The sequence below is a fragment of the Syngnathus acus genome, chromosome 13 (genome assembly GCF_901709675.1).
Source record: "Syngnathus acus chromosome 13, fSynAcu1.2, whole genome shotgun sequence".
NCBI lineage: Eukaryota > Metazoa > Chordata > Actinopteri > Syngnathiformes > Syngnathidae > Syngnathus > Syngnathus acus.
The window spans coordinates 79,500-367,857 of record NC_051098.1 but is presented as its reverse complement, the minus strand read 5'-3'; the positions used below and the strand labels follow the sequence as shown (position 1 = coordinate 367,857).

The following is a 288,358-nucleotide window of genomic DNA, read 5'->3' as shown; positions in this document are numbered from 1 at the left end:
CCACCTGGAGAGTAGGGACTCGTATGTGAGACTGCTGTTTGTGGACTTCAGTTTTGCCTTCAACACCATTGTGCCACAACGACTCATCTGCAAACTCGCCAAGCTGGGCCTCAGTACCTACCTCTGCAACTGGCTACTAGACTTCCTCAGTCAGAGACCTCAGGTGGTACGTGTTGGCGACAAGATCTCCGCCAGCATCACGCTGAGCACGGGGGCCCCCTAAGGCTGCGTGCTCAGTCCGCTGCTCTTCACCCTGCTGACGCATGACTGCGCTGCGACCTACAGCGCCAACCGCATGGTGAAATTTGCTGACGACACGACTCTGGCGGGTCTCATCACCAAGGGCGACGAGACTCAATACAGGTTGGAGGTTGACCTTCTGACCATGTGGTGCAAGGACAACAACCTCCTGCTGAACGTCAACAAGACCAAGGAGATTGTTGTTGACTTCCGGAAGGGTCACACCTGACACCTGCCGCTGACCATCGACGGTGCTGTGGTGGAGAGAGTGAGCAGCACCAGGTTCCTGGGGGTGCACATCAGTGAGGATCTCTCCTGGTCCACCAACACCGCATCACTGGCGAAGAAGGCCCAGCGCCGCCTGTACCTCCTGCGGAAACTCAGGCGAGCGTGTGCTCCTCCGGCCGTCATGACTACATTTTACCGTGGCACCATTGAGAGCGTCCTCTCCAGTTGTATTGCTGTTTGGGGTGGTAGCTGCAGTGACTACAACATGAAGGCCCTCCAGCGCATAGTGAACACGGCTGGTAAGATTATTGGTGCTTCACTCCCCTCCTTGAAGGACATTTACACCTCCCATCTCACCCGCAAGGCGACCACGATTGTGAGTGATGTGAGTCACCCCGCTCACTCTTTGTTTGATCTTCTGCCCTCTGGGAAGAGGTACAGGAGCCTGCGCTCCCGCACCACCAGACTCACCAACAGCTTCGTACTCCAGGCTGTTAGGATCCTGAACTCTCTCCCCCCTTCTGCGTAGCGTCCTGTACTTTTGCGCTATATTCTGACTGTCTGCCGTATGCACACTTGCCCCGTTTTGCTCCTCTTATTTATTTATTTATTGCGTTATTTGTTTATTTGTTTATTTATTATTTATTCGTCACTCTTATTATTCATTGTTTGTGCCTTCTTGTTTTTATTTTGTGTTTGCTTGTATGTATGTCGTGTACTATGTCTTGTCACCGTGGGATAGTGGAAACGTACTTTCGATTTCTTTGTGTGTCTTGGCATGTGAAGAGGTTGACCATAAAGCAGACTGTGACTTTGACTTTTTGAAATTACTTTTCTTACATGGTATACCAATATTAACCCCCCTGAGGCCTCTTTTTCCACGTTTTCCCTTTTCTACCGGCTGCGCACTTCTCCTATCTGCCAATTGCGGTCTGCTGCAAGCCGTCAATTTCATCAGATTTTGACAGGCGTGTATGCTATCACAGTGAGTCTCGACAATCGGGATCGAACCGTGTCGACTTGGGTACGACCGCAACGCACCAGTTCACCCCGGTAATTTAGCCTAAAGAGTATCTCTAAGAGGCTAACGCGGCAGCTGTTCGCCGAGGAAACTCCGCAACCCACACACACTCCTAATCTGATCAATGCCCAAACAACATGGTCTGCGCGCTTCATTCTCTTCTGCACTCCTGGTCCCAGACCTGGCCGGTATTTCTTCCACATCCATTCACACAGCTACGGATGCCAAGGCTGCGCACTTCTCCCATCTGCCAAACACGGTCTGCAGCAAGCCTCCCTTTTTTGTGCGACCTTGACAGAGACAAATGCTGCCATAGAACATCTCAAAAATCGCACTCGGACCGTACGGCCATTGGGTGAGATCTCAACATCCCAGCACGTCCCGGGAAGTTTCCCTCCGGGGGCTAGGTGGCGCACGTCTCTTGTCGCAATCAGTGTTCAATCATAGCGTGCTTCCGCCGCATTCACACAGCTAAAATGTACAGCCTCATCCGGATCTGTCGCCAAAATAAAGTCCACGTTTTATGGGACTTTTCTATTATTTTTCTCTCGTAACAGCCGATCAGCGATGTCCCAGACATCCTATCCTGTTTCACGTGTCCTCACTCTCGGGACATTTCTTCTTCCTAAATTTCTCATTCACACCAGACATGTCACTCACTCACGGTGCACATTTCCCCCTTAAGTTTCATGTTATTTTCCCATTTTTATTTGCCTTTTTCTTTATTCTATTTTTGTGGAACTTTTCCATTTTTATATTGGGGCCACTCCCCCCTTTCAAAATTCACATTTTGATGACTTTTGACTAGGGGAGACAAATCCCCCCCCGGAGCCAGCCACAGCCACATCAGATTCATTTATCTAACCTCCCTGGGAGAACCCCCCCCCCCTCCCACACCAGGAACGAGCACGCCGCGAAAACTGTGAACAAAAGCTTCTCTAACCTGGAGGCTGTGTCAGAGTGTGGGTCTGTCCCAGAGCATTCACCAGGTGCTGCTGAGGTGAGCTGGGTAGCCGGCCGTGGCTGGAGGTGGCAGCGGTTCCGCCTCAGCTCCGCTCCCTGCGGTGTCCTGATGACGAAGGACCTCGGGGTAGTGCTCTCGCTGGTGACCACGGCGGGAGAAGTCCAGGTCTTTTCGTGGTCTAACTTTGAGAGAACGGCATCCCCTGGTCGCAGGGCTGGTAGAATTCTAGCCCCATGACGGCGGTTGAAATAGAAAGCCTGTTTTCCTTTCTCCTCTTTGTCCTTTTGTTGAACAGCTGCTTTGCTGGCCCACCTTGGGTTGAGGTTCTTCTCGAGAGTGGGAAGGGTGGTTCGAAGTCTCCTTCCCATTATAAGCTCAGCTGGACTGTAGCCGATAGACGAGCACGGAGTAGACCTGTAGCTCATTAGAGCCAGCCAAGGCTCGTCCTGTTTAAGGATTTTCTTTGCCATCTGTATGGCTCTCTCTGCGTGTCCATTACCTTGTGGGTGATGCGGGCTGGATGTGGAATGTTTTATGTCCAGACGCCTCGCCCACTCCTTGAACTCTGCGCTCGAGAATTGCGGTCCGTTCTCAGTTACGGCCTCGTCGGGGACCCCTAATCTCGCCAGGATGGGCTGCAGCTTTTGGATAACTTGTGCTGTGGTAGTTGCGGTAAGATGGAGAATCTCAATGAACCTAGAATAGTAGTCTGATACTACCAGGTAGTTGTGCTGCTGGTACTCACAGAGGTCCATTGCGATCTTCATCCAGGGTCGGTCTGGTAGCGGTGTGGACAGGAGAGGTTCTTTTTGCTGGGTTCTTCTATGCTCACAGCACCCCTCGCACGACGCCACCAGCTCTTTTAGCTCAGTAGTGAGACCAGGCCACCACACTGATGACTTCGCTCTCTCCCTACACTTTATTATACCCTGGTGTCCTTGATGTATTTTGCCAAGGGTCTCCTTCCTCAGCTGTTTTGGCATGACGATCCTGCTCCCTCTGAGGACGAGTCCATTTTGCTCTGACAGTTCTCCTTTCAGGGGAGCGTACTCCCTCACCTCAATCGGCACGGCAGCCCGGTGTTCAGGCCAACCGTTCTTGATGAGTCTGATGACTGTCAGCAGCTCAGTGTTGGCTGCTGTCGCTGCTCTGATCTCGTCCATATTGCTGGGGGATGCTGGGATTCCCCCCACTACGCTAGCCACATAGCAAGCCACCTCACCTTGTTTCTCAATGTCTCTTTGTGAGCTCGGCAGTGGGCTGCGTGAAAGGGTGTCTGCTACAAACATTGTCTTACCCGGGGCATATTCCCCAACTGCGTTAAATGGCATGAGCCTCATGAGGAGACGTTGGCACCGGAGGGGAACATTGTCGAGGCTGCGAGTGTTTATAAGGGGCACGAGGGGATTGTGGTCAGTTATTAGCTTTAACTGACCCAGTCCGCTGAGGTACCGGTCAAACCTCTCGCATGCCCACACGCCAGCCAGTCCCTCTTTTTCTATCTGGGCGTAGCGCGTTTCTGCTTCGGTGAGGCGCCTTGAACAGTACGCCACAGGTTTCCACTGCTCGCCATGAAGTTGAAGTAGCACGCCTCTTAATCCGTAACTGCTTGCGTCAGCAGACACGGCTGTGGGCTTGCTCACATCGTAGAAAGCGAGTACCGGTGCTGTTTTCAAAAGCTGTTTGATCCGTTCAAAAGCCGTTTGTTGAGCGTGTCCCCAAGTCCATGCATTCTTATGTTCTAGGAGATCATACAGGGGCGCTCCTACTGTTGAGAGGTCTGGGACATACCTACCGAGGTAATTTACCATTCCCAGCACTCTTCTCAACTCTTGCACATCTGTGGGCGGGGTGAGCTGCCGGATAGCCTCCACTTTCTCTGGATCAGGGCGGATCCCGGATCGGTCGATAATGTGTCCAAGAAACCGCAGCTGACTCTGTCTAATGGAGCACTTCTCCCAATTCAGCTTCAGGCCCGCTGTCTCTATGCACCGCATCACCTTCTCCAGGCGACTGTCATCCTCCTTTTCTGTGGCCCCATAGACTAAAATGTCGTCCATGAAAATCTCGACGCCTTCTATTCCATCCAAAGTCTCCATCATCTTCCTCTGGAAGATTTCTGGTGCGCTTGTAATACCAAATGGCAGTCGCTTAAAATTAAACCTGCCAAAGGGCGTGATGAAGGTGGTGAGCTTACAACTATCTGGGTGCAAAGGAATTTGGAAAAATCTGCTCCCAGCGTCCAGGGAAGAGAACACTGTCGCCCCGCTTAGCTTTGCTGTGATCTCGTCGGTGGTGGGCAGGATGTACTGTTCTCTTTTAACAGCCTTGTTGAGCCTCTTGAGATCCACACAGATGCGGGCTTTGCCTGAGCTTTTCAGGACCGGCACCATGGGCGCACACCAGTCGGTCAGCTGTGTCACCCTCTCTATGATGCCGTTTTCTTCTATCCGCCGAAGCTCCTCTTTGACCTTTGGTAGCATAGGGAGGGGTACACGTCACGCTGTGTAAACAGCATATGGCTGAGCATCCTCTCTCAGTGTTATTTTCACTGGTTCAGTCTTTAATGTCCCATGCTCCCCGTATGCTCCCACATGTCCACTGTGGCCCTTGTTGCCCACAGTTGCCTCCACTCTTCTCACTAGATTCATAGTCACTGACATTGGCCTACTGAGTAGGTTGTTTACAGTAAGGCCGCGGACAACGTACGCCGTGAGTGGGTGTGTCTTACCCTTGTAGGTTACAGTGCTCTGGATTTTGCCTAGGCACTGTAGCTCGGCATATCCGCAGGCTCCAGTGGTCGTAAAGGGATGAGTGAGTAGGTCTCCTCGCAAATGACATTCACATCCGCGCCAGTGTCAATTTTGAAGTTGACTGGTGTGGAACCCATCATTACCTTAACGGCCCACTGGTCTGGTGACCCACCCGACTTACTCACAGCCCCCATGAAATACGGATCCGACCCCGGCTTCCGCTGTGGCTCCTCCATTTGTTCTCTGACCTCACTCACTGTTTTTTTGTACCTACAAACCTTGGCCCAGTGTCCAACCTTGCTGCAGGAGTTACATGTCGAATTTTTACCTGGGCAGTTCTCTTCTTTGCTATGCCACGCTTTCCCGCACTGTCCACATTGTCCTCTATTTCCTCCCTTTTTCCTAAAATGGCAGCCTTTTCCTCTCTCTCTCTCTCATCTCCCTCATCTCTCTCTCCTCTCTCTCTCATCTCTCCTCTCTCTCTCCTCTCTCTCTCTCTCTCGTGTAACGTTAGTTAAAGTTAAAGTTAAAGTCCAATGATCGTCACACACACATCTGGTGTGGTGAAATGTGTCCTCTGTGTGATTTTAATCCATCCCCTGGGGGAGAGGGGAGCAGTGAGCAGCAGCGGTGCCGCGCTCGGGAATCATTTGGTGATCTAACCCCCCAATTCCAACACTTAATGCTGAGTGCCAAGCAGGGAGGCAATGGGTCCCATTTTTATAGTCTTTGGTATGACCCGGCCGGGGTTTGAACCCACACCCTTCCAGTCTCAGGGCGGACACTCTACCACTAGGCCACTGAGCTGGTAAGAGTTGGTTAGAGCACCAACTTGGTGTCGTGGAGCCACGCCAGCATCTCTGGTCCCAGGTCGAAGAGGCCGGCCTCTGAGGGTGGTCTATATAGGGGGTTGATGATGTGGTCGGCTGTCTGCTCGGGGGCTCCACACTCGCATGCCGCACTGTCCGCCAGTCCCCACTGCCGCATAGACGTGTTGAAGCGCCCAACACCAGTTCCTTTTTGCGCTTGTGGGTGACCTCGCGTATTGTCCCCGCTGCCTTTCCCTGCATTCTGACATGTGAAGCAACTTCTTCCACCTGCCTGACTGTCTCTATGGTCAGCGCTAGTGTCAAGTCCTTGGTCAACTGCAATTTACGGGAGACTTCCTTATCGAGGATTCCTACTACGATCCGGTCACGGATATTCTCATCCTTTGTTATGCCGAAATCACAATGCACAGCAAGGTCGTATAAAGCCCGAATAAAAGTCTCAGCTTTCTCACCCACTCTTTGTACATGCTGATGTGAATAAAAGTGCAGATAAATTCGGGGATAAAAGTTACGGGAGTTTAAAGGTAATGTTTTTTCACAGAAAAAGCCATATTTGAGCAAAACTTATGTCGTTAAAATTTCATGCCCGTTCATGTATTACATTCCGCCGCGGGACAAAGTAGTCGTCGAACTTTGCTAGAACAATTGAAAAATCCTCATCTTCATCTTCTGCAAACACAAACGAACGGTAGATATTCTCCGCTTCGCTTCCCATTGCATAGATCAGGCTGTCCTGTTTGGTCGCAGTTCTGAATCTCACCAAACGCTGCTTCCAATCCGGCCATTCTACCGGTTTGTCAAAGGAAAAGCTGCTCGGCGGGTGGAACTTTGCCATGGTCCACTTTTACTTCTGACACTATGTAAATAAAACGTTTATAGAGGCAAACTATCTTTGAGCAACACGCTCGCTTTTATTGGCATCAAACGTTTACTTCCCGACTGTCTTTCCACAGGCCGTGCCGCCAACATGCACCTCCTCCAGGCTCCCGTAATAACCCTGCTATGCGCGCAGGCGCAACCCACATTCTATATACTACCGTATATGACAAGTAAGCAATCAAAACTGAACCACGTCCTTCCCTCCTGTGTTCTGACCGACACCCGGGGGCGAAAAGAGCATAACCATCCGAGCCAACCCCCTATACTGTCCTCAGGCTCCCCAACAATAGCGGTAGCAGTGTGCATTATTTTATTGCAATGTTTTTCCTTAATCAGATTTGTTTCAAGATTACAGTTAGACTTCACTTTGATGCAGTTATTGCAATTTTGTTGTTTTATCACAGTAGATTGGTTTATTTACATTTCAGAAAACCAGAAGCCATTCATTTACAAATGTGATTGCACTTTAGTTTACATATTTAAATGTTCAGATATTAAGATGTGATAGACAGTTTTTGCATGATTTGAATGAGGCAAAATAACATGCTTTTTCTCTCGAATATATTGTTATAATAATTTGTTTCAGATGTAATTATTTTGTGTATAAAAATTAAATTTGGTGTTCAAAAAGTCTTTTTTCAAACTTGAGTCTTGAAAAAGAGGGGGTTGTCTTATAATCGGGGTCGTCGTATATTCGGGCTAATACGGTATTTTTCCCAAAATAAATTAGTTTTGTTTTCTTCAAATTTAAAGATAATTTATCAAGATCAAATATTTTTTTAAATTTAAATAGCTCATTATTGACCTCATCTACTAACTGTTTCATATTGTCCCCAGTGCCTAGAATGTTTGGGTCATCTGCAAATACATTGTAGTACATTGTCTATATCATTAATGTACAACAGAAATAATTTTGGCCCCAATACTAACCCCTGGGGGACCCCACAGGTGATGTTCAAACGTGATGAGGAAGTATCCCCCAACTTTAGAAATTGCTTTCAATTGCTTAAGAAGCTTTTCACCCAGTTTACAACTATCCCCCTAATTCCATATGTTTCCAGTTTATTGACCTAAATATTGTGATCTATTGTATCAAAAGCTTCTTTTAAATCTATAAATATTCCAAGTGCATATTCTCTCTGGTCTACACAATGAGTGATTACTTCAGTCAATTCCATTAAGGCATGTGATGTTGATCTTTGTGCCCTAAACCCATATTGACTTTCTGCAAGTTACTTGTGCTTATCAATGAATCTGTCCAATCGTTTATTGAAAGGTTTCTCTAAGATCATAGGAAATTGTGAAAGTAATGAGACAGGTCTGTAATTTATGAATTGGCGTTTGTTCCCGGCTTTGTACAGTGGTATGACTTTAGCTGTTTTCATTCTGGTGGGAAATATACTAGTTTGAAATGATAAATTACATATTAAAAGTAAGTGCCTATGATATATATATATATATATACAGTGCCTTGCGAAAGTATTCGGCCCCCTTGAATCTTTCAACATTTCGCCACATTTCAGGCTTCAAACATAAAGATATAAAATTTTAATTTTTTGTCCAGAATCAACAAGTGGGACACAATCGTGAAGTGGAACGAAATTTATTGGATAATTTTAACTTTTTTAACAAATAAAAAACTGAAAAGTGGGGCGTGCAATATTATTCGGCCCCTTTATTTTCAGTGCAGCAAACTCACTCCAGAAGTTCAGTGAGGATCTTTGAATGATCCAATGTTGTCCTAAATGACTGATGATGATAAATAGAATGCACCTGTGTGTAATCAAGTCTCCGTATAAATGCACCTGCTCTTTGATAGTCTCAGGGTTCTGTTTAAAGCGCAGAGAGAACCATGAAAACAAAGGAACACACCAGGCAGGTCCGAGATACTGTGGTGGAGAAGTTTAAAGCCGGATTTGGATACAAAAAGATTTCCCAAGCTTTGAACAGCTCAAGGAGCACTGTGCGAGCAATTATATTGAAATGGAAGGAGTATCAGACCACTGCAAATCTACCAAGACCCGGCCGTCCCTCCAAACTTTCATCTCAAACAAGGAGAAGACTGATCAGAGATGCAGCCAAGAGGCCCATGATCACTCTGGATGAACTGCAGATAACTACAGCTGAGGTGGGAGAGTCTGTCCATAGGACAACAATCAGTCGTGCACTGCACAAATCTGGCCTTTATGGAAGAGTGGCAAGAAGAAAGCCATTTCTCAAAGATATCCATAAAAGGTTTCGTTTAAAGTTTGCCACAAGCCACCTGGGAGACACACCAAACATGTGGAAGAAGGTGCTCTGGTCAGATGAAACCAAAATCGAACTTTTTGGCCACAATGCAAAACGATATGTTTGGCGTAAAAGCAACACAGCTCATCACCCTGAACAAACCATCCCCACTGTCAAACATGGTGGTGGCAGCATCATGGTTTGGGCCTGCTTTTCTTCAGCAGGGACAGGGAAGATAAGATAAGATAAGATAAGATAATCCTTTATTATTCCCTCAATGGGGAAACTCCTATGTTAGCAGCAGTACACTTAACATATACACACACACACGCATGCGGGGAAGGGGGTAAAAGATTTTAAAGAAGTAGAAGGTATATATAATTAAAAAATATGGACAGTGTATACAAAATACACAATACACAATATGCAGTGGAGATAAAAAAAATATTAGATAAAAAAAATAGTGCAAGTGAAGAAAAAGAAAAAATAAAAATAAAATAAAAATATAAAAAATAAATAAAAAACAGTGCAAAGAAAGCAGGTAAAAGAGTGTGAGGGTAGACAGATATTGCACATAGTGTGATTGCACATATGGTTATTGCACGTTATTGCATGTTATTTTGTCCGTTAGCTACGGTGATCGGCCTGGTTGTACAGTCTGATGGCAGCAGGGAGGAAGGACCTGCGATGCCTCTCGGTGGTGCATCGTGGGTGACGAAGCCGGTCACTGATGGAGCTCTCCAGGGCTCTGACAGTCTCATGAAGGGGGTGGAAGACATTGTCCATGATGGAGGACAGCTTAGCCACCATCCTCCTCTCCCCCACCACCTCCACCCGGTCCAGACTGCAGCCCAGGACAGTGCCGGCTTTCTTCACCACCTTGTCCAGCCTCTTCCTCTCCGCTGCAGTGATGCCGCTGCTCCAGCAGACCACCCCATAAAAAATGGCGGACGCCACCACAGAAGATGGCTAAAATTGATGGGAAGATGGATGGAGCCAAATACAGGACCATTCTGGAAGAAAACCTGTTGGAGTCTGCAAAAGACCTGAGTCTGGGACGGAGATTTATCTTCACAAAGAGATGAGAACAAATTCAAGAGACAAAACATAGAAAGATGAAAACTGATAAGGTCACAAGTGTTTGTCAGACCAGAACACAATAAGGCCCCAGTGCGCTGGTGTAAGGCCGCAGCTCAAGCAAAGGGGCAAGAGGCGCTTCCGCTCCTATGCAAATCATGTATCCAAATTTAAAGGACCTGAAGCCTCCCCCATATGACAGCAAAACATGTCATTGTCAGATCATGAGAATTTTTTTATTATTAGAGCTCCTGTCCATACAAGAAGTATGACAATGCTGTTTGTATGCCCAATGACAAATGACCAGAGATCAAATTGTGTGTGTACACTAAAGTTAAAATTTGCAAATCAAGTGGTAAATAAAATAAATAAAAGCCCCTTATGATGAAAAAGATATATGGACACAGATTTCCCTCGCCCGGACGCGGGTCACCGGGGCCCCCCTCTGGAGCCAGGCCTGGAGGCGGGGCTCGAAGGCGAGCGTCTGGTGGCCGGGCCTTCGCCCATGGGGCCCGGCCGGGCACAGCCTGAAAAGGAAATGCCCTTCCCATGGGCTCACCACCTGTGGGAGGGGCCAAAGGGGTCGGGTGCAGTGCAAGCTGGGCGGCGGCCAAAGGCAGGGACCTTGGCGGTCTGATCCCCGGCTGCAGAAGCTGGCTCTTGGGACATGGAATGTCACCTCTTTGGCTGGAAAGGAGCCCGAGCTGGTGTGCGAGGCAGAAAAGTTCCGACTAGATATAGTCGGACTTGCCTCCACGCACAGTTTGGGTTCCGGTTCAAGCCCTCTCGAGAGGGGCTGGACTCTCTTCCACTCTGGAGTTGCCCACGGTGAGAGGCGTCGAGCAGGTGTGGGTATACTTATTGCCCCCCGGCTGGGCGCCTGCACATTGGGGTTCACCCTGGTGAACGAGAGGGTAGCCTCCCTCCGCCTTCGGGTGGGGGGACGGGTCCTGACTGTTGTTTGTGTCTATGCACCAAACGGCAGCTCAGAGTACCCACCCTTCTTGGAGTCCCTGGAGGAAGTGCTGGAGAGCGCTCCTTCTGGGGACTCCATCGTTCTACTGGGTGACTTCAATGCTCACGTGGGCAATGACAGTGAGACCTGGAAGGGCGTGATTGGGAGGAACGGCCCCCCCGATCTGAACCCGAGTGGTGTTCTATTGTTGGACTTCTGTGCTCGACACGGATTTTCTATAATGAACACCATGTTCAAACATAAGGGTGTCCATGTGTGCACTTGGCACCAGGACACCCTAGGCCGCAGTTCGATGATCGACTTTGTAGTCGTGTCATCAGATCTGCGGCCGCATGTTTTGGACACTCGGGCGAAGAGAGGGGCGGAGCTGTCAACTGATCACCACCTGGTGGTGGGTTGGCTCCGATGGTGGGGGAAGATGCCAGTCCGACCTGGCAGACCCAAACGCTCTGTGAGGGTCTGCTGGGAACGTCTGGCGGAATCCCCTGTCAGGAAGAGCTTCAACTCCCACCTCCGGCAGAGCTTTTCCCACGTCCCGGGGGAGGCGGGGGACATTGAGTCCGAGTGGTGGACACCGGCGGTAAGGGATGCCGTCAAGCTGAAGAAGGAGTCCTATCGGGCCGTTTTGGCCTGCAGGACTCCGGAGGCAGCTGACAGGTACCGGATGGCCAAGCGGAACGTGGCTTCGGCGGTTGCTGACGCAAAAACCCGGACGTGGGAGGAGTTTGGCGAGGCCATGGAGAATGACTTCCGGACGGCTTCGAGGAAATTCTGGTCCACCATCCGGCGTCTCAGGAGGGGGAAGCAGTGCAACGTCAACACTGTTTACAGTGGAGATGGCGTGCTGCTGACCTCGACTCGGGACGTCGTGTGTCGGTGGGGAGAATACTTCGAAGACCTCCTCAATTCCACCGACACGCCTTCCATTGTGGAAGCAGGGCCTGGGGACTCTGAGGCGAACTCTCCAATCTCTGGGGTCGAAGTCACTGAGGTAGTTAAAAAACTCCTCGGTGGCAAGGCCCCGGGGGTGGATGAGATCCGCCCGGATTTCTTAAGGGCTCTGGATGTTGTGGGGCTGTCATGGCTGACACGTCTCTACAACATCGCGTGGACATCGGGGACAGTGCCTCTGGATTGGCAGACTTGGGTGGTGGTTCCCCTCTTTAAGAAGGGGGACCGGAGGGTGTGTTCCAATTACAGGGGAATTACACTCCTCAGCCTCCCTGGTAAGGTCTATTCAGGGGTGCTGGAGAGGAGGGTCCGTCGGGAGGTCGAACCTCGGATTCAGGAGGAACAGTGTGGCTTTCGTCCTGGCCGTGGAACAGTGGACCAGCTCTTCACCCTCAGCAGGATCCTCGAGGGTGCATGGGAGTTCGCCCAACCAGTCCACATGTGTTTTGTGGACTTGGAGAAGGCGTTCGACCGTGTCCCTCGGGAGGTTCTGTGGGGGGTGCTTCGGGAGTACGGGGTACCGAGCCAACTGATAAGGGCGGTTTGGTCCCTGTATCACCGATGCCAGAGTTTGGTCCGCATTTCCGGCAGTAAGTCGGATTCGTTCTCAGTGAGGGTTGGACTCCGCCAAGGCTGCCCTTTGTCACCGATTCTGTTCATAATTTTTATGGACAGAATTTCTAGGCGCAGCCGAGGCGTTGAGGGTGTCCGGTTTGGGGACCTCAGCATCGCGTCTCTGCTTTTTGCAGACGACGTGGTGCTTTTGGCTTCTTCAGGCCGTGATCTCCAGCTCTCACTGGAGCGGTTCGCAGCCGAGTGTGAAGCGGTCGGGATGAGGGTCAGCACCTCCAAATCCGAGTCCATGGTCCTCGATCAGAAAAGGGTGGAATGCCCTCTCCGGATCGGGGATGAGATCCTGCCCCAAGTGGAGGAGTTTAAGTATCTTGGGGTCTTGTTCACGAGTGAGGGGAGGATGGAGCGCGAGATCGACAGGCGGACCGGTGCAGCGTCGGCAGTAATCCGGACTCTGTAGCGGTCCGTCGTGGTGAAGAGAGAGCTGAGCCAAAAGGCAAAGCTCTCAATTTACCGGTCGATTTACGCTCCTACCCTCACCTATGGTCACGAGCTATGGGTCGTGACCGAAAGAACGAGATCCCGGATACAAGCGGCCGAAATGAGTTTTCTCCGCAGGATGTCCGGGCTCTCCCTTAGAGATAGGGTGAGAAGTTCGGTCATCCGGGAGAGACTCGGAGTAGAGTCGCTGCTCCTCCACGTTGAGAGGAGCCAGATGAGGTGGCTCGGGCATCTCATCAGGATGCCTCCTGGACGCCTCCCTGGGGAGGTGTTCCGGGCATGTCCCACCGGTAGGAGACCCCGGGGACGACCCAGGACGCGCTGGAGAGACTATGTCTCTCAGCTGGCCTGGGAACGCCTTGGGATCTCCCGGGATGAGCTAGATGAAGTGGCTGGGGAGAGGGCAGTCTGGGAGTCCCTCCTGAAGCTGCTGCCCCCGCGACCCGACCCCGGATAAGCGGAAGAAGATGGATGGATGAAGTGGTAAATAAATGCAATTTGCTTCTAGAAGATAAATGAAAGATTAGAATGTGCTGTCCTCGTGTGCGTGGGAGGGACCAGCTCATGATCGACCGCAGGAAATGGCCAGCCTGTGACGAATCATTGGTGCTGGGACCTACCTTACGCGCGCGAGAGCTGTGCATGTGTGTTAAAATGATGAAAATTGGCTAAACGTTTAGTGTAAAGAAATTTGCTAGACTGTGGTCTATCCAATTTGCACCGCAGAACAGAAACGATTTTGAAAGATAAAAATGAGAGGAAAAGAGAGAAATCTGTTTGCGAGCAGAAACTGATCCACACTCGTGCAGGTTAAGTGTCGAGGCCTCATGAGAAATTCGAAGAAAAAAAAAAAAAAAAAAAAAAAGACAGAACATGCTTTCAGGAATTGGAAGAAGCAAAATTGTGAATTTAAGACATTGCAATGCTACATTTAATATAAATAATAGATTGGTTGTGTTATAAGATTATACAAACTTCTATATGCGAGCTGAATCTGAGAGATTGAGTTCTTCAAATTTAAAAACAAAGAAAAAATTCTGATTAATTTGCCAGCAGTTTTTTTGTGTTGAATTTTTTTGGATTGGTGGATTGTTCTATCAGGAACCTTGAGTTGAAAATGGTATATGAATGTTGTGTGGAGAGCTTAGATGAATTGGGACCAATGTGATAGAAAGACTCCTTTTTGGAGACTGTGTGTGAGATGCAAATGAGCATTGATGACTGAATGCCTGAATGAAAGGAAAATACAGGTTGAATGGTTGAAGTTGATGGGGACTACTATGGAAAATTAGTAGAGCGACTTTGAAGAAAGAGTGATTTTGAGTAAGTTAAATGCTAAGAAAAGAAAAAAAAAAAAAAGGTTGCTTTTGGATTGATAATTAACTAGAGGAAAAAAAAAAAAAAAACTGGAGAACCAGTAACACATGCAGAAGATGTGTAAACTGGGAAATTGAGAAGCGTTTTGGAAAGAAAGTCAAATTGAATGATGATAGAATCACATGTAGTAAAGAACACATCTTCCAAAAACGTTTGTCAAGGTGTGAGGCATGGGCATTGCCAAGCCTCAGAAGCCTCACATTTGGCGTCATCCCATTAAGTTAAAATGTTCTCAAGCTTTTCAAACTTTTGCTGTAAACAATTGGAAGATTATTGAAAAATGACTAAAGAAGCTATGAGGAAGTGGTGTATGTGTTTGGAAGGGCACGTGCTTATGCGCTTCCCTGGCTAATCAACATTTGTTTGACTGATCAAAGGAACCATTTGCTACAGGACTTAACATCCATTCCCCCAGCCCAGATCCGACCAAGACCAGAGAATCTCCTTTAAAACAGGAGGCAATAAATGGGCAGCAATATTGAGCCGTGGTGTGTGTCACATGGTTCAAGAGGAGGCAGGTCAGTCAGCTTTATACAACATATGGATTTGATTCATATTCAAAACATTTATAAAAAAAAACGTTTGTAGAGCTTGTTTAACATGTGCTAAACACAATCCACAGGGTTATAATGCCTGGTTCATAATAGATGCATTCTCAAAATGGATTGAATTGGCTTCAAAATAAACACTGAATGCCTTATCTCTAAAATGAATGTGGATAGTTTGTTTCAGGCTATAAGACTATAAGAGTAACTGGTAAAAGAAACAATTGATTGCTTGAGTGTTCTATATAATATCCGTTGAAAAAAAGAAAAAAAAGAAAAAAGAAAAGAAACCATTGCTTTTAGAGAATGTAGTCAACCAAAATTGTATATATATCGACATGCCAAGATCTGGGAAAAAGCTGGAAAAAACCAAAATGTCTTTAAATTTGAGAGGCGATGATGATCAGACTGAAATTGATGCAATTAGAGTCCCCAGAGGAGTTCCTGGTTAATAAGAATTAATTGACCAAATTGCAGCGGGATGGGAGTCCTCCATTTGCTGCTGGTGTACGATGAACAAGAACATTGACAGGATAAATTACATCCATTGCAACATGGAGAAATTGGGCAAACGGACACAAGCGGGACTTGAGGCAGTGCACGAACAGCTAGCCACGCCTTCCCTAATGTCAATCCAGAACCGCAATGCTCTTGTTATGTTGTTGTCTGAGAAAGGAAGGGTCTGCGCAATGTTCAGAGAACAATGCTGCACCTTCATCCAGAACGACACCGCCCCTGATGGGAGCCTGACGAAGGCGATTGCAAGCCGGCAATCCCTCAACACGAGGATGAAAGAGCACTACAAGTGGATGACTGCTTTTGGGAAGTATAAAGCCCTTGTGTCCTCAATTCCTGCTATCCTCACCTTGTGTGGATGTTGTTGTATTCCATGTCTGCGTGCTCTGTTTAATCGTCTCATCACTACAGCAATATCGCCCATGGAAGACAAGATAACCCCGGGTATGCCTAATGTCTGAACGCCAGCATGTTGATGATAACGATGATGATGATGCAATTTTTGCACTTGAGTTTCCAGACTTTTTCCCAGATCTGTGTGTTTCCGAATGATAATGTCGCAACATTTATCCTTTTTGGTGTAAACTTATTTGTGCTCATACTTGTGATCCGACAACTGAAAATCGAGATAAGTGGTTGTTTTTGGTAATGTAAAAATTGAGCAAATATGAGATAAACAGGAGGGGAATGTTGGAATAATTTAAGTGAAGCCTTGGCCTGCCAGACCTGGAGGCCTTGTCTTTATGAGTTTATGACTTTCCTTTTATCTAGGTTCTTCCTCTTTAGTGACAGGGATGTCTTTTGATCCCTGTCAGCCATATGTATCCTTCCTGTCCTTATGTTGTCTGTTTTTGTTCCTGTAAGAGGCCTTCACTAACAATGAGCAGAGCTTATTTGCATAGGCGAAATATTCTTATTTGGTTCAAAGAAACTTCATTCCTTTTAGTTAACTGTAGGTTTGGTTCATAGATTGTTGTTGGTCAGAACTGTTTTTCTTTGTTAAGTGTTATATACAGTTTGAAGTAGTTGCATACAAGTTATCCCATATTTACTCAATGTTTGTTTAAGTGTTTAGGACAAGTTACTCATTATTATTGTGTGTTAATTTACCAAGTAGATAAAGTTAGCAAAGGTTTAGTTGTATTGTTCCACAGGAAAGCGGCAATTCAAGTTATCTGATCACACTCGAGGACGAGTCAGCCAACCATGGGAGAAGAACAGCTGGTTGAGGGAAGAGGACAAATTCTGCGGGGGTCACGGGCCGACAATGAAGTGCTAATTCACACCACACTACATTCCTTAGCTAATCAGCGTTGCTACAGACACAATCTCCCCTCCCTTTAGTGTAGCAACGCCTCTGTAACCAGGGCAACCAAAACATTAAAAAAAGGAGATACGTGGTATCATCTGTCCCAGTGCGCCCCAGTGAAGGGTTCCTGCAAGGAACCAGAGCCGCCATCGACAGTGTCCCCGCCCCCAGTTCAAACAGAGGCAGAATAATCCTCTTCCCCCTTGGTGGCCAGGTAGTCCACCCTGAGCCACTGAAGACAACGACCACGCGGCAGATATTTCCAAGTTCTCCCCAGACGGAGCAGAGCTGTGAAGGGGGTGAGAATTGTGCTTACCCTCCACCAGTGGGCGTGCCAAGCCCCTAACGGCTGAAAAATCACGAGCAATTTTTATCTTGAACTGTTGTTATTGATAACATTCTGGTCACCTAAGGCAGAGGGACCGTGTGAGACTTTTCCTGCAAAATAATATCTAGCCGCAGGTTTTTCAATCACACACTAAATTTGGACTGGAGTATTGAGGGAAAACCTCATCTTCACTGGAAATTATTGCTGTCATTGTATTTTCTTACTTATGTTTGATTGATCGGGGTTGGCACAATCATATGATAAAACAGGAGGGATATGTTAGGGTTTACAGATTATCTTCAAAGTCAAAAAGTCAAAGTCAAAGTCAGCTTTATTTTCAATCTCTTCACATGCCAAGACACACAAAGAAACCGAAATTACGTTTCCACTATCCCACGGTGACGAGACATAGTACACGACAGACATACAAGCAAATGACAAAATAAAAACAAGAAGGCACAAACAATAAATAAAAAGAGTGATGAATAAATAATAAACAAATAACACAATAAATAAGAGGAGCAAAACGGAGCAAGTGTGCATATTGTAAGCATAGCGCAAAAGTACAGGACGCTACGCAGAAAGGGGGAGAGAGTTCAGGATCCTAACAGCCTGGAGTATGAAGCTGTTGGTGAGTCTGGTGGTGCGGGAGCGCAGGCTCCTGTACCTCTTCCCAGAGGGCAGAGAATCGAACAAAGAGTGAGCGGGGTGACTCACATCACTCACAATCGCGGTCGCCTTGCGGGTGAGATGGGAGGTGTAAATGTCCTTCAAGGAGGGGAGTGAAGCACCAATAATCTTACCAGCCGTGTTCACTATGTGCTGGAGGGCCTTCATGTTGTAGTCAGTGCAGCTACCACCCCAAACAGCAATACAACTGGAGAGGACGCTCTCAATGGTGCCACGGTAAAATGTAGTCATGACGGCCGGAGGAGCACACGCTCGCCTGAGTTTCCGCAGGAAGTACAGGCGGCGCTGGGCCTTCTTCGCCAGTGATGCGGTGTTGGTGGACCAGGAGAGATCCTCACTGATGTGCACCCCCAGGAACCTGGTGCTGCTCACTCTCTCCACCACAGCACCGTCGATCGTCAGCGGCAGGTGTCGGGTGTGACCCTTTCGGAAGTCAACAACAATCTCCTTGGTCTTGTTGATGTTCAGCAGGAGGTTGTTGTCCTTGCACCACGTGGTCAGAAGGTCAACCTTCTTGATTCTAACACGTTCTTGTAATGTTCCCTCTTACTTGCTCTTATGATGCTAATTACCGTAATTTTCGGACTATAAGCCGGACCGGACTATAGGCCGCACAAGCTAAAATTTGTATTTAAATATATGTAAATATTTTAGTTTTTTTCTTATATAAGCCGCACCGGACTATAAGCCGCACGTGCGCACGAGTTATTTACAAAGAAAGACAGTACACAGAAACCCTTTTTAAAGTTTAAAAAACATATTTTAATATGTCTTTCTAAACGCAGCCTGTGACGCACGCAGAAGTAGTACCGCAGCAACACGGAAGTGTGCACACGAGTTATTGACAAAGAACGACGGTACACAGAAAGCCTTTTTAAAGTTTTAATAACATACCTTAACATTTCTTTCCAAACACTGCCTGTGACGCGGCAGTAATACCGCAGCAACACGGAAGTAACACAGCACTAATAGGGCTGGATTAAAAAAAACATACCGGTCAGTAAAAGTCACTGAGACGTGGCGGTAACAGCAGCAACACGGTAGCACAGCACTAACAGGGCTGGTTAAAAAAAACATACAAGTAAAAGTAAACAAAGCAGCAACACGATAGCACAGCTCTAACAGGGCTAGTTAAAAAAACGTACCGGTAAAAGTCACTGAGAGCCGTCGTCTTCATCTTCCTCCTGTGCACTGAAACCATCGAAGTTTTCCTCCTCAGTGTCCGATTGGAATAGCATTAGATATCCCTCGCCACACACTTTCTCAGTCTCTCTTTCGTCGTTGCTTTTATGCATTTCTTCTAACATTTCTCATGATGAGGGTCTGTTCATGCTAATTTTATTCATGCACGAAGCGCTAAGTTACATTAAACTAGTGAGCTACACGGATAGCTCCAGAGTAGACGTGACTGGGAAATAAAGAAAGAAAAGGGTGACGCAACACGATGTCATCAACAATGGGTCAAATCGACTGCCTTTAACTTAAAAGCGGTATAACATGCATTTCTTTTGTCCCCAATAATGACGGTTTGTGTATAAAAGCTTCCTTTCAGTAATGTCCATCTTTATCTCGTTCTGTCTCTTCTTTGAGTGAATTATACGACACTATTTGCCTGGCGGATGGACATGCGATCAACACACCACTTTTCTCGCCAGTGACCGTGTCACATATCCCTCCGGCCAGCAAAGTGGTGCCGCACAATGAGCGGTCCACAGCCTTTTTACGAGTGTATAAAAGTGATCAAGTCATCACAAAAATAACAGAAAAAAATCCTATATAAGCCGCATCGGACTATAAACCGCAGGGTTCAAAATTTGAGAAAAAAGTCGCGGCTTATAGCCCGAAATTTACGGTAACTTATTTTTAAACTTTCTGTACCTAGCCTCAGCTTCTTTTGTTTTTTCTTTGATAAATTCTTTATACAATGCATTTTTATTTTTGCAAGCATTCTATAAACCCCTAGAAATCCATGGGCACTCTGCATACTTAACTTTCCTACTATGCTGAACAGGTGGACAATTTTTATTAAACAGTGTTGAGAAAATGCTCAAGAATTTCTCATAAGCAATATTCATGTCACCTAGTGAGAATACTTCATCCCAGTTACTATACGCTAGTAAATGTGAATAGACGAAGCCTACTATATTTTCTAATTTATTTTTCCCATAATTATAATAATAAACAGCAAAGACTGGGAAATGGTCGCTGATATCATTTACCGTAATTTTCGGACTATAAGTCACGTTTTTTTCATAGTTTGGGTGGGGGGGCGACTTATAATGAGGAGCGACTTATATGTGAATTTTTTCAAAAAAAAAAAGTGAAACCGCGATAAACGAACCGCGATGTAGCAAGGGATTACTGTAATTTGAATTTTAAGTGACGTCAGCAGCGCGGCGCGGCGTGGCGCGGCGGTTGTTTACAAAAAGGACAAAGATTGATCACGGGATGACGAAGATGACGAAGGGCCCCATGTACTACCGGCATCATTAGCGGCTTTGTTTCTAAGTGACACGGAGGACGAAGAGTTTGAAGGATTTAAGGATTTGGAGTGACACAGAAGGTTTGAAAAACTATTATGGCTTTTACGCATGCCTGGTCCTACTCTACGGAGCTCTCTTTCACCTCCGTGGATAGAAGTCGGGGGCCGGCGCTCGGCCGGGTGGCTGTCCGGGGACGGTGAATGGGGCTCGGTCATGGCTTTTACGCACGCCCGGTCCTATTCTATGGATCTCTCTTCCACCTCCGTGGCTGGAAGTCCACGCTGCCACACGCCTGGAAGTTTGTTTTGTTAAATAAAGAGCCGTTTACTAAACCCATGTCTTTCCTTGTACTTTGTTAACGCTACAATATAGTTATGTACTAGATCTGTGGAATAACGACGAGGCTGACGTCAGGGCGCATGCGCGGCGTTGTTGACAAAGGACGAGGAATTTGATCGATGGATTTAATGATTTAGAGTGCACAGATGGTTTGAAAATATTCTTGCTTATATAATAGTTATTTGATATCCAATTTATATATCGTTATATGGGCCTGTGGAATATTTTGAAGTGCAAGCGCCGTCAGCGACGCGCACCCATTGTTGACAAAGGACGATCGATGGATTTAATGAATTGGAGTGACACAGATGGTTTTATAAACGTGTTATTTATGTAATAGTTTTTTTTAATAACTCGGAATGTTACGTCAGGCCCGTTCTCAGCTCTTCGTTTGTGTTTATGTCACGTTAGCATACCTATCGTTTAGCCCGTTGTTGATCGTTCATGTCTGTTCTTGGTGTTGGATTTTGTCGAATAAATTTCCCCCCAAAATGCGACTTATACTCCGGAGCGTTTTTCACGTTATTGTGCATTTTATGGCTAATGCGATCTATATTCCGGAGCGACTTTTAGTCCGAAAATTACGGTATTAATAGACCACTCACAACCTTAGTATCAATATCATTAGTAAATACACGTATTATCAATAAGGTTGGCACTGTGTGAGGTATAATTCTATTGGGTCTTGTAATTTTCGGGAATAAAGTCATACTGTACATAGTATTGATGAATTTATCTGTTGCTTTATGATTATCTGGGTTCATTAAGTCAATGTTAAAGTCCACGCAAATAAAGATTGTTTTGTTACTCATTTCAGAAAACTTTTCCTCCTCACAAAAACCTTTGAAGTTATATTCTGGAGCTCTGTAGCTGACCATTATATGTTTATGCTTTTCACTCCAAATATCAACTGTGATGCCTTCCAGAAAGTTGTCAACAACTTTTGTAACTTTTTCTAGAATATTAAAATTCAGAGACTTATCCATATAATAATAATAATATAAAATAAATAAATAAATAAATAAATAAATAAATAAATAAAGGATTGTCAAAATGTAAATAATCCTTTATAAGGCTGAAGTTGGCAACATACTTCTACAGTTAAAGTGTATAATTGAGAGCTTGGCATCTGCCTTAACATCACGATCACATTGATCTTCAGTGTAATAATGACAGTCATTAATGATGGAAGAGAAAAAGTTATTGTCCAGGTCTATATGATCCAAATCCTGCAATTTGTAGTCAGTGTACTCAAACGTCTTAAGCTCCTGGGGGGTATGGACTTACTCTGAGATGGGAGACTCTGAGCATTCGGTTCCAGAAAAGTTGATCTGAGTTAGTTCAATCAACTCTGAGTATGTTAACCTGGAGTTACACGTGTGCACAACCACTATAAAAAGACATCATCAATGGAGCCCCGATACCACGAGTCACCATGACAACTGAGGAAAAACAGATCGCCTTATTTTACCAAAATTGAGTTGTCCTTATGCAAGCCTATGGCGAGTATGAACGTATTTTCCGCCGCAAATCTAATACGGCTGCAGCAGCAAAGGAGAGAGAGACGTCATGGGAGGAAATTGCTGCCTGATGTGCAAGTCTGAATGTACTATTTCATTGATGTAACACAGGGGTGTCAAACTCATTTCACATTGTGGGCCATTAGATGTCAAGTGGGCCGGACCATTAAAATTATACCATACTCTGCTATAAATAACCAAAATATAATGTCTTTCCTTTTTTTGGTGTAAAGAAGCACAAGAACATTAGGAAAATGTTGAAATTCAATGAACATTCCTTTTACAAAACATTAATAGCATTACATTAACATTAACATAACTTAAAACATCAACAGTAATGCACTTTAAGATTGAACGAGATTTATAAAGAAAATAATTTTTAAACCATTTACACATGTCCATATAAAATCTCAATTTAATCCCTGCCTACACCTTACAAACTAAGAAGAGTGCTATTAAATGTGCAAAGAAGAAAGTATTCACATGTCCTGTAAATGTGGAAACTTCATACATGAAACACACATACACATACAATACATATTGAACATTCATGGAGTTGCATGAACAGTAGAAATCCACCATACTTTTTTGTAGTGAAGTTGCTGACTAACATTAAACTGCACACTTTTTCTAATCACCACAGTAAGGATTCATCTTCACAGAGCTGTATTTTTTCAATGCAAACAGTATCTAAGGCAGCATTTTAAAGGCATAAGACTAGTCTGGACTAGTTTTTGTTCCTGATACTTCATATCTTTTGGCCTGTACAAGTGCATCAATACCATGTCCTGACTAACTGTCACTTTATGAATGACATTTAAGTGCTTGTTTGTGAGCCTTGAACGCGTTTTTGTTTTATTGATATTCATTACTGAGAAAATTTGTTCACAAAGGTAGGTTGTCCCAAACATGCACAAACCTTTCGCAGCCCGGGCTGTTAATTTGGAGTACCCTGTTAGTAGATACTGATAAATATTGTCCAGACCTACGGAGGCAAATTTGCCCTTCAAATCTGCATGTTTTCGGCTGTTGTGGTGTCCATCATTGGCACCAACTCAAGAAACTCTTCAGTAACAGTCAATGTCTCATCAACCCCAAGAATAAATAAGGCCAGTTGTTCCACGTCTGTGATGTCGGTGCTCTCGTCAATTGCAACGGAAAATGGAATAAATGACTTGACTCTCTGTTTCAATTGGCTGTCTAAATCTGCTGATAGGTCCGAAATTCACTCTAATATAGTATTCCTCGTCAGGCTAATATTAGCAAAAGCTTGTCGCTTCTCGGGACGTACAAGTTCAGCCGCCTTCATCATGCATCGTTTAACAAAGTCACCATCAGAATATAGAATAGAATAGATCTTTATTGTCATTGTCACACATGTACAATGAAATTTAAAAAGTGCCAACCGATCAGTGCATGAAATAAAAAAATAAATTGAATAAAAAGATAAAAAAATACAAGCTAAAAACCCACAGAAGAACATACACAGACATAATCATTTTCTTTTAGCGGCATTCATTGTGACTACCGCTGTAGGGTAAAAACTGTTGGCGAATCTGCTAGTCCTTGACCTAATTGATCTGTAGCGTCTGCCTGATGGCAACAGTTCGAAAAGGAAGTGGCCAGGGTGGGAAGTGTCCTTCAGAATGTTCTGTGTTTTTTTGAGACAGCGGGTTCTGTGTAGGTCTTCCAGTGTGGGGAGAGGGCAGCCAATGATCTTCTGTGCTGTGTTGATGACCCCTTGGAGCTTTTTCCTCTGAGCAGCAGTGCAGCTGGAGTACCAAACACATATACAGTACGTTAAAGTGCTTTCTATGGAGCAGCGATAGAAGGACACCAGCAGTCTTTGTGTAATGCTGTGCCTCCTCAGCACCCTTAGGAAGTAGAGTCTCTGCTGGGCCTTTTTAAGCATCTCGGAGGTGTTCACGCCCCAGGTGAAGTCCTCCTCGATGTGGACTCCCAGGTCGCGGAAGGAGGACACCCTCTCCACACAGACCCCGTTGATGATAACTGGTGGAATGTCCGTTTTATTTTTCCTCCTAAAATCAATGACCAGTTCTTGGGTTTTAGCCGTGTTTAGGAGCAGATTGTTCTCTCCGCACCACTCCGATAGCTGCACCACTTCGTCCCTGTAGGCAGACTCATCCCCCTTTGAGATGAGCCCCACCACGGTTGTGTCATCCGCAAATTTCACGATGGTGTTGCTGCGGTGGGCCGGGGTGCATGTATGTGTGTAGAGCGTGTAAAGCAGTGGGCTCAGTACGCAGCCCTGTGGGGAGCCGGTACCAAGACTGAGAGGTGTGGATGTATGACGGCCCACTCTCACCCTCTGGCTGCGACCCGTCAGGAAGCTCTTAATCCACCTGCAAGTATTATGTGGAAGTCCCAGGCCCCCCAGTATGTCCACCAGTCTGTGGGGGAGGATGGTGTTAAAAGCAGAGCTAAAATCCACGAAGAGCATCCGCACATAGCTCCCCGGCTGCTCCAGGTGGGACAGTGCAGCGTGGAGGGCTGTAGCTACTGCGTCCTCTGTGGATCTATTCGCCCTGTAGGCAAACTGGTGGGGGTCAAAACCTCTGAACAGGAGTGCTGTGATGTGACCCCGTACCAGCTTTTCAAAGCACTTCATCACCACCGGGGTGAGTGCAACTGGCCGGTAGTCATTAAGGCTGGTAATGTGGCGTTTCTTGGGCAGGGGGACTATAGTGGAGGATTTTAAACAGGATGGGACGGTGGACTCGGTAAGGGACTGGTTGAAAATCTTTGTGAAGACTCCAGCCAGCTGATCTGCGCAGTCCTTCAGGACACGCCCAGTGACGCCGTCAGGACCCGCAGCCTTCCTCGAGTTGATGGTCCGCAGCGTGCGCCTCACCTCGTGCTCCTTCACTGTGAGGGTGAAGCTGCTGCGGACTGTGGGATGTGATGTGGCCGCTTCAGGCGGCTCAGACTCGAACCGGGCAAAGAAGGTATTGAGGACCTCTGCCAGTGAGGCGTCCCCTTCAGCAGCTCTGATGGTGGTTCTGTAGTTGGTGAGATGCTGGACTCCCTGCCACACCTGCTTGCTGTTGTTGCTGTCCAGGTGATCCTCAATCCTCTTCTTGTAGGCAAGCTGGGCCTCTCTGATGCCTCTCCTCAAGTTGGCTCTGGCTGTGCTGTAGAGAGCCCCGTCCTCAGACCTGAGGGACAGGGCGGTGTCCCTCTCCTCCAGCAGCCGAAGGACCTCCCGGGTCATCCAGGGCTTCTGGTTGGGGTATATCCGTATAGGTTTGTCCACTGTGACAGTGTCTGTGCAGTGCTTGATATAACACAGAACACTGTCTGTGAACACGTTCAAGTCCCGGTGTTCGAAGATGTCCCAGTTAGTCTTGTCGAAGCAGTCCTGCAACTGCTGAGAGGCGTCATCAGGCCAGGTTTTAACAGTTTTAGTGATGACAGGAGCTGATTTCCTGATGGTGGTATATGCCGGGATTAATAGCAGTGACATGTGGTCAGACTAGCCCAGGTGAGGTAGCTGTTTTGCCCTGTAGCCTAGCTTGATGTTGGAGTAGACCTTGTCCAGAGTGTTAACTCATCTAGTGGCACATTTAACATGCTGGTGGAAACTAGGGAGTGCTGCTTTCAAATCTACATGATTAAAGTCCCCTGCCATGATGTGGACTGCGTCAGGATATCTGCTCAGCTGGCTGCTAATACTGTCCAATAGCTAGCTTAGCATTAGCCTCCGGAGGTATGTACACAACAGTCGTCATGACTACGGTAAATTCACGAGGAAGGTAAAAGGGCCTGCATTTAATAGTCACATACTCCAGGTCCGGGCAGCAGTGACTGTCTACAGTCACCATATTAGTACACCAGTTGTTATTGACGTACATACAAAGCCCCCCCCCCCCCCTTGCTCTTGCCGGAGTTCTCAGTCCTGTCATGACGCTGTGTGGTGTAGCCTGCTAGCTCGATAGCAGAGTCCGGTATGAGTGGATGAAGCCAGGGTTCGGTGATCAGCACCATGCAGCAGTCCTTCGCGGTCTGGTTCGCAGACATCTGTAGCCTTAGTTCATCCATCTTGTTAGCAAGAGACCTGGCGTTGGTAAGAAACAGGCTAGGGAGCGGTGGTTTGAACGGCCGCTTCCGTAGCCTGGTTAGCGCGCCGGCCCTGCAGCCTCGTTTTTGCCTCCTCTCTCTGCGCTGCCTTCGCTTCCTCCCAGCGGGGATGGTGATCCAAGGGGAGCCGGGGCGCCTGATTATATCCTATGGCTTTGATGCTAATGCTATTTCGCTGGCATTCAGGTAGCTGGATTTCACAGCTGCTTCACTGACTTATTGGCTCTGGATGAAAGTTGACTGCTGTTTCCTCAGACCCGCCTGCAATTCGTTGATCTTATCTCTTCTCAGTTGTCCTTGCAAGCCGTCATATTTTTTGCTGTGAAGAGTCTCGTAGTGGCGTTGAATATTATATTCCTTCAATACCGAAACTTGTTGCAAACACACCAAGCACATTGGTTTTACATGCTGAAGGAATAGGGTCAAAAGACACAAAACCCGCCTAGCCACAATAACAGATACGCTGATATAAGATAATAACAGAGGTTGCTACAACTTCACGATTCAATATGTATTTCTGTGCACTGCAAAATAAATGTCTTTTGATATGTTGCCTAAATAGCTTAATGACCCTTAAGGAACTGTGTAATGCATGCCTGATGTTTGTTCTCTAAATCATGGACACGGCCAGAGTCGTCTTGACCGTTCAGTACTTGATTATATCTTGTGTTTTGACTAAACGTCATATGTCGCCTAAATGTGAGACGCCAGCTTTTCGATTACTACTGAACGCTCTGCACAGAGGGAAATATTTTGCTTAACAAAGAAGAGATACGTGCGGAAGCATGATTAAACTAAGAATGTAATGATGTAAGCAAAGACATGGAGTATCAAAAGAACAAACTTTGCATCGTCAGGGAACATTAATAAATTGATGATGTCACAGCCAAAAGCTCACATAATTTCGTACAAAATGACAAAATTGAAAGAATGACGAATGGATGAGGTGCGACAGTGTAGTAATGGAGCAGAATGTTTACAGGAAGGTCACTTGGAGATAAAACCAGCTGGTGCCAGAAGGAGACAGCCAAGGACTCGGCCAAAGATGATCCCCAAGGCCGAAAGACAGGATGGAAGACGGCAGCCCCCACACACACACCGAATCGTCCATACCAGCACCCACTCCCATGGAATCAAACTCTACTGCGAACTCGCCCCACCCCAACGACTCATCACCCATCAAACTCGCCCCACACCGGCATGAGCAACTGAATATAAGCAGACCAAAGAACCTTGAACGTTGCCTTTCCTGAATGGAGACTTTCTGCTCTTGAAGGGCCCAGCGCTGTATTGTACTTTCCTGAAAACAGAGCTTTCTTAACAAGAATTATGATTGAACTCAACCAACCTGTGTAAGTCTAATTTCTGCTTCAGTGTCTTTGCATTTTCCTAAATCTGAAGAAATTAAACGAGCACGCAGTGAGTGAATTGGATAACAGGTGATTGGCAATGGCTTTTGCCGTGAGGCGCAGATAGCGCTCCCTAAATTGTGGACAAAATCCAACAAATGGTGACCATCCGACGTGATTTCTTCAGAAGGGAAAGTGCATGCTCCAGGAAGGATTCTTCCATCTCCGCTCTTGCTCAACAATATTGCAGTCCGATCAACACAAAAGGTAAGGGGGAACTTTTTTTTTATAAAAATCTCCCAGTTCAGCAATGTTGTGGAAGTGAAAGCGGAGTAAAATTAAAATTAAAAATTAATAATTTTAGCTCTGTGTTCAGGAATTGTGGTTGTATGTATATACTACATTTATGCTTGTATGGGAACTGGTGAAAAAGTGACATTTTGTGGAAAAGAAAAGGAGAAAGGTGGTGAGGACTTCGTCTGATCAGCGAAGGAAACTCACACCGTGGAACTTGTGGGATGCCAATGGCTAGCATATGGGCACCGGAGTGGCCTCAATAGTAGACGCTTAGGGACTTTGTACTGTTGCCTAAGGTCAGGGTCGATTGGATCGGCCAGGCCACCAATACGAGTCGGGACTCGTGAAAAAAAAAAAAAAAAAAAAAAGGAGAAGGCATCGCTGATATAGCAGGACGGATGCCTGGCGACCTCAATAGTGCGACCTTAGAGACTTATATTGTTGTCTAGGGCGAAGGGTAACTGGGTTAACCAGGTCGCTACATAATTGTTGAAGTGTGTCTATGATGATATTGTGTGGAAAGCAGGCTTGGCTGTCAGATGGGACAGCGACGCAGCTAGAGAAGTGAGTGATTAGTTGTGGTGCTGCTGTTCATGGGGTGGAAGTGATGATTTGTGGTTCATGAAGAACAATAAGTTGATTTGTATAAAATTGTTGATTTATATTTGGCATGTGAGTGGGAGTCAGAAAGATGGCTTAAAAAGAATTTGATAAAGAATGTATATATAATTAGCATGAAGGTTATATCCCATTGTGTGGTGGGGTTAAACTGTAACCATTTTTGTTTTCAAAAGGGTGCGGCTCTAAAGTTTGGGCCAAACGGTCAGGTGGGCACAAATGCATATTTTGGACAGAGGTGGGGGGTTGCATTGTGCGACGTGGTGGTGGCGAGGCTCTCCACACTTCGGTTGCCCCCCCCCCCCTTGTCATCAACTGGGAAGATTGTCATGTCTATGTTGTGGGCCCGTGTGTTATCTATGTTTGTCTTTGTGTATCAGTTTGTTATAAATGATGGAATTGGGCTAAAATGTTGCACGAAGATGGTGTGCTAGACAATGGTTTATCAGATTTGCATTGTTAAATGTAAAAATTAGAAATTATAGAATAATCTGAGGGTTGTGGGCAGAAACTGGTCCAAAAAGGAGAGTGCCCAACCCTCATAAAAAATGTGAGAGTAAGAGAGAACAGGCATTATTGAATTGGATCAAATTACATAAATTGTGATTGCAGATGTTAAATTTAGGAGGAATTATTGATCGATTAGGACATTAGACTATGCAAGGTGGTTACATGTAAGAATAAATCAAAGATTTGAATCACTTAGAGTTAAAAACAACAAATAAAAACGACATTGCAAGGGGGCACTTTTTATTAAAAGAACACCAAGTAAAGTATTAAGCAGGGGGCATTCGTGATTGGGATTAAATTAAGGATAAAATTAGGTCAATGATGAGAAATCAATGGTGCTCTGCACAAAAAGGCAAAAATTTTAATGAGGAAACATTTGGAGCACTTGGGTTTATTTTGTTTATTGTTATGTTTTCTTTGTGTTCATGGGTTAGGGTTCAGGTGTTCCTTGTTATTCTCTTATCGCCTGCATTGTAAATGTTTTCTTTATGCAGATAGGTTAACAGGCTAGGAATTTAGTGAGGAGATAATTGATCAATTGATGGGGGTTAATAATTGTCCAAATTCTAGTCACATGTTTTGAGGGACCATTATTTAGTACGTGATGACAGTGTCTAGATAAGTAGACTGTTTTATCAAAAATGTGAGAGTGAAGGAGGAGGTTTGAGTTGTAAGCTGGCATTTGGGTGCCACTTTTAAGAGTCTGTGCAGGAGCAGAGATTGTTTTTGTTTGTTTTTAAAGATATATTTAACAGTTTATCTTGGTGCAGTAAGGATATAGCAATTTTGAAAGACTTAAAATTAAAAGCAAAATTACATTTTAATTCTGACACATGCCAGCTAACATGAGGATGGCAAATAAATAAATGAATAAATATTAGCTCAAATGTGGCATGTGTTTTAAATTGGGCGATAAGACATTCACTTTCAAGCACTATCATTTAGCGCTGCTGACAACAATAATGTCATATTTGGAACACAGGCGCTGTATGACCTATAGATTGAACAATAACATTCACTGCATATACAACCATGTTGGTAGATTGTTAAATTACATTACAGTTTAATACAAAGGATTTCGGAACTTTATTTGATGATAAACACTGGAACGAGGATTTTAGCTGTGTTAATGGGTCGCGTGGATGGATTACTCAGGAAAAAAAAAAAAAAAAAAGCATTTGATAAGGGCGGCTTGATAGTAAGATGATGAGTGTGCGCAACTGATAGGAGACAAAATGTTAATAGGAAGATTTGGGGTGTAAGGAACAAATACTACACAGGAAGACTGATAACACGAAGATAGTTTTGTGAAATTTGTGTCCCAGTGTGTTCTGCCCTAGCGTGTGGCACAAGTCCTGAACTGAGTCCTCGTGCTCCACTGGCTGTCTCAAAATCAACAGAGGACTGTCCCTGGTCATGAGACACCTTTGACCTTTGGGAGAACAACGGGAACTATTATCATGCTTGAAGGGGGCAAGCACAGCTCTTCACAGGACGAGAACCATACAGTTGGTGGAATACACACAGTTGCAGACCAAAAAGAAAATGGACTGAAAGAACAAAGACAAGATGGACGCATTTGAGAATGGCGGACAATCCAGCCCTGAGTCATCATCATGAGAATCTAAGAGGAGAGGCTGCTAAAGACTTGCACGAGGCACATGAAGTCAAACTGGACACATTGCTAAAGACTGCTGAACCATTACAAAGTTGGTGGAGTAAGGGACAAAAGGGATGGAAGTGTGTTTGGGTGCTGGGGCGGACATAACTGAGGAGTTTTGATAAAAGAGGGAATAATAAGGCTGCTTATTGACATTGAAACGGGGATAAAAAACAAAATACATCGATATGGACAGTGAAGATGCACTAATAATAACAAATCATACGACAGCGTGATCAGAAACTTTGCAAAGTGTACATTGATCGATAAAAATTAAATCATTTGAATCATAAATTTCTATATGTAACATAGCATTTCGAAGACATGATGAATCTAATTGAAATAATGACATTTTATAATTGGACCGGTGAAAATTTGAATTCGGGCAACAGAAGGCTGAATTGCTAAACTTAATTGACCTTTATCAAAACGACAGAATTTAATTACACATCAACTGTGACGGATTTATAGGATGCATATTTGAGTTTGAAGGGGTGAGGGGCCATAAGAAAGTTGGAATTCTGGATAGTCAGCAAAATAGTAATACAGGGCACTACTTAATTAAAAAAGAATACAGTAGGGTTTTTAAATAACAATTACAGTGACATGACCCTTGCGACAATTGATTTAAATGGCAATTTATGATAGGTACTTGGGGTTAGGATTAACAATCCATCCATCCATCCATTACTGGTGCGCTCGTCCTTACGAGGGTCACGGAGGATTAACAATAATAATTAGAATTTGTCATTTCTGAAGAAATTGCGTGTGAAGGCGTAGAGGCTGAATAAAAATTCGGGGAATGCTACAAGATTGTGTTTAAATTTGGAACGTGTTGAAGTGGTCAGAAAATGGATGAAAATATAGAAAGAATTCTGTAAAATTGGGCGTGAATTTTAAAGTTGAAAATTTGAAATTTTTCAAAAGTGGGAAGTTTTGGAATCGGTAGGCATAAGATGAACAGTTCAAAAATGGAAATGGGTTGAGTCAGTGAAAAAAAAAAAAAAAAAAAACATAAAAAAATAAATAAATAAATAATAATAATTGAATTAGAAATTATAAGGGAAAAAGGAAATTTTGCAAAATTTTACCGCAATGTTGAAAGTGAAAATGTGAAATTTTAATCTAGAAAGTGGAAGAAGGTGAATTGGAAAGTGAAAGAAGGTGAATTGGAGGAATTATGTGGAAGAAAATGAGAAATGTTGGATGTGCCATGAAGACTGAATGGTGAAATATTGGCTTAAAATTTGTAAATTTCTCGAAAACCGTAAATATTTAGAATATTTGGCATGAATATTTGGAATGTGTTAAAAGTGGAATGGAGTGAATCAGATGAATTTGTAGAAGTAGTTAAGCTAAAAAAATAAATAATAATAAAATAAAAATAAAAAATAAAAATACATAAAAAGAGGTAGAAGAATGCAGAAGAAGTTGAATAATAATAAAGTCAAGGCAAGTCAAGTTTATTTACGTATATAGCCCACAAGCAAGTCTCAAAGGGCTTCAAATGTACAAAAATTGACAATTTAAAGTACAGGAACAATAAGTGTGAAGGCCACAATGATGATCATGACAGTAAAAATATTTCAAATTGGTTTTGATAGGTACAAAGGGGGAACATGGAAGAAGGTTTCAAAATTTGTGATTTAGCGTGACTCCATTATCAAGAGTAAGCATTTCTTTTTATTCTAAGAATTGGCATCAACAAAAATGAGAACGATAATCTTCAAGGTGATAGTGTAAGTGGCAGGAAGAAGCTGTGTATATTGTTTTTTAAACATTATTTTTAGTATCATTATTTTTTAGGAGGGTCAGTAATGCTTGTGAGGAGATGAATGAAGGAACTAGGTAACAGTAAAAGGGAGTGCTCTATAATTTTTTGGTTCTTTGCCAGAGGTAGTTATTTGGAGGGATGAATTTAAACTGAAAGCAAAATGGAACTGTTTAGTGGAAGAAATATGGGAAGGTGGAAATATTGAAGTTACAGCTCAACACAAAGTGTCAAATAGTCTAAGTGTGAGATGTGAGCAAACTAAATGGGGAGTTAAATCATGTTCCAGCATTCTGCATATTGGCAAACGATGAGAGGACAGGAGACCAGACAATTAGATATTAATTTTGGATTTAAAATAAAAAAGGGAAATTTTAATTGAGGAGAAAATTTTGCGTAGGGATGGTTCCTTTTACAATTTAATATTGTATGTTTTTATGTGTGTGTTGTGGGAGGACAGTTTGTCTGTAATGGTGTATGAATGTCAAGTCTGTGCTTGTGGTGTTGGTGTATTGTGAATGATTAACATGATTCAAGGTTGGGGTGATGTGATCACAGCAGAGGATAACATTCCTCTCACCTGAAAAATATAATAATACTACAGATTTGAAAAAGCAAGATTGATCGGGGTTAATTTTGAACTGAATATGGGTTTAGGATTACTCTGGGGCACCATTGACAACAAAATACTTCAATGGAGAAGGCCCAATTCAAGATTATGACCAGACGTGACAATACCAGCATTGACAATCAAGACTCTGAGTCAAGACAGTGTATGACAACAACTCTGGACTTACCTGACAGTGTGACGAAATGTACGTGACGGAATTTGTGATGACTTGCTTTGTTTTGATGTTTTACCTAATTGTATTGCAGCCTCTAACAGCAACCCAGGGAGCAGATTGTGCTTTATTTGTTAAACTCGTGTTTACTTTGCAGGTTGTCAACTGCAGTCTTGGAGAATTTTGTGTCATGTCTGTGAACATGCATTAACAACTAACCCCTTACTTTTCATGAGTTTGTAAATGTGATCGTTTTCAGGACAGGCTCGGCAGGCTCCAGTTTTCAATTTCATACGTTTGACATGCGCCCGTGTGTGGATTATTTTTTGTTTAGCATTATGAATTTTATTTTTTGGTATTATGGATGTTTTTTGTCCGGAGAGCTACATGCACAGCTACAGGAGGGTGATGGCTTTTGTTCATACAGCCATGTGAGATGCTGCCAGTCGAGTTTCAGGGACTGAGAATTGGTGATTCCAGGCCAGGATGGCATCTGGAGGTACACCGAAGTCCAGCTGGCGATGGGTATGTTACCATGGACATTGTTATTTTTACTTTTAACCATAATGCCACATTTTTAGAATGTGTCGAAAGGGGGAGGGAAAAACTAAACTAAAAAAAAAAAAAAAAACAAAGGGGGGAATTGTGAGATTTTAAGTGTTTTCAGAATTGATGGTTTTTAAGTCTTCAACATGCGAGACGGAGGAGAAGAAGCAGCTTGGCAGAAATGAAGTGAATGGGAGACAACATCGTGAAATGGAGCCAAAGCCTGGTAACAAGTGTGGAGAGTTTTAAAATAGCTTATAATAAATTGTGGACCTTTACAAGATAGGATCAAATAGGTGGGAGAGTATTAAATGTAAAAAATTGGAACAATAACATACAGACTCCAAACGGATTTGGAACAGGGGGATAACTTATGAACGTTAAAGTTTGAATAACACATTATTCACGTGATTCATTTGCAGGATAAACAATGGAAGGGATTGATAAATTGAACAAATTTAAGATGACTGCAGGAGTATTATGGCGAAAACAAATAGATTCAACAAAAGTTTTTCCCTATAAAATGGTGGCGTTTGGGTTTGAAGTACATAGTCGCTTCAAAGGAGGAAAAGCATGAATTAAGATACGTGATTAATCAATGATTAAATGTTAGTCAAACAACAGATTGAATAAATTACGATGACTATGCTTGGAAAAGGCTATCCCTTATACCAGGGGTGTCAAATTTTTTCCTTGGCCGCATAGCTTCTTTTGGAGGGCTGTTATGACTGTCACCCCAAATAAATGTATGAGCACCTCATATTATATACAATAAAAGCTACAAAATAAACTGACAAGTAACTCATTTTCAAATCAGACAAGTAAGAACTGGTCTAATATTTAAAAGTAAAATATTAAAAGTGAAGACAAATTGGAATTCGAGTAATGACACATGAATATGAGGCACAATTTGTCTTCGCGGGCCACATAAAATGATGTGCCTGGCTGCATCTGGCCCCCGGGCCTTGAGTTTGACACCTGTGCCTTATACAAAGGTAAAGAAGGATTAGAATTTGATAGAACAGATATGGACATTCACATATTCCCATAGAGTTTAAGCTGCTTGCAATACTATTACAAATTAATTAACACTTGTGAGTGAGTGCGGGATTGATTGATTGATTGATTGATTGATTGATTGATTGATTGATTGATTGATTGATTGACTGATTGACTGATTGACTGATTGACTGAATGACCGAGTGACAGAATGACCGAGACCAAATGACTGAGTGACCGAATGGGCGATCGTTCGATGTCTGTCTGTCTATATGCATGTATAGATGTATGTATGTATTTCGTTATTTGTTTATGTATTTTTCTCTCACATTTTCTTTCTCATCTTCCACTTCTTTCGGGAATCTTCTCGCTTTTTAAGAATCTCCCCTGCCATCTCTCCTTGATAGTTCCATGCTGTCACTGGAATGTCGTCTAGGCCAATTGCCTTTCCCCTCTCCATCTTTTACAAATGTCTGGGTATGAATTTTATCTATATTTATTTTTCTCACTCATTGGCGGCCCCACAGAGGGACTTGAAGCGGCTCCACAGAAGGACGTGGTGGGCCGGCAGAGGGAGTACGAACACATATGGGTTTTTGGTGACCTCAGTTAAACTGAGGTCAACAGAGGGTGTGAAGGAATAGGGTCAAAAGACACAAAACCCGCCTAGCCACAATAACATATACGCTGATATAAGATAATAACAGAGGTTGCTACAACTTCACGATTCAATATGTATTTCTGTGCACTGCAAAATAAATGTCTTTTGATATGTTGCCTAAATAGCTTAATGACCCTTAAGGAACTGTGTAATGCATGCCTGATGTTTGTTCTCTAAATCATGGACACGGCCAGAGTCGTCTTGACCGTTCAGTACTTGATTATATCTTGTGTTTTGACTAAACGTCATATGTCGCCTAAATGTGAGACGCCAGCTTTTCGATTACTACTGAACGCTCTGCACAGAGGGAAATATTTTGCTTAACAAAGAAGAGATACGTGCGGAAGCATGATTAAACTAAGAATGTAATGATGTAAGCAAAGACATGGAGTATCAAAAGAACAAACTTTGCATCGTCAGGGAACATTAATAAATTGATGATGTCACAGCCAAAAGCTCACATAATTTCGTACAAAATGACAAAATTGAAAGAATGACGAATGGATGAGGTGCGACAGTGTAGGAATGGAGCAGAATGTTTACAGGAAGGTCACTTGGAGATAAAACCAGCTGGTGCCAGAAGGAGACAGCCAAGGACTCGGCCAAAGATGATCCCCAAGGCCGAAAGACAGGATGGAAGACGGCAGCCCCCACACACACACCGAATCGTCCATACCAGCACCCACTCCCATGGAAGCAAACTCTACTGCGAACTCGCCCCACCCCAACGACTCATCACCCATCAAACTCGCCCCACACCGGCATGAGCAACTGAATATAAGCAGACCAAAGAACCTTGAACGTTGCCTTTCCTGAATGGAGACTTTCTGCTCTTGAAGGGCCCAGCGCTGTATTGTACTTTCCTGAAAACAGAGCTTTCTTAACAAGAATTATGATTGAACTCAACCAACCTGTGTAAGTCTAATTTCTGCTTCAGTGTCTTTGCATTTTCCTAAATCTGAAGAAATTAAACGAGCACGCAGTGAGTGAATTGGATAACAGGTGATTGGCAATGGCTTTTGCCGTGAGGCGCAGATAGCGCTCCCTAAATTGTGGACAAAATCCAACAATGCTTATCTATAAATAAATAGGACGTGGTCCATTTTTCATTGAAAATTCTCAACTCCGTATCTTCTTTTCTCCGTTTGGATAATGACATTTTGGCGAATGAGGGTGTCGGGGAGGGGTAGAGACCAGGGTAGAAACAACGTTGTAACAAGCAGCAATTGGCGCATTGCTACCGTCTGCTGTGTTGGGTCTGTCTTCTCTGATCAAAACAATGTTGTCTTCTACTCTGATCAAAACAGTGTGCCCCATAGCGGATAATCCATGAATTACATATTATTAAAAATATTAATTCCGTGTCTTTTATGCATTTTTTCACTTTTAAAATATCCTGCGGGCCTGATCAAACGCGGGCCTGATCGAACCTCCTTGCGGGCCGGTTTCGTAGCATAGCCTATCGTTATGAATTTAAGTAGGAATGAAATCAGATTTTCATTTAGGTGCAATCCAACAGGAGAAAGAAAGCACTTGGAAGCAGCTCAAAATGAAACATAAAAACATTGGACAAAACAGTAAGGCATGTTTTGCTAGGCTGTGATTGCACGTCACTTTGATTTTAATTACCGTTTTTTTCCGTGTATAATACGCAAAATTTAACTAATTTATTGTCCTAAAATCTGGGGTGCGCATTATACATGGGTACAATTTAAAAAAAAAAAAAAAATTTTTAATTTAATTTTTTTTATTTTTTTTTTAAGAAAATCATGGTACTGGTACGAGTATTGATTTATGTATTGTTCTCTTCTTGTCATGTTGTGAAAGAATGTGGGTTGAATAAATACCGAAAGAACAATAGTGTGTTTGTACTGTGCTCTGGTCATTTCATCAAAGAAGGGATAATAGTCCTCTTCTCTTCTTGACTGACAATGAATGTGATAGTTTAATACAATCAGCAAATAACAAAATGCGTATTACAGGTAATATTTTATTTCACAACACTTTGCCTTGTTCCTTTCGTCTCTGCTGTTCACTTCAAACACGCTCCATACGAACGCAATGCTCTCGTATCAGACGCTTGCTCGATCACCTGCTCGTTTGCTGTCACAATGTACCCTACACAAATCCGAAACATTTGTTGCGGCTCCGAGTCACGACGAGGGGCAAGTTTTGGTTTCCAAGGGTGTTTTTATTCCTCTTCAACGTCTCTCCCATACAGAGCCGCCTTTTTCACATGTCCGCACGTCACTTTCCTCTCTTTTCATCTGATCGCGGTGGTGCCTTTACGGGCAGTCGGAGAAATCATCGCCAACAAAAAAAATACATCCAGCCTAGTTAAGACCATACCAAAGACTATAAAAATGGGACCCATTGCCTCCCTGCGTGTGTGACGATCATTGGGACTTAAAAAAAAAAAATTTTAAAAATAAATAAATAAATTTAAAAAAAATAATAATAATTGGGTGCGTATTATACATGGGTACAGGCTTTTTTCCAGCATCAACATGCCATTGTTAGGGTGCGTATTATACATGGGGGCGTATTATACACGGAAAAAAACGGTAAATTATTTTAAATGGACTCACTCTATTAAACAAGGTCAATATTAATTTAAACTAAAATATTAATTCAGTGGCTACTTCAAATAATTTAAACCTCAAACAAAGTGTTTTCCTACATCCTAAATTAATTCTACACTTTGTGGATTAACACTTGACAGAAATGCATTTATGTTTTATGCCTATTGTAGTAATTTAGTATGTGACGCTGTAGCCTACACCAACACAAATTAAAATACTATTTTAAAATAAACATTGAGTTCTGCTCAGCCAACAGAAAAAAGTAATGCTCTGGATCCCCGATATTATAAAGAAAACACTATTTGCAAAAAAACAGTGCTATGCATAAAGTTTGCTCTGATGTGAGTGGGAATCGAACTCATGGTGCCCGCACACAAGACTGGCGAGTGTAGCACTACACCATCAGGCATCCCACAGCCTGAGATGGTTATTGAAATAAATTATACTGTTCAAAGAAAAGCAGTAGCGCTCGAAAAGATATTCTTCTAGAAATGATAAAACATCTAATCTGTGTCGGAAGATTCTCTCGCGACGTAAAGCGTTCAGAATTATTACGGCTTCCATGTCGATCGGATTTTGAATGAATGGCCAATCCATGATTAACTGCTTTCTTTGTGTGGGAGGAGACAGGTTGAAACTCAGGGTCTCTTATAGTAAACCTGCCAGCGTGCATGTTATGTTCACAGAGTAAGTTACCGCAGTAACTGACCCAGAGTTTAAGTTACCTCTCTTTCTGGAATGGATAAATCAGAGTTTCCCTCTGGATTCGCCGTTCATTCAAAATCTGATCGACATCGAAGCTGTAATAATTCTGAACGCTTTACGTCGCGAGAGAATCTTCCAACACAGATTAGATGTTTTATCATTTCTAGAAGAATATCTTTTCGAGCGCTACTGGTTTTCTTGAACAGTATAATTTAAGATAAGATAAGATAAGATAATCCTTTATTATTCCCTCAATGGGGAAACTCCTTTGTTAGCAGCAGTACACTTAACATATACACACACACACACGCATGCGGGGAAGGGGGTAAAAGATTTTAAAGAAGTAGAAGGTATATATAATTAAAAAATATGGACAGTGTATACAAAATACACAATACACAATATGCAGTGGAGATAAAAAAAAAATATTAGATAAAAAAAAATAGTGCAAGTGAAGAAAAAATAAAAAATAAAAAACAGTGCAAAGAAAGCAGGTAAAAGAGTGTGAGGTAGACAGATATTGCACATAGTGTGATTGCACATATGGTTATTGCACGTTATTGCATGTTATTTTGTCCGTTAGCTACGGTGATCGGCCTGGTTGTACAGTCTGATGGCAGCAGGGAGGAAGGACCTGCGATGCCTCTCGGTGGTGCATCGTGGGTGACGAAGCCGGTCACTGATGGAGCTCTCCAGGGCTCTGACAGTCTCATGAAGGGGGTGGAAGACATTGTCCACGATGGAGGACAGCTTAGCCACCATCCTCCTCTCCCCCACCACCTCCACCCGGTCCAGACTGCAGCCCAGGACAGCGCCGGCTTTCTTCACCACCTTGTCCAGCCTCTTCCTCTCCGCTGCAGTGATGCCGCTGCTCCAGCAGACCACCCCATAAAAAATGGCGGACGCCACCACAGAGTCATAGAAGGTCCTCAGGAGGCCGTCCCTCACTCCGAAGGACCTCAGTCTGCGCAGCAGGTGGAGTCTGCTTTGGCCCTTCTTGTATAGGGCCTGAGTGTTAACAGTCCAGTCCAGTTTATTATTATTATTTCATAATTTCATAATTCGAAACGCTTTACGTCACGAGAGAATCTTCTGACCCAGATTAGACGTTTTATCATTTCTAGAATATCTTTTGGATCGCTACTGCTATTCTTTGAACAGTATCATTTATCTTAATAACTTTCTCAGGCCAAAGAATGATTCCCACATAGTATGTCGGTAGCACTATGTTTCTTTGCAAACGGCGTTTCCTTTATAATAACGGGGATGCAGAGCATTACTTTTTTCTGTTGGGTGAGCAGAACTCACTGTTTGTTTTGAAATACCGTAATTTTCGGACTATAAGTCGCGGTTTTTTTCATAGTTTGGGTGGGGGGGCGACTTATACTCAGGAGCGACTTATATGTGTTTTTTTTTTTTCAAAAAATTTCAAAAAAAAAAAAAAAAAAAAAAATGAAACCGCGATAAACGAACCGCAATGTAGCAAGGGATTACTGTAATTTGAATTTCAAGTGACGACAGCAGCGCGAAACCATCTGCGTCACTCCAATTCATTAAATCCATCAATCGTCCTTTGTCAACAATGCGTGCGCGCCGCTGACGGCTTTTGCACTTAAAAATATTCCACAGGCCCATATAACGATATATAAATTATATATCAAATAACTATTATATAAGCAATAATGTTGTCAGGTTTAAATCGCTGACTGAACAACTATTAAGAGAAGAGCATCAGCAAACAAATCACAAGTGAGACAGAATATCAAGTCTTTTCTCGCGAGGAGTGCAGTCCAGATAGTTTACAACAATCTCACAACACTAAATATCTGTGTACACTCCCGCTCTTTTTATTTGGATTTGCCCTGCCCACAATTATGAGACGAAAGCCCCTAAAGGAAGGGGGGGAGCACGTGGGCTTTGCCTCGTAAGCAAAATAATAAGAACGTGAGAAAAAGGAGTTTGAGTTGAGAAGAGAAAGTCCTTGAGCTCTAGCAAGGGAGGTTTTACGACCTTGTGTAGGATGAGACAAGCTAGGTTATTAATTACTGGATACGCACAAACATAATCTAACGATCAAGATAGCTTGGAAAACCCAGACTTTGATGGTCACTTGTAGGTTCATCTGAAGTGCAAGACAGCAATGAGGCATGTTGTCTAACAAAGCGGTCTTTGTTAAGAAGGAACTGTCTCGGTAGATGTCTTCTTTTTGCTGAGTTATCAGCTGCGTCCTGTCTGACCCAGCTGTAACCTCTCTCCTGGCCCAGCCGTACCTTTTCTCTTCTGTGGTACATCATAAAAACAGCAAGGCAAAACAGCAAGCATATATTGCAGTAATATTGCGGTAAAGCATTGATTAGAGAACGCATGATAACATATCTATATACATTTTCCTAACAAATGTTATCAAACCATCTGTGCACTCTAAATCATTAAATCCATCGATCAAATTCCTCGTCCTTTGTCAACATCGCCGCGCGTGCGCCCTGACGTCAGCCTCGTCGTTATTCCACAGATCTACTATATAACTATATTGTAGTGTTAACAAAGTTCAAGGAAAGACGTGGGTTTGGTAAACGGCTCTTTATTTAACAAAACAAACTTACAGGCGTGTGGCGGCGTGGACGTCCAGCCACGGAAGGGGACGAGAGCTCCATACAATAGGACCGGGCGTGCGTAGAAGCCATGACCGAGCCCCATGCACCGTCCTCGGACAGCCACCCGGCTGAGCGCCGGGCCTCGACTTCCATCCACGGAGCTGAAAGGCAGCTCGGTAGAGTAGGACCGGGCGTGCGTAAAAGCATTGTCCGAGCACCATCCACCGTCCCTGGACAGCCACCCGGCCGAGCGCCGGCGCCCGACTTCAATCCACGAAAGTGAAAGTAAGCTGGACGAGTGACGCGCGACAGCAGCGCGACAGCAGCGCGACAGCAGCGCGACAGCAGCGCGACAGCAGCGCGACAGCAGCGCGACAGCAGCGCGACGCGACGTCGCGCGTCAGCAGCGCGACGGTTGTTTACATAAAGGACAAAGATCGACTCGTCCAGCTTTCTTTCACTTTCGTGGATTGAAGTCGGGCGCCGGCGCTCGGCCGGGTGGCTGTCCAGGGACGGTGGATGGTGCTCGGACAATGCTTTTACGCACGCCCGGTCCTACTCTACCGAGCTGCCTTTCAGCTCCGTGGATGGAAGTCGAGGGCTGGCGCTCAGCCGGCTGGCTGTCCGAGGACGGTGCATAGGGCTCGGTCATGGCTTCTACGCACGCCCGGTCCTATCGTATGGAGCTCTCGTCCCCTTTCGTGGCTGGACGTCCACGCCGCCACACGCCTGTAAGTTTGTTTTGTTAAATAAAGAGCCGTTTACCAAACCCACGTCTTTCCTTGAACTTTGTTAACGCTACAATATAGTTATATAGTAGATCTGTGGAATAACGACGAGGCTGACGTCAGGGCGCACGCGCGGCGATGTTGACAAAGGACGAGGAATTTGATCGATGGATTTAATGATTTAGAGTGCACAGATGGTTTGATAACATTATTGCTTATATAATAGTTATTTGATATATAATTTATATATCGTTATATGGGCCTGTGGAATATTTTTAAGTGCAAAAGCCGTCAGCGGCGCGCACGCATTGTTGACAAAGGACGATTGATGGATTTAATGAATTGGAGTGACGCAGATGGTTTTATTAACGTGTTATTTATGTAATAGTTTTTTGAATAACTCTGAATTTTACGTCAGGGCCGTTCTCAGCTCTTAGTTTGTGTTTATGTCACGTTAGCATAGCTATCGTTTAGCCTGTTGTTGCTCGTTCATGACTGTTCTTGGTGTTGGATTTTGTCGAATAAATTGCCCCCCAAAATGCGACTTATACTCCGGAGCGACTTATATATGTTTTTTTTCACTTTTTTGGGCATTTTATGGCTGGTGCGACTTATACTCCGGTGCGACTTATAGTCCGAAAATTACGGTAGTATTTTATTGAGTGTTGGTGTAGGCCACAGTGTCACATTTTAAATGACTTCAGTAATTATAAAACATAAATGCGTTTGAGCTTCCACACAGGGCGATGTGATGCGAAGTGCAGTGGTGTTGGAGTAGTTGTAGTGCTCGTAGTTAATGCATGTTGCATGCTTGTTCCTGCTTGCTACCTTCTGATTTCAGCTACTGCCGCCGGCTAGCCCCCTGTTTCCGGGGGCGAAAAGAGGAGCCGAGTGCGTAAGCCTCCTCAGCCGGTACATAGCCTCTCCACCGCCAAGACTTCTGTATGCCTCCTCGCGGCCACACACGGTAACTGGGTGCCTCGCGGCTCCAGGCCAAATTGCAGGGGATCGACCGGGGAAGAACAGTGGGCCCTTAGGCGTGATGTGCAGGCCCACCGGCGCGTGTATATGCCCTGGCGTCCGCTAACCATTGTCCCAGCTATGGGATAAATAGCACCCTCGCTGCCTTGTGGGTATCATCTGGAACGAAAAGGCTAAGGGAGCAAACCCCGACAGAAAACCCGTCTTGGACTCCGTTAGGCAGACTCATGTTTTAAAAAAGCACTTTTCTGGCAACTCCTGCAGCCAACCTGCTGCCAAATGTATAGGTTCACCGTTCCTTTGGATGACAACAGGAAGGCCGAGAGGGGAGCCCTGCTGCCTGGGAAATGCAAGGCTTCCATACAACTTGCCCAGGCTTCTTGTGCACTGGAGAGGAAACTCCAGCTCCACCAACCAGTGGAGACACAACACGGGAGATTAGCAGTTACCGGTTATAAGCCCTTTCTTATTGGCGTAGAGCAGGGGTCACCAACTCCGGTCCTCAAGGGCGCCAATCCAGCCTGTTTTAGGTGCAGCCCTACAACAACACACCTGATTCAAATGATCAGCTCATCAGCAAGCTCTATTAAGGCTGATAGCGATCCTGATTATTTGAATCAGGTGTGTTGTTGTAGGGCTGCACCTAAAACAGGCTGGATTGGCGCCCTTGAGGACCGGAGTTGGTGACCCCTGGCGTAGAGTCTGGGCGCCAGGGGCTACCTCCGACGGTGGGAGAGATGTTTGGTCTCATTGGACAGCTACCGCCTGCCTCAAGCTGGGCAGCCCCCAGCCAATAAGGTGCTTTCCCGCCACAGCTTGCCTGCTTCATCGGCTGCATGGAGCTCAGGGATCTATCCTAACAAGTGGGCTGTAAATTCACGCACCAAGCAACACAAAGAAATTACCGAAGATTCCAGCATTACGCCTGGGGTGCTGGAATGTCAGGACTATGACACTCGGGCTCAGTGACAACCTACAAGAGATTAGTGATGTCCGTAAAACTGCAGTTATAAACAATGAACTCCTGAAGCGCAGAATTGACATCTCGATCCTCCAGGAAACACGACTCCATGGATCTGCCTCACTCAAGGAAAAGGTCTATGCCTTTTTCTGCCGGGGGGGGCCTGGGGAAACCAGGGAATAAGGAGTAGGGTTCGCTGTCAGGAACACACTCCTGGGAGCAGTGGTATCACCCACAGGCGTCTCCGAGAGAATCCTGGCTCTCTGCCGCAATACATCCATGGGACCTGTCCACGTACTGAGTGTGTACGCTCCAACACTTAGTCTCCACAGTGCAGTCTGCAACACAAACCACTCCCTTGTGCTCTGTAGAGTCAAACTACAGACAAAAAAACCTACACAGATCCAAACCAAAGGGAGCCCCCCGCATCGACAGCAGCAAAACAACCGACCCAACCAAAGCTACAGCCTTCCTCTGTGCCTTTGAAGATTCCCTCCCCAACCCACCCCTGTCCAGCTCTGCCCAGCAGTACTGGGATGGCTTGAGGGATGCCATACACAGCACGGCCCTGTCAGTCTTTGGCAAAAAGCAGGGAAAACCAAACGACTGGTTCGATGCCAATTTAACAACGTTGGCACCAATCCTCGAAGAAAAACGCGTCGCCCTCACAAATTACAAGCATACTACAAACACCAAAACTCTACAGGCCCTCCAATCTTCTAGGGGGAAACTTCAACAAGCCTCTAGACGTTGTTCCAATGACTATTGGCTACAGCTCTGCAGCAACATTCAATCAGCTGCTGACACAGGCAACATCAGACTCATGTTCGACGGCATCAAAAAGGCACAATCGCCCCACTGAAATCAGCTTCGGGAGAAACCATCGCTGACCGCTGTAAACAGCTGGACCACTGGGTGGAACACTACTCAGAGCTCTATGCCAGGGACAACAGTGTCTCTGATGCAGCCCTCAGGCATGTAGGGCATCGACCTGTTATGGAAGAGCTCGACATAGAACCAACGACTGAGGAGCTAAGCAAAGCAATCAACAGCCTGACCAGCGGAAAAGCTCCAGGCACCGATGGGATAACAGCCGAAGTCCTCAAATGTGGGAAGCCTGCTCTTCTGCATAGACTACACAGGCTCTTATGCCTGTGCTGGAAAGAAGGCTCTATCCCACAGGACATGAGAAATGCTAACATTGTCACCTTGAACAAAAACAAGGGAGACAGGAGTGACTGTAACGACTACTGTTAGGGTTTACAGATTATCTTGATCGTATGATTATGTTGGAATGTAACCTATAATAATTAACCTCGCTTGTCCTGCCTTAACAAAAGTAGTAGAACAAAGTGCTAAGATCTTTTGAACTGATTGACTAGCTGCAGAGGAAGCAATCAAAGTTGCTTTGTTCACACAACGTCGTAAAAGACCCCCTGCTATGCTTTGATCAGCAGGCCAGGGGCTTCAACCCCATCCGGTCCACTCTCACCCCCACTCTCATCCCCACTCTCACCCCCACTCTGTTTCTCTCAATAAAAATGCTCCTGCAAGAGGCCTGAGTCAGACCTCATTCGATCATCGCTGTACGCACAGCGACGAATGGACTCTCCACCTGCAGGTGTCCAAAAGGACTTACTTGTCTCCCGTGTGGTTCTTGCAAAATAAGTTAGAGTGAGCACCACCCTAACAACTACCGCGGCATCTCCCTACTCAGCATTACCAGTAAGCTCTTTGCTCGAGTTGCACGAAATAGACTCCAAGTCCTTGCAGAGAAGCTCTACCCAGAGTCACAGGCAGGGTTCAGACCAGGAAGATCAACTCTGGATATGATCTTCACCCTGAAACAGCTTCAGGAGAAGTGCAGAGAGCAACATAAACCTCTCTACATGGCCTTCGTCGACCTTACCAAGGCTTTCGACCTGATGAGCAGGAGCGGCCTCTTCCAACTGGTGGAACGGATAGGTTGCCCACCAAAACTCTTCAGCATCCTCCCGTCCTTCCACACTGACATGAAAGGTATTGTTCAGTACGACGGGTGCTGTGGTGTCAAACAGGGATGCTCCTGCGCCAAGCCTTCGGAACATCAACTGAGGAAGTCTACTTACACACCAGGACAGACGGCAAACTATTCAACCTCTCCCGACTGAGAGCAAAAAAACAAGGTCAGACCACTCACCATTCGGGACATGTTGTTTGCTGATGATGCAGCATTGGCAACACACACCAAGGAACACCTGCATATTCTCCCGACCGGTTCAGCCAAGCATGTCAGGACTTCAACCTGACCATCAGCCTAAACAAAACCAAGACACTGGGCCAGGGGACCACTGGGCCACCCTCCATCACCATCAACAACTACACACTGGAAGCTGTAAGCAGCTTTACCTATCTTGGGTCTACCATCACCTGGAATTTGTCACTCGATGCTGAGGTCAGCAGCCGGATTGGGAAAGCAGCTTCTATATTTGGAAAACTGGCATCCAGAGTATGGCAGAACAGCAAGCTCACCTACCATACAAATGTACAAGTGCACAGGGCCAGTGTCGTCAGTACACTCTTGTATGGCAGCGAAGCCTGGACTCTTTACTCACACCAAGAGAGAAAGAGAGAAACTCTTTCCATCTGCGTTGCCTGAGACGCAAACTGGGCATCACCTGGCAGGACAGGATCACAGACAGTGCAGTCCTGGAGAGTGCACAGCTCCCCACTATGCTCTTCCTGCTGAAGCAACGGCGTCTCCATTGGCTGGGCCATGTCTGTCGGATGGAAGATGGTCGTATGCCAAAGGACATCAGAGCTAAAATCAGGCAAAAGGCAAGTAGGCCGCCCACTGCTCCGCTACAAGGATGCAAACAAGACCTCAAATCCTTCAACATCAACCCAGCCACCTCGGAAGACATTGCCTAGGATCATCACAAATGGCAACAGGCTCTCCGAAACGGGCTGCAGACCCACAAAACCACCCTGGCTCAACACCGAGAAACGAAAAGGAAGTTGAGGAAGCAGCAAGCTAACCCTCACCATCACCGCATCTGGCCCACACCTGTAACATCTGCGGCCGTGTCTGCCTCTCACGGATTGGACCTGTGAAGAAGACCTAACCTCCAGACACAAGAAATCTATGGTCTTTTGAGACTGTGATGCCAAAGAAGAAGAAGAACCTTCTCCAGCCATGGAATGGGTGATGGTGAAGTGGAACACTCACCTGTCTTGTGCAGGCATCATGAGTTTGATTCCCACATAGTATGTCAGTAGCACGTTTTTTTGCAAACGGCGTTTTTCTTTATAATATCGGGGATGCAGAGCATGACTTCTTTTCTGTTGGATGAGCAGAATTCACTGTTTGTTTTAAAATAGTATTTTATTGAGTGTTGGTGTAGGCTACAGCGTCACATTTCAAATGACTTCAGTAGGTATAAAACATCAATGCGTTTGTGTCATGTGTTAATCCACAAAGTGTAGAATTAACTGAAAGGACGTTGGGAAACATTTTGTTTGGGGTTTTTATTATTTGATGTAGCCACTGAATTAATGTTTAAATTAATAATGACTTTGTTTAATAGTCCATTTAAAAGCGTGGCTTAGGCAGTAAAGCGGGTCGATTAGCAACCGGAGGGTTGCGGTTCGACCCGAGCTCAGTCATGTGTCGTTGTATCCTTGGGTAAGACACTTCACACCTCCAGGTCGTCATTGTAAATGAGAAAATGTTCTCAATTGACTTACCTGGTGAAACATTGAATTTAAAAAAAAAAAAAAAAAAAAAACGCGGTTCCCGAGCGGCATGCGGCTCCTTGCCTGGTTTCATCTTTTACGTTCATATCAACGTTTGTGTTTGTGTTTTTTTTTTGTGCGTGTTCGCTTCGCTTGAGTTCAATATGGTATTTTCATCAAACGCGCATGCGCATGAGGTGAAATTCCACAAAGCAGGAGGGGCAAACCCGTTCGAGTAAACAATTCGTGTCAATTTCGCTCTCAAAATGGCAGGGAAAGAATGCACAGCTGAACGAAAATATGAATAAAATAAACACAGGACGTTTTTAACAGAGTGGGACATTTTCTATATTTTTTGTTGAACGTAATGGCAAGCCATTCTGCCTGATATGTAAGACGTCATTAGCGCATTTCAAAGCTTCAAATCTTCAGCGCCACTTCAGCTCACTCCATGCTAACATCAATAAGGACTTTCCAAAAGGGACTGAATTTTGCAAGCGCAAGTTGGACACTTCAGTCAGGGAGAAAAACAGGTACAGTTTTCCCCCAAAAATTACGAAGCACTCAGAGACTTGCAGAGTCGCGCTTGCATCGTATGAACTGGCTTGAAACATTGCACGGGCTAAAAAGCCAACATTCGTTAAAAAGTGCCTCAGTGACGTTGTAATCTTGTCTCCTGAAAACGACAAACTAAAACTAATGGTATCAGACATCCAACTGTCCCGCCACACTGTTGAACACATAATATCAGACATTAACAGAAATGCCAGAAGTCGCACTAAGAAGCATGCATAGTATGTGAAAAAAGGCTATTGTAAATTGTTATGTTTTTGTTTGTGGACTTTGTTGAACTGAGAGTTTGTGTGTGTGAGACATTGCGCACAATGTTCATTGTTGAAAATGACTGGCCTGTGGTCTTAGTACTGTAGGAGTCCATTTCTGTCATTATCATGTTGGTGTGTGACAATGTCACACAATACATTTGGCTGAGCAGAGGTATGTGTCTAAGTGGAAGGGATGGGGTGTTGTTCATGTGTGCCCATGTGTATGATGTGGCCCTTTGCGGTAACACAGTAAAAAATGTGGCTCTTTGTCTCTGACTGATTGGCCACCCCTGATTTAAAAGTATTAAATTAAAATCAAAGTGACGTGCAATCACAGCCTGCTTCCAAGTCCTTTTTTCTCCTGTTGGATTACACCTAAATGAAAATCAGATTTAATTCCTATTTAAATTCACAACTATAGGCTACGCTACGATCTTATGGTTACATCAATGGAATAGTACGTTCAAACTGACTCATTGATTCGGGCAGCAATTTTCTCCCATGACATCTCTCTCCTTCGCTGCTACAGCTGTATTAGATTTGCGGCGAAAAATACGTTCGTACTCGCCGTAGGCTTGCATAAGGACCTCCAATAAAGTAAAATTAGGTGATCTGTTTTTCCTCAGTTGTCATGGTGACTCGTGGTATCGGGGCTCAATTGATAATGTTTTTTTTATAGGAGTTGTGCATGCGAATACTCAGAGTTTCCCATCTCAGAGTAAGTCAATTGAGAGTTCAGGGATAGACTCAGAGTATGTTGAACCTGCTTTCTGGAATACCCCCCTGCACAATACAAAAGAAGGTGCAACATTTTAACAAGTCAAGGTTTCAGCAAGGATTAACAGAATTACTGTTTTCAGTCAGCACTTCACAAATACTTATACCGTAAATTCCGGACTATAAGCCGCGACTTTTTTCCAAAATTTTGAACCCTGCGGCTTATAGTCAGGTGCGGCTTATATAAGGACTTTTTTCGTGATTTTTGTGATGACTTGATCACTTTTATACACTGCGGTTTCTTGAAGAAAAAACCAACAACAAAAATACTATTTTGAAACACTACTATGGCTGCTGCTTATACTGGCTGTGTTGCTTGTGACTATTATGAGCTTTAGTAGGAATGCACGCTAGGTGACCTGCGTCAAAGGGCTCTAAACCCTTTCTATTACTCTGCCATGTGACTCAGAGATTACACAAAGCAGTGGCGCTGTTTGGACCATCTGCATTGTATTAAAACCCAATCAATCAGCATTTAAATTCAATTCTTCTGACATTTTGCTCACCAAAAACAAGTTGTAATGAACGTGAACTTTTAATGCATTTTATTCAGAAGGTTACTTTGAACCCCGAGGCTTAAATGGCGGCGCGGCGTATTTATGGATTTTTACGGCCTCCAGGGGGCGCTCTAAAGTTAAGTTAAAGTCCCAATGATCGTCACACACACATCTGGGTGTGGTGAAATTTGTCCTCTGCATTTAACCCATCCTCGTGTGATTTTGATCCATCCCCTGGGGGAGAGGGGAGCAGTGAGCAGCAGCGGTGCCGCGCTCGGGAACCATTTGGCGATCTAACCCCCCAATTCCAACCCTTAATGCTGAGTGCCAAGCAGGGAGGCAATGGGTCCCATTTTTATAGTCTTTGGTATGACCCGGCCGGGGTTTGAACCCACAACCTTCCAGTCTCAGGGCGGACACTCTACCACTAGGCCACTGAGCTGGAGGAAGCAAGAGCGAGACAGACGAAGAAGAGATAATGCGCCGAAGAAGACGTGCTAGTTTGTGTTTTGAACATTTCGCGGATCACGCACACACCCTCATCATGGAACACACACGAAGAAATGCATTTGATGCAGCTTTTAAGTTAAAAGCAATCGATTTGGCTGTCAAAGAGGGAAATAGAGCTTAAATGGCGGCGCGTCGTATTTATGGATTTTTACGGCCTCCAGGGGGCGCTCTAGCAGGAAGCAAGAGCGAGACAGACGAAGAAGAGATAATTCGCCGAAGAAGACGTGCTAGTTTGTGTTTTGATAGGCGAATAGTGGCGTATAATTCACACAAAGAAGAGACAGAACGAGATCAAGACGGACATTACTGAAAGGAAGCTTTTATACACAAACCGTCATTATGGGGGACAAAAGAAATGCATATGAAGCCGCTTTTAAGCTAAAGGCAGTCGATGTTGATGACATTGTGTTGCATCACCCTTTTTCTTTATTTCGTGGTCCCGTCTACTCTGGAGCTATACGTGTCGCTCGCTAGTTTAAAGTAATTTAGCGCTTCGTGCATGAATAAAATTAGCATGAACAGACCCTCATCACACTCGAAGAAATGCATAAAAGCGACGACGAAAGAGAGACTGAGAAAGTGTGAGGCGAAGGATATCTAACGCTATTCCAATCGGACGCTGAGGAGGAAGACTTCGATGGTTTCAGTGCACAGGAGGAAGATGAAGACGATGAAGCTCTTTTTTCACTTTTACTGGTATGTTTTTTAACGAGCCCTGTTGGTGCTGTACTACCGCGTTGCTGCTGTGTTACCGCCGCGTCTCAGTGACTTTTACCGGGTATGTTTTTTTTAATCCAGCCCTATTAGTCTTGTGTTACTTCCATGTTGCTGCGGTATTACTGCCGCGTCACGGGCAGTGTTTGGAAAGAAATGTTAAGGTATGTTATTAAAACTTTAAAAAAGATTTCTGTGTCCAGTCTTTCTTTGTTAATAACCCGCGTGCACACTTCCGTGTTGCTGCGGTACTACTGCTGCGTCACAGGCAATGTTTAGAAAGACATGTTAAAGTATGTTATTAAAACTTTAAAAAGGCTTTCTGTGAACGGTCTTTCTTTGTAAAAAACACGTGTGCACGTGCGGCTTATAGTCCGGTGCGGCTTATATAAGGAAAAAAACTAAAATATCCCCCAATTTTAGCTGGTGCGGCTTATAGTCCGGTGCGGCTTATAGTCCGGAATTTACGGTAAGTCCAAAATAAGTTGTCAACCCTATAATTTCCCTCCTGTTTATTATATGATTATTTCTTCCTTGGTATTAATCATGAGCAATAAAACAGAAACAGAGTATCCATTAGTTACGAGGAAACATTTTCAATGGTCAACTCATCAAGTCCCTGTAATGCATGTTTGTTTACACAACATCCTCACAGTCTTCGCAATCTGCAGAGGGATATACTCGTCACTTTTTACATGCCTAGTGTGTCGTAACCTTTTTTTTTTTTTTTTTTTCAAAGTCAAAGTCAGCTTTATTGTCAATCCCTTCATATGTCAAGACACACAAAGAAACCGAAATTCCGTTTCCTCTATCCCACGGTGACGAGACATACAAGTAGACGACACAAAATAAAAACAAGGCACAAACAATAAATAATAAATAAAAAATAACAAATAAATAAAATGAGCGATGAATAAATAATAAACCAATAACCCAATAAATAAGAGGAGCAAAACTGAGCCAGTGTGCACACTGTCCTGTGTTAAGGCAGAGGTTACCACAAACCTTATTACAGCAAACTTTAAACATTGGATAACAGGTTGTAAGCAAACACAGGAGTTACAAATTTTAACAGCCGTTGCCAGATGTTAACCAGAAGAAATCCCAGTGTTGTGGGGTAAGTGCATGCAACTCGCATGAAATAGATGAACTTTGGTCTCATATAAGTCTTTTGATCTGAATCCTAAATGTCTTTCCTTCTTTTCTCCTTTTTCTTTCTGTCTTTTTGTCCATTCGGCGATGCTGGTGCCTTCTACCGCACCTCGGTATCTCTTCGGAGCGGATATTTTATTTTATTTTTTTTTCTTCCTGGGACCGGGATCATCGGTTGAGCCGGCGTAACTCTACGGCGGCTTCCTGCTTATCCGGCCAGTGATGACCGGGTCCCTCGCCTTGGCCTTGCAGCCGCAACCCCTGTGGGGAGTCCGCTCCCTCGTGCTCGTCGGTACCAACGACTTTCGCCATGCTAGCCCCGTGGTGACCATCTGCACGTGCCCCGGCTGGGTGCCCGGGACGCTGCTCACACGTTTGCCTGTTTTGTGATGTTTTCACCGATTCACGACCACGGTCCATTGGGCGCCGTTGAACTGGACTGCCCTTACACCTGTCGATGGACCCCGTGGAGGCTATTTTGTGTGTTTTGGGGTGTTCTCTTGTATTGGGGGTGCTGGTTGGCCGCTGTTACTTTTTTTCCTTTGTCTTTTAGCTTTGTTTTGCTTTGATGGCTTTTATCTTGAGCACTTTCTGACTTTCTTTGTGGCGCCGTTGTGTGGCAGCCTTATGAGAGTTATTGAGTTGCGCTCATGCCATGTGTGTCACCATTCTGTGGTGTGGATACTGCTGGGGCCTGAATTTCCCCACCCCTGGGGACCAATAAATATTCAATCAATCAATCAATCATACAAGAAAAACAAAGGGCCTTCACACTGACATTGCCGTTCAAATACTTTGGAGGGGACTGTAAGAGATTTCTGCTCGATGCCAGATAAATGCAAATCCACTGTACAATTTCAGTTACATTTCAGTTGACCCCTATCATTTGCAGGGGCTAGGGTTTAAGTTGTGAATATTAAAAACCCGCATATAATTAATGTGTCCAAATGCAGTAGAGAAATAAACAAACTCAAACAAATGCTCTTAAAAAATATTGTGATAAACAATATAGGTTTTCCATGAACAATGCGGGGAAAATTGGTAAAAGAAAAATGTGGGGATTGGTGAAAGAAAAAACAAAACAAAACAACAAAGATCCAATAAATATTTTTCAGAAACAATCTGTGAATATGAGAATCCGTTGATGCTGAGCTAGCAGTTCAGTATGTAGGACTCTACTGTATTGTGTGTGGGGAAAAAGAAGATCAGATTAAAGAGGCACTAAACTGGGAGAAACATTGGCACTTACATGATCGGTCTATATGTAAAAATGATATTAGCACCAATATTCACACCACTAAAATAATAATGATGATGATAGAACTTTATTCATCCCACAGTGAGGAAATCTATTTGTCACAGCAGTGCATACGAGTGCAAGAATACAAGTGCCAAAATTTAAAAAAAGGATAAATAACAGACAAGGACAAATACAAGTCCCGCTAGTAGAGACGAAACACAATTTTATCAGGTGCCACGCGTGTTGTAAAGTCTGACAGCAGAGGGAATGAAGGACCTGCGGAACCGTTCCTTCCTACACCGTGGGTGTAAAGGTCTGCTGCTAAAGGAGCTGCTCAGGGAATCCAGTGATTATAGGGATTTTTGGAGATTTACAACAAACTGGTCCACCACCTACTTTTGGAGCTCGCTTCCTGTTTTTTTTTTCATCTCAGTTTGAGTATGTCACTCGCAGGCAAGCATTGTAATCCATATTGACTTTTCGGTTGTCACCCAGTGTCTAAAATTGTGATTCATTGCTACCAAAATTCATTTGCACATTAGTACTCATGTTCACTTCAACCTGGGAAAATATGAAAGACAACATCCATCCATCCATCCATCCATCCATCCATCCATCCATCCATCCATCCATCCATCCATCCATCCATCCATCCATCCATCCATCCATCCATCCATCCATCCAGCCAGCCAGCCAGCCAGCCATCCATCCATCCATCCATCCATCCATCCATCCATCCATCCATCCATCCATCCAGCCATCCATCCATCCATCCAGCCATCCATCTTCTACTGCTTATCCGGGGTCGGGTCGTGGGGGCAGTAGCTTTAGGAGGGACGCCCAGACTTTCCTCTTCCCAGCCACTTTGTCCAGCTCGTCCCGGTGGATCCCAAGGCGTTCCCAGGCCAGCCGAGAGACATAGACAAAATTAGCAGAACAATTTCAGCCTCTTACCAGCCTGACATGGGGAATCTGTGTCGCAGACACCCCATCATCAATCAGCAGCCAAAGCTCCCTCTGACGCCGACCTCATTTACCGACGCCGGTGAGGCTTGTCAGACGTGTTGGCTGCTCTGTCTCCACCGCTGACCGCGTTTGCTGATGCCGGTGAGGCACCACCTTCTTCTCTGGAGTTGTCCATGGTGGTTGCCTGCCGTGTAGCGGCGTACGTCCTACTGCCAATCAGTTTGCCCACTGCCAGTCAGTGTGCGTCAATTTCCAATAAATAACTGCGAGACAACCCAGAGATCAGCTTGTCAAAATTGAAAAACTTGGAGTTGAAAAGATTGGGAGCACAAGACTTTCAGTGAGGAGGCTGACCCTTCAGTGGAGTGTGGCCGCTTAAAGTCTGAACTCAACTCAACTTTATTTATAAAGCACTTTCAGACCAACAGCAACTCGATACAAAGTGCTGTACATGAACCCACAAGACATAAGACAATCAACCAAATAGCGAGAACATTAAAATTAAATTAAACAGTAAACAGGCACTACAACAAGAGCAGGGTCTCGTTGGGAGTTGAAACCCAAGGAATAAAGTACCTCTATTACAGATAGGTGACGGGCGACATGGTCGTGCTTCGTCGTGGCTCTCTGAACCGGACTCCCAGTGAGGAGGCCGACCTTTCAGCTGAGTGTGGCCGTTAAAGCACCACCTTTTCAGAAAGGTGGTACCCTAGAGGTGGACTTCAGGGGAAATTTAAGTCAAATGAACCCTTACAGAGTTCCTATGAATAATTCATCTTACATAAAGCCTCTCAGAATGTGAGACACACACTATATTATGTTTGCATATCTTGGTGACTGATGAAAGAAAATCGACAAAACGTAACAGTTAATTTAGCTGTACGTTGACTGCTCAATTCTTGCTCTTTTAAGGTAGCCATGGAAAAGCTTTTTAAGTTTTCAGAGGTTCAATTTTCAATTAAATTTTTCAATTCAATTTCAATTTTTTTTAATTTTTATTTTAATGAATGTGGCATTTCTTCAACATGAGTTAAGATAAGAAAAGAAAAAAAAGCAGCACCAAAAGCTTTCATTGATAAAAAAAAAAATATATGGCTGGTTTTCAATCGAGCAGTGTTGGTAACATTTTAATAGCATCAATACTTCAATATCTATTATTTCGACTGGATTTTAACAGTTGTGGCAGACCCTTTTGGATTTCCACCTGCTCTTTCTGAGAACACTTTGTTCAGGATTCTGGAGTTTTTTTCAATCTGCTAGGTGAGGTGAAGATGCAAAAAGATGAGAATGTTTCCTTTTTTTCTCCCATTATTTTTTATTTGTAATTGTATTAATTGTATTTTATTAGTGATTAATCTGGTCAGCAACTGCAGTGACATCATAACCATCCAAATGTATAATTTGCACAATGCTTGCAACCAAACTATCAAATACGTCCAAATTTTATGTCCTCAGTGGTCTTAATGCCATGTATTTTGATCACGTCACCCAAGGCAAGGGTGGATTTGGTGTTTGTTTGGGTGAGCTTTGAACCAAATAGGAATGCATGAACCACTTCCTGGGTCATCAACGGTGTAGTGTTGACATCCTCAAGGACATCTGCCACGGCAAATTGTCTGTCCCTCAAGCGATTCCAGTTGGATAGTATATTGTGGTATTCAAATACCTTCTCATAGTTACCCACAGAGTTGTAGAGTTTGATCAGACCTCTGTAATCGTACTCCAACCCACTGTAGCCCTCTCCAAACAGCTTCTTTCCTGGAAGAACAAAGTACATTTTACATTAAATATTTTTTATGATTTGATTCATGATCACTTCAGATTGCATAACAGTATTAAAGGCCTCAACACACACCACTCCAACATTGGCCAATGTGACCGACGTTACAACCAATTGTGTGTCAGCCTCAACATTGGCACGTCGGGCTGGAAAAGTGACAAAATGCAACTAGCCAGCCATGAAGCCATATATGACTACTTTGCTACATCGCGGTTCGATTATCGCGGCTTCAGTACATCGCAGATCTTTCCGCAAAAAACATTCACAAATTCAAAATAAACCTTCTAAATTGAGGAATTATGGCACGAAAGTTACCCACACGCCAGCAGAAGGCAGGGAGTGCCCACACAATTGCAGTGCGTACACAAAAATTGTTATCATAATAAGAGTTCTAAAAACATATTTACAGTGTTGTACCTTGGTATAGAAAAATTGTTATGATAACATGAGTTCTAAAAACATTTACAGTATATACACTTGTACCTTGTTATAAAAAATTGTTATAATAATAAAAGCTGTTCTAAAAACATATTTACAGTATGTGTTAAGAATTCTCCATGTTATTTGTTATTCAGCCGTGCTTTGAATTGAGGTAGGGTGCTTTATTTTGAAGGCCGTTCAGTCACTGACGATGTAAGTGGGTCTCCTAACAAGAGAAATGAACAATCACGTGTCTAACCTTTAGGACAATGTAGTATTGCTCCAAATGTTGGTTTACATTCCTTTAGAGCAGTGGTCCCCAACCACCGGTACCAACTTGGTACCGGGCCGCCAAGCCGCATAGAAAAGAATTAATAAAATTTTATCGATGATGATGGCGGGCGCAAGAAGTGGAGCAAGAAGGTGAGGGCAGCGAAGCGTCACCGCGACGTGTGCCCCCATACCTGACCTAACCTGACCTGATGATGAATTAATTCAGGTCAAGACGCTCGTCGCGGTCACGTGACATGTTTCCCCAGTCGAGCCCGCAAAATTTCTGGAGTCCTACTTAAAATATGGCTTTATCGCTACAGGTGACTCTGACGCGCCAAGCCCACTCTGTATATGTGGCGACAGGCTAGCTAACGAGGCAATGAAGCATTCAAAACTGCTTCGGCACATGGAGACCAAGCATCCTACATTAAAAGACAAACCTTAACCACTTCGGGTGTCATTGTCTCCGATTACGCCTAGATGGGACCGGCTCGTTTATGAGAAACAAGCTCGGTGCTCCCAGTAATTCAACGTAATGGTGAGTTTTATTTTTATCTGGTTTATTCTTGTTTTTATGCCAGTCGTATCGTTTTATTTCATCGTATTCATATATTTGTGAATGTATTATTTATTTATATAAATGTATTATTTATTTATATAGAGGCCGGTCCACGAAAATATTTCTGACACGTAACTGGTCCATGGCACAAAAAAGTTTGGGGACCACTGCTTTAGAGGTCCGTTTTCGCATGTTACAGGGATGAGAATTTTCCGCGGAACCGCGGATTTCCGTGTTTTTTTCTGTCGGGAGTATCATTTTCGCGAATCGTGTAGATCCGTTGAGATTTTTTTTTATATGGGGGGGGCCGGCAGCAGTATTGTGACAACAGCTGCCTTATTCTCGGCAGCATTTTGGTGCTACTTTCGTCACATCATTTGCCTACTCATTTGCCTAATTAGAAAAAGTTTTAGCCAGCATGGCGAAAGTTTCAGAGAAAAAAGACGAGGATCGTGCCAGGGAAATAGACAAGTCGAACGGGATCAGGAACTGCTTCAGATGGGCATTGCTCGAGAGCAGCGTCATCTTACAACTCGGAACACAAAGACCCTCTTAAAGCAATGCAACAGTGAGCGCCCGGCGCGTTGCGGTTGCGCGATCGGACTAAATTAAGCTCCCTGCACACTGAGGTCCACTTAAATTTTGGAAAGTACATCAGGACTTTAAAAATATTTTCTAAATTTCGGCGGCGACTCTGTCACAATAATGCGATCAGAGCGGTGCAGTTGCGCGGTCGGCGATGCGCTACGTTTGCGCGTTTGGTGGTTCGCTGCAGTTGCGCGATCAGACAAAATTAAGCTCCCTGCGCACTTAGGTCCACTTGAATTTTGGAAAGTACATCAGGAGTTTGAAAATATTTTCTAAATTTCAGCCACGGCTGTGTCACAATAATGCAACCAGCGCGGTGCAGTTGCGCGGTCGGCCACGCGCTACGGTTGCGCGTTTGGCGGTGCGCTGCAGTTGCGCGATTGGACAAAAATGCGCAAATGAAAAAGTGCTTAAAAAAGTCTTGGAACGGATTAAAAAAATTTCCATTATTTGTAATGGGAAAAATAGATCCTTACCAGGTCGCCATTGTAAATGAGAAAGTGTTCTCAATTGACTTACCTGGTAAAACATTGAATAGAATATAATAGATTATATTCACCTCGGTAGCCCACCAAGCAGGAATATTTTTTTAACAAAACTGTTGAAATTGAGTGATGAAATTAATGGTTTTGGGGTTGCTATACTGCCAAAACCCAGGAGTTTCCAGGGACCTTTTCCCCCTGAGCCCCCTCCGGGGCACTGCCCCTGGCCCCCTGCGGCCCCCAATGGGGGCCTGTGGGCCCTGCAGCCCATTAACTCATCAGCCTGCCCAGTACTTTTTGTTAACATGTTACATGCACGCACATCCGTCCGTCCGTCCGTCCGTCCGTGCGTGCGTGCGTGCGTCCGTCCGTCCGTCCGTCCGTCCGTCCGTCCGTCCGTCCGTCCGTCCGTCCATCCTCCTCCGCTTTTCCGGGTTCGGGTTGCGGGGGCAGCAGCTTTAGGAGGGACTCCTAGACTTCCCTCTCCCCAGCCACTTCATCCAGCTCATCCCGGGGGATCTCAACACGTTCCCAGGCCAGCTGAGAGACATGGTCCCTCCAGCGCATCCTGGGTCGTCCACGGGGTCTCCTGCCGGTGGGACATGCCCGGAACACCTCCCCAGGGAAGCGTCCAGGAGGCATCCTGATGAGATGCCCGAGCCACCTCATCTGGCTCCTCTCAACGTGAAGGAGCTGCGGCTCTACTCCAAGTCTCTCCTGGATGACCGAGCTTCTCACCATATCTCTAAGGGAGAGCCTGGACACCCTACGGAGAAAACTCATTTCGGCCGCTTGTATCCAGGATCTGGTTCTTTCGGTTACGACCCATAGCTCATGACCATAGGTGAGGGTAGGAGCGTAGATCGACCGGTAAATTGAGAGCTTTGCCTTTTGGCTCAGCTCTCGCTTCACCACCACAGACTGGTACAGAGTGCACATTACAGCCGACGCTGCACCGCTCCGCCTGTCGATCTCGCACTCCATCCTCCCCTCACTCGTGAACAAGACCCCAAGATACTTGAACTCCTCCACTTGGGGCAGGATCTCATCCCTGATCCGGAGAGGGCATTCAACCTTTTACCGACCGAAGACCATGTACTCAGGTTTGGAGGTGCTGACCTTCATCCCGACCGCTTCACACTAGACTGCAAAACGCTCCAGTGAGAGCTAGAGATCACAGCTTGAAGAAGCCAACAGCGCCACGTCGTCTGCAAAAAGCAGAGACGCAATGCTGAAGTCCCCAAACCGGACACCCTCAATGTTAGGGTTGACAAATTATCTTAATCGTATGGTTATGTTGGAATGTAGACTATATTGATTTACCAGTTGCTGAGGGGGACAAACTTCTTCTGTTTGTTCCCACAGCATCGTAAACAAAGTGGTAAGACCCCCTGCACTGAATGACCAGCTATAGAGGAAGCAATCAGACTTCTTCTGTTTCCTCCAATGTCATAAAATACCCCCTGCTCTGATTTGACCAGAGGCTGGGGGGTTCACCAAAGCTGTTCACTCTCACCCCCACCCTGCTTTCTCTCAATAAATATGCCCTTGCAAAAGGTCTAAGTCAGACGGCCTTCAAGCATCACTGTACCACACAGTGTGGAGATGGCTTTCTCCGCTTGCAGGCGTAAAATGGCCAAACTGTCTGACGTGTTGTTCTTGCAAAGAAGTTAGAGTAAACAACACTAACACTCAACACCTTGGCTGCGCCTAGAAATTCTGTCCTTAAAAGTTATGAACAGAATCGGTGACAAAGGGCAGCCTTGGCAGAGTCCGACCATCACTGGGAACGAATCCGACTTACTGCCGGAAATGTGGGCCAAACTCTGGCATCGATGATACAGGGACCGAACCGCCCTTACCAGTTGGCTCGGCACCCCGTACTCCCGAAGCACCCTCCACAGAACTTCCGAGGGACACGGTCAAACTCCTTCTCCAAGGCCACAAAACACATGTGGACTGATTGAGCAAACTCCCATGCCCCCTTGAGGATCCTGCCGAGGGGAGAGCTGGTCCACTGTTCCACGGCCAGGACGAAAACCACACTGCTTTTCCTGAATCCGAGGTTCGACCTCCCGATGAACCCTCCTCTCCAGCACCCCTGAATAGACCTTACCAGGGAGTGTGATTCGTCTGTAGTTGGAACACACCCTCCAGTCCCCCTTCTTAAAGAGGGGAACCACCACCACAGTCTGCCAATCCAGAGGCACCGTACCCAATGTCCATGCAATGCTGCAGAGGTGTCAGCCAGGACAACCCCACAACATCCAGAGCCTTTAAGAACTCCGGGCAGATCTCATCCACCCCTGGGGCCTTGCCCCCGAGGAGTTTTTTAACTGCCTCAGTGACTTCGACCCCAGAGATTGGAGAGTCCACCTCAGAGTCTCAAGGCCCTGCTTCCACAATGGAAGGCGTGTCGGTGGAATTGAGGTCTTTGAAGTATTCTCCCCACCGACTCACGTCGTCCTGAGTCAAGGTCAGCAGCATGCCATCTCCACTGTAAGCAGTGTTGACGGTGCACTGCTTCCCCCTCCTGAGACGCCAGATGGTGGACCAGAATTTCCGCGAAGCCGTCTGGAAGTCATTCTCCCTAGCCTCGCCAAATCCCTCCCATGCCCAGGTTTTTGCCTCAGCAATTGCCGAAGCCGTGTTCTTCTTGGCCGTACGGTACCTGTCAGCTGCCTCCGGAGTCCCACAGGCCAAAAGGGCCCGATAGGACTCCTTCTTCAGCTTGACGGTATCCCTTACCGCCGGTGTCCACCAGCGGGTTCGGGGATTGCCGCCACGACAGGCACCAATGACCTTACGGTCACAGCTCCGGTCGGCTGCCTCAACAATGGAGGCGCGGAACATGGTCCACTCGGACTCAATGTCCCCGCCTCCTCCGGGACGTGGGTAAAACTCTGCCGGAGGTGGGAGTTGAGGCTCTTCCTGGCGAGGGATTCTTCCAGACGTTCCCAGCAGACCCTCACAGTACGTTTGGGTCTGCCAGGTCGGACCGGCATCTTCCCCCACCATCGGAGCCAACCCACCACCAGGTGTGATCAGTTGACAGCTCCGCCCCTCTCTTCACCCGAGTATCCAAAACATGCAGCCGCAAATCCGATGACATGACTACAAAGTGCTCAGTGGCCTAGTGGTAGAGTGTCCGCCCTGAGACTGGAAGGTTGTGGGTTCAAACCCCGGCCGGGTCATACCAAAGACTATAAAAATGGGACCCATTGCCTCCCTGCTTGGCACTCAGCATTAAGGGTTGGAATTGGGGGGTTAGATCACCAACTGATTCCCGAGCGCGGCACCGCTGCTGCTCACTGCTCCCCTCTCCCCCAGGGGATGGATTAAAATCACACGGGGATGGGTTAAATGCAGAGGACAAATTTCACCACACCCAGGTGTGTGTGTGACGATCATTGGGACTTTAATCTTTAATCTTTTAATCTTAATGACTACAAAGTCGATCATCGAACTACAGCCTAGGGTGTCCTGGTGCCAAGTGCACACATGGACACCCTTATGTTTGAACATGGTGTTCATTATTGACAATCCGTGTCGAGCACAGAAGTCCAATAATAGAACACCGCTCGGGTTCAGATCGGGGGGGCCGTTCCTCCCAATCACACCCTTCCAGGTCTCACTGTCATTGCCGGTAATAGGAGGAATTACAGGTTCAAGTTTCTTTTTTTTTTTCATTCAGTTTGACAGTGCAGGCGGCCCATAAATAATACATTATAAGACCGAAGCTGCGGGCCATATGAAATCTGATCGGGGGCCGGATTTGGCCCGCGGGTCGGACTTTGGACATGCCTGGTCTAGGGTGATTATACAACGCACGTCTAAAAGACTCAGACCAGAGCGATCTGCTGAGGGAAGAAATCATCAAAGATCTTGTGCGCATAGACGAGACCTTACTTCCTGGCAAGTTGAAACTTTGGTGACTACAGTTTGGGTTGCTCCCCCATTTGATGTGGCCACTAACAGTCTATCAAATCCCCAACACCAAAGTTAAAAAGCTGGAGTCAATGCATACATCTAGAAGTGGCTTGGCCTTCCGCCGTGCCTCAGTGACATCGACCTATATGATCATGGTGCCCTGGAACTGCCCATCTCTAGCCTCACGGAGAGTTTAAATGCACCGAGGTGAGGCTGAGCATGACCCTGATTGAGTCTCTAGATGAGGTGATTCGAGCAGTTGCTCCCAGACTGGCAACCGGGAGGAAATGGATCCCATCTGAGGCCATGCAGCAAGCCAAATCTGCTCTCATGCATGAAGACATTGTGGGACAGATCCAGCATGGAAGAGGTCGGTTTAGACTTTGCGCTAGACGACCCACACAGCACAAGGCAACGTCAGCCCAGAGGAGAAACTTGGTTGTTAATCAGGTTTGGCAACAAGAGGAGGCAGACAGATGTGCGACAGCAGTGGCACAGTCCAAACAGGGGCAGTGGACTAGCTGGGAAAACCTGGAACATCGTAAACTCACATGGAAGGATCTGTGGGAAATGGAAGGGAGCCAAATCAGCGTCATCATCAGAGCCATCTACGACGTTCTTTCCACATCCAAGAACCTAAACCAATGGTTTGGAGAAGATCCTTCTTGTGTACTCTGTCAAACCCATACAACACTGAATCACATCCTCACCGGCTGCAAAACCAGCTTGTCTCAAGACCGCTATAACTGGAGGCACAACCGGGTCTTGAGACTGGCGATCACCCTCCTGGAAGAAAGGAGGAATACCAACAATGTCCTGCCCACCACAATTCCTAGTCAGTCAATCACCACTCTGTTCATAAGACCAGGACAGCTCCCAGAAAAAACATCCGCAAGAGTGGAGGCAACCCTTCTGGACTCTGCACGGGACTGGAAAATGCAAGTTCACCTAGACCAGAAACTACCCGAGTGCTTCCAGTTGAAGTCGGGTGCGGAGGCTTCGTTGCCACGTCCACAACCAAGTTTCTGAAAGGAATGGGAGTGAGAGGTCGAGCGGCGGGCTGTTAAATCATTGTCGGATGCTGCTGAACAAAGCAGCAGGTGAATATGGATCAGAAGAAAGGACCCCAACTGGGCTGCTAAATGACAGTTAGGGGTAAAGGCAGAGGGGACACACCTTGTCAAGTGGCATGGTGGTACAAGATGGTGTAAATTGGGTATCGAATTTGGCCCAGGCACATTGGCTATCCTAAAACATGTAGGAGTTGCAAAATTTCACCAGGAGATGGTGTTAAAGCTTGACATAGGGGTGACCTGATGGAAACTAACAAATCTAATAAATTAAATTGTTCGAAATTGGGAGGACACGGCCTGTTCAAAGACGTAGCAACACACAACTTTGGAATATGATTTTGCTCCATCATAATTTTAATCTGTAAGAGTTTGAGCAATATCATTATATATGTTCAATTTAGAAGAACACATTATTACGGCTAATGAGGATTATCAGTTAAGTTGACTATTGTGAAAACAAGCTTTATTGATGTTGCAATGTTTAATCGATATCCAACATGTATTTAACATCGTTGTTCCATCTATACATGAATGTATTAAATTGTGGGGAGACACAAGAGGTTGTTTGCTATACTGGTGGAGTCGGCTGAAAGAATGAGCAAAACAGGAAACGGCTGCATCCGGTAGCAGAGTACAGTCATGTGCAATGGTTACTGCTTTAAGCAAGGTTGCCCAGGCAACCAGTGGGTCCCAGCAGGCATAGAGGAAGTAGGATGAAGTCATGCATTCCACACATACCAATGATGTCATACATTCTACACACACCAAGAATGCCATGCATTCTACGCATTCCAAGGATGCCATGCATACCAGGCATTCTATACCAATGAGGTCATGCATTCCTCTCCGATGAGGTAATGCTAGTGAGGCATATGACCTAATGCGGGAATTCTGACCTTTCACCTACATGATTCCTATGAGGTAATGCCAGGAGGAGCTGACGAGCCTATAAAAGCTTGGTTCCGGACAGGAAAAGGGCTCTCCCTCGCCAGTACGCTGGCACTGCGTGCCCGGAGCCAAGAACGCCTTTAGACGAAGATGGGTTTTTCATTCTTTTTGAGATTGGACCAAAATCTACTAAGATGAATTTCTACAGTCTTCGAATTGGACTTTGTCAAATTTTAAATTCATAGATAGGCTAGGAGAGAGGACTTCGGGCCAGCAGGAAAGGGAGATGCCGTATTGAAGGTGTGGTCCTCCTCCTGAAGGCCGCCTATCTATTCAAACAGAATTTGGATTTTGGAACAAAGGAGATGATCACTCGACTTGTTCAACCAAATAGCATATTAGACCTTTTGTCTCCTCTTTTTTGCTCTGAGTTTGGTAAGTGGAATTATTGTTGTTTGTGCGATTTGTAACTCTTCTTCCTACGTTGTCATTAAATTTCTTCTTAATCCTTAATTCGGTTATCGATTATTTAGTATTAACTATGTTGAGCATGGTTTTATATGCAGTAATTAGAACTTTAGATGTTATTTATTTCCCTATCATAGTCATTCTTTAAATCCGTTCAATTCTTCTTAAAGTGAAGACAGCTTTAATCCTTAACATCAGGAATTGTCAGATCTGGTTCGAAGTGGTTATCTTGAGCTCAGCTAGGGCGAGTGCGCTCTAGTAAATCAATGAATCCTTGCAGTCTTACCAAAGACAGCTAAATTTAGCTGAGCGAATACAAGAGCAACAAATACAAAAGGGGAAGGAGCCGCTGTAAAAAGGGCGCGGTCGGTCCGACGTCAGGTTCCGACCAGGTAGTTACTCGGCACTGGCGTAGGGGTGACTTTAAAGGGATTGGCGTACTAAAAAGAATCGATTAACTCTTTCCGAATTGATATCTTAGAGGCGGTTAGACTCGGACGAATCTTTTCCCGCCCCGACGTGGAAACTCTCGTCTCCCTATGAGGGCTGCATTACAGCAGCAGGGTCGAAGGGGAGTTTAACCCTTTAAATGGAGGGTCGGGTCACATTTGACAACCTGGGACGCCAGATGTCACCGTTGAATCCTCTGGAGGTGTCATGGGCTTATCCACAAAACAATGAAGTGGGGTGCCCACCTGAAAACCCCAGTGAAGCCTTTGCCTCTTAACCCCCCCCCCCCCACACACACACACACACACGCACACTCAACACCAAGTGCTGATCAATCTGAAGGATTGTACAATCCAGTCCTATGAGCTCAATTTTTATAGACTACAAGTTACTGAACTCCTATGGCAATATTTCAGGATATAAGGTGAATTCCAGTGGAATTCTTCCTTTGACTAACTTTGATTATTCTGCACTTAAGGCACACTTGTATAAAATACTGTGGGATAATTGTAAATAATAACCTAAAAAAATTATGAATTAAATTATGTACTGCTGCTTGCAAAAACTGAGGCAGATATGTGAAGATGGATGGGTTTGGTACTTACTTTGATCGGGAGGGTTAACTGCATCAAAATGAATGTGCAGCCACAATTGCAGTACTTATTTAAATATATACCCATTTTAGTACAACAATAATTATCCAAGCTTTTAAAATAGTCATGTTAGACAATTAATATGGCACTGTAAGGTACCCTGGATATCTTTGGCAAAATAAACATGAGACCGTGATTTAGGACAGGGGTCACCAACTCTGGTCCTTCAGGGCACCTATCCGCACGCTCAAACATGGCGAATAAAAACTCTTGAATCTTGAATTTAGACGTGTTCCTCTTACTACTACATACCTGATTGAAATGATCAGGATTGTTATCATGCTTGTACAGAATTTGCTGATTTTCTGATCATTTAAATCATCTGTGTTGGATGAAGGATACATCTAAAACATTGTGGATAGGAGCCCTTGAGGACCGGAGTTGGTGACTGTTGATTTAGGAGGACTTCCTTATTTCAATGAGGCACAAATGAGGGACACAAATTTGATTACATCTACCAAAGGAAAGATTCTGTCCTGATTTTGTCTCTAAACATGATGTAAATAATGTAAACAATACAACGGATAATTCAATCTTGAGACATCTATTTAATATTCAATAATATCACAGAACTCTTAGACCAGGGGTGGGCAATTCCGGTCCTCGAAGGCCGGTGTCCTGCATGTTTTATAGGTCTCCCTGCTGCAACACACCTGATTCAAATGATCAGGATTGTTATCCAGCTTCTGCAGACCTTGCTAATTATCTGACCATTTGAATCAGGTGTGTTGCAACAGGGTGACATAGAAAACATGCAGGACACCGGCCCTCGAGGACCGGAATTGCCCACCCCTGTCTTAGACTGATAGTGGGATTGTCACCTAAAACTCCATTAAAACAAAACAAAAACCCTCATACCTATGACTCTCAAGAATAAGATGTTGGATATGTGGCACCGGAAGAAAATTTAGACGACGCATTTAGACAATATTTTTAATGAGAGAAAAGTATAAGATGAGGTATGATTTGCCCACTTAGACGGTCTTCTGTTATCTCCAGATGTGATCATTCTTGAGGACTAACTTGGGTCCTGACTGGATTTTATTTGCCATGAATAACATTTAAAAAAATATTTTACGAGGAGAACAAGCTCAGGAATGTATCGCATATTGAGGGATGGCAGACCAAAGTCAAGTTTACATGAATCTGGATTGAATTGAGAGTTGGAGCTGAGTGATAAAAATTATGAAGTGTAGTGGGCGGATTTGTTTCGGAACATCCTTTCTACGATTATCAATGCCTGGTACAGACTGACAAACTATAGCTTCCTCCACCAGTTATACTGTATCTCAGTTATACTGTATCTCACTCCGCAGAAACTACATTCTTTTAAATCTACTTTACCAAAGTCATGTTTCCGATGTGGTATTGGTTGGTTCAATTTTACATTTTACCAGGCAGTGTAACAAAGTGAAACCCTTCTGGCATGATCTGTGCTCCACTTTAACTATCATCATAGGAATTACCGTTGCACGGAACTCTGGAATGTGTTCAGTGGAATGTCACCTCTATTCTATCATTTTCAATGCACAACTTAAATTTATCGGAATTGCTTTACGTGTAGTCAGAAAGTCCATTGTGATAACATGGAGATCTGACTACCCTGCTTGATCATTGATGATATGATGGCGCCGCGGATGGCAGCCACGGTGAGTCGCTCTCTGTTTATTTGTCTTATTTTGTGTGTTTTCTGTGTCCTCTGCTGTCCATCCCGGATCACTTTTACTAGAGAAGCGCTGTTAAACATCGGACAGTCTTCTTCTGGTATTTTCTCTCCTGTTCTCTTCGATTCAGACTGTTTGTTGGAGATTCTAGCCGGAGCGGCGGTGCTGTACAAGCTAGCACGACGACGGCGGCGCGGAAAACGAGCCGGAGCACTCGTAAGGCTGAGGCAGAGAGGGTTCCGTTCTGCCCTACCGTCAATTCATCTGGCGAATGTCCGCTCCCTGGCGAACAAGATGGACGAACTGCTGCTCCTCACTTCAAGGAACACGGACTTCAGCAGATCCGCCGCGCTGTGCTTTGTGGAAACGTGGCTCAGCGAACGAACGCCCCACCACGCTGTGGAGCTAGCGGGCTTCAGGCTAACGCGAGCAGATCGCACCGCGGAGCTCTCCGGAAAATCAAAGGGAGGTGGTCTCTGTTTCTACATTAATGAACGTTGGTGTACTGATGTCACGGTGTTGAAAGAGTTTTGCAGCCCTCTCCTAGAAACACTTTTCATAAACTGCCGGCCGTTCTATTCACCACGGGAGTTCTCCTCGATCGTCATGGCGGCTGTTTACATCCCACCACACGCACGTGAGAGTGAAGCCACGCAGATGCTGGCTGACCAGGTAACAGACATGGAGAAACTTCTACCAAACTCACTAATCATTGTTCTGGGTGATCTTAACAGGGCGAACCTTGCACACGAACTCCCCAGATACAGACAGCACGTAACGTGTCCCACCAGAGGGGCACGGACTCTGGACCACTGCTACACCGTGATCAAGGATGCATACCACTCTACGGCTCGTGCAGCTTTAGGACTCTCGGACCACTGTCTAGTTCATCTGATCCCGGCCTACAGGCAGAAACTAAAAACTTCTAAGCCTGTGGTGAGGACTGTGAGGAAGTGGACAGTGGAGTCAAGGCAGGACCTCCAAGCCTGCTTTGACTGCACCGATTGGGGAGCTTTCGAAGCTGCAACTTCAGACTTGCATGAACTCACTGACACTGTCACATCATACATCAGTTTTTGTGAGGATCTGTGTGTGCAGACTAAGACCTTCTGCACGTACAACAACGACAAACCTTGGTTTACACCGAACCTCAGGAGGCTGCGCAAAGTCAAGGAGGAGGCCTACAGGAGCGGCGACCGCGACCTGTTCAGGCAGACCAGAAACACACTGAACCGAGAGGTCAGGAAAGCCAGGAGGTGTTACGGGGAGAACCTGAAGAGACACCTCTCTGCCAATCCTGATCCCTCAACAGTGTGGAAAGGTCTGCAGAGCATCACGGGCTACAAGAAACGAACTGTGGAGAGCCCAAGGCTTGCTAACCAGCTAAATAAGTTCTACTGCAGGTTTGATCGGTCCTCCCACACAACGGGACTTCCTGCAGCACAATCTACATACTCACCTCTCCCCACAACTGCTCTGTCCACACCTCTATCATCGTTGTCACCCACTCTCTCTCTTGCAGAGGCCGCGCCCGCACTCCAGGTCCGCGAGGAGGAAGTGCGCCAGATGTTCCGGAGACAAAAGACCAGGAAGGCACCGGGCCCAGACGGCGTGTCACCTTCCTGCTTGAAAGTCTGCGCTGAGCAGCTGGCGCCCACCTTTGCACGGATCTTCAACCGTTCTCTGGAGCTGTGTGAGGTGCCCTCGTGCTTCAAGAGCTCCACCATCGTTCCAGTGGCCAAGAAGCCCGCCATCACAGGTTTGAATGACTATAGACCCGTCGCACTGACATCTGTGGTCATGAAATCTTTCGAGAGGTTAGTGCTGAACCACCTGAAGGAGGTCACGGGCCCCCTGCTTGACCCCCTCCAGTTTGCCTACCGGGCAAACAGGTCAGTGGATGATGCGGTCAACATGGGACTGCACTACATCCTGCACCACCTGGACACACCAGGAACGTACGCCAGGATCCTGTTCGTGGACTTCAGCTCGGCGTTCAACACCATTGCTCCTGACATCCTCCAACAGAAGCTCATCCAGCTTGCGGTGCCTGCCCCCACCTGTCAGTGGATCACCAGCTTCCTGACCAACAGGAGACCGCGTGTGAGGCTGGGGGGCATCACATCTGACACCCGGACCACCAATACTGGAGCCCCTCAGGGGTGCGTCCTCTCCCCACTGCTCTTCTCTCTCTACACCAATGATTTCTCCTCAGATGACTCTCCTGTGAAGCTCCTGAAGTATGCAGATGACACCACTCTCATCGGACTGATCCAGGACGGTGATGAGACTGCGTACAGACAGGAGGTGGAGCGGCTTGTCCACTGGTGCAACCAAAACCATCTGGAGCTGAACCCGCTCAAGACCGTGGAGATGACAGTGGATTTCAGGCGAGACCCTTCACCACTTTTACCCCTCACTATCCGCAGTAATACTATTCTGCCCACAGACACCTTCAAGTTCCTGGGAACCACGATCTCTCGGGACCTGAAATGGACCGGCCACATAGACTCTGTCCGGAAGAAGGCCCAGCAGAGGCTGTACTTCCTGAGACAGCTCAAGAAGTTCAACCTGCCGCGAGAGCTTCTGAAGACCTTCTACACTGCCATCATCCAGTCTGTCCTCTGCACCTCCATCACTGTCTGGTTTGGATCAGCCTCCAAACAAGACAAGCACAGACTGCAACGGACAATTAGGATTGCAGAAAAGATCATTGGAATCAACCTCCCATCTATCCAAGACTTGTACCTGTCCAGGACCAGGAAACGTGCAAGGAACATCTCTACAGACCCTTCTCACCCAGGTTGCAGTCTGTTTGAACTACTCCCCTCCGGACGGCGTTATAGAGCTCGGTACGCCAAAACCAGCAGACACCGAGACAGCTTCTTCCCCCAGGCTGTTGCTCTGATGAACTCACACCACTCATAGAGTCTCAGAGGCATTACTGTGCAATAACATCCTGCTCTTCACACCTTTTTGAATTTGTCTACACTGTTTTTGCCATTATTCACATGTCCTGAGTGTTGTTAGTCACCTATATGTTGAACAGAGGGTGTGTTTTACCGAAGTCAAATTCCTTGTTTGGCACGCTCAAACATGGCGAATAAAAACTCTTGAATCTTGTATTGAAATGTTTTGAAATGAATGGCTATATTGTCTCAGGCAAGAGTATGCAATGTTCTTAAAGAATTGGCAACACTAATTAAACCACATTACTGAGCTAACTACATCAAATGCTTGATGTTCCATTATCGCCAATGTTTCAATTTTTATTGTGTTCCAACATTTGAAAACTAAAAAAACTAAAATTAAAATAAAAGACTTGACCATGTGGGTAAAATTACAAGAGTTTTTATAATCAAAGTGATTTTTTTAGTAGTTCTTGGGCTGTGATAGATACCACCACATTATCATTATCTTGGGTAAAAGTTAAAGTTAAGTTAAAGTCCCAATGATCGTCACACACACATCTGGGTGTGGTGAAATTTGTCCTCTGCATTTAACCCATCCCCGTGTGATTTTGATCCATCCCCTGGGGGAGAGGGGAGCAGTGAGCAACGGCGATGCCGCGCTCGGGAATCCTTTGAAACATAAAACCAGGGCTGCTATAAACTTTTAGAGGGCGTAACTGAGACATTTTTCATGAAGATGACACAAGAAGCTAATGAAATATCGATGATTATGTCAATCCTGATGTGTGCAATTGCATGAGTTTTCTGGCATGTTCCCAGCATCACAATTGGTGTTGTTATCCTGGCGAACATTGTCTTGCCAAATGCTTTTCAAGATCACAAACACCCTGCTATAAGTGCTTATTAGCATTTATGTGCAGGTACGTACACGTGACACATATCAATAATGCACATCAATTCAGTCACTTGCCTGTTTTTGCCCACCACTTGCATTTTTCTTCCTAACACACAAGAGTACACACCGCTGTGCACAATGCATAGATTGCACACACATCTTTTTTCTTCATCATATGATCCTTGATCAAGTGAGATTTGTCTGGATTTTTGGCACGAGTGCCATCAGATCATCACTGTAGCTGGATGGCCCGATTTACATATCCAGTGCAGCTGATACTCATTAGAAAAATTTACTAAAATTATATACATTTCTGTTATTAAGTCCAATTCAGTCTGTTCATGTTGATAACCGTTTAAAAAAACATTCATACGTGTGATGCTAAGACTAATGTAAATAACGAGCTTGAAATTTACTCGTCCCATTTTCCTCTTTATTGTTTTTTTTTTCTCTGTACTGTAAATCTTACTTCTAAGAAGAAATCTGAGGTCGCTATTCTGAGAATGAGCTACTAAAGCTTTTTATGAATAAATCAATAAAGATCCATTTATGGAAAGCTGTGACGAATGCAGTGTTGTCTTTAATTGCATTCAACATTCATCATCATCGGCGGTCACTCGTAGTAGAGTATGACGGTCCTCCTTCTTGGTCTTTGTGGGTCTTCAGGTGGTTGAAGAGGCCGATCTTGGACCCGATAACTCTGGTGCAGTGTGGACAGGGGAATGTAATGGTGGTGGGTTTGGGTTGGGCCTGCTTGGTGGGGGCTCTCTCCTTTCTGCGTCTGCGTTTGTCTTGAGCGGCATGGTGGAGGTCAACGTTATATTGAGCGGCGCCGTCACGGACAAGGTTTCTCCACGTCGTCCTGTCTGCGGCCTTGTCTTCCCAAGTTTTAAGGTTTATGTGACACTTCTTCAGGTTTGCTTTTATGTTGTCCTTGAACCTCTTCTTCTCCGCTTTCCTTCAGCGAGCTGGGAATAAAGAACTTGTTTTGGGAGGCGAGAGTCAGGCATGCGGATTACATGGCCAATCCATCTCAGTTGGTTTTGGGCAATGGTGGCAGTGATGGTAGGCAAGCCAGCCTCCTCCAGGACGCTGGTGTTGGTGCGTCGGTCCTTCCAGCTGATCCTGAGGATTTTCCGGAGGCATCTCTGATGGTAGGTCTCCAGTGCCCTTAAGTGCCTGCTGTATGTGGTCCAGGCTTCTGACCCATACAGAAGGGTGGGGAGGACCACAGCTTTGTAGACCAGGATTTTGGTCTTTGCTTGGAGGTCACGATTCTCGAAGACTCGCTTCCGTAGCCTTGAGAAAGCCCCACTGGCACAGCTGAGGCGATGGTCAATTTCATCATCAATGGTGGCTTTAGATGACAGGAGGCTGCCGAGATAGGGGAAGTGGTCAACCTTTTCCAGTCGGATGTTATCAATACAGATGTTTGGGGGGCGGCCAGGCAAACTGCAGTTTGGTAGTGGTTGGTGGAGGATTTGGGTCTTTTTTATATTAATGGCTAGACCAAGCTGTTTGTATGCCTTCGCGAAGGCAGACAGAATACTCTGTAGGTCTTCTTCCGACAGGGCTACAAGGGCATTGTCGTCCGCATACTGCAGCTCCATGATGGATATGGTGGTGGTTTGACCTTTAGCCCTGAGTCGGTTGATGTTGAGAAGTTGACCGTCAGTTCTGTACATGATTTTGACTCCGTGGGGCCGTCTAGTGTGTTGGATGCGTCTAGTGTGTTGGTGGAGTGTTGGTGGAGTGCCCAGTGCATGTCACTTCTCACTGTCAACCCTCACCGCTGGCTAGCAGTATGCGAACGGGAGAGCCGAGTGCGTAAGTCTCTCCCTGCCAGTACATAGCCTCTCTAACAGCAAGCCCTATGTAGTGCCTCCACGCGGCGACACATGGTAACTGGGTACAACACGGACCCAGGCTAAACTACAAGGGACTCGGAGAAGGTTTGGCCCCTAGACGTGCGGCACGCAGGCCCACCGGTGTGTGGACACGCCCTGGTGCCCACGAACCAGCCCCCAACTATGGGTTAAATAGTACCACTGCCCAGTGGGCTCCTCGGGAGAGGAATGGGCTAAGGGAGTCAACCCCTACAGAAAATCAATTTCCCCTTAGGTTGGTGTCAGGAAGGGCATCCGGCTGTAAAACGTTTTGCTCCAAAAATGTTCTCAGTATAGGCACTCTTAACCACGAGAAGGCCATGGACCGTCCCCGGTGGAAGAAAGCCATATTGAGAATCCAGTCCAACCCAGCAGCGCCTGGAAAGTGGACTTTAAACTGATGATGATGGGGCAGATGCTTGCTTGTATGGCGGAGGATAGCAGCAATAAAGATGGAAAATAGTGTTGGAGCGATGACGCATCCCTGTTTGACACCTGTGTCAACCCCGAAGGGTTCAGTCTCGTCTCCACTGCCGCTGAGCACTGTGGCTGACATGTTATCATGCAGTAGTCTCAGTACTCTGATGTATTTGTCTGGGCAGCCAATCTTGGATAGAACCAGCCAAAGGGCCTGACGGTTAACTGAATCGAAGGCTTTGGTGAGGTCTATGAAGGCCATGTATAGTGGTTGATTTTGTTCCCGGCATTTTTCTTGCAGTTGTCGAGCAATGAAAACCATGTCTGTGGTGCCTCTGCTTGGGCGAAATCCACTCTGAGACTCAGGAAGGATGATTTCTGACAGGGGGGTGAGTCTGTTGGCCAGAACCCGAGCGAGGGCTTTCCCGATGGTGGAGAGGAGAGAAATGCCACGGTAATTCCCGCAGTCTGCCTTGTCTTCTTTCTTGAATACGGAGACGATTAAGGCATCTCTGAGCTGCGCAGGGATTTCCTCTTCTTCCCAGATCTTAAGAAGCAGGGCATGGATGTGCCTGAGAAGGTCGGGTCCGCCTTTCTTCAAGACCTCTGCTTGAATTCCATTGGGCCCAGCAGCCTTGTTGTTCCTCATCTTCCCAATGGCATCCTGCAGCTCGTTCAGGCTGGGTGGCTCTCCCATGCTTTCAGCTGTGGGCTGTTGTGGTAGTTGATCAAGAGCAGGGGTGTCCAAACTACGGCCCGCGGGCCAACTGCGGCCCGCGGTCCAGTTTTTATTGGCCCGCAGCAAATTCTGAAAACATAATTGAATATGGCCCGCACAAGAAGCTTGAGCTCAACTCTGTTGCACTTCTCGGTTTCAACACTAGATGGAGCCCGCCACACAAATGAAATCCAGCGAAGAAAAACTTTTACCGCGAGTCCCCAGAAATGGCTGCACCGAAAAAACGCAAAATAGCAAGTGAGTGTAGAATATTTCAAACACGTTGGGAAAATTAGTATTTCTTCAAAGAAATCAACAGAAAGTGTGTCTGTTTGATTTGTACTGAAGATGTTGCTGTGATGAAAGAGTATAATGTCCGCGCATTTACTCCCGGGAGCCGTGTCAGAAAGCTCGGTGCACACTCACAAGTGCGTGTGCGTACTCAGTAGTACGTAGTAATTTCATCTATCAGTGCCGAATTTCGAGTGTCGGCTGTGACGTCAATATTCTCGTAATTCGCGCGCTGAGTATTCAGATACAGTTTTACGCTAATGCCACCCACAAACCTTCCCCTGGAATCCTTCCATTAAAATGAGTGGCCCGAAGAAAAGAAAGGTGGACACTGAGTGCCGAATGTTAAAAAAGAGTGGACAATTTGGCTCGACCTACGTGTGTGAGAAGACGTTCAGCCACATGAACGTCAACAAAGCCCGTCACAGATCTAGGTTAACGGACCGACACCTCGGCTCTATCCTAAGAATTACCACAACAAATTTTACTCCAGACTATGATGCACTAGCAAAAAAGGGAAACCAACAATACTATTGATTTCTTTATTACTTTATTTAGATGTATTCTTTCACTGATTCTTCAAGATGATGAATTTGGTCAGAATGTTTGCCATTGGATGTGATTTCGCCTCATTAGATAAACATATTTCATAAATCTAACCTGCAGGCGCTGAAGTGATGGAAAATGCTATTCATCATAACAGTGTCGTATTTAATAAGAATCACTGATAGTAGTTTTTTGGTGAAATATTTTTTTAATGCTGTTAATAAATGCATTTGTTTTCAAAAAGCTTTTTTTTAATATCCATGCTTTAGTATCTACTAAAAGTAAAAACCTTTTATGCAATGACCTTTACATGTCATTTATATTACTTCACACAAACACTACATCCATCTGCTCCTGGTTCGGCCCCCTGGTCAAAATTTAGAACCCAATTCGGCCCGCAAGTCAAAAAGTTTGCCCACCCCTGATCAAGAGCCTCCATCTCAGGTATAGTGTCCCTGTTTAAGAGGTCCTCGTAGTGTTCTTTCCACCTGTTTGCAATTGCCTCCTTGTCCTTCAGCAGCAGGCCATCCTTTGAGCGAAGGGGGGTTAGGCAGCGGTGGCTGGGACCATACACCGCTCTTGTGGCATCAAAGAAGCCTCTCGTGTCTCCAGAGTCAGCAAGCTGCTCGATCTCCAGAGCCTTCTTTGTCCACCATTGGTTCTTCAGTTTCCTAACCTGTGTTTGGACGGGTGCCTTCGCTTTGGCATGGGCTACTCTTTTCACCTTGCAGTGGATGTCATTTTGCCAGGTGATGAAAGCTTGCCGCTTGTTGTTAATTAGCTGCTGGATCTCAGTGTCATTCTCATCAAACCAGTCTTGATGCGTCCGCTTTTTGTGCCCGAGGATTTTTTTGCAGGTGTTCATTATGGTAGTCGAAAGTGTGCTCCAGTGTGTTTCAGTATCCTCTGGGTAGTGGTTGGGCAGTGCTGCACTAAGAGCCTCCTGCAGCTGTTGTTGGTAGGCGGTGTCATTCAACAGCTCGATGTTTATTCTTGGCCGGCATTGTCTTTTCTGCATCCGTTTTTTCCGCATTAGGCGGATGGACATGATGGAGCGAATGAGGCGATGGTCGGTCCAGCAGTCGTCTGCACTGGTCATTGCTCTGGTGTTTAGGACATCGTGGCGGTCTTTAGAGCGGACAATGACATAGTCGATGAGATGCCACAGTTTGGAGCGAGGATGTATCCAAGATGTTTTGAACTCGTTTTTTTGACGGAAAAGTGTGTTGGTGATGACCAGGTTGTGTTCTGAGCACTTGGTTAGTAGTAATGTGCCATTAGAGTTTGTGTTTCCAACCCCTTCTCTTCCCAGCGTACCCCTCCATAGGTGGTGGTTTCGTCCCACTCTGGCGTTGAAGTCTCCAAGCAGGATTAGCTTATCCTCCTTGGGGACTTCCGATAGGACTTTGTCTAGGTCAGCGTAGAAGGCCTCCTTAACTTCGTCCTGTGCATCAAGTGTTGGTGCATAGGCACTAATGACCGTGGCCATCTGATTGTTTGCAAGCATCAGGCGTATGGTCATTAGGCGCTCGTTAATGCCCACAGGGAGTTCATGGAGGTGGTTGATGAGGTGGTTCTTGATAGCAAAACCCACAGCATGGATTCTTGGCTCAGTTGCAGGTTTTCCTTTCCAAAAGAAAGTATATCCACCTTTTTCCTCCTTCAGCTGCCCTTCATCTGCTAGTCGGGTCTCGGAGAGTGCTGCGATGTCGATCTGGAACTTCCTTAGCTCTCTGGAGATGATGGCAGTTCGCCTTTCAGGTCGATCACTGGCTTGGTTGTCCGTTAGGGTCCGCACGTTCCAGGCTCCAATGTGTACATGTTTTTGTCTCTGACCACGTGATGGTGATCCCTCTGGATGCGGTATTCCAGACAGGATTTTGTGAGGCAGGCTATGTTTAGGGTACCTTTTCTAACCCCCTCCCCTAAATGGGGTGAGCAGAGTGGATCCTAAATAGGGCTGCTCAGTCATGGGTGCAGCTGCCGAGAAGCTCTTCTGCCTCAGTCCAAGAACTTAACGACTGAATCTAACACCCACCGCCTGTGTGCCAGGTTGTGGCTAGGGGCTGCCAGACCTCACTGTCCTGCCCCCGTTACCACTTCCTGACCGCCACAGGACTTTGTTGTCCAGGATGTAAAATGGAATACGTTCCCTTCAGGAGGACGCCTGCGCGTGACGTCTTTTTGCGTGGGGAGACTGATGCGCCTGCAGCCACCACACGGTCCTTGGCAGAAAGGGGCCGGGATCCAATGGCATGGGTCCATGACAATTGGAGACCACCCTCTGTTGCAGCCTTCGTCCGCCTTCAGTGCCGTTGTGACTCACAGTGTCATCCTCCGCCACTCCCACCGTTGAGGTCTTTGGATCGCACTTTGTCTGGAACCTCCCCTTCGACCTTACCGCCATGGTTGAACCTACCAGGAGCCAAGACTCCAGACGGCATCGCTCTTAGGTTCATCGGAACACGCAAGGCTCTCCACCACGGTAAGGTGGCGATCCATGGAGATAATTCAACATTATAACATATTTGACCACTTTTAATTGATTTTTCTAACTAATACAGTAAAGTTAAGGATAAATGCCTAATTCCTAGTAAGTGGGCCACCCCCTCCAAAAGGTTTATGTATGTGGCCCCCATCGAAAAAAGTCTCTTCAACAACAACCTGCCTGTCACACAGGTCACTCTCTCTCCCCTCTCGCTCGACCCCAATGCCTAAAGCCCCCTCTATTGGCGATGAAACAAGTAGAGGTTAAAAAAGAACCTCATTGTCTTGAGAAGAGAAAAATAAATCAATTATTGAATATCTAAAAAGCCAAGATGAACTATTTAAGTGCGTATGCTGACTGCCTAAAATCACCTGGTAGAGGCACCCATGACCCTCGTGGGAATAAGTGGTTCAGATAATGGATGGATGGATGGATCATCCTTAACGTGTAAAAAAGTTAATGTTTTGTGTTCAATTGTACTGATTCAGAATGTGTTTTATTTTATCAAATGCTTTCTAATTAATATTTATGTATATACCGTATTTTCTGTACTATAAGTCGCAGTTTTTTTTCAATTTGGCTGGGGATGCGACTTATGTGGGAAATTAACACATTATTATATTATTTCACGTTATTTTCACACTAAACCGCATGAGGGCGCTCTAGGCCTGTGGAATAATTGAAACTGACGATGAGTCTGACCTAAGCCTCGTAGAAGAGGAAGTTAGCAAAGTTGTTTAAAAGTGACACAGAGGATGAAGATTTCATTGGATTTAGTGATTTGGAGTGACACGGATGGTTTGGTAAATATGTTAGCATGTTATTTATGCTATAGTTATCTGAATAACTCTTAATATGTTACATCAAGCACATTCTCAGTTTGTTGTTGATGTCATGTAACGTTAGCATACCGTAAAATTATTCAGCTTTTTGCCTCTATTTTAAATTACCTTTCAAGATGACATGTCTGTTCTTGGTGCTGGATTTTATTAAATAAATTTCCCCCCAAAATGGCGGCTCGGTTGCACACTGGTTAGCACGTCCGCCTCACAGTTAGGAGGATGCGGGTTCGATTCCACCTCTAGCCCTCCCTGTGTGGAGTTTGCATGTTCTCCCCGTGGGCTTTCTCCGGGCACTTCGGTTTCCTCCCACATCCCAAAAACATGCTTGGTAGGCTGAGGCGATTGAGCAATCCAAATTCTCCCTTGGTGTGAGTGCAAGTGCGAATGGTTGTTCGTCTCTGTGTGCCCGGTGATTGGCTGGCAACCAATTCAGGTGTCCCCCGCCTACTGCCCGATGACCGCTCGGATAGGCTCCAGCACGACCGCGACCTCCGTGGGGATAAGTGGTATAGAAACTGGATGGATGGATTTACCCCCAAAATGCGACTTATACTCCAGTGCAACTTATATAGTCTTTTCTTCTTTATTATGCATTTTATGGCTGGTGCGACTTTTACTCCAGAGTGACTTATAGTCCGGAAAATACGGTACTAGTATTTAATATATATAATTGATAATTGAAATGATTAAAACAAATTTGAAGATGTTTAGCTGTCAGCTATTATTTAATTGTTTTTTCAATGTATGCTTTAAATTTTTGGTATTACTTCAGTAGTTGCATCAAGGTGTTTTATGCAGGTATAGTATCAAACATTTGGTCATATGACAATATTATGCCACACACTGTGGCATTTCAGCATACAGACAGAAAACCATGTGAAAATGTCATGGAGAAATTAATAAATTCAAGAGGTGTGCTTAGTGGGTGGCAATGTTAATTGGCCACTGGTGGATTCACTTCTCCCCACAGCGCATTCAGAGGCATTGTTAGTCAATTCATTGATATATCTGTGGATGTTGCTCACTGTGGTCCAAGGAATGCTCAGGGAGTTTGTGTGAATGCTCAAACACATTGAAAATTAGAGGGGATTTTACTTGCGAGGTTGTTTTAAATTAGATGGGAAAAAGTAGAAAACAACAACATTGACTGACCTATAGATATGGAGCGCAGGTACAGCCTTTCTGCATCTTCATATTGGTTCATGTCATAGTTGTAAAGGGAGGCTAGATGACCCACAGATAGTGCCACCTCATAGTCCTCATGGCCCAGAAGCTGCTCCTTAATTTGGATGGCTTTGATGTGCATCTCCTCTGCTTCCTAGTAAGAGTCATGACGTAAAAACAAATGCAAGGACACTGTTTATTCAACTAAAATAACAATAAAATGCCCTAAAAGCTTTTAGTATTATTAATCTAAAAAAGGAAAATAAAAAGGAGCGACACATGAGTGAAGAGGCTACACCCGTTACTAACACAGTGAAGGAGAACAGCTGTTACCTGTCAAACAACCCGGAAGTAACCGTTGCGCATCAGACTTTGCAGGAACCTCGCTTGGGATCCCAACAGCAAACCATTGTTCTTACAACAAGATTTTCTTTTCGGTTTATTTTCATTGTTCAAAAACTTTGATTGAAGAGCGATCTCGTCGAGGAGCGATCACGCCGAGGCTTCTTCCCTGTCGGGAAGTCGCCGAGTCACCAAACGTCGGAGCCTTCCAGCGCCATCGGCTCCGCGGCCGGCGTCGGATTACGCTCCAGCGACTCCAGACCCGTGGCCGCCACTGGGGTTCCTCCCGGCGCCATCAGACTCGCGGCCGCATTAGGGTCCCACTCCAGCGTTGCCGGATTCGCGGCCGTCGCCGGACCTCGAGCCAGAAACGCTAGACCCGCGGCGGTTGCCGGACTTCGTCCCAGCAACGCCGGACCTGCGGCCGTCGGCGGACTGCGTGCCAGCAACGCCGGACCCGCGGCCTTCACCGGACCTCTAGCCACCTGCGCCGGACCAGCGATCATCCCTCCAGGAGCCTAGCCAACACCAGGTACCAGGAGGCCAGCTACCACCAGGCCCAGTAGGCAAACGCCATCAGCCCCAAGAGGACACCCACCACCAGGCCTAGTAGGCTAACACCACCAGCCCAGGAGGAGAGCTACCACCAGGTATTGATTGATAGCCGGGATGGCCATGAAAGTGCTTCAGAAGGATATGGAGGAGCTGAAGTTATCAATGCAAGTGATGTCTTCAAATGTGGAAACCATAATGAAACAACAGGCCATTATAACAGAGCTGATGGGAGAGGTGAAGCAGCTCAAACAATTAAACATTGAACAAAATAAGAAAATTGTCAGCCTGGAAATTAGATTAGACAATTTGGAGCAGTACTCAAGAATGAGCGATGTCATCATCAGTGGTTTAAGGATCAAACCACGGAGCTACCAGCAGGCTGTGAAAGGCCTTGCTTCAGAGGATAATCCTGAACATGAGGAGACAACAGAGGAGCAGGTAAAAACTTTCCTCCAGAGTAAAGACATCGCCATTGACATTGTCAATATTGAGGCATGCCACACTCTGCCAACTAAGACTCTAAATGGTAAGCCTGTCATACCATCTATAATTGTCCGATTTACAAACAGGAAAAGTAAGATAAATCTGCTCAAACAAGGTAGAAAACTAAAAGGCACGAACGTGTACATTAATGAACACCTCACCAAGAAAAATGGTGAAATAGCTAAGAAAGCAAGAGCTCTTAAGAAAAGCGGTAAAATACAGTCCACTTGGACTGCTGGTTGTAAGGTGTTCATCAAACCTGTTGGGGCAGCAGAAAGTTCTCATGGTTTCTGAATCAGTGCCATAGAGCAACTTAAGAGGTACGAAGGAGACTAGTAACCTGTACATCTTTCTGTTGAACCTCAAGTTGTGGTACCTTTAGATCATGGAATGTAAAAACCTGGTGAAATTATCAACCCACTATGAATAGTGCTGACAAATGCCTTTCTTTTCCAACTGGTGTGTTTAACAAACAAGCACTGATAACTGAAAATGAAGAACTTGATTTGAAAACATTTGACTTCACTGACCATAAGGGATTTGACATAGAGACCAATATTGATCCTGAGAATAACTTCATCAACTACACTCAAAGGAACAGCAAATACTATACTGTAGAGCAATTTAACAAGAATGTAACAACAAATAGAGCAATATCAATTATACATTTTAATAGTAGGAGCTTGAAAGCAAACATCTCTAAGATCAAACAATGTTTAAAAGATATGAATAATCCGTTTACTGTAATTGCAATATCTGAAACCTGGTTAAAGGAAGATCAGTCTGAAAAGATTGACATAGAGGGGTATGAGAGTTATACATTAAATAGGAAGGTAAAAAGATGTGGAGGAGTTGCTCTATTCATAGATAAAAACTATAAGTGTAAGATAGTAAGAAGTATGTCTCAAGCAATAGATAATATCATGGAATGTATTACAGTTGAAATAGAAATGGAATCATCTAAAAACATTCTGGTAAGCTGTGTATACAGATGTCCAGGTTCATGTATTGAGACATTTAGTGAACTATTATCAGGAATGTATGAAAGAAAAATCAATACGAAAATGGTGTACGTCTGTGGCGATTATAATATAGATCTATTGAACCCACTTCAGCTGACTCCAGTAACAGAATTTATTAACTTAATGTACAGTATGAGTCTCTACCCTGCAATAACCCGTCCGACTAGAATTACATCTCACAGTGCCACAATAATTGATAATATATTTACAAATGTAATTGAAAAGAAAGTCAAAACTGGACTGATAATAAATGATTCAAGCGACCACCTGCCAGTGTTTGCAGTGATCCAGGACTGTACAAAGAAAAAAAAGGATGCTATAACTTTTAAAATGTGTAGAATGAACTCTGGTAATTCATTTAACTCATTCAAAAATGATCTTTTAAAACAAGACTGGAAAAAGGTATATGTGGGTGATGTAAATGAAGCCTACAACACATTCATGGCCATTATATCCGAACTTTATGAAAAAAACTGTCCTTTTGTAAAGAAAGCAGTTAAACTAAATTCAGTGGGAAAACCATGGCTGACAAAGGGAATCTTAAGTGCTTGCAAGAAGAAAAACCTATTATACAAAGATTTCTTAAAGATAAGAACAAAGGAAGCTGAATTAAAATATAAGATCTACAAAAACAAATTGATTAAAATAATGAGAAACAGTAAAAGGGACAACTATAGCAAGATACTGGAGGAAAACAAGAGTAATACAATAATAACATGGAAAGTGTTAAATGAGATTATTAAAAACAGAACTGGAAAGCCAGGATATCCTTCTTACTTTGTAAACAGTAATAACATAACTATAAATGATCTTACTATGATTGCAGAGGAGTTGAATGATTACTATGTTGGTATTGGGCCTACTTTGGCAGAGGAAGTAGCAAAAAAAGGGAGTACAAGTGACCTACTTAAGGATGTACCCATAGCCGAAAGTATGGTTCTAAGGGGAACGAATGAGAAGGAAATAATAGAAATTGTTAGAGAATTTAAAGGTAAAAAGTCAACCGACTGTAACGGGATAGATATGTCACTTGTTAAAAATATTATTGAATGTGTGGTGAAACCTCTTACACATATCTGCAACCACTCTCTGACAAATGGTGTTTTTCCGAGTGAAATGAAAACTGCTAAAATTATTCCGATATATAAAGCTGGGGACAAACACATATTCTCAAATTACAGGCCAATATCTCTACTCCCACAATTCTCCAAAATATTAGAAAAAATATTCTATAAAAGGCTTGATGATTTTATTACAAAACAAAATATTCTGTGTGACCAACAGTATGGATTTCGGAAAAATAGGACCACCACACTAGCTTTGTTAGATTTCGTAGCTGAAATAACAACAGCTATTGAAAATAGACGATATGTTGTAGGTGTTTTCTTGGATCTTAAAAAGGCTTTTGATACTGTAAATTATGAAATACTGTTAACAAAACTTGAAAGATATGGGATACAAGGTATGTCACTCAATTGGTTAAACAGTTATTTATCAAACAGGACTCAATATGTGCAACTTATGGACTGTAAATCAAACCTAAAGCAGGTAAAGTGTGGGGTTCCTCAGGGCTCAATATTAGGCCCCTTGTTATTTATTTTGTATGTCAATGATATATGCAAGGTCTCCAGGTTACTCAAGGCCGTAGTTTTTGCAGATGACACAAACCTGCTTTGCAGTGGGGAGGACCTGGATCAACTATTGGATACTGTGGGAATTGAAATGGAAAAATTACAGAGTTGGTTTGACACAAATAAACTAACACTAAATTTAAGTAAAACAAAGTATATTATATTTGGAAACCGTCCGACCAACACAGACAAAATTCTTACAATAAATAATATAGAAATAGAAAGAGTAAATGAAGTAAAATTTCTTGGAGTGCTTATAGATAATAAATTAAGTTGGAAACCACATATAATGTATATCAAATCAAAAATTTCAAAATCACTAGCAGTATTATATAAAGTAAAAGACCTTATAAATCAGTCATCATTATATTCCTTGTACTGCTCCTTCATACTCCCATACATTATGTACTGTGTGGAGGTGTGGGGCAATACATACAAAACAAACACAGATCCAATCTTCATTCTTCAAAAAAAAGCAATACGACTTGTAAATAATGCTGATTATAGAGAACCATCTAACCCTCTCTTTATTAAATTGAACTCACTGAAATACAACGACCTAGTCGACTTTAAAACCATCCAACTCATGTACAAAATAAAAAATAATCAATTACCAAACAGTATCCAGAGGTTGTTTGAGTGGAGGGAAAGTACCCATTATTTAAGAGGAACACGTATGTTTAAAAAAGATTTGGTGAGAACAAACTTAAAGTTACATTGTATAACAGTTAGAGGTGTGGAATTATGGAACACCAGCAGTGAAGAATTAAAGAACTGTAGTACCTTACCTAAGTTTAAAAAAATGTATAAGGACAAAATATTGACGGGATACCGTAACATGCTGTGAAGTTGTTTAAGTTGCTTTTGTATTTTAATGAGAAAATATATAGTATATATATATATATATATATATATATATATATATATATATATATATATATATATAAAATGTATATATGTTTTTTTTTCTTTAATATATTGACTATGGACAAATTCTTGACTGAATCAAATAGAAACATGTAGTTACATGGGGTAGAATCAGATAAGCTTAGGCTTCCTTCTACTCCCTTTTTGAACAAATATGATTTTACGATAAAGGAAAATTATAATGCAATATCTTTTTTTCTTTTATGTTCTATTGTACTATGGAGTTATCATTTTTCTGTATTTTTATTTTTTCCTGTATTTCTTTAATGTTCGAAATAAACGTTTTTAAAAAAAAAAAAAAAAAAAAATCAGTTTATACCTATATATCATCAGCAGGTGAATAGGAACATGTTGGACATGATGTCAAAGGGAATAGTAGTGGGTCATTCTTGGCTATGGTGACTTTTTAGTCATTTTACTTACAATAAATAAAATGAAACCATGCAAACATTAGATTGTGGTCTTTCTCCTAAAGCAAAGACAAAATAATGCCTCTATTTTTTTTAAATACGCATTGACTTTTTTGGGGAGGGGGCAGATGTCCTTTCAAACAATTACAATTTAAATTTAAATGTAAATACTAATACAAATGCACCTATGTTACTGGTTATATTTAATCAAAGTTTTAATATATATCAATGGAAAGGCAGTGAGTTTTATTAGAAAATGTTACTGGCACCAATTCTTTAGCTGGCAATCACATAAATAAGGTTTATATAAGTCTTGACATATCTGTTTTAGTTCCGACATTCCCTGAAAGCACTCTCATGAGGGAAGGTTTCAAGCACTTTTGTTCAGCTGTCACTTTTGATTCCACACCCCACTCAGCTGACTTTTCTGTTTCCAATCTTACTTTTCAAGTACAACATTTTCTGGTAACACTTTATGATGTCTGCTTATAAATCATTAACAACACTTCATAAACAATGAATAAATGATGAACATAACATTTACAAATAATTGTAAATGAGTAAGATATTGTCTGTTAATATTATATTATCTAAGTTGTTCATCATTAGTAACCAGACCGCTAACCCTAACCCTTATTCCCGGACATGTCCTACTTTTGAACCCTAAAAAAAATGTCCGGGGGGAATTTCAAAATCGTCCGGGATTTTGTTGGACAGCCTCAAACATACTAATACTTGTACAGTACACAGTCAATAGAATTGCCACTCCGTTCCATTTCACAAAATTCCAGGTTTTTCTGTATCGTTCGCAAATAAGTCACGCACTTCTCCTCAAATCTAGTCACTTTGCTACGAAGTAGGGTGGGCTGGCCAGTCTACACCGAGTGTTTACAAGCAATGCCAAAACGAAAATGCACGTTCATGGAGGAGTTGAATGAAAAAATTCAAAGTCAAAGTCTGCTTTATTGTCAATATCTTCACATGCCAAGACACAAAGAAATCGAAATTACGTTCCCACTATCCCACGGTGACAAGACATAGTACACAATATACATACAAGTAAACAACACAAAAAAATAAAAACAAGAAGGCACAAACAAAGAATAAATAAGAGGGATGAATGAATAATAAATAAACAAATAACATAATAAATAAGAGGAGCAAAAATGACAGCAGACAGTCAGAATATAGCGCAAAAGTACAGGACGCTACGCAGAAGGGGGGAGAGAGTTCAGGATCCTAACAGCCTGGAGTATGAAGCTGTTGGTGAGTCTGGTGGTGCGGGAGTGCAGGCTCCTGTACCTCTTCCCAGAGGGCAGAAGATCAAACAAAGAGTGAGCGGGGTGACTCACATCACTCACAACCGTGGTCGCCTTGCGGGTGAGATGGGAGGTGTAAATGTCCTTCAGGGAGGGGAGTGAAGCACCAATAATCTTACCAGCCGTGTTCACTATGCGCTGCAGGGCCTTCATGTATTCAGTGCAGCTACCACCCCAAACAGCGATACAACTGGAGAGGACGCTCTCAATGGTGCCACCGTAAAATGTAGTCATGACGGCCGGAGGAGCACTTGCTCGCCTGAGTTTCCGCAGGAAGTACAGGCGGCGCTGGGCCTTCTTCGCCAGTGATGCGGTGTTGGTGGACCAGGAGAGATCCTCACTGGTGTGCACCCCCAGGAACCTGGTGCTGCTCACTCTCTCCACCACAGCACCGTCGATGGTCAGCGGCAGGTGGTGGGTGTGACCCTTCTGGAAGTCAACAACAATCTCCTTGGTCTTGTTGACGTTCAGCAGGAGGTTGTTGTCCCTGCACCACGTGGTCAGAAGGTCAACCTCCAACCTGTATTGAGTCTCGTCGCCCTTGGTGATGAGACCCACCAGAGTTGTCTCGTCAGCAAATTTCACTATGCGGTTGTTGCTGTAGGTTGCAGCACAGTCATGCGTCAGCAGTGTGAAGAGCAGCGGACTGAGCACGCAGCCTTGGGGGCCCCCCGTGCTCAGCGTGATGCTGGCGGAGATTTTGTCGCCAACACGTACCACCTGAGGCCTCTGACAGAGGAAGTCTAGTAGCCAGTTGCAGAGGTAGGTACTGAGGCCCAGCTTGGCGAGTTTGCAGATGAGTCGTTGTGGCACAATGGTGTTGAAGGCAGAACTGAAGTCCACAAACAGCAATCTCACATACGAGTCCCTTCTCTCCAGGTGGGTGAGGGCCGAGTGGAGGGCAGAGCAGATGGCATCCTCAGAGGACCGTTTGGCTCGGTACGCAAACTGGAAGGGGTCTATGGTGGGGGGGAGAATGGATCTGATGTGCTCCATGACAAGCCGCTCAAAGCACTTCATGATGATGGGCGTCAGTGCCACGGGGCGGTAGTCATTGAAGCAGGACAGAGCAGGTTTCTTCGGCACAGGTACGATGGTGGCAGCCTTGAAACACGAAGGGACGATGGCCTGCTGCAGGGCAATGTTAAAGATGGCCGTGAAGACACCCGTCAGCTCCCCAGCGCTCGACCTGGGATGTTCAGGGCCCGCCGCCTTACAGGTGTTGATAGCGGCAAGCGCCCTCTTCACGCTATCGGCAGAGAGGCACAGGGGCTGCTCTTGTGGAGGGGGAGGGGTCTTCAGCGGGCAAGTGCTGTTCTGAGCGTCGAAGCGAGCAAAGAAGAGATCGTTGAGCAGACGGATGTCGCCCTCACAGCTCTGCGGCGCGGGCTTGTAGTCCGTGATGGTCTGAATGCCCTGCCAGGGTCGCGATCCTTATGAAGCTGAGTGCTTGACATGCAAGGCAGGCACTTACGTGTCTGTGGCAAATAAAGTTGCCAATGCACCCCGCAAGAGGAGGACTGAAGAGGAGCCCTTTTTTTTTCTTCAAATGCTGCACCGATAGCCGTATTTCTTTTGTCTTTTTTTACGTAGTGTACCACTATAAAATTAAAAAATGTCAGCGTACACATATGGTTTTGTTTTTTAATGTGAATATGTTTTTGTTCTTGTATATATGTTGTTTTGTGTTATTTGGGCCAATAAATGCAATTGTTATACAGACACCATGTCATTTGTGTCATAACATATGACACAAATACCCCCCCCAAAAAGAGAACAAAAAATGACCCCCCCCTCCAAACAAATGAAAAAGTGTCCTCTTTTTCAGAAACCCAAATCTGGTCACCCTAGTAAAACATTAGTAATGTATACTTATGAAGCATTACCAAAACTTCATAAACAATTAACTAATGATGAAGATAACATTTACAAATGTTTGTAAATGAGTTAGTTATAAGTTATTGTCTGTCAATATTATGTAAGTTGTTAATTATGAGTAACATGAGTAACCTAAATTATTAAGAAGGGGCCGTTATAAAGTATTAGTGTAGATTTACTGACATATGATCAAATTATTAACAACACATTCATAAAGGAGTAAGACATACCCTGTTTATGTTGGTAAAACATTGAAAATATTACTTGTAAATAGTTTGTACACTACTTTTTAATTACCATATTTTCCGGACCATAAGGTGCTTTGGGTTAAAAGGCACAGACTCAATTGCGGGGTCTACTTTGTAATTAATCCACACATAGGGCGCACCGCATCATAGGGCGCATGCATGCCCAGAATTACGGTAGAAAAAAAGATGTCACGGGACCAAGCAAGACAGTGAGTTTGGTTGTACTTTATTCTACTGTTTAACCATGTACTCTACCGTACTAACATTATTGTTAATCAATATTCATACGCAAATCCGTCCAAGTTCTCATCTTCTGTATCCAAATCAGAGTTGGGCAATTTTGCCATTAAACATGCCAAGTTCCCTCTCGTCATTGTCTCGTCGTTGTCACGTTGCTCTTCTGCAATGATCCTGGCTTTCCAGAAGGCTCTAATTGTGCCTCGTAAGCATGTCTCTTTGTCTATGCTATTTTAGAGGGTCCTAATGCTGTTTTCTTTGCACAAACGATAGCATTTATCCATCAATGGTGGCGGAGGTACGTACTCTACGTGGTACGTCCAGTCCTCTGATTGGTTTACCGCCCCCCATCTACGTAAAACGTAGTGTCCTCTGATTGGTTTATCGGGTGCCTGTATATTATGTCTCTGTGTGGTGGAAGCCACACAAACCAACTTTATTGATTTGCACACACGATAGTATTTATTTATCAATGGCGGCGGAGGTACGTACTCCTCTACGTGTTACTGTCACGGTCGGAATGGAGCAGGGCGACCAAATGCAGCTTGGACCAGGGTTTATTGAGGGAAAAGAGAATTGGAATGAAGGATGAAGGGGAACAGACAGACCAACTCGCATACAGGAACAGAAACCAACAGAGACAAAGACAGAGACTGGAGACAAGAGACGACAGACGAGAATAGAAAGCCGTGAACGACGAGAATAATCCGACAGGGGAGTGAGAGGCAGACAGGATTTAAATACTTTTTATTCTAGGAGTATTTTGGGTCAATAAAGCGATTTTACACACATCATTTTAATTCAACATTTATTTGGCTGATTTGACAAATCTTCTTTGCAAACGACATAAAAATATTCATGCTATAAAAACAGCTGAATTTAACTCTTAATAAGGGGTTTGTCAAAACTGGGTGAAATGCACCTAGAACAACATATAGCCTCCTCCTGAAATGGACAGTAAACAGTGATATTTCACTTTAAAGCCTCACAAAAGCTAACAATACCAGTCAAACAACTAATGGAAACCTAACTTATCTAAACATTAAGACAACAACGTAAGATTTACCAATGAAAATTTCTCTGAACAGTAGCAAGCAACTACATACTCAGTTAATTCTTGAGTCCTTGAACCTTATTGGAAAGGTTTCCAGAATTTGACTAGCGCAGATCAAATGCGTAGGTCAGTCCCAACAGATAGCAGCAGGCTCTGCTAAGATCTCCAAGACAATGATGCCTTCAATCACAATACCAACATCGACTGACCCCATCTTGGTTTTGCAGCATGTACATTTTCATGACCTCCCCTGCCAACTCCACTTCAACATTGGCAGATTCAACAGCAGCATCCTGCAGACATTGTAAAGATAAAAAATGTTTAGAATTTACCTTCAACCTGCATGTCACAAGACAAATACCACCCCATACCATAAAAGAGGACATTAAGTTAAAGTTAAAGTTAAAGTCCCAATGATCGTCACACACACATCTGGGTGTGGTGAAATTTGTCCTCTGCATTTAACCCATCCCCGTGTGATTTTAATCCATCCCCTGGGGGAGAGGGGAGCAGTGAGCAGCAGCGGTGCTGCGCTCGGGAATCATTTGGTGATCTAACCCCCCAATTCCAACCCTTAATGCTGAGTGCCAAGCAGGGAGGCAATGGGTCCCATTTTTATAGTCTTTGGTATGACCCGGCCGGGGGCAAACTGAACTGTGGTAGTTCCAAATTTGTTGTAAAATAATTTTAGAACACTTTGTCATGAGCATAATTTATTCTTCCACATAATTTATTTCTTTGCAAACAAAATTGACACAGAAAATGGTATTTTATGTATTCAAAGCAGGACAGATAGTAAAATCAGTCAACATCGATCTGAATGTTGGCAACTCGTACAGTATCTGATGTCCACAGATGAAAAGCAGCTTCTTCTTTGTGTGCAGTAAGAAAAAAACAAACTGTACTGCAGCAACTTAATGGTCAACCATGATTGCATTGTTAAAAATGACAAAAGCTACAGTATTATACTAACCTCAAAGTCCTTGAACAACACACTGGCATCTTCTCCCAGATGGTAGATGAGACATCTGATGACAACAAGGTGTCTGTTGAATGAGGATTTGACTCTGCAGAAGAGAAAATCTTTCAACAACTAATAAAATAGTTTTATAGTAACTACATATTCAAGCAAAGCTATTATTTTTGGGAGAAACTTTAATACCTTCACATACCTGAAGTAGAACACTCATTCGTGCCCGCTGTCTCTCTCTTGCAGCACCTTACTTTGCTTGAAGTGCATACGCAGGGCACCCGATGTCTTAAAGGAGCAAGGACATCTTAAATGAAGGCAATGGCCACGACCACTGTACCATGCTTGACACGATAATGCTCGAGAAGCTCACCTTTTGAAGAATCCTCAAATGTGCAGCCTTTACATTGCCATGCATGAGCCGCCAGCCGCCACCTTAATAAGGACGATAAACAGTGTTAGAATATGGAATAAAAATATTGATTTAATACTGTTTAAATTTTTGGACCAGATGTATTAAAATTGTATGAAATTATTTCATTTCATTGTTGTAAAATCTACAACTATTTTGGAAAACACACAAAAAACAAGATAACATTACTTAAAATTAGTATTTATTGAGTTTAGCTTTCATGCAATACAGGGGAAAAGTTGTCTTTTTCAAAATTTTAAACACCTAATCCTTCTCTATATATTATAAATACATCCCATTTACTTATTCTGATATTATGTGTTCGTTCACCGCCACTCTATCAGCATGAAGTTCGACTTGATATCCTCACTCAGAAAAATTATGAACTTTTGCCCAAACATCCCAACAATAATTACATCTGTTGTAGAAGCCAAGGCAGACTAACATATGCCTTAGCATGTTGTGTAGCGCTTAATTACAAATAAATTAGTCCCATTTTGGTGACGTTTCCTGTATAAATGGTATTAACTTAATGAACTGTGTGATAGCAGAGCAATATGTTGGATCGAAAACATTAACAAAGTTAGCTAACAGCATAATGGTGACAACGTTTATATGCACATTAAATCGTGCTTCACTTACCGCGTTGACTGTTTCCGTGCCGCTGTTATTTCAAAAAGCAGTGACGGTAGATATCCCATGATTCCACTCGAGAGCGCAAAAACTACCGTAATTTTCGGACAAAACGTCGCTCCGGAATATAGGTCGCATTAGCCATAAAATGCACAATAACGTGAAAAAAAAACATATATGTCGCTCCGGAGTATAAGTCGCATTTTGGGGGGGAATTTATTCGACAAAATCCAACACCAAGAACAGACATGAACGAACAACAACAGGCTAAACGATAGGTATGCTAACGTGACATAAACACAAACGAAGAGCTGAGAACGGGCCTGACGTAACATTCAGAGTTATTAAAAAAAAAAACTATTACATAAATAACACGTTTATAAAACAATCTGTGTCATTCCAATTCATTAAATCCATCGATCGTCCTTTGTCAACAATGGGTGCGCGCCACTGACGGCGCTTGCACTTCAAAATATTCCACAGGCCCATATAACGACATATAAATTAGATATCAAATAACTATTATATAAGCAATAATATTTTCAAACCATCTGTGCACTCTAAATCATTAAATCCATCGATCAAATTCCTCGTCCTTTGTCAACAACGCCGCGCGTGCGCCCTGACGTCAGCCTCGTCGTTATTCCACAGATCTAGTATATAACTATATTGTAGCGTTAAAGTACAAGGAAAGACGTGGGTTTGGTAAACGGCTCTTTATTTAACAAAACAAACTTCCAGGCGTGTGGTGGCGTGGAATTCCAGCCACGGAGGTGGAAGAGAGATCCATAGAATAGGACCGGGCGTGCGTAAAAGCCATGACCGAGCCCCATCCCGTCCCTGGACAGCCACCCGGCCGAGCGCCGGCCCCCGACTTCTATCCACGGAGGTGAAAGAGAGCTCCGTAGAGTAGGACCGGGCGTGCGTAAAAGCCATAATAGTTTTTCAAACCTTCTGTGTCACTCCAAATCGTTAAATCCTTCAAACTCTTCGTCCTCCGTGTCACTTAGAAACAAAGCCGCTAATGATGCCGGTAGTACGTGGGGCCCTTCGTCATCTTCGTCATCCCGTGAACAATCTTTGTCCTTTTTGTAAACAACCACCGCGCCACGCCGCGCCGCTGACTTCACTTCTTCACTTGAAATTCAAATTACAGTAATCCCTTGCTACATCGCGGTTCGTTTATCACGGTTTCACTTTTTGTTTTTTTTTTGAAAACCTATGAAAAAAATTCACATATAAGTCGCTCCTGATTATAAGTTGCCCCCCCACCCAAACTATGAAAAAACCCCCGACTTATAGTCCGAAAATTACGGTACTCATTTTCTCAAGTTGTTGTTAGAGATTACACATATTGAGTAAGAGTAAGTAATAATTGTACTTGTTGAAACCGATTGGTATGATTGGCCCATACTCAAATATTCTGACTGGTATTTACTAAATATATTATGAATATCTTAGAATTATAATTAGTTTGTCAAATACTGATTTATTTTGTCAAACAAGCTTTAAATATAAGTAAATATAAGGCAAAAAGAACTCAAATTTTTCAACATTTATTTTGATATATCCAACTCAAATGATCTGCTTCGTGATTTTTTTAGATTTTATTAAGTTAATATACAGTGGAGCCTCGCACTGGGTAGCACGTCCGCCACACAGTTAGGAGGGTGCGGGTTCGATTCCACCTCCGGCCCTCCCTGTGTGGAGTTTGCATGTTCTCCCCGGGCCCGCGTGGGTTTTCTCCGGGCACTCCGGTTTCCTCCCACTTCCCAAAAACATGCTTGGTAGGCCGATTGAAGACTCCAAAGTGTCCCTAGGTGTGGGTGTGAGTGCGAGTGCAAATGGTTGTTTGTCTCTGTGTGCCCTGCGATTGGCTGGCAACCGGTTCAGGGTGTCCCCCGCCTACTGCCCGATGACGGCTGGGATAGGCTCCAGCACACCCGCGACCCCCGTGGGGACTAAGCGATTCAGAAAATGGATGGATGGATGTATTGTTTGATGTGTATGGGTTGTTTCCACTGGACGTAAAAAAGAAAATCAGTGTGTGTGAGTGGGGGTGGAGGGGTAGGATTGGGGGGGATTCATTGAACGATTCGTTTGAACGAATCTTTTGGGTGAACCGATTCTAAAGGTTCAGTTCACCTAAAAGAACTGGAATGCACATCACTATTGAAGACCCATTTTTGTTTTTTGACTGACTTGTTATTGTTCCAATATTATTTACTGTTATCACTGTCTGTGGTTGTACTATTATGGGTACAACCACAAAGAGTAGATTAAGTTCTGTGTTACAGCGGCAATTATAAGGATGTTAATCCTTGTCATATTTGTGTTTCTGTTACCAGTACTTGAATGTACCATATTTAAACTCAGTGTTTTTTGTTTTTTTTTAACAAACCATGACTAAGTTTTGTGTGAAATAGTGACATCCTGGTGACATCCTGGTCTATAGCTGATTAAAGGTAATGGAATATGCATGCAGTAACATGTTATATAATAATAATAATAATATGCCAGCAACATGTAAGAATTTGTCACCACCTTACAATAATAATTATCTAATTATTGTACAGGGTTATCGATTGAAGGCTTTATTCAAATTCACAGATCAATCAGAGCATCACTAGTTAATAGTATTTGTGTAAAAGAAAAATATCTAACCTTGAACTTTCTCATGGACTGATAGAGCCGTCCTAGGTTGCCATAATGTTTGGCTGTTTGGACGTTGAATTCTCCAAAAGCCTTCTTTGCAAGCTCCAATGAGGACAAGTGCAGATCATGCGCCTCCTGCAGTAGGCGCTCTTCTGTTTCTTTATTGTGGCAATCAATTGCAATTTCCTCCAAGATCAGGGCTAAGGCAAAGAAATAACATTGGAAACAAACTCCTCTGAAAAAATAGCAGGCACGTAAACATCATTTCATAGAGACATGGTTAAAATTTGATATCACTTTGAAATATGATGACTTATGTCTAGCTTTTAAATTTATTTATTTTTTTTACTTAAAAAAGTGTGGCATGCAGAAATATTCTGCCCTTTCTACTTGAATACTTTATTGAAACCAATAGCTTTTAGAAGTGATCTCTTTTGTAAATTGAGTCTCCTGTGTGTATCTTTTCACAGTATAAATACAGCTGTTCTGTTAAAACCTCATTTTGTTAGAAAACACGTGAACAAACAGCACCATAAAACCAAAACACACCAGATAGCTAAGTGCAGAATAAAAATTGTGGAAAAGTTTAAAGATGTCCAGTGATGATGAAACTATACTGTATCAAAGTCAAAGTCTGCTTTATTGTCAATTTCTTCACATGCCAAGCACACAAAGAAATCGAAATTACGTTCCCACTATCCCACGGTGACAAGACATAGTACACAATATACATACAAGTAAACAACACAAAAAAATAAAAACAAGAAGGCACAAACAAAGAATAAATAAGAGGGATGAATGAATAATAAATAAACAAATAACATAATAAATAAGAGGAGCAAAAATGGAGCAAGTGTGCAAACAGCAGACAGTCAGAATATAGCGCAAAAGTACAGGACGCTACGCAGAAGGGGGGAGAGAGTTCAGGATCCTAACAGCCTGGAGTATGAAGCTGTTGGTGAGTCTGGTGGTGCGGGAGCGCAGGCTCCTGTACCTCTTCCCAGAGGGCAGAAGATCAAACAAAGAGTGAGCGGGGTGACTCACATCACTCACAACCGTGGTCGCCTTGCGGGTGAGATGGGAGGTGTAAATGTCCTTCAGGGAGGGGAGTGAAGCACCAATAATCTTACCAGCCGTGTTAACTATGCGCTGCAGGGCCTTCATGTATTCAGTGCAGCTACCACCCCAAACAGCGATACAACTGGAGAGGACGCTCTCAATGGTGCCACCGTAAAATGTAGTCATGACGGCCGGAGGAGCACTTGCTCGCCTGAGTTTCCGCAGGAAGTACAGGCGGCGCTGGGCTTTCTTTGCCAGTGATGCGGTGTTGGCGAACCAGGAGAGGTCCTCACTGATGTGCACCCCCAGGAATCTGGTGCTGCTCACTCTCTCCACCACAGCACCGTCGATGGTCAGCGGCAGGTGTTGGGTGTGACCCTTCCGGAAGTCAACAACAATTTCCTTGGTCTTGTTGACGTTCAGCAGGAGGTTGTTGTCCCTGCACCACGCGGTCAGAAGGTCAACCTCCAACCTGTACTGAGTCTCGTCGCCCTTGGTGATGAGACCCACCAGAGTCGTGTCGTCAGCAAACTTCACTATGCGGTTGTCGCTGTAGGTTGCAGTGCAGTCATGCGTCAGCAGGGTGAAGAGCAGCGGACTGAGCACGCAGCCTTGGGGGGCCCCCGTGCTCAGCGTGATGCTGGCGGAGATTTTGTCGCCAACACGTACCAGAAATGCAACTTTACAAAACAAATATATCCCAACATAAAAAAAAAAACAATAAGCATAGAATAACCACATATTGAACAGTTATGGGCATAAAATAGACAAGTGAATTAAAAAAAAAAAAGTGAGTCTTTGTCAGTGAGCTGGTGAGAGAAGTACAGGAAGATGTGAAGCAATTTAGAACAACTGAAAATGAACCGCTGATTTGGTGAGGGACACTTCTAGGAAGGTACTGCGTGTGACATCTGGACAGTAGGGTTGGGAAGATTCACCGATATGCATCGGAAAATCGATACGACCTGTAAGATGCAGTTGCATCGATTTGCAAACGTCTGCATCGGTAAAAACGCACAAAAACTCGAGATGCATCTTATCTAAATTATTTGCATCAATAAAAATCTATTACCGTTTTTTTCCGTGTATAATGCGCCCCCATGTATAATACGCACCCTAAAAATGGCATGTTGATGCTGGAAAAAAGCCTGTACCCATGTATAATACGCACCCAATTTTTTTTTTTTTTTTTTTTAAATTTTTTTTTTTAAAGTCCCAATGATCGTCACACACGCAGGGAGGCAATGGGTCCCATTTTTTTAGTCTTTGGTATGGTCTTAACTAGGCTGGATGTATTTTTTTTGTTGGCGTTGATTTCTCCGACTGCCCGTAAAGGCACCACCGCGATCAGATGAAAAGAGAGGAAAGTGACGTGCGGACATGTGAAAAAGGCGGCTCTGTATGGGAGAGACGTTGAAGAGGAATAAAAACACCCTTGGAAACCAAAACTTGCCCCTCGTCGTGACTCGGAGCCGCAACAAATGTTTCGGATTTGTGTAGGGTACATTGTGACAGCAAACGAGCAGGTGATCGAGCAAGCGTCTGATACGAGAGCATTGCGTTCGTATGGAGCGTGTTTGAAGTGAACAGCAGGGACGAAAGGAACAAGGCAAAGTGTTGTGAAATAAAATATTACCTGTAATACGCATTTTGTTATTTGCTGATTGTATTAAACTATCACATTCATTGTCAGTCAAGAAAAGAAGAGGACTATTATCCCTTCTTTGACGAAATGACCAGAGCACAGTACAAACACACTATTGTTCTTGTAACGTGTTTTGTATTTAAGTGCTGTCTGCCCCTCGCTCACCGTCGGATCATTGCATGTGTTACTGTCATGATGTCTGTTTGGTTTCTGTTCCTGTCTTTGGTAATGTCACCCTGTCTTTTTGTTCCACGTCTTTGTCGGTCAGTCCTGTTGTTGGTTTTGTTGTACGATGATTTTCTTAAAAAAAAAAAAAAAAATTATTTAAAAAAAAAAATTTTTAAAAAATTTTTTAAAAAATTTGTACCCATGTATAATGCGCACCCCAGATTTTAGGACAATAAATTAGTTAAATTTTGCGTATTATACACGGAAAAAAACGGTAATATCTACAATTATAACTTTTTAGAAACGGGTCTCTGGGTCTCAGTCACTCCTACTACTCAAGTCTCTGCTCAAGTCTCAGCTCAGGTCTAGCGCGAATAGGCGGGTCCAAACTGGCCTTCTTCGAATTGTACAAAGGCGGCAAGTTAGCCAGATAGCGGGTTAGCATGGAGGAAAACGAGACAGAGATTATACATTCGGTGGTGGGCTTTAAGTCTGTAGTGTGGAAAGATTTTGGGTTCTACAAACGAGATGGAGAGCTGGATAAGACAACGGCCATATGTAAACTCTGCCGTGCAGCTATAAGATACACAGGCAGCACAAGATACACACAGATGAGTACACCCCTTATTATTTATTATTATTATTATTTCCAAAATGTGCATGGAAATGGAAAAATATGTCATTTAAGTTACCGCTTTCCCATGTATAATGCGCACAATTTAACTAATTAATTGTCCTAAAATCTGGGGTGCGCATTATACATGGGTACTAGGGTGTAAATCGCGGGTTTTGTCACGATACGATATCATATCGATACAAAGAATCACGATACGATATTTGCCGATATCTTAAAGCCTGCTGTGATTCATTCACGATACATCACGATATAGTGCTCCACGATCGATATATATTTTTTTTAAATAAAAAATATAGAACAATATCCTGATTTATAACAATTCATACGCAAAATCAACAAGGTACTGCAAACTCTTTATTTAGGAAATTACAAGAGTATTGTAGTATACAAAGTGCTTATTTTAACACTGAACTTTATCAAATTCCTATATTTTTTCTCATATAAGTAAAGACAAATGAATATTCTTTCTTTTTTTGTAATACCATTAACTTTAAAGTGCATTACTGAACTATTTATTTACAATAATTTTAATTGTCCGTTGAGCCATCTTTTCTTTGGAATCCAAAGTGCTTCCAAACGAATGACTTGAAGCCCAAAGGGGAGCGAATTTCCTCGTCTTCTTGGACACTAGCCATAGCACCAGCCCAGGAGCCGCGTAGTTGTCGGCTCCCCTTTCACGTGCCTGCTCTGCTCACAACACAACACGCCGCGTACTGCTCCCGGAAAGAGGAAGCAAGCAACAATGAACTGGATTTCAAAATAAAGTCGCGTCTAATGTCCGAGGTCAAACACGGCGATATAAATCGATGTTTACGTTTAGCATCGATGCCAATAAATCGTAGAGCATTATATCGATTAATCGATGTGTATCGATGAATCGTTACACCCCTTGTTAGAAAAATGTATATATATGTTATCATGCGTTCTCTAATCGATGCTTTACCGCAATATTACTGCAATATATGCTTGCTGTTTGGCCTTGCTGTTTTTATGATGTACCACAGAAGAGAGAGGTTACAGCTGGGTCAGACAGGTCGCAGCGGACAACTCAGCAAAATGAAGACATCTACCAAGACAGTTCCTTTTTAACAAAGACCCTTTTGATCTGATCAACAACATGCCTCGTCGCTATCTCGCACCCCCCAATGAACCTGCAAGTGATCACTCATGTTTCCTGATTTCATCACAGACACAAAGAATGGTTGCTGATCACTCATACTCCTCATCACACTGTTCCATATCAGTATGTAACACCTTGTGATTTTTCTGCTTACGAGACAAAGCCCACGTGCTTTCCCCCTTCCCTTTAGGGGCGTTTGTCTCATTTTGTGGGTAGGGCAAATCCAAATAAAAAGCGCAGGAGTGCATACAGATATTTAGTGTAGTGAGATTGTTGTAAGCGATCTGTACTGCACTCCTCGCGAGAAAATAACTAATATTCCGTCTCACTTGTGGTTTGTTTGCTGATGCTCTTCTCTTAATAGTTATTCAGTCAGCGAATTAAACCTGACAGAAATTGGGGGCTCGTTCCGGGATCTCGACACACCTGGCGGTTCCAGCGGACTCTTCGACGCAGGCGAAAATCCTCGGCCGAGGTAAACAAAAGCCCTTTGACGGGACTGTCTCGATGAGTCCGGCTGGACACCGGGAGGGTTGACGAGATCTTCCGAGGAGGGGAATCAGCAGACCGTGAGTAGGAATATTAATTCTACTAAAAAGGAATGAATGAGCTGTGACAAGAGGTCACTTAGCTGTGACAAGAGGTCACTTAAAACGAGCAGTGACAGGAGGTCACTTAAAGACCTTGAGAATTCTAGGCCCTCTCAAGTGCAATTAGAAACAGTTAAATTCCGCAGGGGCGGTGTGGAGCCCCCTAACTTTTTACGTTAGTTAAATTCCGCAGCAGGAGTGCGGACTCCTCTGTTATTAAAAAAACGCGCGTGGTGTGATTGTGTATGGTTTGACTGAGAGTGATCTCATTTGAGCGCTCCTCTATATAAACACACAGGATTGTAAACAGTGGCTTTGTGTGGGTGCAGAGGCAAGAACTCTCCGCTCCCTTCGGGGAGGTGAAAGGAGACTTACCACACATCGAATTTTTAACCACTGTCCTGTGAATAAAGTTGGTTTTAGGACACTGTAGGTGCCATTCAAACTACCAACTCCAAAATTTAGAAAAATAAACCATGGGAAACTTAGATAGTAAGCGAAAGTCCCTACCCCGACATGAACTAAAATGCAAAGATTGGAAAATAATTGAAAGGCAGGATCCCGACCGACTTAAAAAAGATTTCGATAAATGGGTTAAAAAATATAAATTTGAGGGAGAACTAGAAGAAGTACAAGAGCGGGAAGAGAAAACACATGCTACAAATTCAAAACTAAAGATCATAGCGAAGTTGTATCCGCAAATACATGACACACACAAAATTGAGGAATCACCTCCTCCTTATGGGTTGATGGACAGAGCCACTAGGCAGAAAAGCCCGCTAGAAATGGATTGGTCAAAGGAAATCAGAGCAAATTATACAGAAATAGGGAGAACAAAGCAAAATGATAATGAAACCTTTGATGAGTATCGAGTGCGCATGACAAAAGTGTTTAAAACACACAGTGGACTGGTGGAAGATAATGCGCCTCAAGGTGCTTATCAACAGCAATTAAAAAATGCCATCCACGCAGGGTCCAGACCAGCAATACAAGGCTGGGTGATCAAACATTATATAGGCATGAACACCGGAACTTTGGAGGAATACATAAATCATGCCCTCCATGCGGAAAAAGTAGTAATAGACAAACAAAAACGAAAACGAATGAAAGCTACAAAAGACACTTTTCTGGTAGACCAGGATAGTGACACTTTTTACCAAAATGCAGGCAGAGGACAGAAAGGCCAGAGAGGGCGAGCAATGTCTAACAGAGGAGGCTTTAGAGGCCGAGGAAGAGGAGTTGTGCAACCTCCAATAGAATGCTGGAATTGCGGAGAAAACGGTCACATGGCACGTGACTGCACAAATTAACAAAGACAGTTATGACTAGGCCAAAACCGAATCAAATCAGGTTTCCATGTAATGAAGTGGGAACCTGGCTGCCAAAATTAAAGAGAAATTAGCTTAAATATACAGGAGATATTTGTGTTAAAAGGATAAAGTAAGATAAAGAAACACTGAAGTTAAAATTGGCAAAATAAATGGAAAATAATTACAAATAGCTTCTAAAAGTAAAATAAAGAATAAATCTGACAAGTAAGACGAGCAAAAAGGTGTTCTTAGTGGGATCTATGTGGTCTTATACGTATGTTGTGCGTCATCCTTTTGTGTTGGTGTGTGTGTGTGCGTGTGCGCGCAGAGGATCCTCATGAATGGGTGTGTATATGTGTGCGCGAGTGAGATGTGTGTCCTATGGAAGACATCAGTAATGGAGAATGTTCAGGAAGCTGTTTAGGAATAATAGGAAAATTGAGAAGTAGGCGATAATGTGTTTAAGTTGGTTGGAGAAATTGGGATGAGCAGTGTGTGGCAGAAAGTGACTAGAACGGTGGCTTGATAGGACGAGAATAAGAGACAGCAAATGTTGTGTAGAAGACAGTGAAAGATGTCGAATGTGAACATGACGAAGGGCGCAACAGCAAAGCTGGCCTGCCCTTTGAGAGGGCAAGACTGATAAGCGTGCCTGCGATCGCGCGTAGTCGCGGGGCGGGGCTGTGCGCTTGGGCCTTTGCTATGCTCGTGTGGGCGGTGGGCCGGCATCATGATTGTTGCAGGAAATGGCCAGCCTGTGACCAATCAACATTGATGCTGCGCCCCCCTCGCATGAGGGGTGCTATGGCTGCGGGCGAAGCAGGGAAAGTGTGAGTTTCTCAGAGAATGTCTGAATATTTGAAGCAGGGTGATGCTTAAGGAAGATGTGACAATATTTGCTTGAAGGATAAAAGGCACTGATGAGAAAAAAGTATAACCAAAATGTCAAAACAGAGGATGACGTTTGCGCAGCGTTGTTTGTTGGTATTGTTTGTGAGCTGTGTCTCTGCTGTAAGTTTTTGTGTTGTCTGTGTGCTGTCAGTGTTATGTGTTAAAATTGGCTAATGTAGGTGGAATTTGGAAGACTGTAGTCTATCTGATTTGCACCACAAGACAAAAAGCAATTTTGTAAAAATAAGAAGAAAAGAAAGGCAAGCAATTTTTTTGTGGGCAGAAACTGGTCCACACTGCATTAATGCCTAGCCCTGATGAAACAAAATTTGAGAGATGGAAAGGACTTGCTTTCTGGAATTGGATGAAGCAAAATTATTAAATAACATTTCAAAGCTAAATTTAGAAGAAATAGTCGATTGGTTGTGTCAAGACTACACACGTTTTTACATTTGAGAATAAGAGAGTGATTGAGTTAGTTAAAGTTAAGAAACGACAACAATTGATTTTTATATTAATTTACTGGCGGTTATTTTGTTGGTTTTTATCTTTTATCTTGATTGGTTTGACACCTTGGGGGAGGAACGATTCGGATGTGGAACACCAGTTGAGACAACCGGTTACACATGCAGAACGTGTGCACTGGGACACATTTTAAAAGGTGTGTCAAATTAAATGATGATGAAATCATGTGACAATGTCTAATCATTTGCTAGCTGAGTCGCTCCCCTTTCGGGGAAGCCATCCATTTACTTGCTAAGCTAGTTGTGGAAGCAGTGGCTATATGCACGTGCGCAGTGCACACACACGAGACTGATAAGGTGTCAAGAGGTAACAAGCTTGCAGATAGAACCGCAAAACTGCAGCGCAGAAGACAGTTCAAATTGTACATACACAAGAAGCAGATTAAGTCACTGACACATTTTTAAAGATGTAAAGCGACAAAGTCCATAGACTGAAATTCAATTATGGACTAAAAGAGGGGCAAGAGTGGAGAATGGTATCTATAAATGACCAGAAGACTGACCTATCCTACAAAAAACCTATATAAATGGGCAGCAATATTGAGCCATGGTGTGTGTCACATGGCTCAAGAGGAGGGATAGTGGGGCAGTTCATTCAGGTTTATACAACATATGGATTTGATTCATATTCAAAACATTTTCAAAACAAATTTTTTTTTGTAGAGTTTGTTTAACATGTGCTAAACACAATCCACAGGGTTATACTGCCTGGTCATAATAGATACATTCTCAAAATGGGTTGAATTGGCTTCAACAAAAACACTGAATGCCTTAACAGTGGCACAAAACGTTATGTAAAGAAATAATACCGAGATATGGGATTTCAGAAATTAATTCTCATGACAGGACTGGTATAAAGTGTGAAAATGTGCATGGAAAAAACTGGAAGATCATGGACAAAATGTTTAGACCTGGTCAAACTGTTCATAAATATTACAATTACTGTGGGTTTGACCCCGTATGAAATTGTTTGGGCGACAATATAGATTACCATGTTTTGGAACCAAGTGGGAAACTAAGGATGATTAAAATTTGGTAGAAATAAAAAAGAAAAAAGGAAACAATGCTGTTTAAAAGATCAATTTGACCTTTGCAGGATGATCCGCTGTGTCGGATCTGGACTGTCATGAAAATATGATGTTTATATGTGTACTTTGTCAACAACCGCTGTAGATGTTAAAGAATGGGATGATTATATCTAAAATTAATGTGGATATTTTGTTTCAGTTACTGAAAAACGACACAATTGATTGCTAATGGCAAAACAAGCTGTAAAGACAAGAAGCAAAAATTGAATATGTCATATGTATGGATTTGCGACCGATTCTTTATGTTGTATCGTTGCCATTGACCAAAGATTGTGTGACAGAGCATTCTATACAGTAATATCCATTGAAAAAAGAAAAAAGAAGCCATTGCTTTCAGAGAATGTAGTCAAGCTAAATTGTATATGTATCAACATGCCAAGATCTGGGAAAAAGCTGGAAAAACAAACAAACAAAATGTCTTTAAATTTGAGAGGCGACGATGATCTGACTGAAATTGATGCAATCAGAGTCCCCAGAGGAGTTCCTGATTAATAAGAATTAATTGACCAAATTGTAGCAGGATGGGAGTCTTCCATTTGCTGGTGGTGTACGATGAACAAGAACGTCGACATGATAAATTACAACCATTGCAACATGCAGAAATTGGGCAAACGGACACAAGCGGGACTTGAGGCAGTGCACGAACAGCTAGCCACGCCTTCCCTAATGTCAATCCAGAACCGCAATGCTCTTGTTATGTTGTTGTCTGAGAAAGGAAGGGTCTGCGCAATGTTCAGGGAACAATGCCGCACCTTCATCCAGAATGACACCGCCCCTGATGGGAGCCTGACGAAGGCGATTGCAAGCTTGCAATCCCTCAAAACGAGGATGAAAGAGCACAACAAGTGGATGACTGCTTTTGGGAAGTATAAAGCCCTTGTGTCCTCAATTACTGCTATACTCACCTTGTGTGGTTGTTGTTGTATTCCATGTCTCCGTGCTCTGTTTAATCGTCTCATCACTACAGCAATATCGCCCATGGAAGACAAGATGGCCGGGGTATGCCTAATGTCTGAACGCCAGCATGTTGATGATAACGATGATGATGGTGGAATTTTTGCACTTGGGTTTACAGACTTCTTCCCAGATCTGGGTGTTTCCGAATGATAATATCGCAATGTTTATCCTTTCTTGGAGTAAACTTATTTGTGCTCATACTTGTGATCCTACGGCTGAAAATCTTTTTGAAGTGGCCGCTTTTAGGTGATAAGATGGTCTCTGAGAACTTATGATAAACAGGAGGGAATTGTTAGAAAAATGTATATCTATGTTATCATGCGTTCTCTAATCGATGCTTTACCGCAATATTACTGCAATATATGCTTGCTGTTTGGCCTTGCTGTTTTTATGATGTACCACAGAAGAGAGAGGTTACAGCTGGGTCAGACAGGTCGCAGCGGACAACTCAGCAAAATGAAGACATCTACCAAGACAGTTCCTTTTTAACAAAGACCCTTTTGATCTGATCAACAACATGCCTCATCGCTATCTCGCACCCCCCAATGAACCTGCAAGTGATCACTCATGTTTCCTGATTTCATCACAGACACAAAGAATGGTTGCTGATCACTCATACTCCTCATCACACTGTTCCATATCAGTATGTAACACCTTGTGATTTTTCTGCTTACGAGACAAAGCCCACGTGCTTTCCCCCTTCCCTTTAGGGGCGTTTGTCTCATTTTGTGGGTAGGGCAAATCCAAATAAAAAGCGCAGGAGTGCATACAGATATTTAGTGTAGTGAGATTGTTGTAAGCGATCTGTACTGCACTCCTCGCGAGAAAATAACTAATATTCCGTCTCACTTGTGGTTTGTTTGCTGATGCTCTTCTCTTAATAGTTATTCAGTCAGCGAATTAAACCTGACACCCCTAATGGGTACAATTCTTTTTTTTTTTTTTTTTTTTTATCCGGATATCATACGGAGGCCGCCATTACAGATGCGCTTTCTTCTCTGCTGTTCACTTCAAACACGCTCCATACGAACACAATGCTCTCTTATCAGACGCTTGCTCGATCACCTGCTCGTTTGCTGTCACAATGTACCCTACACTTATCCGAAACATTTCTTCGGTATTGAGTTTGCTAGCGCATGCGCAGTGATACTGACCGGCAGAATAACATCCGGTTGTTCCCAAAGATGATCTTTTTTCTGAAATAATTTTACGTTTACGGACTTAAGTAGGAGTCAAAATTTGGGTGCGTATTATACATGGGTACAGGCTTTTTTCCAGCATCAACATGCCATTTTTAGGGTGCGTATTATACATGGGGGCGCATCATACATGGAAAAAAACGGTATATCATTACCCTTACTTTTCTGTTGTAATGCAATGCAATGAAATGCAATGTCTCCCTTTGTTAGTTTTTTTTTAAGTTGTTATAGTGGATGGAATTCTCATGGCCTTCACCTTTTTTATTAGCCCATTTTATGTTTTACCTCCTGTATAAACTTAATGCACTTTTAAAAGCTTAACTTGAAAACATGGCTTTGTGTAGGCCCTAAATTGCTCTACAACATGCACTTAAGAGAAATCTTAATTTTTGTTCAAGGTTATACTTATACCCTGAAGTTCCAGAGAGATCTGCAATTAATCACTCTATGTTGTACTTGCTGTGTTTCAAAATAAAAAAGCACAGCCAGCTTTAATGCTTCAAGTGCCAAAACTTGAACTGTGTATTCCATGGTGTATTTTTCTTCTGCATTGCAATGTATCGTATCGCACTGGATTGCATTGTTTTAAAATTAAATCGTACTGTATCGCACCGTATCGCAGGAGATGGGAGAATCGTATCGCATCTTATCATTGGCGATTCCATGAATCGCGAATGCATCGAATCGTTGGCAGTGTATCGAGATGTGTATCGTATTGCTTTGATGGTGAAGATTCCCATCCCTACTGGACAGCAGATGAAAGACAAGGAAACTTGGTGGTGGAATGAAGATGTTCAAAAAAGCATAAGGAGAAAGAGCTTGTCAAAAAAGAAGTGGGATAGAGCATAAAGAGGAGTGCAAATGAGAGCGAGAAAAGGTCAGAGGATGTGGAGAGAGTAAATCAGGAAGTGTAAGATATTATTGTGGTTACAAAGAGTAGAGGTGGTGAAAGTCGATGAGTTTAATAAATGGGGGTCAACTTTGCAAGGTAATGGCGGTGTGTGGCAGAGGTGAAGAAGACAGTGCAGGCAGGGTGGAGTGGATGGAGAAATGTGGCAGGAGTTATTTGTGGCTGAAGAATACCTGCAGAGTGAAGGGGAAATTCTACAAGGAAGTAGTGCGAGCAGCTATGTTGTATGGCTTAAAGATGGTGGCACTAACAAAAAGACAGGAGGCAGACCTGGAGGTGGCAGAGATGAAGATGTTGCAATTCTCTTTGGAAGTGACAAGGATGGACAGGATTGACTATATCAGAGAGACAGCTCAGGTGCAAATGTTTGGAGAAAAAGTCAGAGAGGTGAGATTGAGATGGTTTGGACATGTCCTGAGGAGGGACCCTGGGTACATAGGGAGAAGGATGATGAGGATGGAGGCAGCAGGTAGGAGGAGGCGAGAGGCCAAAGAGGAAGTTTATGGACGTGGTCAAGGAAGACATGTTGATGGTTGGTGTGACAGAGATACAGAGGACAGAGTGAGATGGAAACAATTTATCTGCTGGGGTGACCCCTAATGGGAGAAGCCGAAAGAAGGGTGCTCTCATTATGTTATGTATAAGGTAAAGCTAACTCAGGTTGAATGACCTTTTCAGTCGTATGAAACTGGAAATTATACACAAGCAGCAAGACAGAAAAAAGATTAGGTTGCCTCACTTTAAATGAATAAAGTCGAATTCTGTAATGAATCACTCGTTGCTGGGCTTCTGTGTATACATGAATCTGCTTTGCAGTATGTGCTGCAGGACATAAAGGCCACGGCCCACTTTGGACCAGGCCGCAGTAAGCTGCACAAATGAAAGAAAAACAAAGTGACAGTATTTCTGGTTTATCCATTGGCCGAGACTGAAAAATATTTTAATTTCAAACGTTACTTTTAAAATTAAAATGAACATGTCTAGTTGTTCCGGTTGCCTGACGCTAGTATTACATCACAAGCGAGCAAAGTGAGTAAAATAAACACACACTCACACAGACTCTCTCAGACACACACTGTCTTAGCTGTCCATCGTGTTCGATGATGACGCTTGCTCCAAGGGGGAGAGAGGGGCGGGGAGGGTCAGCGACGATGTCGCTGATGCCACTTCTTGTGGGCGTTGAGTCCGATCCTCGAGCCGCATAACCGCTCACAGATGGAGCAGGGAAACCCGGATGCCAGGGGGGTACCAGCCGCCCACTTGCATCATTGCGCCTCTTGGTTTGTCTGTTTTGGTTGGTTTGGTGTCTTTTTGAAACGGCAGTGGCACAAGTCATCGGTCAGGTTGATGTGTTGAGTGCCAGAGTTTTAAGCTGCGTGGTGTTGATGTTGGATCGCTTTAGTAGGTCCCTGGTGTAGTAGTTAAAGCGCTGCTTCTGCCCCCCTGCAGAGCGCTTTGCACCTCTCAGTTGGCCGTAGAGGACTTGGCGGGGCAGACGATGGTGAGGAATGCGGCGGGTATGTCCAATCCACCAAAGATGCTTCTTAGCCACAGCCGCTTCCAAGCAGATGGAGTTGGTGTTTTTGAGGATGTCTGTATGAGGGACTCGATCTTCCCAGGACAGGCCAAGGGTCTTCTGTAGGCAGCGAATGTGGAAGGCCTCCAGGTTGGTGATGTGGTGACGGTATGGGGTCCATGACTCTACCACATAGAGGAGAGTGAAGAGACATACTGCGTTGTACACGGCAATCTTGGTGCTGACCTTCAAGTTAGTTTTCTAAAACTCTGCTGCGTAGGCGACCAAAGTTTGATGAGGCTTTATTGATATGAGTGTGCAGTTCAGTGTCAAGGGAGCAGCATGAGGACAAAGTGGAGCCAATGTAAGTGAAGCGATCCACTGTGTTAAGTGGAATGCTATTTACAGTAAACCCTCGCTTATCGCGGATAATTGGTCCCAGGACCACCCGCGATAGGATCCATAAAAGACTTTTATGAACCTTTATTGTATTTTATAGTATTTTAAAACACTGTACTTTTAAATGTTTTTTGTATTCTTAAAACCTTAAGTAAATGTTTTAAAGTCAAACTGATTTTCATAAACATTATTTATTTAAATAAACAGGGAAATAAAGAAAATAAATAAGACTAAATATATACAACATCCACACAAGACTTTTATGAACCTTTATTGTATTTTTATACACTTTATTGTTTTTTAAATACCGTAATTTTCGGACTATAAGTCGCACCGGAGTATAAGTCGCACCAGCCATAAAATGCCCAAAAATGTTGAAAAAAACATATATAAGTCGCTCCGGAGTATAAGTCGCATTTCGCAATTTATTCGACAAAATCCAACACCAAGAACAGACATGAACGAGCAACAACAGGCTAAACGATACGGTATGCTAACGTGACAAACACAAACGAGGAGCTGAGAACGGGCCTGACGTAACATTCAGAGTTATTAAAAAAACTATTACATAAATAACACGTTTATAAAACCATCTGTGTCACTCCAATTCATTAAAGCCATCGATCGTCCTTTGTCAACAATGCCGTGTGCCGCGCCGCAGTTCAAATTATTCCACAGGCCCATACAACGATATATAAACTGTATTTTAAATAACTATCACATAAACAACAATATTATCAAACCATTTGTGTCACTCCAAATAATTAAATCCATCGATCAAATTTCTCGTCCTTTATGTCATCCTGGTGACAGAGGACATGTCCAGAGTATATGGCGCTTTAAAGTGTTAATTACTTTATTTGATTTTTTCTCTCTATTTTTCATGTTTTGAATATGTTCAAGATAAAGATATCAAAGCATGTGAAGTGATCAACTATACTAAAAATAACATGTGAAGTGGTCAACTATACTTGTAAGTAAGTGATGTGTTAATGATCAAGTAAAAATTTGTGAAAAAAAACATATATAAGTCGCTCCTGAGTATAAGTCGCCCCCCCACCCAAAGTATGAAAAAAAAAACGCGACTTATAGTCCGAAAATTACGGTAATGTTTGTATTTTTAAACACTTTTGTAAAAATTTTAAAGTCAAACTGACTTGCAGAAACATTCTTATTTATTTAGATAAATAAGAAAAATAAACATAAGTAAATATATTGTTACAATACACACACAAGACTTTTATGAAACTTTTTTGAAGTGTAAACGTGTCTGGCTCCTCTCTGCTCTTGCGTGCTGGCCGACTGACGCGCCCCCGCGGCCCAGCGTGAGCGCATCCGCACAAGACTTTTATGATTTTATATTTATACACTCTATTGTACTTTTAAATACGTTGTATTTTAAACACTTTTTAAAACATTTTAGTGTCACGGCTCCTCTCTGCTCTTGCGTGCTACCCGACTGACCCGCCCCAGTGCGAGCGCATCGGCGCAAGACTTTATTATAATTTTATTTTTAAACATTTTATTGTATTTTTAAACATTTAAAAGTGCAAATGTCCCAAATCCTGGACGACAGTGCTGTTTTTCTATGTGCGCGGTTACGCTCACTGCCATTGTCCCGACTGTTTCTGCACGGCGGTGCATTTTTCTTTTGTGTGCGGCCATGTCACGTCTCCGCTCTCGCCTTGCTGGCCTATGGCATCACGCGCCCCCCGCGCTAGACCTTTGAGGCGTGCGTCGCCAATACGGAACTGCTAATCATCAGTCCTCACAGTTTTGTTTGTTTTGACACGCACGACTGGCACCTGATTCCCGTTTGCCTGACCCGCTGTGTTCTGAGATGCCTGCATGACACGAGCTTGCTGACCGGCTCGTCATTTTAAAATGTAAACGTGCAACGGCTCCGCTCTGCTCTTGCCATGCTGACCCCGCTGCCCAGCGCGAGGGCATCCACACAAGACTTTTTGGAATTCTATGACGGGCAAACAGGACGATCCGATCGGGAGTGACAAGCAGACACGCAGTTCTACTCCACTTGGCAATCAAAGAGCGGAGACGTGATAGTATGTGTGTAATGAAGTGCAAGTCTGAGGTGCTGCTGATATGTTGACGCAGACAGAGTGAATAAAGTGCGGGAGGCTGAGATAAAATGTTGTTAGAACTGCTGAGCCAATCCACTGCAAGGACACAGATCAACATGTTCCCATTGGCCATTAGTGTCATATGGGCAGACAAAGCCCTGCACTCCAAGTGACGCCGCAAAAAGCCAACGCCCATGGGGAGTCGCTGATGGTGTTGGTGCACTTGCCTGTGTTGTTGCCTGTGTTGTGTGCTTCATTGCATATGACGCTGTGAATGTGTGTGCGTGTGGCAGACTTAAAAAAAAAAAAAAAAAAAATCCGCGATGCACCGAATCTATCCGCAATATTTGTTTAAAAAAAAAGAATCCGCGATAGGTGAAGCGCGAAGTAGCGAGGGATTATTGCATATGGAAACTGGGGGATGGGGAGGTAGAGGTAGTGAGTTGGGACATGACTTCAGTTTTTTTAATGTTGACCTGGAGACCAAAGGACTGGTACAGACTGAAAATGGTATTGAGGGCATGCTGCATAGAGTCTGGGCTGTGAGGACACAGCGCAGTCATCAGCATACTGAAGCTCATAGATCGGACAGGTCTTTATCTTTGTGTGGGCCTGGAGCCGTTGGGTGTTGAAGAGGCTTCCATCTAGGCTGTACTCCACCTGGGCACCATCTTCATGACTCATGCCACGGTGGAAGAGGCATGTAATGGCAGAGAGGAGGATGTTAAAGAGCACTGGAGCCAAGACGCAGCCCTGCTTAACCCCAACATTCATCTTGAAGGGCTCTGACTGGAGCCCACCTGTGAGCACTCTGGCTTGCATCCCAACATGCAGCTGCTGGAGGAGACATAGAAACTTGGGTGGCACGCCTAGTTTGGAGTGTGTTTCCAGAGCAACTCACAGTTGATGGTGTCAAAGGCTTTGCTGAGGTCGATGAAGGCTATGTAGAGGTCCTCGTGATGTTCTCTGCTCTTCTCCATTAGCTGTCTTAAGACAAAGATCATGTCTGTGGTGGATCTAGTTTTTCGGAAGCCACACTGAGTTTCCAGGAGTACAGCTTCCGAGATGTGCTCTACCAGCCTGCTGAGCATGATCTTCGCCCAAACCTTTCCTGCGATGAAGAAAGAAATTCCTCGGCCACAGTCTGCTCTGTCCCCTTTCTGCTTGTAAATGACGACAAAATTGGCATCCTTACAATCCTGTGGGAGGGTCCCGTGTTCCCAGATGTTTTGGATTAGGAGGTGCAGGCAGCGTGTGAGAAAATACCCTCCATGTTTGAAAACCTCTGCTGGGATGCCATCAGGTCCAGCACTTTTGTTATTCTTTAAGCCCGCAATGGCTTGCCAGGTTTCAGAATAAGACTGTAGGGTGTCGAGCACTGTCCCCTCTTGGCTGGGCAATCGCGCATTGCTCGCGCAGTCTCTGCGCACAAGAAACTCTATGCTGCACACAAAATAAAATTCAGCATGAACTGATTGATTAATATCTAATGTTAGACGTAATCTAATCTAATTAAGTGGACGAATGATTTTCTTTCTGTGCCTTTTTGTAGTGTAAATCACTGATTGACAGGTGTCCAGCCAACTATATGATATGTTTCACTTACACTACATAGCCAATCATAATATTGACAGTGCTTGAAAATGTCTCCTGCCCATTCGCCCATATGTTAGCAAGAGATGCAAATGCTAAGTGAGCCAAGTGAGTTGGGATGGCGAAACGAACGAGCAGCGACACACCCACTCACCAAGCCAAAGTAAATAAGAGATGCTGCGGTTCTTTTAAGATGGAATGGCTGTTGGAGTTGTCATGTAACATGGAGTGTGGGGGGGGAACAAATGGTGCAAAAAGTGAGTATGGATTGCTCCCAGTAATAAATTGGCGGGGCTGACATTCCAAATTTTAACAGCAGATGGTGCAAGATTTGAGTGGGGAAATATTGAATGAATTGGCAAAGCTGAAATTCCAAAATTTTCCAAAAGATGGAGCCAAACCGGTGCAGGAGACCAAAGAGAAAAAGGGGTCGGATTATGGGTCACGCATGGAAGCACAAATATAGTTTTTATTTTTATTTTATTTTACTTGCTTGGCTAAAATATATTCTGTAACCGCTTAAAGCAATATTATCACAGAATTAGACTAAGCTGCCCACCCATATAAAAATAGGGGTGTGTTAAAAATTGTTGGAAAGGGGAAAACAAATGAGTTTTTCTTTTCTTTTATTTTTAGTTTATTTTCTTTGCTTGGCTGAAATATATTCTGTAACAGCATAAAGCAATATTATCACACAATTAGGAAAAGAGGCCCACCACGAGTGGTGTGTTAAGAAAATGTTTAAAAAATTAATTCAAGGGTTTTGATTTCTGATTTAAATGGTTGAGTAAAGTGTAACTTTGAAATATTGGTTTTATAAAAGGAGAAGTGAAGAAAAGAGGAAGTAAGGTGCTTGCCAGGGTTTCTACAGAATTTTGGTGGAAAGAGAGTGGGGCGGAAACAGCTGCTCGAAAAACCGCAAGGTTATGAGCGTGGGAAACTGGACAGTATAGAGGCCAGCGGAAACAGCTGCTCGAAAAACCGCAAGGTTATGAGCGTGGGAAACTGGACAGTATAGAGGCCAGCGGAAACAGCTGCTCGAAAAACCGCAAGGTTATGAGCGTGGGAAACTGGACGGTATAGAGGCCAGCGGAAAAGGGGGGGGCCAGAGAAGTCTATAAAAAGGTCACCTTGGACATCTACGGGGCTCTCTCCCGGACCGCGTTCATACGTGAAGAAGCCCGTATGAGTTTCAAGACTTTTTCTAAAGCCTTCAAGAGCCTTGTGTGAGACGCAAGATCGCTGGCCTGGATTAACTTGGATTTACTCAAAAGAATTGGACTGGACAACTTTGCGTGAGAAACTAGGTGAGGGGAATGACTTTTTCTGTATGTCCGCAAGAGGAGGAGACAGTCATCGGGTAGTCGGTCCTCTCGAGGCCTAACTAGTTTCCAAATTGGATTTTAGAAATAAAATCGAACTGATCACTCGACTTTATTTCCACCAAAAAATAACACCCAATTGGTAGCTACCTTTTCCCTCTTTTCTGATTTTTGTTTTACAATCAAAAGTGCTCCGGGATTGAATGATTTTATTTGTAAGTGTATCAGTGAGTGGGATTGTTCAGTTTTTGGAGGATTGAGATTTGTAATTCTATTTCATGCTTCTTCAATAAATTTAATTTGTGGTGCGTTAATTTGTATGCAATTAATTGTTTGTGGTTGGGTTGATAACTCGGTTTATAAATAGGAGATTATTATGGTATGCAAGCATACCATAATAAATAAAAATAAGGAAGGTTTTCAAATTCGACTTTTTGGATTAGTGGTAGAACTATAATTAGTAAATGTCCTTCGGGCACGATCCCGTTCCTGTTTCTTCGGGCCGCGTCAGAGGCTACTTTGGATGATTTTGAGGGATTAATTTGCCTTCAAAATAAATTGCAAGATAATAATAATCCGATTAAATCATTTTAACTCGTATTAAGTAAAATATTATTTTGTTGGAAACAATCGAATTTGTGGAAGCACTCCCACGGTTAAGTGTTTATGTATATCATGTTAGAATTAGTGATTTAATGCATTAAATTCATTCTCAAACACTATCATTGCCATACTTCTGCAAATGGGACTTTCTTCCGAAAAAAGGGAAGTAGGCTCGTTACTTCCTCAAACCAAGTAGAGCGGGGCCATATCAAAAGTTATTTCGACAAAACTAGTCCTAGGGTGCGCTAGACAAACGAATCCCTGAGGCCTTAACAAAGGCACCTAAAAAATATCCGTAAAGTAATACCAGCATCAAACAACCGAAGGGAGCCATCATTACGGCGCGGTCATATCGACGACTTGCCTCGAATTGAGTTACTCGGCTCGCGCGTCGGATGACTTTAGAGGGGTTGGCGTCGTATAGAAATTAGATTGATTCTAATAGAATTAATTTAACGCGGGTGGTCAGCTACGGACTAGTCCCTTCACTCCCGGCTTATTGAGCCCGTTACCGGGGAGCCGGTGCCACTTTAATAAAGTGCGCGTTTGACAGTGTGTCCAAATAAAAGAACAAAGGGTGGAACTGGGTGTGATTTTCTCTTTTTCGAGTGAAAAAGGTCTACTATGCAAAACATGCAGTAAAGCCAAAGTGGCAGGCGAGTTTACGGAGGGAAAAATATGGACTCAATGGAAGTTTTCCTACCTCAAGCATCACATTCAGCAGAAATGTCATTTGAAAGCTGTTGGAATTGTTCAAAGACTCAAGATGAGACAGGGGTTCGGTACATTATTGCGAGAGAGCGCAAAAGACCGACAAAAAGGGAACGAGCTGTCCCACAAAACAAAATCCGACCCCGAGCAAGTTAAAGTTCTTATTGAAAATATTGTATGTATGTATGTCTGTATGTATGTATGTATGTAGTATGTATGTACTATGTACAGGACTGTCTCAGAAAATTAGAATATTGTGATAAAGTTCTTTATTTTCTGTAATGCAATTAAAAAAAAAGTCATACATTCTTGATTCATTACAAATCAACTGAAATATTGCAAGCCTTTTATTATTTTAATATTGCTGATTATGGCATCCAGCCTAAGAAAACTCAAATATACTGTCTCAAAATATTAGAATATCATGGAAACGTATGCTAATCGGGTATTCAACTAATCACTTGAATCGTCTAATGAACTCGAAACACATGCAAGGGTTTCCTGAGCCTTGAAAAACACTCAGCTTGGTTCAGTACACTAAATCGCAAGTATGGGTAAGACTGCTGATTTGACTGCTGTCCAGGCGACCATCATTGACACCCTCCATCAGGAGGGTAAGACACAAAAAGAAATTTCTCAAAGAGCAAGCTGTTCACAGAGTGCAGTTTCAGAGCACAGCCACAAAAAGTCTGTTGGAAAGGGGAAATGTGGCAGAAAACGCTGCACAACCAAGAGAGATGACCGCACCCTTAACAGCATTGTGAAGAAAAGTCGCTTCCAGAATTTGGGGGAGCTTCAAAGACAGTGGACTGAAGCTGGAGTCCAGGTATTAAAAGCCACTGTTCACAGACGTGTCCGGGAAATGGGCTACAATAGTCGTATTCCCATGGTCAAGCCACTTCTGAACTCAAGACTCAAGGCAGAGTGGTCCAAAGTCCTCTTTTCAGACAAAAGCAAGTTTTGTATTTCATTTTGAAGTCAAGGCACCAGAGTCTGGAGAAAGGCTGGAGAGGAGCAAAATCCAAGTTGCTTGAAATCCAGTGTGAAGTTCTCACAGTCAGCAATGGTTTGGGGAGCCATGTCAGCTGCTGGTGTTGGTCCACTGTGTTTCATCAAGTCCAGAGTAAATGCAGATTTTAGAGCACTACATGCTTCCGTCTGCTGAAAAGCTCTCTGGAGATGTTGATTTCCTTTTCCAGCATGATCTGGCACCTGCCCACAGTGCCAAAACCACGGCCATGGCATTACTGTCCTCGATTGGCCTGCCAATTCCCCCGACCTGAACCCATAGAGAATTTGTGGGGTATTGTGAAGAAGAAGCTAAAAGACACCAGACCCAACAATGCAAATGATCTAAAGGCTGCTATTGAAGCATCCTGAGCATCCATAACATCTCAGCAATGCCACAGGCTGATTGCCTCCATGCCACGCCGCATGGGTTGCAGTAATCCATGCAAAATGATTCCCAACCAAGTACTGAGTGCATTAATGGACATTTTCAAATGTTTGATTTTGCTTTTCTGTTATAATTTTTTTTTTTTACTTGGTCTGAGGAAATATTCTAATATTTTGAGATAGGTTATTTGAGTTTTCTTAAGCTGTATGCCATAATTAGCAATATTAAAATAATAAAAGGCTTGCAATATTTCACTTGATTAGTAATGAATCCAGAATGTATGACATTTTTGTTTTTTTAATTGCATTACAGAAAATAAAGAACTTTATCACAATATTGTAATTTTCTGAGACAGTCCTGTATGTATGTATGTATGTATGTATGTATGTATGTATGTATCGTGCGGTGAGGTTCATGACTGGGGAGGCACTAACGTCAACTCCCCCCACCCCGGTTAAAGTTGTCGGGCACCTAACCGTGTCACAAAAAGGTTGGGAACGCTGCTCTAGTGTGGCTTATTCATTATTTATTTTGAACTATTTTAATTAAAATCTCATATCAGCAGTCTTCACACATAAAAACACTCAATAAAGCACATGGAATCAAAAACTTTTTTTCTATCGTGCGTACCACTCTTTTTGAAGACATGCTCCTAAGTCTCGTTAACTGAATCAAACCTTTTAACTCCGGAGTTGCTCTTCCTTTACTGATGACCTCCTGCTTCGACCGAAAATCCATCGTTGAAAATCGTTTGGATATGTAATCCTCCATTGTAAAACAAAACGTAAAAACGGGAAAAAAAAAAAAAACGAACGTAAAACGAAACAAATGGATGACTGCTCCTCAGTTGTTCACTGTAAATTTGAACTGGAGATCTCTTATTCTACAGGTAGGCGCATGAAGCATCCCGGGATCACTAGCACCCCCTGCTATAAGGCTGGAGAACCTTTAGCCTCCGTAAGGTCTCTTTTCAAAGCCGTTTTGTTCATCTAAAGAAACACGACGTTACAGACAGATGCATTCCGAACCTGCACCTGGGGACAGGCACAGGCGGAGCACAATAGACCGGACCACCGGCAGCCCCCTGCAACTCCTGCCGGATGAACGTTGTCATGGGCTCCCTCATGCCACTGGAGATTTCACCTGGTAGGAGTGAAGACGGTGGAACGGTGGACTGCCCACCCACACCCTCACCTTAATCCCCACCCTTGCGCAAACCTCTTGCCCCCTACTCCACCCCCAATCCCTATGCTGACGTGGAATGGCGGTGGGCACAAGCTAAGGATATGGCTGGGAGTGCCATTGAGTGATGGTCGTTGAGACTGCGGGATGGAGCAGCCCATCTCCTCGGCAGGTTCCATTGCGACTGTGCAGCACCACATTGCTCACCCCTGGCTTTGAACTCGTACTCGTACTCATGACAGCTCCCGTGTCATGAGTACGAGTACGAGTTCAAAGCTGTGGTATCGACCCGATACCAGTATCGGTTCATCCTTACTCCTAACAAAAAGCTCAACTGTGCAGCACTGTACATCACCATCACCCAAGGCAACCTTCAGCAGCTCCTTGCTAAAAACCTTGGCAAGATCCCAGAGGGATCAGTTGAATGGCCAGCTCTGCGCCAGACCATTTATAGTGCCTCAGAGGTACTTGGCCAGTCAAGGAAATAACACCAGGACTGGTTTGACTGCAACTCAACTGAGATACAGGGTTAGGGAGGCCCACAAAGCTCTCCAGTCCTGCCCCACATCTCTCACCCTGAATGCCACCTTTATTAAAGATTAAAGATTAAAGTCCCAATGATCGTCACACACACACCTGGGTGTGGTGAAATTTGTCCTCTGCATTTAACCCATCCCCGTGTGATTTTAATCCATCCCCTGGGGGAGAGGGGAGCAGTGAGCAGCAGCGGTGCCGCGCTCGGGAATCAGTTGGTGATCTAACACCCCAATTCCAACCCTTAATGCTGAGTGCCAAGCAGGGAGGCAATGGGTCTCATTTTTATAGTCTTTGGTATGACCCGGCCGGGGTTTGAACCCACAACCTTCCAGTCTCAGGGCGGACACTCTACCACTAGGCCACTGAGCTGGACAAAACGTACGTACAAGCCTCAAGTAGTACGTGTTGGCGACAATATCTCAAGCAGCATCACACTGAGCACGGGGGCCCCCCAAGGCTGCGTGCTCAGTCCGCTGCTCTTCACCCTGCTGATGCATGACTGCACTGCAACCTACAGCAACAACCGCGTAGTGAAATTTGCTGACGACCCGACTCTGGTGGGTCTCATCACCAAGGGAGACGAGACTCAATACAGGTCGGAGGTCGACCTTCTGACCACATGGTGTAGGGACAACAACCTCCTGCTGAACATCAGCAAGACCAAGGAGATTGTTGTTGACTTCCGGAAGGGTCACACCCAACACCTGCCACTGACCATCGACGGTGCTGTGGTAGAGAGAGTGAGCAGCACCAGATTTCTGGGGGTGCACATCAGTGAAGACCTCTCCTGGACCACCATCACTGGCGAAGAAAGCTCAGCCCCGCCTGTACTTCCTGCGGAAACTCAGGCGAGCAAGTGCTCCACCAGGCATCATGACCACATTCTACCGTGGCACCATTGAGAGTGTCCTCTCCAGTTATATCGCTGTGTGGGGTGGAAGCTGCACTGAATACAACATGAAGGCCCTGCAGGGCATAGTGAACACGGCTGGTTGGATTATTGGTGCCTCACTCCCCTCCCTGAAGGACATTTACACCTCCCATCTCACCCGCAAGGCGACCACGATTGTGAGTGATGTGAGTCATCCTGCTCACACTTTTTGATCTACTGCCCTCTGGGAAGAGATACAGAAGCCTGTGCTCCCGCACCACCAGACTCACCAAAAGCTTCATATTCCAGGCTGTTAGGATCCTGAACTCTCTCCCCCCTCCACACTCGGCTGCATAACGTCCTGGCCTTTTGGGCCACGTTGGCTGCCTGGCACTACTCCTCCTGTACTTTTGCGCTATACTGACTGTCTGCTGTATGCACAATTGCTCCATTTCGACCATGTTGCTCTTATTTATTTATTTATTAGTTATTCACTGCTCTTATTTATTCATTGAATGTGGCTTCTTGTTTTTACTTTTTGTATTGTTTACTTGAATGTTTTGTTTGTCTGTGGACCAATATAATGTAATATACTATATATACTGTACGTATAATATGTAATATGTCTTGTCACCGTGGGATAGTAGGAAATGCAATTTCGATCTCTTTGTGTGTCTTGACGTGAAGAAATTGACAATAAAGCAGACTTTGACTTTTGTTTCGGAAATCCTTTGGTAAGAAATAAATTAGATCAGCCTACTAGATTGAAACTCGAGTTTATGAATGTTAGATTATTTTTCGCAAAAGTGCTGAGTTAATGACCTTATTTGATACAAGAATCTTAACATCGTGCCTAAGACATCTGTCATCCAGTCACCCGGCTTTCCATGATGTCAATCATTCACAGTCACGTCCCACCAATCAAGTAATTCACCTGCAACTGTCACGTGATCCCAGCCAGTCCTTGTCAGTCTGTCCCGTGATGCCACTCGCTAGCTCACTGCGCTCTCTCCGTCTGACTCCCATTGCCGACCTTGCCCGTTTACTGACCCGTCTTGTTCTGCCTGCTGCCCATCCTGACCGATCATCTGTTTACGACCTGGCTCTGCCTGCCTCCCGCCCTGACCACTTGCAGGTTTCAAAGCTGATCACTCAATTGAGACAACGCTTGCTAACGTGACTAATGATCATCTCCGAGATATAATTCTGACACCTCATCAATACTATTATTACTCAATCATCTTGCTGTCTTTGACACTGTCAGTCATAACTTACTATTAGATAGCCTTAGAACATGTGTTGGTATTTCGGGATCAGCACTTCCCTGGTTTAGTTCTTACCTCCCAGAGAGGTAATCCATGGCAATGTGACTTCTGAGCTTACTAAGGGATCGATATTTGGACCTATTCTGTTCAGCATTTACTTGCTTCTGCTTGGTGACATTGCACGTAAATATAATATTAGTTATGCGGGTTATACCCAATAACTATGTGTGCCGTTGGAAATAACAAATCTGATCAAAATTATTGAAGGACACCACTTTGAGTCTTGATAAATGTTGCCACCTGTCCCGGATTTTCCTGATTGTCCTGGATTTTCATGGTCTGTCACGGAAGAAAAAATAAAAATCCAGGACACTGAGATGTCCCGGATTTTTGTACATGAGTACCGTAATTTGCGGACTATAAGTCGCGGTTTTTTTTTCATAGTTTGGGTGGGGGGGCGACTTATACTCAGGAGCGATTTATATACATATATATGGGGTTTTTTCACTTTTTTGGGCATTTTATGGCTGGTGCGACTTATACTCCGGTGCGACTTATAGTCCGAAAATTACGGTATTTCAGTTTAATTGTAGTGTGCCTACATCCATAAACTTGTGCACAGCCTTATTGGCTTTAGAAAAATGACATAGCATACCCATTTGTGGTGGTGGAGTATGGGCGGGCAGTGGCGGCTCATTCGGAATGGTGAGGTGGAAACAGAGACTGAAGGATAAGGATAGACAGAAAGGAGAGGATCCAGTGACAAAAAAAATTGAAGTTTTATCATGAAAATGGGTGGAGGGATGGATATAGAGGGTGCTACAGGAGGTGATGGTGGGCCAGTTAAGAAAATAAATGATTGACATGTTTTAACAATGACTGGTTAAAACAGGAAACATATGCTATGTGGCTAAGACCATGCCCAGGCGATCCATTTTATATTAGCTGCTCCCTGTGCCCAGCAAAACCTCTCCTAAAATATGAAGGTAAACCCGCATTAGATGATCACACCATGTCTAAAAAAGATAAAAATCTAACCCAGCCTAGGGCAGCAGAGGCACAGGCACAGACAAGCACAACAAAGCACCTACCACACCCTAAGCCAGAGGTGTCGAACCCCAGTCCTCAGGGGCTGCATTCCTACATATTTTCCAAGTTTCCCTCGTTAAACACACCTGATTCAAATGATCAGTTCATCCTCACATTCTGCAGGAGCCTGATAATTACATCATTTGTTTTCATTCCACATAAGCAAACAGAACCTAATTATTTATTCCCGCCAATACTGCCCCCAGGTGTCCACAAAAAACAAAAAAACTGTTGAAAATGAACCAAAATAATAAAGGCCTGCTATTAAATAAAGCAGTTAACTAAACAAATAACTAGTAAGTGTCATTTTTACCAATTACAGTTATACAATTGCAGCATAGAAGGGTGATATTTATCTTGGGTTGGATGTGCGAAAGGTGCCATTACTTACAAACAAAAAGGTCAATACGATGGTCAAAATGTATAGGATTTTGGCTGACCCAGGTGGCAACCCTAACTATTATCCAGAAAGATTCTTTGAAAAAAATCCAGGTGTTACAAATGACTCGAGTCTCTCCTTTCAAACTCACATTAACACCTTGCTCACCCTTTGTAAATCATGTATGCTTGGGATATAGACCTAAAATCATGAACAAATGGTTAGTCCTAATAATGCATTTTACAGTTGGTTTAAAACTACCCAATACATTTACTTTCCCAAATACAATAAAACAGTGTTCCCTTTTCTTCTCCACACTTTATACAGGTGTATAAATATTTGGATTGTATCGATTTAACTTTACAGGTGTACACACATCAGTATTGTAACAACCTAAGTCTGTTTACGGACTTTTTTACAAACTCATTCCCATTCTTCAAACAACAAATTCAATTATGGATCTTTCTTGAAAACCTGTAATTTTAGAATAGAGTTGTCTGAGAATCAGAATCAGAATCAGAATCAGAATCTGAGGAGTTAGATAGCAATAGATTGTCGATTTCTACTATAGCACCCTTTTTAAATTTATCTTTACTCAATTTCTTGAGTTTTGGATAGGGGGCTCTTGTGAAATTCTTGTTTCATTCCAATTTAGCTTTGAAGTTGCAAATACTTGAAAACATATTTACTCTGAAGTAGGGCAGCACAATAATATAATACTAGCTCAGTGGCCTAGTGGTAGAGTGTCCGCCCTGAGACTGGAAGGTTGTGGGTTCAAACCCCAGCCGGGTCATACCAAAGACTATAAAAATGGGACCCATTGCCTCCTTGCTTGGCACTCAGCATTAAGGGTTGGAATTGGGGGGTTAGATCACCAACTGATTCCCGAGCGCGGCACCGCTGCTGCTCAGTGCTCCCCTCTCCCCCAGGGGATGGATTAAAATCACACGGGGATGGGTTAAATGCAGAGGACAAATTTCACCACACCCAGGTGTGTGTGTGACGATCATTGGGACTTTAACTTTAACTTAACTTTAACTTTAATGGGACAATATGCGATATGGGTGTTGGATATCGCAATATCAATATTACAGCAATATTTTACATGTTCGTAAAAAATATATACTTTTACCATCTAATGAAATATATGACTTTAAATTTGGGGAAATGAGAAGGCTATGTATTCTGATTTAAATCAATGTATGTGAGACAAAGTTTGAGGTGCAAACATTTACACTTAATAATGATTATCATAGGGCGGCTCAGTGGCGCACTGGTTAGCACGTTCGCCTCACAGTTAGGAGGGTGCCGGTTCGATTCCACCTCTGACCCTCCCAGTGTGGAGTTTGCATGTTCTCCCCGTGCCCGCGTTTCCTCCCACATCCCAAAAAACATGCTTGGTAGGCCGATTGAGCACTCCAAATTGCCCCGAGGTGTGAGTGCGGATGGTTGTTAGTCTTTGTGTGCCCTGCGATTGGATAGCAACCAGTTCAGGGTGTCCCCTTCCTACTGCCCGATGACTGCTGGTATAGGCTCCAGCACGCCCGCGACCCCCGTGGGGACAAGTGGGATAGAAAATGGATGGAAGGATGAAAGTATTACCATAAACTTACTCTTACAGTGCTCATGCTAAAATTAGTTTTATTTTAACTTGATGTAAACTGCATCTAAAAACATGAGCTGTAACGTGCCTCGTTTTCTGTATACTTAAATGTAAAATATTATATTAGAAAACCAACAATATTAACATCTCTCAAACGAGAACTTTAACATGCCTTCTTTTAAATCAAATTAAATCTTGTAAAAATAATAATTAAAAAGTGCCCACACTGCAGGTTGTCATTCCTTATACCATGGTAATTTAAAATTAATGGTAATAGTAACCCTGAAAATCAACACTGCACAAAAAAGTTATTCTAGGTGAGTGTTTTTTTTTTTTGTTTTTTTTTGTTACAACTACCACCTTGTTCACTTTCAAACAAGTACATTGGTAACTAGATGTCGCTACAGGTGGAAGGACCAAAAAGTCTCTCGGAACATGAGCTGCTTCCTTATGGTACCATACTTTCTAACTGGTTTGTACAAGTGTGGAAAGTTGAGATGCTGCAGTAATATTAATATCTCTGTGAAATCGAACATTTTTTCGTGGAGTGTGACACTCTCAAAACTGTCCTTAATCTTAATAGTTGATTGTGGATTAACTCTTATGTACTTTGTGGTTGTGCTCCATATTTTAGTTGTGTGTCCTCTTTACGGACTCACAGTTTTTCAACATGACTTCACACAGTAACTGCGTCTGTAATAACGTCTTCCCTGAAGATTCCCAGTGTATTTCAGACGTGCTATTCTTTTTCGGCACAAGTTCATTGTTTACGTCCTTATTCATTTGCTCCTTTCGGCCATCGCCCATTGCTTCATTCCTTTGACCACAGCCGGGTAGCTGCTCACTGGTCACCTGGGTCTGCTCTAGCCAATAGAAAAGCAATATCAATGGGTGTGGGTTACGATGTGCATTTAAGGTCGCGTCTGATCTGGTCAGAATCAGGTAAACACTAACGTGTGCAACACTATATGCAATACCATGTGAAGGTATTAATGTCTGTCCATCTCAGGTCCTCAAGAGCTGCTGTACTGCATGTTTTCCATGTCGTCCTGGTGAAACACACCTGATTAAAATGATCAATCAGCAAACTCTAAAGTAGCTTGATCAGAATCAGCTTTATTGACCAAGTTTGTGCATGCCGGACAGGGAATTTGACTCAGGTTGACTCAGCCTCTGTACAACATTTAAGTGACTGACAACATTCAGGTAACGAACAACATTTAAGTGGCGAGAGCAGGATGTTATTGCACAGTGATGTCTTTGAGTCTCTATGAGTGGTGTGAGTTCATCAGAGCAAGAGCCTGGGGGAAGAAGCTGTGTCTGTTGATTTTGGCATACAGCGCTCTGTAACGCCGTCTGGAGGGGAGGAGTTTGAACAGACTGTGTCCTGGGTAAGAAGGGTCTGCGGAGATGTTACTTGCACGTTTCCTGGTCCTAGACAGGTACAAGTCTTGGATAGATGGGAAGTTGGTCCCGATTATCTTTTCGGCAGTCCTAATTGTCTGTTGCAGTCTGTGCTTGTCCTGTTTGGTAGCCGATCCAAACCAGACAGTGATGGAGGTGCAGAGGATAGACTGGATGATGGCAGTGTAGAAGGTTTTCAGCAGCTCCTGTGGCAGGTTGAACTTCCTGAACTGTCTCAGAAAGTACAACCTCTGCTGGGCCTTCTTCCGGACAGAGTATGTGGCCGGTCCATTTCAGGCCCCGGGAGATTGTGGATCCCAGGAACTTGAAGGTGTCTGTGGTGGGAATAGCATTACTGAGGATGGTGAGGGGTGGAAGTGGGGAAGGGTCTCTCCTGAAGTCCACTGTCATCTCCACGGTCTTGAGCGGGTTCAGCTTCAGGTGGTTTTGGCTGCACCAGTGGACCAGCCGCTCCACCTCCTGTCTGTACGCAGTCTCGTCACGGTCCCGGATCAGTCCGATGAGAGTAGTGTCACTTGGCTTCACAGTAGAGTCACCTGATTGATCACTGATTGATTTGACGGCTGCGTGTGGACCAAGGCGGAAGTAATCTGGGGAGAGGACGCTGGCGCTGATTGTTCGCCGCTTCTCCACCAGAATTAGTTTAGTTTTAGTATTTTTATTTATTTATTTTTTTTAGCCATTATTAAAGTTTAGTTTTTAGCTTCTAGTTTTAGTGTGCAGTGCGCCTGGACCGTGGCGAACCGCGGCGAACCTCCACAGAGCCGGCTGCCTACTACGGCGCGCCCACCCCACCACCCCCCGCCAAGGCATCGTGGCTAGCCTAGCCAATGGCTAACACTCAAGTTCAGTGTTCTCCAACCGGCACTATGTTAAGGTACTCCATCCCCCGCTTGCTGGAGCTGAGTAATCACACCATTCCAGGGTGTGTCTCAGTCATCAAACAACTCGGACTTCTCCGCAGACCACGTTACCTCCACAGAAGCACCCGTCGTAACTTTGTTTTCTCCCAACCCGTCCATAACACTGTACCATTCATCTGCTCCTCCTCCGCCCGACACCCCGTCGCATGTACAACACGTCATCAGATACCTGCCGCACTTGGATCTTATTGTAGCAACCATGCGGGGCTGCAGTACTCCAGGTGGCCTGGAAAACATGGTGCGGACTCCACTCCTACACGGAGCGGACTCCGACACAAGACGGACACTGGGTTGCCGGGAAAACACGGAGTGTTAATTTCTCCAGCACGGCACGGACACCAACACGGAGTGGATTTCACTCCAACACAGAGTGGACTGCACTGCATGTGGCACAGAAAACGTGGAGTGGATTTCTCTCTACTTCGCCCCCTACCTAAACACAGCCCCACAGCCACAATCAAAATGGATCTCCTCAACATCCAAGCACTCACCCGTAAATCATCATTTATTCACGACCTCATCCTGGACAAAGGCTTAGACATAATGTGCCTGACTGAGATCTGGCAACCACCGGATGTCTATCAATCCCTCAATGAAGCCTGTCCCTCTGGTTATAAATACATAACTAAACCTCGCAGCACTGGCCGTGGCGGTGGCCTGGCTGTACTCCACCGTCTTGATCTAGAGCTGTCCCCCCTCCCTCTACCTGATCACTCCTCATTCGAATCCCTTGCATTCAAATGTAAACCTCCATATCCTATCACAGTTTTACTTATTTACCGCCCTCCTAAACCAAACTCCTCTTTCATTCCAGAACTACACGATCTACTCACTACCCTCTGTACCTCCACTTCCTCTAATCTAATCATATTAGGTGATGTTAACATCCATGTCGACACCCCCTCCCGCCCCCCTGCCTCTGACCTGTTGCAACTATTGGACTGTTTACACCTCACCCAACATGTAAATGTCCCCACACATGACAAAGGGCATACACTTGACCTTGTCATCTCCTCATCGGCCATAAGCAACCTGCAAGTTCACGAGGTCGGTGTGTCTGACCACAAACTTATTCAAATGGAACTTCCTTTCCCACGCCCCCATTCCAAACCCAAGCGGCAAATCTCATTCAGAAATTTCAAAAACATCAACCAAGACACTATAGCACAGGACCTCCAGCTTCTCTCCTCCTCCTCTGCAACCTTTACATCAGTCAGCAAGGCAGTGGACCATTACAATAACTCTTTGGCCAAACTTCTAAGTATCCACGCCCCCCAAAAAACCAAAACAGTCACTTTTTCACGCTCAGCCCCCTGGTACACCAGTGAGCTGCGTCTGATGAAGTCAACTGGACGCATCCTGGAGCGTCGTCTTAAAGCCTCAGGACTGACCGTGCACAAATAGGCCTACAAAGAACATCAGAAGGCCTACTCAAAAGCCCTTGGGACTGCACGTGCCCAGTTCTATTCCAATATCATAAACAATACCCCTGGAAATTCAAAACAGCTCTTTTCAACCATCAACCACTTTCTCAAACCCCAACCCACCACTCCAACAGAATCCTCAGAGGTAGTGTCCAATAACTTTATGACCTTCTTTACCGCTAAGGTTGACAACATCCGCACCCAGCTCCTCTCCTCTTCTGGCCCCACCACTTCACCTCCTCCCCCCTTCCTTCCACCCGGGACAGTCCAGCCTCTCCGCTGCTTCTCCCCTATCTTGCAGTCGGAGGTAGAGGACATCATCAAAAAGATGAAACCCTCCACCTGTGCCCTGGACCCTTTCCCCAGAGTCCTCATTAAACAACAAACCTCAGCCATTAGTCCCCTAATAACCAATGTCATCAACCTCTCACTCCAGTCTGGCTCTGTACCCCCTGCATTGAAGACTGCCATTATTACCCCCCTGCTCAAAAAACACTCACTTGACCCGGACAACCTTGCCAACTACAGACCAATATCTAACCTCCCGTTCCTCTCCAAGGTTCTGGAAAAAGTGGTAGCTGCCCAACTTCACACTCATCTCACCCGCAACAACATCGCTGAGAAATTTCAATCCGGGTTTCGCTCTGGCCACAGCACTGAAACAGCACTTGTTAGGGTCACCAACGACCTTCTCATGGCTGCCGATGCAGGCTCCCCGTCACTTCTCATCCTGTTGGATCTGTCCGCTGCATTTGACACTGTCCACCACAATATCCTCCTTAACCAACTTCACTCCACTGGATTCTCTGGCACTGCTCTAACCTGGCTTCAGTCCTACCTCTCGAACCGGACCGAGTACGTTTCCCTGGGGGGGGAAAAATCCGACACTCACACTGTCACCTCCGGTGTCCCCCAGGGATCTGTACTCGGTCCTACCCTCTTCACTCTCTACATACTACCCCTCGGCAATATAATCAGGAAGTTCGGCATCTCATATCATTGTTATGCGGACGACACCCAGCTATACCTCAAACTTGACCCCCCGCCCTCCATAACCCAGCCTTCTCCATCTCCCTCATCCATCCTCTCCCTGTGTCTGGAGGAGATAAAGGCGTGGATGAATCTCAGCTTCCTGCAAGTTAACAGTGACAAAACCCAAGCCATGTTAATTTAACATCCATACCTGCCCAATAACAAGCATCTTATTTGCCGGTCTCACTATTCCCCTCTCAGCCACTGTCACCAACCTGGGTGTTAAACTGGACCCTCAACTCAACCTTGAGTCACACATAAAACACATCTGCAAAACCTCCTTCTTCCACCTCAGAAATATTTCCAAACTCCGCCCCACACTTACCCTGACGGATGCTGAGAAACTTGTCCACGCCTTTGTCTCCTCAAGGCTAGACTATTGTAACGCACTCCTCATCGGGATCCCTAGCAAGAGCCTCCAGAGGCTTCAGTACATTCAAAACAGCGCTGCTAGGATCCTGATGAGGGTGCGGAAAAGCAATCACATCACACCCATCCTCCGTTCTCTGCACTGGCTCCCCATCAAATTCCGAATTGATTATAAGATCACCCTCCTCACTCACCATTGTATCCTCGGACACGCTCCCCCATACCTCAAAGAACTCCTTGCCCCAAAACCTGCCACCCGAAGCCTCCGCTCATCCAATTCACACCTTCTCCACGTTCCGAAAACCAAGCTGCGCACCATGGGCGACCGGGCCTTCTGCCATACAGCCCCTACACTGTGGAACTCCCTCCCCGACCACCTAAGAGCACCCCAATCCACTGACTCTTTCAAAACTGGACTTAAAACTCATCTCTTTACCTTAGCATTTCCGTAATTTCTCTCATATCTTGGTTGTCGTCCAGTTGTTTTATACTTGTCCTTGTTTTGTTTTCTTGTTTTTTATCTGCCATGTAGCACTTTGAGATTCCCCCGAATATAAAGTGCGTTATAAATATAATTTATTATTATTATTATTATTACCTGAGGTGCAATCGTTGGTGTAGCGAGAGAAGAGCAATGGGGAGCGCCAGTGCTGGTGGTACGGGTGTTGGATGTGATGGTGCCCAGCCTCACCTGCTGTCTCCTGTTGGTCAGGAAGCTTGTGATCCACTGACAGGTGGAGGCAGCCACCGCGAGCTAGGTGAGCTTCTGGTGGAACGATAACGACCCTAATTGTGTGTATCTGGTGAGTTGCAGCAGTAAGACATGGAAAACAGTCAGGGCAAGCAGACCTTGAGGTTTGACATATGTTAATTAGAAGAATGCTGAGTAATTTTTATTTTGTGGACACTATTGTGTTCCTTGCATTTGTGCCCGACCGAATCTTTAGAGGTATTGACTGTGCCATTGGGACATGGGAAAACAATCTGTTGCCAAAAGATCACATTTGGATAACACCATCTATAATAGTCTCGTCAAGTATCCAGGATGACTGATTAAAATATCAGTTGTTGATTTTGCTTGCTCTTGTGGACCACAGGTTTCCTGTCAGCAACCAGATACACCAATAAATAACACATATGCAGCCCATGAAAAGTCACATATTTTTGTGATGTTTAAACGTTTCCATAATGTTGTGCACCACACTTGTGATCTCTGAATGGTCAGAGGGGGATTGTTAGAGTCGGCCTATTTGGCACCAGTAAGGTGACTTGGCATTGTGACCTTTTCTCCTGGCCCAGCATCTTCTTATGTACGTATGACACCCTTAGAACCATTTTGGACAGATTAGACCTTGCATGGCAATCTAATAGAAAAAGCTTTCTGGCATACATTAAGTACCGTTTTTTTCCGTGTATAATGCGCCCCCATGTATAATACGCACCCTAAAAATGGCATGTTGATGCTGGAAAAAAGCCTGTACCCATGTATAATACGCACCCAATTTTTTTTTTTTTTTTTGCTTTTTTTTTTTTTTTTTTTTTTTTAAGTCCCAATGATCGTCACACACGCAGGGAGGCAATGGGTCCCATTTTTATAGTCTTTGGTATGGTCTTAACTAGGCTGGATGTATTTTTTTTTTGTTGGCGTTGATTTCTCCGACTGCCCGTAAAGGCACCACCGCGATCAGATGAAAAGAGAGGAAAGTGACGTGCGGACATGTGAAAAAGGCGGCTCTGTATGGGAGAGACGTTGAAGAGGAATAAAAACACCCTTGGAAACCAAAACTTGCCCCTCGGAGCCGCAACAAATGTTTCGGATTTGTGTAGGGTACATTGTGACAGCAAACGAGCAGGTGATCGAGCAAGCGTCTGATACGAGAGCATTGCGTTCGTATGGAGCGTGTTTGAAGTGAACAGCAGAGACGAAAGGAACATGGCAAAGTGTTGTGAAATAAAATATTACCTGTAATACGCATTTTGTTATTTGCTGATTGTATTAAACTATCACATTCATTGTCAGTCAAGAAGAGAAGAGGACTATTATCCCTTCTTTGACGAAATGACCAGAGCACAGTACAAACACACTATTGTCGGTCAGTCCTGTTGTTGGTTTTGTTGTACCATGATTTTCTTAAAAAAAAAAAAAAAAAGAAAAAAAAAAAAATTTAAAAAAAAAAAATTAAATAAAATTTGTACCCATGTATAATGCGCACCCCAGATTTTAGGACAATAAATTAGTTAAATTTTGCGCATTATACACGGAAAAAAACGGTAGTTAAACTGAAAATATATTAAAGATAAAAAGAAAAAGAGAAAATGTTCCCTCAGAAGCTTTCACCCAGCAGTGTATAAATAGCATAAATATTAGAGATCACAAGACATAAAAATAGGTGTTCGCAGACACACCCCATCCAGTCAGACTGAGCTTCAGCGAATTGCAAAGAACGGCAAAAATTGTCTGGAGCTGTTAATACGTGTATCCGTAATCACAGCATTGGGTGGTTCTAAAAAGAAATGACTCAGGGGGTAGACTACTTTTGCACACCCCACTTTTTATCCTAAAAATGGAAACCCATGTTGTAAATAAAAAAAAAAATTACAATAAAGTACTTTTATGTTCAAGTTAGTAACATGATAGAATTTGGAAAAAAATCAAGGGGTATAGATACTTTTCTATGCCACTAAATGGCATTGTTTAAGTAGTGAGTAACCAATATTGCCTTTCCTTACCTTTGACTCGCTTAGATGAGGCTAGAAGCAGATGATCCTCAGGCAGAATATGAGTAATGATGTCTATCGCACGTTCTGCATGAAATCTTGCATACAAACAGAGAGATAATTTAACATATATTCAGTAAATTTACTCGGACAGAAAGAAAATGTATTCTAGTCTTATGAAGACCCAATACTTCTTTCAGACAAAACTTACTGATCTAAAGCAATTGTGCTAATAAGCATTTTTAAAAATGTGTATAACTACATATTGTAAATTACATTGATACATCAAATTAATTTCTGAAATTTGTATTGCATTGTATTGTATTGTATTGTATCGTATTGAGTTTTTATCTTGGTTTATTGAAGCAATCAATGTTACAGCCATGAATTAGTCAAGTAGAAGCAAGATGACAACAAAACAACTATTGAATCTGGACACAAATAACCAAATCAAATCAAAATGGTTCGGCATATACCACTGGCTTCAAAGACACTATTGTTTTTCTGTAAAGCGTGTTTATTTGTCGTATGGTGGTGCACAGGGATCTATTTTGGGGCCCTTGCTGTTTTCATTGCATTTGCTGCCCCAAGGTTGAGCACTTCCTTCCACTGCTATGCGGATGTCAGTCAAATCTATTTCCCGCTGAGCAAAAAAGGATACATTCGCCTCATGTCCTGCCTAGACGATTATCAAAGTCTAGATGTCACAGAATTTTCTAAATTGCAATGAAAAGAAAGAAAATATGTTTTTTGGTCCAAGTGGCCCTACATCTCATCAAAATGTATAACATATTTCAATATGAATATAAAAATTTGCTGAAAAATGGATCAGTTAACTACGAGCTAACCGTAAACAAAATGTGATTAATCCTGATTAAATATTTTAATCACTTGACAGCGCGCGCGCGCACACACACACACACACACAAACAAACACACACGCACACAGAGACAGACACATACATATATACAGTGAAACCTCTACTTACAAACGTCAACACTAACGAAAATTTCGAGATACGAACTGGAGCCTCAAGATATTTTGCTTTGACTTATGAACCAAATTTGACATTCGAACCCGTGAGTCTGTCAGAGCGTGTCAGGTAACATTGTGACGTGTGTGCGCGTGTCTCTACCCTTGCCTCGGCCACTTCTTGTGTTCGTCTTGGCGAGTGTCAATATGCTAATATTGACAAGTTCATCTGTAGTCTCCTAAGAAAGCTCGTGCACATCGCGTTGAGCGTAGTCAGAAGAGAGTGTTGCAAATAGAGAACTGAAGAAAACAATACACGATTCGCCCACTCCCACCCGTCTCGCAAGTGCCTACTGCTAAAAAGTCATTACGTCTTTCAAGGTAGAACATTTCAAATTAATATTACAAACCGGATTCGGTTGAAGTTGGGAAATTGTGTAAAATGTAAATAAAAACAAAATACAACGATTTGAAAATCCTTCTCAACCCATATTCAATTGAATACACTACAAAGACAACATATTTAATCTTTAAACTGATAAACTTAATTGTTTTTTTGCCTAATAATGATTAACTTCATGGCTGCAACACGTCCAGTAGAAGTTGGGAAAGGTGGCAAAAAATACTGAGAAAGCTGAGAAAAGCTCATCAAACACCTATTTGAAACATTCCCCATGTGATCAGGCTAATTGGGAACAGGTGACTGGGAAAAAAGGAGCCTCCCCAAACATGATCAGTCCTTCACAAGCAAGGATGGGGCGAGGTTCACCACTTTGCGTGAGAAAATAGTTGAACAGTTTAAGAACAACATTTCTCAAAGCAAAATTGCAAGGAATTTGGGGATTTCAACATCTACGGTCCATAATATCATCAAAAGGTTCAGAGAATCTGGTGAAATCACTGCACGTAAGCGCCACGGCCAGAAACCAAGACTGAATGACCGTGACCTTCGATCCCTCAGGCACTGCTTTAAAAACCGACATGAGTGTGTAAAGGATATCACCAAATGGGCTCAGGAAAACTTCAGAAAACCACTGTCAGTAAATACAGTTCGTCACTACATCAGTAAGTGCGGGTTAAAACTCTACCATGCAAAGCAAAAGCCGTTTGTGAAAAACATCCAGAAACGCCGCTGGGTTCTCTGGGCCCGAGCTCATATAAAATGGACTGAAGCACAATGGAAAACAGTTTTGTGGTCTGAGGAGTCCACTTTTCAAATTGTTTTTGGAAACACTGGACCTCGTGTCCCCCGGACCAAAGAGGAAGCGGACCATCCGGACAGCCAGCATCTGTGATGTATGGGGGTGCATTCGTTCCCATGGCATGGGTGACTTACATTTCTGTGAAAGCAACATAAATGCTGAAAAGTACATACAGACTTTGGAGCAACATATGCTGCCATCCAAGCGACGTCTTTTTCATGGACGCCGCTGCTTATTTCAGCAAGATAATGCCAAGCCACATTCTGCACGTTACAACAGCGTGGCTTCGAAGTAAAAGAATCCAGGTTCTTCCCTGGCCCGCTTGAAGTCCAGACCTGTCTCCCATTGAAAATGTGTGGCGCATTATGAAGCGTAAAATACGACAGGAAAGACCCCGGACTGTTGAACAACAAGCGGTTCATCAAGCAAGAATGGGAAAGAATTCCACATGATAAGCTAAGCGAATTAGTCTCCTCTCTTCCAAAACGTTTATTGAGTGTTATTAAAAGGAAAGGTGATGTAACAAAGTGGTAAACGTGCCCTTTCCCAACTTCTACTGCACGTGTTGCAGCCATGAAATTCTAGGTTAATTATTAGGGGTGTAAATCGCGGGTTTTGCCACGATACGATATCATATCGATACAACGAATCACGATACGATATTTGCCGATATCTTAAAGCCTGCTGTGATTCATTCACGATACATCACGATATAGTGCTCTACGATCGATATAGAACAATATCCTGATTTATAACAATTCATACGCAAAATCAACAAGGTACTGCAAACTCTTTATTTAGGAAATTACAAGAGTATTGTAGTATACAAAGTGCCTATTTTAACACTGAACTTTATCAAATTCCTATAATTTCCTCGTCTTCTTGGACACTAGCCATAGCACCAGCCCAGGAGCCGCGTAGTTGTCGGCTCCCCTTTCACGTGCCTGCTCTGCTCACAACACAACACGCCGCGCACTGCTCCCGGAAAGAGGAATCAAGCAACAATGAACTGGATTTCAAAATAAAGTCGCGTCTAATGTCCGAGGTCAAAAACGGGCGATATAGATCGATGTTTACGTTTAGCATCGATGCCAACAAATCGTAGAGCATTATATCGATTAATCGGTGTATCGATGAATCGTTACAGCCCTATTAATTATTATTTTTAAAAATTAAATAAAGTTTATGAGTTTGAGCATTAAATATGTTGTTTTTGTAGTGTATTCAATTGAATATAGGTTGAAAAGGATTTTCAAATCATTGTATTTTGTTTTTATTTACATTTTACACAATTTCCCAACTTCAACCGAATCCGGTTTGTACATTTTACATTCATTCTCATGGGGAAAATTGCTTATATTTACAAACTTTTCTACCCACGAACCCGATCATGGAACGACTTAAGCGTGTATTCAGACCAGACTGTTTGGTCCACTTTAAAAGGACCAGGGTTTGATTCTAACACCGGTCCGGACCTTTTATGCAGGTGTGAATACATCGAAATGAATCGTGGTGCGGATTACAGAACCGGACCAAGACCCACTTTTTTTAGTCTCGGTTCGCTTCCAAATGGACTCTGGTGCGGTTATATACACAAATATGCAGAGCAGGAATGAAGCACGTAGGACTCGCATGTTTTCCTCCATTTCCGGGTCTGTGCTCTGTGTGCCGCCCTGGTCAGTGCTGTCCAATGGGAGCACAGATTGTCACAAGCGTGGATGTGTTTACAAAATATACTTCACTTGCAAACTGTATTGTCTGAATGGGAACCGCACCATACGAAAAAAATTAAGTCCGCTTTTGGCCCGGACCAAACAAGCGGACTAAAGGAGTTTTCTGACCTGACTACACTCTTAAGTTTGTAAGTTTATATGTCACCCTTACGCCTGCCCGTCAATCACCCGGTAAACCCCGTCTCTCATGCGCTCACAGCCACACCCCGCCAATCAGCTCAATCACCCACACCTGCCGGCTGCTTGTTAATCACCCTACATAAACCCAGTTATCCAGCTACTTCCCTGTCAGTCTGTCCCATGATGCTACCTGTTTGCTCACTGCGGTCTACCCGTCTGACTCCTGTTGCTGACCTGTTCCGTTCGCTGACCCGTCTCGTCTTGCCTGTCGCCCGTCCTGACCATCTGCCCGTTACTGACCATGCTCTGCTTGCCGCCCGCCCCGACAATTAGTCTATTCTTGACCACACTCTGCTCACCGCCCATCCTGAATCTCTGCCCGTCCCCAAGTACGATCACCGCAAACACCCCGCCCTGCTACGCGCTTGCTTTGCTGCTCTCTCCGTCAGGTCAGCTCCTGCTCCCCGGGTTCCCAGCGCGCCGTGGAGCGCGTTCATCCACGTAGCTGCGGCGTCCCACGCCGCGGGACGAGCATCCACCCACTCCTGCTCGAGCTCCAGCACTGCACTTCCCCTTCCCTTGCATTCAATAAAGTCTGTGTTACTCTGCGCTTGGCTGTCCTGCCCTGTCTGTCACATTATGTGTGTGTATTCAGGTTGCCAAAGTGCTGCTTAGGGTGAAGTGAGTTGAATTGACTGCCACCGTACAGTGCTCATATCTCAAGTTTGCACTTAAAAGTCGAAGGAAAAAACAAATGTCAATGCACCAATGTATTTGAAAAGCTTCACATTTCGCTAGACCTTGACTAAAGGTTCAGCTGGAGTTAAAGAAAAACAAAAATGATGACACACTACCCCACTATTGTTAACAAAACATTGTTATGTACTCTATATGTAATGTCCAACAGTATTCACTTTTTTATTTAAATTCACTGTACTCACAGCGCATTATCGAATTTCCCAGAGCTGTACTGGTGAACATAGGAGGAATAGGCCAGGTCTTCATGAGCTGTGGCAACATGGATGTTTTTTCCTCCAAATACAGACTGTCTGATGTCCAGTGCTGTCTGGGATTTGCACAAAAAGAAATTATGTTGTTAGATGCATGCATGTGCCTTTTATTGTTAAAAGTCCGAAAAAAATAGTATTGTAGTATTGTGTTGTAGTACACATTGTGAGCCATTTGTTTTACAACTGTTAAGCTTAGCGATTTACACATCCTTCAGCGAGTCCTTACTTATAAAAAAGGTTTTGAAAATGATGAATGAATAATGGAAGTGTAAATAACAGTTTAAATAATGGTTATAGAGCTATAACACACGTGAGTTAAACACATTTTTGTTGCGGGCCAGTATGTGGTTATGGCTTACCTCTAAGTGCCATTTATGATGTTGAAAACAAATGTTTAAATGTCTCATTGTCATATTAGATCAGGGGTCTCAAACTCCAGTCCTCGGGGCCGCATTCCTACATGTTTTCCAAGTTTCCCTCGTTAAACACACCTGATTCAATTATCAGGCTCCTGCAGAACGTGAGGATGAACTGATCATTTGAATCAGGTGTGTTTAACGAGGGAAACTTGGAAAACTTGTAGGAATGCGGCCCCGAGGACTGGAGTTTGAGACCCCTGTATTACATATACACAACAAATTGAGGGATTACTAGTTCTGAAATTATAAGTGAAGAATCATAGCTCAGTTAATGTGCATATCACTGTAAAAAGGGTAACAAACAATTATTGCAAAATCTCAATATAATTCATTTAATTTAACAATTTAAAATGTTGGTACAGATTTTAGCAACGATCATGGAAATTGACACACGTGATTTGCTTTAGCGGGTTAGACAAAATGATGTAGGGGTTCAGATCTAGCCCCCAGGCCTTGAGTTTGACACCTGTGCTTGAACCCACAGGTTAGAAGGAACCCTCAACTGTTATTAGTATCATAGTTGTTGCGGTTGCTAATGCTCTTGTTCACCCATCATTTCATTCTCAGGACATGCCAATAACAGTTTTCTGGGATATAGACAATAACAGAGTACAGTCAAACCTCGGTTATCGAACATCCTGGTTCTCGAACAAATTGGAACTCGAACAAAAAAATCTAGATTTTTTTGCTTCGGTTGTCGAACAAAATTCGGAGGTCGAACCTCGTGAGATGAGCTGGGAGGACCCGAGAAAACCCGATAAAAAACATATTTTCTAAATTTCAGCGACGGCTCTGTCACAATAATGCGACCAGCGTGGTGCAGTTGCGCGGTCGGCGCTACGGTTGCGTGTTCGCCGCGATCTGACAAAAATGCACAAATGAAAAAATGCTTTAAAGGGGCTTTTTTTTGTCTTGGAACGGATTAAAAAAATTTCCCTTATTTGTAATGGGAAAAATAGATTCGGAATTCGACCGATTCGCTTCTCGAACCGCCTTCCGGAACGGATTGTGGTCGAAAACCGAGGCTTGACTGTAATTGGCTGATTGTTCTGGAATTCTGCATCATTTGTTCTTTCTCAACTTAGTTCAACTCAATCTTATACTATATCGAGCACCTTAAAAATTCCATCGCAGTGAATCAGATATAAGAAAAAAGACACATCGTTAAAACAGTAAACACAATAAAACACTAAAACAGTGGTTCTTAACCGGGGGGGTGAGAATGCTTCCTAGGGGGTGCGAGGATACCCTGGGGGAAATTTAAGACTTTTCGGGGATAATGGTCGGGTAACCGAAAAAAGTGAAAAATTCTGGAAATCAAGAAGTCATTGTGTTAATTGGCATTAGGGATAATTAAGCCTTATAGCTGTAAAGTAAACCAATTATTATTATAATAATTATTTAATATATATAATATATAATACTTTTTATTTATTTATATTTGTATTTTATGTAGTTTTAATTTATTTTTGTAAGTAATAAAGGTAAGTACTGTTAAACGAATAACAATACACAATAAAAACTCGGAAGCTAACATGATTTTGACAGGTATGCTTCAGAACACAGTTACTCAGAAAACATTGATCACAACGTGTCTAGTACGTGTCACTCACTGCATAAGCCTGCTTCAGCTTCAACTGTTAGTTTCTCTTCAGTCATCAGCCGAGGTAGACCTAAGAAGGTATGTATGTGTACTGCCTCGTGCTGTATATTTAGTAGTAATACGCTTTTCTCATAATTAGAATGCCATGCTATAATAATTAATAAGCTCTCAGTGTTCATAGTTTATATACATTTTTTTGTAAAAATCAAACATGTACAAGTTTACAATGTAATGTGGTGTGATATTGTGCATGTAAACTTTACATGCATTATTTTGTTGTCAGTTATGTAAATAAAGAATTAAATACATGATGGTTTTGTTACTTACACATTATGATTAAGATACGTACATATCAATATTGCTTTTCATCAATTCTGGAAGGGGGTGCGGGAACTGGTTGGTGAATTGAATGGGGTGCGAACAAGGAAAAAGGTTAAGAACCACTGCACTAAAACTATGCCGTCAAGTCTCATGTTGAGTGGAAAACCAAAGAATAGAAACGCAATGAGTTTAAAATGAGTTTAAAAGATAGACAGTGGCGCTTGCCGAACATTTAATGGAAGGTCACTCTAAATGGCATGGACTGATCACGGTACTAGTAATTGAGTCTGGTCACAGTCGCATCAAGTGCAATTCTGAGGTGGGGAAAACCTGAACAAAAACACAGTGGAATGAACTAATCAGTGAAGAGTGGATGTGACGTAAAAAAAAACCCACATCTTTTGTAATAAATGCTTTTAATGCTGTTCACTGCTGGGGTTTTAATATGTAACTATGTGTTTCATTCACTATTACACTTTAAATAACTGTATAACTGTAAAAAAATATTTCCTCTCTTGTACGCCTTTTTGAATGTTATGAGGATAGACTTTCAACACCAAAGTATGACGTTGTTCATTAACAATATGTTGCCGCAAGTAAATCAATTTGATTGCACGGTTCAGTTTGAAACTGGCTGAGCCAAGGTCGATGGTGGGCTGACCAGACCCATTTCTTTCCTGCAGAAAGAAAGTGGGTTTTACTCTCCAAGCTACATTCCAAAAGGTGGGCCGACATGGAAAAATATTGATCCCACTGAGGATCTGCTTTGTCTTCAATACCTCCAGTCGGGTCTGGTCGGCTGACCTGAGGCACCAGGCAGCTACGCATAAGTATATTCTGTAAATACTTGGTGATTTTTCTCTTGTAGCCACTGGCTTTCTTTCACTTTCATATGTGGTGGGGCTTCGCATTCCAAATGAATAATGCCATTCGTAGTTTACAGCATGCCTTCAACTTGTCCATAAATAGTATTTTTTCTTAACACCAATTTGGCAGGTGCAGCCCTAACCAAGCCTTGTTGATGAAGCCTGCTTGGATCAGAGGTGACATGTCTTCAAAGATAACCACAACAGTTTAGTTATGTCATAATTGTTCTCTGGCACCACAAATGTGTTCATTCCTGTGGAAATGATCAATATTAAAAAAATGAGTCATATTATTTAATGATTCACACCAGCTGTCAGCAACATTTTTGAAACTTAACATTTTTAAAATGTCTACATTTTTACAAGCTATTGTTTTTAAATTTCACACATGATTAAAATATAAATGTCATAGTTGTATCTCAACATAAAAGAAGAATACATTGAGACTTGCGAGGCGGCGTGGAGCGAGTATGCGTAATGCAGAAAATTTATGTTGAAGGGAGACAGATATTTTTTTACACCGAGGTACTGAAACACGCAAATCCCATGGCTAAGAACATTCTGAAATAAAAAAGAAAAGTGCATCCCTGAGTAGAATCAGGATCCACTGGTCTGAAAAGGTCAGAAGAGATTAAGGACAATGTATAATCAGGTCGGCAGGGTGATTACAAAGGTGAAAAAAAGCATAGGAGTGTCTTGCTTCAGTTGAAGACTTTACAAAGGCCCTTTACAAAGGGTGTGCGCAAACAGAGACATGCAATTTCTGTTAAAAAGACATTACTTGCTTATGAATTTGGTGTTTAAAGGAGACATATCTCGTAAAATTGACTTTTTTGGCTTTTAAAAACATTTTCTTGTGTATCTGGAGTATCCAGGAGTGTAGAAAAGTGTCATATATGCCTCCAGGTGCTGCAGAGATACTGTTATGATCATTTTGGGGGCTATTTTTTACTATGTTCAGATTTCTCAGTTTTCTATGATGTTTTTTTATCTATTAGATCACATCCGTTGGGGTGGGACAAACCAAACAAGGTAATGGGTATTGCCAAACAGAAATCCGAGTAATAAACATGGCGGATTCGCAAAGACGAATCCGCTTTGTATATTACTCGGTGAGATTTTTGTAGTTCAAACAACTCAAGGATGCCGAAGTGGAGGGATCAAAATGTTCCGTTGTTGGACGCATCAATCCACACAAATCAGTGCACAACATCAGAACCTCAAAGAAGTGCCTGGTCAAATTTCATTTTTCAAGCAGTGTTCCCACGTCTGTGGGCAAAGTCTTGCTTGTTAAGGAGTGTTTCAGAAATATTTTGCCAGTATAGAGAAGGATTTGCCTTTAGACTTCATTTCGTTGATGGTTCAGTTCCTTCAATCTATGGAAACGACTGACACGATAAAGCGGGAAGTTTGAGAAGCCACAAGAATAATAAACTGTATTTCACTTTAATAATATTGTGTGTCTGCACTCGTTTTCATAGCATTAGCGTCAGTCTCTCTGCTGCTCACTCTTCAGAGAAGATGCAAAGAGGAGAACAACTTGCAACTGGCCACCTTAAATACTACTGGAGATGTTTTGTAAAGAAATATACCTTCAACCAGAATCCATACTCTCATTGGAAGCTATAGGAAGTGTTTAGAGGCTGTTATTTCTGCAAAAGGAGGATCTACTAAATATTGATGTCATTTTTCTGTTGGGGTGCCCAAATTTATGCACCTGCCTACTTTTGTTCAAGTACCGTAATTTCTGGACTATAAGCCGCATCGGACTATAAACCGCACCAGCTAAAATTCGGGGATATTTTAGTTTTTTTCTTATATAAACCGCACCGGACTATAAGCCGCACGTGCACACGAGTTTTTTTACAAAGAAAGACAGTACACAGAAAGCCTTTTTAAAGTTTTAATAACATACTTTAACATGTCTTTCTAAACATTGCCTGTGACGCAGCAGTAGTACCGCAGCAACACGGAAGTGTGCACGCGAGTTATTAACAAAGAAAGACTGGACACAGAAAGCTTTTTTAAAGTTTTAATAACATACCTTAACATTTATTTCCAAACACTGCCTGTGACGCGGCAGTAATACCGCAGCAACACGGAAGTAACACAGCACTAATAGGGTTTGATTAAATAAAACATACCGTAAAAGTCACTGAGACGCGGCGGTAACACAGCAGCAACACGGTAGCACAGCACTAACAGGGCTGATTAAAAAAGCATACAAGTAAAAGTAAAAAAAAAGAGCTTCATCGTCTTCATCTTCCTCCTGTGCATTGAAACCATCGAAGTCTTCCGATTGGAATAGCGTTAGTTATCCTTTGCCACACACTTTCTCAGTATCTCTTTCGTCGTCGGTTTTATGCATTTCTTCTAGCATTTTCCATGATGAGGATCTGTTCATGCTAATTTTATTCATGCACGAAGCGCTAAATTACATTAAACTAGCGAGCGACACGTATAGCTCCAGAGTAGACGGGACCACGAAATAAAGAAACGGGTGATGCAACACAATGTCATCAACATCGACTGCCTTTAGCTTAAAAGCGGCATCATATTTATTTCTTTTGTCCCCCATAATGACGGTTTGTGTATAAAAGCTTCCTTTCAGTAATGTCCGTCTTGATCTCGTTCTGTCTCTCCTTTGTGTGAATTATATGGCACTATTTGCCTGGCGGATGGACATGCGATCAACACACCACTTTTCTGCCCAGTGACCGTGTCCACATATCCCTCCGCCCAGCAAAGCGGTGCCGCACAACAGCCTTTTTACGAGTGTATAAAAGTGATCAAGTCATCACAAAAATCACGGAAATAATCATATATAAGCCCCCCATAATGATGGTTTGTGTATAAAAGCTTCCTTTCAGTAATGTCCGTCTTGATCTCGTTCTGTCTCATCTTTGAGTAAATTTTACGGCACTATTTGCCTGGCGGATGGACATGCGATCAACACACCACTTTTCTCCCCAGTGACCATGTCATATATCCCTCCGCCCAGCAAAGCGGTGCTGCACAACAGCAGTCCACAGCCTTTTTACGAGTATATAAAAGTGATCAAGTCGTCACAAAAATCACAGAAAAAATCATATATAAGCCCCCCATAATGACGGTTTGTGTATAAAAGCTTCCTTTCAGTATTGTCCGTCTTGATCTCGTTCTGTCTCATCTTTGTGTAAATTTTACGGCACTATTTGCCTGGCGGATGGACATGCGATCAACACACCACTTTTCTCCCCAGTGACCGTGTCATACATCCCTCCGCCCAGCAAAGCAGTGCCGCACAACAGCGGTCCACAGCCTTTTTACGAGTGTATAAAAGTGATCAAGTCATCATAAAAATCACGGAAAAAATCCCATATAAGCCGCACCGGACTATAAGCCGCAGGGTTAAAAATTTGAGAAAAAGTCGCGATTTATAGTCCGAAATTTACGGTAATGATTGCACAGTTTCTGTAAATCCTATAAACTTCATTTCACTTCTCAAATATCACTGTGTTTGTCTGCAATATATTTAACTGAAATTGCTGATTCGAACAACCGATGATTTACAGGGTCCGGCAAAATAATCGGACACATTTGTAGGTTTAATAAAATGCAAATAAATTAAAGAAATAAAAAGTATTTTTTTTTGTATAATGCCGTTTGTTTTGTTTCGTTTCGTTTCATTTCATTTTCGTTTCGTTTTCGAATAATGTTATTTTGTTTCGTTTCAGTTGCTAACATGAATTGGACCGGTGAGCATCGCGCTTTCATTGTGGAAACGTTTATCAAGAACGAATCTGTAACTGCAACACAATGAGCGTTCCGTTTGCGCTTCAGACTTGGTAGACATGATCCGTACCTGCTCGAAACACGATCTTGTTATGGGTTACTAACTTCAGATCCAGTGGATCAGCATTGAAACGAAAATCAACCGGCTGACCTCGCACCGCCAGAACGGCAGAAAATGTGGCAGCGGTAAGACCAAAATAACATGATTCAAAAACGAAAATGAAATGAAACAAAACAAAATGGCATATGTACTTTTCAAAAATAAAAAATAAACAATTTATTTCTTTAATTTATTTGCATTTTATTAAACCTACAAATGGCGGCTCGGTGGGGCACTGGGTAGCACGTCCGCCTCTCATTTAGGAGGGTGCGGGTTCGATTCCACCTCCGGCCCTCCCTGTGTGGAGTTTGCATGTTCTCCCTGGGCCCGCGTGGGTTTTCTCCGGGCACTCCGGTTTCCTCCCACATCCCAAAAACATGCTTGGTAGGCCGATTGAGCACTCCAAATTGTCCCGAGGTGTGAGTGCGAGTACGAATGGTTGTTTGTCTCTGTGTGCCCTGCGATTGGCTGGCAACCAATACTGGTGGTGGTATTCTATTACTAGTAAATAAATTATATGCACACACAGTAACCCCAATCACAACAGAAACTGAAACAATGCAACTGGTCATCAGCTTTACCAACCAACATGCAATCACAGTTATTGCCAGTTACAGGCCGCCAAACACAAACCCCACAGATTATATTAAAAATTGATCCAATATTATAAAAAATATAAAAACAAAGGAATATATCATAATTGGCGACTTGAACTTAGACTACAAAGACAAATCATCCAAACCTCTAAAAAGCATGGCAGAAAAATTAGGACTCCACCAACTGATAAAAGAACCAACTAGAATACTGTGTCACACTCGCAGCTCTATTCTCATCTTCACCAATCAACCCGCAAAATATAGCACATCAGGAGTCATCCACGTAGCTGTATCAGACCATTCTCTCATATACACAGTTAGGAAAAACCCGAAACCTCGGAAAAATCATCAACAGTGCACTATTTCAAATATACCAAGATCTAAGCTACCACAGTATGAAACCGAAATAAAGAATATTGATTGGAGCAATCAACTAGCACTCACCGACCCAGAACAAATCTTAGCAGATTTCCAGGATCAGAGGCGTAGCCAGGAATCTTTCCAGTAGGGGCGCACGCCCACAGGAAAAAAAATCGAACATTACCCACGCCGTTCGCTGATCGCTAAAACAACATCCGGGTCCGAGAGGCAAACGGTGAATTGATAACATCGCGCACATAGAATAGCGCAAGCACATTCGCGCAAGACCGAAAGAAAAAAACGGCATGAAAATGAAGAATCGAAAAAGCTCGATTTTTTTCAACCGGGGCGCAGGGAGTCCTAACCGGGGCGCCGCCCCGGCTCGCCCCGGCTTGGCTACGCCTCTGTCCAGGATCGTATAGAAGCCATACGGAAAAAATACACTACTACCAGAAAACTCAGTCTACGACAGAATAAATTACCATGGATAAACTCAGATATTCTCAATTTAATCGCACAGAAAACCACTGCACTGAAATTGTATAGGTTAATAAAAACTATTGAAAATAAAACAGCTCTCACACATCTTAGAAATAAATGCACCTTAGAGATAAGTAAGGCTAAAACCACTTACTTCCAGAAGCAAATCACTCAGGCCGCCACGGACCCCAAAATCCTCTGGCAGACACTAAAATCCATCACTGGGCAAACTCATGAAAATACAAACAACAACATACAAATATCTTTACAAAATACACTCACTACTGATCAGGAACAGATTGCAAATGCATTTAATAATTACTTCATCACCTCTATTAAAGAACTGACAGAACACTTTGATCCTTCGTCTCCACCCACACCTATAACTCCCTCATCAGACAAGCTAACCTTTTCTGAGATTACGCTCTCAGAGTTATCCAGTATTCTCAGCTCACTCAATAACTCAAAGGCCAAAGACATATATGAACTAAACACAGACTTTTACAAAACCCAGGCCAGTAGCTTCCGACCCCTAATCCTCCATTTAATCAATCTCTGCATAAGACATTCCATATTTCCGACTGCGTGGAAAAAAGCAAAAATTACCCCCATATTTAAATCAGACGACCGAACAACCCTATCCAACTACCGTCCCATATCAATCCTCCCACCTATATCAAAACCTTTAGAAAAAACCCTGTCAAAACAACTTATAGAATATCTTGAAACAAACAACCTTCTCAACAACTCACAGTTTGGCTTCCGATCAGCTCGTTCTACACTATCTGCACAGCTACTACTCACAGAATATATACGCACTTCTCTTAATAAAGGCCACATCACAGGAGCAGTCTGTAGATTTCCGTAAAGCCTTTGACACAGTTAATCACCAAATACTCCATAACAAACTATGTTCCTTTCATCTCTCCCCCTCAGTGCTAACTATGCTCTCATCATACCTCTCGGATATAATCCAGGTTGTTAATATTGGTCAGGCCACATCTACTCCATTACCATCTCCCACTGGTGTCCCCCAGGGCAGCATACTGGGCCCATTATTATTCATTATGTACATCAATGACAAGCCTAATATGCAAACAAACTCAAATCATATTATATGCTGACGACACAGTTATTTTCACCTCAGATTCGAACATCGAAACCATAAACTCCAAACTTACTTCTGATCTCCAGCTCCTACATGTGGCTAAAAGTAAACCATCTGATGATCAATATAAAAAAAAACTGAAATAATGTACTTCCACTCCCCTAGGAAAAACATCTCCATAACTGTCCCATTACTCTATCCGATCAAACTCTAGTAGTCACAAACACATATAAATATCTTGGAGTGCACTTAGACTCCCACCTCACCTACAAAAAACATGTTAACAATCTCACTAATAAACTCAAACAGAAAATGTATGTCTATAACAAGATCAGGCCATATCTCACCCACAATGTCTCAAATATTTATCTATATTATATCATACTGTCTAACGTACTGTCTTCCCATTTGGTCTCTCACCACAAAAGAAACTCTGGATCCTATAGCCAGACTATACGATAGAGCATACAAAATACATGGCAGACTATCAATCTGGACCCATCACTGCACGTCACTTGCACGCTCCAATGCACTAACCTTCCAGAATTACACAATTCTCATGGCAATAAAACTCTTCTATCAACTACACACAAATTCTCTCCCACCTGTAGTTAATTCACTCATCCCAGGCCGTAATGAAAGACAGGCCCGCATCACCCGCTCAGTTACACAGGACCTCATCCGAACCCCAGCATACCAAAACAATTTTGGTCATAACTCATTTATCCGCACATCTATTTTGATCTGGAATAAGATACCCCTTCAAATCAGATCAGCCACCTCTATTATGCAATTTAAACGGCTATACACATATTTTTTAATAACAAACCAAATTTGCACCCATTAACAATAAGATATATATATATATTGTATATATTGTATTGAAATGTGTGTAATGTTATAGGAACCTGCTGTAAAACAGTTCTTGAACTGAGTCAGGCCAGTCCATGAAACTTTGATGTTACATGTCAACCTTTCCTTTAAATAAACTAAACCGGTTCAGGGTGTCCCCCGCCTACTGCCCAATGACGGCTGGGATAGGCTCCAGCACACCCGCGACCCCCGTGGGGACTAAGCGGTACAGAAAATGGATGGAACCTACAAATGTGTCACATCATTTTGCCAGACCCTGTATAAAGGAAAATCTTGAAAATGATCAGGGGTGCCCATATACACCGTAATTTCTGGACTATAAGCCGCTAGTTTTAGCTCAACTTTTGAGACCTGCGGCTTGTTGTCCGGTGCGGCGTATCTATGGATTTTTCGTGATTTTTGTGAGGACTAATACACATATACACTCGTAAAAGGCTGTGGCCCACTGCTGTGCGGCACCGCTTTGCTGGGCGGAGGGATATGTGACACGGTCACTGGGGAGAAAAGTGGTGTGCATGTTCATCCGCCAGGCAAATAGTGCCGTATAATTCACACAAAGAAGAGACAGATTGAGATCAAGACGGACATTACTGAAGAAAGGAAGCCTTTATACACAAACCCTCTTTATGGGGGACATAAGAAATGCATATGATGCCGCTTTAAAGTTAAAGGCAGTCGATTTGGCTCTTAACGTAGGAACTAAGGCTGCTCATGCATGCACTTCAGAGGTTTCTTTCGGTCACTAGGGGGCACTGGGCTATTGATGAGATTTTGTTGCGTCACCGTTTTCTTTATTTATTTCCTGGTCACGTCTACTCTGGAGCTATATGGAGCAGTTTAATGTAACTTAGCATTTTGTGCTTGAATAAAATTCGCATGAACAGACCTTCATCAAGGAAAATGTTAGAAGAAATGCATAAAAGCTACAATGAAAGAGAGACTGAGAAAGTGTATGTTGAAGTATATCTGACGCTATTCCAATCCGACACTGAGGAGGAATACTTAGATGTTTCAGTGCACAGGAGAAAGATGAAGAGAGCTCTCAGTGACTTTTACTGGTATGTTTTTTTAACCAGCCCTGTTAGTGCTGTGCTACTGTGTTGCTGCTGTGTTACCGCCGCGTCTCAGTGACTTTTACCGGTATGTTTTTTTATCCAGCCCTATTAGTGCTGTTACTTTCGTGTTGCTGCTGTGTTATTGCCGCGTCACAGGCATTGTTTGGAAAGAAAAGTGAAGGTATGTTATTAAAACTTTGAAAACTCTTTCTGTGTACCGTCTTTCTTTGTTAAAAACTCACGGGCACATGCGGCTTTTAGTATGGTGCGGCTTATTTATGAAGAAAAAACAAGATTCTCCCCTAATTTTTGCTGGTGAGGCTTATAATCAAGTGAGGCTTATAGTCCAGAAATTACGGTAAATATATATACAGTGCTGGCCAAAGGTATTGGTACCCCTGCAATTCTGAAGAAAATGATTGTAATTACAAATGCTTTGATATTAAAATGTTTATTTTGTTTGCCATTAATGTAAAACTACAGAAATAATTTTCCAAAAAGCCAAATTGGATATAATTCCACACCAAACATAAAAAAGGGGGTAGACAAAAGTATTGGCGCCCTTTGCAAAATCACGTGATGCTTCTCCAATTTGTGTACTTAACAGTACCTGTTACTTACCTGTGGCACATAACAGGTGGCGGCAATCAGTAAATCAGGCTTGCAGACAGTTAAAATGGATTAAAGTTGACTCAACATCTGTCCTGTGTCCTTGTGTGTACACAAGCATTATACACAATTTATGCCGAAAAATATTTTCGCCATTGAGCATGGTGAAAAAAATATCAAAGAACTGTCTGAGGACTTGAGAAGCAAAATTGTGAGTAAGCATGGGCCATCTCAAGGCTACAAGTCCATTTCCAAAGACCTGGATGTTTCTGTGTCTACTGTGTGCAGTGTCATCAAGAAGTTTGAAGCCCATGGCACTGTGGCCAACCTCCCTAGATGTGGCCAAAAAAAATTGACGAGAGATTTCAACGAAGGATTGTGCGGATGGTGGATAAAAAACCTCGACTAACATCCAAACAAGTTCGAGCTATCCTGCAGTCCAAGGGTACAACAATGACAACTCATACAATCCGTTGCCGTCTGAATGAAAAGAGACTCAATGGAAGACACCCACTTCTGACCCAGAGACATAAAAAAAATGGGCTGGAGTTTGCCGAAACTTACCTGAGAAAGGCAAAAACGTTTTGGAAGAATGTTCTCTGGTCAGATGAGACAAAAATTGAGCTTTTTGGGAAAAGGCATCAACACAGAGGTGACAGGAAAAAAAAACGAGGCCTTCAAAGAAAAGAACACGGTCTCTATAGTCAAACATGGCGGCGGTTCCCTTATGTTTTGGGGTTGCTTTGCTGCCTCTGGCACTGTACTGCTTGACTGTGTGCATGGCATTGTGAAGTCTGAAGACGACCAACAAATTTTGCAGCATAATGTAGGGCCCAGTGTGAGAAACTGGGTCTCCCTAAGAGGTCATGGGTCTTTCAGCAAGACAATGACCCAAAACACACTTCAAAAAGCACTAGAAAATGGTTTGAGAGAAAGCACCTTCTAAAGTTGCCAGCAATGAGTCCAGACCTGAATACCATAGAACACCTGTGGAGAGATCTCAAAATGGCAGTTTAGAGAAGGCACCCTTCAAATCTCAGCGACTTGAAGTTTGCCAAAAATGAATGGTCTAAAATTCCAGCAGAGCATTGTAAGAAACTCACTGATGGTTACCGGAAGCGGTTGTTCACAGTTATTTCATCTAAAGAATGGGCTACCAAGTATTAGGCTTAGGGTGCCAATACATTTGTCCGGCCCATTTTTGGAATTTTGTGTAAAATTACAATTCATTTGACTCTTTCCATTCTCTTTTGTGAAGCAAAATAAATGAAGATATTACCGTATTTTCACGACCATAAGGCGCACATAAAAGCCTTTAATTTTCTCCAAAAACAAAAGTGCGCCTTTTGTGTGGACCAAATTCAAAAATCTGTAAAGTTGTTTTGTGTGATTTCCGTAATATACGGGCATAATATGAAGACCCGATGAACCAATCAGAGAACATATGTTTTATCTACGCAGATCGGGACAAAAAAAACAATCAGAGGACTAGACGTAACACGTAGACGTGTACGTACCTTCGCCACCATTGGTAAATAAATACTATCGTTTGTGCAAATCTGTAAAGTTGTTTTGTGTGGCTTCTGCTACACAGAGACGTAATACACAGGCACCCGATGAACCGTTTTACGTAGTTCTGGGCGGTAGACCAATCAGAGGACTGGACGTGACACGTAGAGCAATACGTACTTCCGCCACCATTGGTAAATAATACTATGGTCCGAGCAAAGTACGTACCTCTGTCGCCATTGATAAATGAATACTACCCTTTGTACAAGTTTGTAGAGTTGTTTTGTGTGGCTTCCGCCACACAGAGACGTAATAAAGTAATATGTAGACCCGATGAACCAATCAGAGGACATTACGTTTTACGTAGATTGGGGCGGTAAACCAATCAGAGGACGTCACGTAACACGTAGAGTCCGTACCTCCGCCGCCATTGATAAATAAATACAATCGTTTGTGCAACGAAAACAGCATTACCTTCAATGCTTGAAAGTCTGCGCTGAGCAGCTGGCGCCCACCTTTGCACGGATCTTGAACCGTTCTCTGGAGCTGTGTGAGGTGCCCTCGTGCTTCAAGAGCTCCACCATCGTTCCAGTGGCCAAGAAGCCCGCCATCACAGGTTTGAATGACTATAGACCCGTCGCACTGACATCTGTGGTCATGAAATCTTTCGAGAGGTTAGTGCTGAACCACCTGAAGGAGGTCACGGGCCCCCTGCTTGACCCCCTCCAGTTTGCCTACCGGGCAAACAGGTCAGTGGATGATGCGGTCAACATGGGACTGCACTACATCCTGCACCACCTGGACACCCCAGGAACGTACGCCAGGATCCTGTTCGTGGACTTCAGCTCGGCGTTCAACACCATCGCTCCTGACATCCTCCAACAGAAGCTCATCCAGCTTGCGGTGCCTGCCTCCACCTGTCAGTGGATCACCAGCTTCCTGACCAACAGGAGACAGCGTGTGAGGCTGGGGGGCATCACATCTGACACCCGGACCACCAATACTGGAGCCCCTCAGGGGTGCGTCCTCTCCCCAGTGCTCTTCTCTCTCTACACCAATGATTTCTCCTCAGGTGACTCTCCTGTGAAGCTCCTGAAGTATGCAGACGACACCACTCTCATCGGACTGATCCAGGACGGTGATGAGACTGCGTACAGACAGGAGGTGGAGCGGCCAAAACCATCTGGAGCTGAACCCGCTCAAGACCGTGGAGATGACAGTGGATTTCAGGCGAGACCCTTCACCACTTTTACCCCTCACTATCCGCAGTAATACTATTCTCTCCACAGACACCTTCAAGTTCCTGGGAACCACAATCTCTCGGGACCTGAAATGGACCGGCCACATAGACTCTGTCCTGAAGAAGGCCCAGCAGAGGCTGTACTTCCTGAGACAGCTCAAGAAGTTCAACCTGCCGCGAGAGCTTCTGAAGACCTTCTACACTGCCATCATCCAGTCTGTCCTCTGCACCTCCATCACTGTCTGGTTTGGATCAGCCTCCAAACAAGACAAGCACAGACTGCAACGGACAATCAGGACTGCAGAAAAGATCATTAGAATCAACCTCCCATCTATCCAAGACTTGTACCTGTCCAGGACCAGGAAACGTGCAAGGAACATCTCTACAGGCCCTTCTCACCCAGGTTGCAGTCTGTTTGAACTACTCCCCTCCGGACGGCGTTATAGAGCTCGGTACGCCAAAACCAGCAGACACAGAGACAGCTTCTTCCCCCAGGCTGTTGCTCTGATGAACTCACACCACTCATAGAGTCTCAGTCATTACTGTGCAATAACATCCTGCTCTTCACACCTTTTTGAATTTGTCTACACTGTTTTTGCCATTATTCACATGTCCTGAGTGTTGTTAGTCACCCAAATGTTGAACAGAGGGTGTGTTTTACCGAAGTCAAATTCCTTGTTTGGCACGCTCAAACATGGCGAATAAAAACTCTTGAATCTTGAATCTTGAATTAGGACCCTCTAAAATGGCATAGACAAAGTGACATGTTTACTAGGCACAATTCAAGCTTCCTGGAAAGCCGGGATCATTTCCGAAGAGCAACATGATGGCAAGACAGCGACGAGGGAAATTGGCATGTCAGATGGCGAACTTGCCCAACTGTTTAATTTGGATACAGAAGACGAGGACTTGGATGGATTTGCGCATGAATATTGATCAACAATAATGTGAGTACAGTAGAGTACATGGTTAAACAGTAGAATAAAGTACAACCAAACTCACTTTCTTGCTCCAGTGATGTTTTTATTGTTTACCGTAAATCATGGGATGCATGCGCCCTATAATGCGGTGCGCCCTATGTGTGGATTAAATGAGAATGGTAAATGTGAAAAAAACACTGAAAAGTAGCCGGGGGTCTGGGGGGCCGATTATATATATATATATATATATATACACTGCTCAAAAAAATTAAAGGAACGTTTTTTTATCAGGGTATGGCATGAATTCAATTACCGTAATTTTCGGACTATAAATCGCGTTTTTTTTCATAGTTTGGGTGGGGGGGCGACTCATAATAAGGAGCGACTTATATGTTTTTTTTTCAAAAGTTTTCCACAAAAAAAAAAAAGTGAAACCGCGATAAACGAACCGCGATGTAGCAAGGGATTACTGTAATTTGAATTTCAAGCGACGTCAGCAGCGCGACGTCAGCAGCGCGACGTCAGCAGCGCGACGTCAGCAGCGCGACGTCAGCAGCGCGACGCGGCGTGGCGCGGCGTTTGTTTACATAAAGGACAAAGATTGATCACGGGATGACGAAGATGACGAAGGACCCCACGTACTACCGGCATCATTAGCGGCTTTGTTTCTAAGTGACACGGCGGACGAAGAGTTTGAAGGATTTAAGGATTTGGAGTGACACAGAAGGTTTGAAAAACTATTATGGCTTTTACGCACGCCCGGTCCTATTCTATGGAGCTCTCTTTCACCTCCGTGGATGGAAGTCTGGGGCCGGCGCTCGGCCGGGTGACTGTCCGGGGACGGTGGATGGGGCTCGGACATGGCTTTTACGCACGCCCGGTCCTATTCTATGGAGCTCTCTTCCACTTCCGTGGCTGGAAGTCGATGCCGCCACACGCCTGGAAGTTTGTTTTGTTAAATAAAGAGCCGTTTACCAAACCCACGTCTTTCCTTGAACTTTGTTAACGCTACAATATAGTTATATACTAGATCTGTGGAATAACGACGAGGCTGACGTCAGGGCGCACGCGCGGCGTTGTTGACAAAGGACGAGGAATTTGATCGATGGATTTAATGATTTAGAGTGCACAGATGGTTTGATAATACTATTGCTTATATAATAGTTATTTGATATCTAATTTATATATCGTTATATGGGCCTGTGGAATATTTTGAAGTGCAAGCGCCGTCAGCTGCGCGCACCCATTGTTGACAAAGGACGATCGATGGATTTAATGATTTGGAGTGACACAGATGGTTTGATAGCATTATTGCTTATATAATAGTTATCCATCCATCTATTTTCTGAACCGCTTAGTCCCCACGGGGGTCGCGGGAGTGCTGGAGCCTATCCCAGCCATCAACGGGCAGTAGGCGAGGGACACCCTGAGCCGGTTGCCAGCCGATCGCAGGGCACACAGAGACAAACAACCATTTGCACTCGCACTCACACCTAGGGACAATTTGGAGTCTTCAATCGGCCTACCAAGCATGTTTTTGGGATGTGGGAGGAAACCGGAGTGCCCGGAGAAAACCCACGCGGGCCCGGGGAGAACATGCAAACTCCACACAGGGAGGGCCGGAGGTGGAATCGAACCCGCACCCTCCTAACTGTGAGGCGGACGTGCTACCCAGTGCGCCACCGAGCCGCTATATAATAGTTATTTGATATATAATTTATATATCGTTATATGGGCCTGTGGAATATTTTGAAGTGCAAGCGCCGTCAGCGGCGCGCACGCATTGTTGACAAAGGACGATCGATGGATTTAATGAATTGGAGTTACACAGATGGTTTTATTAACGTGTTATTTATGTAATAGTTTTTTGAATAACTCTGAATGTTACGTCAGAGCCGTTCTCAGCTCTTCGTTTGTGTTTATGTCACGTTAGCATACCTATCGGTTAGCCTGTTGTTGCTCGTTCATGACTGTTCTTGGTGTTGGATTTGTCACGTCTCGTCCCCAGTTTTGTTAGATGTCTAGGTTGCCATGGTTTCTGTTCGGGTTCTGTCATGTCTCGTCCCCCCTTTTGCTATGTGACCCTGATCATGTCCATAGTTTGTCAGTGTGTCTGTGTGCTCGCCCCTCCCTTCCTGTGTACCCATGATCAGTGTAATCACACGCACCTGCCTCTCGTTACCTGTGTTGTATTTAAGTTCTGTTTGTGTGTCACGCGCCGTCGGAGCATTGCATGAGATGTGGACAATGCATGTCTCACTGTCACGTGGTTCCTGTTTTTTGTTTCACGTTTTGGTCGGTTAGTCCTGTTAGTTTGTTGTTAAGTCACGTCAGTTTGCCGAGTCCTTTGAGTTTGCTACAATAAACCCTGGTCCAAGCTGCACTTGGTCGCCTCGCTCCATTCCATCCACACTCCGTTCGTGACAGAATGCTCCGACCACTACAGCGACCAGCGCTTGGACCTCCCTCCACCATCAGCTCCCACTGCGACGCCCGATCCACGTCCATCGTCCGAGAAGGTTCCAGCGCCATCGGACTTTGCTCCAGCGACGCGACTCGCGGCCGCCATCAGAGTTCTTCCCGGCGCGACCGGCTCCGCTGTCGCGATCGGACTTCGCTGCCGCGACGCCGGACACGCGGCCGCCATCGGAGTGCCTACCGGCGTCATCAGACCCGCGATCGTCCATGGCCCCACCCCCACTGCTGTAGCGCGTGGTGACTCTTGCCGCTGCGTACAGCTCCGCCTTCCAATTGCCGCTGATTGCGGTCCGGACTTCAAACTGCCGCTGATCGCGGCTCTGACTTTACAAGTTTCCGCCGAGCACGGTCCCGTTCCCCGAGTTTCCGCCGAGTGCGGTCCATGTCCCCCGAGTTTGTGTGAGTGCCGCCCGAGTGCGGTTCAGGTTTGTGTGAGTTGCCGCCCGAGTGCGGTTCAGGGTTGTGTGAGTTGCCGCCCGAGTGCGGTTCAGGGTTGTGTGAGTTGCCGCCCGAGTGCGGTTCGGTTCCCCAAGTTGCTGCCGATTGCGCGGCAGGCCCCCAGTGTGTGCCGCGATTGTGGTCCTGGGGCACTGACCTCCGCTGAGTGCAGTTCTGTTCCCCAAGTTGCCGCAGAGTGCGGTTGTTCCCCCAGTCGCCGCCGTGCGCCGTTCAAACTACTTCGAAAACCAGTAGGGCCATTTGGACTGGTGCGCTTCTGACACGAACGGAGTGTGGAATGGAGCAGGGCGACCAAGTGCAGCTTGGACCAGGGTTTATTGTAGCAAACTCAAAAAGACAGACCCGGCAAACTGACGTGACTAAACAACAAAACCAATAGGACTGACCGCCAAAGACGTGAAACAAAAGACAGGAACCAAACAACCTTATGACAGTGACACGTGCATTGTCCGCACAATGCTCCGACGGCGAGTGACACGCAAACAGAACTTAAATACAACACAGGTAACGAGAGGCAGGTGCGTGTGATTGCACTGATCATGGGTACACAGGAAGGGAGGGGCGAGCACAGACACACTGACAAACTATGGACATGATCAGGGTCACATAGCAAAAGGGGGGACGAGACATGACAGAACCCGAACAGAAACCATGGCAACCTAGACATCTAACAAAACTGGGGAATAAATTGCCCCCCAAAATGCGATTTATACTCCGGAGCGATTTATATATGTTTGTTTTCACATTTTTGGGCATTTTATGGCTGATGCGACTTGTACTCCGGAGTGACTTATAGTCCGAAAATTACGGTACACTTTTCTGATAAGGTTTTGGTCAGGTACGCGGCAGAGGGGGTTGTGAATCACTTTCAGCTTCAGTGTTGATGGAATTAACAACAGGTGCAGTAGAGGGGCAACAACGAGATGGTCTCTAAAACAGGACTGGTTTTGCAGGTGGAGGCCATTTCAAGTTCCTCCCTCTTGATCTTTTTTAACTGGTTTTCCACATGTTGGCTTTAGCTAGAATCATTATCACGACTGGGAGTATGAGGCGATTGCTTAACCCTCCTGAAGTTGAGCAGATTGTCCAACTCCTCCAGGATGGCACATCCATGCGTGCTGTTGCAAGAAGATTTGATGTGTCTCCCAGTACAATCTCCAGAGCATGGAGGAGATTCCAGGAGGCAGGCAGTTACTCTAGGACAGGGGTGGCCAACATTTTTTACTGTGTCATCGCAAAGAGCCACATCATACACATGAGCACACATGAACACCCCCCCACACACACGCACACACACACACACACACACACACACACACACACACACACACACACACACACACACACACACACACACACACACACCCCTCTGCTCAGCCAAATTTATTGTGTGACATTATTATGTCACGCACCAACATGATAATGACAAATTGACTCCTACAGTACTAAAACCACAGACCAAAGACCACATTTTCAACAATGAACATTGTGTGCATTGTCTCACACAGACAAACTCTCAGTTCAACAAATTCCACAAACAAAAACATAATAAGTTTTTTCACTTACTATGTGTGGCGGGACAGACCATTCGTTTTAGTTTGTCGTTTTCAGGAGACAAGATTTCAATAACGTCACTGAGGCATATTTTAACGAACTCCACTTCATTGTATGGCTTTTTAGCCCGTGCAATGTTCCAAGCCAGTTGAAACAATGCAAGTGTGACAGTCTCTGAGTGCTTCGTAATTTTTTTGAAAAACTGTACCTATTTTTCTGCCTGACTTTTCAAAGTCTCCAAACTTGTGCTTGCGAAATTCAGTCCCTTTTGCAAAGTCCTTATCGATATTGGCATGAAGTGAGCTGAAGTGGCGCTGACCATTTGAAGCTTTTAAATGCGCCAATGACGTCCGACATATCAGGCAGAATGGCTTGCCATAGCGTTCAACAAAAAACAACTTTAACTCTGTTAAAAACGTCCTGTGTTCATCATCATATATTCGTTTAGCTGTGCATTTCTTCCTTGCCATTTTGGCAAGCGTCTTGTCAGCTTTTCTGGACCTAATGGGCCCCCGTAGTCACAGTCGCCATTCATTAAAAAGCCAGCAAAACCAATCGCTCTGTTTGTCCCTCCTCCTTTGCGGGATTTCACCTCACGCGCATGCGCGTTTGACCAAAATACCATATTGAACTCAAGCGAAGCAAATACGCACGAAAAATAAACACAAATGTTGATATGAACGTAAAAGAGCCGCATGAAACCAGCCAAAGAGCCGCATGCGGCTCGCGAGCCGCGGGTTGGCCACCGCTGTAGTAGGGTATTCAACTAATCACACCTGCAGGGGTTTCCTGAGCCTTGAGCCTCAGCTTGGTTCAGTAAACTAAATCACAAGCATGGGGAAGACTGCTGATCTGACTGCTGTCCAGAGGACCATCATTGACACCCTCCATCAGGAGGGTAAGACACAAAAAGAAATTTCCCAAAGAGCAAGCTGTTCAGTTTCAAAGCACATCCACAAAAAATAATGTGGCAGGAAACGCTGCACAACCAAGAGAGATGACCGCAGCCTTAACAGCATTGTGAAGAAAAGTCGCTTCCAGAATTTGGGGGAGCTTCAAAGACAGTGGACTGAATCTGGAGTCCAGGTATCAAAAGCCACTGTTCACAGACGTGTCCGGGAAATGGGCTACAATAGCCGTATTCCCTTGGTCAAGCCACTTCTGAACTCAAGACAACGGAAGAAGCATCTGACTTGGACTATGGAAAAGAAGCACCGGACAGTTGCAGAGTGGTCCAAAGTCCTCTTTTCAGACGAAAGCAAGTTTTGTATTTCATTTTGAAGTCAGAGTCTGGAGAAAGGCTGGAGGGGAGCAAAATCCAAGTTGCATGAAATCCAGTGTGAAGTTCCCACAGTCAGCAATGGTTTTGGGAGCCATGTAAGCTGCTGGTGTTGGTCCACTGTGTTTCATCAAGTCCAGAGTAAATGCAGATTTTAGAGCACTACATGCTTCCGTCTGCTGAAGAGCTCTACGGACATGATGATTTTCATTTTCCAGCATGATCTGGCACCTGTCCACAGTGCCAAAACCACCAGTAAATGGTGTACTGATCATGGCATTACTGTCCTCAATTGGCCTGCCAATTCTCCTGACCTGAACCCCATAGAGAATTTGTGGGGTATTGTGAAGAAGAAGCTGAAAGACACCAGACCCAACAATGCAAATGAGCTAAAGGCCGCTATTGAAGCATCCTGGGCATCCATAACACCTCAGCAATGCCACAGGATGATTGCCTCCATGCCACACCGCAATGACGCAGTAATCCATGCAAAAGGATTCCCAACCAAGTACTGAGTGCATTAATGGAAATTTTCAAATGTCTGATTTTGTTTTGCTGTTATAAATCTTTTTTTTTAACTTGGTCTGAGGAAATATTATAATATTTTGAGATAAGATTTTTGAGTTTTCTTGAGCTGTAAACCATAATCAGCTGTATTAAAATAATAAAAGGCTTGCAATATTTCAGTTGACTTGTAATGAATCCAGAATGTATGACATTTTTGTTTTTTTAATTGCATTATAGAAAATAAAGAACTTTATCACAATCAGGGCTGTGGACTCGGTCGGATTTTTGCACCGAGTCCGAGTCCGGCTGTCCATTTTTTCTGTTAATTCATGTGACTGCTTAGTCTTTATTCAAGGCTAATTTAGATCAAAATCTAAATAATTACAACAGTTTTGTGATGGCTTTGTCTTTATTAAACATATAAACGAATACAATAAACAGATACTTTCAAGTTTTAATCATTAATTACACCATTATAGCTCAGACATTTATCTAAACACAAATAATTAGTGACGACCCCTTATTTGGAAAGCGAAAAACCCATGTCGTACGGCGTCAGCACTATGTTGTTTTCAATAAAAACATGAAGAACTCACGTTTGCGTCAGTCAATTTTAATTTTTATAAAGGATTATTCTCATTTGATGTCTTTAAATTCATCCGCGTTCTGCCATTGAAGCGGGGTGCATTCAAAGACCACCCCTGCCCTACTAGTATACTTTTTCATGATATTCTAATATTTTGAGATGGGATATTTGAGTTTTCTTAAGCTGTATGCCATAATCAGCAATATTAAAATAATAAAAGGCTTGCAATATTTCAGTTGATTTGTCATGAATCCAGAATGTATGACATTTTTGTTTTTTTAATTGCATTACAGAGAATAAAGAACTTCATCACAATATTCAAATTTTCCGAGACAGTCCTATCTATCTATCTATCTATCTATCTATCTATCTATCTATCTATCTATCTATCTATCTATCTATCTATCTATCTATCTATCTATCTATCTACGTATCTACGTATCTATCTATCTATCTATCTATCTATCTATCTATGTATCTACCTATCTATCTATCTCTCGATCTCTCTCTCTCTCGCTCTCTCTCTCTCTCGCTCTATCTCTCTCTCTCTCTCTCTCTCTCTATATATATATATATATATATATATATACACTATATATATATATGTATATATATGTATTCTTTAACTATATCATGACAATAGCGTAACATTAGCTTACATGTAACATCATGCTTACATGCTTGTAAAAGTAAAAACGTACCTTTGTGTTTTTTTGTATCGATGTGCTCCTTAATGTTCCTAGCGCCGCGACCTCCATAGCTGATCATATCTTGACAGAAAATACACATAATCTTCCCCGGGACATCTACTTTACGGATATGTTCCGTCAGGCAATTGGTTACGGACTGTGTTCCGAGTTGGACGATGACGCTGCTCTTGAGCCATGCCCATCTGAAGCAGTTCTTGATCCCGTTCGGCTTGTCAATTTCCCTGGCACGATCCTCGTCTTTTTTCTCTCAAACGTTCGCCATGCTGGCGAAACCTTTGCTGAGTATGCCCTAGATCTATCTAACTAAATAACTCGTCTACAAGTGATGAAAACCCAATTACAAATTCACATTGTGGCGGTGTAAAAACATTTAGTTCTCCGCGTAAGTTAAGTTAACAAGTGGAAAGATGTGATGAAAGTAGCGCCAAAATGCTGCCGAAGATAAGATGTTGTCGCATCACTGCTGCCAGTGAGTTAGGTTTACAGAGGCAAGCCGATTCCGTACTCACAGCTTAACTAATTTTGCCTTGAGATGTGCCAAAAGATGCCGTCGTGGCGGGCGAGCGAATGCTCGCGGGTCGCAGAGGCTAACGTTGCCTGGCCAGCTGGCCGGCCGCTTCCCTAACCCCCTATGTATAAAAAAAAAAAAAAATCTCAATGGATTTACACAATTCAGGAAAATGACACTTTTGACGGAAAAAAACACGGAAATCCGCGGATCCGTGGAAAATTCTCATCCCTGATTAAATACAAAATAGACTCCGTAATTTAGTCTGCGCCTTTTAACCCGAAGCGCCTTATGATCGTGAAAATATGGTAATACCAAATAATTTGTAATTGCAATCATTTTCTGGAAGAAATTGAGCATTATCTGACAGAATTGCAGAGGGGCCAATACCTTTGGCCAGCACTGTGTGGAGTCAAAAGCAGTTTTGGCCTTTCACTTGCACCTCTCACTCCCTTATTCATTTATTTACCTTTAGAATGTTTGCATTTGGACACAAGAGGGTGGGATCGACTGGGTTCTGTGGGCAGTTATTAGGCCAACCAGGTGCACCTGTGGGCAGTTTCCACCAAAAACAGGCATGGTTGGCTGATTGGGCACTTCATATCGCCCGTAGGTGTGAGTGCTAGTGTGGATGGTTGTTCATGTATGTGTGCCCTGCTATTGGCTGGGAACCGGTTCAGGGTGTCCCCTGCCTACTTCCTGATGACTAATGGGATAGGCCGCAGCACGCCCGCGACCCCCGTAGGGACAAGCAGTACAGAAAATGGATGGATGGATGAAGGTACCGAAGACGAAGGGAAGGCTCGGGCGGAATTGAGCCTTTTCCATTGCTGGTTGCTCTCTTTGTTCTGACTTTCCCGCTCAATGTTAGGCAAGCACCTCCTCGCTGCCTATCTTTAAAGTCCATCTTAAAAAACATTTTCAGTCAGCATGAGACTTGGTTTTTGGCTTTACTATGTATGTAGCTGTGATTGCTTAAACCAGGGGTGTCCAAAGTTTTTGCAAAGCAGGACAGATTTGGTTAGATGAAAATGTATAGGGGCCGACCATTCGTACCAACATTCCTCGAACCATTGCCATTGTAAATAAACTTGTAAATATGTAACTATCCTTTGCAGTCTGCAGATAGGTTGATATTGCAAATGAGAATCTGTTGTCAATTGCACTACCAGAAAAGTTAAAGATTAAAATGATAATAAATTAATATATAATATATATATAATAATATATATATATATATATAATATTTTTTTATTTTTTTTATTTGATGTGTTTAGTTTGTTTTATTTATGTTATTGTTGTATTAATAAGAAGGGTGATATTGGTGTTTGTGACTGTAGTAAACAGGCCAGGTTGCATCATGTCAGATTTTTAATCCAAATTTAATCATTCTCCATTTTATCTTTTTTATTTCAAGTTTATACCCAACAAATTACTTCATAATCCCAATATAATAATCCATAGTCTTTTTGCTGTTTGCGATCACTGTGAGTGGGCGGCGCTGACGCGTAGAGTTAGTACGAAGTAGACAGCTGTTTTTGTTTTGCGTTTCCCTGTGCAGTGTCACTTGCAGCGTCTCTGATTTTAGCGTCGCCTTAGTCCTTGGTGTGTGGACATTTGAATGAGGAAGTGTCTGTGTCACTGATTATCTTGCAAACGGACACTTGTGTGCGCGTGAACTGGGAAGGGACGGAGGAGACATGCTCGCAACCGATCATGAGCGCTGGCTCATGTGCGCGTTTTCGTTAGCACGAGTTTCATTTCTATGGCTCGCAGGTCCTTGCGACAGTGCCAGCGGGCCACTTATTATTGATTTTATGACACAATGCTTCGGGCCAGTTTAAATTTAGACGTAGGCCTCATTTGGCCCGCTGGCCGGACTTTGGGCATGCCTGGCTTAAACGATATCTAACTATAAGTAAAGTTGAGTTGAACGAACTTCAGTAAAGTGTTCTGTGATACACCCTTTCTTCTGTATCACAAAAACATAAATTTCATTGGTCACCAATAATCATGATGGCCTCGCGAGTCCCCCCCCCCACGTCAAATCGCCATTTTGCAATGCTCTCTCACCACTCAGTAAGCATTGGTCTATATCAGGGACATTCTGCCATTAAATTTTGTGAGATCATGTCTGATCATGCAAGAGCCAATCACGTATGAAGCGGTGGCACATAGCCATTTCACAGCGCTCTCACCTTGGGCGCACTTGGTACACATCAGTGCAAATTCGGCACATTCTGCTGTTATTTTTTGTTTTGGAGAGGTCATGTGACATGCCAGAGGGCTTAGTCTCATCAAAAAATGGTGGTCAGTACCGTAATTTTCAGACTATAAGCCGCACCAGCTAAAATCCGGGGATATTTTCGGTTCTTTCTTATATAAGACGCACCAGACTATAAGCCGCACATGCGCACGAGTTATTTACAAAGAAAGACAGTACACAGAAAGCCTTTTTCAAGTTTTAATAACATACTTTAACATGTCTTTCTAAACGCTGCCTGTGACGCAGCAGTAGTACCGCAGCAACACGGAAGTGCGCATGCGAGTTATTTACAAAGAAAGACGGTACATAGAAAGCCTTTTTAAAGTTTTAATAACATACCTTAATATTTCTTTCCAAACACTGCCTGTGACGCGGCAGTAATACCGCAGAAACATGGAAGTAACACAGCACTAATAGGGCAGGATTAAAAGAAACATACCGGTAAAAGTCACTGAGACGCGGCAGTAACACAGCAGCAACACGGTAGCACAGCACTAACAGGGCTGGTTAAAAAAACATACCAGTAAAAGTAAAAAAGAGCCGTCTTTATCTTCCTCCTGTACACTGAAACCATCAAAATCTTCCTCCTTAGTGTCCGATTGGAATAGCGTTAGATATCCTTCGCCACACACTTTCTCAGTCTTTCTTTCGTCGTCGCTTTTATGCATTTCTTCTAACATTTTCCATGATGAGGGTCTGTTCATGCTAATTTTATTCATGCACGAAGCGCTACGTTACATTAAACTAGCGAGCTACGCGTAAAGCTCCAGTGTCGACGCGACTGGGAAATAAATAAAGAAAAGGGTGACGCAACACGATGTCATCAACAATGGGCCAAATCGACTGCCTTCAAATTAAAATATAATATGCATTTCTTTTGTTCCCCATAATGACGGTTCCTTTCAGTAATGTCCGTCTTGATCTCGTTCTGTCTCTTCTTTGTGTGGATTATACGGCATTATTTGCCTGGCGGATGAACATGCGATCAACACACCACTTTTCTCCCCAGTGACCGTGTCACATATCCCTCCGCCCAGCAAAGCAGTGCCGCACAACAGCGGTCCATAGCCTTTTTACGAGTGTATAAAAGTGATCAAGTCATCACAAAAATCACGGGTAAAATCCTATATACCGTAATTTTCGGACTAAAAGTCGCATCAGCCATAAAATGCCCAAAAAAGTGAAAAAAAACATATATAAGTCGCTCCGGAGGATAAGTCGCATTTTGGGGGGCAATTTATTCGACAAAATCCAACACAAAGAACAGACATGAACGAGCAACAACAGGCTAAACGATAGGTATGCTAACGTGACATAAACACAAACAAAGAGCTGAGAACGGGCCTGACGTAACATTCAGAGTTATTAAAAAAAACTATTACATAAATAACACGTTTATAAAACCATCTGTGTCACTCCAATTCATTAAATCCATCGATCGTCCTTTGTAAACAATGGGTGCGCGCCGCTGACGGCTCTTGCACTTCAAAATACTCCACAGGCCCATATAACGATATATAAATTAGATATCAAATAACTATTATATAAGCAATAATATTATCAAACCATCTGTGCACACTAAATCATTAAATCCATCGATCAAATTCCTCGTCCTTTGTCAACAACGCCGTGCGCGCGTCCTGACGTCAGCCTCGTCGTTATTCCACAGATCTAGTATATAACTAGATTGTAGCGTCAACAAAGTACAAGGAAAGACGTGGGTTTGGTAAACGGCTCTTTATTTAACAAAACAAACTTCCAGGCTTCTGGCGGCGTGGACTTCCAGCCACGGAGGTGGAAGAGAGATCCATAGATTAGGACCGGGCGTGCGTAAAAGCCATGACCGAGCCCCATCCACCGTCCCCGGACAGCCACCCGGCTGAGCGCCGGCCCTCGACTTCCATCCACCGAGGTGAAAGAGAGCTCCGTAGAGTAGGACCGGGCGTGCGTAAAAGCCATGTCTGAGCCCCATCCACCGTCCCCGGACAGCCACCCGGCCGAGCGCCGGCCCCCGACTTCTATCCACGGAGGTGAAAGAGAGCTCCGTAGAGTAGGACCGGGCGTGCGTAAAAGCCATAATAGTTTTTCAAACCTTCTGTGTCACTCCAAATCCTTAAATCCTTCAAACATTTCGTCCTCCGTGTCACTTAGAAACAAAGCCGCTAATGATGCCGGTAGTACGTGGGGCCCTTCGTCATCCCATGATCAATCTTTGTCCTTTTTGTAAACAATCGCCGCGCCACGCCGCGTCGCGCTGCTGACGTCACTTGAAATTCAAATTACAGTAATCCTTTGCTACATCGCGGTTCGTTTATCGCGGTTTCACTTTTTTTTTTTTGAAAGTTTTTGAAAAAAAACACATATAAGTCGCTCCTTATTATAAGTCGCCCCCCCCACCCAAACTATGAAAAGAAATGCGATTTATAGTCCGAAAATTACGGTAAACCGCACCAGACTATAAACCGCAGGGTTCAAAACTTGAGAAAAATTTATAGTACGAAATTTACGGTAAGTGTTGACAGCTGAGACTGAGAACCTTTCGTTACACAAAATACATGTCTGACTACACGAAACCCCTTTCTATCAAATTACTATTCAGATAATACGTAGCAAATCGAGAAAACATAATACATGATTACAGAGGGGTGAAATATGCTTTTGTTGTGGTAATATACATGTGTGTCAATCTGGAGATATGGTACGCAGATTAAAACCGTGTTGACTACCATAAAAATAATGATGACAGCCATGAAACCTTCATCATAAGTCATGTCTTTTGGTTTATAGTAGTTGGGTTTACTTACTTACCTGGTAAATAGTAACCGACTGGCATATGTTGTCTACATTTAGTAAGTAAAAGCCATAATCCAGCAATGTGTCCGAATATTTAGGATGCTTATGCCCAAAGTGTTCTCTGTAAGAGAAAATAGTAGTCAGATGTCATTGTGATCATTTAAATCAATAATGAAACACCTAAAGTGACATAATACCTTGCTAGAAATATTCCATGTTTAATGAGTTTCTCTGCCTTTGTGAATTCTCTCTTCACCACACAGGCCTGAAGCAGATTAATAGATTTAAGACACTGGAAAAATAGTACATAGCTAAAGGGATATTTGTCTGTTATAGTATGTACAGTAGATTCATTGGATTTCATGCATACATTTCACCCAAATTGTTAAATGCAAATACTAATATGAAGAACATTATAACCTTGGAAGCCTGGCGAAGGACATCGATGACTACTTTGACTGGCAGCCCTGGAATAATTTCCTTCATGGCCTCTACACACCATCTGTATGCCTGGGACAAAGTTAGTTAAGAATGGGGTACACATTTCTCAGCAGTATTACACAATACAATTGGACAATTGTTCTCAGAAAGTGTGGATAAACTATACCTCATCATAATGGCTTTTAGCAAAAAGCAAACCACAAAACTCTCCATACAATGCTGCCTTGTTGGCCTCATGGCCATGTTTGGCTAATTTTTCCATATGCGACTGAGCAAGCTTGAAGGTCTCTTCCCCCAGATGGAATTTACAATTACCATTGCGCACATGAAGAATCCTAGAGAGGGGGGGGGGCGGAGAGAGAGAGAGAGAGAGAGAGAGAGAGAGAGAGAGAGAGAGAGAGAGAGAGAGAGAGAAAGAGAGAGAGAGAGAGAGACATAGTCCTCAATTTACGAACACAATGGGGTAATAACAGTAATCCATCTTGTTTAGCAGCACCTTTGTAGACCCCCAAGAACACTTCAAATCTTTCAGCTGCCCCCGTCAGGAGTCGCTACAGCAAATCAGTTATTTCCATATCACTCTGTCCTGTGTATCTTCCTCTGTCACACCAATCACATGCATGTCCTCTTGCACCACCTCCAAAAACATCCGCTTTGGCCTCCTTCTCCTCTTGCCTGGTGGATCCATCCTCAGCATCCTTCTCCCTATTCACCCCGGGTCTCTCATCAGCACATGTCCAAGCCATCTCAATCTCGCCTCTCTGACTTTGTCTCCAAACCGTCCCACGTGAGCTGGCCCTCTTATATGTTCATTCCTAATCCTGTCCATGCAACATAGCTGGTCGCACAACTGCCTTGTACACGTTCCCCTTAACTCTTGCAGATATTCTTCAGTCACAAATCACTCCTGCCGCCCTTCTCCACCCAGCCAGCACTCTCTTCTTCACCTCTCTGCCACGCTCTCCATAAGTTGACACTATTACACTCTCATCACCTCCAACACACTCTTAACATACTCTTCCTTTAAGATGACCCCAACACCATTTCACTTACAATATACACCATGATCCAACAACTTGAACTCATCGCCTATGCTCCCGCTCTTACTTTGCTTCCGCTTGAGTGTTAGGATATTCACCCTGACACCCATGCAACTTGAGCCTATGGTGCTGCTCTTACTTCCCTGTGGGCGGTAGGGGGCGAGGCTCAGTGGTAGAGTGTATCCCTCTCAACTCTAAGGTTGTGGGATTGATCCTCAAACCTGGTGACCATGCTGAAGTGTCCTTGAGCAAGACACTGAACCCCAGTTTTGCTCCCAGTATGGACCTGGCAGCACCATACATGACAGCAGCCTCCCATTGGTGTATGAATGTGTGTGTGAATGGGTGAATGTGAGGCATTGTAAAGCACTTTTATCAATGTCAAAAAAGTCAAAGCCTGCTTTATTGTCAATTTCTTCATATGCCAAGACACACAAAGAGATCGAAATTACGTTCCCACTATCCCACGGTGACAAGACATAGTCCACAATATACATACAAGTAAACAACACAAAAAATAAAAACAAGAAGGCACAAACAATGAATAAATAAGAGTGATGAATAAATAATAAATAAACAAATAACATAATAAATAAGAGGAGCAAAAATGGAGCAAGTGTGCATACAGCAGACAGTCAGAATATAGCGCAAAAGTACAGGATGCTACGCAGAAGGGGGGAGAGAGTTCAGGATCCTAACAGCCTGGAGTATGAAGCTGTTGGTGAGTCTGGTGGTTTTATCTACACCACATGGTGCCCAAAGCGCTTTACAAAAGGACAATGCATGAAAAAGTCACACAATTTTGCATTTGTTACATCAGCAAAGTTTTGTGATGAAATCATTATTAATAAATAAACGTAAATGGTAAAACACTTATTTAGTGTTGTTACCGTATTTTCCGGACTGTAAGTTGCAATTTTTGTTTTAAAGTTTGACCAGGGGTGCGACTTATAATCAGGAGTCACTCACATGCGAAATTATTAACACATTATTACTTGATCATTAACACATTACTTACAATGGTATAGTTGATCACTTCACATGTTATTTCCGCTTTAAACCGCATGAGGGCGCACTAAATCTGTGGAATAATTGGAGCCGCAACTGACAATGAGTCTGACCTCAGCGCCGCATGTACTTCTGGAGTCAGAAGCGGCGTTGTTTATAAGTGACACGGAGGACGAAGATTTCGATGGATTTAATGATTTGGAGTGACACGGATGGTTCGATAAAATTGTAATTTATGTTATAATTATTTGATATATAGTTTATATATAGTTACATCGGTCTGTGGAAGTTTTTGAACCGCAACTGACAATGAGTCCGACGTCAACGCTCATGTACTTCTGGAGACAGCAGCGGCGTTTTTTTTAAGTGACACAGAAGACGAAGATTTCGATGGATTTAATGATTTGGAGTGGCACGGATGGTTCGATAAAATTGTTATTTATGTTATAGCTATTTGATATATAGTTTATATATACCAGGGGTGTCCAAACGTTTTGCAAGGAGGGCCAGATTTGATAAAGTGAAGGGGCCGGGGGCCAATAGTTTTTTCGGACAGTTTTTTAACTCATGCAAATACAAACAGTTATAAAACAAATTTTATTGTCCCAATTGTCTTTCATTTTTAAATGACAAAATAACCAAATATAAGCCACTCCGGCACGTCTACAGGTTCATAACATCAACAGTATTAACATGGCCACTTCGTAATATTTAATATTAAGTAATATTTACTTTTGATTTACCGTAATTTTCGGACTATAAGTCGCGGTTTTTTTCATAGTTTGGGTGGGGGGGCGACTTATACTCAGGAGCGACTTATATGTGTTTTTTTTTTTTCAAAAAATTTCAAAAAAAAAAAAAAAAAAAAAACAAAAAAATGAAACCGCGATAAACGAACCGCAATGTAGCAAGGGATTACTGTAATTTGAATTTCAAGTGACGACAGCAGCGCGAAACCATCTGCGTCACTCCAATTCATTAAATCCATCAATCGTCCTTTGTCAACAATGCGTGCGCGCCGCTGACGGCTTTTGCACTTAAAAATATTCCACAGGCCCATATAACGATATATAAATTATATATCAAATAACTATTATATAAGCAATAATGTTATCAAACCATCTGTGCACTCTAAATCATTAAATCCATCGATCAAATTCCTCGTCCTTTGTCAACATCGCCGCGCGTGCGCCCTGACGCCAGCCTCGTCGTTATTCCACAGATTTACTATATAACTATATTGTAGCGTTAACAAAGTTCAAGGAAAGACGTGGGTTTGGTAAACGGCTCTTTATTTAACAAAACAAACTTACAGGCGTGTGGCGGCGTGGACGTCCAGCCACGGAAGTGGACGAGAGCTCCATACGATAGGACCGGGCGTGCGTAGAAGCCATGACCGAGCCCCATGCACCGTCCTCGGACAGCCACCCGGCTGAGCGCCGGGCCTCGACTTCCATCCACGGAGCTGAAAGGCAGCTCGGTAGAGTAGGACCGGGCGTGCGTAAAAGCATTGTCCGAGCACCATCCACCGTCCCTGGACAGCCACCCGGCCGAGCGCCGGCGCCCGACTTCAATCCACGAAAGTGAAAGTAAGCTGGACGAGTGACGCGCGACAGCAGCGAGCGCGACAGCAGCGCGACGCGACGTCGCGGTCGCGCGTCAGCAGCGCGACGGTTGTTTATAAAGGACAAAGATCGACTCGTCCAGCTTTCTTTCACTTTCGTGGATTGAAGTCGGGCGCCGGCGCTCGGCCGGGTGGCTGTCCAGGGACGGTGGATGGTGCTCGGACAATGCTTTTACGCACGCCCGGTCCTACTCTACCGAGCTGCCTTTCAGCTCCGTGGATGGAAGTCGAGGGCCGGCGCTCAGCCGGGTGGCTGTCCGAGGACGGTGCATGGGGCTCGGTCATGGCTTCTACGCACGCCCGGTCCTATCGTATGGAGCTCTCGTCCCCTTTCGTGGCTGGGCGTCCACGCCGCCACACGCCTGTAAGTTTGTTTTGTTAAATAAAGAGCCGTTTACCAAACCCACGTCTTTCCTTGAACTTTGTTAACGCTACAATATAGTTATATAGTAGATCTGTGGAATAACGACGAGGCTGACGTCAGGGCGCACGCGCGGCGATGTTGACAAAGGACGAGGAATTTGATCGATGGATTTAATGATTTAGAGTGCACAGATGGTTTGATAACATTATTGCTTATATAATAGTTATTTGATATATAATTTATATATCGTTATATGGGCCTGTGGAATATTTTTAAGTGCAAGAGCCGTCAGCGGCGCGCACGCATTGTTGACAAAGGACGATTGATGGATTTAATGAATTGGAGTGACGCAGATGGTTTTATTAACGTGTTATTTATGTAATAGTTTTTTGAATAACTCTGAATTTTACGTCAGGGCCGTTCTCAGCTCTTAGTTTGTGTTTATGTCACGTTAGCATAGCTATCGTTTAGCCTGTTGTTGCTCGTTCATGACTGTTCTTGGTGTTGGATTTTGTCGAATAAATTGCCCCCCAAAATGCGACTTATACTCCGGAGCGACTTATATATGTTTTTTTTCACTTTTTTGGGCATTTTATGGCTGGTGCGACTTATACTCCGGTGCGACTTATAGTCCGAAAATTACGGTACTTTTGACTCACAGCCCCGCGTGAAGAATTGCTGTTGTGATGCCAGTTCAGCTTGGAGCTGCTTAACTTTATCAGCGCGGTCACTCCCTGTTAGCTTGTCGTATGTGTTAGCATGTTTAGTCTGATGGTGTCTCTTTAAGTTGAAACCCTTAAACAAGGCAACCGTCTCTTTAGAAATTAGACACACACAATTGCCTTAATTTTCAGTAAAGAAGTAATGTAAATCCCATTTCTCTTGAAAGCAACAGCCCTCAATGTCAACTTTCCTCGTTTTCTTTGCGGTCGCCATGGCAGAGATGAGCGGAGAGGGGTGGTGCTGCCACCTTTTGGTAATAGGAGGAATTACAGTTTCAAGTTTCATGATTTTTTTTATTCAGTTTGACAGTGCAGGCGGGCCATAAATAATACATTATAAGACCGAAGCTGCGGACTGTATGACATCTGACCGGGGGCCGGATTTGGCCCGCAGACCGGACTTTGGACATACAGTCTGGTCTATACAGTGGGTCAAAAAAGCATTTAGTCAGCCACCAATTGTGCAAGTTCTCCCACTTACAAGATGAGAGATGCCTGTCATTTTCATCATAGGTACACTTCAACTATGAGAGACAAAATACATTTAAAAAATCCAGAAAGTCACATTATCTGATTTTTAAAGATTTTATTTGCAAATTATGGTGGAAAATAAGTATTTGGTCAATAACAAAAGTTAATATCAATACTTTGCTATATACCCTTCATTGGCAATGACAGAGGTCAAACGTTTTCTGTAAGTCTTCACAAGGTTTTCACACACTGTTGCTGATATTTGGGCCCATTCATCCATGCAGATTTACTCGAGAGCAGTGATGTTTTGGGGCCGTCATTGGGCAGCATGGACTCTCAACTCCCTCCAAAGATTTTCTATGGAGTTGAGATATGGAGACTTGCTAGGCCACTCCAAGTCCTTGAAATGCTTTTTACGAAGCCACTCCTTTGTTGCCCGGGCGGTGTGTTTGAGATCATTGTCATGCTAAAAGACCCAGCCACGTTTCATCTTCAATGCCCTTGCTTATGGAAGGAGGTTTTCACTCAGAAATTTCACGATACATGGCCCCATTCATTCTTTCCTTTACACGAATCAGTCGACCTGGTCCCATTTCAGAAAAACAGCCCCAGAGCATGATGTTTCTACCCACATGTTTCACAGTAGGTATGATGTTCTTTGGATGCAACTCTGCATTCTTTCTCCTCCAAACACAATGAGTTGAGTTGTTATCAAAGAGTTCTATTTTGGTTTCATCAGACTATATGACATTCTCCCAATCCTCTTCTGGATCATCCAAAAGATGTCTAGCAAACTTCAGACGGGCCTGGACATGTACTGGCTTAAGCAGGGGGACACGTCTGGCACTGCAGGATTTGAGTCCTGGCGACGTAGTGTGTTACTGATGGTTACTTTGGTCCCAGCTCTCTGCAGGTTATTCCCCAAGTCCCCACTTGGGTTTCTGGGATTTTTGTTCACCGTTCTTATGATCATTTTGAGCCTACAGGCTGAGATCTTGCGTGGAGCCCCAGATTGAGGGAGATTATCAGTGGTCTTGTATGTCTTACGTTTTCTAATAATTGCTCCCACAATTGATTTATTCACACCAAGCTGCTTGCCTATTGCAGATTTAGTCTTCCCTGGCTGGTGCAGGTCTACAATTTTTTTTCTGGTGTCCTTTGACAGCTCTTTGGTCTTGGCCATTGTGGCCCAGCGACAGCCCCAAAACATCACTGCTCTAGACGAGATCTGCATTGAGGAATGGGCCAAAATAGCAGCAACAGTGTGTGGAAAACCTTGTGAAGACTTACAGAAAACGTTTGACCTCTGTCACTGCCAACAAACAGTATATAGTAATAAAGTATTAACATGAACTTTTGTTATTGACCAAATACTTATTTTACACCATAATTTGCAACAGAAATTGCTTTTGTGAGGACTTGTGTGTGCAGATTAAGACCTTCTGCGCGTACAACAAACCTTGGTTTACACCAAACCTCAGGGTGCTGCGCAAAGCCATGGAGGAGGCCTACAGGAGTGGGGAGCGGGACCTGTTCAAGCCGACCAGGAACACACTGAACCAAGAGATCAGGAAAGCCAAGAGGTGTTATGGGGAGAGCCTGGGGAGACATCTCTCTGCCAATCCTGATCACTTAACAGTGTGGAAAGGACTGCAGAGCATCACGGGCTTCAAGAAACCAACTCCCCGTCCTGTAGAGAACCCAAGGCTTGCAAACCAGCTAAACAGGTTTTACGGTCCACCCACACAACAGGACCTCCGACAGTACAATCAACCTACACACATCCACCCACAACCCCTCAGTCCAAACCTCCATCGTCGTTATCGCCTACTCTCTCTCTTTCAGAAGCCGCGCCTGCACTCCAGATCCGCGAGGAGGAGGTGTGTCAGATGTTCCGGAGACAAAAGTTCAGGAAGGCACCAGGCCCAGACGGTGTGTCCCCCTCCTGCCTGAAAGCCTGTGCTGAACAACTGGCACCCACTTTTCCAAGGATCTTCAACCGTTCCCTAGAGCTGTGTGAGGTTCCCTCGTGCTTCAAGAGCGCCACCATTGTACCGGTGGCCAAGAAGCCCACCATCACAGGTTTGAATGAGTACAGACCTGTCGCCCTGACATCTGTGGTCATGAAATCCTTTGAGAGGTTGGTGTCGAACCACCTGAAGGACTGCTCAACCCCCTGCAGTTTGCCTACCGGGCAAACAGGTCGGTGGATGAAGCAGTCAACATGGGACTGCAATACATCCTGCAACACCTAGACACTCCAGGGACGTATGCCAGGATCCTGTTTGTGGACTTCAGCTCGGCGTTCAACACCATCGCGCCTGACATCCTCCATCAGAAACTCATCCAGCTCGCGGTGCCTGCCTCCACCTGTCAGTGGATCACCAGCTTCCTGACCAACAGGAGACAGCATGTGAGGCTGCGGACCATCACATCAGACACCCGGACCACCAACACTGGTGCCCCCCAGGGGTGCATCCTCTCCCCACTGCTCTTCTCTCTCCACACCAATGATTGCTCCTCAGGCGACTCTTCTGTGAAGCTCCTGAAGTATGCGGACGACACCACTCTCATCGGACTGATCCTTGACGGTGACGACACTGCGTGAAGACAGGAGGTGGAGAGGCTGGTCCACTGGTGCAGCCAAAACGACCTAGAGCTGAACCCGCTCAAGACCATGGAGATAACAGTGGACTTCAGGAGAGACCCTTCACCACTTCCACCTCTCACTATCCTCACTAATGCTATTCCCTCCACAGACACTTTCAAGTTCCTGGGATCCACAATCTCTCGGTACCTGAAATGGACCGGCCACATAGACTCTGCCCGGAAGCAGGCCCAGCAGAGGCTGTACTTTCTGAGACAGCTCAGGAAGTTCAACTTGCCACAGGAGCTGCTGAAGACCTTCTATACAGCCATCATCCAGTCTATCCTCTGCACCTCCATTACTGTCTGGTTTGGATCGGCCACCAAACAAGACAAGCATAGACTGCAACGGACAATCAGGACTGCAGAAAAGATAATCGGGAACAATCCAAGACTTGTTGCACCTGACCAGGACGAGGAAACGTGCAAGTAACATCTATACAGACCCTTCTCACCCAGGTCACAGTCTGTTCGAACTATTCCCCTCCGGGCAGCGTTACAGATCGCTGTACGCCAAAACCAGCAGACACAGACACAGCTTCTTTCCCCAGGCTGTCGCTCTGATGAACTCACAACACTCATAGAGTCTTAGAGTCATTGCGGTGCAATAACATCCTGCCCTCGACGCTTTATTTTTGAATTGTCTATATTACATGTACTATGTGTCCTCTCTGCATCCATTGCAGCCTGGTCATCCTGGAAGAGGGATCCTCCCATCTGTGGTCGCTTCTCAAGGTTTCTCATGTCCTCTAGTAGGAGTTCTGAGTTTTTCCTTGCCCTCCTGGGAGTTTAAGATCAGGGGATGTTTGAGAATAATTGTCAATTTTCATACATGTCCTGAATGTTGTTAGTCACTTAATGTTGAACAGAGGCTGAGATCTACCGGAGTCAAATTCCTTGTTTGGCATGCTCAATCTTGGCAAATAAAGATTGATTTGATTTGATATAATTCAATGACTGGCAGAGCCGCAGTAACAGTTCATACAGCAGGTAACTTAGCGCTTTGTGCATGAATACAAATAGCATGAACAGACCCTCATCATGGAAAAGGCTAGAAGAAATACATAAAAGCGACAACGAAAGATAGACTGAGAAAGTGTGTGGCGAAGTATATCTGACGCTATTCCAATCCAACCCTAACCCTAACATGACCAATAAACTTCTTGAATCTTGAATCATAGTTGAAGTGTACCCATGATGAAAATTACAGCCATCTCTCATCTTGTAAGTGGGAGAACTTGCACAATTGGCGACTGACTAAATACGTTTTTGCCCCACTATAGTTATATAGCCTGTGGAAGAATTGGAACCGCAAATGACGATGAGTCCAACATCAGTGCAGCATCCACTTCCGGAGTCAGCGGTGGCGTTGTTTATAAGTGACACAAAGGATGAACATTTTGATGGATTTAATGATTTGGAGTGACACGGATGGTTTGATAAACTTGTTATTTGTCCGTCCGTCCATCCATCCATCCATCCATCCATCCATCCATCCATCCATCCATCCATCCATCATCTGTACCGCTTGTCCCCACGGGGGTCACGGGCGTGCTAGCGCTCAATATGGGCGAGCAAATCTTCAGTCATGGAAATATTTCTTAAGTAAAACATTATACAGTTAAAAGTGACACTGACCTGACACAACATTCGATTGCACTGTAACAGTGTGGCACATCACTGTGGAGCGCACAGAGCTGCAAGCAGGAAAGAAAAACTTTCTCAGCGTCTCCATACCAGCCAGCGTCAGACAAGAATCCCCCTAAAATAAACACATTAGAGGTGTAAATTTAGCTAAATCAAACAAAACAAAACAAAAACTAGCATTGACCAGCATGGTCTTGTTCTGTTTTCATGCTGGTCTTGGACCAGCAGCAATAGCAAATCAAAAAACAGCCATGATTAGAAACAGCCTAACCTTCAGTCACTGGGCACCCTGTTCTACCAACTGAGCCACAGCCACCAAGCCATATCATCATACCTGAGCTGCTGGTATGAAGTGACACCGTCTGGTCACCAGTTATGCTTTACCTTTGGATTGTCCATTTTATGTGTACTATGTGTCCTCTCTGCATCCATTGCAGCCTGGTCATCCTGGAAGAGGGATCCTCCCATCTGTGGTCTCTTCTCAAGGTTTCTCATTTTCCCTAGTAGGAGTTTTGAGTTTTTCCATGCCCTCCTGGGAGTTTAAGATCAGGGGATGTTTGAGAATAATTGTCAATTTTTGCACATGTTGTCCTGAATGTTGTTAGCGACCTAAATGTTGTACAGAGGCCGAGATGTACCGGAGTCAAATTCCTTGTTTGGCATGCTCAATCTTGGCAAATAAAGATTGATTTGATATGATTTGATGACTGACAGGGCCCCAGTAACAGTTCATACAGCAGGTAACTTAGTGCTTTGTGCATGAATACAATTAGCATGAACAGACCCTCATCATGGAAAATGCTAGAAGAAATACATAAAAGCGACAACGAAAGAGAGACTGAGAAAGTGTGTGGTGAAGTCTATTTGACGCTATTCCAATCGGGCATCAAGGAGGAAGACTTCAAGGGTTTCAGTGCACAGGAGAAAGATGTTGCTGCGGTATTACTGCCGCGTCACAGGCAGTGTTTGGAAAGAAATGTTAAGGTTTGTTTAAAAGGCTTTCAATGTACCGTCTTTTTTTGTAAATAATTCGCGTGCACATGCGGCTTTTAGTACGGTGCAGCTTATCTATGAAAAAAACTAAATTTTCCCATAATCTTTGCTCGTGAGGCTTATAATCAGGTGAGGCTTATAGTCCAGAAATTACAGTACATTCTTCATTCTTCTCCCATTTGGGCTGGGCTTACAGTATACGTCACCTCTCTATGAGCCAGCAAGAGCAACTCTGCCATCTAGTGGTCAGCATTAGCCACTACAATGCTCATGGACTTGATTTTAGGTGGAGAGTTGGCCGGTCTTATCCTGATGATGATGATGATGATAGAACTTTATTCATCCCACAGCGGGGAAATTTACTTGTCACAGCAGCGTACAAGAGTGCAAGAATAAAGAGACGAGGGCCAAATGTAAAAATGGGTCAGCAACCCACGGCTCCAGAGCCACATTTTTAGCACTCCCCTAGCGGCTCCCTGGAGCTTCTGCAAAAATGCGTGAAAATGGAAAAATATTTTTTTGTTGTTGTTTTTTTTAAATATGGTTTTTAGACGGTAATCATGACACAAACATTCTTATGCTGTAAAAATGTACAGGACTGTCTCATAAAATTTGAATATTGTGATAAAGTTCTTTATTTTCTGTAATGCACTTAAAAAAACAAAAATGTCATACATTCTGGATTCCTTGCAAATCAACTGAAATATTGCAAGCCTTTTATTATTTTAATATTGCTGATTATGGTTTACAGCTTAATCTGCTGTTCACTTCAAACACGCTCCATACGAACACAATGCTCTCGTATCAGACGCTTGCTCGATCACCTGCTCGTTTGCTGTCACAATGTACCCTACACAAATCCGAAATTAAGAAAACTCAAAAATCCTATCTAAAAAAATTTGAATATTTCCTCAGACCAAGTAAAAAATAAAGATGCCAACTTTTTTCTACATGCGCGGTTACGCTCACTGCCGTTGTCCCGACTGTTTCTGCACGGCGGTGCATTTTCCTTAGTGCGTGGCTATGTCACGTCTCCGCTCTCGCCCTGCTGGCCTATGGCATCATGTGCCCTCTGTGCTAGACCTCTGAGGCGCGCGTCGCCAATACGGAACTGCTAATCGTCAGTCCTCACAGTTTTGTCTGTTTTGACACGCACGCCTGGCACCTGATTCTCGTTTGCCTGACCCGCTGTGTTACGAGATGCCTGCACAACGCGAGCCCGCTGACCGACTTGTCATTTTGAAATGTAAACGTGCAACGGCTTCGCTCTGCTCTTGCCGTGCTGACCAGCTGCTGCGCCCTGCTGCCCAGCGCGAGGGCATCCGCACAAGACTCATTAGAATTTTATGACGAGCAAACAGGACGATCCGATCGGGGGTGACAAGCAGACACGCAGTTCTACTCCGCTGCTAATATGTTGACGCAGACGGAGTGAATAAAGTGCGGGAGGCTGAGATAAAATGTTGTTAGAACTGCTAAGCCAATCCACTGTAAGAACACAGATCAACATGTTCCCATTAGCCATTATGGGCAGACAAAGCCCTGCACTACAAAAAGCAAAAAGCCACGACCATCGGGGAGTCACTGATGGTGTAGGGGTGCACCTGCCTGTCTTGTTGCCTGGGTTGTGCGTGTGTGTGTGTGTGTGTGTGTGTGTGTGTGTGTGTGTGTGTGTGTGTGTGTGTGTGTGTGTGTGTGTGTGTGTGTGTGTGTGCGTGCGTGCGTGCGTGCGTGCGTGCGTCTGCGTGCGTGCGTGCGGCAGACTAAAAAAATTAAAAAAAATAAATAAAAAATCCGCGATGCACCAAATCTATCCGCAATATTTGTTTAAAAAAAAAATCCACAATAGAGCAAGGCCGCGATAAGTGAAGCGTGAACCAGCGAGGGATTACTGTGTACCCTTTGTTGGCAATACTTATTTCCTCCATTGTATACTTACCCATAAGACAGAGTTGGTGAGCTACTACTTTTTTTTTAACCAGTGCTAAAAATAAAGTGTAACGAGCAATTTTTGATGCTGAAATATCGAGGTACAGTACCGGTATCCACACTAGAGGCAACCCCCTGATTTTTACCACCATTTGTCAGAAAAGTTGATGAATCTAGCATTCGCTACCTTTGCAAGCATTCACTGCTCAGTGAGCATGACCTTAACCAACTTAGCTATGGTCTACAGCTGATTAGTCAAGAACAGAAAAATGTTTTACGAAAAACTATTTTTCCTGTTGAAAGAAGAATGTGTATTCTTTCATTTGGTAGATTCCATGTGTAAAAACTCTTAGGACAACTTAATATTTTGTGGGTCTTGAAAGATCTGTCAAAATGCTCTAAAATGGAAGGCACTCTAGTTGTCTTTTCTGGAAATGGCTTATTGAATGAGTTAAAATGCAATAGCTGTTTCATCATTTTGTCTTGTGAAAAAAAAACAGAAGAACATTAATTTCTAACAACAATCTGTTAAGCTGTTAATACAAAAATGTATGCCTCAAGGCTTGTTCTTTCAACTCAGGAATTACCGTTTTGGCCCGAATATAAGATGATGTTTTTTGCATTGAAATAAGACTGAAAAAGTGGGGGTCGTCTTGTATTCGGGGTCTAGACATTATACCGATTTTCACTTGTGCGCAGCGGTAAGTTAAAGGTTGCTGGTATCGACTGAGTATTAGACTTAGACTTAGACAAACTTTATTGTCATTTTGTCAACACTGGGTGTACACAAAACGAAATTTCGTTGCATACGGCTTTCAACAATGTAGTGGTATTGCGGCTGGTTAAAAAGTGACATTCTATATAAAAATATGAAATAAGATAAGTATAAAGTACACAGTGCAGCAGTGATAAAGTATGTAAACAGTGCAGGAGACAAAAACAGTATTTACAAGTGTGCAGAGGAATGCTACGTTTGAATGTTCAACAGTCTGACGACAGCAGGGAAGAAACTATTGCAGAACCTGGTGGACCTGCAGCGGATGCTGCGAAACCTCTTCCCAGAGGGCAGGAGGGAGAACAGTCCATGGTGGGGGTGTGATGGGTCACTGATAATATTACGGGCTCGGGACACGCAGCGCTGGGATGACAAGTCCTGAATGGAGGGAAGAGGAGCCCCGATGATCCTCTCTGCTGTCCTCACCACTCTCCTCAGGTTCTTCCAATCGGAGGCGCTGCAACCTCCACACCACACCGAGAGACAGCTTGTCAGAATGCTCTCTATGGTGCTTCGGTAGAACGTCCTCATGATGGGTGGGGGCAGGTGGGCTCTCCTCATCCTCCGCAGGAAGTACAAGAGCTTCTGTGCCCTCCTGACCAGTGTTCTGGTGTTCACAGTCCAGGTGAGGTCGTCTGTGATGTGGACTCCCAGGAATTTAGTGCTGCTGACCACCTCCACAGCTGAGCTGTTGATGATCAGTGGAGCGTGGTGAGGCTGGTTCTTCCTGAAGTCGACGATGATCTCCTTCGTCTTCTCCACATTCAGGACCAGGCTATTTTCTCTGCACCAGCCCACCAACTGCTCCACCTCCTCTCTGTAGTCCAGGTCGTTGTTGTCCCTGATGAGGCCTACCACCGTTGTGTCGTCTGCAAACTTCACGATGTGATTGGTGGTGAACCTGGGGGCGCAGTCGTGTGTCATCAGGGTGAACAGCAGGGGGCTCAGGACGCAGCCCTGAGGGGAGCCTGTGCTGAGGGTGATGACATCTGAGGTGTTCTGTCCGACCCGGACTGACTGAGGTCTGTTGGTGAGGAAGTCTAGCAGCCAGTTTCGAAGGGGGGTGCTGAAGCCCAGGTGTTCCAGTTTTTCCACCAGATGCTGTGGAATGATGGTGTTAAACGCTGAGCTGAAGTCCAGGAACAGCAACCGCACGTGGGTGTTCCTCTCCTCCAGGTGAGCCAGGCTCAGGTGAAGAACGGAGGAGATGGCATCCTCAGTAGAGCGGTTCTGCCGGTAGGCAAACTGGAACGGATCGAATGTTGGGGGGAGTCTGGAGACGATGTGTTCTTTGAGCAGCCTTTCGAAGCACTTCATCATGATGGGGGTCAGTGCCACAGGTCTGTAGTCATTCAATGAGGTGATTTGAGGTTTCTTCGGCACCGGAATGATGGAGGCAGCCTTGAAGCATACTGGCACTTTGGCTTGGTCCAGCGAGATGTTAAAAATGTCTGTGATGACAGCTGGCCTGCACATTCCTTGAACACCCGCCCCGGTATGTTGTCGGGGCCTGGGGCCTTACGTGGGTTGACTCTTCTCAGAGTCTTCCACACGTCGGCTGAGTCAAGGCAGAGTGCCTCCTCTTCCTGGTGGGGAACAGTTTTAACTGCAGGAGTGCTGTTTAGTGCCTCAAACCGCCCAAAGAAGTTATTTAGACCATTTAGGAAGTCAGCATCAACCTCACCCACCGGGGGGGAGGGTAAGTTGTAGTCCGTGATCGCCCGTATGCCTTGCCACATACTCCTGGTGTTATTGGCGTCGTGGAAACCTTCGCTTCGCTAACCTGATGGCACGGTTCAAGTTGGCCCTCGCTGTCCTCAGTGCCTCCTTGTCGCCAGACTTGAAGGCTGAGTTCCGTGCTCGTAGCGTATGACGGACCTCCTCAGTCATCCAGGGTCGTTGGTTGGCTCGGGTGATGATGTTCTTAGTGGTGCTGACGTCATCGGTGCATTTGTTGACGTAGGCTGACACAGTCATGGCGTACTCATCAATGTCGATCTGATTGTCATATGTTGCTGCTGATTTGAACATGTCCCAGTCAGAGCACTCAAAGCAGTCCTGGTTTGCTCTGATCAGCAGGGGCCTGTATGCAGGGATTAGCATAACAGATAGGTGGTCTGAAGAGCAGAGGTGGGGGCGGGGGGCTGCTCTGAATGCATCCTTTATATTGGTGTAAACCAAGTCCAGAGTGTTCTCTCTCCGAGTTGGAAAATCCACGTGTTGGTAAAAATGAGGGAGAATAGTCTTAATGTTAGCCTGGTTGAAGTCCCCAGCAATGATGAAAACACCCTCTGTGTGCGTGGATTGCAGCTCACTGATTGTCCGATAGAGAACACTCATGGCCTCTTTAGTATTAGCGCTAGGAGGCACATACACAGCCGTGATGCTAACAACAGTAAACTCCCTGGGCAGGTAGAAGGGTCTGCAGTTAACAGTCAAAAGCTCGAGGTCCGAAGAGCAGAAGCTGGCGACAGATCTAGCATTTTTGCACCAGTTGTTGTTGATGTAGACACACAGCCCACCTCCTCGGGATTTACCGCTTAGCTCGCTGTTTCTGTCGGCGCGGAATGTAGCGAGCTCCTCCAGGCTAACGGCGTTGTCCGGTATTGATGAGTTCAGCCATGTCTCCGTCAGGATGAGAGCGCAGCAGTTTCTAACCTCCCTCTTTGAAGAGAGTTCCAGTTGTAGATGGTCCATTTTATTATCCAGTGAGCGGACGTTGGAGAGGAAGATGGATGGAAGCGGCGGTTTGTAGGGGTTAGCTTTAAGCTTAGCCGTTAGCCCACCTCGACAGCCGCGCTTTCGCCGCCGGTCACACCGCCTACGCTTACTCCTCCTCCGGCGTGTGCTGCCCGGCGAGCCCGCTGCATCGTGAGCTTCTGGGGCTAGTGCCCTAAGCACTCCGAGGCTACGTAAACAGACTAGGGTAGTTGTGGCTACGAGTCCGAAAACACTTGATGACCGTACCTCCAGCAGGCGCTGGCGATCATACACTAATCTACTGGATGGATAAACTAAACTTTGTGTTGTTTGTAGTGTCCTAGGCAACATATTTTGTGAAAATACTCGTCGGTTGTCGAGAGCCGTTGCGGCCGCAGCCAACTGGGGGCCGCCATCTTGGAATGTTGCTGTGATCGTGTGCGTCTTTGACACAAAGTGAGTACAGTGGAGCCTCGGTTTTCGAACGTCCCGGTTCTCGAACAAATCGGTATTCGAACAAAAAATTCGAGATTTTTTTTGCTTCGGATGTCGGACAAAATTCGGTTGTCGAACCTCGCGAGATGACCCGAGAGGACTCGCATGCCAACTGACTCCGTTCGTTATTACGTTCTCATTAAAGGAAGTAAGATGGCGGCGCGTGCACACGCTGCGGCCTCTCTCTGTCCCGAACGGTGTTTTGTTTTGTCGTTTAATGTGGGTTTGTCCGCCAGTTTTGTGTGTTCGTCTCGTCGTACCGGGTTGTGCTTCAAGTGCGGCGGGCTGGTTCTGCTCGACATCGGCGAAAGCGAGTTTTGTGGCGACCTGAACTTTGAAGCGGGGACATTAAAGGCGCTCGGTCTGCGCCGTCCTGGAGCGTCGCCGGACTCGCCTGCTATTCTTCCCCCGGTTGGGCGTCCGGGCCTGGCTGGCGGCCACCCCAGCTCGCCCGGCCGTGCCTTCCATTCTTCTGGCGGACGTTCGATCGCTGGACATCAACATGCCTGCTGAGTTCTGCGGACCGGACAGTGCGTAGCTGCTGTGCGTCTGGAGCGGATGGCGCGCTATCGGGCGGACCGGGCCATTGTACGAGGGGGAACATCGCGTGGAGGTGGACTGTGCGTCTACATCCGTGAAGAATGGTGCCGGGACTTTGTTGTGAGATGCCAGCACTGCTCGCCACTGGCGAAGTTTGTGATCTCCGGGCTGTTGGGGTCCTGAACTCTCTCCCCGTTGTTTTACTTGTGTGTTAATCGTGTGCTGTGTCTCGTCACCGTGGGATAGGGGGAACGGTATTTCGGTTTCTTTGTGTGTCCTAGCATGAAGGAATTGACAATAAAGCTGATTCTGATTCTGATTCTGATTCTGATTACTCTGAGGATTGCATCAACTCTAATCATGCCTCCAAAGAAAGCAAGTGAGAATAATAAAGCCATCCTGAAACACAAAGACGCTCCTAAAGCAATGCGACACTGAGCACCCGGTGCGCTGCAGTTGCGCGATCGGACAAAATAAAGCTTTCTGCGCACTGATGTCCACTTAAATTTTGGAAAGTACAGCAGGACTTAAAAAATATTTTCTAAATTTCAGCGACGGCTCTGTCACAATAATGCGATAATGCGACCAGCGCGGTGCAGTTGCGCGGTCGGCAACGCGCTACGGTTGCGCGTTCGGCGGTGCGCTGCAGTTGCGCGATTGGACAAAAATGCGCAAATGAAAAAATGCTTAAAAAGACGTTTTTTTTTTTTTGGCTTGGAACGGATTCATTTTTTTCCATTATTTGTAATGAGAAAATATGATTCGGAATTTGAACGATTCACTTCTCGAACAGCCTTCTGGAACAGATTGTGTTCGAAAACCGAGGCTCCACTGGCCATTCAGCCTGAACTATTCCATTAAATGTTTATAGCAAATGACATAACTTTCATGTCTTAACACAGCTCACAAATCTAAAGTTTTTACCAAAATCACCATGTCTTTCATATTTGAAGACCACATAAAATAAATACAAATTCTGTGTGGGAAAAAAAACTTCTGGAAATATTCAACATATGTATCTGCGTTCATACTTTATTAATACCGTTTTGGCCTGAATATAAGACGATGTTTTTTGCATTGAAATAAGACTGAAAAAGTGGGGGTCGTCTTATATTCGGGGTCTAGACATTATACCCATTTTCACTTGTGCGCAGCGGTAAGTTAAATGTTGCTGGTATCGACTGAGTATGTTGCTGTGATCGTGTGCGTCTTTGACACAAAGTGAGTATATACATTTCATTGTTACTACTGTCCACTGTTGTGCCGTTTGTCCGATCGCGGTTTGCTTCGAGAGCACGCCGTTTGATTGACAGCTGGCACGCTCCTTTAAGTTTGCCTGGCATCGTACGAGTAGCCGTTACGCAGCGGCACGGCGGCTAACGGTCGCCAGCAAATGTATTTTGTTGTCTCGATTGATGATTATGATTGGTGTGTTGCCGAGAGTATTTCAGTTACGGTTATTTATTTATTTATTTATTTGCCAATAATTCAGTAAAGCAATCAAAACTGAACCACGTCTTCCCTCCTGTGTTCTGACCGACACCCGGGGGTGAAAAGAGCATAACCATCCGAGCCAACCCCCTATACCAGGGGTGTCAAACTCGTTTTTTTCACGGGTCGCATTGTAGTCATAGCTTCTTTCGGAAGGCCATTATGACTGTCAACCCAAATAAATGTATGAGCACCTCGTATTATATACAGTAAAAGCTACAAAACAAACTGACAAATAACTCGTTTTCAAATCAGACGAGTAAAAACTGGTCGAATATTAAAAAAAAGATATTATTAAAAGTGAAGACAATTTGCAATTCTAGTAATGACACGAATTTGATGCACAATTTGTCTTCGCGGACCACATAAAATGATGTGGCGGGCCGCATCTGGCCCCCCGGGCCTTGAGTTTGACACCTGTGCCCTATACAGTCCTCAGGCTCCCCAACAATAGCGGTAGCAGTTTGCATTATTTTATTGCAATGTTTTTCCTTATTCAGATTTGTTTCAAGACTACAGTTAGACTTCACTTTGATGTTTAATGCAGTTATTGCAATTTTGTTGTTTTATCACAGTAGATTGGTTTATTTACATTTCAAAAACCAGAAGCCATTCATTTATAAATGTGATTGTACTTTAGTTTACATGTTCAGATATTAAGATGTGATAGGCAGTTTTTGCATGATTTGAATGAGGCAAAATAACGTGTTTTTTCTCTCGAATACATTGTTATAATCATTTGTTTCAGATGTAATTATTTTCTGTATAAAAATTAAATTTGGTGTTCAAAAAGTCTTTTTTCAAACTTGAGTCTTGAAAAAGAGGGGGTCGTCTTATATTCGGGGTCATCTTATATTCGGGCCAATACCGTATATAAAAACAAATACATACCAACCACTCAAAATAAGGTATTCTACACTTCATGTTGCCTATGATTTTTATGACAACACGGTAAACCACATACAACAATGAACACCAGACTCCTCCATCACTTACCCAGCAGAAAGGCAAATTGGATAGCCTTGTCTTTCACATGAGCAGGAGAATCTGCAATGCAGGAGCAGCGGCGGCTGAATGAGTTGGCCAGCACTAATGTGACTTTCACCCCATGGTCCATCAAAGCCTGGACACAGTGGTGTAGAAGGTGCCTGGGATGCGGGTAGGAGGAAGAAAATGTATTTTCCATAGCAACACACATTTAATAACACATTTTAAGCCTTCATTAAAATAGATGAAAAACAACAGAGGTTAAAATCATGTTTATATTAAAATGACCTAGTGACAAAAGAAACATGTACAGTGGAATATCGATTCAATGAACCTAGACCCAACGCCTCAGCAGTCAAAGTCTGTTAGTTCCACAATTGGTTACAACTGTGCCACAGCACAATTAAACGGAGATGTGGCACAATGAACAGACAGACTGATTCACGTTTTCACTTCCGTTGTCACAGACATATAGTAGACTTGAGCAGCCTCACTAGACTATGTGGGTAGGTGACTTTCCCACCAGAAGGTATATATAGAGATGCTATGGCTATGTTCACACCGCAGGTATTAATGCTCAATTTGAATTTTTTGGTGGCATCCGATTGTTTCGTGTAACGGTTCACATTCTATATTTAAATGCGGCCTCAGTCTGGTGTGTGAAAATAGGCATCACCAAAGTAACCCGCATGCACAGAGGAAAGGGATGGCATTCACAACGTAGTACATCTGCGGAGTAAATGTGGAATAGCGGGCAGGTGCCACAGGCTTATTTTTTTTAATATCTCATATCCACAGAGGAGCAATTTGGGAAGAGGTGGAAATACAGTATTTTGGAGAAATTCGGTGAGGGTTTTTGATCACATTTCACGGGGACGTCAACTAAGATGGCATCATACTATTGCCACGTGCAATGAATTAACTGTCTACTGCTACTATCACTGTAAATGTCTACTTTATGCTTGATGCTTCAAGCGGGATTAAATTAAAGTAAAATATAAAGTAAGTACTGTTACTCAAAACGAATTTGGACATTCAAGGACAATTAGAACAGTCAGTCTTCCTCCCAGCAATTTGTCTGCCCTGGTTGGGGCGTTGGTTCGGAAGTCGAAAATTGGTTCATAAGTAGATGTCAAAAAATCGTGGCGCTCCGGTTCGTATCTTGAAAAGTTCGTTAGTACAGGTGTTCGTAAGTAGAGGTACCACTGTAAGACCTCAAATATAAATGGAAGTGAAACGTGAAAATAAATAGCAAAGCAAAGCAAAAGCGAAGCAATCATTTCAAATTATAGTGACCAAACTTGCTCGTTCACACTCATCAGGAGAGATGGAGGTGAGGGTTGTGGTGGGGTTAGGGAATGGGTGGGCGTAGTTAAACAAGTACCGTATTTTTCGCACCAAAAGGCGCACTGGATTATAAGGCGCACCCTCATTGAATTTTTTATTTTAGAAATTATTTCATATATAGGGCGCACCGGATTAAAAGGCGCATAAAATAGAAGCTATACTGCAACAAACTGAGGTTGACTAGGGTTGCGGTATGCATCCACTAGCCAATAACCAATGAGCCCTCTGTAAACAATCGCGTTTCTCAAACAATCTCCTATAAAATGATCAGAACTGACTAAAGTTCGATCTAACACTGGTACTGCTTACCTATGTTTCTCTTCCATATCGATCCGTAAATTTACTCGAAACATTAACAGAGCAGTCTATTTTGACATGAAATAGCCTTGTGCGTATAGCAGCTATTATTATAGCATTAGCCACCCGCAAACTCCCATGAGCCTCAGCTCGCAGACCCCCATGAGGCTCAGCAAAGTGTAAACAATCGCGTTTCTCAAACGATCTCCTATAAAATGATCGGAACTGACTAAAGTTTGATCTAACACATTGGTACTGCTTACCTATGTTTCCCTTCCATATCAATCCGTAAATTTACTCGAAACATTAACGGAGCAGCCTATTTTGAAATGAAATAGCCTCGCGGGTACAACAGCTATTCGGTGACGCCCCCTGACCACAGTTGCCGTAATGTTGGGAAGCGATGCGACCTTGTAATTTACTAGTCGTACTAAAACGCACTGAAACATTTTGGCAGAGCACTGTGTACAACCAGTATGGATCAACAAATTCATCAATTGATTCATATATAAGGCGCTCTGCATTATAAGGCGCACTGTGGTTTTTTGAGTAAAATGTAAGTTTTTAAGTGCGCCTAATAGTGCGGAAAATACGGTATGTGAATATGTCCTGACTTGTTTGTGTTCCTTACAATCCAGGTTCTCCCATTGAACTACATGCTGGGGGTTCAGTCAGTCCTTAAATGCACCACAGCTGTCAGAGTGTCACTGTTATCAAATGCACACAGCAGCTGATCCATACACACAAACTGAATATGTGCCTATGCAGCACAATCAGACCGACAGCTCGCTCGGCTGGGAATCGCGGTGGCTGGTTTCTCTGAAGTGCAGCGGCCGGGCTCTGGCGAGATCAGGGCAGGTGGATACACCTACCACTGGTTTGATCGACTCGACGGTCAGCACAAGGAGGGAGTGGCCATTGCGGTGGCCAACCGGGTGGCGTCGCAGATAAAGGTCACGTTGGTCTCGGAGCGTATTATGCGACTACGGCTCGCACACTCGTATAGTATTGTTTGTCAAAGTGTACGCTCCCACCGGGACGAGTGAGCTGTCTGCGAAGGAAGACTTCTATGCTGAACTCAGTTCGGTTGTGGACGCTGTTCCTGGGAGGGGCACGCTGATTTTTCTTGGAGACTTCAATGCTGTCACTGGTATCTGCAGGGACGGCTACGAGGCAAATGTCGGTCCTCGCGGGTCTGGAAATGTCCCCAATGGGGAACTTGACACCAACTCCACCATGATGCTTAACTTTGCCAGGAGTCATGGTTTGAGAGTTGGTGGATCATGGTTCCAGAGGCCGAATTTGTGGCATTGGACCTGGTATTCAAATACCGGCCTGGTCAGGAAGGAGATTGACCATTGTCAAGTGGCATGGTGGTACAAGATGGTGTATAATTGGGTATCGAATTAGGCCCAGGCACATTGGCTATCCTAAAATATATAGTAGTTCCAAAATTTCACCAGGAGATGGTGTTAAAGCTTGACATTGGGGTGACCTGATGGAAATTAATAAATCTAATAAATTAAATTGTTAGCAATTGGCAGGACATGACCTGTTCGAGCACGTAGTAACGCACAACTTTAGAATATGATTTTGCTATGCTATAATTTTAATCTGTACCAGCTTGAGCAATATCAATACTGTGTTTTTCGGACTATAAATCTCGATTTTTTTCATAGTTTGGGTGGGGGGGCGACTTATACTCAGGAGCAACTTATATGTGTAATTAGTCACAAATTTTTACTTGATCATTAACACATTACTTACTTACTAGTATAGTTGATCACTTCACATGTTATTTTCACTTTAAAATGCATGAGGGCGCACTATGGCTGTGGAACAATTGGAGCCTCACTGACAATGAGTTCCATTCACTGACTTCCGGAGTCAGGAGATTTAATGATTTGGAGTGACACAGATGGTTCGATAAACGTGTTATTTATGTTATAGTTAATTGATATATAGTTTATTTAGAGTAGCAACGTCTATGTTGTTAGACTTCAGTAGTATCCGATTGTCTAGCTAGGCCGTGAAGGCAGCGTTGGGGAAGAGCGATCATCATTGTTTGCTGTGTTGGCTCATATGCTCTTGTTTTGTGAAATAAAGAGCCGGTTACCAAACCCACGTCTTGCCTGGTACTTTGGTAACGCTACAATATAGTTACCGTATTTATTCTAATTATCGCCCAGGGTGATAATTAGAGAAGGTTTACGTCCAACGGGGGGGGGTTGGGGGCGATTAATAGCAAACACTTTTTGTCCGGTCGCCAAGGGGCACTGAAATGGGTGATAATATGTATATTTTCCTTATGTAGTATGCAATATCTGCATCTCACTGGTGTTCTTAACACTAGAATGATTCCCGAGCGCGGCACCGCTGCTGCTCACTGCTCCCCTCTCCCCCAGGGGATGGATCAAAATCACACGGGGATGGGTTAAATGCAGAGGACAAATTTCACCACACCCAGATGTGTGTGTGATGATCATTGGGACTTTAACTTTAACTTTAGAACAGCGGCTGATTTGATCTACCTCTAACAGCGGGGTGCATCAATTGACGCTTCATCGATGCGACACGTTACCGGCGCACATCACATGTTGCGCATGTCATGTTATCGCCATCGTCTTGTTCGAGCGCACGCCCCGATATTGAAATTGTGTGAGGATATTGTAGCGAAGTGACGACTGTAATTGTATCATAGTTTATGGAGAAAAACAATTTAAAAGGGACATTCGACGTGCTGTCAAATCAGTCATATTTAAACTTGCGCAATGACGTCGGCATGCAGTCGCGGAGGAAAACGTACGTTTTGGGGGGAATTTTTAGCTTAGCAGAATGGGCGATAATTAGAGGTATCAATGTTTTTTATTTATGTCATCGCTAACACACACTGGGAGATTATTAGAATATGGGTGATAATTAGAATAAATACGGTATATAGTATATAACTATATTGTACTCCCCGGGAGTCCCAGCCGCAATCGGCGGCATTCAGGGAGTCCGCGCCGCAATCGGCAGCATACGGGGAGTCCCAGCCGCAATCCTAATCGGCGGCATTCGGGGAGTCCGCGTGCAATCGGCGGCATACGGGGAGTCCCAGCTGCAATCGACAGCATACGTGGAGTCCCAGCCGCAATTGGCGGCATTCGGGGAGTCCCCGCCGCAATCTGCGGCATATGGGGAGTGACTATAATATATACGTAGATCTGTGGAACAATTGGAGCTGCAACTGACGACGAGGCTGATGTCAGCGGCGCATGGAGTTCCAGACACAACTGCTGGTCTTTTTTGTTATTTTTAAGTGACGCAGAGGACGAAGATTTCGATGGATTTAATGATTTGGAGTGACACGGATGGTTCGATAAAATTGTTGTTTATATTGTAGTTTGATATATAGTTTATATATAGTTATATGGGCCTGTGGAATAAGTTGAATTGCAACTGACGTCAGCGGCGCACCACACACACTTCCGGGGTTAGAAGCGCCGGTGTTTACACAAAGGACAAAGATTCCAATGAATTTAATGATTTGGAGTGACACGGATGGTTCAATAAAATTGCTGTTTATATTATTATCTGATATATAGTTTATATCTAGTTATATGGGCCTGTGGAATAATTTGAACTGAAACTGACGACGAGTCCGACGTCAGCGGCGCGCCGCACACGCGGCGTTGTTTACACAAAGGACGAAGAATTCGATGGATTTAATGATTTGGAGTGACACATATGGTTTGATAAAATTGTTCTTTATGTTATAGTTATTTGAATCACTGTTAATATTACGTCAGGCCTGTTCTCAGCTACTCGTTTGTGTTCATGTCACGTTAGCATACCGTATCGTTTAGCCTGTTGTTGCTGGTTCATGTCTGTTCTTGGTGTTGGATTTTGTCAAATAAATTTCCTTCAAATGCGACTTAAACTCCGGTGCGACTTATAAATGTTTTTTTCCCATTTATGGTGCATTTTATGGCTGATGCGACTTGTACTCCGGAGCGACTTTTAGTCCGAAAAATACGGTATATGTTAAAGTTAGAAGAACCCATCATTATGGCTAAGTATGATTATGTGTTAAGTTGATCATTACTAGACAAGATATACGTATGTGTTATTGTGAAGGAAATTGCATATAACCATATTATCAAATGTAATGTTTCAGTCATGTCTTCTTTACTAGTTTACACAACTACACACAATTTTGTATATCCTGTGTTATTGTACTTTACTTTAGGTCAGAGAATAGCATACTAACTACCAGAGATGGGGACTCGAGTCACTGTGACTTGGACTCGAGTCGACTCGAGTCGCTGTTTTGATGACTTGTGACTTGACTTGACAAAAATAAAAAAACTTGACTCGACTTGGACTTGGAAGTTAAAGACTCGGGACTTGACTTGACTTGAGACACGATGACTTGAATGACTTCCGTGTTATTTAGTTTATGTTTTCAGTTTGAATATAAATTACTTTTAAAAAAGTAATATCGATAACACGGTAGGAGCGCAGGCTGAGAATGGCGTCGTCATGATTGGATTGCTACCCTGTCAATCAATCAGTCGTGCCCTCTCTACCTACCTAACGTGTTTATTGGAGAATCACGCCCCTTTATATCAGACATGCACAAACATGTCAGCGGGAGCGGTACCTTCGGCTATCGTAATTACCTTTATGACGGCAAAAGACGGACAGCACAGTGCAAGATATGCAACAGAAACATTTCAGACAGCCAGACGACTTTGTCCGTTTGAAGTTTATAGAGCTCTGGTGTCTCCAGATGTTACAGATGAAACATAAAATGTTTCTAATGCTCTTTAATGTGTTTCTTCTTTCAGATTTTTCTCAGATTATTTTTTCATATTTGCAACTCAAATGTGTCAGACACTGTCGGCAGACGTTCATTTGTTTAGATTGAGCTGTCAATCATTGTATGAGGTAATTTCTTTTTTGTTTGATTCCATGGTGTATTTTACTGAATATCAGTAATTACAGTGCAAATCCAAATTATTGTCATATTTTTTAAACAGGTTAGACACATTGGACAATGATGGTTACTTAAAGTTACTTATATCTTGTGTTTTCACATTACTAAAATCAGATTATGCGGGTAAAATTGCAACAATAAGGTGACTTGACTTGGACTTGACTTGACCTATTTAAGGACTTGACTTGGACTTGACTTGACCTATTTAAGGACTTGACCTGACTTGCCCAAGAAAAAAATTACTTGGGACTTACTTGAGACTTGAAGGTTAAGACTTGAGACTCACTTGAGACTTGCACATGTGTGACTTGGTCCCATCTTTGCTAACTACTATTCCAAGATGAAACGTAAGGGTCAGGGCGACCTGACCACCAAACATAAAGTACACATGGGCCAGCGACAATACAGAAAGAACAAACAAACATGATCTGGAATGACTCTTGCATGTCATGTCATGTCATACGGATTCTTGTATTGATTATGTAAATCATGTAATAAAAAGCTCAGGTTTGGGATGGAACAACGGGAGATCCGACCAACAAACGGTGGTTTCATCTCTCCTGACCAGTGCCTTGCCCTGGGTGTCCGTGTCCTTATGTCTCTAAACTTCCGACTTGTCGTGGGGAGGGTCGCTTCTTCGCAATAGGCGGGATTCTCCCCTGACATTTTAAATTGGTCCTTCGAGCCGGATGGTGACGGGGTCAGTTTTTGGTACCTAGGCACCGTAACAGTTATCTGTGAGACTTAACAATTAAAGAAATTGTTAGGTCAACAGACAGGAATGCAGATGAAGTAACATCTGCATATAACTGGTTAGTTGGTTAGTTGGCAGTTATCTGTGAGACTCGACAGTTAAAGAAAGTGTTGGGTCAACAGTCAGGACTACAGATGAAGTAGCGTATAACTGGTCGTTTTTACGGTGAGGTTCAGACAAACTACTATCTGAACCAAGAGAGAGGCCTAAGAAGAATTGACACGTGTTGGTTTTGGTTGAGTAGTTGCTATGGTGATTGATGTATGAGTACAAGCTGTGTTGATTTTAGTAGGAGTGCAAGCTATGCTGGTTTTGTTAAAAGAATATATGCTATGCTGAATTTGTGAGAGTGCAAGGTTGCTGGTTGTATGACTAACTCCTGTGTTGTTGGTATTGTATGGGTATTTGAAGGAGATCTAAAACTGCCCACGATCTGTGAATTAGAATTTAGTGGCTGTTACGAACGTAGAAAAAGCCAGGGCGTAAATCAGAAAAGTATAGGATGTGTAAAGCAGGACGAAGTAAGTAATGTCGAGAAGAGTAGGGTAGAAAATCTTTAAACCGATGCTCAATTGGCGATAGAGGACACACACTCAAAAGTAAGACCAGAAACCTTGATTTACGTAAACAATAGACCAAGGATGTGCCTCGCAGACTCAGGAGCAGAAAGATCTGTTATTAGTGATGCTGGTAATATTCCAAAGTCAAAACATATAATATCAGTAACGAAAGCCAGTGGTGAGCAAACTGATAATACTGAAGATTTGCAAGACATACTCAAACATAGACAAAAGCTTGCGTCGGACACGGAAAAGACATTTTGGCTGGAAAAAGGGGCCACCTTGGTAAACGATCTCTACAGCGGTCCAGATAACAAACCGCGGCTGCCACGCTCTTTGTTATCTTGGGCAGCAGCTGTAACACATGGACTTTGCCATGTGCAAACAGGGGGGATGGTTGACCAAGTAAATAAGCAGTTCAATTCATTTGGGTTTACGCGATATGCGAAAAAAGTTTGTAGACAATGTTTGATCTGTATAAAAAATAACCCTCAGGGCAATGTAGGGCCTACAAGAGGCTTATTTCCCGAACCAGAACATCCATTCCAAACGATACATATGGACTTTATTCAATTATCAAAATCAAAGGGTTATGAATATTGCCTAGTAATTATTGATGCGTTTTCAAAGTGAGTTGAAATATTTCCCAGAGCCAAACCGGACTCTTTAACGGTGGCTAATGCATTGTGTAAACACATAATACCAACATTTGGAATCCCGAGAGTTATTAGAAGTGACACAGGCTTAGTTGGAAGAACAAATAGTACCATTAAAGATAAGCTGATTAAGACAATGAAAGAAACAGGGAGACCATGGCCTGACTATATTGATATTGTAAAAATGAATATGCATATCCTGCCTGCAGAAGGGAAAAGTCAAACTGCCTTCGAGCTATTATATGGAAGACCATACATACCTGATTTGACATTGAAATTTAAGGTCGCACAAGACTCTGTTCACGACTTGGCGTACTATAGGAAGAAAACACTTGGATATCGTTAATGTCGCGATGCCAATGAACTACCACTATCCCCGCAACAACAAGGGAATCGCCCAATCGCCATAGGAGACTAGGTCTTCATCAAGGTCATCAAGAGGAAAACGTCGCGTGAAAGGTGGGAGGGCCCTATCGAGTGCTGATAACAACGCCAACGGCAATGGAAGTGAACAGACGGAGCAACTGGATTGACCTGTCCCAGGTGAAACACCGACTGCTTGGCGACCTTGCAACAGGGTACCCTTCCCCGACTCCCAATACTCCCACGCATCAACAGTGTTTTGACGAAGGTTAAGTGCAAGTAACCTCTGACCTTCGGGCACTGCAACGATGTGCTACAACATCAACCAACGGCTGATCATCGCAACTAGTCTCCTGGCGATCATGGGGACACTGGCATAAGGCATCTTCGTTACGACAATTTACGATAACGGTAAATATAACTAATCTACGCAATTCATCCTCATGTACACTGTTGAGACTGTATGTCTACTACTCAGGTCCTGTTAAGGACCCCTTTGTTGATATAATTGTGTGTAAGATCTACTTGCCATTTAACCCTATTTGGACCTATGTTTCCATCAGTCGTGTGGCCAAAAGGTTCACCTGTTTGACCCCCATAAAAGTGTCCCCAAACAAAGTTATCTATCTAGCTTCTGCAGCCTCTCTGGCAGCATTCCGAAGCCGCAAGGCTTTGGATATGCTGCGTGCTGGGGCTCGACGAGTTTACTCCATATTTCAGTACCAGTGTTGTATGTTCATCACAAATACCGCTCCGGAATATAGGTCGCATTAGCCATAAAATGCACAATAACGTGAAAAAAACATATAAGTCGCTCCGGAGTACAAATCGCATTTTGGGGGAAATGTATTTGACAAAATCCAACACCAAGAACAGACATGAACGAGCAACAACAGGCTAAACGATAGGTATGCTAACATGACATAAAAACAAACGAAGAGCAGAGAGCGGGCCTGACGTAACATTCAGTTATTCAAATAACTATTACATAAATAACACGTTTATAAAACCACCTGTGTCACTCCAATTCATTAAATCCATCGATCGTCCTTTATGTCAACAATGGGTGCGCGCCGCTGACGGCACTTGCATTTCAAAATATTCCACAGGCCCATGTAACGATATATAAATTATATATCAAATAACTATTATATAAGCAATAATATTATCAAACCATCTGTGCACTCTAAATCAATAAATCCATCGATCAAATTCCTCATCCTTTGTCAACAACGCCGCGCGTGCGCCCTGACGTCAGCCTCGTCGTTATTCCACAGATCTAGTATATAACTATATTGTAGCGTTAACAAAGTACAAGGAAAGACGTGGGTTTGGTAAACAGCTCTTTATTTAACAAAACAAGAGTTCAACGAGCCAACAACTACTGAACTGTAACGATAAAAACATATACAAGTTGCTACACGAAATAAAATATGTAAAATAACTATAACATAAATAGTTAACCGCCACACGACGCCAAGCACCGTCGTCGACTTCCAGGCGTGTGGCGGCGTGGACTTCCATCCCCGGAGGTGGCACTTCCAGCCACGGAGGTGGAAGAGAGCTCCATAGAATAGGACCGGGCGTGCGTAAAAGCCATGTCCGAGCCCCATCCACCGTACCCGGACAGCCACCCGGCCGAGCACCGGCCCCCGACTTTCATCCGCGGAGGTGAAAGAGAGCTCCGTAGAGTAGTAACTTTTTTTTTTTTTAAATTTTGAAAATTTATGAAAAAATTCACATATAAGTCGCTCCTCAGTATAAGTCGCCCCCCCACCCAAACTATGAAAAAAAACGCGACTTATAGTCCGGAAAATACGGTAATACAAGACCAATGGTTCTGTTGGTGACACTCTCAAGGGACTCCAAATGTCTGAAACGATGCTTTATGACAGCTACACCAAAAAATCGTGAGAAGGGATGTATGTTCGATCCTACATTTCACTTGATAAACAGGAGGGAAATGTGAAGGAAATTGTATATAACCATATTATCAAATGTAATGTTTCAGTCATGTCTTCTTTACTAGTTTACACAACTACATATAATTTTATATAGCCTGTGTTATTGTACTTTACTTTAGGTCAGAGAATAGCATACTAACTACTATTCCAAGATGAAACGTAAGGGTCAAGGCGACCTGACCACCAGACATAAAGTACACATGGGCCAGGGATAGTACAGAAAGAACAACCAAACATGTTATGGAACTAGGACTGAAGTCCTCTTGCATGTCATGTCATGTCATATTGATTCTTGTATTGATTATGTAAATCATGTAATAAAAGCCTCAGGTTTGGGATGGAACAACGGGAGATCCGACCAACAAACTGTGGTTTTCATCTCTCCTGGCCAGTGCCTTGTCCTTATGTCTCTGAACTTCCGACTTGTCGTGGGAAGGGTCGCTCCTACGCAATAGGCGGGATTCTCCCCTGACAGTTATTGATGTTACAATGTTTTATCCAACCTGTATTTAACATTGTTGTTCCATCTATACATGAATGTATTAAGTTGAGAGGAGACATCAAGGGTTAAAAGTGATATTAAGTGGTGCAAGACTGCCATCCCACGCATGAGCCTGACCTAGAGGTCACCTCATCCGGTCGAGGATGCAGCTGCAGTCCTTTTTAGTAAAAAATATAGGTGTAGGACCTATGGGGACCTATAGAGGCCTATAGGGAAATCCCTGTCACGTGCAGGGAGACCTAAGGGGAAGTTACGTGCAAGGGAGGCCTATAAATATGTCGTCCTGACACAGAGCGAGACTGCTCTTCCTGGTCAGGGGGATGGCCCTGGCGCTGCCAGGAGTAAAGCATTTTTCATGCTTTTTGAGATTGGACCAAAATCGACGAAAATGAATTTCAAGAGTCTTCGAATTAGACTTTGTCAAATTTTAAGCTTCGAGGAAGGCAGAGGGGACAGCCGCTTCTGGCAGCAAGGGGGAGACGCCAATATTCCGGTGTTGGCTAATCTCCTCATCGGCAGACCTTTCCTCTTTTTAAACAAAATTCGGATTTTGAAACAAAGGAGAACTGATCCCTCGACTTGTTCAACCAAATAGCATTTTAGACCTTTTGTCTCCTCTTATGCTCTGGGATTGGTGAGTAGAATTATTGTTGTCTATTCAATTTGTAATTCTTTTTCTTGCTTATTCATTAAATTTCTTCCAAATGCTTAATTCGGTTATCGATTATTTCGTATTAACTATGTTGAGCATGGTTTTATTTGCAGTAACTAGAACTTTAAATTTTCTTTATTTCCCTATCATAGTCATTCTTTAAATCCATTCAATTCTTTCTAAAGTGAAGACAGCTTCCATCCATCATGGACAACACCTCTCACCCCCTCCATGAGATTGTGCGGTCCCTGAGTAGCTCCTTTAGCGGCAGACTTTTGCACCCTCGGTGTAGGAAGGAACGGTTCCGCAGGTCCTTCATTCCCTCTGCTGTCAGACTTTATAACATGCGTGGCACCTGATAAAATGAATGTGTTTCGTCTCTACTAGCGGCACTTGTGTTTGTCCTTGTCTGTTATTTACCCTTTTTTGGAATTTTGGCACTTGTTTTATTCTTGCACTCGTATTATTCTTGCACTCATATGCGCTGCTGTGACAAGTGAATTTCCCCGCTGTGGGATGAATAAAGTTCTATCAATCAATCAATCTTTAGTCCTTAACATCAGGTATTGTCAGATCTGGTTCGAAATAGTTATCTCAAGCTCAGCGAGGGCAAATGTGCACTAGTGTAAATAACGAATCCCTGAGGTCTTAACAAAGACATCTAAATATATCCGAGATTTAACAAAAGCCCCAAATCAGAAGAGAGCCGCCAGTAGGGCGCGGTCATTCTGACGCCGTGTCTCGACCTTAGTTACCCTACACAAGCTTCGCTTCACTTTAAAGGGATTGGCGTCATAAAAAGATTAGATCGATTCCTTCAAAATTAATTTAATAAAGGTGGTTAGCAACTCGGACGAGTCTCTTCACCCCCGGCTCATTTAACCCTTTAATGGGAAGCTGGTCGCTTAAATATAATAACTGCAGATTTTACACCATGTACTTGTGGACGGTCGCTGGACCCTGCTGCAGAACTGCAGGGTGTTCCGAAGTGCACAATTCTTCAACACCGACCACAGGCTTCTTGTGGCAACGCTGAAACTACGCCTTCGAGCTCCGAGGAGAGCGGCGCCCGGCCAGATTCAGCTGGACGTCGGTTGATTGCAGGAGCCTGGCGTGGTGGACGCGCATGCCGGGAACTTGGCTGGGAGGCTTGGTGGACTGGGTGCAACAGAGGACACACGGGCACTGTGTGAGGGCTTCAGAGACTCAGTCCTGGCGGCTGCCAGTGATACGATCGCAACAGGGAACTGAGGCGTGAAGCCATTCGAGCTGCTGGTCTGGACCATGATGGCAGTGTCCTCTCGGAGGAAGATGGGCTGAAGCGCTGGGACGAGTACTTCGAGGAGTTGTATCGGGCCGAACCTCCACGCTGCAAGCTCTCTGCTGTAGGCATCCAGAACCTGGTGCCTAACCCCACCCCTCAGCATTGATGAGCCTACCCTTGAGGAAGTCTGAAAGGCTCTGGGCCAGCTGAGGGATGGAAAGGCTCCGGGAATCTGCGGTGTCTGTGCAGAGATGCTCAAAGCTGGAGGGGATGCCATCTTCCGGTGGTTGCACACGCTGATTTGCTCCGTATGGAGCTCGGGGATCATCCCAACCGACTGGAAAAGGGGCGTTGTCATCCCTATCTGGAAGGGGAAGTGTGAGATCCGGGAGTGTAACGACCACCGAGGGGTTACCCTTCTCTCGGTGCCAGGCAAAGTCTTCGCTCGTGTACTTCTAAACAGGATATGTCAGCAGCTCTTAGACCACCAGCAGTCCGGTTTCACACCAAAAAGACCGCATCTTTGCGCTTCGTGTCCTCACCGAGCGCTTTCGAGAATTCGATAGAAAGCTGCTTGCAGCCTGTATCGATTTCAAGAAGGCATTCGACTCAGTCAGTAGAGATGCTCTGTGGAGACTTTTGGGGCTACGCGGGATTCCCCCGCACCTTGTCCACCTCACCTTGGCTCTATACTCCAACACAGAAAGTGCTGTTAAGTACGGAGGCACCACCTCTGACTTCTTTCCAGTCAATACTGGGGTGAAGCAGGGGTGCGTACTCGCCCCATCACTTTTCAGCACTTGTATGGGCTGGATTATGGACCGCATTGTAGACAGGACGGGCTGCGGGGCCTCGTTCGGCAATGTTCGGATCACTGATCCGGACTTTGCTGATGACGCTGTGATCTTTGCGGAGACCCTGGACGTCTTGACCGAAGCACTTGAAGCGCTGAGTGAGGAGGCGGAGCCGCTGAGACTGCGCGTCTCCTGGATCAAAACAAGGATCCAGGCCTTCTGTGACTTTCTGGACGCTGCTCTCGAGTCAGCCGACGTGGCGGGCGAGAAAGCGGAGATCGTAGACAAGTTCACTTATCTCGGCAGGGTAGTTCACCGCTCCACTTCGTTTGAGGCTGAGGTCGCTCATCGGCTTGGTCTTGCGCATGGAGCGATGGGATTGCTGAATGGGACTGTTTGGCGCTACCGATATCTGAGCACGTTGACAAAGGTTCGAGTCTTTCGCTCGCTGGTCATGCCCGTCCTTCTTTACTCTTGTGAAGCATGGACACTGACTGACAGGCAAAGGCGAAGACTGAACACTTTTGTGTGCACTTCCCTCCGTCGCATCCTCGGGATCCGCTGGCGAGACTGTGTCAAACCAGACGGTTCTCGAGCGAGCGGGTGGGGATGGAGTGCGTCAACTGCCAGATATGGGAGTGACAGCTGTGCTTCTACGGCCACATGGTACGCTACCCGCCCTCGGATTCACCGAACAGGATTCTGTCCGCTCCGGACCCGAGGGGGTGGAAGCACCCAGTAGGCCGACCGCACGTGCGGTGGTTGGAGCAGCTCAGGAAGCATCTTGAGACTGTGAGGGTGTCGGGCCGGGCGGGCGCTCAGTCCTACGCTGTAAGGTCACCGATGGAGTGGAGTAAGAAGGTGAGCGCAGCGAAGCGTCACCGCGACGTGTGCCCCCATAACTGACCTGACCAGGCCTTGCGCTAGCTGACCAGTGGTTTGGCAATCCTGTTTATAATGCACTCCGTAATTATCGTATTTTTAAGAATAAAAGTCGCTCCGGAGTACAAGTCGCATCAGCCATAAAATGCACAATAAAAGGGGAATAAACATATATAAGTCGCACCGGAGTTTAAGTCGCATTTTGGGGGAAATGTATTTGACAAAATCCAACACCAAGTACAGACATGAACCAGCAAAAACAGGCTAAACGATACGGTATGCTAACGTGATATAAACAAAAACGAGGAGCTGAGAACGGGTCTGACGTAACATTAACAGTTATTCAAATAACTAAAACATAAATAATACGTTTATCAAACCATCTGTGTCACTCCACATCATTGAATCCATCGATCGAATTCTTCGTCCTTTCTGTAAACAATGCCGCGTGTGCGGCGCGCCGCTTACGTCGGACTCGTCGTCAGTTGCAGTTCAAATTATTACACAGGCCTGTATAACAATATATAAACTATATGTCAAATAACAATAATATAAAAAACAATTTTATCGAACCATCCGTGTCACTCCAAATCATTAAATCTTCGTCTTGTGTCACTTAAAAAAAAAAAAACAGCTGTTGATTACGTGCGCCGCTGACGTCAGACTAGATATATCAAATAAATGTAATATAAACAATTTTAACGAACCATCCGTGTCACTCCAAATCATTAAATCCATGGGAATCTTTATCCGCTGTGTCACTTAAAATAAAATTTTTTTTAAAAAAACTGCTGTTCACTCCGGAACTACGTGCGCCGCTGACGTCAGCCTCGTCATCAGTTGCGGCTCCAATTATTCCATAGATCTACGTATATAACTATATTGTAGCGTTACCAAAGTACCAGGTAAGACGTGGGTTTGGTAACCGGCTCTTTATTTGACAAAAAAAGAGCTCAACATATGAGCCAACACAGTGCAAGCGCCCTGGATCGCGCTTCCCGTCTCCCCCAACCCTCTGCTGCCTTCACGGCCTTGCTAGACAATCGGAAACTACTGAAGTATAACAACATATACGTTGCTACTCTATAGCTACTCTATCTACTCTATAGATCCAAGATGGCGGCGCCCCAGTTGGCCGCGGCCGCTACAGCTCTCAACAACCGACGAATATTTTCACAAAATATGTCGCCTAGGACACTACAAACAACACAAAGTTTAGTTTATCCATCCAGTAGATTAGTGTATGATCGCCAGCGCCTGCTGGAGGTACGGTCATCAAGTGTTTTCGGACTCGTAGCCACAACTACCCTAGTCTGTTTACGTAGCCTCGGAGTGCTTAGGGCGCTAGCCCCAGAAGCTCCCTATGCAGCGGGCTCGCCGGGCAGCACACGCCGGAGGAGGAGTAAGCGTAGGCGGTGTGACCGGCGGCGAAAGCGCGGCTGTCGAGGTGGGCTAACGGCTAAGCTTAAAACTAACCCCTACAAACCGCCGCTTCCATCCATCTTTCTCTCCAACGTCCGCTCACTGGATAATAAAATGGACCATCTACAACTGGAACTCTCTTCAAAGAGGGAAGTTAGAAACTGCTGCGCTCTCATCCTGACGGAGACATGGCTGAACTCATCAATACCGGACAACGGCGTTAGCCTGGAGGGGCTCGCTACATTCCGCGCCGACAGAAACAGCGAGCTAAGCGGTAAATCCCGAGGAGGTGGGCTGTGTGTCTACATCAACAACAACTGGTGCAAAAATGCTAGATCTGTCGCCAGCTTCTGCTCTTCGGACATCGAGCTTTTGACTGTTAACTGCAGACCCTTCTACCTGCCCAGAGAGTTTACTGTTGTTAGCATCACGGCTGTGTATGTGCCTTTTAGCGCTAATACTAAAGAGGCCATGAGTGTTCTCTATCGGACAATCAGTGAGCTGCAATCCACGCACACAGAGGGTGTTTTCATCATTGCTGGGGACTTCAACCAGGCTAACATGAAGACTATTCTCCCTCATTTTTACCAACACGTGGATTTTCCAACTCGGGGAGAGAACACTCTGGACTTGGTTTACACCAATATAAAGGATGCATTCAGAGCAGCCCCCCGCCCCAACCTCGGCTCTTCAGACCACCTATCTGTTATGCTAATCCCTGCATACAGGCCCCTGCTGATCAGAGCAAAACCCACAGTGAAGCAGGTGAGGGTGTGGTCTGAGGGGGCCATGGAGGCACTCCAGGACTGCTTTGAGTGCTCTGACTGGGACATGTTCAAATCAGCAGCAACATATGACAATCAGATCGACATTGATGAGTACGCCATGACTGTGTCAGCCTACATCAACAAATGCTCCGAGGACGTCAGCACCACTAAGAACATCATCACCCGAGCCAACCAACGACCCTGGATGACTGAGGAGGTACGTCATACGCTACGAGCACGGAACTCAGCCTTCAAGTCTGGCGACAAGGAGGCACTGAGGACAGCGAGAGCCAACTTGAACCGTGCCATCAGGCTAGCGAAGCGAAGCCACAGTCGAAAAATTCAGGATTTTTTCCACGACGCCAATAACACCAGGAGTATGTGGCAAGGCATACGGGCGATCACAGACTACAACTTACCCTCCCCCCCGGTGGGTGAGGTTGATGCTGACTTCCTAAATGGTCTAAATAACTTCTTTGGGCGTTTTGAGGCACTAAACAGCACTCCTGCAGTTAAAACTGTTCCCCACCAGGAAGAGGAGGCCCTCTGCCTTGACTCAGCCGACGTGTGGAAGACTCTGAGAAGAGTCAACCCACGTAAGGCCCCAGGCCCCGACAACATACCTGGGCGGGTGTTCAAGGAATGTGCAGGCCAGCTGGCTGGTGTCATCACAGACATTTTTAACATCTCGCTGGACCAAGCCAAAGTGCCAGTATGCTTCAAGGCTGCCTCCATCATTCCGGTGCCGAAGAAACCTCAAATCACCTCATTGAATGACTACAGACCTGTGGCACTGACTCCCATCATGATGAAGTGCTTCGAAAGGCTGCTCAAAGAACACATCGTCTCCAGACTCCCCCCAAAATTCGATCCGTTCCAGTTTGCCTACCGGCAGAACCGCTCTACTGAGGATGCCATCTCCTCCGTTCTTCACCTGAGCCTGGCTCACCTGGAGGAGAGGAACACCCACGTGCGGTTGCTGTTCCTGGACTTCAGCTCAGCGTTTAACACCATCATTCCACAACATCTGGTGGAAAAACTGGAACACCTGGGCTTCAGCACCCCCCTTCGGAACTGGCTGCTAGACTTCCTCACCAACAGACCTCAGTCAGTCCGGGTCGGACAGAACACCTCAGATGTCATCACCCTCAGCACAGGCTCCCCTCAGGGCTGCGTCCTGAGCCCCCTGCTGTTCACCCTGATGACACACGACTGCGCCCCCAGGTTCACCACCAATCACATCGTGAAGTTTGCAGACGACACAACGGTGGTGGGCCTCATCAGGGACAACAACGACCTGGACTACAGAGAGGAGGTGGAGCAGTTGGTGGGCTGGTGCAGAGAAAATAGCCTGATCCTGAATGTGGAGAAGACGAAGGAGATCATCGTCGACTTCAGGAAGAACCAGCCTCACCACGCTCCACTGATCATCAACAGCTCAGCTGTGGAGGTGGTCAGCAGCACTAAATTCCTGGGAGTCCACATCACAGACGACCTAACCTGGACTGTGAACACCACAACACTGGTCAAGAGGGCACAGAAGCGCTTGTACTTCCTGCGGAGGATGAGGAGAGCCCACCTGCCCCCACCCATCATGAGGACGTTCTACCGAAGCACTATAGAGAGCATTCTGACAAGCTGTCTCTCGGTGTGGTGTGGAGGTTGCAGCGCCTCCGATTGGAAGAACCTGAGGAGAGTGGTGAGGACAGCAGAGAGGATCATCGGGGCTCCTCTTCCCTCCATTCAGGACTTGTCATCCCAGCGCTGCGTGTCCCGAGCCCGTAATATTATCAGTGACCCATCACACCCCCACCATGGACTGTTCTCCCTGCTGCCCTCTGGGAAGAGGTTTCGCAGCATCCGCTGCAGGTCCACCAGGTTCTGCAATAGTTTTTTCCCTGCTGTCGTCAGACTGTTGAACATTCAAACGTAGCATTCCTCTGCACACTTGAAAATACTGCTTTTGTCTCCTGCACTGTTTACATACTTTATCACTGCTGCACTTTGTACTTTATAAGTATCTTATTTCATATTTTTATATAGAATGTCACTTTTTTAACCAGCCGAAATACCACTACATTGTTGAAAGCCGTATGCAACGAAATTTCGTTTTGTGTACACCTAGTGTTGACAAAATGACAATAAAGTTTGTCTAAGTCTAAGTCTAAGTCTACTCTAAATAAACTATACTACCGTAGTTTTCGGACTATAAGTCGCACCGGAGTATAAGTCGCACCAGCCATAAAATGCCCAAAAAAGTGAAAAAAAACATATACAAGTCGCTCCGGAGTATAAGTCGCATTTTGGGGGGCAATTTATTCGACAAAATCCAACACCAAGAACAGTCATGAACGAGCAACAACAGGCTAAACGATAGGTATGCTAACGTGACATAAACACAAACTAAGAGCTGAGAACGGCCCTGACGTAAAATTCAGAGTTATTCAAAAAACTATTACATAAATAACACGTTAATAAAACCATCTGTGTCACTCCAATTCATTAAATCCATCAATCGTCCTTTGTCAACAATGCGTGCGCGCCGCTGACGGCTCTTGCACTTCAAAATATTCCACAGGCCCATATAACGATATATAAATTATATATCAAATAACTATTACCGTATTTTCCGCCCTAAAAGGCGCACCGGGTTATAAGGCGCACCTTCAATGAACGGCCCATTTTAAAACTTTGTCCATATATAAGGCGCACCGGATTATAAGGCGCATAAAATAGAAGCTATACTGCATCAAACTGAGGTTGACTAGGGTTGCGGTATGCATCCACTAGCCAATAACCAACGAGCCCTCTGTAAACAATCGCGTTTCTCAAACGATCTCCTATAAAATGATCAGAACTGACTAAAGTTCGATCTAACGCATTGGTACTACTTACCTATGTTTCCCTTCCATATCGATCCGTAGATTTACTCGAAACATTAACAGAGCCGCCTATTTTGACATGAAATAGCCTGGTACGTATAGCAGCTATCGCAATAGCATTACCCATCCGCAAAGTCTCACGAGCCTCAGTTCGCAATCTCCCATGAGCCTCAGCAAAGTGTAAACAATCGCGTTTCTCAAACGATCTCCTATAAAATGATCGGAACTGACTAAAGTTCGATCTAACGCATTGGTACTACTTACCTATGTTTCCCTTCCATATCGATCCGTAGATTTACTCGAAACATTAACAGAGCAGCCTATTTTGACATGAAATAGCCTGGTACGTATAGCAGCTATCGCAATAGCATTAGCCATCCGCAAAGTCTCACGAGCCTCAGCTCGCAATCTCCCATGAGCCTCAGCAAAGTGTAAACAATCGCGTTTCTCAAACGATCTCCTATAAAATGATCGGAACTGACTAAAGTTCGATCTAACGCATTGGTACTACTTACCTATGTTTCCCTTCCATATCGATCCGTAGATTTACTCGAAACATTAACAGAGCAGCCTATTTTGACATGAAATAGCCTGGTACGTATAGCAGCTATCGCAATAGCATTAGCCATCCGCAAAGTCTCACGAGCCTCAGTTCGCAATCTCCCATGAGCCTCAGCAAAGTGTAAACAATCGCGTTTCTCAAACGATCTCCTATAAAATGATCGGAACTGACTAAAGTTCGATCTAACGCATTGGTACTACTTACCTATGTTTCCCTTCCATATCGATCCGTAGATTTACTCGAAACATTAACAGAGCAGCCTATTTTGACATGAAATAGCCTGGTACGTATAGCAGCTATCGCAATAGCATTAGCCATCCGCAAAGTCTCACGAGCCTCAGCTCGCAATCTCCCATGAGCCTCAGCAAAGTGTAAACAATCGCGTTTCTCAAACGATCTCCTATAAAATGATCGGAACTGACTAAAGTTCGATCTAACGCATTGGTACTACTTACCTATGTTTCCCTTCCATATCGATCAGTAGATTTACTCGAAACATTAACAGAGCAGCCTATTTTGACATGAAATAGCCTCGCGGGTACAACAGCTATTCGGTGACGCCCCCTGACTACAGTTGCCGTAATGCTGGGAAGCGATGCGACCTTGTAATTTACTAGTCGTACTAAAACGTACTGAAACATTTTGGCAGAGCACTGTGTACAACCAGTATGGATCAACAAATTCATCAGTTGATCCATATATAAGGCGCACTGGCCTATAAGGCGCACTGTCGGCTTTTGAGAAAATTTGAGGTTTTTAGGTGCGCCTTTTAGGGCGGAAAATACGGTATATAAGCAATAATGTTATCAAACCATCTGTGCACTCTAAATCATTAAATCCATCGATCAAATTCCTCGTCCTTTGTCAACAACGCCGCGCGTGCGTGCGCCCTGACGTCAGCCTTGTCGTTATTCCACAGATCTACTATATAACTATATTGTAGCGTTAACAAAGTTCAAGGAAAGACGTGGGTTTGGTAAACGGCTCTTTATTCAACAAAACAAACTTCCAGGCGTGTGGCGGCGTGGACTTCCAGCCACGGAAATGGAAGAGAGCTCCATAGAATAGGACCGGGCGTGCGTAAAAGCCATGACCGAGCCCCATCCACCATCCCCGGACAGCCACCCGGCCGAGCGCCGGCCCTCGACTTCCATCCACGGAGGTGAAAGACAGCTCGGTAGAGTAGGACCGGGCGTGCGTAAAAGCATTGTCCGAGCCCCATGAGCGCCGGCCCCCGACTTCAATCCACTGAAGTGAAAGAGAGCTCCGTCGAGTCAATCTTTGTCCTTTATGTAAACAACGCCGCGTCGCGCTGCTGACGTCGCGCTGCTGACGTCGCGCTGCTGACGTCGCGCTGCTGACGTCGCGCTGCTGACGTCGCGCTGCTGACCGTGACGTCGCGCTGCTGACGTCACTTGAAATTCAAATTACAGTAATCCCTTGCTACATTGCGGTTCGTTTATCGTGGTTTCATTTTTTTTTTTTTTTTTTGAACATTTTTGAAAAAAAACATAAGTCGCTCCTGAGTATAAGTCGCCCCCCCACCCAAACTATGAAAGAAACCGCGACTTATAGTCCGAAAATTACGGTATATCAAATAACTATAACATAAATAACAAGTTTATCGAACGATCTGTGTCACTACAAATCATAAAATCTCCTCACTCCGGAAGTCAGTGAATGGAACTCATTGTCAGTGAGGCTCCAATTATTCCGCAGCCATAGTGCGCTCTCGTGCGGTTTAAAGTGAAAATAACATGTTAAGTGATCAACTATACGGTCAAACCTCGGTTTTCGAACGCCCCGGTTCTCGAGCAAATCGGAAATCGAACAAAAAATTCGAGATTTTTTTTCTTCAGTTGTCGAACAAAATTCGGAGGTCGAACCTCGCGAGATGAGCCGGGAGGACCCGGGAAAACCCGACCGCGCGGCCCGGATGCCGACTGACTAAGTTATTGTATTTTTGTTACTTTGAGGATTGTATTAACCCCTAGTCATGCCTCCAAAGAAAGCAAGTGGGAGCAGTAAAGCCATCCTAAAACACAAAGACGCTGTTAAAGCAATGCGACAGTGAGCGCCCGGCGCGCTGCGGTTGCGCGATCGGACCAAATCAATTAAATTTAATAAAATCCCTGCGCACTGAGTACATCAGAACTTTAAAAATATTTTCTAAATTTTAGCGACGGCTCTGTCACAATAATGCGACCAGCGCGGTGCAGTTGCGCGTTCGGCGGTGCGCTGCAGTTGCGCTGCAGCGACTGCAGTTGCGCTGCAGTTGCGCTGCAGTTGCGCGATCGGACAAAATTAAGCTCCCTGCGCACTTAGGTCCACTTAAATTTTGGAAAGTGCATCAGGAGTTTAAAAATATTTTCTAAATTTCAGCGACGGCTCTGTCACAATAATGCGACCAGCGCGGTGCGGTTGCGCGGTCAGTGACGCGCTACGGTTGCGCGTTCGGCGGTGCGCTGCAGTTGCGCGATCTGACAAAAATGCGCAAATGAAAAAATGCTTCAAAAAAATTTTTTGTCAAGAATCAACAACAAGTGGGACACAATCGTGAAGTGGAATGAAATTTATTGGATAATTTAAACTTTTTTAACAAATAAAAAACTGAAAAGTGGGGCGTGCAATATTATTCGGCCCATTTACTTTCAGTGCAGCAAACTCACTCCAGAAGTTCAGTGAGGATCTTTGAATGATCCAATGTTGTCCTAAATGACTGATGATGATAAATAGAATGCTCCTGTGTGTAATCAAGTCTCCGTATAAATGCACCTGCTCTTTGATAGTGTCAGGGTTCTGTTTAAAGCGCAGAGAGAACCATGAAGACAAAAGGAACACACCAGGCAGGTCCGAGATACTGTTGTGGAGAAGTTTAAAGCCGGATTTGGATACAAAAAGATTTCCCAAGCTTTAAACATCTCAAGGAGCACTGTGCAAGCAATTATATTGAAATGGAAGGAGTATCAGACCACTGCAAATCTACCAAGACCCGGCCGTCCCTCCAAACTTTCATCTCAAACAAGGAGAAGACTGATCAGAGATGCAGCCAAGAGGCCCATGATCACTCTGGATGAACTGCAGATAACTACAGCTGAGGTGGGAGAGTCTGTCCATCGGACAACAATCAGTCGTGCACTGCACAAATCTGGCCTTTACGGAAGAGTGGCAAGAAGAAAGCCATTTCTCAAAGATATCCATAAAAAGTCTCGTTTAAAGTTTGCCACAAGCCACCTGGGAGACACACCAAACATGTGGAAGAAGGTGCTGCAAAAGACCTGAGACTGGGACGGAGATTTATCTTCCAACAGGACAATGATCCGAAACATAAAGCCAAATCTACAATGGAATGGTTCACAAATAGACGTATCCAGGTGTTAGAATGGCCAAGTGAAAGTCCAGACCTGAATCCAATCGAGAATCTGTGGAAAGAGCTGAAGACTGCTGCTCACAAACGCTCTCCATCCAACCTCACTGAGCTCGAGCTGTTTTGCAAGGAAGAATGGGCAAGAATTCCAGTCTCTCGATGTGCAAAACTGATAGAGACATACCCCAAGCGACTTGCAGCTGTAATTGCAGCAAAAGGTGGCGCTACAAAGTATTAGCGCAAGGGGGCCGAATAACATTGCACGCCCCACTTTTCAGTTTTTTATTTGTTAAAAAAGTTTAAATTATCCAATAAATTTCGTTCCACTTCACGATTGTGTCCCACTTGTTGATTCTTGACAAAAAATTACAATTTTATATCTTTATGTTTGAAGCCTGAAATGTGGCGAAATGTTGAAAGATTCAAGGGGGCCGAATACTTTCGCAAGGCACTGTAAAAGTCGCTCCGGAGTATAAGTCGCCCCCCCCACCCAAACTATGAAAAAACGCGATTTATAGTCCGAAAAATACGGTAATATTGGACAATTTCCCATGGCACAGCAGAACATCTTTAATCTCAATCAAGTTTTCATAGTAGCGATGTTCTGATGAGTATTTTTTTTCCTGCTCTCCTTGTGTGTGTTTCTAACACCAATTCAGCAGTAAGCCTAACTCCTGCTAAGGTAGACACTGAGTCAGGGTATAGCTTCCAAAGCTCCTTTTTATTGCAGTGTTCTCCCAAAACATGGAGTAAAACTGAAAAGTAATACAGACAAAATACGACATAAACATGCATACTTACAATAAAGACTCCTCATAAATAATACGAAAATATGATAGAGCTTTAAAGTATAAATGGAAACTTACAGACGATGATGTCGAAGGCACAAACAGAAACAAGGATGACCATGGATGAACACTTGACTAGCACTAGCTGCACACGGTTTGTTGTGATTAAAACAAAATGGCCGACGGCCGACTTCCTGCTAGACATCGCCTTCAAAATAAAAGTCTATCTATCAAACGCAATATAAACCAATATAATACAGTCAAACAGACAAGTTTCGGGGCAGAACAATTTTGTTAGACCAATCCTGATGCCAATCGACCATGTGTGATAGGCCGATACCGATCTGATCACTTGGCCGCGGTGTAAAATTTCCAATTTTAGAGCTCCAACTACCAATTTTACTTAAATAATTAATCTGTTAATGTTATTTTTTAAATTAATTAATCAGATTTTAAAAAACAATTGTTACATTTCTATCCTTTTATTTTTCAAGAGTCAAGTCGTTTATTTATATAGCCCTAAATCACAGACTAGTCTCAAAGGGCTTCATATGTGCAAAATTATTCTCAACATCCACTGATCTTAACTCAAAGAGCAGGACAAGGCTTCGAGTGCAGAAAATACACAAATAAAATATGATTCAGTTCCTATGTTGGTCTGTAACATGTCAGATAATTGAGGGAAATGTGGCTTGTTATCTTTCCCCAGTAATAGCAACTCTTTGAAATGTCCGATATGAATTAAACACAAACACAAAGATAATCTCCAGTATGGACCAGTCTATGGACCAGTCTATGTAAATCAGTCAGGTTTACATAGAGACTTGTATTCCAATCACCATATTTTTCGGACTATAAGTCGCGTTTTTTTTCATAGTTTGGGTGGGGAGGCGACTTATACTGAGGAGCGACTTATATGTGAATTGTTTCATAAATTTTTAAAAAAGTGAAACCGCGATGTAGCAAGGGATTACTGTAATTTGAATTTCAAGTGACGTCAGCAGCGCGGCGGTTGTTTACATAAAGGACAAAGATTCTATCACAGGATGACGAAGATGCCGAAGGGCCCCACATACTACCGGCATCATTAGCGGCTTTATTTGTAAGTGACACGGAGGACGAAACGTTTGAAGGATTTAATGATTTGGAGTGACACAGAAGGTTTGAAAAACTATTATGGCTTTTACGCACGCCCGGTCCTACTCTACGGAGCTCTCTTTCACCTCCGTGGATGGAAGTCGGGGGCCGGCGCTCGGCCGGGTGGCTGTCCGGGGACGGTGGATGGGGCTTGGACATGGCTTTTACCCACGCCCGGTCCTACTCTACGGAGCTCTCTTTCACCTCCGTGGATGGAAGTCGGGGGCCGGTGCTCGGCCGGGTGGCTGTCCGGGGACGGTGGATGGGGCTCGGACATGGCTTTTACGCACGCCCGGTCCTATTCTATGGAGCTCTCTTCCACCTCCGTGGCTGGAAGTGCGACCTCCGGGGATGGAAGTCTACGCCGCCACACGCCTGGAAGTCCACGGTGCTTGGGGTCGTGTGGTGGTTAACTATTTAAAATAGTTAACCACCACACATAAATAGTATTTATGTTAGTTATTTTACATATTTTATTTCCTGTAGCAACTTGTATATGTTTTTATCGTTACAGTTCAGTAGTTGTTGGCTCGTTGAACTCTTGTTTTGTTAAATAAAGAGCCGTTTACCAAACCCACGTCTTTCCTTGTACTTTGTTAACGCTACAATATAGTTATATACTAGATCTGTGGAATAACGACGAGGCTGACGTCAGGGCGCACGCGCGGCGTTGTGGACAAAGGACGAGGAATTTGATCTATGGATTTAATGATTTGGAGTGACACAGATGGTTTGATAATATTATTGCTTCTATATATAATAGTTATTTGATATATACCGTTTTTTTCCGTGTATAATACGCCCCCATGTATAATACGCACCCTAACAATGGCATGTTGATGCTGGAAAAAAGCCTGTACCCATGTATAATACGCACCCAATTTTTTTTTTTTTTTTTTTTTTTTTTTTTTAAATTTTTTTTTTTTTTTTTTTTTTTTTAAAGTCCCAATGATCGTCACACACGCAGGGAGGCAATGCGTCCCATTTTTATAGTCTTTGGTATGGTCTTAACTAGGCTGGATGTATTTTTTTTGTTGGCGTTGATTTCTCCGACTGCCCGTAAAGGCACCACCGCGATCAGATGAAAAGAGAGGAAAGTGACGTGCGGACATGTGAAAAAGGCGGCTCTGTATGGGAGAGACGTTGAAGAGGAATAAAAACACCCTTGGAAACCAAAACTTGCCCCTCGTCGTGACTCGGAGCCGCAACAAATGTTTCGGATTTGTGTAGGGTACATTGTGACAGCAAACGAGCAGGTGATCGAGCAAGCGTCTGATACGAGAGCATTGCGTTCGTATGGAGCGTGTTTGAAGTGAACAGCAGAGACGAAAGGAACAAGGCAAAGTGTTGTGAAATAAAATATTACCTGTAATACGCATTTTGTTATTTGCTGATTGTATTAAACTATCACATTCATTGTCAGTCAAGAAGAGAAGAGGACTATTATCCCTTCTTTGACGAAATGACCAGAGCACAGTACAAACACACTATTGTTCTTTCGGTATTTATTCAACCCACATTCTTTCACAACATGACAAGAAGAGAACAATACATAAATCAATACTCGTACCAGTACCATGATTTTCTTAAAAAAAAAAGAAAAAAAAATTAAATTAAAAAAAGAAAAAATTTAAAAAAAATTGTACCCATGTATAATGCGCACCCCAGATTTTAGGACAATAAATTAGTTAAATTTTGCGTATTATACACGGAAAAAAACGGTAATTTATATATCGTTATATGGGCCTGTGGAATATTTTGAAGTGCAAGTGCCGTCAGCGCGCGCACCCATTGTTGACATAAAGGACGATCAATGGATTTAATGAATTGGAGTGACACAGATGGTTTTATAAACGTGTTATTTATGTAATAGTTTTTTGAATAACTCTGAATGTTACGTCAGGCCCGCTCTCTGCTCTTCGTTTGTGTTTGTCACGTTAGCATACCTATCGTTTAGCCTGTTGTTGCTCGTTCAAGTCTGTTGTCTGGATTTTGTTGAATAAATTTCCCCCAAAATGAGACTTATAGTCCGGAGCGACTTATATATGTTTTTTTCACGTTATTGTGCATTTTATGGCTAATGCGACCTATATTCCGGAGCGACTTTTAGTCCGAAAAATACGGTACTGTATTTTCTTGACCATACCGCGCACCTACGTATAAGTCTTAAATCTTCTCCAAAATGGACGGGGCCTTATGTGAGCACTGAGGTCCAAAACCTGTCACTTTTACTTTCGGCATCCCGGTGAACCACACTGTCGAAAAAAAGGGGACCAGCACGGTAGCGATACGCACAACGGGGCAAGAGAAGTCGGCTTTTACTGTTGTGCTACCTTGCCATGCTAATGGGAAGAAACTGCCACCTCTGGTGATTTTCAAGAGGAAGACGCTGCCTAATGAAACTGCCACCTACGGTTATTTTCAAGAGGAAGACGCTGCCTCATGAAAGGTTTTTACCTGCAGTCATCATTAAGGCAAATCAAAAGGGTTGGATGGACAAGGAGAAAATGAGAGATTGACTGAGTGAGGTCTACGTATTGAGACCAGATGTTTTTTTTCCACGCGTCACCGTCCTTGTTGATCTGTGACTCTATGCGCGTCTATCACACAGCCGCTGTGAAAAGCCATGTGCAGCAAATTAACTTGACGAGGGAGCTCCAACTGCTGGACATCTGTAAAGTTGCATGGGAGCGATGGATGACAGATGGCGAACACAGCTTTACAAAAACTGTGAGGCAGCATCGAGTGAGTTACGCCACAATTTGTGAATGGTTTGTGGATGCTTGGGCTAACATGTCTGCTTGCACTGTTGTTCAAGCTTTCACAAAAGCCGGCATCATTTCTGAGGAATCGCACGGCAACAAGACTGACTCTGAAAATGACAAGGGAATCTGGTGTGTATGATGGAGAACTTGCCCAGCTGTTCATTTCAGACACAGAAGATGAGGACTTTGATGGATTTGTGGATGAGGATTGATCAAACAATATGAGCACATTGTTAAAGTACAACCAAACTCAGCTTTGCCCCTGCTGCCTTTTTAAAACAGCGTGCATGCATGCTACCACATGTTTTAAGCTCTCGTAGGTTTTGTCATGCATGCACCAAATAATACGGTGCACCTATTGTGTGCGTTAAAGAAATAGCACCCATAACTGAGACTGCGCCCGTTCGGGTTGACAAATTATTTTGATCGTATGATTATGTAGACTAGAATCATTAACTCTGTTAAAACCTTTCACCTTTCCTTGACCCGTGGATAGTTTTCACATTCAGTTGTTGAAACTTTCCAACTGATGTAGAAACATCCTTGCTTAGTTAGTTATCTAAAATGCTCCACTAGTATCTGTTTCCACAACCTTGTAAAACAAAAAGCTAAGACCCTCTGCACTGATTAACCAGGTTGCAGAGGTGACCCAGAAACCTGTTCACCCCCACCCTGTTTTCTCTCAATAAATATTCCCTTGCAAGAGGCGAAAGGCAGACTGCTTTCAAGCACCTCTGTACCACACAGGGTGCTGATGGCTTTCTCTGCTTGCAAGCGTAAAATGGCCAAACTGTTTCACGTGTGGTTCTTGCACAAAAGGTAGAGTGAGCAAAACTCTTATCAGCGCCTTTTAATACAGTGCACCCTATGGTCACGAAAATACAGTAGAATAAAACCAAGTTACCTAATGGCATGAAAATACTCATCACAGGGCAGAATGGAAAACAGAATGGAATTTCATTTGGCTTGGGTGGGATATTCCCCTTCCTCCTGCTGTAGTATGCATATTATTATAAACTAGAATGTGCAATTTCTGGAGAAATTGCGTGTGAAGGCGAAATGTATGAATAACTTCTTCGGGGAATGCTGCCGAATGACGTTGAAACGTGTTGAATTACTTGAGAAATGTAGAATTTTTGGAGAATTTGTGTTGAATTTCAAAATAAAAGATGTGAAGTTTTTGGTAAGTGGGAAGTTGTGGAATAGGTAGAAAAATGATGAACAGTTGAAAGTTGGAATGGGTTGAATCGGTTGAAAAATGTAGAAATGAGAAGGGAAAAAGGAATTGGGTGTGAATTTCAAAATAAAAGATGTGAAGTTTTTGGTAAGTGGGAAGTTGTGGAATAGGTAGAAAAATGATGAACAGTTGAAAGTTGGAATGGGTTGAATCGGTTGAAAAATGTAGAAATGAGAAGGGAAAAAGGAATTGGGTGTGAATTTCAAAATAAAAGATGTGAAGTTTTTGGGAAGTTGTGGAATAGGTAGAAAAATGATGAACAGTTGAAAGTTGGAATGGGTTGAATCGGTTGAAAAATGTAGAAATGAGAAGGGAAAAAGGAAATATTGGAGAATTGGGTGTGAATTTCAAAATAAAAGATGTGAAGTTTTTGGTAAGTGGGAAGTTGTGGAATAGGTAGAAAAATGATGAACAGTTGAAAGTTGGAATGGGTTGAATCGGTTGAAAAATGTAGAAATGAGAAGGGAAAAAGGAATTGGGTGTGAATTTCAAAATAAAAGATGTGAAGTTTTTGGGAAGTTGTGGAATAGGTAGGCAAAAGATGAACAGTTGAAAGTTGGAATGGGTTGAATCGGTTGAAAAATGTAGAAATGAGAGGTGAAAAACGAAATTTTGTGAAATGTCGAATGTGCCATTAAGAATGAATGGGGAAAAATTTGTCGGAATTTGGGGAATTCTGCGAAAACGGAAAATTTTCGGAACGAGAAAAATGGAAGCGCTCATGTCGTGAATATTTGGAATACGTGAAAAGTGGAATGGAGTGAATCGGATGAATTTTGTGGAAGAAGAAGCGTGTCAAAAAAGTGTGGAGAATAAAATAGAAGAATAACTAGAAATTGCAATTTCTGGAGAAATTGCGTGTGAAGGCGAAGGCCAATGTTAAGTTACAAATGTTACAAAAAATTTACAAATGAGAAATGTTAAAAATGAAATGTTACAAATGTTACAAAAAATTTACAAATGAGAAATGTTAAAAATGAAATGTTACAAATGTTACAAAAAATTTACAAATGAGAAATGTTAAAAATGAAATGTTACAAATGAGAAATGTTAAAAATGAAATGTTACAAATGTTACAAAAAAATGTACAAATGAGAAATGTTAAAAATGAAATGTTACAAATGTTAAAAAAAATTACAAATGATAAATGTTAAAAATTAAATGTTACAAATGTTACAAAAAATTACAAATGATAAATGTTAAAAATTAAATGTTACAAAAAAGCTACAAATGATAAGCGGCAAAAATAATACAGGAAAAGAATTTGTGTCCCACGCGGGTTTCGATACCACTCGCGAAAACGGCTCGTGTCTGAAACGCTTGTGCTCCCAGACTGAGCTAATCAAGTTCCTTCTTTCAAGGTGGTTGAATTTGGTTAATGTAATGAATGTGTTTGTTGAATGCGAATGCGTAATCAAAGTGGTGGAAATTGCTTAATGTAATGAACGTTGAATGCGAATGACAAAAGTTACAAATGATAAGCGTTGAAAATGATGAGCGGGAAGAATAAAGAGTAAAATAATTTATGACGCCCAATGTGGGAATCGAACCCACTACAGGAAACTGGCTCGGGTTGACGTTGCCATTAAGAATGAATGGGGGATTTTAAGGCACAAATTTGCTAATTACTTAAAAACGGTAAATGTTATGAACAAAAAAAATGGTAGCAAGCATGACGTGAATTTTTGGAACGTGTGAAAGTTTGAACGGGGTGAATCGGTTGAAGCATGTGGGAGTAGTTAGATGCCAAAAAAGTGGGAGGAATAAGTTGTTTAATAATAATAAAGTAGAATACCAATGTGTGAAGGCCTTCGCCTTCACACAACTAGAATGTGCAATTTCTGGAGAAATTGCGTGTGAAGGCGAAATGTATGAATCACTTCTTCGGGGAATGCTGCCGAATGACGTTGAAACGTGTTGAATTACTTGAGAAATGTAGAAATTTTGGAGAATTTGTGTTGAATTTCAAAATAAAAGATGTGAAGTTTTTGGTAAGTGGGAAGTTGTGGAATAGGTAGGCAAAAGATGAACAGTTGAAAGTTGGAATGGGTTGAATCGGTTGAAAAATGTAGAAATGAGAAGGGAAAAAGGAATTGGGTGTGAATTTCAAAATAAAAGATGTGAGGTTTTTGGGAAGTTGTGGAATAGGTAGAAAAATGATGAACAGTTGAAAGTTGGAATGGGTTGAATCGGTTGAAAAATGTAGAAATGAGAAGGGAAAAATGAATTGGGTGTGAATTTCAAAATAAAAGATGTGAAGTTTTTGGTAAGTGGGAAGTTGTGGAATAGGTAGAAAAATGATGAACAGTTGAAAGTTGGAATGGGTTGAATCGGTTGAAAAATGTAGAAATGAGAAGGGAAAAAGGAATTTGGTGTGAATTTCAAAATAAAAGATGTGAAGTTTTTGGTAAGTGGGAAGTTGTGGAATAGGTAGAAAAATGATGAACAGTTGAAAGTTGGAATGGGTTGAATCGGTTGAAAAATGTAGAAATGAGATGGGGAAAAGGAATTGGGTGTGAATTTCAAAATAAAAGATGTGAAGTTTTTGGTAAGTGGGAAGTTGTGGAATAGGTAGAAAAATGATGAACAGTTGAAAGTTGGAATGGGTTGAATCGGTTGAAAAATGTAGAAATGAGAAGGGAAAAAGGAATTGGGTGTGAATTTCAAAATAAAAGATGTGAAGTTTTTGGCAAGTTGTGGAATAGGTAGAAAAATGATGAACAGTTGAAAGTTGGAATGGGTTGAATCGGTTGAAAAATGTAGAAATGAGAAGGGAAAAAGGAATTGGGTGTGAATTTCAAAATAAAAGATGTGAAGTTTTTGGTAAGTGGGAAGTTGTGGAATAGGTAGAAAAATGATGAACAGTGGAAAGTTGGAATGGGTTGAATCGGTTGAAAAATGTAGAATTGAGAAGGGAAAAAGGAATTGGGTGTGAATTTCAAAATAAAAGATGTGAAGTTTTTGGTAAGTGGGAAGTTGTGGAATAGGTAGAAAAATGATGAACAGTTGAAAGTTGGAATGGGTTGAATCGGTTGAAAAATGTAGAAATGAGATGGGGAAAAGGAATTGGGTGTGAATTTCAAAATAAAAGATGTGAAGTTTTTGGTAAGTGGGAAGTTGTGGAATAGGTAGAAAAATGATGAACAGTTGAAAGTTGGAATGGGTTGAATCGGTTGAAAAATGTAGAAATGAGAAGGGAAAAAGGAATTGGGTGTGAATTTCAAAATAAAAGATGTGAAGTTTTTGGGAAGTTGTGGAATAGGTAGAAAAATGATGAACAGTTGAAAGTTGGAATGGGTTGAATCAGTTGAAAAATGTAGAAATGAGAAGGGAAAAAGGAAATATTGGAGAATTGGGTGTGAATTTCAAAATAAAAGATGTGAAGTTTTTGGGAAGTGGGAAGTTGTGGAATAGGTAGGCAAAAGATGAACAGTTGAAAGTTGGAATGGGTTGAATCGGTTGAAAAATGTAGAAATGAGAAGGGAAAAAGGAATTGGGTGTGAATTTCAAAATAAAAGATGTGAAGTTTTTGGCAAGTTGTGGAATAGGTAGGCAAAAGATGAACAGTTGAAAGTTGGAATGGGTTGAATCGGTTGAAAAATGTAGAAATGAGAAGGGAAAAAGGAATTGGGTGTGAATTTCAAAATAAAAGATGTGAAGTTTTTGGTAAGTGGGAAGTTGTGGAATAGGTAGAAAAATGATGAACAGTTGAAAGTTGGAATGGGTTGAATCGGTTGAAAAATGTAGAAATGAGAAGGGAAAAAGGAAATATTGGAGAATTGGGTGTGAATTTCAAAATAAAAGATGTGAAGTTTTTGGGAAGTGGGAAGTTGTGGAATAGGTAGGCAAAAGATGAACAGTTGAAAGTTGGAATGGGTTGAATCGGTTGAAAAATGTAGAAATTAGAGTAGAAAAACGGAATTTTAGAGAATTTTGGTTGAATTTCAAAATAAAAGATGTGAAGTTTTTGGTAAGTGGGAAGTTGTGGAATAGGTAGGCAAAAAGATGAACAGTTGAAAGTTGGAATGGGTTGAATCGGTTGAAAAATGTAGAAATGAGAGGTGAAAAACGAAATTTTGTGAAATGTCGAATGTGACATTAAGAATGAATGGGGAAAAATTTGTCGGAATTCTGGGAATTCTGCGAAAACGGAAAATTTTCGGAACGAGAAAAATGGAAGCGCTCATGCCATGAATATTTGGAATACGTCAAAAGTGGAATGGAGTGAATCGGATGAATTATGTGGAAGAAGAAGCGGGACAAGGAATAAAATATAATAATAATAATAACTAGAATGTGCAATTTCTGGAGAAATTGCGTGTGAAGGCGAAATGTATGAATAACTTCTTCGGGGAATGTAAGTGGGAAGTTGTGGAATAGGTAGGCAAAAGGTTGAAAGTTGGAATGGGTTGAATCGGTTGAAAGATGTAGAAATGAGAAGGGAAAAAGGAATTGGGTGTGAATTTCAAAATAAAAGATGTGAAGTTTTTGGTAAGTGGGAAGTTGTGGAATAGGTAGAAAAATGATGAACAGTTGAAAGTTGGAATGGGTTGAATCGGTTGAAAAATGTAGAAATGAGATGGGGAAAAGGAATTGGGTGTGAATTTCAAAATAAAAGATGTGAAGTTTTTGGTAAGTGGGAAGTTGTGGAATAGGTAGAAAATGATGAACAGTTGAAAGTTGGAATGGGTTGAATCGGTTGAAAAATGTAGAAATGAGAAGGGAAAAAGGAATTGGGTGTGAATTTCAAAATAAAAGATGTGAAGTTTTTGGGAAGTTGTGGAATAGGTAGAAAAATGATGAACAGTTGAAAGTTGGAATGGGTTGAATCGGTTGAAAAATGTAGAAATGAGAAGGGAAAAAGGAAATATTGGAGAATTGGGTGTGAATTTCAAAATAAAAGATGTGAAGTTTTTGGGAAGTGGGAAGTTGTGGAATAGGTAGAAAAAAGATGAACAGTTGAAAGTTGGAATGGGTTGAATCGGTAGAAAAATGTAGAAATGAGAAGGGAAAAAGGAATTGGGTGTGAATTTCAAAATAAAAGATGTGAAGTTTTTGGGAAGTTGTGGAATAGGTAGAAAAATGATGAACAGTTGAAAGTTGGAATGGGTTGAATCGGTTGAAAAATGTAGAAATGAGAAGGGAAAAAGGAAATATTGGAGAATTGGGTGTGAATTTCAAAATAAAAGATGTGAAGTTTTTGGTAAGTGGGAAGTTGTGGAATAGGTAGAAAAATGATGAACAGTTGAAAGTTGGAATGGGTTGAATCGGTTGAAAAATGTAGAAATGAGAAGGGAAAAAGGAATTGGGTGTGAATTTCAAAATAAAAGATGTGAAGTTTTTGGTAAGTGGGAAGTTGTGGAATAGGTAGAAAAATGATGAACAGTTGAAAGTTGGAATGGGTTGAATCGGTTGAAAAATGTAGAAATGAGAAGGGAAAAAGGAAATATTGAAGAATTGGGTGTGAATTTCAAAATAAAAGATGTGAAGTTTTTGGGAAGTTGTGGAATAGGTAGGCAAAAAGATGAACAGTTGAAAGTTGGAATGGGTTGAATCGGTTGAAAAATGTAGAAATGAGAAGGGAAAAAGGAAATATTGGAGAATTGGGTGTGAATTTCAAAATAAAAGATGTGAAGTTTTTGGTAAATTGTGGAATAGGTAGAAAAATAATGAACAGTTGAAAGTTGGAATGGGTTGAATCGGTTGAAAAATGTAGAAATGAGAAGGGAAAAAGGAAATATTGGAGGATTGGGTGTGAATTTCAAAATAAAAGATGTGAAGTTTTTGGTAAGTGGGAAGTTGTGGAATAGGTAGAAAATGATGAACAGTTGAAAGTTGGAATGGGTTGAATCGGTTGAAAAATGTAGAAATGAGAAAGGAAAAAGGAATTGGGTGTGAATTTCAAAATAAAAGATGTGAAGTTTTTGGTAAGTGGGAAGTTGTGGAATAGGTAGAAAAATGATGAACAGTTGAAAGTTGGAATGGGTTGAATCGGTTGAAAAATGTAGAAATGAGAAGGGAAAAAGGAATTGGGTGTGAATTTCAAAATAAAAGATGTGAAGTTTTTGGTAAGTGGGAAGTTGTGGAATAGGTAGAAAAATGATGAACAGTTGAAAGTTGGAATGGGTTGAATCGGTTGAAAAATGTAGAAATGAGAAGGGAAAAAGGAATTGGGTGTGAATTTCAAAATAAAAGATGTGAAGTTTTTGGTAAGTGGGAAGTTGTGGAATAGGTAGAAAAATGATGAACAGTTGAAAGTTGGAATGGGTTGAATCGGTTGAAAAATGTAGAAATGAGAAGGGAAAAAGGAAATATTGAAGAATTGGGTGTGAATTTCAAAATAAAAGATGTGAAGTTTTTGGGAAGTTGTGGAATAGGTAGGCAAAAAGATGAACAGTTGAAAGTTGGAATGGGTTGAATCGGTTGAAAAATGTAGAAATGAGAAGGGAAAAAGGAAATATTGGAGAATTGGGTGTGAATTTCAAAATAAAAGATGTGAAGTTTTTGGTAAATTGTGGAATAGGTAGAAAAATAATGAACAGTTGAAAGTTGGAATGGGTTGAATCGGTTGAAAAATGTAGAAATGAGAAGGGAAAAAGGAAATATTGGAGAATTGGGTGTGAATTTCAAAATAAAAGATGTGAAGTTTTTGGTAAGTGGGAAGTTGTGGAATAGGTAGAAAAATGATGAACAGTTGAAAGTTGGAATGGGTTGAATCGGTTGAAAAATGTAGAAATGAGAAGGGAAAAAGGAATTGGGTGTGAATTTCAAAATAAAAGATGTGAAGTTTTTGGGAAGTTGTGGAATAGGTAGAAAAATGATGAACAGTTGAAAGTTGGAATGGGTTGAATCGGTTGAAAAATGTAGAAATTAGAGTAGAAAAACGGAATTTTAGAGAATTTTGGTTGAATTTCAAAATAAAAGATGTGAAGTTTTTGGTAAGTGGGAAGTTGTGGAATAGGTAGGCAAAAGATGAACAGTTGAAAGTTGGAATGGGTTGAATCGGTTGAAAAATGGAGAAATTAGAGTAGAAAAACGGAATTTTAGAGAATTTTGGTTGAATTTCAAAATAAAAGATGTGAAGTTTTTGGTAAGTGGGAAGTTGTGGAATAGGTAGGCAAAAAGATGAACAGTTGAAAGTTGGAATGGGTTGAATCGGTTGAAAAATGTAGAAATGAGAGGTGAAAAACGAAATTTTGTGAAATGTCGAATGTGACATTAAGAATGAATGGGGAAAAATTTGTCGGAATTCTGGGAATTCTGCGAAAACGGAAAATTTTCGGAACGAGAAAAATGGAAGCGCTCATGCCATGAATATTTGGAATACGTCAAAAGTGGAATGGAGTGAATCGGATGAATTATGTGGAAGAAGAAGCGGGACAAGGAATAAAATATAATAATAATAATAATAAAGTGAAAAAAGTAGAATAACATATGTGTGAAGGCCATCGCCTTCACACAACTAGAATGTGCAATTTCTGGAGAAATTGCGTGTGAAGGCGAAATGTATGAATAACTTCTTCGGGGAATGCTGCCGAATGACGTTGAAACGTGTTGAATTACTTGAGAAATGTAGAAATTTTGGAGAATTTGTGTTGAATTTCAAAATAAAAGATGTGAAGTTTTTGGTAAGTGGGAAGTTGTGGAATAGGTAGGCAAAAGATGAACAGTTGAAAGTTGGAATGGGTTGAATCGGTTGAAAAATGTAGAAATGAGAAGGGAAAAAGGAATTGGGTGTGAATTTCAAAATAAAAGATGTGAGGTTTTTGGGAAGTTGTGGAATAGGTAGAAAAATGATGAACAGTTGAAAGTTGGAATGGGTTGAATCGGTTGAAAAATGTAGAAATGAGAAGGGAAAAAGGAATTGGGTGTGAATTTCAAAATAAAAGATGTGAAGTTTTTGGGAAGTTGTGGAATAGGTAGAAAAATAATGAACAGTTGAAAGTTGGAATGGGTTGAATGGGTTGAAAAATGTAGAAATGAGAAGGGAAAAAGGAATATTGGTGAATTGGGTGTGAATTTCAAAATAAAAGATGAAACGTGAAAATTTTGAATTTGGCAAGTTTGGGAATGTCCCCAATGTGATTTGAATGTGTTGAATTATGTGAATTTCAATCTGGAACAACGTAAATGTGAAATGTTGAATCTGCCATTAAGAATGAATGGGGAAAAAATTGCCGGAAATTTGGGAATTCTGTGAAAACGGAAAATTTGTGGAACAAAAAAAATGTAAGCAATGGTGTCATGAATATTTGGAATAAGTGAAAAGTGGAATGGAGTGAATCGGTTGAAGTATGTGGAAGTAGTTAATCAGCGAAAAAGTGAGCGGAAGATGTAGTATAATAATAATAATAAAGTACAGGAATAACAATAGTGTGAAGGTTACACCTTCACACTAATAACTAGAATTGCAATTCCTGAAGAAATTGCGTGTGAAGGTGAAGAAGAATGATGTTGAAACAAGTTGAATCGGTTGAAAAATGTAGAAATAAGGGAAAAAGGAAATTTAGGAAAATTGGGTGTGAATTTCAAAATAAAAGATGTGAAGTTTTTGGTAAGTGGGAAGTTGTGGAATAGGTAGAAAAATGATGAACAGTTGAAAGTTGGAATGGGTTGAATCGGTTGAAAAATGTAGAAATGAGAAGGGAAAAAGGAATTGGGTGTGAATTTCAAAATAAAAGATGTGAAGTTTTTGGGAAGTTGTGGAATAGGTAGAAAAATGATGAACAGTTGAAAGTTGGAATGGGTTGAATCGGTTGAAAAATGTAGAAATGAGAAGGGAAAAAGGAATTGGGTGTGAATTTCAAAATAAAAGATGTGAAGTTTTTGGTAAGTTGTGGAATAGGTAGAAAGATAATGAACAGTTGAAAGTTGGAATGGGTTGAATGGGTTGAAAAATGTAGAAATGAGAAGGGAAAAAGGAAATATTGGTGAATTGGGTGTGAATTTCAAAATAAAAGATGAAAACGTGAAAATTTTGAATTTGGCAAGTTTGGGAATGTCCCCAATGTGATTTGAATGTGTTGAATTATGTGAATTTCAAACTGGAACAATGTAAATGTGAAATGTTGAATCTGCCATTAAGAATGAATGGGGAAAAAATTGCCGGAAATTTGTGAATTTTGTGAAAACGGAAAATTTGTGGAACAAAAAAAATGTAAGCAGCCGTGTCATGAATATTTGGAATAAGTGAAAAGTGGAATGGAGTGAATCGGTTGAAGTATGTGGAAGTAGTTAAGCGTCAAAAAAGTGAGCGGAAGATGTAGAATAATAATAAAGGACAGGAATAACAATAGTGTGAAGGTTTCACCTTCACACTAATAACTAGAATTGCAATTCCTGAAGAAATTGCGTGTGAAGGTGAAGAAGAATGATGTTGAAACAAGTTGAATCGGTTGAAAAATGTAGAAATGAGAAGGGAAAAAGGAATTGGGTGTGAATTTCAAAATAAAAGATGTGAAGTTTTTGGTAAGTGGGAAGTTGTGGAATAGGTAGAAAAATGATGAACAGTTGAAAGTTGGAATGGGTTGAATCGGTTGAAAAATGTAGAAATGAGAAGGGAAAAAGGAATTGGGTGTGAATTTCAAAATAAAAGATGAAGTTTTTGGTAAGTTGTGGAATAGGTAGAAAGATAATGAACAGTTGAAAGTTGGAATGGGTTGAATCGGTTGAAAAATGTAGAAATGAGAAGGGAAAAAGGAATTGGGTGTGAATTTCAAAATAAAAGATGTGAAGTTTTTGGTAAGTTGTGGAATAGGTAGAAAAATGATGAACAGTTGAAAGTTGGAATGGGTTGAATCGGTTGAAAAATGTAGAAATGAGAAGGGAAAAAGGAATTGGGTGTGAATTTCAAAATAAAAGATGTGAAGTTTTTGGGAAGTTGTGGAATAGGTAGAAAAATGATGAACAGTTGAAAGTTGGAATGGGTTGAATCGGTTGAAAAATGTAGAAATGAGAAGGGAAAAAGGAATTGGGTGTGAATTTCAAAATAAAAGATGTGAAGTTTTTGGTAAGTTGTGGAATAGGTAGGAAAATGATGAACAGTTGAAAGTTGGAATGGGTTGAATCGGTTGAAAAATGTAGAAATGAGAAGGGAAAAAGGAATTGGGTGTGAATTTCAAAATAAAAGATGTGAAGTTTTTGGGAAGTTGTGGAATAGGTAGAAAAATGATGAACAGTTGAAAGTTGGAATGGGTTGAATCGGTTGAAAAATGTAGAAATGAGAAGGGAAAAAAGAATTGGGTGTGAATTTCAAAATAAAAGATGTGAAGTTTTTGGGAAGTTGTGGAATAGGTAGAAAAATGATGAACAGTTGAAAGTTGGAATGGGTTGAATCGGTTGAAAAATGTAGAAATGAGAAGGGAAAAAGGAATTGGGTGTGAATTTCAAAATAAAAGATGTAAGTTTTTGGGAAGTTGTGGAATAGGTAGAAAAATGATGAACAGTTGAAAGTTGGAATGGGTTGAATCGGTTGAAAAATGTAGAAATGAGAAGGGAAAAAGGAAATATTGGAGAATTGGGTGTGAATTTCAAAATAAAAGATGTGAAGTTTTTGGTAAATTGTGGAATAGGTAGAAAAATAATGAACAGTTGAAAGTTGGAATGGGTTGAATCGGTTGAAAAATGTAGAAATGAGAAGGGAAAAAGGAAATATTGGTGAATTGGGTGTGAATTTCAAAATAAAAGATGAAAACGTGAAAATTTTGAATTTGGCAAGTTTGGGAATGTCCCCAATGTGATTTGAATGTGTTGAATGATGTGAATTTCAAACTGGAACAACGTAAATGTGAAATGTTGAATCTGCCATTAAGAATGAATGGGGAAAAAATTGCCGGAAATTTGGGAATTTTGTGAAAACGGAAAATTTGTGGAACAAAAAAAATGTAAGCAGCCGTGTCATGAATATTTGGAATAAGTGAAAAGTGGAACGGAGTGAATCGGTTGAAGTATGTGGAAGTAGTTAATCAGCAAAAAAGTGAGCGGAATAAGTAGAATAATAACTAGAATTGCAATTCCTGAAGAAATTGCGTGTGAAGGTGAAGAAGAATGATGTTGAAACAAGTTGAATCGGTTGAAAAATGTAGAAATGAGAAGGGAAAAAGGAATTGGGTGTGAATTTCAAAATAAAAGATGTGAAGTTTTTGGGAAGTTGTGGAATAGGTAGAAAAATGATGAACAGTTGAAAGTTGGAATGGGTTGAATCGGTTGAAAAATGTAGAAATGAGAAGGGAAAAAGGAATTGGGTGTGAATTTCAAAATAAAAGATGTGAAGTTTTTGGTAAGTTGTGGAATAGGTAGAAAGATAATGAACAGTTGAAAGTTGGAATGGGTTGAATCGGTTGAAAAATGTAGAAATGAGAAGGGAAAAAGGAATTGGGTGTGAATTTCAAAATAAAAGATGTGAAGTTTTTGGGAAGTTGTGGAATAGGTAGAAAAATGATGAACAGTTGAAAGTTGGAATGGGTTGAATCGGTTGAAAAATGTAGAAATGAGAAGGGAAAAAGGAATTGGGTGTGAATTTCAAAATAAAAGATGTGAAGTTTTTGGTAAGTTGTGGAATAGGTAGAAAGATAATGAACAGTTGAAAGTTGGAATGGGTTGAATGGGTTGAAAAATGTAGAAATGAGAAGGGAAAAAGGAATTGGGTGTGAATTTCAAAATAAAAGATGTGAAGTTTTTGGGAAGTTGTGGAATAGGTAGAAAAATGATGAACAGTTGAAAGTTGGAATGGGTTGAATCGGTTGAAAAATGTAGAAATGAGAAGGGAAAAAGGAATTGGGTGTGAATTTCAAAATAAAAGATGTGAAGTTTTTGGGAAGTTGTGGAATAGGTAGAAAAATGATGAACAGTTGAAAGTTGGAATGGGTTGAATCGGTTGAAAAATGTAGAAATGAGAAGGGAAAAAGGAATTGGGTATGAATTTCAAAATAAAAGATGTGAAGTTTTTGGGAAGTGTTGGAATAGGTAGAAAAATGATGAACAGTTGAAAGTTGGAATGGGTTGAATCGGTTGAAAAATGTAGAAATGAGAGGGAAAAAGGAATTGGGTGTGAATTTCAAAATAAAAGATGTGAAGTTTTTGGTAAGTGGGAAGTTGTGGAATAGGTAGAAAATGATGAACAGTTGAAAGTTGGAATGGGTTGAATCGGTTGAAAAATGTAGAAATGAGAAAGGAAAAAGGAATTGGGTGTGAATTTCAAAATAAAAGATGTGAAGTTTTTGGTAAGTGGGAAGTTGTGGAATAGGTAGAAAAATGATGCACAGTTGAAAGTTGGAATGGGTTGAATCGGTTGAAAAATGTAGAAATGAGAAGGGAAAAAGGAATTGGGTGTGAATTTCAAAATAAAAGATGTGAAGTTTTTGGTAAGTGGGAAGTTGTGGAATAGGTAGAAAAAGGATGAACAGTTGAAAGTTGGAATGGGTTGAATGGGTTGAAAAATGTAGAAATGAGAAGGGAAAAAGGAAATATTGGTGAATTGGGTGTGAATTTCAAAATAAAAGATGAAAACGTGAAAATTTTGAATTTGGCAAGTTTGGGAATGTCCCCAATGTGATTTGAATGTGTTGAATGATGTGAATTTCAAACTGGAACAACGTAAATGTGAAATGTTGAATCTGCCATTAAGAATGAATGGGGAAAAAATTGCCGGAAATTTGTGAATTTTGTGAAAACGGAAAATTTGTGGAACAAAAAAAATGTAAGCAGCCGTGTCATGAATATTTGGAATAAGTGAAAAGTGGAATGGAGTGAATCGGTTGAAGTATGTGGAAGTAGTTAAGCGTCAAAAAAGTGAGCGGAAGATGTAGAATAATAATAAAGGACAGGAATAACAATAGTGTGAAGGTTTCACCTTCACACTAATAAAGGACAACAATAACAATAGTGTGAAGGTTTCACCTTCACACTAATAAAGGACAGGAATAACAATAGTGTGAAGGTTTCACCTTCACACTAATAATAAAGGACAGGAATAACAATAGTGTGAAGGTTTCACCTTCACACTAATAACTAGAATTTGCAATTCCTGAAGAAATTGCGTGTGAAGGTGAAGAAGAATGATGTTGAAACAAGTTGAATCGGTTGAAAAATGTAGAAATGAGAAGGGAAAAAGGAATTGGGTGTGAATTTCAAAATAAAAGATGTGAAATTTTTGGGAAGTGGGAAGTTGTGGAATAGGTAGAAAAATGATGAACAGTTGAAAGTTGGAATGGGTTGAATCGGTTGAAAAATGTAGAAATGAGAAGGGAAAAAGGAATTGGGTGTGAATTTCAAAATAAAAGATGAAGTTTTTGGTAAGTTGTGGAATAGGTAGAAAGATAATGAAGAGTTGAAAGTTGGAATGGGTTGAATGGGTTGAAAAATGTAGAAATGAGAAGGGAAAAAGGAATTGGGTGTGAATTTCAAAATAAAAGATGTGAAGTTTTTGGGAAGTTGTGGAATAGGTAGAAAAATGATGAACAGTTGAAAGTTGGAATGGGTTGAATCGGTTGAAAAATGTAGAAATGAGAAGGAAAAAAGGAATTGGGTGTGAATTTCAAAATAAAAGATGTGAAGTTTTTGGTAAGTTGTGGAATAGGTAGAAAGATAATGAACAGTTGAAAGTTGGAATGGGTTGAATCGGTTGAAAAATGTAGAAATGAAAAGGGAAAAAGGAATTGGGTGTGAATTTCAAAATAAAAGATGTGAAGTTTTTGGGAAGTTGTGGAATAGGTAGAAAAATAATGAACAGTTGAAAGTTGGAATGGGTTGAATGGGTTGAAAAATGTAGAAATGAGAAGGGAAAAAGGAAATATTGGTGAATTGGGTGTGAATTTCAAAATAAAAGATGAAAACGTGAAAATGTTGAATTTGGCAAGTTTGGGAATGTCCCCAATGTGATTTGAATGTGTTGAATGATGTGAATTTCAAACTGGAACAACGTAAATGTGAAATGTTGAATCTGCCATTAAGAATGAATGGGGAAAAAATTGCCGGAAATTTGTGAATTTTGTGAAAACGGAAAATATTTGGAAGGAAAAAAATGTAAGCAGCCGTGTCATGAATATTTGGAATAAGTGAAAAGTGGAATGGAGTGAATCGGTTGAAGTATGTGGAAGTAGTTAATGAGTGAAAAAGTGAGCGGAATAAGTAGAATAATAATAATAACTAGAATTTGCAATTCCTGAAGAAATTGCGTGTGAAGGTGAAGAAGAATGATGTTGAAACAAGTTGAATCGGTTGAAAAATGTAGAAATGAGAAGTGAAAAAGGAATTGGGTGTGAATTTCAAAATAAAAGATGAAGTTTTTGGTAAGTTGTGGAATAGGTAGAAAGATAATGAACAGTTGAAAGTTGGAATGGGTTGAATCGGTTGAAAAATGTAGAAATGAGAAGGGAAAAAGGAATTGGGTGTGAATTTCAAAATAAAAGATGTGAAGTTTTTGGTAAGTTGTGGAATAGGTAGAAAAATGATGAACAGTTGAAAGTTGGAATGGGTTGAATCGGTTGAAAAATGTAGAATTGAGAAGGGAAAAAGGAATTGGGTGTGAATTTCAAAATAAAAGATGTGAAGTTTTTGGTAAGTTGTGGAATAGGTAGAAAGATAATGAACAGTTGAAAGTTGGAATGGGTTGAATCGGTTGAAAAATGTAGAAATGAGAAGGGAAAAAGGAATTGGGTGTGAATTTCAAAATAAAAGATGTGAAGTTTTTGGGAAGTTGTGGAATAGGTAGAAAAATGATGAACAGTTGAAAGTTGGAATGGGTTGAATCGGTTGAAAAATGTAGAAATGAGAAGGGAAAAGGAATTGGGTGTGAATTTCAAAATAAAAGATGTGAAGTTTTTGGTAAGTTGTGGAATAGGTAGAAAGACAATGAACAGTTGAAAGTTGGAATGGGTTGAATGGGTTGAAAAATGTAGAAACGAGAAGGGAAAAAGGAAATATTGGTGAATTGGGTGTGAATTTCAAAATAAAAGATGAAAACGTGAAAATGTTGAATTTGGCAAGTTTGGGAATGTCCCCAATGTGATTTGAATGTGTTGAATGATGTGAATTACAAACTGGAACAACGTAAATGTGAAATGTTGAATCTGCCATTAAGAATGAATGGGGAAAAAATTGCCGGAAATTTGTGAATTTTGTGAAAACGGAAAATTTTTGGAAGGAAAAAAATGTAAGCAATGGTGTCATGAATATTTGGAATAAGTGAAAAGTGGAATGGAGTGAATCGGTTGAAGTATGTGGAAGTAGTTAATCATTGAAAAAGTGAGCGGAAGATGTAGAATAATAATAATAACTAGAATTTGCAATTCCTGAAGAAATTGCGTGTGAAGGTGAAGAAGAATGATGTTGAAACAAGTTGAATGGGTTGAAAAATGTAGAAATGAGAAGGGAAAAAGGAATTGGGTGTGAATTTCAAAATAAAAGATGTGAAATTTTTGGGAAGTGGGAAGTTGTGGAATAGGTAGAAAAATGATGAACAGTTGAAAGTTGGAATGGGTTGAATCGGTTGAAAAATGTAGAAATGAGAAGGGAAAAAGGAATTGGGTGTGAATTTCAAAATAAAAGATGAAGTTTTTGGTAAGTTGTGGAATAGGTAGAAAGATAATGAAGAGTTGAAAGTTGGAATGGGTTGAATCGGTTGAAAAATGTAGAAATGAGAAGGGAAAAAGGAATTGGGTGTGAATTTCAAAATAAAAGATGTGAAGTTTTTGGGAAGTTGTGGAATAGGTAGAAAAATGATGAACAGTTGAAAGTTGGAATGGGTTGAATCGTTTTGGAACAAGAAAAATGTAAGCAGCCGTGTCATGAATATTTGGAATAAGTGAAAAGTGGAATGGAGTGAATCGGTTGAAGTATGTGGAAGTAGTTAATGAGTGAAAAAGTGAGCGGAATAAGTAGAATAATAATAATAAAGTACAGGAATAACAATAGTGTGAAGGTTTCACCTTCACACTAACTAGAATTTGCAATTCCTGAAGAAATTGCGTGTGAAGGTGAAGAAGAATGATGTTGAAACAAGTTGAATCGGTTTTTGGGAAGTGGGAAGTTGTGGAATAGGTAGAAAAATGATGAACAGTTGAAAGTTGGAATGGGTTGAATCGGTTGAAAAATGTAGAAATGAGAAGGGAAAAAGGAATTGGGTGTGAATTTCAAAATAAAAGATGTGAAGTTTTTGGTAAGTTGTGGAATAGGTAGAAAGATAATGAACAGTTGAAAGTTGGAATGGGTTGAAAAATGTAGAAATGAGAAGGGAAAAAGGAATTGGGTGTGAATTTCAAAATAAAAGATGTGAAGTTTTTGGTAAGTTGTGGAATAGGTAGAAAGATAATGAACAGTTGAAAGTTGGAATGGGTTGAATCGGTTGAAAAATGTAGAAATGAGAAGGGAAAAAAGGAATTGGGTGTGAATTTCAAAATAAAAGATGTGAAGTTTTTGGGAAGTTGTGGAATAGGTAGAAAAATGATGAACAGTTGAAAGTTGGAATGGGTTGAATCGGTTGAAAAATGTAGAAATGAGAAGGGAAAAAGGAATTGGGTGTGAATTTCAAAATAAAAGATGTGAGGTTTTTGGTAAGTGGGAAGTTGTGGAATAGGTAGAAAAATGATGAACAGTTGAAAGTTGGAATGGGTTGAAAAATGTAGAAATGAGAAGGGAAAAAGGAATTGGGTGTGAATTTCAAAATAAAAGATGTGAAGTTTTTGGGAAGTTGTGGAATAGGTAGAAAGATAATGAACAGTTGAAAGTTGGAATGGGTTGAATCGGTTGAAAAATGTAGAAATGAAAAGGGAAAAAGGAATTGGGTGTGAATTTCAAAATAAAAGATGTGAAGTTTTTGGGAAGTTGTGGAATAGGTAGAAAAATGATGAACAGTTGAAAGTTGGAATGGGTTGAATAGGTTGAAAAATGTAGAAATGAGAAGGGAAAAAGGAATTGGGTGTGAATTTCAAAATAAAAGATGTGAAGTTTTTGGTAAGTGGGAAGTTGTGGAATAGGTAGGAAAATGATGAACAGTTGAAAGTTGGAATGGGTTGAATCGGTTGAAAAATGTAGAAATGAGAAGGGAAAAAGGAATTGGGTGTGAATTTCAAAATAAAAGATGAAGTTTTTGGTAAGTTGTGGAATAGGTAGAAAGATAATGAACAGTTGAAAGTTGGAATGGGTTGAATCGGTTGAAAAATGTAGAAATGAGAAGGGAAAAAGGAATTGGGTGTGAATTTCAAAATAAAAGATGTGAAGTTTTTGGTAAGTTGTGGAATAGGTAGACAAATGATGAACAGTTGAAAGTTGGAATGGGTTGAATCGGTTGAAAAATGTAGAAATGAGAAGGGAAAAAGGAATTGGGTGTGAATTTCAAAATAAAAGATGTGAAGTTTTTGGTAAGTTGTGGAATAGGTAGAAAGATAATGAACAGTTGAAAGTTGGAATGGGTTGAATGGGTTGAAAAATGTAGAAATTAGAAGGGAAAAAGGAATTGGGTGTGAATTTCAAAATAAAAGATGTGAAGTTTTTGGGAAGTTGTGGAATAGGTAGAAAAATGATGAACAGTTGAAAGTTGGAATGGGTTGAATGGGTTGAAAAATGTAGAAATGAGAAGGGAAAAAGGAATTGGGTGTGAATTTCAAAATAAAAGATGTGTAGTTTTTGGGAAGTTGTGGAATAGGTAGAAAGATAATGAACAGTTGAAAGTTGGAATGAGTTGAATCGGTTGAAAAATGTAGAAATGAGAAGGGAAAAAGGAATTGGGTGTGAATTTCAAAATAAAAGATGTGAAGTTTTTGGGAAGTTGTGGAATAGGTAGAAAAATGATGAACAGTTGAAAGTTGGAATGGGTTGAATCGGTTGAAAAATGTAGAAATGAGAAGGGAAAAAGGAATTGGGTATGAATTTCAAAATAAAAGATGTGAAGTTTTTGGGAAGTGTTGGAATAGGTAGAAAAATGATGAACAGTTGAAAGTTGGAATGGGTTGAATCGGTTGAAAAATGTAGAAATGAGAAGGGAAAAAGGAATTGGGTGTGAATTTCAAAATAAAAGATGTGAAGTTTTTGGGAAGTTGTGGAATAGGTAGAAAAATGATGAACAGTTGAAAGTTGGAATGGGTTGAATCGGTTGAAAAATGTAGAAATGAGAAGGGAAAAAGGAATTGGGTGTGAATTTCAAAATAAAAGATGTGAAGTTTTTGGTAAGTTGTGGAATAGGTAGAAAGACAATGAACAGTTGAAAGTTGGAATGGGTTGAATGGGTTGAAAAATGTAGAAACGAGAAGGGAAAAAGGAAATATTGGTGAATTGGGTGTGAATTTCAAAATAAAAGATGAAAACGTGAAAATGTTGAATTTGGCAAGTTTGGGAATGTCCCCAATGTGATTTGAATGTGTTGAATGATGTGAATTACAAACTGGAACAACGTAAATGTGAAATGTTGAATCTGCCATTAAGAATGAATGGGGAAAAAATTGCCGGAAATTTGTGAATTTTGTGAAAACGGAAAATTTTTGGAAGGAAAAAAATGTAAGCAATGGTGTCATGAATAGTTGGAATAAGTGAAAAGTGGAATGGAGTGAATCGGTTGAAGTATGTGGAAGTAGTTAATCATTGAAAAAGTGAGCGGAAGATGTAGAATAATAATAACTAGAATTGCAATTCCTGAAGAAATTGCGTGTGAAGGTGAAGAAGAATGATGTTGAAACAAGTTGAATCGGTTGAAAAATGTAGAAATAAGAAGGGAAAAAGGAAATTTAGGAAAATTGGGTGTGAATTTCAAAATAAATCACCTTCACACTAAAAAGATGTGAAGTTTTTGGTAAGTGGGAAGTTGTGGAATAGGTAGAAAAATGATGAACAGTTGAAAGTTGGAATGGGTTGAATCGGTTGAAAAATGTAGAAATGAGAAGGGAAAAAGGAATTGGGGGTGAATTTCAAAATAAAAGATGTGAAGTTTTTGGTAAGTTGTGGAATAGGTAGAAAGATAATGAACAGTTGAAAGTTGGAATGGGTTGAATCGGTTGAAAAATGTAGAAATGAGAAGGGAAAAAGGAATTGGGTGTGAATTTCAAAATAAAAGATGTGAAGTTTTTGGGAAGTTGTGGAATAGGTAGAAAAATGATGAACAGTTGAAAGTTGGAATGGGTTGAATCGGTTGAAAAATGTGGAAATGAGAAGGGAAAAAGGAATTGGGTGTGAATTTCAAAATAAAAGATGTGAAGTTTTTGGTAAGTTGTGGAATAGGTAGAAAGATAATGAACAGTTGAAAGTTGGAATGGGTTGAATGGGTTGAAAAATGTAGAAATGAGAAGGGAAAAAGGAAATATTGGTGAATTGGGTGTGAATTTCAAAATAAAAGATGAAAACGTGAAAATTTTGAATTTGGCAAGTTTGGGAATGTCCCCAATGTGATTTGAATGTGTTGAATTATGTGAATTTCAAACTGGAACAACGTAAATGTGAAATGTTGAATCTGCCATTAAGAATGAATGGGGAAAAAATTGCCGGAAATTTGTGAATTTTGTGAAAACGGAAAATTTGTGGAACAAAAAAAATGTAAGCAGCCGTGTCATGAATATTTGGAATAAGTGAAAAGTGGAATGGAGTGAATCGGTTGAAGTATGTGGAAGTAGTTAAGCGTCAAAAAAGTGAGCGGAAGATGTAGAATAATAATAAAGGACAGGAATAACAATAGTGTGAAGGTTTCACCTTCACACTAATAACTAGAATTGCAATTCCTGAAGAAATTGCGTGTGAAGGTGAAGAAGAATGATGTTGAAACAAGTTGAATCGGTTGAAAAATGTAGAAATGAGAAGGGAAAAAGGAATTGGGTGTGAATTTCAAAATAAAAGATGTGAAGTTTTTGGTAAGTGGGAAGTTGTGGAATAGGTAGAAAAATGATGAACAGTTGAAAGTTGGAATGGGTTGAATCGGTTGAAAAATGTAGAAATGAGAAGGGAAAAAGGAATTGGGTGTGAATTTCAAAATAAAAGATGTGAAGTTTTTGGTAAGTGGGAAGTTGTGGAATAGGTAGAAAAATGATGAACAGTTGAAAGTTGGAATGGGTTGAATGGGTTGAAAAATGTAGAAATGAGAAGGGAAAAAGGAAATATTGGTGAATTGGGTGTGAATTTCAAAATAAAAGATGAAAACGTGAAAATTTTGAATTTGGCAAGTTTGGGAATGTCCCCAATGTGATTTGAATGTGTTGAATTATGTGAATTTCAAACTGGAACAACGTAAATGTGAAATGTTGAATCTGCCATTAAGAATGAATGGGGAAAAAATTGCCGGAAATTTGGGAATTTTGTGAAAACGGAAAATTTTTGGAAGGAAAAAAATGTAAGCACCCATGTCATGAATATTTGGAATAAGTGAAAAGTGGAACGGAGTGAATCGGTTGAAGTATGTGGAAGTAGTTAATCGACAAAAAAGTGAGCGGAATAAGTAGAATAATAATAACTAGAATTGCAATTCCTGAAGAAATTGCGTGTGAAGGTGAAGAAGAATGATGTTGAAACAAGTTGAATCGGTTGAAAAATGTAGAAATGAGAAGGGAAAAAGGAATTGGGTGTGAATTTCAAAATAAAAGATGTGAAATTTTTGGGAAGTGGGAAGTTGTGGAATAGGTAGAAAAATGATGAACAGTTGAAAGTTGGAATGGGTTGAATCGGTTGAAAAATGTAGAAATGAGAAGGGAAAAAGGAATTGGGTGTGAATTTCAAAATAAAAGATGTGAAGTTTTTGGTAAGTTGTGGAATAGGTAGAAAGATAATGAAGAGTTGAAAGTTGGAATGGGTTGAATCGGTTGAAGAATGTAGAAATGAGAAGGGAAAAAGGAATTGGGTGTGAATTTCAAAATAAAAGATGTGAAGTTTTTGGGAAGTTGTGGAATAGGTAGAAAAATGATGAACAGTTGAAAGTTGGAATGGGTTGAATAGGTTGAAAAATGTAGAAATGAGAAGGGAAAAAGGAATTGGGTGTGAATTTCAAAATAAAAGATGTGAAGTTTTTGGTAAGTGGGAAGTTGTGGAATAGGTAGGAAAATGATGAACAGTTGAAAGTTGGAATGGGTTGAATCGGTTGAAAAATGTAGAAATGAGAAGGGAAAAAGGAATTGGGTGTGAATTTCAAAATAAAAGATGAAGTTTTTGGTAAGTTGTGGAATAGGTAGAAAGATAATGAACAGTTGAAAGTTGGAATGGGTTGAATCGGTTGAAAAATGTAGAAATGAGAAGGGAAAAAGGAATTGGGTGTGAATTTCAAAATAAAAGATGTGAAGTTTTTGGTAAGTTGTGGAATAGGTAGACAAATGATGAACAGTTGAAAGTTGGAATGGGTTGAATCGGTTGAAAAATGTAGAAATGAGAAGGGAAAAAGGAATTGGGTGTGAATTTCAAAATAAAAGATGTGAAGTTTTTGGTAAGTTGTGGAATAGGTAGAAAGATAATGAACAGTTGAAAGTTGGAATGGGTTGAATGGGTTGAAAAATGTAGAAATTAGAAGGGAAAAAGGAATTGGGTGTGAATTTCAAAATAAAAGATGTGAAGTTTTTGGGAAGTTGTGGAATAGGTAGAAAAATGATGAACAGTTGAAAGTTGGAATGGGTTGAATCGGTTGAAAAATGTAGAAATGAGAAGGGAAAAAGGAATTGGGTGTGAATTTCAAAATAAAAGATGTGTAGTTTTTGGGAAGTTGTGGAATAGGTAGAAAGATAATGAACAGTTGAAAGTTGGAATGAGTTGAATCGGTTGAAAAATGTAGAAATGAGAAGGGAAAAAGGAATTGGGTGTGAATTTCAAAATAAAAGATGTGAAGTTTTTGGGAAGTTGTGGAATAGGTAGAAAAATGATGAACAGTTGAAAGTTGGAATGGGTTGAATCGGTTGAAAAATGTAGAAATGAGAAGGGAAAAAGGAATTGGGTATGAATTTCAAAATAAAAGATGTGAAGTTTTTGGGAAGTGTTGGAATAGGTAGAAAAATGATGAACAGTTGAAAGTTGGAATGGGTTGAATCGGTTGAAAAATGTAGAAATGAGAAGGGAAAAAGGAATTGGGTGTGAATTTCAAAATAAAAGATGTGAAGTTTTTGGTAAGTGGGAAGTTGTGGAATAGGTAGAAAATGATGAACAGTTGAAAGTTGGAATGGGTTGAATCGGTTGAAAAATGTAGAAATGAGAAAGGAAAAAGGAATTGGGTGTGAATTTCAAAATAAAAGATGTGAAGTTTTTGGTAAGTGGGAAGTTGTGGAATAGGTAGAAAAATGATGAACAGTTGAAAGTTGGAATGGGTTGAATCGGTTGAAAAATGTAGAAATGAGAAGGGAAAAAGGAATTGGCTGTGAATTTCAAAATAAAAGATGTGAAGTTTTTGGTAAGTGGGAAGTTGTGGAATAGGTAGAAAAAGGATGAACAGTTGAAAGTTGGAATGGGTTGAATGGGTTGAAAAATGTAGAAATGAGAAGGGAAAAAGGAAATATTGGTGAATTGGGTGTGAATTTCAAAATAAAAGATGAAAACGTGAAAATTATGAATTTGGCAAGTTTGGGAATGTCCCCAATGTGATTTGAATGTGTTGAACGATGTGAATTTCAAACTGGAACAACGTAAATGTGAAATGTTGAATCTGCCATTAAGAATGAATGGGGAAAAAATTGCCGGAAATTTGGGAATTCTGTGAAAACGGAAAATTTGTGGAACAAAAAAAATGTAAGCAATGGTGTCATGAATATTTGGAATAAGTGAAAAGTGGAATGGAGTGAATCGGTTGAAGTATGTGGAAGTAGTTAATCAGCAAAAAAGTGAGCGGAAGATGTAGAATAATAATAACTAGAATTGCAATTCCTGAAGAAATTGCGTGTGAAGGTGAAGAAGAATGATGTTGAAACAAGTTGAATCGGTTGAAAAATGTAGAAATGAGAAGGGAAAAAGGAATTGGGTGTGAATTTCAAAATAAAAGATGTGAAGTTTTTGGTAAGTGGGAAGTTGTGGAATAGGTAGAAAAATGATGAACAGTTGAAAGTTGGAATGGGTTGAATCGGTTGAAAAATGTAGACATGAGAAGGGAAAAAGGAATTGGGTGTGAATTTCAAAATAAAAGATGTGAAGTTTTTGGTAAGTGGGAAGTTGTGGAATAGGTAGAAAATGATGAACAGTTGATAGTTGGAATGGGTTGAATCGGTTGAAAAATGTAGAAATGAGAAAGGAAAAAGGAATTGGGTGTGAATTTCAAAATAAAAGATGTGAAGTTTTTGGTAAGTGGGAAGTTGTGGAATAGGTAGAAAAATGATGAACAGTTGAAAGTTGGAATGGGTTGAATGGGTTGAAAAATGTAGAAATGAGAAGGGAAAAAGGAATTGGGTGTGAATTTCAAAATAAAAGATGTGAAGTTTTTGGTAAGTTGTGGAATAGGTAGAAAGATAATGAACAGTTGAAAGTTGGAATGGGTTGAATCGGTTGAAAAATGTAGAAATGAGAAGGGAAAAAGGAATTGGGTGTGAATTTCAAAATAAAAGATGTGAAGTTTTTGGGAAGTTGTGGAATAGGTAGAAAAATGATGAACAGTTGAAAGTTGGAATGGGTTGAATCGGTTGGAAAATGTAGAAATGAGAAAGGAAAAAGGAATTGGGTGTGAATTTCAAAATAAAAGATGTGAAGTTTTTGGTAAGTGGGAAGTTGTGGAATAGGTAGAAAAATGATGAACAGTTGAAAGTTGGAATGGGTTGAATGGGTTGAAAAATGTAGAAATGAGAAGGGAAAAAGGAATTGGGTGTGAATTTCAAAATAAAAGATGTGAAGTTTTTGGTAAGTTGTGGAATAGGTAGAAAGATAATGAACAGTTGAAAGTTGGAATGGGTTGAATCGGTTGAAAAATGTAGAAATGAGAAGGGAAAAAGGAATTGGGTGTGAATTTCAAAATAAAAGATGTGAAGTTTTTGGGAAGTTGTGGAATAGGTAGAAAAATGATGAACAGTTGAAAGTTGGAATGGGTTGAATCGGTTGGAAAATGTAGAAATGAGAAGGGAAAAAGGAATTGGGTGTGAATTTCAAAATAAAAGATGTGAAGTTTTTGGTAAGTTGTGGAATAGGTAGAAAGATAATGAACAGTTGAAAGTTGGAATGGGTTGAATGGGTTGAAAAATGTAGAAATGAGAAGGGAAAAAGGAATTGGGTGTGAATTTCAAAATAAAAGATGTGAAGTTTTTGGGAAGTTGTGGAATAGGTAGAAAAATGATGAACAGTTGAAAGTTGGAATGGGTTGAATCGGTTGAAAAATGTAGAAATGAGAAGGGAAAAAGGAATTGGGTGTGAATTTCAAAATAAAAGATGTGAAGTTTTTGGGAAGTTGTGGAATAGGTAGAAAAATGATGAACAGTTGAAAGTTGGAATGGGTTGAATCGGTTGAAAAATGTAGAAATGAGAAGGGAAAAAGGAATTGGGTGTGAATTTCAAAATAAAAGATGTGAAGTTTTTGGGAAGTTGTGGAATAGGTAGAAAAATGATGAACAGTTGAAAGTTGGAATGGGTTGAATGGGTTGAAAAATGTAGAAATGAGAAGGGAAAAAGGAAATATTGGTGAATTGGGTGTGAATTTCAAAATAAAAGATGAAACGTGAAAATTTTGAATTTGGCAAGTTTGGGAATGTCCCCAATGTGATTTGAATGTGTTGAATTATGTGAATTTCAATCTGGAACAACGTAAATGTGAAATGTTGAATCTGCCATTAAGAATGAATGGGGAAAAAATTGCCGGAAATTTGGGAATTCTGTGAAAACGGAAAATTTGTGGAACAAAAAAAATGTAAGCAATGGTGTCATGAATATTTGGAATAAGTGAAAAGTGGAATGGAGTGAATCGGTTGAAGTATGTGGAAGTAGTTAATCAGCGAAAAAGTGAGCGGAAGATGTAGTATAATAATAATAATAAAGTACAGGAATAACAATAGTGTGAAGGTTTCACCTTCACACTAATAAAGGACAACAATAACAATAGTGTGAAGGTTTCACCTTCACACTAATAAAGTACAGGAATAACAATAGTGTGAAGGTTTCACCTTCACACTAATAATAACTAGAATGTGCAATTTCTGGAGAAATTGCGTGTGAAGGCGAAATGTATGAATAACTTCTTCGGGGAATGTAAGTGGGAAGTTGTGGAATAGGTAGGCAAAAGGTTGAAAGTTGGAATGGGTTGAATCGGTTGAAAAATGTAGAAATGAGAAGGGAAAAAGGAATTGGGTGTGAATTTCAAAATAAAAGATGTGAAGTTTTTGGGAAGTTGTGGAATAGGTAGAAAAATGATGAACAGTTGAAAGTTGGAATGGGTTGAATCGGTTGAAAAATGTAGAAATGAGAAGGGAAAAAGGAAATATTGGAGAATTGGGTGTGAATTTCAAAATAAAAGATGTGAAGTTTTTGGTAAGTGGGAAGTTGTGGAATAGGTAGAAAATGATGAACAGTTGAAAGTTGGAATGGGTTGAATCGGTTGAAAAATGTAGAAATGAGAAAGGAAAAAGGAATTGGGTGTGAATTTCAAAATAAAAGATGTGAAGTTTTTGGTAAGTGGGAAGTTGTGGAATAGGTAGGCAAAAGATGAACAGTTGAAAGTTGGAATGGGTTGAATCGGTTGAAAAATGTAGAAATTAGAGTAGAAAAACGGAATTTTAGAGAATTTTGGTTGAATTTCAAAATAAAAGATGTGAAGTTTTTGGTAAGTGGGAAGTTGTGGAATAGGTAGGCAAAAGATGAACAGTTGAAAGTTGGAATGGGTTGAATCGGTTGAAAAATGTAGAAATTAGAGTAGAAAAACGGAATTTTAGAGAATTTTGGTTGAATTTCAAAATAAAAGATGTGAAGTTTTTGGTAAGTGGGAAGTTGTGGAATAGGTAGGCAAAAGATGAACAGTTGAAAGTTGGAATGGGTTGAATCGGTTGAAAAATGTAGAAATTAGAGTAGAAAAACGGAATTTTAGAGAATTTTGGTTGAATTTCAAAATAAAAGATGTGAAGTTTTTGGTAAGTGGGAAGTTGTGGAATAGGTAGGCAAAAGGTTGAACAGTTGAAAGTTGGAATGGGTTGAATCGGTTGAAAAATGTAGAAATGAGAGGTGAAAAACGAAATTTTGTGAAATGTCGAATGTTACATTAAGAATGAATGGGGAAAAATTTGTCGGAATTCTGGGAATTTTGCGAAAACGGAAAATTTTCGGAATTAGAAAAATGGAAGCGCTCATGTCGTGAATATTTGGAATACGTGAAAAGTGGAATGGAGTGAATCGGATGAATTTTGTGGAAGAAGAAGCGGGACAAAAAAGTGTGGAGAATAAAAGAGAATAATAATAATAATAATAAAGTAGAATAACATATGTGTGAAGGCCATCGCCTTCACACAATAATAATAATAATAAAGGACAGGAATAACAATAGTGTGAAGGTTACACCTTCACACTAATAATAATAAAGGACAGGAATAACAATAGTGTGAAGGTTTCACCTTCACACTAATAAAGTAGAATACCAATGTGTGAAGGCCTTCGCCTTCACACAATAAAGTGAAAAAAGTAGAATAACATATGTGTGAAGGCCATCGCCTTCACACAATAATAATAGAGAATGGTGTAGAATAACATATGTGTGAAGGCCTTCGCCTTCACACAATTAATAATTGAATCATTGATTTTATCAATACAAAATTGTAGAAGGAAAATAAGAGTTTCAAGTAACTTTTGGATTCATAACTATATAACCTGGGCATTACCAGGATGGAAAGGAAAAGAGTGATCAAGAACATCACGGAGGAAGCAGAGAAAGCCTCCAGATGGACCTTTACAACACAGTTTGAGAAGGCCAAGCGGAAGGAGAGACGCAGACTGGTGCAGGAGGAGGAGAGGGCAGAGGTGGAGGAGGTGGATGACCAGCAGAGCTGTCAGCCAGAGGCAGCAGAGTGCCCGGACAAGGTGGGAGCAAGCATCGACCAAAAAGTCTCATGAACAGAGTTGTGGCGGCCAGAGCCACAGCGCATAAAGTTCCTTGTCCAGGCAGTATATGACATCCTGCCTAGCCCATCAAAATTCTCCATCTGAGCCAAGACGGTGTTTCCCAACTGTCCACAGTGCCCAGGCAGGGAGCACATCCTGAGTTGCGGGGTCGATAAACCTGGCACCACAACCAGGTCCTGAGAGCCATCGCGGAAGCCATCAGCATGGGAATCAGCAGCAGTAAACGGTCCCGCTACACCACCCGGACGATTGCCTTTGTGAAGGCTGGCGAGCGCCTGGGAAAAACAGCAGGAGCCAGGAACCCACCAGGACTACTAGCGACTGCTAAAGACTGGCAGCTGTCTGTTGACCTGGAGAAGTAGCTGAAGTTCTCCCAGCACATTGCCACAACCACCCTGAGGCCAGACATCCTCCTGGTCTCAGAGGAGACGAAGAACATCATCTTGATGGAGATGACAGTGCCATGGGAGGACAGACTGGACAAGGTCCACAAGAGAAAGAGGACTAAGTACGAGGAGCTGGTCATTGACTGCCGCAAGCAGTCTTGCTAGAAGGCGAGGTGTATGCCCATCAAGGTTGGCTGCAGAGGTGTTACGGGCCAATCACTCTACAAAACCTTAAGTACATTGGGCATTACCAGGATGGAAAGGAGAAGAGTGATCAAGAACATCACGGAGGACATCTTAGGGAGACCCAGTTTCTCACACTGGGCCTTACATTATGCTGCAAAATTTGTTGGTAGTCTTCAGACTTCATAATGCCATGCACACAGTCAAGCAGTCCAGTGGCAGAAGCAGAAAAGCAACCCCAAAACATAAGGGAACCTCCCCCATATTTGACTGTAGGGACCGTGTTCTTTTCTTTGAAGGCCTCGTTTTTTTTCCTGTGAACTCTGTGTTGATGCCTTTTCACAAAAAAAGCTCTATTTCTGTCTCATCTGAGCAGACAACATTCTTCCAAAACGTTTTTGCCCTTCTCAGGAAAGTTTTGGCAAACTCCAGCCTAGGTTTTTTATGTCTCTGGGTCAGAAGTCCTGGGTATCCTACCGTTGAGTCTGTTTTCATTCAGACGCCGACAGATAGTACGGGTTTACACTGTTGTACCCCCGGACTGCAGGACAGCTTGAACTTTTTGGATGTTAGTCGAGGTTCTTTATCCACCATCCGCACAATCTTTCGTTGAAATCTTTCGTCAATTTTTCTTTTCTGTCCACATCCAGGGAGGTTAAAGTTAAAGTTAAAAGTTAAAGTCCCAATGATCGTCACTCAGACATCTGGGTGTGGTGAAATTTGTCCTCTGCATTTAACCCATCCCCATGTGATTTTGATCCATCCCCTGGGGGAGAGGGGAGCAGTGAGCAGCAGCGGTGCCGCGCTCGGGAATCATTTGGTGATCTAACCCCCCAATTCCAACCCTTAATGCTGAGTGCCAAGCAGGGAGGCAATGGGTCCCATTGTTATAGTCTTTGGTATGACCCGGCCAGGGTTTGAACCCACAACCTTCCAGTCTCAGGGCGGACACTCTACCACTAGGCCACTGAGCTTAGCCACAGTGCCATGGGCTTCAAACGTCTTGATGACACTTCACTGCTCACGGTAGATGCAGAAACATCCAGGTCTTTGGAAATGGACTTGTAGCCTTGAGATTGCCCTTACTCACAATTTTGCTTTCAAGTCCTCATACAGTTCTTTGGTCTTCTTTCTTTTCTCCATGCTCAATGTGGTACACACAAGGACACAGAACAGAGGTTGTCAACTTTAATCCATTTCAACTGGCTGCAAGTGTTATTTAGTGATTGTGACTACCTCTTATGTGCCACAGGTAAGTAACAGGCACTGTTAAGTATACAAATTAGATTACAGATTAAAGTCCCAATGATCGTCACACACACACCTGGGTGTAGTGAAATTTGTCCTCTGCATTTAACCCATCCCCGTGTGATTTTAATCCATCCCCTGGGGGAGAGGGGAGCAGTGAGCAGCAGCGGTGCCGCGCTCGGGAATCAGTTGGTGATCTAACCCCCCAATTCCAACCCTTAATGCTGAGTGCCAAGCAGGGAGGCAATGGGTCCCATTTTTGTAGTCTTTGGTATGACCCGGCCGGGGTTTGAACCCACAACCTTCCAGTCTCAGGGCGGACACTCTACCACTAGGCCACTGAGCTGCAAATTAGAGAAGCATCACATGATTTTTCAAAGGGTGCCAATCCTTTTGTCTACCCCCTTTTTTTACATATGTTCGGTCTGGAATTATATCCATTTTGGCTTTTTGGAAAATTATTTTTGTAGTTTAACATTAAACACAAACAAAATGAACATTTTAATATCAAAGCATTTGTAATTGCAATCATTTTCTGGGAGAAATTGACCATTATCTGACGGAATTGCTGGGGTGCCAATACTTTTGTCCAGCACTGTGTGGGGGTGGGTTGGTTGGTTGGTTGGTTGGTTGGTTGGATGGATGGATGGATGGATGGATGGATGGATGGATGGATGGATGGATGGATGGATGGATGGATGGATAGATGGATAGATGGATAGATAGATAGATGGATGGATAGGTAGATAGATAGATAGATAGATAGATAGATAGATAGATAGATAGATAGATAGATAGATAGATAGATAGATAGATAGATAGATAGATATAACATGAATTTCGGACTATAAGACGCTACTTTTTTCTCAAATTGTGAACCCTGCGGCTTACAGTCCGGTGCGGCTTACACAGGGTTTTTGTCTGTGATTTTTCTCATGACTAATATGGCACTTATACACTCATAAAAAGGCTGTGGACCGCTGTTGTGCTGTTATGTTAATAAAAGTTATGCGTCTCTAAATAATCATCTCTTTCCTGACAATCACCTTTGTGTATATTCTCTTACAAATGGTAATTAAACATCAAAAACCTTACGCGATCATGCGGCGACTTTACATGCATTTTTTCTAACGGCCATCAGGGGGGGCTTGAGCAGAAAAGGTAAGAGTGAGAGAGGTGGAATACATGCGTCGAGGAAGACAGTAGTGGCGCATTGTGCACGAGGAAAGTTAGCATAAACAGAGCCCAATGATGGAAGACACTGGAAGGTGTGCGTATGACGCAGCTTTCAAGTTAAGAGCCATTGAGCTGGCTGATAAAGAAGGGAACAGAGCGGTTGCACGTAAACTTGGAATAAATGAATCAATTTAAAGTGGCCCTCCGACTTGAATGGGAGGCTTGGATGACCAGCGGCGAGAAATCGTTTACAAAACCTGGACGCATGCGAAGAGCAACTTTCGCACAAGTCTGCCAGTGGACCCTGACAGCGTGGAGCAGTGTGAAAAAATTCACCATCACCAACGGGTTTCGAAAAGCAGGTCTGCTGCGTGACGAGAGCACAAGCTCAGGAGTAAATTTGCCTCAAGACAAAAGTGACGATGAAAGCGACAACGAAAGAGAGAATGAGAAAGAGTGTTGCGACGTAAATCTGGCGCTATTCCAATCGGACACTGAGGAGGAAGATTTAGCTGGTTTCAGTGGACAGGAGGAAGACAAAGACGGCTCAGTGACTGTTTACTGGTATGTTTTTTTTTTATCCGCCTAGTTAGTGCTGTTACTTCCGTGTTTACAACAAAATGTTAATGTTATTAAAACTTTAGCCCAGCTAGTGCTGTTACTTCCGTGTTTACAACGAAATGTTAATGCTATTAAAACTTTAGCCCAGCTAGTGCTGTTACTTCCGTGTTTACAACGACATGTGAATGTGATTAAAACTTTAAAAAGACTTTCTGTGTACTGTCTTTCTTTGTAAATAACTCGTGCGGCTTATAGTCCGGTGCGGTTTATATAAGTATAAAACTAAGAAAATCACGAATTTTAGCTGGTGCAGCTTATAGTCTGGTGCACCTTATTAAATCCCTGAATAAAGGGACTCTTGAAGGAGATGGAAAATTACATGATAAGTATATTTTTCTGATTGTATGAGGTATATGCCAAAGCGGAAGAAAAAGCATGGAGTAGATGGAAAAATAAAAACTGACATATAGAAAATAGTGGTTGAGATTTTGGAGTCCAGTGTGGCTAGAAAGAAAAAGGGATCAAAGGAAAAAAGTAAAGAAAAAGAATTGCAGTATGCTAAAGTATGGCTAAGAATATCAGAAGAAATAAGAGAAAAAATTCAAAAGACAAAAAACAAAGGTCAAAGGTGATGAGGCTGCCAGTATGTTTTTCAGACCGGAGGACAATGAGGCCCCAGTGCACAGGCGCTCAGTCGCAGCTCAAGACGCAAGAGGTGTCTGTAGCAGCAGCTCCTCCTGCTCCTACGCAAAACATAGTAGTGTCTTTTTATAGGTAGTCTTACCTCTTGTCTGAAGCTCGAAGAACTTTAGCAAACACTTCCAGGTCACAAAACTCCCCTCCTAGCTGACAGAGCCTGCCCTGCTGGTAAAGCTGAGAGACACAAAAAAAGAGGACTTTAATGACCACAAAATGTGAAAAGGCTGACTGCCCGTTAAAAATCAAATGTGAAGTAAACTTTTTTTATATCATTTAATGGCTAAAACTATTTCAAGCATACCTTTTTTGTTTTTTTGATGTAACCTACCCAGATTCGTAATTAGTCCCATAACACTCTTAAAAATGAAAAGCTTTTGTTTGGCAATCGACGGTAATCTGAGATGATGTAATTTCAAGTACGCCAAGTGTTCAGTCAGCCATTGTACTGTGGATTGTCCCGTTCACTGCTCTTTGTCATTGTCAGCGCGTTTTTTGACAAAATGCCTCAGCGGTGTGTGCCAATGCAATGTTCACAATTAGACCAACTGTTATTTGAGTGGCCAAAAGATAAGACGCAAATTAACCTTTTGTCCTCGCAAACTGAATTCTCACCGGTGTTGACGAGTGTTTTTTTCCTGTTTTTTCAACCATTTTGCTAATGATGAAGGTTTTGCAAAAGGTAAGTGTGAATATCATCAATTTTAAAACACATGTAGAGCAGGGGTCACCAACCTTTTTGAGGCTGATGCATTCACAAATATCTTGCCAGTGTTTCTGGCAGTGGCAGTCAATGCGGTCGCGCGAGTGCAGAGCGGCGCAGATGAGGCGCAGATGAGGCATTTGGAGCATGGGACGCACAACACAAATTCACTCTGCCCACCTCTCCGCTGGATATAAAGAATGTTAACTTTTTATGCACTACACCAGGCATGTCAAACATACGGCCCGCGGGCCGGACCCGGCCCGTTGGATGATTTAATCCGGCCCGTCATAAATTTCTGAGTATGTCAAAAAAAGAAGCGAGTCACTAGCTCATTTCTATCAAAAGTTATGATTCTTTAAAATAAATACAACTCAAATGCTCCCTCCGGCCGCTAGAGGGCAGTAAATGTGTAAAAGAGCTCACGTCCAGCATGCGGCACTGACACGAGTTAGTACCAGGAAAGAAACATTCGCAACGTGGTGTCCAACTAGAAATAACTACTACTAAACAAGTTATCGGTCAACACACCCTTCCCAAAATGGCACTGTCAAAAAAAAGAAAAGTGGACACGGAGTGCAGGGTTTTCCAGGAAAAATGGACTGAGAATTATTTATTCACAGAAGTGAAGACAAAACCAGTGTGCTTGGTTTGTAATCAGCAAGTTGCAGTGTTCAAAGAATTTAATATTCGGCGCCACTACGAGACTCATCATAAAGACAAGTATGACCACTTGAAAGGACAAATAAGAAAAGACGAGATAAACAAATTGGTCGCTGGTCTGAAGAAACAGCAGTCTGCTTTTACGCGCAGCCGCGATATCGCTGATGGGGCTGTAAGAGCCAGCTACATTATTGCCAACGAGCTGGTGCAGGCATCCAAGCCATTTGCTGATGGGGAGTTTGTAAAAACTTGCATGCTGAAGGCTGCAGAAGTCGTGTGCCCTGAAAAGAGACCTGCCTTTGCCAATATTAGTCTAACGAGGAACACTGTCGCAGATCGGGTGACAGAACTCTCAAGTGACTTGAGCAGCCAATTGAAAGAGAAAATCAAATCATTTATCGCATTTTCAATTGCAATAGATGAGAGCACCGATGTCACAGATATTGCTCAACTGGCCATATTCATTAGAGGTGTTGATGAAACTTTGACCATCACCGAGGAGCTGCTTGAATTGGTGCCCATTAATGACACCACAACAGCAGAGGACATTTTCAGCGCTCTCGTTGGAGCGCTGGACAAGGTGGAGGCGGACTGGTCCCGTGCTGTGAGCCTGGCGACCGACGGTGCGCCATCAATGGTGGGGAGAAAGGCAGGCGTTGCCACAAAAGTCCGTGACAAAGTACAGACCGCAAATGGAGGACAGGAGTTTTGGGCATTTCACTGTATTTTGCACCAGGAGGCGTTATGTTGCAAAACACTGCAAATGGACCATGTTATGAGCGTGGTTGTGAAAACTGTCAATTTCATCAGAGCTCGCGGTCTAAATCACCGCCAGTTTGACTCATTTCTCAGTGATCATGACATTCGTGCTGGCCTACCATACCACACTGACGTGCGCTGGTTAAGCAGAGGTGCAGTACTCAAGCGCTTCTTTGAGCTACGAGGCGAAATTGGACATTTTATGGAGAAGAAGGGACGCCCAGTAAAGGAACTTCAATGCAAGGAATGGGTGCAGGATCTTGCCTTCATGGTAGATATTACGCAACACTTGAATACACTTAACACTACATTGCAGGGCCGTAACAGAGTTGTCACTCAATATTACGACAGCATAAGTGCGTTCAAGATGAAACTGTCACTGTGGGAGACGCAGCTATCCAGCGGTGACACCACGCACTTCTCATGTCTCACAGCTGTGCGTCCGAAGGCACCGGATCGTCCCGATTTGGATAAATATAAAGACAACATAACAGATTTGCTGCGAGAGTTTGAGCGGAGGTTTCAGGTTTTCAGTGAACTTGAGAACAAGTTCGGCTTTTTTCGCTCGCCATTTACAGTGAAGCCTTCTGATGTGCCAGCGGACATTCAGCTCGAGCTTATTGACTTGCAGTGCGATTCCGCTATGAAGGATAAATTTGGGTCCGTGGGATTGGATACGTTTTATCAGTATCTTGTGCCAGGTTACCCCAAATTAACAGCCATGACTGCAAAGGTTCTCTCCATGTTTGGGACTACTTATCTTTGTGAACAGGTGTTCTCCGTGATGAACAATAATAAAACAAAGCAGCGCTCAAGGTTGACAAATGAACACTTGAATGACATTGTTAAATGTGCTGCTACTCAGGATTTGACACCTGATATCGACGCACTTGTAAAGGCAAAAAGATGCCAAGTTTCAGGAGCCAGCAGCAGCAAGTAGACTGCAGGAGTGCAGTGAGAGAGAGAAAAAAGTGTGATGACACGACATTTGTTTGCACTCATGAATACAGATCATTAAAAATAAGATTAATCTGGTTTCATATTAAAGACAATTAATATTGTGCAGTATATTCTCAGCTTCAGTAGGCCCAGCCCAGTAGTTTGAGCTGATGTAGTCTAATCTTATTGCCCATGCACTGCTAAAACATTTATTTTGTATTTTTATTTATTATTATTTCAAAGCAGTATGACAATTAAGGCAAAACATTTTTTTTCATAGCTCCCACTTGAGTTTGTTTAGTGTGGTGAGTTGGTTCAGGTGTAAAACTGCAATCACTCAACTGTTAAAATAAACCAGTTGTTAACACATTCAATGCCAAACATGAAAATCATTTTTTTTCTCCATTGTTTGTGAATAAATGTGTTGTGCTTAGAAAAGATCCCTTGTCATCCGTGATTATAATATGTAGGGTAGGCTACAAATGTAGGCTGAATGATAAAGCATAGTACTGAAAAACAAAGCTAAATAGTTGGAGTTGACATTCTTTTACTGATCCGGCCCACCTGAGAACAGAAAGTCTGGATCCGGCCCCAGAGCCAAACTGAGTTTGACACGCCTGCACTACACCTTGTGTGAGCCAATCGGCTTTGAGAACGTACCACGTGACACACTGCGTTGTGTACCGGTGGACTTTGTGGTGAAAGTAGAGAACCTAATGCACAAAAAGATGATCATCCGAGAACTACAATAAGTCAAAGTAACAATACCGGGACAAAAGTACAGGAGCAGGCTTTGAGAACTGTGAGTAAGGAACTTGGGCCTCGTAAGTTTTACAGTTTTTTTTAATTCTTACTTTTTTTTTCAGCTGTTTTAGTGTACCGAGACGGTACCATTGTTTACATTACAGCATTAGCACAATGTCTGCCACTCGATGTTGAAACCTTTTCTTGTCATCCAAGCGGTGGAAGGTCTGCGGGACTTAAAAGTAGGGATGCACGATATATCGTATTAAAATCGGTATCCGCCGATGTTTGTCATTTTGTAACATCTGCATTGGTTCGATGAGTAAAATGGAAACATCTGGCAGAATCCCCCTGTTTGCCAAACATTTGTTGATTAAATGGTTCGAAAACGCTCTTTAACCTAAAATTGTTGACAATGTTGACAGATATCACGTAACGACGGAACAAGATTAAAGACATAAATTTTTCAGAAAGAAAAATAAAACATTATGAAGATAATAAAATTAAATAAAACCAAATTAAATAATGTTGACAGATATCACGTAACGACAGCACAAGATTATAGATATACATTTTTCAGGAAAATAACTGAAACATTATGAAAATAAAATGAAAATAATTATGTGTGAATCATGTTTACAATTTCTGAAATCACGGTACATGTTAGTAAGGTTCTAACGTTTGTTATTGCTGCTTATTGTTTATTTCTGAGGGGTATTTGAGAAAGTGGGTTAAGTGAAATGTCTAAGTTAACCCGGAGATGAGGGAAACTGAGTTATCCGTTCCAGAACTCTGGGCCAGTTACTGCGGTAACTTACTCTGCTAACATAACCTGCTCGCTGGCAGGTTTACTATAAAAGACCCAGAGTTTCTACCTGTCTCCTCCCACACAAAGAAAGCAGTTAATCATGGATTGGCCATTCATTCAAAATCCGATCGACATTAATAGAGTTTTCCCCACTCTACCTTTTATGCAAGAACCACACGTGAGACAGTTTGCCCATTTTACGCTTGCAAGCTTGTAACCAACTCAGTGGCCTAGTGGTAGAGTGTCCGCCCTGAGACTGGAAGGTTGGTTCAAACCCCGGCCGGGTCATACCAAAGACTATAAAAATGGGACCCATTGCCTCCCTGCTTGGCACTCAGGATTAAGGTTTAGAATTGGGGGGTTAGATCACCAAATGATTCCAGAGCGTGACACCACTGCTGCTCACTGCTCCCCTCTCCCCCAGGGGATGGATCAAAATCACACGGGGATGGGTTAAATGCAGAGGACAAATTTCACCACACCCAGATGTGTGTGTGACGACGATCATTGGGACTTTTTGGGGACTTTAAGCGTAGAAAGTCATCAGCACCCTGTGTGGTACAGAAATGCTTGAAAGCAGTCTGACTTTCGCCTCTTGCAAGAGAATATTTATTGAGAGAAAGCAGGGTGGGGGTGAAAGTGAACAGGTTTTGGGGGTGAACAGGTTTCTGGGTCACCTCTGCAAACTGGTTAATCTGTGCAGAGGGTCTTAGGTCTTTCTTTTACAAGGTTGTGCAAACAGATACTAGTGGAGCATTTTAGATAACTAACTAAGGAAGAATATTTCCACATCATTTGGAAAGTTTCAACACTGCAGGGAATGTGGAAAGTTTCAACGAGTCAAGGTAAAATGGAAGGTTTTAAAAAAGTTAATGATTCTAGTCAACATTCCAACATAATCATACGATCAAAATAATGCATCAACTCTAACAGACATCGAAGCCATAATAATTCGAAACGCTTTACGTTGCGAGAGAATCTTCCGACCCAGAAGTTTTATCATTTCAAGAAGAATATCTTTTATTGTAGTTGTACACTTGCCTGTCTTGTGTGCAGGCACCATGAATTTGATACGCACATTTGACGGTGTGCATGTGTGTGAGCGTGTGACTTTAAAAAAAAAAACCTGCATGTGTGTGTGTGTGACTTTAAAAAAAGACAGTGACAGTGCTGTAGTAGGTGGTGGCAGTCAAAAACAAAATCCCGGACAATTTTGAAATTCCCCCCGGTCATTTTATTAGGTCTCAAAAGTAGGACATGTCCGGGAAAAAGAGGATATCTGGGGGGTATTCCAGAAAGCAGGTTCAACATACTCTGACTCTATCCCTGAACTCTGAGTTGACTTACTCTGAGATGGGAGGCTCTGAGTATTCGGTTCCAGAAAAGCTGATATGGGGGGTATTCCAGAAAGCAGGTTCAACATACTTTGAGTCTATCCCCAGGGATGAGAACGGCAAATGAAAAAAAACACTGAAAAGCCGCAATGGGCCAGTGGCTACAGGCCCCCATTGGGGGCTGCAGGGCCCACAGGCCCCCATTGGGGGCCGCAGGGGGCCAGGGGCAACAGGGGGAAAAGCTCCCTAGAAAATCCTGGGTTTTGGCAGTATAGCAACCCCAAAACCATTAATTTCATCACTCAATTTCAACAGTTTTGTTGAAAAAAATATTCCTGCTTGGTGCGCTACCAAGGTGAATATAATCTATTCTATTCTATTCTATTCAATGTTTTACCATGTAAGCCAATTGAGAACACGTTCTCATTTACAATGGCGACCTGGTAGGAATCTATTTTTCCCATTACAAAAAATGGATTTTTTTTTAATCCGTTCCAAGACTTTTTTAAGCATTTTTTCATTTGCGCATTTTTGTCCGATCGCGCAACTGCAGCGCACCGCCGAACGCGCAACTGTAGCGCGTCGCCGACCGCGCAACTGCACCGCGCTGGTTGCATTATTGTGACAGAGCCGCCGCTGAAATTTAGAAAATATTTCTAAAGTCCTGATGTACTTTCCAAAATTTAAGTGGACCTCAGTGTGCAGGGAGCTTAATTTAGTCCGATCGCGCAACCGCAACGCGCCGGGCACTCACTGTCGCATTTCTTTAAAAGCGTCTTTGTGTTCCGAGTTGTAAGATGACGCTGCTCTCGAGCCATGCCCATCTGAAGCAGTTCCTGATCCCACCCGACTTGTCTATTTCCCTGGCACGATCCTCGTCTTTTTTCTCTAAAACCTTCGCCATGCTGGCTAAAACTTTTGCTAATTAGGCAAATGAGTAGGCAAATGATGTGACGAAAGTAGCGCCAAAATGCTGCCGAAAATAAGGCGGCTGTTGTCGCAATACTGCTGCCCCCCCCCCTACACCCTCCATATAAAAACAATTTTCTCAACGGTCAACACGATTCACGAAAATGATACTCCCGACGGAAATAAACACGGAAATCCGCGGATCCGCGGAGGATTCTCATCCCTGTATCCCTGAACTCTGAGTTGACTTACTCTGAGTAGGGAGACTCTGGGTATTCGGGTCCAGAAAAGTTGACCTGAGTTTGTTCAATCAACTCTGAGTATGTTCACCTGGAGTTACGCACGTGCACAACTATAAAAAGCCATTATCAATCGAGCCCCGATACCACGAGTCACCATGACAACTGAGGAAAAACAGATCACCTTATTTTACTTTATTAGTCCTTATGCAGGCCTACGGCGAGTACGAACGTATATTTTTGGCCGCAAATCTAATACGGCTCCAGCAGCGACGAAGAGAGAGACGTCATGGGAGGAAATTAATGCTCGATGCGCAAGTTTGAATGTACTATTTCATTGATGTAACATCTAACCGAGGGGTGTCCAAACTTTTTGCAAAGCGGGCCACATTTGGTTAGATTAAAATGTATAGGGGCCGACCTTTCGCACCGACATTCCTCAAACCATTACCATTGTAAATGAACTTGTAAATATGTAACTACCGTATTGGCCCGAATATAAGACGATGTTTTTTGCATTGAAATAAGACTGAAAAAGTGGGGGTCGTCTTACATTCGGGGTCTAGACATCGTACTTGTGTGCAGCGGTAAGTTAAAGGTTGCTAGTATCGACTGAGTATGTTGCTGTGATCGTGTGCGTCTTTGACACAAAGTGAGTATATACGTACATTTAATTGTTACTACTGTCCACTGTTGTGCCGTTTATCCGATGGCAGTTTGCTTCGTGTGCGCGCCGTACGATTGACAGTTTCGGCGCGCTCCTTTAAGTTTGCCTCGCATCGTACGAGTAGCCGTTACGCAGCGGTGCGGTGACTAACGGTCGCCAGCAAATGTATTTTGTTGTCTCGATGACTTATGTTTGGTGTGTTGCTGAGAGTATTTCATTTATGGTTATTTAGTATAGTATAATGTGTGCTGTCTACTAGTGTTGTGTGACGTCAGAAGTTGAGCGTTGACTTACGTGCTGTATTTCTGTCTGTTCCAGAACCACACACACACACCACACACACACACATACACCCCACACACCCTTTACACGCTTCATACATTAATCACACACACAATTATTACATTCACACACCCAAAGACTCACCCATGTACACTACACACACCTGCTCTCACATCCTTACGACCAAACATATACCCGAACTCGGAATCGAACTCACGGTGTCGGCACACAAGACAAGCAAGTGCTCCACTACACCATCAGCGACTCCCAAGCCAACACAAAGTGTGTGCTCTAACAAAGCGCCCCGGATCGCTCTTCCCCGCTCCTCCCCCCTGCTGCCTTCATCGCCTCCCAAGACAATCGGAAACTACTGAACTCTAACAATATACAAGTTGCTACACTAAATAAACTATATATCAAAGAACTATAACAAATAAGTTTACCCTCTGTGTCACTCCAAATCATTAAATCTATCGAAATGTTTGTCCTCTGTCAATCTCTGCCCTCTGAGTTATAAACAACTCCTGAGTCAGTGAATGGAACTTTGGTTTTTTTGTCACACACACACACATTCACACCGTCATATGTGGGAACCGAACTCACGGTATCGGCACACATGGCAAGGAAGTGTACCCCAACAGCATTAGCCACTCCCGTGAATGGAACTCATTGTCAGTGGCAGCTCCAATTATTCCACAGGCCTAGACTGCGCCCTCATGCGGTTTAAAGTGAAGATAACATGATTTTTTTTCTTTAGCTTCAATAACAAACACAACCAAGTTCTGACAGTAACACAACACAAAGCAATACACATAACAATACACCAGACAAAAAAAAACAATCAAGTAAACACACAGTAATGTCAGCAACGGCAACTCACACATTTATTTCTATATTACAACATCCCGTGGAAGCAATACACCAAACAACACAACTAAACAACCCCCCCCTTCAAAAAATTAAATAAATAAAAAATTTGATATAATAATATCAATTGGCTCGGACAATTACCACATTTCTTTCCATAATACAACACCTTGTAAGCACCGAACATTAAGTCAAAGTCAAAGTCAGCTTTATTGTCAATCCCTTCATATGTCAAGACACACAAAGAAACCGAAATTCCGTTTCCTCCATCCCACGGTGATGAGACATACAAGTAGGCGACACAAAACAAAAACAAGAAGGCACGAACCATAAATAATAAATAATAAATAAAATAAAATGAGCGATGAATAAAAACAGACCAATAACCCATTGAATATGAGGGGCAAAACCGAGCCAGTGAGCATACAGCAAGAACAGGACGCTACGCTGAAAGGGGGAGCGAGTTCAGGATCCTAACAGCCTGGAGTACGAAGCTGTTGGAAAGTCTGGTGGTGCGGGAGCGCAGGCTCCTGTACCGCCTCCCAGAGGGCAGAAGTTCAAACAAAGAGTGAGCGGGGTGACTCACATCACTCACAATCTTGGTCGCCTTGCGAGTGAGATGCGAGGTGTAAATGTCCTTCAAGGAGGGGAGAGAAGCACCAATAGTCTTACTAGCCGTTTTCACAATGCGCTGCAGGGCCTTCAAGTCTTGGTCAGTGCAGCTGCCACCCCAGACAGCAATACAGCTGGAGAGGACGCTCTCAATGGTGCCGCGGTAAAAAGTAATATATCAATTGATTGAATTGTAATATCAAACAATTCCAACAAAACAAGGTAAGAAATCATACAGCAGCATGGCAAAAGGATTCTATTTTGTGATTAGAGTTCCTCAGTTGGCATAAGGAAGATATATACATTTTACATTCGTTTTTAAAAAAACTTAGATTTGGCAGTTGTTTTCTCCATTTATTTTTGTGAATATGGTATTTACTAGGGGTGTAACGATTCATCGATACACATCGATTAATCGATATAATGCTCTACGATTTATTGGCATCGATGGTAAACGTAAACATCGATTTATATCGCCGTGTTTGACCTCGGACATTAGACGCGACTTTATTTTGAAATCCAGTTCATTGTTGCTTGCTTCCTCTTTCCGGGAGCAGTACGCGGCGTGCTGTGTTGTGAGCAGAGCAGGCACGTGAAAGGGGAGCCGACAACTACGCGGCTCCTGGGCTGGTGCTATGGCTAGTGTCCAAGAAGACGAGGAAATTCGCTCCCCTTTGGGCTTCAAGTCATTCGTTTGGAAGCACTTTGGATTCCAAAGAAAAGATGGCTCAACGGACAATTAAAATTATTGTAAATAAATAGTTCAGTAATGCACTTTAAAGTTAATGGTATTACAAAAAAAGAAAGAATATTCATTTTTCTTTACTTATATGAGAAAAAATATAGGAATTTGATAAAGTTCAGTGTTAAAATAAGCACTTTGTATACTACAATACTCTTGTAATTTCCTAAATAAAGAGTTTGCAGTACCTTGTTGATTTTGCGTATGAATTGTTATAAATCAGGATATTGTTCTATATTTTTTATTTAAAAAATAAAAATAAAAATATCGATCGTGGAGCACTATATCGTGATGTATCGTGAATGAATCACAGCAGGCTTTAAGATATCGGCAATAATCGTATCGTGGTCCTTTGTATCGATATGATATCGTATCGTGACAAAACCCGCGATTTACACCCCTAGTATTTACCCATCACAATTACGAAATTAACTACCAACAAAATGTCTTTGGTAAATTCAGATTTGCCTAAAAGAATGTCTTCGATTGTGAATTGTTCCATGCCATCAATTTTGTTACCCAACCAACTATGTACCTCCTTCCAAAACTGATTGCATATAGTGCAAAGGAAAAATAAATGTTCCGTTTTTTCTGGGTTTTCTTCATTTAATTTATATAGCGGTTTTCAATGACCCAAAGACACTTTACAGGGAATAAAAAGGGTGGGGACATGGGGCGCGGGGGGGGGGGGGGAGACAATAGGATATAATTGTACTAAGTTCATTTTGTTTTCACTTGTTAACATGTCAGGTAATGCAACCTAAAATATCTTGTCTGAGATAAAAGAACCAGTGAAGTGACAATAGGATATAGTTAACAGGACATGGGTCAGCAGTGCGAAGGAGATGGATGGAGGAGCAGGAGGGGCGGGAGCGGAGGTTGTTGAGGTTGGCAGTACCGGAGGATGGGGTGACGGGGGGGTTTGTAGTCCAGAAAGAGGAGATGGGTGAGCCGTCGAGGAAGTGCCGGTTAAAAGACAGTCCAGATGTAGCAGCGACGGCGAAGGATCCCAGCCTCGAGTGGAAGCAGCAGTGGACCAGGTGGTGATGCCGGTCGACCTCGACTGCACCCGCACGAACGACAGGCCCCAAAGCACCACGGCGGCACACAGCCGAGCCACAGTCAGCGAGGCCGCAGGGAGTGGAGCCTGCCCCCAGAGGACATCGGCCGGACGGCCGGACGGCCAGAGAGCCGGGCCAGAGCTGCCGTCGAGTCCACAGCAGGCGGACACAGGCTCAGAGCCGGGAGGCAGGAGGGTCCGGTGGTGGTTTTGGCCAGCTGACTGTTGGCTAGCTGGATAACGTAGCTGGTCGCCCGAGGGAGAGGAAACAGATAGGTGAGAGCGGAGCTGCGGGGATGTGAGGTGGACGGAAGACAACACAAGAAAAAATAAAAGAAGAGATGGGTGCACTGAAAACGGGAAAACGAAAAACAAGTAACGGACACGGTCCGGGACAGAAGCGGCAGTCAACAGATCTGATGCCAACGTTGCTCTAACCCGGAAGACAACAGACGGTGGAGGAGGGGGAGTTCAACATTCAACCATTCTAAAAGATGCAGGGCTTTTCTAATAAAATCACAGAATATTTGACCTTTAATAGTTCTATTCAAGTATTTATCACATTTTATGTCCGTAATGTTCAACGCCCCGATTCTTAAAGTTGGAAGTTTTATCTGGACATTAGAAAAAATTATTGCATTTTTTATCATTTGTAATAAAGCTGGAGGGATAGCTTTTTGAATTTTTGGATATTCTTTTTGCGTACAATAAAATTTTAATTTGTTTCTCAGATCCTGCAATTGTAGAAATTCTCCATTTGTACTTAGTACAAAGAAAATTCCATGGTCAAATGACATTTGGTTGAACAATGACTTTTTGTTTGACACAATTGCTCTATTATTCCACAAGGTGACACAATGAGTTATGGGTAAACACCATTTTCCAATACTGTAAAACTTTTTTTTACATTTTCCAAGACTGTAAAACCGACATTTTAACTGCATTTGGCTGCCGTATTCGTGGTCGCGGGTGTTAGCTTTCTTGTATTTAGCCATCTCACCAGTGATTCGTAAAGCAAGTTCGACAAAAAATGTCTCCAAAATTTCGATAGTTTCTCCCAAAAAAGTTAAAAAATCACTCCAGTTACCTTCTGGGTTGGTTGATGGTTCCTCAAAATAAGTTTGGACGTGAAATTCTAACTTTCCATCAGGCCCCTGCTCGGGACTCAACCACTCACTCCGCCATCTTGATTGTCTCCCCGGTTCCAAAATAACATGTGAAGTGATCAACTATACTAGTAAATAAGTAATGCGTTAATGATCAAGTAATAATTTGTTAATAAATTCACATGCAAGTCGTTCCTGATTACAAGTCTCACCCTCAGCCAAACTATGAAAAAAACTGCGACTTATAGTCCGGAAAATACGGTACATACGTACATACATACATACATACATACTAGGGGTGTAACGATTCATCGATACACATCGATTAATCAATATAATGCTCTACGATTTGTTGGCATCGATGCTAAACGTAAACATCGATCTATATCGCCCGTTTTTGACCTCGGACATTAGACGCGACTTTATTTTGAAATCCAGTTCATTGTTGCTTGCTTCCTCTTTCCGGGAGCAGTGCGCGGCGTGTTGTGTTGTGAGCAGAGCAGACACGTGAAAGGGAAGCCGACAACTACGCGGCTCCTGGGCTGGTGCTATAGCTAGTGTCCAAGAAGACGAGGAAATTCGCTCCCCTTTGGGCTTCAAGTCATTCGTTTGGAAGCATTTTGGATTCCAAAGAAAAGATGGCTCAACGGACAAGACACGTGCAGTTTGTAAATCCTGCCATGTAGTGTACTGTTCTGACACCTGAGCATGTCGATCAGTTGATTTTCTTGAAGAAGAACCTAACAAAGAACGCACTATCACAAATTTCAATGCACTAAACAAACATGTGACAAACTACTTTTGATTTTGCACTACATGTTGTATTATTGGCCATATTGAACAGTTCAAAGAGTAGACACCGTGTAATGTTAAAATTCTATATAAAGAGTTATAAATTAAGTTATTTTTGTTTTATAGAAGAGTTAAATAACAACATACATATTTTATTTATGTATAGTTCTCTGGTATTGCAAGAGAATGTTTTTTTTTTGCATTTGGATTAGAACATATGGTCAAGGTGTAATGTTTACTACATTCATTATAAAGAACTTATTTTTGTTTTGTAATTAAATAGTTCAGTAATGCACTTTAAAGTTAATCGTATTACAAAAAAAGAAAGAATATTCATTTTTCTTTACTTACTTATATGAGAAAAAATATAGGAATTTGATAAAGTTCAGTGTTAAAATAAGCACTTTGTAGACTACAATACTCTTGTAATTTCCTAAATAAAGAGTTTGCAGTACCTTGTTGATTTTGCGTATGAATTGTTATAAATCAGGATATTGTTCTATATCGATCGTAGAGCACTATATCGTGATGTATCGTGAATGAATCACAGCAGGCTTTAAGATATCGGCAAATATCGTATCGTGTTTCTTTGTATCGATATGATATCGTATCGTGACAAAACCCGCGATTTACACCCCTAATACATACATACATACATACGTACATACGTACATACGTACAAACCGGATTCGGTTGAAGTTGGGAAATTGTGTAAAATGTAAATAAAAACAAAATACAACGATTTGAAAATCCTTCTCAACCCATATTCAATTGAATACACTACAAAGACGACATATTTAATGTTCAAACTGATAAACTTAATTGTTTTTTGCCAAATAAAAATTAACTTAGAATTTCATGGCTGCAACACGTCCAGTAGAAGTTGGGAAAGGTGGCAAAAAATACTGAGAAAGCTGAGAAAAGCTCATCAAACACCTATTTGGAACATCCCACATGTGATCAGGCTAATTGGGAACAGGTGGGTACCATGATTGGGTATAAAAGGAGCCTCCCCAAACATGCTCAGTCATTCACAAGCAAGGATGGGGCGAGGTTCACCACTTTGCGTGAGAAAATAGTTGAACAGTTTAAGAACAACATTTCTCAAAGCAAAATTGCTAAGAATTTAGGGATTTCAACATCTACGGTCCATAATATCATCAAAAGGTTCAGAGAATCTGGTGAAATCACTGCACGTAAGCGCTACGGCCGGAAACCAAGACTGAATGATCGTGACCTTCGATCCCTCAGACGGCACTGCCTTAAAAACCGACATGAGTGTGTAAAGGATTTCACCAAATGGGCAGGAAAACTTCAGAAAACCACTGTCAGTAAATACAGTTCGTCACTACATCAGTAAGTGTGGGTTAAAACTCTACGATGCAAAGCAAAAGCCGTTTATGAACAACATCCAGAAACGCCGCCGGGTTCTCTGGGCCCGAGCTCGTGTAATGTAAAATGGACTGATGCACACTGGACGTCGTGTCCTCCGGACCAAAGAGGAAGCGGACCATCCGGACTGTTATCAACGCAAAGTTCAAAAACCAACATCTGTGATGGTATGGGGGTGCATTAGTTACCATGGCATAGGTGACTTACCGTATTGGCCCGAATATAAGACAGCCACGATTATGAGACGACCCCCTTTTTCAAGACTCAAGTTTGAAAAAACACTTTTTAAACACCAAATTTAATTTTTATACAGAAGATAATTACATCTGAAACAAATGATTATAACAATATATTCGAGAGAAAAATCATGTTATTTTGCCTCATTCAAATCATGCAAAAACTGTCTATCACATCTTAATATATTAACATTTATATATGTAAATTAAAGTGCAATCACATTTGTAAATGAATGGCTTCTGGTTTTTGAAATGTAAATAAACCAATCTACTGTGATAAAACAACATTTCAATAACTGCATTAACCATTAAAGTGAAGTCTAACTGGAACTGTCATCTTGAAACAAATCTGAATGAGGTAAAACATTGCAATAAAATAATGCAAACTGCTACTGCTATTGTTGGGGAGCCTGAAGACTGTATAGGGGGTTGGCTCGGATGGTTATGCTCTTTTCGCCCCCAGGTGTCGGTCAGAACACAGGAGGGAAGACGTGGTTCAGTTTTGATTACTTTACTGAATTCTTGCCAAAAAATAATAATAACCATCAATGAAATACTCTCGGCAACACACCAAACATAAGTCATCGATCGAGACAACAAAATACATTTGCTGGCGACCGTTAGTCGCCGTGCCGCTGCGTAACGGCTACTCGTACGATGCGAGGCAAACTTAAAGGAGCGCGCCCGAACTGTCAATCAAACGGCGCGCACACAAAGCAAACCGCGATCGGACAAACGGCACAACAGTGGACAGTAGTAACAATGAAATGTATATACTCACTTTGTGTCAAAGAGGCACACAATCACAGCAACATACTCAGTCGATACCAGCAACCTTTAACTTACCGCTGCGCACAAGTGAAAATGGGTATAATGTCTAGACCCCAAATATTTATTGTTATTTGTTTATTTATTATTTATTCATCACTCTTATTCATTCGTTGTTTGTGCCTTCTTGTTGTTACTTTTTGTGTTGTTTACTTGTATGTATATTGTGTACTATGTCTTGTCAACGTGGGATAGTGGGAACGTAATTTCGATCTCTGTGTGTCTTGACGTGAAGAAATTGACAATAAAGCAGACTTTGACTTTGACTTTTTTTGACTTTGATAAGACGACCCCCACTTTTTCAGTCTTATTTCAATGCAAAAAACATCGTCTTATATTCGGGCCAATACGGTACATTTCTGTGAAGGCAACATAAATGCTGAAAACTACATACAGATTTTGGAGCAACATATGCTGCCGTCCAAGCAACGTCTTTTTCATGGACGCCGCTGCTTATTTCAGCAAGATAATGCCAAGCCACATTCTCCACGTGTTACAACAGCGTGGCTTCGAAGTAAAAGAGTCCAGGTTCTCCCCTGGCCCGCTTGCAGTCTAGACTTGTCTCCCATTGAAAATGTGTGGCGCATTATGAAGCGTCAAATACAACAGGGAAGACCCCGGACTGTTGAACAACTGAAGCGGTTCATCAAGCAAGAATGGGAAAGAATTCCACATGAGAAGCTAGGAGAATTAGTCTCCTCTCTTACCAAACGTTTATTGAGTGTTATTAAAAGGAAAGGTGACATAACAAAGTGGTAAACATGCCCTTTCCCAACCTCTACTGCACGTGTTGCAGCCGTGAAATTCTAAGTTAATTATTATTTGAAAAATAAAATACAGTTTATGAGTTTGAGCATTAAATATGTTGTCTTTGGAGTGTATTCAATTGAATATAGGTTGAAAAGGATTTTCAAACCATTGTATTTTGTTTTTATTTACATTTTGCACAATTTCCCAACTTCAACCGAATCCGGTTTGTACATACGTATACGTACATACATCCCGTAATCTTCGGACTATAAGTCGCGGTTTTTTTCATATTTTGGGTGGGGGGGCGATTTATAATAACTTGTTTTTTTTCAAAAATTTTCCCCCCAAAAAAAAGTGAAACCGCGATAAACGAACCGCGATGGAGCAAGGGCTTACTGTAATTTGAATTTCAACTGACACATCTAATAAAAATTCATTCAACTTTTATAAAATTGTTCATTTGTATTTAATTTATTATTATTTTAATCTTTAACTTTTCTGGTAGTGCAATTGAGGACAGATTCTCATTTGCAATATAAACCTACCGTATTTTCTAAAAGTCGCGTTTTTTTTCATAGTTTGGGTGGGGGGGCGACTTATACTGAGGAGCGACATATGTGAATTTTTAAAAAAAATGTTAAAAAAAAAAAAAGTGAAACCGCAATGTAGCAAGGGATTACTGTAATTTCAGCAGCGCGGCGCGGCGTGGCGCGGCGGTTGTTTACATAAAGGACAAAGATTGATCACGGGATGACGAAGATGACGAAGGGCCCCACCTACTACCGGCATCATTAGCGGCTTTGTTTCTAAGTGACACGGCGGACGAAGAGTTTGAAGGATTTAAGGATTTGGAGTGACACAGAAGGTTTGAAAAACTATTATGGCTTTTACCCACGCCCGGTCCTACTCTCCGGAGCTCTCTTTCACCTCCGTGGATTGAAGTCGGGGGCCGGCGCTCGGCCGGGTGGCTGTCCAGGGACGGTGGATGGGGCTCGGACATGGCTTTTACGCACGCCCGGTCCTATTCTATGGAGCTCTCTTCCACTTCCGTGGCTGGAAGTCCACGCCGCCACACGCCTGGAAGTTTGTTTTGTTAAATAAAGAGCCGTTTACCAAACCCACGTCTTTCCTTGAACTTTGTTAACACTACAATATAGTTATATAGTAGATCTGTGGAATAACGACGAGGCTGACGTCAGGGCGCACGCGCGGCGTTGTTGACGAAGGACGAGGAATTTAATGATTTAGAGTGCACAGATGGCTTGATATTACTATTGCTTATATAATAGTTATTTGATATCTAATTTATATATCGTTACAGTGCCTTGCGAAAGTATTCGGCCCCCTTGAACATTTCAACATTTCGCGACATTTCAGGCTTCAAACAAAGACATAAAGTTTTAATTTTTTGTCAAGAATCAACAACAAGTGGGACACAATCGTGAAGTGGAACGAAATTTATTGGATAATTTAAACTTTTTTAACAAATAAAAAACTGAAAAGTGGGGCGTGCAATATTATTCGGCCCCCCTACTTTGTAGCGCCACCTTTTGCTGCAATTACAGCTGCAAGTCGCTTGGGGTATGTCTCTATCAGTTTTGCACATCGAGAGACTGGAATTCTTGCCCATTCTTCCTTGCAAAACAGCTCGAGCTCAGTGAGGTTGGATGGAGAGCGTTTATGAACAGCAGTCTTCAGCTCTTTCCACAGATTCTCGATTGGATTCAGGTCTGGACTTTGACTTGGCCATTCTAACACCTGGATACGTCTATTTGTGAACCATTCCATTGTAGATTTGGCTTTATGTTTTGGATCATTGTCCTGTTGGAAGATAAATCTCCGTCCCAGTCTCAGGTCTTTTGCAGACTCCAACAGGTTTTCTTCCAGAATGGTCCTGTATTTCCCCGGTAAAATTTGACCGGCACCTATCCGTGTCACAAAAAAGGTTGGGGAACGCTGCTTTAGTGTGGCTTATTCATTATTTAATTTGAACTATTTTAATTAAAATCTCATAACAGCAGTCTTCACACATAAAAATACTCAATAAACCACATGGAATCAAAAACTTGTTTTCTATCGTGCGTACCACTCCGTTTGAAAAGACATGCGCCAAAGTCCCGTTGTCCGAATCAAACCTTTTAACCCCGGAGTTGGTCTTCCTTTACTGATGACCTCCTGCTTCGACCGAAAATCCATAGTTGAAAATCGTTTGAGTTTGCATATGTAATCCTCCATTGTAAAACGAAATGTAAAAACTAAAAAAAACTAAAAAAAAAACAATGTAAAACGAAATAAAAGTTGTTCACTGTAAATTTGAACTGGAGATCTCTTATTCTACAAGTAGGCGCATGAAGCATCCCGGGATCACTAGCACCCCCTGCCATAAGCCTGGAGAACCTTTTTATCGTAGCCTCCGTAAGGTCTCTTTTCAAAGCCGTTTTGTTCATCTAAAGCAGGGGTTCTAAACCGGGGGTATCCATACTCCTTGGGGGTATGGGACCCAAATGCTGGGGGTATGGGACTCGATCTCTCGTAATCAGGTATTTTTTTAGTATCTCTCGTTATTTTCTTCTATTTTGTACCTATTATTGTTCACAGGTTATTTTTTCTTAGTTATGCTTATGTTCTTGTTCACTGTCGTTATGCTTGTCAGTAGTTAAAATCTGACAATCTCAAATGAACGTAAAAATCTGCAGACCTAACGATTAATCTGTAGAGTTGGCAGCACTGACAGCACAGGCAGTGGGTGTTGTGGCCATCAGCTGAGCTCTGGCGGGACCACAAGCAGCATAACTGACCACAACATCGCTGTAGCGTCAAAAAGCCGTCCGCCCCCTCACCCACAACATTCATATTCACGCCTCACTCCCACACCACAGCAGTTATTTTGTCCTGCATCACACTCACTACACCACAACACACCCATCCTCCCCTAAGAAAAATATTAACACAGAAGGAATAATAAGGCAAGTAAATATGAGGTCAAAAGCTCTTCTTTCTTCTTTCTTGCTCTTCTTTTTAGGGTTAGGGTTAGGGTTAATAATTATTTCAACAGTCAAGTGAAGGGGGTATGGTACCATATTGGACAATCCATTGGGGGTCTGGAATCATTCGAAGGTTAAGAACCCCTGATCTAAAGAAACACAACGTTACAGACAGATGACAAAAAACACTAGATATTATATTAGGGGTGTAACGATTCATCGATACACATCGATTAATCGATATAATGCTCTACGATTTATTGGCATCGATGCTAAACGTAAACATCGATTTATATCGCCGTGTTTGACCTCGGACATTAGACGCGACTTTATTTTGAAATCCAGTTCATTGTTGCTTGCTTCCTCTTTCCGGGAGCAGTACGCGCCGTGCTGTGTTGTGAGCAGAGCAGGCACGTGAAAGGGGAGCCGACAACTACGCGGCTCCTGGGCTGGTGCTATGGCTAGTGTCCAAGAAGACGAGGAAATTCGCTCCCCTTTGGGCTTCAAGTCATTCGTTTGGAAGCACTTTGGATTCCAAAGAAAAGATGGCTCAACGGACAATTAAAATTATTGTAAATAAATAGTTCAGTAATGCACTTTAAAGTTAATGGTATTACAAAAAAAAGAAAGAATATTCATTTTTCTTTACTTATATGAGAAAAAATATAGGAATTCGATAAAGTTCAGTGTTAAAATAAGCACTTTGTATACTACAATACTCTTGTAATTTCCTAAATAAAGAGTTTGCAGTACCTTGTTGATTTTGCGTATGAATTGTTATAAATCAGGATATTGTTCTATATTTTTTATTTAAAAAATAAAAACAAATATCGATCGTGGAGCACTATATCGTGATGTATCGTGAATGAATCACAGCAGGCTTTAAGATATCGGCAATAATCGTATCGTGGTCCTTTGTATCGATATGATATCGTATCGTGACAAAACCCGCGATTTACACCCCTATTATTTACTCATTATTATTGTGTGTTGTGTTAGTTTACCAAGAAGATAAACTTGGCAAAGGTTTAGTTGCATTGTTCCACAGGAAAGCGGCATTCAACGTGCTTCAATTATCTGATCACCGTCGAAAACGAGTCAGCCAACTACGGGGAACCCAGCCGGTTGAGGAAGCAGGTCAGACTCTGCAATTCCAGTGCTGGAGTCACAAATCGGCCAAGGCCTCGCACCACATAACATTCCTTAGCTAATCAGCATTGCTACAGCCACAATCTCCCCTCCCTTTAGTGTAGCAACGCCTCTGTAACCAGGGCAACCAAAACATTAAAAAGAGGAGTACGCAGAGAAAGGACTCAGAATTAATGGAGAGTGTAACTGAGCTTCCTTTCTCCATTGTTCTCCTTGCGAATATACCAATCTTGGTTGTCTTCTCTTTGTTATAGTGTGTAAAATAATGTCTGATGGTACTTAAACCTGACACATACATACATACATACATACATACATACATACATACATACATACATACATACATACATACAGTATCTCACAAAAGTGAGTACACCCCTCTCATTTCTGCAATGTTTTAATTATATCTTGTCATGGGACAACACTGAAGATATGACACTTTGAGACAATGTTAAGTAGTCAATGTAGAGCTTGGAAAGCAAAGTAAATGTATTGCTACTTCAAAGTAGCTCAAAATACAACAATGTATGTGTAAAATGCTGGCAACAAAAGTGAGTACACCCCAACTGAAAATGTCAAAATTGAACCCAAATGTTGACTGTAGGCAAGACACACTTCACCTGGTTGCCACTACACACGCTGGACACCATTTGAACCAAATATGTTTATCTTGGTCTCATCAGACACAGTACATGGTTCCAGTAACCCATATCCTTAGTCTGCTTAGACTTAGACTTAGACAAACTTTATTGTCATTTTGTCAACACTAGGTGTACACAAAACGAAATTTCGTTGCATACGGCTTTCAACAATGTAGTGGTATTTCGGCTGGTTAAAAAGTGACATTCTATATAAAAATATGAAATAAGATAATTATAAAGTACAAAGTGCAGCAGTGATAAAGTATGTAAACAGTGCAGGAGACAAAAACAGTATTTACAAGTGTGCAGACGAATGCTACGTTTGAATGTTCAACAGTCTGACGACAGCAGGGAAAAAACTATTGCAGAACCTGGTGGACCTGCAGCGGATGCTGCGAAACCTCTTCCCAGAGGGCAGCAGGGAGAACAGTCCATGGTGGGGGTGTGATGGGTCACTGATAATATTACGGGCTCGGGACACGCAGCGCTGGGATGACAAGTCCTGAATGGAGGGAAGAGGAGCCCCGATGATCCTCTCTGCTGTCCTCACCACTCTCCTCAGGTTCTTCCAATCGGAGGCGCTCCGTGATGTCATCATGCATACATACATACAACAGATCACCCACAGCAGGCATGTCCAAAGTCCGGCCCTAAATTTAAACTGGCCCGAAGCATTGTGTCATAAAATCAATAAGTGGCCCGCTGGCGCTTTCGCGGGGACCTGCGTGCCCCAGAGCAAGCCACAGAAATGAAACTCGTCCTAACGGGAACGCACACGTGAGCCAACGCTCATGATCGTTTGCGAGCATGTCTCCTCCGTCCCTTCCCAGCTCACGCGCACACAAGTGTCCGTTTGCAAGATAATCAGTGACACAGACACTTCCTCATTCAAATGTCCACACACCAAGGACTAAGGCAATGCTAAAATCAGAGACACTGCAAGTGACGCTGCACAGGGAATGACAAAAAAACAAAAAACACAGACAGTGGTGAGAGCTGTCTACTTCGTACTGACTCTACACCAGGGGTGGGCAAACTTTCTGACTTGCGGGCTGAACTGGGTTCTAAATTTTGACCGGGGGACCGAACCGGGAGCAGATGGATGTTGTGTTTGTGTGAAGTAATATAAACGACATGTAAAGGTCACTGCATAAAAGGTTTTGGCCTTTAGTAGGTAGTAAAGCATGGATATTAAAAAAAAAATTCATGAAACAAATGCATGTACCGTATTTTTCGCACCAAAAGGCGCACTGAATTTTAAGGCGCACCCTCATTGAATTTTTTATTTTAGAAATTATTTCATATATAGGGCGCACCGGAGTAAAAGGCGCATAAAATAGAAGCTATACTGCAACAAACTGAGGTTGACTAGGGTTGCGGTATGCATCCACTAGCCAATAACCAATGAGCCTTCTGTAAACAATCGCGTTTCTCAAACTATCTCCTATAAAATGATCAGAACTGACTAAAGTTCGATCTAACGCATTGGTACTGTTTACTTATGTTTCCCTTCCATATCGATCCATAAATTTACTCGAAACATTAACGGAGCAGCCTATTTTGACATGAAATAGCCTCGTGCGTATAGCAGCTATCACTATAGCATTAGCCACCCACAAACTCCCATGAGCCTCAGCTCGCAGACTCCCATGAGCCTCAGCAAAGTGTAAACAATCGCGTTTCCTGTAAAATGATCGGAACTGACTAAAGTTCGATCTAAAACATTGGTACTGCTTACTAGGGGTGTAACGATTCATCGATACACATCGATTAATCGATATAATGCTCTACGATTTGTTGGCATCGATGCTAAACGTAAACATCGATCTATATCGCCCGTTTTGGACCGCGGACATTAGACGCGACTTTATTTTGAAATCCAGTTCATTGTTGCTTGCTTCCTCTTTCCGGGAGCAGTGCGCGGCGTGTTGTGTTGTGAGCAGAGCAGGCACGTGAAAGGGGAGCCGACAACTACGCGGCTCCTGGGCTGGTGCTATGACTAGTGTCCAAGAAGACGAGGAAATTATAGAAATTTGATAAAGTTCAGTGTTAAAATAAGCACTTTGTATACTACAATACTCTTGTAATTTCCTAAATAAAGAGTTTGCAGTACCTTGTTGATTTTGCGTATGAATTGTTATAAATCAGGATATTGTTCTATATCGATCGTAGAGCACTATATCGTGATGTATCGTGAATGAATCACAGCAGGCTTTAAGATATCGGCAAATATCGTATCGTGGTTCTTTGTATCGATATGATATCGTATCGTGACAAAACCCGCGATTTACACCCCTACTGCTTACCTATGTTTCCTTCCATATCGATCCGTAAATTTACTCAAAACATTAACAGAGCAGCCTATTTTGACATGAAATAGCCTGTTGCGTATAGCAGCTATCATTATAGCATTAGCCACCCGCAAACTCCCATAATCCTCAGCTCGCAGACTCTCATGAGCCTCAGCAAAGTGCAACCAATCACGTTTCTCAATCGATCTGCTATAAAATGATCGGAACTGACTAAAGTTCGATCTAACACATTGGTACTGCTTACCTGTGTTTCCCTTCCATATCGATCCGTGAATTTACTCGAAACATTAACAGAGCAGTCTATTTTGACATGAAATAGCCTCATGCGTAGAGCAGCTATCATTATAGCATTAGCCACCAGCAAACTCCCGAGCCTCAGCTCGCAGACTCCCATCAGCCTCAGCAAAGTGTAAACAATCGCGTTTCTCAAACGATCTCCTATAAAATGATCGGAACTGACTAAAGTTTGATCTAACACATTGGTACTGCTTACCTGTTTCCCTTCCATATCAATCCGTAAATTTACTCGAAACATTAACGGAGCAGCCTATTTTGAAATAATATAGCCTCACGGGTACAACAGCTATTCAGTGACGCCCCCTGACCACGGTTGCCGTAATGCTGGGAAGCGGTGCGACCTTGTAATTCACTAGTCGTACTAAAACGTACTGAAACATTTTGGCAGAGCACTGTGTACAGCCAGTATGGATCAACAAATTCATCATTGATCCATATATAAGGCGCACCGGACTGTAAGGCTTTTGAGAAAATGTTAGGTTTTTAGGTGCGCCTTATAGTCCGGAAAATATGGTATAAAAAGCAGTAAAAAAAGATATTTCACCAAAAAACTACTATCATTCTCATTAAATACGACACTGTTATTATGAATAACAGTTTCCATCACTTCAGCGCCTGCAAGTCAGATTTATGAAAGATGTTTATTTTATGAGCCGAAATCACATCAAACGGCAAACATTCTGACCAAATACATCATCTTGAAGAATCAACGAAAGAATACATCTAAATAAAGTAATAAAGAAATCAAAACGGCAACACAGTGACAGATATCTGAAAATCAGAACAGAGCTTTAACTCACAAACACCTGGTAGCCTGGAGTAAAACTTGTTGTGGCGATTCATAGGATAGAGCCGAGGTGTTGGTCCGTTAACCTAGATCTGTGACGGGCTTTGTTAATGTTCATGTGGCTGAACGTCTGCTCACACACGTAGGTCGAGCCAAATTGTCCTCTCTTTTTTAAACACTCGGCACTCAGTGTCCACCTTTCTTTTCCTCGGGCCACTCATTTTAATGGAAGGATTCCAGGGGAAGGTTTGTTGGTGGCTTTAGCGTAAAACTGTATCTGAAAGCTCAGTGCACGAATTACGAGAATGCTGACGTCACGGCCCACACTCGAAATTCATCACTGACAGAAATAGAGCGCGGAGTGTGCCAGGTCCGTACTGAGTACGTGCACGCATTTGTGAGTTTGCACTGAGCTTTCTGACACGGCTTCCGGGAGTAAATGTGCGGGCGGGCATTGCCCCATCTACTGGGGAAACGCAGTCATTGTAGGGAAGATGACCACAAAAAAATGTTCCATCCATCCATCCATCCATTTTATTCCACTTATCCAGGGTCGGGTCTCGGGGGCAGCAGCTTTAGGAGGGACTCCCAGACTTCCCTCTCCCCAGCCACTTCATCCAGTTCATCCCGGGGGATCCCAAGGGGTTCCCAGGCCAGCCGAGAGACATAATCTCTCCAGCGCGTCCTGGGTCGTCCCCGGGGTCTCCTACCGGTGGGACATGCCCGGAACACCTCCCCAGGGAGGCGTCCAGGAGGCATCCTGATGAGATGCCCAAGCCACCTCATCTGGCTCCTCTCAACATGGAGGAGCAGCGACTCTACTCCGAGCCTCTCCCGGATGACCGAGCTTCTCACCTTATCTCTAAGGGAGAACCCGGACACCCTGCGGAGGAAACTCATTTTGGCCGCTTGTATCCGGGATCTCGTACTTTCGGTCACGACCCATAGCTCGTGACCATAGGTGAGGGTAGGAGCGTAGATCGACCGGTAAATTGAGAGCTTTGCCATTTGGTTCAAATCTCTCTTTACCACACCGGACCGGTACAGAGTCCGCATTACTGCCGACGCTGCACCGATCCGCCTGTCGATCTCGCGCTCCATCCTGCCCTCACTCGTGAACAAGACCCCAAGATACTTGAACTCCTCCACTTGGGGCAGGATCTCATCCATGATCCGGAGGGGGCATTCCACCCTTTTCCGACCGAGGACCATGGACTCGGATTTGGAGGTGCTGACCCTCATCCCGACTGCTTCACACTCGGCTGCGAACCGCTCCAGTGAGAGCTGGAGATCACGGCTTGACAAAGCCAACAGCAACACGTCGTCTGCAAAAAGCAGAGACGCGATGCTGAGGTCCCCAAACTTAGTTTTCCCTCGCCTGGACGCGGGTCACCAGGGCTGCCCTCTGGAGCCAGGCCTGGAGGTGGGGCTCGAAGGTGAATGTCTGGTGGCCGGGCCTTCGCCCATGGGAAAAGGAAACGTGGGTCCCCCTTCCCATGGGCTCACCACCTGTGGGAGGGGCCAAAGGGGTCGGGTGCAGTGTAAGCTGGGCGGCGGCCAAAGGCAGGGACCTTGGCGGTCCGATCCCCGGCTGCAGAAGCTGGCTCTTGGGACATAGAATGTCACCTCTCTGGCTGGACAGGAGCATGACCTGGTGTGTGAGGCAGAAACTAGACATAGTCGGACTTGCCTCCACACACAGTTTGGGTTCCGGTACAAGCTCTCTCGAGAGGGGCTGGACTCTTCCACTCTGGAGTTGCCCACGGTGAGAGGCGTCGAGCAGGTGTGGGTATACCTATTGCCCCCCAGCTGGGCGCCTGCACATTTGGGTTCACCCCGGTGAACGAGAGGGTAGCCTCCCTCCGCCTTCGGGTGGGGGGGACAGGTCCTGACTGTTGTTTGTGTCTATGCACCAAACAGCAGCTCAGAGTACCCACCCTTTTTGGAGTCCCTGGAGGAAGACGACGGCTCTCAGTGAATTTTACTGGTGTTTTTTTTTTTAAGCAGCTCTGTTAGTGCTGTGCTTCCGTGTTGCTGCGGTGTTCCTGTCGCGTCTCAGTGGTTTTTACCGGTATGTTTTTTTAATCCAGCACTATTAGTGCTGTGTTACTTCCATGTTGCTGCTGTGGTACTGCTGCGTCACAGGCATTGTTTAGAAAGAAAAGTTATTAAAACTTTGAAAACTCTTTCTATGTACCGTCTTTCTTTGTAAAAAACTCGCGGGCACATGCGGCTTTTAGTACGGTGTGGCTTATGTATGAAAAAAAACAAGATTTTACCCTAATTTTTGCTCGTGTGGTTTATAATCATTATAATCAAGTGCGTCCTATAGTCCAGAAATTACAGTAATTTGTTGCGTATGAAGTTGAAATAAAAAAAGATAAAATGGAAAATGGATTAAAAATCTGACATGGTGCAACCTGGCCTGTTTACTGCAGTCACAAACACCCATATGCACCCTTCTTTGGTAAATTTTTGCTCGTGTGGGTTATAATCATTATAATCAAGTGCGGCTTATAGTCCAGAGATTACAGTAATTTGTTGCGTATGAAATTGAAATAAAAAACATAAAATGGAAAATGGATTAAAAATCTGACATGATGCAACCTGGCCTGTTTACTGCAGTCACAAACACCAATATCACCCTTCTTATAAACACAACAATAACAATAATAAAACAAAGTTAACACATCTAATAAAAATTCATTCAACTTTTATAAAATTGTTCATTTGTATTTAATTTATTATTATTTTAATCTTTAACTTTTCTGGTAGTGCAATTGAGGACAGATTCTCATTTGCAATATAAACCTACCGTATTTTCTAAAAGTCGCGTTTTTTTTCATAGTTTGGGTGGGGGGGCGACTTATACTGAGGAGCGACATATGTGAATTTTTAAAAAAAATGTTAAAAAAAAAAAAAGTGAAACCGCGATGTAGCAAGGGATTACTGTAATTTCAGCAGCGCGGCGCGGCGTGGCGCGGCGGTTGTTTACAAAAAGGACAAAGATTGATCACGGGATGACGAAGATGACGAAGGGCCCCATGTACTACCGGCATCATTAGCGGCTTTGTTTGTAAGTGACACGGAGGACGAAGAGTTTGAAGGATTTAATGATTTGGAGTGACACAGAAGGTGTGAAAAACTATTATGGCTTTTACGCACGCCCGGTCCTACTCTACGGAGCTCTCTTTAACCTCCGTGGATGGAAGTCTGGGGCCGGCGCTCGGCCAGGTGGCTGTCCGGGTACGGTGGATGGGGCTCGGACATGGCTTTTACGCACGCTTAGTCCTACTCTACGGAGCTCTCTTTCACCTCTGTGGATGGAAGTCGGGGGTCGGTGCTCGGCCGGGTGGCTGTCCGGGGACGGTGGATGGGGCTCGGACATGGCTTTTACGCACGCCCGGTCCTATTCTATGGAGCTCTCTTCCACCTCCGTAGCTGGAAGAGCGACCTCCGGGGATGGAAGTCCACGCCGCCACACGCCTGGAAGTCCACGGTGCTTGGGGTCGTGAGGCGGTTAACTATTTATGTTATAGTTATTTTACATATTTTATTTCATGTAGCAACTTGTATATGTTTTTATCGTTAGAGTTCAGTAGTTGTTGGCTCGTTGAACTCTTGTTTTGTTAAATAAAGAGCCGTTTACCAAACCCACGTCTTTCCTTGTACTTTGTTAACGCTACAATATAGTTATATACTAGATCTGTGGAATAACGACGAAGCTGACGTCAGGGCGCACGCGCGGCGCTGTTGACAAAGGACGAGGAATTTGATCGGTGGATTTAATGATTTAGAGTGACACAGATGGTTTGATAATATTATTGCTTCTATAATAGTTACTTGATATATAATTTATATATCGTTATATGGGCCTGTGGAATATTTTGAAGTGAAAGCGCTGTCAGCGGTGCGCACCCATTGTTGACAAAGGACGATCGATGGATTTCATGAATTGGAGTGACAGATGGTTTTATAAACGTGTTATTTATGTAATAGTTTTTTTAATAACTCTGAATGTTACGTCAGGCCTGTTCTCAGCTCTTCGTTTGTGTTTATGTCACGTTAGCATACCTATCGTTTAGCCTGTTGTTGCTCGTTCATGTCTGTTCTTGGTGTTGGATTTTGTCGAATAAATTTCCCCCAAAATGCGACTAATACTCCGGAGCGACTTTTTTTTCACGTTATTGTGCATTTTATGGCTAATGCGACCTACCGTATTTTCCGCACCAAAAGGCGCACTGGATTATAAGGCGCACCCACATTGAATTTTTTATTTTAGAAATTATTTCATATATAGGGCGCACCGGATTAAAAGGCGCATAAAATAGAAGCTATACTGCAACAAACTGAGGTTGACTAGGGTTGCGGTATGCATCCACTAGCCAATAACCAATGAGCCCTCTGTATACAATCGCGTCTCTCAAACAATCTCCTATAAAATGATCAGAACTGACTAAAGTTCGATCTAACACTGGTACTGCTTACCTATGTTTCCCTTCCATATCGATCCGTAAATTTATTCGAAACATTAACAGAGCAGCCTATTTTGACATGAAATAGCCTTGTGCGTATAGCAGCTATTATTATAGCATTAGCCACCCGCAAACTCCCATGAGCCTCAGCTCACAGACCCCCATGAGCCTCAGCAAAGTGTAAACAATCGCGTTTCTCAAACGATCTCCTATAAAATGATCGGAACTGACTAAAGTTTGATCTAACACATTGGTACTGCTTACCTGTTTCCCTTCCATATCAATCCGTAAATTTACTCGAAACATTAACGGAGCAGCCTATTTTGAAATGAAATAGCCTCGCGGGTACAACAGCTATTCGGTGACGCCCCCTGACCACAGTTGCCGTAATGTTGGGAAGCGATGCGACCTTGTAATTTACTAGTCGTACTAAAACGTACTGAAACATTTTGGCAGAGCACTGTGTACAACCAGTATGGATCAACAAATTCATCAATTGATCCATATATAAGGCGCTCTGCATTATAAGGCGCACTGTGTTTTTTTGAGTAAAATGTAAGTTTTTAAGTGCGCCTAATAGTGCGGAAAATACGGTATATTCCGGAGCGACTTTTCGTCCGAAAAATACGGTATTTGCAGACAGCAAAGGCTATAGTTACATATTTACAAGTTCATTTTTACAATGGTAATGGTTCGAGGAATCTCTGTGCGAATGGTCGGCCCCTATACATTTTCATCTAACCAAATCTGTCCCGCTTTGCAAAATGTTTAGACACCCCTGACCCACAGTGACAATTTTCTTCAATAAAGAGTGGCCTAAGAGTGTGACCATCGTTTCTCTTTGTTCTGGCCGGACAACCTGGGTGGATTGAGGATTCCTAAATCAGCCCCTCATACAGTCCTTCTTCGAGGTCGCCAGTTGGGCTTCTGTCCGAGGCCTCTTCTATGAAAAATTTTAACAATCTTGATTGTACATTTAATTTTAAAATGTATTAAATATTGAACTAATACATTTTCTCTTTGGCAGATAACAGACCAGGATGGAAAGCCATCTTCAAATGGCCCCACCAAGCAGCCAAATACAGTAATCGGATAATTGGTTTCAAAAACCACCCACGATAAGTGAAATCCGCGAAGTACAGTCACTAACAAGAAGTACTGGGCAGGCTAACGAGTTAGCGGAAATATGCTAATTCACGATCGAGCTAACACGCGAAAACGAACTTCTAAAGCAATGTAAACGAACATTTGGAGCAATACTACATTGTCCTAAAGGTTGGACACATGTTTCCTCAATTTAGAAGTTTTATTTTTACTTTTAAATGTTTTTTTAATTTGGAAAGAAAATCTGCGAAGTACTGAAGCCGCGATAAACGAAACACGAAGTAGCGAGGGATCACTGTACACTGAATGCATCGTGGACATGCCAGTGACTGATATGAGGCCAATTTCCATGATTGAAGGCAAGTGTTTTAAAGCAGTTTGTCAACCACTGTGCCGCGGCACACTAGTGTGCCGTGAGTGATCGTCAGGTGCGCGAAATCGAATGTGGAAAATTGTCCAATTTCACCTAATTGATCAAAAAATATATATTTTTAAACAAATTAATTATTATTTGCAGATAATATGCCATTGTCGAGTGTCTGTGCTGTAGTAGTGACTGGCAGCGTAATCATGTAATGATTCCTTATCACTAGATGGCAGCAGGGAGCGAATTGCATTGTACGTTAAGACAAGAGAATTAGTGATGCATGAATGTGACAGGTGGCTAGCAAGACTGTGCTGACGGTGATGGAGAAGTTTTTGAAAAGAAAAAATGCTAACTCTGATCTGGGCCCTGGACAAAATTCAGACCCAGATGAAGGCCCTAGTATGAGAAAGAAGGCAAATACCGTGAGGTCGAGGCAATACAATGAGAGTTATATTTCATTTGGATTTTCTTTTACCTGGGATGCAACGACTCCGTTCTGCTTGGTATGTGGTGAAAAGCTATCTAACAGTGCTATGGTACCAAGCAAGCAAGTAAAATATACTGAGATTGACATTTTGTACATGCAACTTTTCATATTGTAACAGTGAAATCTTTCCCAAATATTATTGCACTTTAAGTGCACTTTTTATTTGAAAGAAGAAATATAAAAGATGAAAAAAATACCTTTTTGAGTTTATTCCTATTCAAGACACTTTGATAAGAATGCCTATATTGTTAATATAGGTGGCTACGTCTTATCAGATTTTTGTTGGTGTGCCTCGAGATTTTTTCCAATGAAAAGGTGTGCCGTGAATGAAAAAAGGTTGACAAACACTGTTTTACAGTGATGGTATCAAAATTCAATCCACGTTATGACCTTCATTCAAGAACCTTCTTCACTAAAAAAAAATTGGAGATAGGTTCAAAGAAACAAAGTGCAAGCTCATTGAGATTAAATGGCTAATTTATTTATTTTCGGCCGAGCCTGAGTTGTCACTTTGCATTTGCAAGGCAAAACACTTTTTGTTTACGTACAGTATAAGCTTTAATTTGCTCATGGATTTTATGTTTCCACTTTTAATGGTCATGTGAAGAGCATTTATAATGTTACAATTAGGGCTGTGGACTCGGTCGGATTTTTGCACCGAGTCCGAGTCCGAGTCCGGCCTCTTGACCATGAGTCCGCGTCCGAGTCCGAGTCCGGCTGTCCATTTTTTCTGTTAATTCATGTGACTGCTTAGTCTTTATTCAAGGCTAATTTAGATCAAAATCTAAATAATTACAACAGTTTTGTGATGGCTTTGTCTTTATTAAACATATAAACGAATACAATAAACAGATACTTTCAAGTTTTAATCATTAATTACACCATTATAGCTCAGACATTTATCTAAACACAAATAATTAGTGACGACCCCTTATTTGGAAAGCGAAAAACCCATGTCGTACGGCGTCAGCACTATGTTGTTTTCAATAAAAACATGAAGAACTCACGTTTGCGTCAGTCAATTTTAATTTTTATAAAGGATTATTCTCATTTGATGTCTTTAAATTCATCCGCGTTCTGCCATTGAAGCGGGGTGCATTCAAAGACCAGTCGTACAGACGGAACACTCATTCACTTCACCAAAACGCAACAATATAATTACGTGAGCTCTTTGCATAAACCTCGATGCAAAGAAACTCCTCTTTTTGGGTACAGGCTACAAGGAGTATATATTACAAAGGAGACTTTATACTTAATTGTGATCATCATTCATCCATCCATCCATCCATTTTATTTTATTACTCGGGTATTTTCAAAGCAAATTAATATTGTTGCATTTATTAATTTGCTTTAACATGACAGCGCAATATAATTAAAAGCTGACACGATAGCAATGTCAAACGTGTTCATTTAAGAAAAAGCCACACACGTTTTGTGATCAAATCTTTCATAACGAGAATGATTTGAGTGAATTGATTTTACAATTTTTATCCCCCCTCCCCACCATCTGTCACTTTGCTTGGGACAAAAGGAGCCTTCAGAACTGAAATTTCTTCTCAATTATTCATTCAAATCAATTCACTCAAATCATTCTCGTTATGAAAGATTTGATCACAAAACGTTTCCGTCTGTACGACTGGTCTTTGAATGCACCCCGCTTCAGTGGCAGAACGCGGATGAATTTAAAGACATCAAATGAGAATAATCCTTTATAAAAATTAAAATTGACTGACGCAAACGTGAGTTCTTCATGTTTTTATTGAAAACAACATAGTGTTGACGCCGTACGACGCCGTACGACATCGGTTTTTCGCTATAATTCGGTACAATTCGAGGTAGTCCACCCTCACCCAAAGTTAAGGTTTCATGGGAATATTATTGTCATAATTGTCTGGACCATATATGATAATTGTTTAATGGTAGTTATTGATAGATCTTGAAGATGTCAAGTTATAGGTGCATAAGACTATGTTGTTCATGCATATAGCACGTTCATTGTAAGAGGGGAAGAGATGTTGTGTATTTTGGGCTAACTCAAATTCCGTAGTAGAAAAACCCCGGAAGTGGGATGGGCATTCTGTGTTGTTCTGGTACGCCCTGTGAACGCACTGTGAGTAAGGAATAAAGCAGTTATCATTCACGTCGTTGTCCGACCTATTCTTGCTATCTAAGAACCTGGAAAATAATAAGGATATAACATATATCACGGGTCATTACGACGAGTTTGGTGGAGTTTTTACTGCTTCTTCCAACTCCTACCGCGCTGACTGTAACCTGACACTCTTTGGCTGCGTCTTGCCTCTTTTTTTTTATTGTCGGACTCGGTGGACTCGGTCAAAATCAGCACCGAGTCCGAGTCCGGCAAAAATGACAGAGTCCGACCGAGTCCGAGTCCCCGAGTCCGAACCGAGTCCACAGCCCTGGTTACAATATTGGTTGTGTAGGAAAGAATACGTACAAGAGTACAAAATTCTGAGTAATGTCTTAAGTTTCTAAGAAAAAAACAACAGAAGCATGTTTTATCCGATTACTCGATTAATCGATGTAATTAATCACTAGATTACTCAACACAAAAATAATCGATAGCTACACCCCTAACAGACCACACACACTCTCACACCCACGCACACCCACACACACACACCCACACACACACTTACCCACCTACCTACCTACATACTTTTTTATGACAAAGGTTAAGAGCTAATAAGCTATGCTTCATCTCACTCCTTTCAGAATGTCATTTTTTTTCTGGGTTTTATTTTTTTACCTTAAGTTTCATTTGAAATGTTTTTGTGCAAGGACTGTCTGAAAACAAACATAAAAAGGTTCGTATTTTTATTTGTATATTCTGAATAAACAGCACAAACAAACTTTAGCAATTAGCATGCTTAGCAACTCCTCATTCGCCTACTGGGAGAATGCGTGACTTGTTTGTGGGGGGTTTATGTGTCACCGCCGCAAAATTACGCAACTCTTTGCTGCTGCAGCTGCTTTTCTACACAGATTTACATATGATTATAAAGTTTGAGTTGCTGCAGCGCCTATAGGAGTAGCATTAGCAAGCAGCTGTAAAAGAAAACAGTTCCGGGAATACGGGTAACAGCGGCACGTAAATGTGATGCCTTTTTTCTTTTAACCAGTGCAGCGCTGTTTAGTGTGACTCATCCACAGTAACATGCTGTTGATGAGTGAGCATGTGCGATAAGAGCCCGGTCCCAAAAATCTGTCTAATTTTGAAAGTGGCTTTTGCCGTTTGTTAGCTAGTTATTACCATAATGCAAGGGTATCCAAACTACGGCCAGCGGGCCAATTATGGCCAGTGGTCCATTTTTAATTGGCCCACAAGAAATTTTAAAAAGAGAATAGAATACAGCCCGCACTTCAACTTTTGCCTGAGCCATTACTTGTTTAGCTGTTTATTTGTTTCGCTGTTCCGCTACTATTAGCATTTGTGCTATAAGTAGTAGTATTAGAAAATGTGACAATCTATAATAATCAATAATGCACCTGTTTGTATCCACTAATTGCATTATTCTTGTTAACACACAGCTGTGCACAGTGCACACACTGCATACGCAAAGTCATCTGATCTCATCTGGTGCGGAACTGCTTCTTGATCAAGTGACATTTGTCCGGGTTTTTTGCACAAGTGACATTGGATCATCATCAGAGCTGGATGGCCCGATTTACATACAAAGCGCAGCTGATACTCACCAGAATAATTTATTAAAATTGTATACACTTCTGTTATTAAGTCTAGTTCAGTCTGTTCATGTTGATAACCGTTTCAAATTAACTTTAATAGGTGTGACGCTAAGCCTAATAACTTAATAACAAGCTTAAAATGTACCTGTCCCATTATCCCCTTTATTGTAGTTTCTCTGTACTGTAAACCTTATGTCTAAGAAGAAATGTTTGGCTGCTGTTCTGAGAATGAGTTACAAAAGCTTTTTATGAATAAATAAATGAATAAATAAAGATCCATTTATGGAAAGCGGTGATTATATTTAACTATATAACATTTGACCAATTTTAATTGCTTTTTCTAACTTTAATACATCAAAGTTGAAGGCCAATGCTTTATTTCTAGTACATGGCCAACCCCCTCTTACATTTATGGATGTGGCCCGCATTGAAAACCACCCCTGTAATAATGCCTAGTTTGAAGAAATTCGGGGCGGCTGGCTTCCATCCATCCATTATCTGTACCCCTTGTCCCCACGGGGGTCGCAGGTGTGCTGGAGCCTAACCCAGCTGTCATCGGGCAGTAGGCGGGGGACACCCTGAACCGGTTGCCAGCCCATCGCAGGACACAGAGACGAACAACCATCCGCACTCGCACTCGCACTTACACCTATGGGCAATTTGGAGTGCTCAATCAGCCGACCGGCATGTTTTAGGGAAGTGGGAGGTAACTGGAGAAAACCCACGCAGGCACGGGAACTTGCAAATTCCACACCGAGAGGGACGGACGTGAAATCGAACGCGCACCCTCCGAACTGTGAGGTGGACGTGCTAACCAGTGCGCGGAAGTGCTAACCAGTGCGCCACCGTGCGGGCTAGACTTCGTATTTTCGCGTGGAGCAGGGGTCGGGAACCTTTTTGGCGGACAGTGCCATTAATGCCCATTTTTAAAAAATAATTTCCCGTGAGAGCCATACCATTTAAAAAAAGCCATACAGGATGGCTTGACCGCACTCAATTACTGGACCCTATTCCCACTGAGCATCGTATAAGTACAAACTTATGTGGCCACAATCGGTGATCCCTAATTTAAGACGTGAGACACAGCCGTATATTTAGAGCGTTGACACAACTCGCAAATTGAATATAAAATAAAAATAAGATATCCTGCACCCCAGACTAGTGATTAGACGGTCTTACCTTATAGTAGACATCGAACTGTATGTTTTCTGGGAGCGAGCGTATGTCCTTTCTTGATCGAATGTAATTGTCCACCACAACCGAAATAGCAGTGTTATATAGTGACTCTGGAATCCACTCGAGCTCCACCGCAGCCATGTTATTTTCCTTCTCCAAAAGAACAGTGACAGTCAGCTATACACCTCCTAATATGGCATTAGGTATCCAAACTATTGCCCTAACGATAATTACATTATAGGTATTGTCTCATCTTTATTATTCGTGTAAACACTAAGTTATTATTCGTCTAAACACTAACTAAGACGCGATCCAAGTCCGTGACTGATGCGCGATCCATGGAGCGCATGCGCAGAAATTCGACCATGTTTGATCGCTAACTACGGCAAATACACTAGGACAAAGTACCTATATTGGTCATTCCGTAGCAAATAATCAAGCCTTCATAGTTAAAGTCATGTGAGTCCAAATTCACTGGCTGCGTCTTCAGAAGGCCGTTTTATCGGCCAGTTTTGAGGCTGCATGACGTCATTTTCGGATCGATCTGTTTTTTTTTAATCGCGCTGTAGCATTACGTCACACTCCCGATTCTTTAACGCAGGGAAATTTGCTACAAGCCGAGGGCCGGACTGGTTAAATGTTTATTAAAACATATTGAAATGAACCTAGGGGTGCTCTTAGGGGCTCTAGAGCAGAGGTCCCCAAACACCGGGCCTCGGACCGGTAACGTTGCGTGGGTCACTTGGTACCGGGCCGCCAAGCTGTACAGAATTTTTTTTTTTATCAACGATCAATTAATTCATTTCAAGACGCTCGTCCCGGTCACGTGACATGTTTCCCCAGTCGAGCCCGCAAAGCTAGTAAAAATGACTAAGAAATTATTTAGAAAAATATATAAAAATTGGCGATTCTCTACCAATTACATCCGTCGGTTCAGGTCAAGACGCTCGTCTCGGTCACGAGACATGTCACCTCAGTCGAGCCCGCAAAGCAGGCAAAAATGAGCAAGAAACAGATGTTTGAAAACTTCTTCGGAGAGGGAAAAAAAGACCAATGAGGAGACGGAAGGAGAAGAGGCTACGACTTCTAAGAATCGGAAAGCTGCATTTAAAAGAACATTTCTGGTGTCCTACTTAAAATATGGATTTATCGCCACAGGTGACTCTGACACGCCAAGCCCACTCTGCATAATATATAGCGACAGGCTAGCTAACGAGGCAATGACGCCTTCAAAACTCTTTCGGCACATGGAGACCAAGCAACCTGCATTAAAAGACAAACCTTAACCATTTCGGGTGTCATTGTCTCCAATAGAGGCTTTGCAGTCACGTGGTTTTATCACGTGATTTTGTGTTATGCCGCCATCTTGGCGGTCAACCGGTCAGCTCGTTCCTACGTGTTCGTACAGATTCAGTTTGATTTCTGCGCTACATTTTCACCGATTCCATCCGAATTATGGCTGATTTGCTATCCAATGAAGTTGGGCATTTGGATGAAGAATCCAAGAAACGTTACCGAGAGAAGTTGAACCTTGTTGGCACAACGGATCCGTACCTTTTACCGAGAAGCATGCTAAAATCACCTGAGCATTTTGCAACAGCCGACCTGCCTGATCTCTCATATCCAGATATTTATAATTACCTCGTCGATTCACCATCTCCGTACACTGGAAAGGACCTTAAGGCATACAAGAGTCTGGATGCCTACAAGTATTTTACAGCAGGTTTTGTGCATGATGGGCTGATATGGCAGATTCCAAACAGAATCGATTTCTTCTCATGACCAAGGTAAGGAAAATATCATATTGAAATCTGAGAAATTAATCCCTACAATAAAACATTACATAATTTCCAACTATTCAATATAGAGCTTATGCAACAATTTCTACAAAAATACTTTTTAGAATTCATGCTTGATAATTCCTTTTGGTTTCTTGCTCAAAATGAACCAGGTTTAAATTTTCAAGCTAATTTAATGAATGATTCATGAGAAAATTTACCAAATGCCAGGTAAAATATGCATAAATGGACAGTAAGAGGTCTAGCCTTGTATATTATATCCAAATTAGGGACTGATAATAATATAAGGTATGTCATATTATCTGTTTCAGGTAAAACACTCAACGGATGAATGATCCTCCCCTCAGACCTTGGGTAGCAATAGCGAAAGATGGTCAGATCCTGTGCTGCCACTGTACCTGCATGGCTGGATTGGGTGAAACATGTTCACATTCAGCAGCATCCCTGTTCGCCCTGGAGACATTAATACGTATGAAGACGGCCACTTCATGCACATCACTACCTTGTCAGTGGCTGAAACCATCAGCATCGCACATAGAATATGCTGAAGGATGCAATATCGATTTTGCCCGTCCAGCCCAGAAACGAAAGTCAGAAGTTTCAACTCCTGAGGAAAGTGCTGCGAGAAAACTGCTGAATGTTCCTCCACCAACTGAAGAGCAGAAAGCTGCCTTTTACAAGGCTTTGTCTGAATGCGGTGGAAGACCAGCAATTTTGAGCATTGTCCCTGACTATGCTGACAACTTTGTGCCAAGGGCAGTGAAGCGAAAGCTTCCTGTACCTCTCTCACAGCTGTACGATTCTGGCAATATGAAACTCAGCCCAGATGAACTTGCACTAAAATGCCGGTCAGAGCTGGAAAAGTTACATTCCATTACCAGAGAGCAGGTTTGTATTGTCTTCGCACTTAGTAATTAATATATATATCATAAATAATTTATTGTTCTCCAACCTGTTACAAATAATCTAATCATAGTGAAAACAATTTTTATTAAAATGTTTTTCAGATATCTGCGGTTGAAGAAGAGTCCAGGGGCCAAGCAACATCACATCTTCACCAGCGGGTAGTTGATCATTTTCACAAGGGACAGACTGGGAAATATTGACAAGTGCTGCTGCTGCTGCCAATGCCCTCTCGCGGTCTCTCTTGCGCTGCTTGAGATTTTGTCTTCTCTCAAAGATCTTCAATGAACATTTGAGTTTTCGTTTGTGAGGTGACTGGGTATGCTCAAATATACTTGGCACATAGTCTGGGGATAGTGGATCTTCGCTTTCTGCACCTGAAACAATTAAACAATCACATTATTCATAATGACTACCATAAATAATTAAGCACGTTGTTGAAGGGGATATACCCAGTTCAGTTTGTTTCGTAATGGCATTTCATAACTTGACATATTAAAAAACTCAATAGAGTGAAATCATTCAGTAAACTGTACCTGTTGTCAGGCAACAAAGACAGGGAACCAAGTGCAGCACGATCCTTTAATGGTGAGAGGGAAAACGGGGATGTAGAACGAGCAAGTAGTCAGGGCAGGCGGCGATCTGGAGCGTGGTCGAAGGTCAGGCAAGTAGTCAGGACAGGCGGCGATCTGGAGCGTGGTCGAAGGTCAGGCAAGTAGTCAGGACAGGCGGCGATCTGGAGCGTGGTCGAAGGTCAGGCAAGTAGTCAGGACAGGCGGCGATCTGGAGCGTGGTCGAAGGTCAGGCAAGTAGTCAGGACAGGCGGCGATCTGGAGCGTGGTCGAAGGTCGGGCAAGTAGTCAGGACAGGCGGCGATCTGGAGCGTGGTCGAAGGTCAAGGAAGCAGTTGGCTACAAAGTTTGGTCCGGGGACAAAAAGGCAGCAGTATCACGTGCAGGGTAATCAGACGAACTGACAACTACTGGCAGAACACAGAGAGGTTAAATAGGGAACCTAACGAGCTGTAGCAGGTGCTGGCAATTCCATGAGTCGGGCTAGGCTGGAAGTCAGGTGACGTGGGGACGTGACAGAACCCCCCCCCCAAGGGACGGCCCCCGACGTCCCAAAAGCAGAACCCCAAGACGTGCGGCAGTCAATATTCCGAATCAGAACACGTCGACCAAGCCCCGTCATCAGGCGGCACTACCGCCCAGTCCACCTTCCCAGCCGCGGCGTCGGGAGACGCCGACCAGGGGGCCGGCGTGGGAACCGGACGGGTCCCTACCGGACGACTCCGAGCAGGAAGCCGGTCAGACCCCAATACCCCGCCCACCGGAGCAGAACCCGGCTGCGGACGTCGCAACGGCAGCGGAGTAAGGGCCCGGGCCATCCGCTGCGGCCGACGGCGAGACCGGACCCGCGGCGGCTGCCCACGGATTGGAGAAGCGGAGGGCCGAGAGGCAAGGGCGCGGGCTGGAGTCGAGTAGTGGTCCTGGGACAGGGACTCGCGACAGGTAGTGGGGGGCAAAAAAACCGACCCCACACGGATCCTTGCTTGGCGGGTGTCCTTGGGTCTCGTCGGGCAAGAGACCACCCAGTGACCCTCACCCCCGCAGTACAGGCAAAGCCCCTCTCTGATGCGCTGACTGCGTTTCCTCACAGAGAGAGAGGTGCGTCCGATCTCCATGGGTTCTGACCTGCTGGGCTGGGTGTGAGGAGCAATAAAGGCGCGCTGACTTACGTGGACAGGGTCCCTGGCGGACGACAGGTCCGGTGAATAAACCGGTGCGCTCCATGACACCCGAGGTGTCGGGCTGATGTCACGGTGACGGGGGGGCGGAGCCGCTCTCCTCTCCTCGCGTCGCCTCGACTGGATCCGCCGGTCCACCCGTACTGCCAGGTCCATGGCCACTTCAAGGGTCTGTGGGCGCTCGCAGGACACCATCTCGTCCTTGATATAGTCCGCGAGTCCGTGGATGAAGGCCCCGACGAGAGCCGGGGTGTTCCAGTCGCTACGACGCGCCACCGTCTGGAACCGGATGGCGTACTGGGCGACGGATCTGCTGCCTTGGCGCAGCGTGAGGAGCTCTGTGGAGGCGTCCTCCGAGGCGGAGCCCAGGTCAAATACGCGCAGGATCTCAGCGGCGAAGGCGTCAAACGACGAACAGGCGGGTCCCTGCCGCTCATATTCTGCCGTTCCCCACAGCCATGCCTCGCCCGTCAGGTGAGTCAGCACGAAACCCACCTTGGCTGGCTCCGTGGCAAATGTGACGGGCTGGAGGTCGAACAAGACACGGCAGTTCGTCAGAAAGGCCCGGACGTACTTGGGGTCACCGTCGAACCTTGCGAGGTTGCTGAGTCTGGGCTCAGGGACGTCCACGTACTGCCCGGGTGCAGAGGCAGGACGGGGCGTGGACATAACGGTGGGCTGATCGGCGGGGCTAAGCGGCACGGACGTGGACAGAGATGGCACAAACCGATCTGCAGCAGCCAGAGGAGCCAAGTCTCTGTGATCCCTGAGAGCCTCTACCAGGTCCTGGTGGAGCTGGTGGTGCTGCTGCAGTTGCTGTTGCTGCTGCTGCAGTTGCTGTTGCTGCTGCTGCAGTTGCTGTTGCTGCAGCTGGAGCTGCTGTTGCTGCTGCTGGACGACCCTGGTTAACGCCGCCATCTCCTCTGTGGTCTTGCCGAGCTCCCACTCCGTGTGGGTCAAGCGGGCCGTGTCTAGGGAATCGTGCGCTGGTTGCATTTCTGGTCAGTTCGTTCTGTCAGGCAACAAAGACAGGGAACCAAGTGCAGCACGATCCTTTAATGGTGAGAGGGAAAACGGGGATGTAGAACGAGCAAGTAGTCAGGGCAGGCGGCGATCTGGAGCGTGGTCGAAGGTCAGGCAAGTAGTCAGGACAGGCGGCGATCTGGAGCGTGGTCGAAGGTCAGGCAAGTAGTCAGGACAGGCGGCGATCTGGAGCGTGGTCGAAGGTCAGGCAAGTAGTCAGGACAGGCGGCGATCTGGAGCGTGGTCGAAGGTCAGGCAAGTAGTCAGGACAGGCGGCGATCTGGAGCGTGGTCGAAGGTCGGGCAAGTAGTCAGGACAGGCGGCAATCTGGAGCGTGGTCGAAGGTCAAGGAAGCAGTTGGCTACAAAGTTTGGTCCGGGGACAAAAAGGCAGCAGTATCACGTGCAGGGTAATCAGACGAACTGACAACTACTGGCAGAACACAGAGAGGTTAAATAGGGAACCTAACGAGCTGTAGCAGGTGCTGGCAATTCCATGAGTCGGGCTAGGCTGGAAGTCAGGTGACGTGGGGACGTGACACCTGTCTGTTCAAGTTGCTACCATTTTTATTTTTTGTTTAGTTTTGCATGATGCCTCATCTGATTGGCTTGAAAACTTAACCAGTAAAAATTTTAACCTTGTGCCAATGGCTTGAAAACTTTATC

At 43.0% G+C, this 288,358-nt stretch overlaps 2 protein-coding genes and 6 long non-coding RNA genes across 9 annotated transcripts; 5 read left to right on the top strand and 3 right to left on the bottom strand.

The window, feature by feature from the left end:
- Positions 1–49,508: 49,508 nt before the first annotated feature.
- LOC119132901 lies at positions 49,509–51,761 on the top strand. The gene is made up of 2 exons (XR_005099986.1): positions 49,509–49,594; positions 51,682–51,761. It is a non-coding gene; the product is annotated as an uncharacterized LOC119132901 (long non-coding RNA).
- A 3,915-nt stretch (positions 51,762–55,676) lies between these two features.
- Positions 55,677–282,584, bottom strand: appbp2 (amyloid beta precursor protein (cytoplasmic tail) binding protein 2). 2 transcript variants are annotated; one of them, XM_037268417.1, is made up of 13 exons: positions 282,222–282,584; positions 246,388–246,476; positions 185,158–185,309; positions 175,230–175,353; positions 165,883–166,051; positions 165,696–165,785; positions 165,473–165,567; positions 165,291–165,396; positions 136,234–136,358; positions 131,277–131,362; positions 94,738–94,928; positions 79,941–80,106; positions 55,677–56,323 (listed from the first exon to the last, which is right to left on the bottom strand). In XM_037268417.1, exons 1-13 carry the CDS (start codon positions 282,357–282,359, stop codon positions 55,992–55,994), a joined length of 1,863 nt encoding a protein of 620 aa, XP_037124312.1. In that variant the 5' UTR covers positions 282,360–282,584; the 3' UTR covers positions 55,677–55,991. The 2 variants fall into 2 exon arrangements, with proteins under 2 accessions (XP_037124312.1, XP_037124313.1); XM_037268418.1 differs by having other exon boundaries at positions 165,473–165,540; positions 282,222–282,583.
- LOC119132902 lies at positions 99,263–105,489 on the top strand. Its single transcript, XR_005099987.1, has 3 exons — positions 99,263–99,438; positions 102,781–102,785; positions 105,276–105,489. It is a non-coding gene; the product is annotated as an uncharacterized LOC119132902 (long non-coding RNA).
- On the bottom strand, positions 161,575–162,661 carry LOC119132911. Its single transcript, XR_005099997.1, has 2 exons — positions 162,293–162,661; positions 161,575–161,681 (listed from the first exon to the last, which is right to left on the bottom strand). It is a non-coding gene; the product is annotated as an uncharacterized LOC119132911 (long non-coding RNA).
- Positions 181,142–197,194, top strand: LOC119132906. The gene is made up of 4 exons (XR_005099991.1): positions 181,142–181,152; positions 187,641–187,650; positions 187,701–187,703; positions 196,756–197,194. It is a non-coding gene; the product is annotated as an uncharacterized LOC119132906 (long non-coding RNA).
- On the bottom strand, positions 225,962–228,145 carry LOC119132891. Its single transcript, XR_005099976.1, has 2 exons — positions 228,094–228,145; positions 225,962–226,091 (listed from the first exon to the last, which is right to left on the bottom strand). It is a non-coding gene; the product is annotated as an uncharacterized LOC119132891 (long non-coding RNA).
- On the top strand, positions 247,518–249,433 carry LOC119132870 (general transcription factor II-I repeat domain-containing protein 2A-like). Its single transcript, XM_037268448.1, has 2 exons — positions 247,518–248,616; positions 248,805–249,433. Exons 1-2 carry the CDS (start codon positions 247,544–247,546, stop codon positions 248,830–248,832), a joined length of 1,101 nt encoding a protein of 366 aa, XP_037124343.1. The 5' UTR covers positions 247,518–247,543; the 3' UTR covers positions 248,833–249,433.
- LOC119132899 lies at positions 268,161–268,465 on the top strand. The gene is made up of 2 exons (XR_005099984.1): positions 268,161–268,199; positions 268,242–268,465. It is a non-coding gene; the product is annotated as an uncharacterized LOC119132899 (long non-coding RNA).
- Positions 282,585–288,358: the final 5,774 nt, after the last annotated feature.

Bases quoted from the DNA above. Each gene is read 5' to 3' on its own strand.
- LOC119132870 (XM_037268448.1), top strand. From the start codon at position 247,544: ATGGCACTGTCAAAAAAAAGAAAAGTGGACACGGAGTGCAGGGTTTTC. The intron at 248,617-248,804 runs TGGACATTTTAT...TGAAACTGTCAC, and splicing joins TTTGAGCTACGAGGCGAAAT to TGTGGGAGACGCAGCTATCC.
- appbp2 (XM_037268417.1), bottom strand. From the start codon at position 282,359: ATGGCTGCGGTGGAGCTCGAGTGGATTCCAGAGTCACTATATAACACT. The intron at 175,354-185,157 runs GTAAGTGATGGA...TGTTTATTTTAG, and splicing joins CCAATTTGCCTTTCTGCTGG to GGGGATTCTTGTCTGACGCT. The intron at 165,568-165,695 runs GTTATAATGTTC...CTATTTTTCCAG, and splicing joins TCCTTCGCCAGGCTTCCAAG to TGTCTTAAATCTATTAATCT.